The following is a 287,744-nucleotide window of genomic DNA, read 5'->3' as shown; positions in this document are numbered from 1 at the left end:
TATTTATTGATATGGAATATATAATAAAAGGAGAAAGAAAAAAATGTGAAATAATAATTTTCCTTTTTGGATGGGAAAAATATCTACATTTGAACAAAAAAAAGTTTAGAAGGATTTTATGATTCTTTATGTATAATTAAGGTACAGATGATTTTTAATTCCACTGTTCTTTCATTTTCAATTTTGGGGGGTAACTTTTTATAATAAAAAAATCTTTAAAAAGTTTCTTGCACAAATACATTAATAGATATATTTATGACTATATTCTCTGGCTATTAAAAAAGATCTCCTAACTGTAGATCTGAAACATACATTCCATAATGCAGATTCTGAGTGACTCGCCTCCCAGCCCACAGCGAAGGCACGGCTAGTGTGACATGTTTCAAATACCATTCCAAGGAACATGCAGGCTCCCAGCCAATGGCTGCAAGGGGACTGACACTGATCCGGTTGCTCCCAGCTGCAGACCATCACAGATGAGTTTAGATCCACAGGCTCATATTTTCTCTGTCAAAAGAAATCAGAAAATGTTAGGCTTTTACTTTCACCAGGGAAAAGAAGTTTTTTTTTAATGCAAAAAAATAACAACAAACCAATTTGAACCTGATGAAAAGACATTTACTCAAAACAGCACAGTAGCAATGAAGGTGCTCTGGCAGACAGGGACTTGTTGGATTCCTGTGAGTGCTGGACTCCTCACATGGAATTCCCTTGGCACTCCAGAAGGCCTGTGGTTTTCCTCATGGGTTTGTGGCCATAAGTGGCGCACAAAAGTCTCTGGCTTTGCCACAATTTCAAAGCCTTTTTGGCTTATGAAAGGTTTTGTCCTCAAATGGAGTTTTCTTGAGTCCAGTCACTGATGTCATTTACCAGAGTTACAGTCCAGATCTGATATTCTAGACTCTTAAAATCTTGCAGACATTCAAATGGTTCAGGTTTGGATGTGTATTCACCTCTGCAGGCCTGGACCAAGTCTGATAAAGACACCCGGACAAGTTCAGCAAAATAAAAAGAAATTTTCCTCTCTGCAAGACTGAAATGTCTGTGAAGCTATAAAAACATCTGCACCTACAAAAATAGGGAACCAACTCATCAATAACATATCTATCCATAATGCATGGACATTCAAAATAAATACTGTATTTACTCCTATTAAATTCTATCTGGTTTTTGCCAAACTGTGTCCTAAACTGAAAGGAAAGTATGTAAATGTAGAGAATTTTTTACCTTTTAAAAGAAAAAGGAACCCTCCTACTCGGTTGGTGGGAATGTAAATTGGTGCAGCCTCTATGGAGGACAGAAAAGAGGTTCCATAAAAAAATGAAAATAGACTTCCGTGTGATCCAGCAATCCCATTCATGGGTATATGTTTGGAGAAAAATTTAATTCAAAAAGACACATGCACCCCAATGTTCACAGCAGCACTATTTAAAATAGCCAAGACACTGAAACAACCCAAATGTTCACTGACAGATGACTGGATAAAGAAGTTGTGGTATATTATATATATATATATATGTATATATACATGTATACATATATATACACACACATATATACCATGAACACACACACAAATGGAATACTGTTCAGCCATTAAAAAATAAAATAATGCCATATTCAATAACATGGATGGACCTACAGGGTATTATGCTAAGTGAAATAAGTCAGAGAAAGATAAACAAATATTCTATATATTAACTTATATGTATATCTAAAAAATAAAACAAATTAATGACTATAATAAAACAGAAATAGTCTCACAGGTACACAGAACAGACTGGTGGTTACCAATGGGGAGAAGGAGAAGAGGGGAGGCAGGAAGGCGTTAGGGGATTGAGAGGTAAAAAGTACTACATATAAAATGGATAGGTTACAGGGCTGTATCATACAGCACAGGGAAATATAGCCATTATTTTATGGTGACTTTAAATGGAATATAATCTACGAAAATGTTGAGCCTCTATTTTGTACACCTGAAACTAATATGATGTAAATCAACTACTCAATTACAAAATTTTTAATCAAATTTCCTTTTCATATTATTTGCAATAAGTTAGAAACCAGCACTGTCAATAGAAACATAGTGCAAGTCACAATTTTCCAGTAATTCCATTTAGAAAATAAAAAGGAACAAGTGAAATTAATTCCAGTCATAATTACTTTTATCCCAAAATATCCAATACACTATCATTTCAAAAGTGTGATTGACACTTTTAAAACTTATTAAGAATATTTTACATTATTTTTGTTGTACGAAGTCTTGAAAATCTATTATATATTTTCCACTTATAGAACATCTCAATTCACAATAGCCACATGTGGCTCGTGGCTACCATACTAGACAGACCAGATTACACAATTCACACTTCTGATAAATTAACTGCTCTTTCGTATTTAAAAAACTTGCAGAAAAGGGTTTAGATATGCCCTCTATCAAACAAAGCAACCTTGACGGGTGGGTATTATCTTCATTATAAAGTGAAAAATAAAGGTAAGAGAGCCATGCTTACATGTATGTTAATGTAACAATACCTTCTTAATTCATTCAGGACTTTACAATCTTTCTTCATATGCCAAGGATTCACTGTCACTGCGCAATATTTTTCACTATTACCATCTTCGTGATTGAGAGGCGTCTGATGACCCTGCTTTGTGCATCTTTACATAAAGTAACAAAACAGAGAAAAAGACCTTATTTAAGATAATTTAGGGGGGAGGGTATAGCTCAAGTGGATGATCATGTTCTTAGCATGCACAAGGGCCTGGGTTCAATCCCCAGTACTTCTTCTAAAAATAAAATAAATAAATAAAAACCTAATTACCACCCCCCCAGCAAAAAATTAATTTATTACTTTAATTAAAAGTTAAAAAAAGATAATTTAGTGCAGGCTTATCAGGCTACAAGAGCTACAATGAATGCCCCCACCCATTAATTTAGAAGAAGTCTCACAGTATTTCTCAACATAAAGGCTAAAATATAATTGAGAACACTTCCTGATGGTCAGCATCATTTTAAGAAAAATGTAGATAATTACGTCCCTGGTGTCAAATTTCTGTAAGAGTTGGGCATGGAACATTTAGTAAAAGTGATTTTGCAGCTATCTTTGAAAGAAATGCTGAGAAATGATCTTTTCTGTTGGAAATTAGCCTGCTTTTAAATTCTTCAGTAGGCATACGTGTTTACAAACCAGGCAGGAACTGGATTATATTTTACATATACTTTAGAAACTGATTTGAATTTTGCCCTCTACCTGCAAGGCTAGTTCTTAGATAATAACATAAGCAGGCCACTATACTAAATTTTGTTTCCCTGTTTGCTTAATCCTCACAACAACTCTGTAAGCTGCTATTATTACCCCCATATAACAGATAAAGAGCTTGAGGCAGAAAATAATTTGGGTAACTTGGTAAATGGTGGAGCTGAGTAAGACTGCAGCCAGTCTGACACTCAAGTCCATTCTTCTCACCAATGTCGGATACTACTACCTACATTCAGCAATGACAGCTAATTTCATATTTAAGTGTGTCATTTCAAAAAGTGCAAAGCTATATTAGTACTGCTGTGTAAATTATCCGTTTGAGATGTGATTGCCAAAAAAAAAAAAAAAGAAAGAAAATCAGGGTGCCACTGAGGGGAGGGCAAACTGCATATGGACGGACACAAGGGGACTTTATGAGGACAAAGTTGCACAAATCTAGAAATAGATAAAATGGCTGACTTGTACAATTATAATGTGTGAATTTTATGGCCTGTAAATTACACCTTAATACAGCTATTAAATTAAGAAACTGGGATACCAAATTAAGACTAAAACACATATATATATCACACAAAGAACAGCAGGCAAATATCATTATTTACTGCACCATTTTCCTTCATGCAGCTTCCTATCCTCACCCGTTCCTGAAAGGATGATTCATTTTTAAAATAGTCTTTTAATTTATTCAGCAAATAATTTTTGACTGCCTACTATGTACCCAGGACTAGTCTAGGCACTTGGAATAGATCAATAAACAAAACAAAATTCCTGTCCTCACGGAGCTTGGTTGGAGTCTAGCTGGGATGGGGGTGGAGATGACAATTCACACAACAGAGCAGCAGAGAAGGTGGCATGTTAGGAAAGAGGAACCATGGAAAAATCAAAAAAGGGCAAGGTAAAGAGAGTTGAGGGTATGGGATGTGGGTGATGTTGTATTAAATACCAGAGCAGGCCACACTGAGGACTGAGGTTAGAACTAAGACTTGGAGGTGAGAAGTCCCAGGTGGACGGAATAACCATCACCAAGGGCAGCGCGCACCTCGCATGTTCCAGAATGGGGGCACGGCTGGAGCTGTGGTGAAGGGTCAGTGCAGGTCCTGTATGGCCTTGGAGGACATTGTAAGGACTGTGGCTTTTACCCAGAGTGAAATGGGGAGGCACTGCAGAAGGACGACACAATCTCACTTAGGTTTTCGAGGCTCACTTGACTGCCGGGTGAGAATAGTCGAAACGGGTCAGAGATGAAAGGTGGGAAGCCTCTGAAAAGGGCTGTGCAGGAGGAGAGGACAGTGGCTCAGGGCAGGGAAGCAGCAGTGGAGGCAGGAGCCATGGTGAGAAGTGGCTGGGTTCTGGATATGGTTTAAAGGCAGTGTTAAACCAGATCTATTGACAGAATTCATGTGGTATGTCAGTGAAAGTCAGAATAACTCCAAGTTTTTTAACCCAAGCAGCTGGATGGATTAAGTTTCCACTAACTGAATGGGGGAGGTTGCAGGAAGAACCAGTTTGGGGGGGAGGAGAACAAAGAGCTCAGTTTTTACACATGTTGCTTTTAAGATATCAGAGCTTCAATTGAAGATGTCAAATCAGTAGAAGATTGTAAGAGTCCAGAGTTGGAGAGAAAAATTCTAGCAGGAGACAGAAATGTGGGAATCATGGGTCACACAGGTGGCACAGGAAGACATGAAACCGAGGTAGTCAAACATTAAGATAACCTGGCATTAACCATGGAAGTTGTCCTTGAGGGCCTGCCTACTAGGTGTGGATATCAGTCCTATTTCCTGACCACTCGAGTTTTAAAAAGCAACTTACAAATGAATTCGTGCAAGACATTGCCTCCAGTGGGTGGGTCCAGAGCTGGAGTGGGAGAATTAGATGGTGCACGCTACTCCCTACGGAAGAATGTGTGTGTGTGTACACATGTGTGTGTGCGCAGGGGGATGAGATACACCTGGCTTTAAGAAAAAGAGCAAGTAAGTCTAGAAGCTGAAAGATGAAAGAATATCCAGATATGGTAGAGGGAACAGGGGAAACACTGTGTACTGTAAGACATATCCCCATAACGCCATTTCCCACCATCCTTTCATAAGGAACACAGTTGAAAAGGGGGGAATTATGTAGATACGTGTGATGTACACAAACTTTCTGACTATGTAACACTGAATATCTACATATGTAGCAAGTTAATGATATTTATATCTGCTTCAAATTTAAAAACAAGTTCACAACAGAGGGAAAATAAAATACTGAGGACTGGTAGAAGTATCATAGAAGGCCTTTCAATGCTCAGATTGGAAGCAAAAGCAGCTTCACCCCACAAAGAATGTCAATAGGAGTCAAGAATGTTTATATTTGCTTAAGAAATTGAGAGTTACAACTTCCTGCTGTAAAGAATTCACATAAGACAGATACCACACTATAAGCAACGTCTATACTGGAGCTTTCTTAAAGCTATTTTAGTTCCTGCTTGTTCTGATGTACTCCAGACACTCTGCAAAGAAAACCTTCTATTCAAAGGCTTAAAGGAATAAAAAAAGAAATAACACTGCATTCTTTTCAGTGTTCTCTGTACTGAAAGTCAATTGCAAATGCAGCACCCTGCCACAGGTCTACATTTTTAACAATAAAGACCTTTGCGCAATTTTTGAATTGCTATGTGACTTTGGGTCAGTCTCTCACTAAGAAGCAGAATGGAGTACCAGAAAATGACACATCAGGTCTAAAACTACAGATGTGGGAGATGAACCTACACCAGGAAACAGCTAAGTGGGAGGGTAAGGTTTACCTTTTAAGTTACCGTAAGTGCAGTTACACCTGCTCCCTGCTTCCCCTGTGAAGTGAAGAGCTAGTCTTTTCCAGAAAAGCTCTCATTCTGAGAACTGTCTTCTTTAAAATATTCGGAGATTCTCTTTTAAGTTTCTTTCACTTTTAAGCCTTTCCCCAACTCTACATCCTATAACAAGTGTAAAAATTATCCTATAGCCTATTGTTACAGAACATAATCTACAAAAGTTGAGGTTTCCCAGGGTTTGGATCCCAGAACTCTGCTACCAGATAATCCTAAAGCTTTCCTTCCATAACAGACTCTTCCGCCAATTCCCAGCTGCGGGCAAATTCGGCTTCTCAGACCAGGTAACTTTCTAACTCTGCCTACGAACACTCTGCTGCCAGTAAAGGAACTCTCAGACAGAAAGCACACAATGCCTCTAGTGAGGGTTGCCTCCTTCAATCAATCAAGATGCCATCACCAAGCAAATATTTAAACCTACTGCAAAACCTCTGAAGACATCTTACAAACAATATAGTTTGTATAGATGCATACTATTTGCTCTGGAATAGTGATTTCCAATGGAAGGAACAAAGGACCACATGACCCAAGCAATTTTTTAAAACTGCACATAACCATACCTTTTCACGTGAGGATTCAGGCAAACCCGTCTTACAGGCCTAGGTGTAACAGAATGACAGCACCTCTAGGAGTAGGGTGAAAAGCAGCGAGGTAGACTTCTAGTGAAAGGGGGTGATGTAATAGGCCCCATCGCCCACTTACCTACCACCACAGGACAATCATCTCAGATCGAGAACAAACACTTTGGGAAACAGAAGTTGTTTATATTTTTATGGTATTCTGGTGGAAATAATGCCCTGAGACATGTGAAGTTGTGGCTGCAAAATTGAACAGGGGACTGGACATTTTCACATTCAGGACAAAAATAGCCCCTGGATAGCCACCATATCTGCTCTCCCCTTTGCCTGTTCACCCCAAAAGCTGCAGGACTCTCCTGCTTGCAATGACACCCACCACTTCTCACAAATTCTTGCCAAGTTCACATCAGCAGCTGGTGGTGTCAAAGTCACCATTTGTACTGCTATGAAGTCCCTCCATTACTTTATATCCCTTCTATTTTCTCTGTTGTCTTCCTAGCTACACTTGCATTCACAAGATGGTTACTGCACTAACATTGCCTCTGTAATCAGTCCAGGATATAGGAAGTAGAGATTCAACTGTAACCAGTCCCAGAATACTTGTCATGCCACTCTAGTGTCACAAAAAATACTCTGGCATCCCTCATCTCACTTAAAGAACCACTGCATTACTTAGAGGTTGTAAAATTAGGGGGCTTTCTCTACTGGGAAACACTGTGGCTTGTGGTAGAGTTGTGATTTCAGTTTTTGCAACTACTTACAGGCAAAAAGACATGGCCCGCAAATTTTCTTCAAGCGTTTGGTATTTAAACTTTCATTAGATACAGAGCTGGTGGGCTAACCGTAATCGATGAACATATGGTCATATTATCAAATAATGTTCATGTCTACCTTACAGACATGTAAGGACTTGGATTACACCTGCAGCCTCTAGGCCTTTAGAATTGGATGTGAAGCATCCTGTGAGATAAAAAAAACCTCCTATCCAGTCACAGAACACAATTACAGACAACATGACACTAATGTCACTGAATACATTAGTATAGTCCATGTATGGTTAAGTTACATCTCCAATTTCTCAGAGCTGGAAAGGAGATGTCTAGAAAAGCTGGAAAAGCCCAATTACCAAAACAGCTCAAAAGTTAAAGCAGACTCCTGCACCTCCCAGAGCAGAGGGCGGAGGGGGCATTGCCCACCACTCTGTCCTCCCCCAGGACGTGGCATGTGGGGAAGCAGGCAGGAATGGGTGGCTGGGACTCGGAGGTGGAGAGGTGATGAAAGCAAGAGTGGAACTGCTCTGGTCCTAGAACAACAGAGCTGTAAAAAGCTCGGCTTCAGTTCAACCAACTCCCTCTCCCACTTTCCCTCCTACCTACGTGACATACAGAGCACAGCCAGGCACTTTCTGCCCATGACGGTGACTACTAGCAGGAAAGGGACCAGGATAAAAGCATGTCCTATAAAAGATCAGTCTGATTTTAAGGCTATGTTATAAACAATGAACAGCACTGTCAGAGTGGGACACTTGTGAGGCGCTCAAGTAGGGAGGAGGAGGTTGAGGATTCATTTCCAGCACTTCCATGTCTTTTATCACTCCTATTTCTGACCTTCCTTTTGCCACTTTTTGTAGCACTGCCATCACTGGCAGGTAAAGGGGCAGCAATGTGACTTGGCCGTTTGGCTGATGGGGCTACATTTCCCAGCAGTGGAATGAAAAGGCACTGGAAGAGGATCAGCTGGAAGATGTGAACTGCGGTCCTGGCCTGTGCCAAACACTAACCAGGTGACCCTGGGTTAGGCTCTTAGTCTCTCTGGGCTTCCGGCTGTTTACTTATAAAATAAGGTTTTGTCATTGCACAATTATATCCAATATGAAATGTAACGTGAAAGTCAAACATAATGACATCTCACCTGCTTGCCTCAGGGAACTGTACAAGCACTGAACACTATGTGAATGTAAACACAGTCTTAAGAAAACTATTGAGGTAAAGCACTAAACTGAACATGGAGATAAAGTTTTTTGGATTTTCTTGGCTTTCTTTTTTAACTGCAACACTGAATTAATAGTTATTAGCTATAATCCACACCACCACCACTGCGAATAAATAAAGAAGGCAAGCACTGCCTGGATGCCTGTTATTGCCCGATGCTAAGCAGGGTGAGGGTTATAAAGGAGGCTGAACAAGTGAGTCTTCTCCAGTTACCAGCTAAGTGAGGAGACACATTGGAAATCACCCAGGAATGGTACCAAGTCAGTACTCAAATCCAAGATTACAGGCTACTGATCATAAACAGTACAGGAATACAAAGAGGAGCTAGAAGTATTTGGAATAAATAGGGAAGACTCTATGAAGGGGATGGGGCTCCAACTAGTTCTCAGGGCAATTCTAAGCTGTTTTAACTGAGGACTGGATAGGAAAAGGCTGGTGACTCCTGGTTTTTAAGAAGGCACAGGTTACCCTAGGAGGCTAAGTTACATAATGATTGGAACAAATAAGGTAAGTCCAAAATGATGAAGGGTCGAGACTCCCTGGCTGAGATCTGGTTGTGTTAAGTCTTTGACTTGACTGTAGATGTTGGAGCACCAAAACTCTAGGTTGACTGAAAGGGGGGAAGAGAATATCCAAGAATTCAGCAGAAGGAAAAATTCATGTATCAGGGATGAAAGCTCTTCATCAGAGTATCAGCAATCAGAATAGACACTTGAAACCAACAACATACAGTTCAAGAAGCTGACAAAATGTGGAGGGTGGTGAGAGAAAGATAAATCAAAGACCACTCCAAGCCTTTGTGTATTCAAGACCGGAAGAATGATTATCCCACTGAATAAGTGGAGACGCTGCAAGAAAAAAGATTATGAAATCAGCTTTAGACATGTTGAATCTGACGTATGAGCTAAGAGTAGGTTTTCTCTAAGAAGCTCAAAATTCAAAACTGAAGCACAGATGTTGAGTACAGACTTAAGATGCAGATGGACAAGACATGATAAATCTCCTAAAAGAAAACATAGGCAAAACATTATCTGACATAAATCTTAGCAACATTCTCCTAGGGTAATCTACCCAGGCAATGGAAATAAGAGAAAAAAATAAACAAAAGGGACGTAATTAAACTCATAAATTTCTTCACAGCAAAGACAACCATAAGTAAAACAAAAGGAAACAACAACCTATGAATGGGAGAAAATATTTGCAAATGATACGACTAACAGAGGCTTAATTTTCAGAATATATAAACAGCTCATACAACTTAATAACCAAAAAAACAAACAACTCAATCTTAAAATAGGCAGAAGACCTAAAGAAGCATTTCTCCAATGAAGACACAAATGGCCAATAGGCACATGAAAGAATGCTCGATATCACTAATAAACTGAGAAATTCAAATCAAAACTATAATGAAGTATCAGCTCCCATCAGTCAGAATGGCCATCGCTCAGAAGTTCATGAATGATAAATGCTAGAGAGGCTGTAGAGTGAAGGGTACCCTCTTACACTGCTGGTGGGAATCTAGTTTGGTGTAGTCATTATGGAAAGCATGGAAATCCCTGAAAAAACTAAAAGTAGACTTACCCTATGACCCAGCAATCCCACATCTGGGTATATAACTGGAAAGAACTCCAATGTGAAAAGATACCTGCACACCAGTATTCACAGCACCACTGTATACAATAGCCGAGACATGGAGGAAAGCTAAATGTAGCAACAGATGACTGGATAAAGAAGTTGTGGCATATTTATACACTGGAATACTACTCTACCATGAATAGGACAAAATAAAACCATTTGCAGCAACATGGATGGAGCTAGAGATCGTCATTCTAAGTGAAAGCAGACAGAAACAGAAAAATACCAAATGATACCACTCATATGTGCAATGTAAAAAAAGAGAGAAAAAGACACTGTGAACTCATCTACAGAACAGAAACAGACTTGCAGACTTAGTAAACAGTCAAGGTTACCAGGGAAAGGGGATAGGAAGGGATAAATTTGGGAGTTCGAGATTTACAAATGTCAGCCACTATATATAAAAAGAGATTTTAAGTTAAGTTTCTTCTATATAGCACAGAAACCTATGTTCATTATCTAGCAATAACCTGTAATGAAAAAGCCGATACAGCCACCAACTGAGGAAGCAAGAGAAGAAAGGAGAGTTAGTTATGCTGGGCTAGAGCCCACTTCTAAAATCCTTGTCAGCCACTGAGGCTGCCCCGAGTACACTGAGCTTTCCTCCCAGGGACAGGCTGACATGACATGCGTCCTGCAAACCTGGGGCAGCAGAGGCCGTCCCCAGGTCTGGCCCTAGGGGAGATGGGAGCAAGTCCACCTGCTCCCCTTGGGGCAGCACCCCTCCCTGCAGCCCCCGCCACCTGACTGCACCACGCCTGCCTCTCAGGAAACCACTGACTTGAAAACAAGTGGTCCACGAACCTGGGGCAGCGGCAGGGAGATGGGCAGCGACCTGGCAAGCTGGTAGATTTGCCCCCATCTCCCCCACGGCCTGTCAAGGGCTCGGCCTCTGCTGCTCCAGGCACGGTCCGCAGGTCAGCCTGCTCTCGGGAGGAGGGCACGGTGTGGTCAAAGGCAGTGGCGGGTTATGGGGTCTGCCCATGGGAGCCCTTGGATTTACTTCAAACTCCCCAGCGCATGGCCTGAGCTTGGCCTCTTCTGCCTCAGGTTCGTGGAACTCAGGTTACAGGTCAGCCTGCTCCTGGAAGGCGGGTGCTGTGCTGTCAGGGAAAGGCGGCAGATGCGATGGCGGGATTGGGGCTGCCCTGTGAGAGCGCGGGGGTTGCAACAATTTCCCGCTGCTGCTGCAGCCATCCCAGCACACTGATCGCACCGAGCCCATCTCCCAGGAGCAGACTGACCTGTAACCTGAGTCCCACTAACCTGGGTCTTTAGAGGCCGCCCCCAAGGTCAGGCCGCGGGTAAGATGGGAGCAAATCCAGGGGCTCTCATGGGGCAGTCCCCATTCCATCCGAGGCCCCGCGACGGCACCGCACCCACCTGCCAGGAGCAGGCCATCGTCTGAGGGCCAGTCGGAGATGCTCTGGAACCGTCCGGCGCCCTCCCAACTCCCGGGGCTGTACCTGCTCTCCTAAACCCGGGTAGAAGCGGCGGCAAAAACGCGGTGTTCAGGAACTACTAATACCGGGGTTACCACGAACCACAGCGGCGGCTGGGACCCGCCTCAGGGTCCTAACGGGACGCGCGGCCGGGACCTCACCTCCGCACCCCTCCCTGGGCGCATCCTCAGCTGCACAGCCCAGGCGTCACCCGCCGGGTCCCCAAGAAGCGCGCCCCCACCAGCGCCCTCTTAACTTTCCGGCAGCGGCAGCCGAGCCGCGGGCAAGCGGCGGCCCAGGCCCCAGGCCGTGTTCCTCTTCCAGGAGCTGGTCCAGGAGCAACCGGCTGCCGCCAGCTTCCACGCGTTCTGGGTGGGTTCCGGCGTCCGCGCGTCTGTCCGTCTGCGCGTGCGCGCCTCTCCTCCTCCCGCCCGCAGCGCAAACTGCTCGGGTGGGTCTCCTGCTTTACCGGCCCTGGCCGCTGGGGCTGGGAGGAGCCAGGTGGGGCCCCTCCTGCTTGTCCCGCCGGGTCTCCATCCCCAGAGCCTTCACCCAGCCACCGACTGGGTCCTGGCACAGAACTAGAACCACGACTGCCCTAGGCCAGGCCTCACCCACCCAGCCCCACTTCCCCTGATCAACTTCCCCTCCCTGTTACTACCCTCCCACCACTGGCCAGGCCCAGTCTCCCACCAGACCTTGAAGACAGGGCTCCTTCTCCTCACACCATTGTCCCTGCCCTGACACTCCATCCTGCTAGGTCCTAAGCTATGGCCCCTACACCCACAAGCTTACCCCTCATGCCTCAACACAGGACACCCAACAACCTGAAATTATCCCCCTCACCTCTCAGCCAGGTCATTTCCACTCTGATCGGGCCCCACACCTCTCAACCTGTACCCCCACACCATGGGATCCCCTTCAATCTGAGTGCACCCCTACTCTGAGCTCACTCACTCACCCCTCACCCTGTGGTTGGGGTGGGGAAATCCGTGCTCCAGTAATGATGACTACTGCCACCAGTGGGGGATCGAGCCTAGTGTGCACCTTCATAGTTAATGTCTGAGACTACAGGGTGAGGCAGGCTGGGCTGAAGGTGGTTCCAATTCCCGCCTTGGCACCCTGATCCCCGCAGCCTGTGCCTCAACTGACCCGATGGGTCAGGTTGATCCCAGGCTGCCAGCCACTGGCCTTGGGCTTTGGGTGGTTGATGGTACTGATGGTGATCTGGACCCCTAGGGTGGAGGCACTGGGCACGCGGACCTTTGGTGTGGGGGAGTTCAGAGTTTGCACTTGATCCCAGGGTTACACAGCAGATGGTGGGCTGTGTGCATGGGGCTGTGTGCATGGCATGGACTCAGCACAGGTGGGTTCAGGGACCTTGTTCATTCACACCAGGCCAGAGGGAAGAGGAAAGGGAGTTTTTAAAGTGTCAAAGTGAGGAATCCAAAGCTTTAGAGCAAAGTAGGAAGGTGCACTGGCCAGGCCACCATGGATCTCGCCGCGACGCTTGTCTCTTGCATCAGGGGAGACTGGCAGTTGACTGGCCAATGAGACATCCCCTGCTGTGGTATAGTTTACAGGCAATTGAAGGGATTTTGAAAGGTAATTTTAATCCAATAATTGTCAGTTTCTCTGCGGTAGATTAGGTCCAAAATCATGGTGAATCTGGCAGGGATCCTGCCTGAAATCCAGCCTGGGACAGTGGAGGACCCACCCAGGAATCATCCACTTAGCTCTCACCAAAAGTCACTGTAATAGAGAACAACAAATCTGACTCCATATTGGATCTGTTCCTTTTCTTTAACCCTCTGCAGTGTTTTCTAGGCTTAGACTTGCTAGCTCTGCACTTTTTGTAAAACAGTGTTGCCTTTAGCCTGAAATAAACAGGAGAGCCTATTCTCAAAAGTCTGAGCTTTAAGGATATTAAGACTTTGCACTCCTATAAAGATAACAAGTTGCAGAATAGAAAAAGTTAGTTTTGTTGCAGGTTTTGCAGGAACACCATGATCTGACCCACGTGGACAGCTGCAAAGGATTCCAAGAACAAGGAATTTCTACACCAACAAGTTTGCAACAACCAACCACAGCCCCTCCACTTTTTAGCAGAATAGGAGCCTGAAGTTGACATGTGGAAGATGGTTCTCCAAGATATTAGTCCGCCATTATCTTGGTTTACAGCTGTTTACGTAGACCAGGTCATAGTGCCTCTGTAAATCCTCTAACAAAACAAAAGTAGTTTACTATTCTACAACCTGTTGTCTTTATATAAGTGCAAAAGTGTTAATATCCTTAAAAATCAGAGCCTTGAAAGTAGGCTCTCCTGTATATTTAAGGCTAAAGGCAACATTGTTTTACAAAAGGTGCAGAGCTAGTAAAACTAAGCCTAGAAAAGAGGGCAAAGGGTTAAAGCCAAAAGGACAGATCTTCTATGGAGTCAGATTTTTTCTTTTCTATTTTACTATATTCTATTTTTGTTTTAAGTATATAAGAATAAAGTTTAGCCTTTTCCCATTTTAAATTGTGCAATTTTAAGGAGCATTAATTGCATTCACAGTGCTGTGAGACAAGCACCACTTGTTTCAGACTATTTCCTTCCTCAAAGTAAAAGCTTGTATACAAAGAGCACCCCACGTCCTACCTCGCCCAGCCCATGACAAGCCCTAATCCCCTTTCTCTCTCTATGTCTTTACCTATCCTGGAAGTTCCCTATCAATGAAATCATATAAAAGGTGGCTTTTTTTTGGTTTGTCTGCCCACATATCTTAAGTAGGGACGGGTGAATTATTTTTTTTCACGTGAATTAGCATTTTTGTATTTTGAGAGGAAAGTCCAGATGGATTAAAGATGAGACGTACCATATGAAGCCCTTTTAGTAACTCTGTGTATAATCTCGGGGTAGGCACTGCTGTTCTAAGTGTGAAATCAGAGCCAGAAGGGAGATGCTTAGCTCTTCTTGTGGCAAAATAAAACCAAACTAAAGCAGAAAACAAAGGCCAAGAAAGACAGCTGGAAAGGCAAACCACAGCCTGGAAAAACCTTTCCTCATGACCCAAGGTCGGAAAAAAGCTTCACATCCCTGTGGTCCAAAAAGCTCTTGAAGCCCAGTGTTCTGAAAAGAAACAAAACACACAGAGTCAGTTCCAACGAGAGGCAGTGCAGGTGGCAGGTTTGTGCTGGAGATGCTCGACCTCTTAGGTGAGGACACAGGCAGACAGACAGACTGCAGAGACAGCATTGGCCACCATCACCCTGGCAGGTCTTTAGCCCGGTGACAACCAGCCCTGGTGACAACGTGAGCAGGCAGAGGCCCCAGGAGGTACCCTGGAAGGAAGAGCAAATGGACGCTCCTCTCCAGCAGAACAAGGTGTAGGATACATCAAAGTGCCACAGGTGCATCCCTTCCCTAGCAGTGCTGAGCCTTAGAGAAGATCCCACCAAAGTGCTTGCACAATTTTCAAAGATAATGTTTCTTCAGTAACATGAATTCAAAATAATCAATATGTCATCAAGGGATTTTCAGAAGTGACCTGCCCTGGACCTGTACAATACACACACATAAATACACACATATACACATAAATATATACACACATACATACAGGAAAAGAGACAGACAGACTGAAACACAGAGAAGCAGGGGGAGACAGAGAAACAGAGAGAGAGACAACTCAGAGAGGCACTGAGAGACAGAGACTGAGAGAAAGAACACTGGAGCTGGTAATGAGTGGAACTCACATACATTTTCACAAGTCAGTCTATGTGTCAGAACCTGGTCCCAAAGTCGATCCACCCTCCAGGGGAGGGTGTGGGGATTCCACAAGGGTGTGGGAACAGAAGGCAAAAAATAGGAAGCCATTGTGGGGCCGCCCACCACAGAGGCCGAGATGGGACACTGGGCCTGTATGTCAACATGACAGAATGACCTAGGAGGTTGTATGCCAGAGCGGACGATGTCAGAGTTGTATTTAATTTCAGTCTCACGACTGGGAGCGGGGAAGCAAGCAGCAAGGAAAGTGACTTTCTCCAGACCCCAGGGCAGACCCCGGCCTGTGTGGGGTGTGCTTTGCACTCTGCCAGCCCTCTGTGGGGTCCTTCCTTTGCTGAGTCTGTGCACGATCTCCCTGTGATGCCAGCCCGTGGGGGTGACAGATGCAATAGGTGTTTCTAGGTCTAGAGACAGGATGGCTTCTCTAGGAAGCAGGGGACAGAATGATCCCCACTGTGCTGATGGGGGATTGGGGAGACCCTGAGAGGCACATGGCTTGTCCAGGATGATAACACTGCTGAGTAGGGGGAGCCAGGTCTGAACCCAGCTGTGTCTTCAGAGCTGCGGCACTGGTTGCATCCAGGCCTCCCCAGGGCTATGGGGGGGGGGCTGAGTTGGTGTCACTGTGTGTGGACATGGCATGGAGTGAGAAATGAGAGATTGGAAGCCCAGAAAGGCCCTTGAGGAACTTTGTGTCAGGAGGAAGCTTGGAGAAGTGGACCCCAGGAAGTGACCTCACTTCCCTGGCAATAGAGCCCAACAGAACTTAGAACCGAAGTCACCAGGCACCCACTCTGTAGAAAAGTCCCTACTCAGCTCACCTGGTTGGAGACAGAGGCATGTTCTGCTGCATTCCATTATCCTGAGGCCGCAGGCCCCGGAAAGCCCGCAGCGAGGGTCTCTACCAACGCTGCCGGCACTGGGTCAGGTCTCACCCAAGGCACCTCTGGCCTTTTGGCCAGAGAGACCCAAAGGTAACACAGGGAGGCCCAGGGCAGGCCCCTCCAGGCTGGGCCACCACTCAGATCCCATCCAGGTAGCCACACGGCCCCATCCTGCCTGGTGGAGGTGGAGCAGTCATGTTGGGGATGGGTATCTGCCTCAAGAAAGAGCAGGACAGAGGCCTGGGGGGCCCGGTCACATAGACAGCCCAGGACAAAGCTGGCTGGCTGAGATGTGGAGAGCCCGGGAAGGGTCCTGCTGCCCGAGGTGGAGCCCATGCTCTCTGGGTATGTATTTTCCCTCCCGGATGTCTGAGCTGAACAAGGTTCTGGTCTGATCTAGCAGCAGAGGGTAGAGTCTACAGAATCAGGAGTGTTCCTGGCCAGGAAGGACTCTGAGACTTCCATGCTGGGTCAGCTGCTGGTCACTATCATTGCAGAGCCAGATACCACATATTGAAAAGAAGCTGATGAATAAGAACACCAACGCCCCCTCCCCAACTGAAGGGCTGGTGTGTCACTCTTCTGAGGGCCAGCGCAGACTCCTGGTGGGTCTGGATATGGAGGGGTCCCCACCACCATGGCCCACAAATCAGTGGGGCAGGCCTCCGACCCAGACATCACCCAGGGCTCTCCCAGGGACCTACCCGGGGCTGACGGGTAGCTCAGCACACCCTGGTCTGACCTGGAGCACCGTGCCCACCTCGCTGCAAGTCAGGTGGAGGACCAGGAGCCCCCGAAGCAGAGACCAAAGGTCAAAAAGGCAGGGCTGGTGTATGTGTGTAGGTGAGGGTGGGGCGAAGGCTGGGCCACACAGGGAGGTGTCCCTAGAGGCTACTGTTGGGACCAGAAAAAAGAATGGCCTCAGACCACCTGTCTGGAAAAATTCAGTCACAGAACACATCCTGTGGGCACTTTCTGGGTGGGAGCTGTCTGGAAAGCTCTGGGAAGATTTCTGTCCTTGTAGAGGCACATGGAAAGGGAGGCAGGTGCATAAATTTTTCCTCTCTCACAGCATGAGCTCTTCCACAAGACTTAAAACTCTCTCCACTTCCAATAGTTACAGAGGAGGCAGGGGCAGGGGAAGATGTCAGAGACCAAAAATGGGACGAACTGGATCCTGCAGGAGACCTCGAGCTACCTCCTGCCGCTCCTGCAGCTCTTCCTGAACCTGCATCTGCAGCTGGACTGCTGGGCAACGGAGAACCAGTTCAGGCATCACCACCACCTGGGGTAGAGCCCCCTCTGCACCCACCCACACCGTCTTCTCCAAAATGTTTTCCAAAATCCCACCGTCAGTCCCCCCACAAACTTGACGTCCCTTCCGCTGAAGATGTTTTTGTTTCATTTTCTTTAGTTTCCTTTGCTTGTTTCACATCATTTATGACATCCTTTATTTTTCTTTTTAGAGTTTCATGTAATAAAATATAGACTTTTCCCCTTTTAAATTGTGCAATTCAGGAGCATTAGGGGCATTCACAATGTTGTGCGTCCATCACTACCATCTAGTTTCACACTATTTCTTTCCTCAAAGTGAAACCTTGGATCCAGAGCATGCACTCCCCTCCCTCCTCACCCAGCCCCTGACAACCCCAAGTCCTCTTTCTCTTTGCGTGTCTTTACCTCTACTGGTTGTTCCCTGCCAATGAAATTTTAAAAAAGAATTTTTTCCTTCCTGCCCACATGTTTTCACCTGGGGCTGAGGATTTTTGTTTGTTTTCACTTGAAACAGCATTTTTATTATTTTCAGGGGATATCCAGGGGGATTAAAGATGTGATGCACAAAATGAAGCCCTTTTGGTAACTCTGTGCATAATCTCAGGGTAGACACTGCTGTTCCCCCTGTGACACCACAGCCAGAAGACACAAGGGAGATGCTTAGCTCTTCCTGTGGCAAAAACAAAACCAAACAAATCAAAAAAATTAGTAAAAGCCCAGAAAAATTGCTTGAAAGGCAAACCACAACCTGGAAAATTCATTCCTCATAACCCAAGGTTGGAGAAATTTTTCCCATCCCTGTAGTCCAAAATCCTTTTGAAACTCAGTGTTCTAAACAGAAACAGAACAGGCATGGGCAGTTCCAATGAGAGGCAATGCAGGTGGCCAGTGTGTGTTAGAGATGCTTGACCTCTCAGGTGAGAACAGAGGCAGAGAGAAACACTGCAGAGACAGCATCGGTCACCATCACACTGGCAGTTCTTTAGTCAGGTGACAACCAGCCCTGGTGACAATGTAAGCAGGCAGAGGCTCCAGCAGATCCCCTGGAGGGAAGAGTGAAGGGACGCTCCTCTTCAGGAGAACAGGGTGCAGGACGCATCAAAGGGCCACAGATACATCTCTTCCTCAGAAGATCTGATACTTACAGTTCATCCCATTAGAATCCTTACACACCTATTCAAAGATGCCTTTTCAAGGGTGTCCATCACAGCACTGGTTGAAACAGTCGGAATTAAGGCAACACTAATATTGATGGAGAGGGGATGGGGTCCATTCGTTCTGGTTCATGTGGATGAATGAATGCTGTTCAGTTGGAAAAGTGGGTGCCTGGTCTCAACCCAATGTCAAGGGAGGCCTCAGGGTGGAAGAATGCAGACCCACTCTCTGCATCCAGGGTCCCATCTGCACGACCACATGTGTGTGAAATCAATATAGATGGAAATTGATCTGATTGTGAGTGTGTGAGAGACAGAGATGGAGAGAGACATACTGAGAGACACAGAGACTGAGACATAAGCACCAAATCATTCGTGACAGACACCGCTGTGGGTGGGAATTACAAATCACTTCTTTTTTAGGCAATATTTCAATTTTTGTACTGTGTCTGTATTACTCTACTAATTCTAAAAGGATTAAAATCCTATGCTAATGTGACCCATTCATTACTCATCTATGGAGTAATTAAAGTACATTAATCCTATTTTTAAAAGAATTTAAAGCCTTCTCAGGACTCAGTTCCATGTCAGCTCAGTGGAAGAAGAGGTTCTCCAGGAGGTCGTGTCTCTTCTGAATCAGCATCCAATACAGGTGAGCAAGAAGTACCCGACTTGGACACTGAAGACTACAATAGATGAGAGAGTGTGTTGAGAGAAATTAAGACCTATATTCAAAGAGAATAATCCCATATTCATGGAGCAGAAGGCTTCATTCTACTAAGATGACAAAGGTCCACGAATAGATCTAAGGATTCAAAGAATGCTTACCCAAATCCCAGGTGGTATTTTGCAGGAATTGACAATCAATCTAAAATTCACGTGGAAAATCCAGGAGGTCAGAATACATGAGTGAATCTTGAAAAAGAAGAACAAAGTTCGAGGAATGGAAAGTCAGATGGAACCCACGGTTAATACAAAACCTCTTTAAGCTGAAGATAACTGAGATTCAAAAGATGCAGAAGAAAACCTGTCATGGAAGCCAATTCTCTCCTTTCCCTTTTCCCTATTAAGTTAGGTTGATAAAAAAAGCCTTTAACTTTCACCATTTAACATGGTAGTTACTTTTCTGGTTGGCTCCTGCGTGTGCATAAATAAAAAGTTTCTCTCGTTCATCTCCTCTTTACTTCTGTGGGCTCTTTGGGAGGGACTCTGGATTATGGGGACCTGCTCTTTTCTCACCTTCTTTAGTGACATCTTTTGTCCATGGTGAAGTTCTTAAAAAAAAGAAAAGTCTCATTGGTTTTGGGTCAGATTTGGAACATGTATACCTTTGGAGACCCCCTGGAGGAACAAGGGGGTTCAATACTGCCTGGAGAATTCACTTGTCAAAATGCCTAACAAGACGCTATTTGCAAGGGTTTTTTTTTTAAAGATTCTTACCCTAAAACAAATCCCCTATCTAAACCTCTTGGATGATCAAATATAAAGAAAAAAGGAGAATCATGTCTGGCCTAAGAACACTTGCTTAACAAAACGGAAGGACAGAATCAGTTTCAGAGCAAAAATTAAAATGCACTTATACCATCAACCCTCCCACCCTTTTGTACACTGTCCTCATGTAATCTGCCAGATGGCCCCCTGGAGAAGGCCCTTTGCCCGGAACTCGTTCTCATTTTCAGAGCTCGGCCAAGCGGGAGGTTGGTCCCCAGGGCCTGAGAGGGGCTATGTGTGAAATCTTCTCTACTGAGACCCAGCGGACTGAAGGTAACTGTGTTCTCTGAGGGAGAGAGAGCACACCGAGCCTCTGTGGAGGCATCTCTGAGACCCTCCCAAAGGCACAAATCTCTAACTCTGGACACGGGAATTTTTGATTGGCATCTTAGCTGGAAATCTCCTCCTGGATAGAAAGAAGCAGATTCAAGATGTTGCAATTGGATGGGCAGGTCGGCCTCTCGAATTAGTCGATGAGGAGGACATGCAATTCTCTGCAGAAGTAGGAACACCCATCCCTGCTCTGCTGACGTCATGTACAGAGAAACAGACGCGACTCTAGGGGGAATTCAAAACCCACCAACCTTTCTTACCGATGTCAACGTCCCCACTTTATTCTCCTGTCAGGTCTCTGCACAAAAACTGTGGCTCATCCCCAAATATCACATACCCATCACCCTGTACCACTCTGTGTCTGTGTCCAACTCGAGCATTAAGGCCTGTGACCGTTACTGTTAAATCGTGTCCCCCTTTCTGCCCGTCTCCCGCCATCATCCCAGTCCAACCTCGGTGTCTCTCTCCAGGTCAGCAGCACTCTTCCCACTGGCTTCCCATCAGCTTACCTTGCCCTGTTTCCATTGCTTATTCCCCATACGTTACCCACAACGGTCTTATTAAAGTATGAATCAGATCAAGTTGTTCCGCATTGCAAAATACTTTCGTGATTTTCCATTGTATTCAGAAGGATATCCAGAGTCCCTACCAAGGCCCTATGTGATCCGGGCCCTCACCGATCTCTGCAGCCTCAGCTCTCACCGTTCTGCTCCAGCCCCTCTTCACTGCCCCGATGGTCCCCACCAGGACAGCTGCGTTTCTAACTCCAAGTCTAGTACTTACACTTCTTCCGGCCTGGGAGGCTTTTCTTGTCTGTTACCTACGTGGCTTATTCTTTTGCTTTATTCAGGACTTTGTTCAAATTATTTACCCTCAGAGAGGACTTATCTGACCAGATTATTTAAAATAGCACACACATATTTCCTATTCAAACATTTTCTCTCCTAATATGCTTTATGTTTCTTTGTGGCAATTATTAGTACCTGGCAGTACATCATATATTTATTTGCTTACTGGTTTACTGTCTGTCTTTCTTACTAGACCTATATTCATGGAACCACAAATAACTGTTTTAATCAGTAACTTTCAAACCACCTTTAAATGAATTCTTTTATAAGATGAGAATTTCAGAGGCTTCCACGGGTTGCTTAGGGGAAAAAAGAAAAAGGATTCAGGTTGAAATAATTTATTAAGGACCTGAGAGTTGGTTATTTATTTTATACATAGTAGTGTGTACCTGTTAATCCCAAACTCCTAGTCTAGCAAAAGACCTAGCTGACTACTATTTTTAAAGGAATTTTTTCTTTTTAGACTGGGGTTGCTTGAGATCTCTTTTCTTCTTCATTATTTTTCTTTTTTTAAAGATTTTTTTTATTATTTTTTTACATTGAGGTACCACAAATTGAATCCAGCATGTACTCTACCCCTTGAACTATACCATCCCCTCCAAAGACAATTATTTTTATACTTTGACAATACCATATTGAATTAAGATTTTTGTTCCATTTTCCCTTCATAGAGTTTATAACTGAGGGAGAGAGTCAGAGGAAGCCCTGGGCCAACCCTTCCTTCTCAGCGGGTCACTACACAGCAGAGGAGCTTGGCTGTCTCCAGGCCCAGCTCACCTTTCTGCTCTGAGGGCCGACTCAGGCCACTTCTCTTACAAGCGGCGTGTTAGAAGCAGCAGAAAGCCAACTAGCGAGCAACAATGACAAAACTGACCCACCTGCAGTTGGACATCATCTGGTCTGAAACGTACCTCTTAAATCTCTTCTTCTTATTAGTGGATGGTTTTCAAAAATATTCCCAAGGAGATGAATCTCACTCCATTTTTTCTGGATTTCTTGGGCCTTCTATGACTTTAACTGCAGGCTTCATTTTCTGCACAACATCTGCAGGGAAACCAGGCAGAAAACGTGAACAGACCCTGCAGGCCGCGGCTGAGGCCTCCCGTCAAACATCCTTGTTGTGCAGAGCCTACGTTCATGGGACCAGTTTCATTACTGCTGTAATTAGTTCTTGTCCAAGTGTCCCACCGGAAATGTTTCTAGATAGAACGTGGCCTGACGCAGATGAGCAGTGGGGATGTGGGGTGCAAATGACACACAGACTGGAAGGAGAAAAGGGAAATGTTACTTCAGGCTTCAGTTTGGAAGATTACTGATTTTTATATGGACATTAAACTTGGTCAGGCTGAAGCACCATTTGCTCTAAGACGGGGTGATGTACACGTATCCCTACAACTTCAAAAAATATGTTGAAGCTGGGCGTAACAGCCTAGGGGACAGACAACTTTGAGTGACACCTCCGTTCCAGGATGCCTATGATCTCGGGCTCACAAAGAGGAAAAGAATACACATATTTTGCCTCTGTAGTTCTATGTGAAATTATTTTGACCCTTGCCGGATGGTGTAAGATCAGAGAGCATGTAGTCTTTCGTACATCGCAAAGACGACAAGTCTTCTTGATGAGTCAGCACACTGTTTCTGATGGCCCGGGGTCTATGCCAGACATTAGCTGTCTAGACAAATACCACACAGCCCCCCATCCCTCAAGGAGATCACAGTGTGTCGTGGAAGATACAAATTTAAATAGATTTTCAATACAATGTGGTAAGAGTCACTTTGCATCATATATACTATATGTTCAGAGGGGCTCTTGCACTGCCTGGGGCTGTGTTCTAGAAGATAGGGAAGGTGTCAGAGAGGAAATGCTTTCTGCACTGACATCTGGCGGATTCCAGCAAATCTCTAGACCAGGAGAGTGCATGGTGGGGACGGGATTCTCAGCAGCTTGCGTGTCTCGTGCAGACCCCTGGTCATGTCTAAGAGCACTTTGCACTTAGGGAAGGAACGTCAGTGAGGCTAGAGGCTGTGAGGAACTAACGGAAGCTGAGGCTGAAAAAAAGCAGCAACTAGGTGATGAGAAGGTGTGACGTTAAATCAGGGAGCGTGGACTTCCTCACACACGCAGCGTGGAATTCTTTGGGGTTATAAGAGGAGAGTGACACAGATTAGTCATTAAAAGTGAGCAAAGTGGATTGTTCACTCTAAAGTACAGCACTGGGGAGACTAGCAAGGGGGGGAATTAATGCAGTGGGGAGCGAGGAGCAGGGACTTAGTTGGGGGACATTAAGGAATAGAATTATAGTACTGACAGGGGTGAGGGAGTGGAAAAGTAAAGGAAAACTCCCAGATGTTTGGCACAGAAAAGAGATGGGATAGTGATGCCATTGTTTGAAAAAGTAAAACTAGTTCTGAGCGAGTGTAAATCCAGACAAACAGAGCTTGAGATTTTTATGGGCTAATCAAATGTGAATGTCTACTTGTCAATTAGAAGTATATTTCTGGGACTGAACTGAGATGTCCATGCTGGAAAAGATTTGACAGTTAATCATTGGACAGAGAGCAGTTGAAGCCACGGGAATAAATGCCACCCACTGACAGTTTACCAAAGAAAAGGGAAGGAGGGCACTTCTGGTTCAGAAAATATGGCAGACCAGAATCTTGAAGACCCACTCACTTAAGACACATAAAAACGTAGGACAAAATGCTGCCAGTGTTTTCCTGGTTTTTTTAAGGGCACCTTTATTGTGGTATGATACCTGTACAATAAAATACACATATTTCACATGTACTACTTGGTGAATTTGATAAATGTCTACACCCAGAAAACCATAACCACGATCAAGATAGCTAACATTTCCATCACTCCCCAAGAGGGGCACTTTTCGAATCCCCATATTTATCCCTTCCCATCCCCTTCTCTCCCTGTGAACCGTAAGTTTGTTTCTCTATGTCTCTGGGTCTGTTTCTCTTCTGTATTTAAGTTCATTTGTGTCTTTTTTTGATTCCACATATAAGTGATATCATATGGCATTTTTCTCTTTTTCTGGTTTACTTCACTTAGAATGACTATCTCTACGTCCATCCATGTTGCTGCAAATGACATTATTTGTTTTTTCATGGCTCAGTAGTATTCCATTGTATAAATATACTACTACTTCTTTATCCAGTCACCTGTCAATGGACATTTGGGTTGTTGCATGTCCTGGCTATTATAAATACTGCTTCTGTGAGCATTGAGGTGCATGTGACTTTTTGAATTAGAGTTTTCTTCTGACATATGCCCGGGAGTGGGAAGGCTGGATCATGAGTTAAGTCCATTTTCAGTTTTTAAAGGAACCTCCACACTGACTTCTCTAGTGACAATGCAGCCCATCTTGTGAAAGCAGAGCCATGCTCAGAAAGTAACGGGTATTTCTAAAGGCCAGACATGATACGCAGTGAGTGTGGCCTGTTCAAGAATCAGAGGGCAGTCTGCCAGGGCTGGAGGAGAGTGACAAGGGAAGTGTGGTACAGGTAGGAGTCAGACCATGTGGGGACATGGCAGGCTGGGATAAGGAGCCTGGACTTCCAGTAATCCCTTGGTAACCATGGGGCACTGGTTCCAGGACTCACCCTGAAGTCAACATCCATGGATGCTGACGCCTCTTGTATAAAATGACATAGGACTTGCATGGGACTCATGTACATCCTCCCATCTACTTTTATATATATATACAAGCTTTTTTTATTGAGTTATAGTCATTTTGCAAAGTTGTATCAAATTCCAGCATACAGCACAAGTTTTCAGTTATACATGAATATACACATATATTTGTTGTCACTTTCTCTTTCACTGTGTCCTCCTGTGTACTTTAAATTATCTCTAGATTACTCATGGTATCTAATACAACATGAATGCTATGTAAGTAGTTGCCAGTGTATGGCAAATTCAAGTGTTGCTTTTTGAAACTTTCTGTTTTTTCAACAATATTTTCAATCCACCGTTAGTTGAATCTGCTGGATAGGGAGCCCCTAGATACGGAGAAGCCCCAAGCTCCTCCTTCCCACATCCTATATTTTCACTGCAAGCACTGAAGGGGTCCAAACATAGAAGAGACCCATCTACCTGCTGGAAACCCTGAGGAATTCCGTCAGCGTATGTAGCGCAGGAGAGAAGGCTTAGGGCCAACTAGTGGGAAAGGAGGGCCTGCCTGGAGAGGATGGAGGAAGGACAGTAGTGGAAGCCATCACGTACACTTACTGGAACTAGCTGATAGCAGTGAGGAACGCCAAGGAACTGGGTACACGTCACGTGTGGGGCGATCCTGGCCACCAGGTGCAGGGATCACATAGCTGGGACCCAGTTTGCAAGATCAAAATAACAAGGAGGGAAAGGGGCTGCCTCAGTCCCAGGATCCTGACAACGGCCACAGCGACGTGACCCCAGCTAATGCGGTTCCCCTAGTAAGCCAGAAAAAGGAAACTCTGAGCCAAGATATTGCAGATTCCACCGCAGCCACACGGATAACTAGATCTCTAACCTGACAAAATGTAAACACCAGAAACAGGAATCTTTCCTTTTCTCTTCCTTTGGAACTTTGGACAGGGAGTCACACATCTTTGACGGGAACCACCTATAAACCAATAGAGAGCTCACTTTTTCAGGAATAAGCATGGAGAAAAAGAGTGGGGTGATGGTTTAAAGCAGAAGTCAAAGTTGAAGCCCATCTGAGAAATGGTAAAAACATGCTTCTCAATGAATTCGAGTTATGGCAAAAAGAAGGAGGAAGGTTAAGGAAATCTCTATTAATATCCATTCACCATAAAAGACTAGCCAGCCATAAAAAGACAGCACCTTAAATTAATAATTTTTTTTTTTGGTGATGAAAAACAATGCCTTAATTTAAAACAAGGCTTGGGCCATCAACAACACTCTGAGAGTTGTTGATGAGGAGAACATAAATCTGCATATATAGATATGTAAGTGTTCCAAGTCCACCACTCAAAAACAATTAGTCAATCATGTGTCCAGTTGATTGGGAAATCCCAATAAGTAAATAACTCAAAAGTGGGAAAGACATGGGATTAAATAGTGGTAGTAAGCAATGAAATCCATGATGTATATACCTATATTTTCTTTGTTAATGTAACAAACTTAAAACAACTGCCTAAAAAGTAGTAACTGGAGCACACAAACACACACACACACAATTTAGAAAAACAGAGAGGTAAAATATGCTAAGTTTATCGTTATTGAGGGAACAGGATCTAATAGATTATTTCATTTTTGAGACACTTAAAGGAATACTGGTCCAATTGCATATAAATATATGAACTTAGAGATGATTTATAAAGATTTAGAGAGAATTTTCTTTAAGAGGCAATATAGCTTCCAAATCACTGAAGAGAAAATTGACAATAAAAAAATTAATTAATCTAGGTAATATGGAGTAACACTGACCATATTTACCACCCTAAAATAAACCACAAAATGGATAAAATATATGAAGCAATGATTTTTAAGACACGTGGAAACGATCATCCACTAGGACCTTGCCTTGCCACCTCGATACCAAGGCTCCTAGGCCTCCTACTGCCATCACAAAGGATGTCCACCAGGAGGCAACATTTCCTTCCTCTGCTCCTACTGCAGAGCCAGTCCTGAGCAGTCATTTTCCAGGTGTTGACAGGCAGCTCCCAGAAGTGCTCTCGTGGGCCTTGGTCCCTTTTGGCCACCAGCAAAGGGATCAAGGATGAGCAGTGAGCCTCCTTCCTCATCCAAGACCTAGGAAACTATCTGACTTCTGAGCAGCCCTTCACTCTTGTCTGCTGTCTGGTACTCTCCACTCGGCTTCCCGAGTCCCCGGCACGGGCAGCCTGCACGCTGGCCACAGCCCATCAGAATCTGTTCCCCCGCCAAGAGGCCACGCATGATCGTGAGCAGGGCTCCAGGCCTCTGGAGCAGTGCGGCTTGGACTGGGTCCTGGCCCTGGGCGTGCGAGCTCCATGCCCTTGGTTGAGTCAGTTAACATCTCTAAGCTACAGTTTCCTCATCAGTAAAATGAGGACATAATCAATATGGAAAAAAAACAGAATCTGAGGGGGACTAAATTTCTGGTGATTGAAGATAATTTTAATTTTGATTTATACAGCAAAGGACATCATACAATTTTTACTACATCGTATTTCTAAAGGACAGCTTCTACTATTAAAAGTAATGCATGCACATACACACAAACACACGTGCAGACACACTTGCTCTGGTCCACATACATCCCCACGGGCACACACACATGGAGTCATGTACCACCCACACACCCATAACATACACACAACCACACACGTCCTCAGGCGCACACACACACATAACATACAGAACCACATACATCCCCAGGTGCACGTGAGAACACACAAACACACAGTCATGTACAACACACGTCCCCAGGTGCGCGTGTGCACACACACACGTCTTACACACTTTGGCGTTATTCTAAATCAATTTACAATTGAGGGTCCAGTGTCCATTGTTTTATCCACTCAGAAGATCCTGACTTTGGAGCGTGAAGCAGGAGCCCTCCTCTCTGGAGATGGTCTTTACCAATTACAGTCTCAGTAGAGCCAACATAACTGCTCTGGACCTTTGGAAGTGCAGGGCCAGAGCATACCTGGGAACTCACATCCTATACATGTAAACATGTTAAGTGCAGTAGGTTCTAAAGTCCTGCCTTTACAAATATACATTCATTATAAGGGGGAAGGCAAGGTTCAAATTTAGAATTCCAAGACAAAGGGAGTCCGGCAAAGAAAGTGAGCGTGTGGGGAGAGCTGATTCCCAGTCTCTGACCACTAGCCTGATCCTTTTCTTCCCAATGCTGGGTCCATCCCTTGCCACAAGGGGCCTTGGATGTGCACAGGGGAACACTCAAAACTCACATCCGGGATCTGCTCATACCCTCCATACATACAGCTGCCCTTTGGCCTCTCTGTGAGTCCTGGGAATCTGAGCTTCCGGGAGAGCCAGTGCAGGCACTAGGAATGGGTCAGGGGCTGCTGAGACAGCGCATCTGGGGTCCTGGGTTTCTAGAGCACGGGATGAAGCCAATGACCCTGTCCCCTTGGCCCTGCTGACTCCACCCCATGGAGGGCGTGGCCAGAGGAAGTGTCAGGGCCAGAGGGACCCTCTGCAGTGCAGGACCCAGGGCAGCGGGCCCTCTTGCTGGGGTCTAAGAGCAGAAGGCCTAAGGAAAGGTCTGAAGAGGCTGTAAGGTATCTTCATTCCCATTAATTAAACAAAAATAAAAGCATACCACAGGCGTGAGTGGAAAGGGATTTGTTAGAACAAGGGAAGGCACTTGCCAAGGTCTGGCCATAGAGGGCTGGTGGGTTTGTCAGGTTGATGAGGAACCAAGAGGCCGTTAGTCCCCTCTGGGTCTAAACACCTCCTGAATTCCTCCGGGTGACACTGAAATGCAGTGAGACACGGAACTCTCTTAAGTTGTTAAAATCTTCATGGTGAGCCACTCAACTCTCTCCTCATTCTTGGCTGCGAAACCACGGTAAACACAGGCCAGAAACTCATCAGCCTGTTGGTTGGTTCACTATCCGTCTGGCGCCTCCTCTTGTAGGAGCCTTTATCACATCACCCAGGGCTGACCCGGCTCAGGATTATAGCTGAATTTCCGCAGGTGGCATCACTTGCTAGTGACATGAAGCAGGCACGTTAGCCACCTCCCAAACACTGAGGCTCCTCCTGGGAGGAGCCTGCAGACCCCCAGTCCAGCCTCTGCACCACGATGTTCCTTAGTGTCACTACCGGTTTGCTGCCTTGGCCTCTAGCTTTGACCAGATCCTCGCCAGATTGTCGATAAATATCACCCATATACCACATCTAAGCTTGCGGTCCAGATGTGACCATGGTTCTTATTTTCTTCCCATCGATGGATTGTTTGATCTTTGTGTAATTGTGTCGGCAGCAAGGCCAGTACAGCCCTCTTGAGGCCTCCCCGAGCCGCCTCTGTGTATAACTGTCCTAGCGCCTCAGGGGATCGGGTCTGAAACCTGGCACTCAGACACGAGGATGTCAGCTGGAGAGACAGGAATCCACTCCTGCTGTGGCTCAATGTGGCCATAAAAATGGATCCCACAGGCCCTGACGTCACTTGACTCACTGCAGGGATGCTCCCACACTGCCGCTTTCCCCCAGAGACTGAGGGCTTTCTGCTTGTTCCGGAAGGTCCCACCCCCGAGGGGACACTGGGTCCATTGGAGCATCCAGCCTGCTTCCCCGCCAGCCCTTAGGGCCTTGGTGGGGCCTGGAACATCAACTAACCTCCCCTTAGAGAACCCTTTGTCCTTTGCAACCAACAGACCTAGGTCATAAGCACTTTAACTCACCTGAGGGTGTTTTCCTCACTTCAGGGGCAGTGAGGACTGGGCTTCTTCACACTCCAAGTGCCCCCGGTCTGGATGCAGACAGTCTGGCTCTCCCCCAGTCCTGCAGGTCCCGGCCACACCTCCTGCTGGTCACGGAGTCTGTGCTGCATTCTCTTCCAGGACAACAGGTGCACTCTGCCCCCCGACCCATCCCCACCAGCGGTGGCAGAGGCGGAGGACAGGCTGGTGAGATTGGGCCTGAGACACTGCCTGGAAATCAGTGCCCCAGAGGCCGCTGGTGACTAGAGGGACCACGGGGAAGAAGGCAGCATGGGATGGGAGGGGGAGGAAGGTTCAGGATAACGAGATGAAAAGGGGAACAGATAGCACCGTGAGGACCTCGACCATGAAAGGGAAGAAGATAGACTGTGACAGCTGGAGTGATGTTGGCGTTAAAAGCTGAGGGCATTTTCATTTAATTTTATTAATTACCATTACATATAGTGACATTTTTATTCGATTAAAGATTAGGTGCCATGTCATATAACAGGATATAGTATATTATTTATTAAATAATACATAATAGCAGATATACTAGCATGTTATGTTCTGTTTATTATCAGATAGTATATAATACATATGTAGTTATTTATATACATAATATATAATTCATGCATCTATATAATATATAACACATAACAATGTAGGATTATGATTAATATATTTTATAACAAGATTACGTAACAATAATGATGTAATATTATCCATTGTATATCTTGGCTCATGTCACATTCTCACCTTAGGTGCCTGTCAGAAGTATTTATGTATTAAAATTAATATTATAAGAAACAGTTGTGAACCTATCACCCAGCACCAGAACAGGACTATTGACAGTGACATCCTGTGTCCTATCCTGCCCTAGGCCTCTTCTCACAGGAAGTAACCAGCATCCTGAATCCTGGCTTACACTTGCCTTGTGTTACTTTCACACACACAACATTTAAGATCAGTTAAAACAAATGAACTGCAGGTACATGCAACGAAGTGGATGCATCATACACTCTATGTTAAATTGAAAAAGTAAGCCCAAGAAGGTAGCCTATAGTGTGCTAAGCTTTTAACTGTGTATATATATGTCAAGTAAACTCACTAAATTAAGAACAACTACAGCTAGAGTCCAGGTGGGAGAGGGACAGATAAAAGGTGAGGTGAGCAGATTTGCTGCAGGTGAGCGAGTTCCTTTCCAGTAACATGTCATTCTCTCTGAAGCAGGAGGCAAGGCCATCTGCTGGGAGTCAGGGAAGAGACAGAGGGAAGCTTAGAGGTGTGCAGAGAGCATAGAATGTTGACACCACTGTGTGGCAAGTGGGGAAATGTGCTCACTAGAGAAATCCTGGAGGATTGCCTGGCAGTGGCAACATGCTGGGCATTGATTTGTAGTCTTAGAAATCTGTGCTGGGAGAGCCTGCTGCCGTCAGGCTCAGAACAATTAGAGCTGGGTGAACCGAGATGGAAGTCGTCCTGGTGAGGAAATGAAAAGATCAAGGGTCAAGGGAGTTTTGTTTGTCATAAAGAGAGTGCTGACTGTGGATGCAGAGCTGGAAGGTGGGGAAGTGGAAGTAAGAGGAACATGGACAGGTAGGAAAGCAGAGGAGTCAGTGCATGATGCCCCAGTGAGGGTGAAGGAGGGCCAAGGAGGCTGGTGGAGAAGCAGCTGGATGGCTATAGTTGGGCACATAAAGGAGAGAGGCTGGACCTGGGGTGGAGACACGCCCGGGTATGAGCCCGGGGGTAGGGTGAATGGGAAGTGTCTGGCTCAGTCTGACGGAGAAGAAGACCCTACAATGACCATACTGGGTGGTGGAGGGAGAATCAACATTGAGGTCTTGATGGTAGGTGGTGAGGCAATACAGAGTTGGTGGTCCAGCTGCTCCTGACTGAGGCAGATGAGCAGGGAGGCCAGGGTGGCAGGCACAGATAGGAATGGACTGGGTTTTCCAGGTGTTTCCAAGAGAGGAGGAGAAATCACCTCATGGGGGAAAGTGAGCATAAGAAGGTCAACCCAGGCTCCTGATCAAACGGAGGGTGTGAGGGGGCAAATCGTCAACTCCAGAGATGGTGGCCCAGGAAGCAGGGACCATGGGTGAAGTGAGGGGACACTCAGAGAAGAGAGGGAGAAGAGTCTTCTGGGTGTAGGGGGAAGAGAGGCCCCAGGACAAAGGAGCACAGGGGCACAGTGATGAGGATGGACTGGCTCTGTTGTGACACTGCAGGAATGGCTGGATCTTTGTCCTGAGGGCTTAGTTTGGGGGGGCTACTGGCCTCATGAGGGCCCCCCTCTCAGCAGCCTGGGCAGATGCTCCCGCTCCTGATAGCTCTGTGGCCACCACTGTTCCCGGAGGGGCTCTGCCTCCATCTTCTATCAGACATTCCTGCCCAGTCCCCGACTGCCAGCGAGGGAGCCTGGGCCTCACAGCCGTTTGCCGTGGAGGGACACAGGCTCCTCGGAGAAGCAGGCTGATCTTATTTTTCTCCGTAACCCACGGCCTAGCAAAGCGCCAGCCTATGGGTGGGCCATTCAGGGGCTCGGATACTTCTTAAATTAACTCAAAGCAGTAGAATAGCCGAGCTGGAGGAAGTGACCACTGAGCTCACAGAGTTCACTGCCCACACCCCCATTCTACAGATGAAGAAACAGAGGCCAAGCAGTGAAGCAGCCTTGGCCAAGGTCACGCTGCTCTTTAATGCTGGCCTCTGTTGGGCATACCAAGTGATGAGCTGCACTGAAGGGCCTGAGAGGGGGCTCTGGGGCCAGACAGCTTGGGTTCAAGTCCCACCCCTGCCATTTACTAGCTGTGTGATTAATGACTGTCCTTCCTGTAAAGTGCCACCTCATTGGTTTGCCATGAACACAGAGTTCCTGGAACAGCAGGACAGAATTCTTTAAAGGTTTGCTGTTGCTTTTGTTACTATTATCACCAAGTGAACCCTGAAATGAAGAACAAAGACAGCAAGATTTTTTATTTTAAAAGATTTTAAAATATGATGATGACTGTTTGATTTAATCTATTCAAGTTTGCATTTGACCCTTATTAACAACTACACAATGGATGACTTTTGAGGAAATGTTACTTCATGTCTTTAATTCTCACTAACTACACAGGCTATTCAACAGGAAGCAATTTTTTTCCAGGAAGAGGGACAAAAAGTTAACAATATCTCTGTACCTCTCGGTTCCCAGTGAGTTGGTTGTGATCTGTCAACCCAACTTTGGGGAAATGCCCGCTCCTCCTGGGCTCGCTGCACTGCCACGTAGCCTCCAGGGGGAGATTTACCCCCACACGAATCCAGTATCTTGGTTCATATCTTTGCTTCAGATCCCTCAAGGACAGCCCATGCACCAGGGCCCCATCTGCCCCACCAGTCTCACCTGCTGGCCTCCAGGAAACTATCCTGGGTCTCAACCATCCTCTGTTCCTATGCCCGCCCCACTACTCTTCACTTTGTCCTTCAAGTGTGGGCTCCTGTGGCTCGCCACCAAGCAGGGGTCTCCCAGTCCTCCACCTTGGGGAACTGCATCGTCCTGCACAGTGCCTAGCGAACCTGTGTGGAGGCAGGAAGAATAAAGAACAACAGGTGCTCAGAGGGGCTGCCTTTCCCACTGCAGGGGCCCTGGAGAGCTTTCTCCCAGCTGGTTATTCACAGGCGTTGAAGCTGTGGAATCTCGATCTTACCAATTTAAAGGGCATCATCACTAATTACGAAAGAAATCATTTTTTCAGTAGCAAAAGGAGAAAAGACTTTGTGCCCCGTGCCCCCATCTTTCTTCCTCTGCCTTCAGAGGTGATTCTCACTCTCTGGGCAAGGGTAGAAAGCAACAAACAGAATATTATTTTTCAATGATTCTTCTTTCCCACTCTGAAGATTGCATCCCAAGACCGATGAAGGCTAGGATGGTTTGGCTTCCCTGTACTGAGTATTCAGAGGCTCAGGAGGGAGGGGGTTAGGGAGATAATTCAGCATTATGGAACCAAACAGAGACATTAAAAGGTTCTACTCTAAACAGAAAGGAAGCAGGATGCTATAGAAATGGGAAAACCATCATTGGAAATGAAATAACGAGTTACAAGACAATAAACATGAAGATGTAAAAAAGAAAAAGTACATCAAAATACAAAAAGGTGGGAAAGGGAGACGGTAGCAAGAAAAGATAGATTTTTTTCTCTTTCTTTTTCCTTTTTCTCATTATTCTTAGGATGTGTTGGAGCCTACGTGATTATCAGTCTAAAGGAAATAGATATGATAATGGGTTGATATACTTGAAAAATAGGGTAACCACAAATCGAAAGAATATAATAGAGTTGAAAAAAAAAAACCCAAAAAAGAAACAAACTCTAAATGGCTTAAAGAGTTAAACATTAGACAAGATACTAAAAAACTCTCAGAAGAAAACATAGGCAAAACATTATTTGACATATATATCAGCAGTGTTTTCCTAGGGCAATCCACCCAAGCAACAGAAAATAAAAGCCAAAATAAACAAATGGGACCTAGTTACACCTATCAGCTATTTCAAAGCAATAGAAACCATAAGCAAAACAAAAAGACAACCTATGGAATGTGAGAAAATATTTGCAAAAGATGAGACTGAACATGGCTTAACTTGTAGACTATAAAAATAGTTCATACAACTTTATAAGAAAAAAAAATAAAGAACCCAATCCAAAAATGGGCAGAACAACTAAACAAGCAATTCTCCAATGAAGATATACAAATGGCCAATAGGCATATGAAAAAAAGGCACAATATCGTTAATTATCTGAGAAATGCAAATCAAAACTACAATAAGCTATCATCTCACACTACTCAGAATGGCCACCATTCAAACATCCACTCACCATAAATGCTGGAGAGGCTTGGAGAAAAGGGAACCCTCCTACATTATTGCTGGGAATGTAGTTTGGTGAAGCCAATGTGGAAAACAGTATGGAGATTCCTCAAAAGACTAAAAAAAGACATCATTTGATCCAGCAATCCCACTCCTGGGCATATATCCAGAGGGAACCTTAATTTCAAAATATACCTGCACCCCAATGTTCACAGCAGCATTGTTTTCAATGACCAAGACATAGAAGCAACCTAAACGCCCACTGACAAATGACTGGATAAAGATGTAGTATTTAGATATAAAAGAATATTACTCAGTTGTAACAAAGAAGGAAATAATGCCATTTACAGCAACATGGATGGACTTGGAGATTATCACACTAAAGTGAAATAACTCAGACAGAGAAAGACAAGTAACATAATGATATCACTTATATGTGGAATTTTTAAAAAAGATACAAATAAACTTATTTACAAAACAAAAACAGGCTCACAGACTTAGAAAACAAACTTAGGAGTTTGGGATTAACAATTACAAACTACTACATGTAAAACAGACAAACAGCAAGGATTCACTGTAGAACACAGGGGAAAATGTTCAGTATCTTGCAACCTATAATGGAAAAGAACCTGAAAAAGAATAGACTATGTATATGTACAACTGAATCACTATGCTGTATACCTGAAACTAACAAAACAGCTGTATATCTGAAACTAACTAAACATTGTAAATCAACCACATTTCAATTTAAAAAAAAAAAAAGATAAGCTCTAAATAGCTGTATTCAAAGAAAATCTTCAACTCTTACCTCCTACAAAAAGTAAAATGGGAATCTTGAGCAGGACCAAATTATACTGAATGAGAGGTTACATACCTTCTCCAGCACGTGGCCCATGGTACACATACATCGTGTTTTCCTTCAGGTAAGAATGGCCCTTACTGCCCAGGGAGCGAGTCCTGCTGGGACAAGGCCTCTGTGGCAGTGGCCTCCTTGTCACCGCTCCATCTCACCAGAAGGCCAGGGTTTTCAGAGGGGAGGGAACACAGAGCTCATACACTTCAGATATATTTCCTGAGATAAACTGTGGAAAGACCAAATTCACCTGCAGTGCAGGAAACATGAGCACGGCCCCTAAGCAGACTGACAAGCCCGAAGCAAGACGGCCCGATGTTCACATCGGAACCAGAACAAAAACCGTCTGGCCCCAGTTAAACGATCACCATCTCACCTGCAATGAACTGTTCGTACTCAGTGTCAGGGATGTTTCTGTTGAGACTTGAGAGATCAAAAAAGTCAGACCAGGGAATCCGGACCTGGTGGATGTCCAGGCTCTGCCAATGGTAGAGGCGGCCCCAAGAGGGTATCACCAGCACCGACTCCTCCATTTTCAGCAGGGTCTTCAGGAGGAAGGCGATGTGGATACAGACGCCCCTACGGAGGCTGAAGCCCTCCGGAGGGTTGACATAACACAGAAGGTACCTTGCAGGGAGCAAAGGAGAGCGGGTCTTCAGGGCCAGGTCTCTGCACAGGAATCCCGGCTTAGATAGAACAGATACAATGGGAATCTCTGCACAGCACATGGCCTAGACTCAAGACACGTTCAGCAGCTTCTGGTTTGTATAGTGGAGGCACTGCCCACCGATCTCTGTGTGGCCAATTATTTCGAGTCCGGGAGCACATGCAGAAGACATCTTGGCATCTGTCTATCAACGCTAAGCACCTGACTAGTACCTGAGCACCCGTTCTCCAGGAGCTCTCAAACTTCTTGGCCTAAAGACCCCTGTACACTCTTAATTACTGAGGACTTCAAAAGGCTGCTGTTTATGTAGGTTAAATCTATCAATAGTTCCTGTGTTAGAAGTTAAATAAGAACTTTAAAAAATGCTTATGAGTTCACTTAAAAATAATAACAACCTACTACATGATACCATTAATACTCTTAAGCAAAAAATAAGTATATTTTTCTAAACAAAAATCATTAATGAGAGGAATAGCAGTGATTTTAATTTCTGAAAATCTCTTTTGGACTGGTGAGAGCTTAATTCTATCTGCCTCTACATTACCTGTTTTGTGATATCACAGACCAGGTTTTCCCTGGAAAACCCCACAGGAAACTCGGGAGTGCAAGAGTGTGCAAAAGGCAGGTGACTTCCCGGCATTTCTACGAAAATAGTCTTGCATCTCAGGGGCCTCGGACTCACTTTGATAACTGCTGCCCTACCCTAGGCGAGACTCTCCTACACAAGAGCCAGGCAAGTGTCCTGGCTTCTTTAATGAGTTACCGCAGCAACACCCCTCCCTTCTCTGTGTTAATGTTTCCCACAACCTCCATTACTGCAGATGAGGATGTAATCCTCAACTGAGGCCTCTAATCCCAGAAGACTACCAACCTTGAAAGGGAGGGCCCGTCTACCATCTCTACACCCCACACAGTCTATTTTGAGTCAAGCCCTAGATAACTGCTAATTGACACTGACCCTTGTCTTACTCCTGAGTTTTATCGAAGGAGCCAACATCTGGATGGAACTGAAATTTCCCTGCTGATATACAAGGCTGATAAACCACCCTATTCCAACATCTGATTTTGGGGCTCTTCAAAACCCGGGTAAGGCCCCGCTTCATAAATGACGGGTCCTCCACCTGCCCTTCCCAGGGGTTCTGGGAGGCCGCGGCCACGCAGGGCTACCCGGACTCGCGGTCCAAGCCCCAGAGCCCGAGGGGGAGGAAAGCCGGAGGCTGTGCCCCAGCCCTGTCCCCCCCGCCCCAACCCGCTCCCCGGCACCAAAGCCCTCCCCGGCCGCCACACCAACCCGGATCCCACCCCGGTCCATGTCCACTGGCCCCGCCAACGGCGCGGCCGTACGTTTACCGTCTGTGAGACGCCGCCCCAGAAAGGATGTCGGCCGCCGACTGACGCGGCCAGAACTAGTGGCCCGGCCAAGCAAGCCGCCATCCCCAGCAGCAAACACCGCCATGGTCCCGGGCAGCTGCACACTTCCGGAGCCCGCTGCCTGCCCCAGAAGCGCACGCCGGCCCGCGAGGAGCGCGGCGTCTGTATCCATGGCAACGCCGCGGGGCCCTCCCCTAGCGCTTGCGTCTGCGTCCTCCCGAGGCTAGACGTGCGAGGGCAGAACTTTCGGAGCCAATGGGAGCCAGGGCGCGGCCAGGACGGGGGTGGGGGGAGGCTTATGGGGCAGCTGGGTGGGGCCGGGGCGGGCGGGGCCGCGCGGACGTCCTCACCTGCAGGTGGCACCGGCCGGAGGCTGGGGCAGTGCTGCCACCAGTGGGCGGGGCGGCGGGGCAGCGGGGCGGGGGCACCCTCACCTGTCTGTGTGCGGGGCTCAGCCTGGGCTCCGGGGCCTCCGCTTGCACCGGAAGTGGACCCAGGCTACCGGTGGGCAAGATAGAGGACTGAGCCCAGGCAGGCACGGCTGGCCAGGTAGGGCACCTGAAGTGCAGATCCGCCAGGCCGGCTGCCGGCCTTGAATACGCGCTGCAAGGCAGTTTCCAAGAAGACGGGATCTGTCCCAAGAAGGGAGGTAGGGCAGGGTGCCAGATGCCTGGTTGGGTGCGGTCTTACAGGAGAGCCACGTTGAGAGGGTGCAGAGCAGCCCCTGTGTTGGCGGGGCTAGGAATTTGGGGTATAGGGTGGGGATGATGTGTGCCATGCCCTGTGGTCTCCCAAAGAACTCGCACCCCCAAGCAAAGGACCCTGCTCCCTCCACCCTTCACTGCATCCCCTGCCTTCCCCAGCACCACCGCCCCTGCCCCCGGAGTGTCCCATGACCTCTCCCCACACCAGGCACTGTCCCTGTTACAGGTACTTATCTCCTGGTGGTTCCAGCCCAAGGGTGGGGGCTGTATCTGATCAGTTAGGATGCCTGGAGCCTTTGTATGAAACCTCAGACTATAATGCAGGCGTGCACAGAGGCCCCTCAAACAGGATTCCCTGCATTCCCTCCCCACCACGCACCCACAGCGCAGCTGCCACACCAGGCCAAGCCTACCGGAGGACCGCTGTTCCCTCTCCTCCTGTCCCTGATCAAGAGTGCACCGCCCACACTGCTGGGTATTTAGTGGGCCTTAGAAGAGCAGCTGGTATTTTCATGGACAAATATTTGCTCTTTTGGGAAGAGTTGAGTGCAAAGGGATGTAGGGTATGCCTTTTCTGTTGTCCTGGAACTGGTGACTAGGATGCAAACTTAAGTCAAAGCAGTTTTTAGAGAGAGCTGCAAAATATCTTACCCAAAGATCACTGTTCCCCAACAAAGGCAACACCACCTGGAGGCTGGAGTCCTGGTCCCTCTTTCTGGAGGTTGGGCTTTGCACCCTCCAGCTGGGACAGAGCCCGAAACAGCTCTGAACACGCTCCAACAGGCTTTCCCAGCACAAACTGCCTTTATTTTGAATCTGGCTGAAGGAAGCAGCTGAGAAATCTGGGTAAATCTTCCTGGGTGTAACCATGCCTTTTGTGCTGAATGAAAGAGCGGCACTCCACATGCTTACATCTTAGAACTGAATGTGTGTCGAAGCCTTCATGCATGTAGCATGTTGGGAACAGCGTTTCATGGTGAGGGGAACTATATATCTTACATGTGTATGGGGACGCCCTCACTCCAACAGGCTTTTCCTGCACAAACTGCCTTTATTTCGAAATTGGCTCTTGCTGAGAAATCTTGGTAAGTGTTCTTAGGTGTAGCCATGCCCATTATGCTGGATGAAAGAGCGGCTCTACACTTGTTCACATCTCAGAAATGAATGTGTGTTGAAGCCGTCATTCATGTAGCATGTTGGGAACACAGAATTTCGTGGTGAGAACTATGTAAATTACATGTCTATGATGAAGAACTCGCTAGAACCGGGTATTCCAGTGCATACTGCCTTTATTTCGAAACTGGCTTCTCAGAAGCCTGTGGTCTCCACTGCAGGTCTGTCTCCAAACCCAGGGCCAGCATGGTGACTCTGCTCCCCCTGTCTATTCTGGAAGGTCTAGGTGTCCTCCATGGCCCTTCCACCATTTTTTTTTTGGAAAACTCCGCAGATGGAATGGGCCTGAGAACAGGAGAGCTGGATGCCAGAAGCCACAGCCCAGTGTGTGGCTCCTGGGAGGGGCATCTCCTCTCCGTGGGCTCTGATCTAACCTCCCCTCTCCCCCACCCCCACCCCTCTCCTCCTGCATTTCCTGATTGATCCCTGGATAATGGTCCATACCAAGAATGACCTGGGAGAGATTTTATGAGTCTTTAAGTGGAAAAAAAAGAAAGAAATCTTTAGACAAGTTACTGAAAGTAACTTCCAGCTTTACCGGGAAAGTCCTCATTCCAATGTTTAAGGCTAGTTGACAGGGTGTCAAATTGCTTAACCACTCACATCTGAGCAAGTGCTACCTCTCTCTCCAGCTCCCCGCAGCATCCACCTGTGGCAACTTGGCCAAAAGAAGGCAAGAAAGCTCTTTCCCCTCGCCAGCACCAGCGTGGCTTTGGAGTCAGTGGAGGCTGAGAGAAAGGGCCCCGCCCTGAGGTTTGGGGGGACTCCAGCCACAGCCAGAGGAGCGGGGGTTTTCAGAGTGGCCCAGCAGGGAAACCAGGCAAGGCCACCTGGCCCAAGTCTTCCCTTCCCAGAGAGCCCCATGAACTGCTTTGGGCCACACTCCCCGTTTGGACCCCCTGCAAAAAGGTACCACGGGAGCCACACCTGAGAAGGCAGAAGGACAGCCCTTTAGCCTGGGGTCCCTGCAGGTGTGTCCTGTGAGACCTGTGGCCACATAAGTTCCTTGTCTCTCCAGGTCACTGAAGGGACTGTGCTGGGCATCTTGGTGGTCAGGGACATGGGAACACCTCTAAACTCTGAAGAAGGACAGAGAGACTCTTCCTGGAAGCAAGGATTCCAGGGAGACACCTTGCCCAGAACTGGAGGACTGTGTCCTGAGTAGACCCCTGGGAGGCAATGTGGGGCTGTGGGGTCCTCTTCTGAGAAGGGAGCAGGTGAGTTTTCCGGGGGTGGGGTCCTGCTTTGTCCAGACATGTCCTTGTGTAAGACTCATTTACAAACACCTCCAAGTCCACCTAGGGGTGGCCCCAGAGGTGGGGGTAGAGGAGGAGAGTGAAGGGTGCAGACTTAGGGCCCCCCGAGCCACCCAGGGAGCCAAGGGTCAGTGGGAACATCTTGGGAGTCTAGTGCAGGGGTGGAGGACGAGCACTAAGAACATGCCAAGTCATGCAATAAAGTGACCTGTGACCACGAGACACAGGTGGCCGTACACCAAAAGAGGCAGATAGAAATTTAGACCCAGGATCTGAGAACCTTGAGAGGGGCTGGAGGGTCCCAGGAACCCTCAGGAACAGCTCTTCTAGGGGCACAGACATCCCAATACACACATTTCTCATGGAAGCTTTTTGGGGTGCAGAGTGAGTTACCAGGATCCTGAACTTAGTATGGAATCCCACCCCCTTGTTCATCACGGTTCCTGGCAATAAATTGCTGTCACTTGTCCCTGGACATGCACAGGGGAGCTGACTGCTGTGGGGGTCACTGCAGGACTAGAATCTTCTGGTGTGTGCTCTGTGACCACAGAAACCCAGGGGGATTTCTCAACGGGAGAACCTGGAGACCATGCCTGCAAGGACCACCCTCATGGGATGGCCAAGGAGCTCGTGGTACCCAGGTCACCAAGTGACGAAGTTGTGAGGTTGCCTGGGGTATCCTGGGGGCATGTAGATTTCTGAGGTCAGCACGTGGGCCCAGCACTGCTGGATGGTCTGCACAAAGAGGGGCCTGCCCTCCTGATGATGGCTCTTAACACCTGCAGGGAAACTGCTCTCAGGGCTCCTGGAGGTCCATATTGAGAGTGTCCTGCCAGCCTTGTGGGGTCACCTTCCCCTGATGCAGAAGTAGACCTCTCTCCCTTGAGGCCCAGGGGACACCTGGCTCAGGTCCCACCTGTGTGCCCTGGACACGCAGAACCCCAGAGCTCTGGCACAGCCTGGGGTGTGGTCGTGTCCGGGCAAGGAAGGCCCTGGGAAGGGGCTCATTCAAGGGCAGAGGCCACTCTGCAGAGATGCTGGACCTGGCAGCAATGCACTGCTTCAGTACTCCCTTGGGTTGGGTTTCCAAGCTGTGGGATGGAAGGGCCTCTCCTTCCTGCGGTGCAGTCGGGGGAACTAGATCCATCGTCAAGGTCAGCCCTGAAAATGGAGGCTACGCTACCTCCATTCCTGGAAAGAAAATCAGTCCCCTCCAGTCCAGGTGATTCAGAAAGTCATTCAGCAATGTTCGGGGCCCCCACTTTAGGCTTTGAATTAGAGCTGAGCGGCTTAGGAGGCCAGATCCCTGTCCGTGGCTCCAGGAGCAGGCTTTCTGCTGGGGGACAGGATCCTCACAAACACCTGTGTCTTTGTGGGACACTCCCCTCTGACAAGCTGGGAGGCAGGGTGTGGTTGTGGGAAATCGTGTTTACATGAGCAGAGGGCCACCATGTGGTGGCGGCACAGGAGACTGTGAGAATGAGTCCCACAGCCTTTCTGGAATCAAAAAACTGGCAAATGTGAAAAAGTGCATAATTTGTTTTATTGAACAGGCTGCTTATGTACGTTTGGAGGACCAGGTTCAAGGACTCAGCATCCCTCCAGGACAATAGCCTCAAGAGAAGAACAGACAGAGCAGGAGGAGATCTGGGGTTTCTCCCAGGAATGAGGTGGAACAGGGATTTATGCAGATTTGCAAGGAGTCCCCGACCACTGAGCATGGGGTTACAGCCCCACGAGACCCCTGTCATGTTTGGCTTGGGCTCTGGCTCTGGCCTGCTCATGTATTCTTCCAGCAGAGTTCCAGAAACTCAGAGGGTGGACTTAGAGGGGCTGCGTTTGGAACCTAGTGAGGAGGTGGAGGGTCCTGTATATTGAGTCCCTTCATCCTAATCACCGTAGCTGAAGCCCAACACCCCCCAGGCCCCCATGGTTGCCGTGGAGGGAGAACAAGCCTGGCAGGCGACCTAGGGATCCCACTACTGTGTCCTTCCCTTGTCTTCGTTCCCTTTCACCGCGGAAGGTGTGATTGTCTCGTGTCATGGTGGCCTCCACAATGTCCCTCCCAGTAATCTCTCTTCTCCATCAGGTGGGGTTCCCAACCCCGCTCAGCCTTCTCTGCATGGATGCTGAAGGACCAGGCCCACCTGAAGTTCTGAGCTTGAGCAGTAAGGTGGAAACAAAGAAACCAATGGAAACAAAGAAGCAAGTGTTTGTGGCAAAGCTCCCCACCACAGAGAAGCTGCCCTGAGTGGAAGGGAGAGTGTGGGCATGCCCGTTTGTTTCCTGTCTCCCAGTGCTCTTAGCTTTCTTATTGCCTACCTGCATGGTTACAACAAAATGATCTGCAAAACTGAAAATATTTACTCTCTCACTTTTACAGAAAAGGCTGGCCAGCCTCTGGTCCGGTACCAGGCAAGAGATTGGAGTTCCTTTCCAGTTTGGAAACATCTTGGTAGGCCCAGGTTTGCAAAGGTCTTTAAGAGTAGTTACGGAGTTTTGCTTTTAAACTTTTTTACGGCTGTATATACTTGTGAGATGTGGTTGTGATGTATAATTCTGAGCCGGGATTTTCTCAAACTGTTTCTCACTTCTTATACCAGACATTCCTAAATTCCAAGTGGAACTGCATATTAAGGAAGCCATGGAATTTAGCTAAAGGATACAGATTTCATTTCCTTTTAAGCATCGATGTACCTCCATCATGGCAGTATTTGTTATGTGTTATTGATAGGGGAACTAAGTAGTAAACAGATTAATAGAAAATAGGGGATTTTAGGTACACAGGTTCATCTTTTCAACGTTGTTTGTAATATTTGCAGTTTAAGATGACCATTCCTGAGAAACAGGCAGCCTCTTAGAATGAAATAGCATTTCCTCTGAAATATAATTAATTTTTATTTTGTAGACAGCAGGAAGGGTAATAACACATCACACATTTGGGGACGTCAAAGAGAAAATGTAACTTTCTGGGAGCTCACTCCCCCGCCTCCCCCTGCCCTTTTTACTGTCCCATTCTCCCTGGAAGGCTCTTTCTTATCTTCTGCTCATGGCTCCAGTAACTCTTTCTTCCTCCTTGTTCCTCAGCTGGTAACGTTAGTTTTATACTTTGAACAAGCAAACAAGCCAACAGAAGAGAAATTTCACAAGCAACTCCCAGCACATCCGCTCGCCTTCTGATGTCTGTGACCTCACTCTCGGTGCCCCACTGCTTATTAAAATTGGCATCGAAAGCCAGTTCCTCCAAAAGTCCCCGAGGCCCCATCCCTCCCATCTTCTCTGGGTTGTCACTCCCAAAACCATCCTCTCTTTCACTGCCTCATCTATTTTGTTCTCCTGCTAGTTGGCACCATCAGTATATAAATGTCCATCCTCTTAAACAAACAGCACTCCTTGACCCTAATTCACCCCCACCAATTGCCACCCTGTGTCTTTGCAGCAAATCTTTAAGGAGTTGTTTAAACTCACTGTCTGCATCTTCTCTTGAGCCATCCCCTTTTACACCCACTCTGGCTTTTCGCCTGATCCCTCGCTCTATGGAAACTGCCCTGTCAAGGCCATCAGTGACCCCATGTTGCTAAATATAGTGGTCAATTTTGACTCCTCATCATGCTTGGCCCCTCGGCAGCATTTGACCCAGCTCTTCCATCCCTCCTACCCCGTGTTCCTGCTTCATTCAACCTCCAGCCCATCGCTCTGTCTGTTTCTGCTTTTGGCCTGCTGGCTGGTCCTTTGCCAATGTCTCCTGTTTTTTCCAAACATATACTGTGGGTGTTCCCCAGGGTGCGTTCCTGGGCCTCTCCTCTCTCTCTCTGCTATTCCTTTGGTGGAAGCAACCCAGCCTTGGAAATTGGCATGCCATCAATTTCTCGATTTCTCCAAAATTCCCTGATTTCCCCTTTCCATCTGAGCCTTTATCCCTGAGACTCACATCACATTCTTTTCCTTTCATTCATCTTGCTTTCTCATTCATACATATGTTCTACTATGTAATTACTTTTCCAAATTTTGAATCAGTACATATATATCATGTAAAATGCTCAAATATGTATTATTTCCACTAAGATGCTAATTCTACCTTAGAACATTTCTGCACTTCTGTATTTATGTGAATAAAGCGAATAGTATTTCTACAAGCCTCATAGTTAAACACTGTGTTAGTTTGGGGCTATTATGTAACATGAAATAATGGTACATCAACATAGTCGTTTTTCATTTATTTTTATGTAACACCGCGATGAGGTTTTTGCCCTGAAGACTGGTTTTATTGAAATTTTACCTACATTACGGACAGTCAGTTTATGTGAAAGCCCTCATTTCTCCCCTTTTTTGATATATGTTCCATTTGGCTATATATAACATATACCTTGGCATGAAACAAAATTCCCAAATCATTCACATAATACAATTAATATGTTTAAATTATATTTTTTAAATGTTAAAAAGAAAAAGAAAACAGATTCCTCTACCTATTAGGCACTTCTGTGGCAATATGTAATACACCCCTTAACCATGACATTGAAGAACTGAGCTGATACCAGCCCCTTTCCACCTGCTCAGCCCCACCTTTTCCCATTCCCTTTCCCATCCGGAGAGGACATCCCTCCCATTGTCCAGGCCCAGATGTTGGAACCATGTCCTTTCTCTCTCTTTCTTTTACACTCACAGACAGCAAATCCAGCTTGTTAGAAAATTCTGGATATTCTGTCTTAATTAAATACCTGCTCTCTGCTCCCCGCCCTCCTAAGAGCCACCTTCAGCCCTTCCTGGATACCAATAGCCTCCTGTTTCCATCTTTGCTTTCCTACAATCTCTCATCCACACAGAGTCAGAGGGAGCCTGTTAAAACATACATTGGGGGTGGTGGGTGTAGCTCAGTGGTAGGCCGCATGCTTAGCATGCTTGAGATCCTGGGTTCAATCACCAGCACATTCATTAAAATAAATAAATTACCTCCCCCCAAAAAACACAAACACAAAAGCATAAGTTGGACTACATCATCCCTCCCCTCAAAACTCATTAAACGGGTCACCATGTCATTAGGAGCCAAAGTCGTCACAAAGGCCTCAGGACCCGGCGTGTTCTGCCTCTCTGCCCACACTATCCCCCTCACTCTGGGGGCCTCTGGCTCCGGCTCTTCCTTCTTCCTCCGGATCTATTCTGCTTCAAGTTCATTACTCCGTGAGATCTGCCAGGATTGCCTTATTCCCTCCTGCCTGCCTCCCACCCCACCGCCATCACCCGAGTTTGCTCATATCACTCTTTTTTAAAAATTTTTCCAAACTCTTGCTACCCCAACATGCTGCCTGTTTCCTCTGCTAAAATTGTGAGCCCCCAGTGATGGGGAGTGATGTCTATTTTGTTGACTGATAAAGCCCGAGAGCCTTGGGAACGGTCTAGTTAGGAGATTCCCGTACGTAGTAGGAGCTTATACACATTTGCTGAATGAATGTAGGTGCCCTGGTCCAATCCGATGGAGCACTTCTGTGACGTGCTCAAAGAATAACTCTCCTTTCCACCTGAGAGGGGGTGACAACTTCCTTGGTGATTAAAGGCAAGAATTTTTTGCTTTATGCTGTTAACCATAGGCGGGGAGACTGGGGGATCTTCATATATATTTTTAAATTTGGTTCACTCTGCAGTTGGTCTTTGGTCTCTGTATAATTTTGAGAAACTCTTTATGAGTGATCATTCTTTGATCAGATTGAACAGGTTCCAGGGGGAAGGACCAAGCCTGTCCCATCAGCCATCCTATGTGTCATGTCCTGGGACCCAGTGGATGCTCAGCATGTAAGTGAACCGACAGGAGTGAGTGAAGTGATGGGAGCATCTCATTATTGTGGCGGCTCTCTGTCCAATGCCTTGAGATTTGGGGAAGGGTTTACGAGTGCAGAAGGGAGAGGTCAGGTCCTCTGTGCTTTTCCTGAGTGCCCTGGTCTTACCCATTCCCCCAGCCCCCTCTGGGCAGCCAAGCCAAGGAGCTGGGCCACCAGGGGTTGTGCTGATCAATAATCCACCTTCACCCCAAGTCCGGGGGTAGGTACACATGGTTGTAGACACTGGAGTCAGGTCCTTGGAGGAATTCCTCACTGAACTATGTTTTGGACCTTTTATTTTTCTCTAGAACCTCCAGCTGAAGAAGATTGTCTTAGACACATGAAAGTTGAGGACACCTTCTGTCCCCTCGCAACCCAGGGGGGGCTGGGAGTCTGCTGTTTCTATAGCCGGTGGGCTCGTGTTGATTTGGGCATCCCTGTGCCTGAATTCCTGCAGTACACTCGGTGGTAAGGATGGGGGTGCCTGGCAGGGAGGGAAGCGGGTCGGGAGACTGTACAGCTGGGCTGATGTTAACCTGGGGTGAGCGGGAGCCTGCTGATGCATGGCATCTCGGGGCAGGGAACTCTCCACACTCAAGAGGGGTTCCCACTCCCGCAGGGGCCCTTTGATCAGGGTGCTGGGCTGTCAGGGGACCACAGGGGTCCCAGTGAGGATTAGGGTGCCTTCAGGCAATGGGAAGTGTGGGGTCCAGCGGCAATTGAATTAACTGTGCACCCAAACCCAGCCCCCACCTCTTTCAGCCTGTTTCCTAATCTGCAAAACTGGAATGTTTTTAAACATCTCACGGGGTCGTTGATGGGCTGGGACAGACTAGACAGTCAGGAGCTGGAATTCCTCTGTCCCCTGATTGTTTGCCTTCTTTCGGACTCTTTGCTCTCACAAGCTCAGTCTCTCTGTCTCTCGCTCTTTCACTTCTAACTTTCTCTCATGCTCTGGTTTCATTTGATTTCCAACCACCGCCCCTCCCCTCCGCCAATCCCCAGATGAGTGAACTTGATTTCTATGTGTCAGTTCCAAATTCCCAGGAAAGATGCTCTGTCACTCTCTGGATCTGTTGTCCAACCCATGAGTTGTGGCCAGAGGAGCGAGTCCCTCTGGGACCAGCAGATAGTCTCTGCCCAGCCCCCAGCCACCACTGTGGGAGCACATAGCTCTCCGTGGAGGAAGTACTGGCTGTGACCTTGTGTCACTAAGTGTGAATTTATGTCTTCTCTTGAACCACCTTCATCCTCCTAAACAAAGATGAAAATTAAACACTCCCGGGATTTGTGTCATGGAACACTCAGGGTGGGGGCTAATGGGGCTGGAATTTCTGCTGTATTTAAGGGGCTACAGTGAATCCCCAACGAGAGCCTGCAAAGGGAACAGCACCGGCCCCACCCGGCACTTAGGACGCTGAGTCTGCGTGACGTTGAGCCAGGCTTCTGACCACAGCTCAGGGGTCTGGTCTGACCAGTTAGCCTTTGAAACCAACCAGCTTTGGATTCCTCAATCCCACCCTAAGGTTTTACCTGAACCATCAGCTTCTGTATCTCTGAAGACAGATGATGAGGGCCCTTCACGTAAGCCGTTCGCACAGCCCTGTTCAGGCCTTTGTGCTGCACGGTCTGCCCGGCGAGCTGACCGAGGTTGGTATTTTACTGATATTAGAAGTAGTCTGGTTTACCGATGTACTGTTTCACTGAACAAGCAACAGAAGCCACTTCTCGCTGATAAAAGCAGAAAAGGGACATAATGAAAAGATACTGGGAGGGTGTGTGGAGTGGCCAGGACCGGAGCCAACCCAGGAGTTGTAGGAGGTGTTAGGGAGCCCCAGGCACCAGGCTGGGAGGGGTGCTACCGGGCCCCCTGCCACCCCAGAAGGGACCCCCCTCCACCCGACCCTCCACCTCACTCACTGCAGGTTCATGTCCCGGCAGGGCCAGGTCACACTGAAGCCACCAGCACACACCTCAGTGGGGCAGCTGGCCCCGTCTGAGCTGCGGGCGTGCCTGGTGTGGGGAGAGGCCCAGTTAGAGGAAGACGGTTCCTCTACTGTTCCGAGTTAAGGTGCAAGTCAGTGCCCATCACTCAGGAGAGCCAGGCTGGACGGACCTCATTGTGGTGACTAGGCTGTCTGAGTTCACTTATTACTTTCTATGTTTGAAGGCCCTGGAGGGAGAAAAAGTGAAGGTTCTAGTACTTATTTTGTGTTTCCCACGTACCAGGTGTGGTAAGCAAGCCACTTCAGACAAGGCCCAGAGCAACCACATAAATAGGCCACGGAGCAAGTCGTGCAGTCAGGCCTCTGTGGTCCCGAAACCCGTTTCCCCATCGGCTCCATAGTTACCAGTGGAAACTAGGTGGATTTATGGGACTGTGTGCTCCTGTGGGGGCTGGGATATGTGTGTTTAAGTCCACATCTTCAGAAACTCGGCTAGAACCATAGCCACTGATTGCACAGTGGCAGAGGAAGGGAGGATTCCAGCCTCTGGTCCAGCTCGTGTGCAGCTCAGAAGTTCTTCCTCCTGTCCTGAAAATAACACCAGATCTGAGGGAGCTGCAAACCCACTGCTCTTCTTAGATCCCAGAAAACTGAGGGGGAAAGCTGCTCCCAACCCAGAGAGGTTGCAAAGGGAACAGCGGGCAGGCTTGGAGAGTCACAGCTCCCAAGGCAGAACCTGCTTTTGTAAGAATCCCGGGGGCAGGTAGATTTAACAGGTCCCTGAGGCCAGCAGGAGGCTCAGTGTGGGGAAATCAGAGTGTGACAACTCCAGGGGGCCAGTCAGAGGGGCCCCATGCTCTTTTTCATGTATTTTACATCCAGGACCGTGTCCTGTTCTCAGAATGAAGGTCAGAGGATAACTCCTCATGCTTCCTGCCTGGAAAGGAGAAAATAACTGTATTGAAATACACCCAGAACATTCCGTTTCATTGGGGGAAGTTGTTTATGGTTTGTTTGTTTTTTTAATGAGAAATAATTTTACCAGAGCCTAACCAACCTGGGAGAAGGGAAATCCCTTCTGTGTCACCCAAATTGGGGTGGGGGGAAAGAGACACACTTGTGGAGGTCACAGCTCAGGGCACAGGCTCAATGAGAACTAATCACAGGACTGCAGATGCCCTGCTCTGTCCCGCTCCCCCAACACCTTACCTCCATGTCAGTAGGGCCCGTGTGTAATAACAGGAGTAAAACTAAAAGAAGTAAATGTCTCAGGAGTGTCTAGGGAAAACCCAAAGACAGCGGGGAGATCAAAACAAGGACACACAGGCTGTTTTAGCCTCTCACACCAATAGCTGTAGCAAACTACACACAGCCCAGCCCCAGTAGATAAATAGACAACCTCACAGAAGAAATTATTTATTTTGGTTCTCTTACCCAGTGCATTCCATGGTGCATCCTCGCCTAGAATTGAGTGGAAGCAAGTCCATCTCAGAAGGGACATAACTGAAGAGGGATGGCTTCCCAGACTCTGAGGGGCAGAGAGAGCACCAGCCTGGGTTAGAGAAACGTGAGGGGTGGGGTAGGGTGTGGGCTGCCTTCTTCCCCAAATAAGGAACCTTCCTGAGGCCAGCACAGTAGGAGGGAGGGCCATGGGGTGGAAGCAGCCAGACTTCATCCTGAGAACTGATGGGATGCCTCAAAGGGACAATTCAGGTGCCCAAACTGGGCCCTGAGTGTGGGAGCCTGTCGGTCTGACTCAGAGCCCAGGACTGAGGTGGGCGCACAGCAGGCCGGTCTTACTTGGCCGGATCCATTTCACTTCTCCGAAGCCCTGTGTAAAACATGAAGCGTGGACGGCCTGGTGAGCACAGCTCTGCCCTCAAGACCGGTTTCAACTCCTCTCTTCCCAGAGAACAGCATCTCTGAACCCATCCTTGGTGACCTCACAGAGATCACCCTAGTGGCCCAGGCTAGTGACCGGGAACATGTACCTTCCTGCAGGCAACCCCTGACGTCCACTGATGCATCATGTACTGGCAAAGAGTGAGTCCCTGTGCATTGGTCTAACAGCAGAGACTCTGCCAAAGGCCCAAGAGGTGGTGTGTGGGACATGCAGGGGTGCAGGAGTGTAAGCAGTGCAAAAGTGTAACTGGTGACAGGGGTGCAGGGGCTGTGGAGGGCGCAGGCATTTCAGGGGATGTGGGGGTGGAGGGATGCAGAATTGCAGAGTGTAGCAGGGGTTCGGAGGTGCAGGGAGTGTAGGGATGCAGGGAGGTGCTCAGGGACGTGGCCAGGATTAGAAGGCAAGTGCACATCCTTGCTGTCAGCCTGACCCCGGGAGGCTATTGCAATGCTTTGGGGCGGCGGCGGCGGCGGCGGCGGCGGCGGTGGCGGTTGGGAGGCTGCCCGGGCAAGCCGGTCGATTTCTTCTCTTCCCTGCAGCCTGGCCTGGGGTGGGGCTTGGCCGGCGGAGATTCGCCAGATGTTGGACTCCAGGTAAGCTTGCTCCTGGGAGGTGGGGCGGTTAGGTCAGCGGGCGGCGGCAGCGGTAGAGGGGCGGAGCGGGGCTACCCCTGGCGAACGGGTGGAATAGCTGCCATTTCCCGGCTGCTGGGCCTGGGAGCGGCCTCTGCTTCCCCAGGTCGCCGGACACTCCTGTCCCACTCAGCTTGCTGAGTGCGGAGTGGGGGCGGGGCCGTTAAGGTGCGGGGCCCACGGGGGGAGGGGGGCTGCCGCGGGGGAGCCGGTCAATTCGCTCCGCTCTCCCCAGCGGCGGAGCGAGGGGCGGCTTCTGCTGCCCTAGAGGCGGGACGCGGTTCTCCAGAAGAGCTTGCTCCTGGGAGGCGGCGGCGGAGGCGGCAGGGGCAGGGGATGTGTTCCAGGGAGCTGCTCCATTTCTTCTCTCCCCCGCGGCCTGGCTTGGGGGCGACCTCTGCCGCCGGAGATTTGCCTGAGGTCCGACTCCACGTGAGCTTGCTCCTGGGAGATGGGTGCGGTGCGGTCAGGGGGCTGGTAAGGTGGTGGCTGCGGGCATAGGGAGGCTGCCCCGGAGGAGCTTGTGGATTAGCTCCATGTCTGCACCGCGTGGCCTGAAGGCGGCCTCTGCTGCTCCAGGTCCCGGGACACCCCTGTCCCACTTTGCCTGCTGGGGGCGGGAGGCAGGGTAGTCAGGGTGCAGGGGTGGCGGTGGTCGGCGGCCTGCAGCGGGGGAGCGGCCCATTTTCTCCCATCTTCCCCGCGTCTTGTCCTGGGGGCGGTCGCTGTTGCCCTGTGTTACGAGACGCGTGTATCCTAGTCGGCCTGACCCCGGGAGTTGGACTTGGTACTTTGGGGGTGGTGGCAGCAGCGGCAGGTTTTCCCATGGAGCTTGTCCATTTGCTCCCACTTCCCCCCGTGGTTTGCCCTGGGGGTGGTCTCTGTTGTCCCAAGTTCGCCGGACGTCCATCTCCAGGTCAGCCTGCTCCCTAGAGGAGGCCACTGTGAGGTCATGGGCAAGAGTGGTGGCTGCTGCGGGGGTAGGGGCTGCCTTGGGGAGCTGGTGGATTGGCTCCTGTCTCCCCGATGGCCTGGTGTGGGATTGGCCTCTCCTGCCCCAGATCACCAGACGCACCTGTCCCACTCAGCCTGCTGGGGGAGGGGCGCCCTGGGCGGTGACTTTAAGGTGCGGGGGTGGCGATGGCGGAAGTAGAAGACCTGCAGCGCGGAGCCTGACAATTTGCTCTCCTCTTCCCGACGACCAATCCTGGGGGCGTCCTCTGCTGCCCAAGAAGCCGGATGCCCGTCTCCAGGTCAGCTTGCTCCTGGGAGACGGGCCCGATGCGGTCGAGGGGCAGAAGCAGTTGCGAAGGCCGGCTGCCCCGCCTAATGGGGCCACTTCTTCTCCTCTCCCCTGACCTGGCCTGGGGACGTCCTCTCCGGCGCAAGATTCGCCTGACACCCCACACCCGGTCTGATTGCTCCTGGGAGGTGGGCGCAGTGAGATCAGGAGGTGGAGAGGACAGGGGGCTGCCACTGGAGAGCTGGAGGATAAGCACCAATCTCTCTGGAGGCCTGACGTGGGGGCGGCCTCTGCTGCCCCTCGTTCCCAGGTCACACTTCTTCGGGTCATATTTCCCCGGGGTTGCAGTAGGGTGCGGGGGCCGCGGGGTGTTGGCGGGGGTATGAAGCCTGCCGCTTGGGAGCAGGGGGTTTAGCTCCCATCTTTTCCGCAGCTTGGCCTGAGGGCAGCCTCTCTTGCTCCAGGTCGCAAAGCAGTTTCCCTGACAGCTTAGCCACCAGAGGTGGGCAGGATGGGCTGAGAGCGCTGAGGCAGCCGCCAAGGCAGCGACGGAGGGGGCTGTCCCTGGCCAGCTGATCAATTTGTTCCCATCTCAACATTTGCTGCCCCAGTTTCGCAGAACGCCCTTGTCCAGTTTATTCTTCTCCAGGGAGGTGGGCGCAGTGCATGCAGCCCGAGGTCTGGGCTCTCCCTTGGGAGGGGCAGAAATCTCTTGTTCTCCTTTGTCTTTATTCTTCAGCGAAGTGGTTACTGGACGCAATTCTTAATTCTGAGAAAGTGTATCCTGTGTTACGGAAGAGCTGCTGGACAGTGAGTTTTCTGGGTGGATTTTCATATCAGCTGATGTCCCAGGCAGGCAGGAAAGCTATTACTCAGAGCTTCTTAGTCTGGGGTTGGTGATGGCCCCGCCATCCTCACCATGCTTTTTAAAAATATGTTACTCCCCTCTTTTTCCTAGGTGACATTTTAGGTTATTGGGTCTCAGATTGCTGGCACACTCATCCCTGTTCTCAAACATTTTTAAACTTGGGTGAAGTGATAAGTAGGGGAAGATGATTTACTGAAAGGTAAGACTACTTAAATTCGCATTAAAGCTACATTCTGTCAATCTTTCTCAAATGATTTTTCTCTGATTCTAAGTCCACGACCTAGTGAATGTTGTACTCCTGTGTAAATCATTGATCTTCACATCACATTTCTTGAGTGGTCAACGAGATTTGTTAATTAGATTATTCCTGAAAGGAAAAGTTCAGGCTTTTCAGAATTCCTTGTCTGATGTCACCCAGGCAGTCACAGTAGAAGACAGAGCTGATATAAAAATCCCTCAGCTGCCTGAACTGCAAAGCTTCTGGGATTACTGATCCCTGAAATGCAGGTGACTCTTGATGATAATCTGGGGGATGGTTTATATGATCAGATTCTTCCAGTCCTATAAATGGGTTCCGTGGCCCCAGCCCTGGGAGAACTGGTCATAGGGGCCATATCGTGAGGGGTGGGATGGGAAGACAATGTGTAAGAGCTGGAATCACTGAGATTCCACACTCGCTAAACACAGACTCCAGAGCCTAATTGTTGTCAGGTTCTGTTCTGGATTTGAGAGTGTGTTCATACATGATTCTTGCCCTTCTGGAGTCACTGCCTGGATGGAAGTAACCTTTACATAGATCTGTGGAGGATGACATTTAAGTAGATAGGCTGTTATGGTTCTCAGTGTGCCCAGGCTTGCTCTTCCAGGCACTCGTGGGACTAACGAGAGTCATGTTATTCACTCATTCACTGATTTATTACCCTTGAATTGATCACTCGTCCCACAGTAAGTGAAAGTAGGTATCAGGAAGCTGAGTTTTGTCCCCTGTCCTATCACTGATTGTATCTGTCAGTCGGGCGCCCTGCGTATGCATTGTGAAATGGTGGTATTTCGTGCCCAATGGGGCAGCACTGTCAGTTCTGAGAATCAGGGGAGACACGTGGGTAGGACAGCACCCTGACACACATGGCACCCCCCACCCCTTGAGACAGAATTGTCGATGCTCAGGTGACCCGATGTAGACCGCGGTGCTAAACCTGAGCATGTTTAGTGATCCTGGTGGCTATGAAAATACAGACTACCAGTCGCTACCTCTGGAGACTCTGAGGGTGTGCACCCCAGAATTCTGCATTTTAAGAAGCACTTTAACGAATCCTGATGAAGAGATCTGAGTGTCCCACGGAGAAACACTGGTGTGCGAGACACCAATATTGAGAATTCTCAGGGAACGATGTCTTTTCAGGTTGGTCCAAGGGCCCTCACTTTAGACTTTTGCCTTGGGTTTAATTGTATGTGTTCAGAAGTGATGTCTTTCACTTCCAGTGCATGTCAGTATGCTCTGTGCAGGGATTTGCTCTCAGTAGATGGCAAAAACTGATTCTTCAGGTCACCGAGCTAAAGTGTGAACGATATTTTATTTTGGTTTTCTTTATAGCAATGCAGAGTCTCCCGAGAAGAGATTCAGACTGAACAGCTTTGTGTCAGACTTTGGAAGATGGCTGCTGCCCAAGGTGTTCTCTGGCAGTGCAATCACGAATCTAGGTCCCTCTTTCACTGCTACATCAATGGAGTGGACCACTTGGACAAGGCCAAAGCTGGTATCCCTACCATAGCCCTTTACAGTGATATTCCGCTCCAGGAAGCCATCAGAAGCAGCAGGTGGCCAGAGGAGGAGCCGAACAGACTCATGAAATGTGACATCCCCAACTTTATCAACACGGACCAGAACTCTTCCTTTGTGGAAAATGATTTCCTGATTTTGTAACTACCGATTGTTCTAGAAAATAAGCCAGTTGCCCAGAACTCACACAAAGACTTGAATTGAGAAACGTGCTTTGTCAGGTATCTTTCTGAAGATGCGAAGTCTGTCTTTGTATGGCAGGAAGCCCCCTTTCACAAAACTGAATGTGTTTGTGTCTGAGAGAGGGAAATGGAGACAGAAAGACGAAGAAGCAGAAGAGAGCCCCCTCAGAAGAGAGCTAGTTAAGGTGAGTTTTTGTGCCTTTAAAAAACATTTGGGGTTTTAGGGGGAACAAAGTATTTACACTGTCTTATTCTCCTCGTTGGAAACCTTGGCCCCGTCGTCAGAGTCAGCGGCCTTGAACGGGGGTTTCACGCTGCGTTTCATCTGGCGCTGCCACTTCCACGCTCTGCCTTTAGCACGTTGCTTTGCCTGTCAGGGTTGCCACCCTTTTAACTGTAAGGTGAGGAGTCTGGAGTGGATGATCCACCCCAACTCTGCTGTTTTGCAAATTTCTGATTTCGTATTCAGATGAGGCTGGGATACACCTAGAGCAGTATAAACCAGGCCCTACCTCCTGCCTATTGCTGGGGCATCCCTCAGGCCTGTGCCTTCTACTCAACCCTTTACTGATCCCAGCTTTTGTCAGGAGCCCAAGTGCCTACTGGGATGGCAGGGGACTTGTCTTTCGTGGTCACGGTGGCCAAGGATTCTATTGGTTGTTCTGAAACAACTCTTCCGAGATCCTCCACCCACCCCTGCTCAAACCTAATGACAGCCCTACGGTTCCTTTCCTAGGAGGAGGATCAATCCATGGTGCATTTTATGACAATCCTGTCCCCAGGAATGCACGGAAGTTTATCAGCTGAGTGAGGGGAGGTGCCTCTGTGTCCCTGTATCTCTGTCTGCTCACAGTTCGCGGCCACTGGCTACTGAACAAGAAAAGTGCTATTCACCATGTTGTGTGTTTTCCAAATGTGTAGGTGATGGTCTTGTGGCTCGTGCGTGGGCTTTGATTTGGGATGGTGAAGGGCTTATAAATACCTCATCAACATGTATTCGAGATGGCCTGTTGCCACACAGATTTGATTCATGAAGGCGTCAAGCCTGCACACTGGTTTGGAAACAACTTGGTTTTGATCATTCACACTGCATGCATGACTCGCTGCTAATCTCTGGGTGTTTTTTTCATTTCAGATTTATTCACTCCGTGTCTTGCTTAAGCTGAAAAATACATTTGTTTCACCAGAATATCCTCTGATTCTTTGTTTACACACATCCAGTTTTTTTAATTCCTTTAAAAATGATTCTGTGTTTATAATGCCTCCTAATTTCTATCATCTCTGTGTTGCCAGTGGCCTGAGACATGCACCAGATTTGATGCCGGAACTGTTCCACCAAAATAAATCCCTTTGTCGTAATATCTTTTGAGGAAAATATTATTCTTTAAGGCTCTAACAGTAAATCGTAGAACAAAGCATGGAACATTTCTTGTAGTTAATACATGTTCATGCAAAAAGAAATGATATTTTCATTAAACAATGTTGATTTTAATAACTTTTACAAATGTGAACATTATTATTCATAATTTAAGTAACCAGATAAAACCAGTTATTTATTATGAAGATTGAAAACTATTTACACAGTCTCTTAATTAGAAGTAGCTTTATTAGAAGACTGAAGGGTATTTAAAAGATGGAAAAATACCCATGATGACACCATCATTTTTATTAACTAAATATCAAGAACTGTGCAGGGTTAAGATTTAACCCTCTGCAAACTGCCAAGTTAGCATGAGGTAGTTTGTGGATGCTGCCAGAGGACAGGACACTCCCCCAGGATCAGAGACAAAGGACTTCCAGCCAGCACAGCAGGCAGCCTGTGGTTCAAGTTCATATTGGTTCCTGAGTTCCTTTCCTATTGCTGTTGTAACAAAGGACCACAGACTCAGTGGCTTAAAGCAATACACATTCATCTTCCCACTGTTCTAGGGTGCAGAAGTGCAAGGTCAATGTCAGTTGCTTAAACCAACGAGTGGCCAAGGCTAAGTTCCACACCGAGGCTCTTGGGAGGGATTCGTCTTCCTACCTTTCCCAGCTTGCAGAGGTGCTCACACTCCTTGGCCCAGGGCCCTGTGTCACTGTGACCTCTGCTGCCACTTTACATCCCTGTCTCTGACTATATAGATATAGAGGAAGAGTCTTCTACATCTGGTATGGACCCTTTTTCCTAAATGGACATTGTATCCCTATTTATGTGCAGATGAAAACCCCTTCCCTCCAGGGTGCGGTGGCATCAGCTCACAAGATGACCACTCTGGGCTTTAAGTGTCCTCTTTGTTTTGTCATCAGGGAACTTCTCTCTCCATAGTTAGCTCTGTATTACATTGTTGTTATATTTTACCCGGAATTACTGAAAGTTTTACTTAAAAGAGATCCTGATTAGCTCTGTTTACCTGTTTCCAGAGCTGAAAGCTTCAGTTCTAGAGTATCTGTTTGATTTTTCTTAAAAATACATTCCAGTATATTTCTCTGGTGAAAGTCTCTACCCTGTTATCTATTCTCCCATCATTTCCTTATTTTCTTGAATATATTAAAAGTATTTTATAGCCTTTATTGGTAGCTCTGATGCCTACATCACCTGGGGGTTTGCATCCTTTGTCTAATGCTCCTTATTCTCATGTTATCTGTCATATAGTCTGGACATGTTGCATGTCTAGAAATTCTTTATTACATGGCAGACATTGCAAATGAAAAATCCATGTTATCTTCCGTGAGAGCTTTTCTACCTTCCCGTTAGGCAGACAGTGTGAGGGACTGATCATGTCACTCCAATCAGGCGCTGAGGTGGATCAGGACTAAAGTGCCTTTTTTCTTAAAACAGCTTTGAGGTATACTTGGCAAAATAATTTTCACACGTTTAAAGTGTACAGCTTAATATGTTTTGACATAAGAATATCCCCAAGAAACCGTGACCACACTCAAGACAGTGAACATACCCATCACCGACAAAGCTTCTCTCCTGCTTTTTGTTGTCCCTCCCTCCCTCCCCGTCTCTTCCCCTGGGAACCATTGATCTGTTTTCTATCACAACATATTGGTTTGCATTTTCAAGATCCTTATATGAATGGATTCATGCATTATCTACTCTATGTTGTCTGACTTCTTTCATTCAGTGTAATTATTTTGAGAATCATCTGTGTTGCTGTATTAATAGCTTATTTGTCTTATAGTAGAGTATTGTTTAGTGCTGAGTTATTACTGAAGTGTTTAATGTGAGCAGTGTTTGTATAGACCATCATTTCTTTCTGCATTTACTTCTTGATGGATGCATGGGTTATTTACAACTTGAGCTGTTATAAATAAAATAGCAGTGAATATTTGGTTACAAGTCTTTGTATGGACATATGAGTTTCCTTTCAAAGCACCAGATGAGGAATGTCTGGGTTATATGATACATAGGTGTTTACCTTTTTAAAAGAATCTGTTAAAGACTTTTCTAAAATGGTTGTACTATTGTAAATTCCTCGTGGTGTGTATCAGTTCTGGTTGCTCTACTTCCTTGCCAGCACCTTGTAAGGTCAGTCTTTCTAATCGTATTCTTTCTAGTATATATGTGAACTAGTATCTTACTGTGGCTTTTAAAAGTATTTCTCTAATGACTAATGACATCTTTAATCAGCATCTTTTCATATGCTTATTATCCATCTGGATATCTTTACTGAAGTGTGTTTTCTGGCCTCATTCATTCATTCAGGTGTTTGAATTATTATTGAATTTTGAGACCTCTTTATTCTGGATCAGATACAAAGAGAGACCTTTATCAGATTTATGATCTGCAAATAGCTTCTGTCTATGGCTTGTCTTTTCATTTGCTTAGCAGTGTTTAGAAGAGCTTTGAAGAGTCTTCATGTTGACAAAGTTCACTCTATCAGTTTCTTTTTAAAATAGATGATACTTTTGGTGTCATAGCAAAGAAATATTTGCCAAACCCAAGGCCGTAAAGCTTAAGCCTATGCTTGTTCTCCTAGCTGTTTTATAGTTTTAGATTTCCTATTAAGATCTATGATCCATTTTGAGGTAAATTTTGTATATTTTGTGAGGTGTGGATCAAAGTTCATTTTTTTTGTGTGTATCACTATCTAATTGTTCCAGCACTACATGTTGAAAAGACCCTTTCTCCACAGCATCCTTTTTGAGAATCAATTGTCTGTATAAGTGTTGGTTTAGTTCTGAACATTCTATTGTGTTCCATTATTCTATTTTCCTGTTTTACACCAACACCATAATTTCTGATTACTGTAGCTTTATAAAATAAAGTCTGAAAATCAGATAGTGCAAGTCTTCCAACTTTGTTTTTCTTGTTCAAAGTTGTTTTGGATATTTGGATCCTTTGAATTTTTATATGAATTTTAGAATAAGTTTTTAAATTCCTTACATCCTGTTCTGCCAAAATTCCACCCATGTCTTTGGCCGTCTCCAAAGCCACATTTTCTGAAGAAGTCTCTCTACATCCCAGGTGAAAGGAATTTCACTTTTGTCTGTGCTCAAATCACATTTGATAATATTTGATTACATTTAATCATATTTGGCTATATGTACTTGTCTGATCTTTCCAGCCATATAGTAAATCTCAAAAGATTAGGAATCTTGACTTGGTTCCCTCTGTGTGCTGAGAAACTAGTTCTATGCTTTGCAGGAGTGAGCCCTGCAGTAAGAGGTATCTGCAGCACACATCTAGCTCATTGCTTGAATATTGTCAAGGAATTCTGCAGATTTAGAATTGTTTATTGATTGTTGTCTCCAAGACGGCTCAGTCTTTTTTATTTCTATTGCTACTGCTGCAGTGTCAAAGAACAATGGGCTAATTATTTTCCAAATATCAAATCATACTCTAATTGTGTTGTCACGCAAGTTATGTGCTGCTGTGTCTTAACAACCTGCTTAGTGTTCACAGGCTCCTTCACTCATGGAACATTTGTGAGAATGTCATATCCTTAGAGATAGCAATGCTGACTTTGGCGACCTGAGCAGCAGTATCTGAACTCACTCCTGCTGTTTTTCCAGTGTCCCCTCTAGCCCTCCTCCAGCCCTCCATGGGGGGCCCTGCAGTTCTGCCCTAGGAAAGCCTGTTGCTTCTCAGGAAGACTTCCCTACGAAACATAATCATGTCCTTCTTGTGGGGACATTCAGTCCAGAGACCTGAAAGCAGGGGAAAATGTTTAGCCTGCTTTTGGTAGAACCTAAATTCTTCCATATTTGTTAGAAGCAATTTCAATGAGGAAACTGTTTTGGCATCTAACAAATCAGCATAAATGACTGATGAGGAAGATCAGCTTCCCCATCCCACTCAGTCATCATGTTGATGTGACACTCACATTGGCAAACATTTTCTCCTATGAGCAACGTAAAGTTCAAGACGTTATGAATGGCTTTTTGTTTTTATTTCTTAGACTTTCCACATTCATTGTGTCTCGTGAGATTATATGAATCCTGCTTATTGTCAGCCCAGCACTAAACTTTTTAAAAGGATCACGTGTTTAAAAGGCTAGTGGGCAATTTTTTAGAAGACAGAAATCCTTAGATTTTGGTCCTAGAGTTGAATCTTGGTTAGTGGTGAATGAAAATTCCCGTTAAAATTTTAAATTCAGTGATATAAAGTCTTAAAAGTAGTTAAATATTAGTCAATTTCATTAAACACTATAAGAGTTATTTACCTTTAAGCCTGTTTCTGGGGCAATTTTGCAATGATTCCCTCCCTTTATCGATTCCCTCTTTATCAGAATCCTTGAGAGGCCCCTGTCATCATTGTCACTATCGTCATCATCATCATGGAACTGATTCTTCTGGATGATTCTAGGAAAATAAAGAGATGGACGGGATTATGAGTAGGACAGTGTGTGCATATAGAATAAGAACAGCTGTCAGACATTAGATGCAAGATACCCATTTCATTTAGAGAAGAATGTGGTCATGAAATCCTGATGTGGTGAATGAAGGAAGCGGTGGGAACAGGATAGTCAATGGAAAGGAGGAGGAAGTGAGTGAAGTTGAGAGCATAGGTCCTTGGTTAGTTGATCAGCACATTGGTGAGAATGAGAGGAGTGTGATGGCAGAATCATGTCCCTCCCCGGCCACAGGGTAGCCACCTGTGACATGTTACTGTACATGGCAAAAGGGTTGACAGATATTTTAGGATAAAAATCTTAGAGGATTTCTGTCTCCTAAATTGTCTATTAGTTAGCCTTTTAAACCCATGATACATTATTAAAGATTAGTGCAGGGGCACAAATAAAAAGGATTCATATAATCTCACCAGACATACTGAATGTAGAAAGGATAAGGAAGAAAAACAAAAAGGCACTTATAAGTGCCTTGAACCATAAATTGCTCATGAGAGAAAATGTTACACAAGGTGAATGTCACAGCCACATACATACTGACTGAGTGGGATGGGACAAGGGGATCCTGAGATGAGACAATAGGGTGAGTAGCCCGGATTGTCCAGGTGGGCCCAATGTAATCACAGGTGTCCTTAAAATGGAGGATATTTCCCAGCTGAGTTTAAAATCAGAGGGAGGTGTAGCGATGGAGCAATGTTCAGAAAGGCTGCTGACCATGAAAATGGAGGAAGTTGAGGGGCACAAGCTATGGAAGGTGGGTGACCTCTGTAAACTGGGGGGAAAAAAAAGGAAACATTCTCTTCTAGACCCTCTAGAAGGAAGGAACCCTGCTGGTACCTTGAATTTAGCCCAATGAGAACTGTGTTGGATCTCTGACCTACACAGCCATAAGCTGAAAATTCTGTGCTAGTTTAAGCTATTAAGCTTATGGGAATTTGTTACAGTGGTAATAGGAAAATAACATAGTGAGCGGTAGTGTAAGGGATTAAAGGTGTAGGATCGGGTGTGGAGAGAATTCTGACATTTACACCTAAAAAACAACCAGGTGAAGTGGGAAGGTGATTTAAGGAAGACCTACCTGGCAGGGCTGTCAAGCAGACTGGAGCGAGCGAAGCCTTGGAGTTAGAGGAATCAATTAAACCTCTACAAGGAAAATAAGAAATAAAATGTAACAGGGCTTCAGTGTTAGTAGATGTAGGAATGGAAATGGGTAGAGAGATATAAACATTATTTTGAAATTAGCTACAGGTTTGATGACTGCATGTTTGGGAGAGTTAGCCGATGTGTGGATTGAATGCATCCCCTCAAAATCCATCTGTCGATACCTCATCTCCCAGGGTGATGGTACAGGGAGGCGGGGCCTTTGCGAGGTGATTAGTAGGATAAAATGAGGTCATGAGAGTAGAGCCCTCATGAATGGTATTAGTGTTCTTATACAGGGCCCCAAAGTGCTTGCTTCTCTCTCCTCTCTGGGCCATGAAGATAGTGGGAAGACAGCCATCTTCGAGCTGGCAATCCTCTCCCAGATACATTGACCTTGAAAGCCTCAGCCTCCAAACCGTAAGGAATATGCTGGTTGTTTAAGCCACCCGACCCACGGTAATTTGTTACAGAATCCCAGACTGACGAAGACAGTGGAGAATGCCACTGCGTTTGGCACTGATTGCCTGGAGAATGCTGAAACCCAGGGAAGTGGGCAGCACAGACGTTTACTCATTTAATCCTGCCAACACTGTAGGGGATAGAGTCAACATATTCCTCGCTATTTAAAAGGTAAGGAAAAAGAGGCACAAATAATAACAACGACAACGACAACAACAACAACAATAACAATAATTTGTCCAAGATTCACACAGAACTCCCTGGAGGGAGAGTGAGAATTAATACTTATGCAGGCTGGCCCCAGAGCCCCTGCTCATAACTAATAAGTCAGATCACCTTGCTTATTGGGATCAGTTTTTTCAACTGTGATATGAGTGTACTGTGTCCAGTAACTTATAATTTCAAAATACCTCACTGTAAGGGAATCATTAGTTGCAGGCATTACAAACCACAGAAAGCTAGACATACAAAAATAACTTGTTAGGGCAAGATAACCAATAATGTTTTTAAATATTATACCTGCTGACCCTTTGCAATAAAGTGTTTATTTATAATTCTGTCTGGCTACAGAATAACATCATAATCCTGCATGTGGCTGGTGGCTCCCGTGTTGGACAGCACGGGTCTAGAGAATTTAAATAACTTGCCCAGCCTTGCCCAGGAAGCTCGTGGTGGGATCAGAACTATAGTCTGGGACTGTTCCTTCCTATCCAACAAGTCCCTCATGGAAGTTTAGAAGCTTCTCCTTTGGTGCCCAGATGTCTATCCGTACTTATGACATCTTGTCAGGTGCCCCGGCCTGCTCCTGAACATCAGCCAGAACCCACTTCTGCTCTTTTTTGGCGAGGTAATACCTTCTAGCAACTTTCATTACCTTCTTGGCATCAGTTCTTACCTGGAAGGGTAGTGGCTAGAGATGGAAATGTGTCCACATGACAGGTTTTTCAAAAATATAGTAGGAGTGGTCAAGAGAAGAAAACCTCAGGAATACGAGTGGAAGCATGTCATTTAATATACCAAATGCGTACTTTCAATGTATGTTTGTGTTTCCGAGTCCAGGCTTGTTCTACTCGTGTATTACAGGCCAACACATCAGGAGACAAGGATTTGGGGCAAGAAAGAGCGGCTTAAATTTGTAAAGCCAGCGGAGAAGATGGTAGACCAATGTCCTGGAGAACCATCATCCCAAATCTGAATTCAGGCTCTTATATTAAAAAGGGGAAGCGGGAATGCTTGGTTGTTGCAAACTTGGTGTATGAATTCTTTGTTGTTAGAATCCTTTGTTCTTGCAGCTCTTCACCTGGGTCAGATCCATGTAAACCTCCAACAAGCAAATGTTATTTTCTATTCTGTATCTTGTTATCTTTATACGAATGGAAAAGTGTTAATATCCTTCAAAGTCAGAGCCTTGAGAATAGGGTCTCCTGTATATTTCAGGATCTAGGCTACATTGTTTCACAAAAGGTGCAGAAACAACAAGACTAAGCCTAGGACACAGGGCACAGGGTTAAAGTCAAAGGAACAGATCTAATATGGAGTCAGATTTCTTCTTTCCTATTTCAGTAGTGCCATGGGGAAGGCACTTTGGGCAGCTTTCTGTAGGGTCCTGGAGGCTTTCTCTCTCAGCCTCTGTGCACCTCTATTGAAAACCGGTCATCGCTATTGGCCTGCTGGAAAACCACTCCGCCTGTTTTGCCCTGAAGTTGTGTTCTGTTTATAACTCATCTCTACTCCTTGGAAAACAACTCAATAAAGACTCAGTTGGTTTTCCACCAGCCCTGGGCAGGGGTGAGGGATAGCATGTTATTATTTTATAAAAAAATATATAAAAGAAGTTTTAAGACAACACTGGACACATAGGAGAGAGACAAATAATGCTTCCTGGCTTAAATCAAAAGTGATGACTCAGTGAGTCTATGGCTGCTGTATTTGCTGAGCTAGTTACTCCTTTGCTCCATTACACATTTATTTTAACTGAAAAAGAAATATATGCATATGGATAAAAAAATTCAAACAGAGCAAAGAATACTCAAGTGAAAGAACTTTTCCCTCATCCTCTGTTCCTACACGCCTCCCTGGAGATGCCAATGTTTACAATCCTTTGTGTGCTTTTCCAGATATGCTATGCACGTTCCCACCAATGTATGTAAATTCCTTTAAAGTTTTACTTATTTTTAACTTAAAGGGACTTAAATCCTCAAGTGGCTTCTGCCACAGTAATAGAAAAGAAGAAATCTGACTCCATATTAGATCTGTTCCTTTGACTTTAACCCTGTGCTCTGTCTCCTAGGCTTCATCTTGCTTGTAAAACAATGTTGCCTAGAGCCTAAAATATACAGGAGAGCCTATTCGGAAGGCTCTGACCTTTAAGGGTATTTAACACTTTTCCAATCATATAAAGATAACAAGTTGCAGAATAGAAAATAACGTTTGTTTTGTTGGAGGTTTACAGGGATCTGACCCAGGGAGATAGCTGCAAGAACAAAGGATTCTAACCAGAAGGAATTCCTACACCAAGAAGTTTGCAAAAACCAAGCACATAGGAAAGCAGCCTGAATTCTGACTTGGGGAGATGGTTTTCTAGGACATTAGTTTGCCATCTAGGTCTACAGAAACTTGCTATTCCATGCCCCAACACTTGGTCTCCCAACTTACTGGCCTGTCCTGCACTGAGGAGAATGAATTTGGACTCAATAACACTTCTACCTACCTAGCAAGCTGGGTACTGGGACTGAGGGCAGCTCTCCCACACACAGGGGCCTAAGGTGAGCCCTTGATTATTCCCAGAGGTTGGGGTGTGGTTTACCCAGGAGGGATGGGGACTATACACCAACACTCAGGCAGTCTGCTCCTTCTGGGGCTCTGACATTTTACCTCCCGCTCCCTGCCAGCCCAACACTTGGGACAGTGGAGCTAAGGCAGAGATCGTGCCTGCCTGTTTCCCAGCGTGTAAAAGGGGAACATGTACTCTTCCCAAGGTAGTTCTGAGAAACAACACCTGCGGGTGCTTGGTTCCCGGAGCAACAGTAAACCTAGCTCCTTGTGGGGGCAACGGGTGTGATACCCGTAGGGTTTCTGCAGAGACCTTAGCTGGAGGGCTGGGCCAGGGACGTAAAATATGAGCTGTGGGCAATGACGGGTTAGAGAAGGGTGTATAGGCAGGACTGCTGCCTCCTTCGGGATGCCCCAAGAGGTAAAACGCTTTCTCCCCATCTCTGCTACTCCCCTCCCAATTCCAGATAACTGCCTTCTCTCTGCTCCTCCTGTCCATGTGTCTCCCTCCACTTTTCCCCTCCTCCCCTCCTCCTCCCCTCTTCTCCCTCCCTCGGTTCCCCTTCTCTCTCAGGACCCAGAGCAGATCGATGGCCCTCCTGCGCATGCGCAGTCGCTGCCAGCTGGACCGCGGTTTGGAAGCTCCAGCTCCGAGCCGGGGATCGGCCCCAATGGCTTCTCAGCTCTGTCGCCCTGTAGGCCTTTGGCTCCTGCCTGGGGCCGGGGCCTCTGGCTGTGGAAGTGCAAGGTGAGGGGATATCGGGAAAGGGGTGAGGCGGCTGCGGGAGGGCGGTCGGCGTGTCACAGCCCCCCAGGGCGCCAGTCAGCGTGTGTTCAGCTGGATTGCTCGGGCCAGGCCCCTCTGCCCGCGCCACCTGCCCTGGCGCACCGGCCACAGCTGCCCAGGGCCAGGTGTGCCCCTGCCGCCTCTTGACCCAGCCGGGCTCCCCTCAGTCCGCGGCTGGCGTCCCCTTCCCCTCTCCCTCCCTCGAGTCCTCTCCTCCCGGGCTTCCTCTCCTTGGCCGCCGACCCGTCCCCACCACTGGGCGGGCTGTGTCCCGGGCGGGCGGGGTCTGCACACCCGGACGGGGCGGGCGGCTTGGGCTGGGGCTGGGGCTGGCCTCCGAGCGGGGCTGCAGCCCGCGTCCCCCACCCCGCTCTCCCTGCCCCGCGACCCCGGGGCTGCCTTCCTCTCCCTTTCCCGATCCCTGAGGTCAAGATTAGCGGCGTGGGCGCTGCTCCCTGGGCTGAGAGCCCGCGGCGGTAATGCCCAGCTTCTCCTGGTGGAGTCGGGAAAATGGAGCAGCAGTGCTGAGGGAGCTTCTGTCTCCTTGATCAGTATTTCTGCCCCAGGTAAGTACCTTGAACTCTTTCAGGTGTTATGATGGCGGTGCTTGTTGATGTAACGTGTTTTTATACTGAGAGGAATTACAGTGGTGAAAGCAGGGCTTTGTTCAGTTAAAAATGAGCTGAAGGCATGAGGCTGTCTCATCCTCCATCCTTCACTCTCCCAGGGTGAAACGTGAGACCGTTGATCTTAAAAAGATACTTATAGTCCCTAACTAGTCCAGCCCAGCTATTGTGTGTTAACAGGAACAGCACAACCCGAGGCGTTGGAGACCCAGTGACACTGCACTACTAAAGAGCTCCTGGCAAAATCTGGTTTGTTTTGTTTTGTTTTGTTTTTCTTTGTTTTTCTTAAATTGTGGGACAGACTAGTAGTATAGAGGGAAAAATAATTGGCAAGAAGGATTTTTTCATATAACAGCTTTATTGTGATATTGTTCACACACCATGAAGTCCACCCACTTAAATGTTACAATTCAGCAGCTTTTAGCATATTCACATTTGTGCAACCATTATTATTCCAGAACGTTTTCATCACATCAGAAAGACCAGTTGAAATGCATGACCTATCCACCCCTTCCCAGTGGTGGTTCTAAAGAAGTTTCTTGGCTGTTCCTGACCATAAATTAACTTGTTACATTCCATGAAATATCTAGGAGGAATTCTAATCAGAATTGCAATGAATCTGTCTATCAAAGCAGGAAGAATTAATGTCTTTATGGCATAAACTTCTACACATGAATATATCTGGGACCCTATCTTTTCATCTATCCAGAGCCATGCCTATGGGAAATCCTCATTAATTCTTGGGTTTGTGAATGATGAGGCTCAATACATCATTAGATGCAACTGTAGCCTTTCACTGAAGAGAAAAGTAACCTCGTAGAAGCCAAGTGATTCTCTGATGGTTAGAATGAGTGACCGCCAGTGCTGGAGTGTTCGAGTGGACTTGGTGCTTGCAGAGTTCTCCACCACCTACAGCTAAGGGGATTACCGTGTTCTTTTACTTTTTTTTATGGCGTTGCTTTTATTTTTACTTATTATATAAAATTATTTTTTATTGAAGTGTAGTCAATTTACCATGTTAGCTTCAGATGTACAGCAGAGATTCAGTTATAAGCTTATGCATATGTTTATAAATGTTTTTCAGATTGTTTTTAGTACAACTCATTACAAGTAATTGAAAATAGTACCCTGTGCTATATAGTAGGTCCTTGTCATTTATTTTATATTTATTAATGTGTATCTGTTAATCCTCCCTTTCCTGCCTGCTAACAACAGTTTGCTTTCTATGTCCATGAGTCTATTTCTAGCAGCACCGTTTTTGCTAGCAATATATGCTGGTTGGCTCTTTTCTGTTTCAGTAATTCCATCTTATGTGTGGGCGTTTTTCTTCTGGTGGGCCTGTGTGTGGTGTGCACACGTGATAATAGAGATCTGTATTTGGGAGGACTCCAGGCCTTGTGTAGTCCCTCGTATGGAGCGCCCACTGAACTGATGCTTGAACTTGGAAGAAAACAGTAAAAGTTGGAATTTCCACCATGGTTGAGACTTCCAGGTTTCTATAACCTGTTTAGCCCACCTAAATTTTGGCTGCACCCATACTGGATAATTTGGTGGAACTTCATGGTATGGTGGTATAGAGACAGGGCCTTGTATGCTTCTTCTCTTTCCTTTTTCTAACAGTCATTCTCCTGGGCCTTCCAGGTACTCCCCCAGAAGGGCCCAGGGCTGGCTTGGTGCTGCACTTAGGCAATATTTGTTAATAAGTCCCTTTCCTCATCTCTTCTGAGCCTCCATTTCCTTCTCTGCACAATGAGGGCTTAGACTAGATAAGTGCTTTTCAGTTTCTTTTAAAGCCATGTTTCCTTTGAGAAACAGAAAATGCAAATCTCTCCTCCCATCCCAACCCTTTAGATTTTGACACGTCCTCCAAGGAGTCACATAGCTCTTTGTGGTAAATTGATGTGATTGTGATTCCACGTGGCACAGAAAAGACTCTTCAGAGATTGATTGCAGGGAGAGGGCAGGAAAGGGGCAGTAAGTCACACTTTCTTGTGTGAGCACTGGAGCAAAGGCTTGGGTTTAAATACGGTGTCTGATGTGGCATCTCTCTAATCTTGCACAATGTGATAAACCTCTATCCCTAGTTTCTTAATGTGTCAAGTTGGGGTGGTAATATTTTAAGGCTTTTGTGAAACATTATACACATAAGCCATTTGTGTCTCTGTAGATACAAGACCTGCTAGAGAGTCGGAATTTCTTTAAAAATACATATATATTGTCCACAGCACTCTGTCTGTGTGTATTTTGAAGTTCCTGGAGGGTGAGGGTTGAGTGTAATGTCCATTGTGGGACAGGTGGCCCATGGGTCTGTGTGCCTCAGATTTCCCCCTCCTCCCCAGTCCTCTTCCTCTCAGTCCAGGATGAAGTTCCCTAGTAGATTTACACAGAGGTCTTGTGGAAATGGCTCTTCATTTTATTGTTTCACCAAGAAGGGCTGCCATCATGATCTCTGTGGCCAGGTTTTGGTGACCTGAAGGCTATGCAATTGGGGATTTCTATTTAATAAAAAGAAAAAAAAATTACAAATACAAAATTAGACCTAGGTTGGTGGCAAGGGCTTTTGAAAGTGGGGACCATTAGCTTTGTTAGCTTCAGGTGCAGTGGCCTCTGGCCACAAGGACACATCCTCATGCTCTGAAGTTGGAGGGACCAGTGGGTTCAGTGGGAATATTTACTGAGTGCATCTCATGGGCTGCGCATTGTCTTAATTGTACTGTGTGTTCCTTATTTGAGACAGTGAGCTCATTTAAACACAATAGCCTCTTTAAAATATTAGACTTTTTATTTTTAGATGTAATGTAGATTCCCATGTAGTTGTAAGAGATAATATGGAGAGGGCCTATGGGCTCTTTGCCCAATTTTCTTTAATGGTTCCATCTTGCAAAGTTGGGGTACTATTCATTCGTGACTCACTAATCCTTTTAGGTTTGTGTTATTGCCCTCATTTCTATTTATGAATAAACTGGTGTTTAGAGAAGCACACAGGTCTGCCCAGGTCAACCACGTGGTTAGTGTAGATTTGGGTGGAATGTGGGCTTGGCATTTCCAAGCAATACCATTATGATGGTCTGTGGCAGGGAGCAGCATTCATTTTGCTTGTTTATTCATTCATTCAACAAACATTTATTGAATAAACTCTGTGGTTCAGATGCTTTCATAGGGTTATCTGATTCTTCAGCAGTATGGAGAATCAGGTAATATTTTCTTTTTTTTTTTAATATGAGAAAAATATCTCTGAGAGGTTATAACCTCCCCAAAGGAAAAATAGCTCATAAATGAGGGATAGTACACTTGTACAGTTCCTTCTTCTTATGCAGGTGGTACCCTAGGCATTTTACATCTGCATAATTCCATAATCCAGATATATTCTTGTAAGGCAAGGAGTTTTTTTTTAATTGAATTATAGTCAAGTTTACAATGTTGTGTCAATTGCAAGGTGGGTTTTTTTTTTGAATTTTGAATTGAGAAAATATTTTTTGAGGGGGTTAATTAAGTTTATTTATTTGTTTCATTGTTCTAAAATGAGGTACTGAGGATTGAGCCTAGGTCCTTGAACATGCTAAGCACATGCTCTACCACTGAACTGTACCCTCCTCCCCAAAGCAAGTTTTCTTACCCATTATTCTGCACCTTAGGAGTTCAAATAAATTGGAGTTGAAATCCAGATATTTTGATCCTACTATGGTTCTTTGCATTATATCCTGCTGAGGGGTGGGGAAGCAGTTCCTTTATTCATTCCTTTATTCAGCAGTTTTGAGCACCGACTGCATCAGGGCCTGCCTAGGTGGTTGGAAACAGAAAACAAGAAATGACCCTTTTCTGCAGGGGATGGAAGCCTAGACCAAAAGCTGGGCAATGTGATCTGAGCTTCAGTAGCCATGTGCAGACGCTGAGGACAAACTTATCCACGATTTGCTTGGACTTCCCTTGCCTTCTGGCTGGTGCACACCAGGTCGCTGCAACCCAGTGAGGCCCGCAGCCCACAGCACAGTATGTACATCGATTTACCCTCCCTTCTCGGCAGGGACTGCAACATGAGCGCCCCTGACTACGTGCAGTGTGCTGAGGACCACCAGACTCTCCCCGTTGTCGTCCAACCCGTGGGGATCATCTTAGAGAATTTCTTTTGCATCTATAATGGAATCTCCTTGGTGAGCCAAATCAGCCCGTGCGGCTCCCAGTGGGCACTCTGTATCTACTATAGGTATCACTATGTGCCCGAGAATGGATGGAGTGACTCCCAGACCCACCGCAATGTCGTGGGCCTTGTCACCATTACCAACTGCCTCTTGGCCAAGACCTTCTAGAAGCTCCATGCACAGAGGAGCTGTATGGCACCACGCGCTATGACTCTCAGCTCTTTGTCTTTGTGCTGTATGGGGAGGTGGCCGAGCAGCCGCGCACCGACGTGGCCTTCAATCTACGAGGACTGCAGGCTGGTGGAGAAGAGGATCGACGACTTCACTGAGTCACTCTTCATCTTGCCCAAGTCCAAGTGGCTGGATGGGGCCCCCGAAAATTCTGGGGAGAAGACCCCCCTCCTCTACATCCTATTTGAGTAGGAGGACATCGTGGGACTGGACACAGACAGCAGGCAAGTCAACCTGAAGGCCGGGCCACCCTGGCTGTGTGAAAGATTGCTTCCCTACATCCAGAATGGGATCAGCAAGGAGGAGGGCTGTCTTGTAGCCAAGGCGGGAAGGAGGTGCAGCCCGCCGGTTTTCAGACATTTAAAAGTAAATCTGCTTTTGTTTCAGAGAGATACTTTTAGGGTTAGTGTGGACACTTACTCCCCCTTTTCAGCCAGGAAACTTGGTGGGACCCCTGGAGTTGCTGTCCAATAGAGTAGCCACAGCCACTGATGTTAGGAGTGCTGGGGAGGAGGCTGGTCTGAGCTGAGATGTGCTGTAGGTCAAATGCACATCAGACGCTGAAACTTGTCTAGTAAAAAGAATATAAACTATCTTGTTACTTTCTATATTGATTACATGTCAAAATGATAGTATTTTACATACAGTAGAATAAGTAAGGTCTGTTCTTAAAATCAGTTACTTGTTTTTTTTTTTTTTTACATTTTAAACGTGGCAACTGGGAAACATTATTTACATGACTCTCATTTCATTCCTGTTGGACAGCCTGTCCTGGGACAGTTTCATCCCTTCGCTTATAGATGAGACTCTGATTCCCGAGACGCAGAACGAGGTGCTGGTTGAGCTCGGGGTGGAGCCGGTGTCTCCTGCCTCCCAGGCCCAGCACTAGCACGGCTCAGGCCCTCTCCCCTGCCTGACAGCCACCATGCCAATTTAGGACATCAGAAACACTGCCAGGGGCATCCGAATGAGCTCCTTATGCAGGGAAAGGCGTGTCACGGAGAATGGAACAGAGCAGGGAAAAATTCGTCCTCACTTTGTCCCTGTGATTATGGCAAAGGCCCCACTCTGCCTTGGAAGGGCAGACGAGCTCTTCTGGGCTGCCTACCCCCTCACCCTCTACTATGTTTCCCTGTGTATCTTTCAAGCTGTCCCTCGGGCAGAAGAGGGTGAGATGTCTTTGCCGAGAGGTGGTCCCCCTTTACTGGGGAGATTGAGGGGAGCTGTGTCCCCCCCGGCCTGCGGTCTCGGGCCTTGAGTCTCGAGAGCGTTCATGGCGGTCCCACAGGTGACGGTCGGAGGACATGACACGTGCTGCCGGGCCCGCTGTGCAGGAGGGGCTCTGTGATTGTCTGATTCTAAGGTCAGATTCTCCTTTCTTGTTGTTGGTAAGATGGAGGAGAAGATGCCAGAGAATTGATAAAAAGAAAATCCACACCAGTCCTGTGAATGACAGACAAAGGGGATCCGTGTCCCACCTGCGTATGGTGCCTGGCGGGCTCTGGATTAATTTTCACTTCCTCCCCGGACATTCCTCTATGGCTTAAGGAAGGGGAGAGGCATGTCGTGGCCATGATCTGTACTTGTCCTCACATGGTCCTGTGATCTACATGCCCACACTACCCTTCTGCTCCTTGGAGATGAGGTGTCAGGTTTAGGAAACTGGGCACTGCTGAGGGCATAGCTGCCAGAACCGTGCTACACCAAGGCTGGCTCCGTTCACCTGACCTGTCACCTCCTGTTGAGTCCCAAGGCGTCATTCAAGGTAGGCGCATCGGTGCAATGTAAGCAGGGACCACCTTCTCGCCCTGGACAGACTGGTGGGTGAGCAGTGGAAGCCCGGAGCCCTGCACCAGCCCCCAGGCCAGTGCCTCCTCTTTCGTCAAAGGAGGCACTGGTGACATTTTTGCTCAGCAACTGCTTGGCTTTGAGTCTGCAGACCCACCAGAGAATGCCAGATTGTTTTTGCCTTTTGAAGTCTGCCCTTGGGATTTGGTGGAGTAGCTGGATGTGTGCTTAGCCCATAGTGGTTGACACTGTCACCATTGTTTACCCAGAACCTCGTGTACCAGGCATGGCTCCAGGCATCAAAATACAGCAGCGCATTAAACCTCCCTCCTTGTGGGTCTGTCTGTTTTGGTACCACAAGGGCTCAGCCAGCATCTGAACGTCAGTGAGATAACGCGGCCAGTGAGCTCGGGTCAAGCACGTTCTCCTCCAGTCACTTTTACTCCATAGTTGCTTTTACTATTCCACAGTCATTAATTTTTTAAACAATGCTTTGGTTCAGGAGCAGAACCTAATTCTCCCCTGTTCCTCTTGGTGGGAGTGAGTAACATTGTCCAGCTTGAAGTGTGAACACATTTTGTAGCCCAAAAGCTGTCTACACGCAACTAGGTGAAGTTTTGGTTTGGGGCGCTGACCACGTTGGGGTCCCCCGGCAGCACCGCTCCCCTCAGGCCCCTGCCTTCCCTGGATCAGGAGGTGAGGGTGGGTCTCACCGTCCCCGCGTCCCTGTCCTCATCACACTCACGTAATTTCTTGCAAATGCTGTCAGTTATTTTTGTTCTTGTGTGTTTCTTATTTTCGCTTTTCCTCTTTTCCTTTTTCTATTTTCCTTTTTCTCTTATACCACCCTGTGAGCATGTTGTTGGGTCTGAAAATGTGGGCTGTGCACACCCTGCATTGGAATAGCCAGATCGCCCTCTGTGCTGTCTCCATCGCTTTAAAAAGCAAAAACTTAACAGTTGCCATGATTCATATATTATCCTAGTCATCTTCTTATTTTCTAGTTTTTTGGAATTTTTGCTCTGTTAGCACATCACCCACTGGAGTTTGATACCTGTTAAAGTCCTTGCTTTGAGGAACCTGTTTGTTCCTCCTTATATTTGGTAACAAATGCTCTCTTACTAACTTTGTTTATTTGTTTTGAAGAAGAGAGATGCGAATTGATTTAGGCGGCTGCTGAGGGATTTTTTTCATGGAGTATTTAAACTTGGAAAGTCAAAATCTGCAGCACCTTGCTTGATTCTGGCTTTTACACAAACGTGCTCGGCACACGGTTCCTGGCTGTCGCTGTGTGACGTGCGTGACTGTGCTTCCTGGCCGGCGGTCACTGGTGAGGAAGTGGCCGGCTCGGGGGTGAGCAGCTGCAGTGGACTCTGTTGGAGGAAGCAGTCACCAGTTTTTTGTTTTTCTGGTTTTATTTTTGCATTCACCTTCCCAGAGCCATTTACTTTATTTTGCATTCATAGAGGGGCAGGAGCGGGTCTAAAACCATGCCACTCTTTTGTTCCCTTTATGAGGCTGGTTTTTCTAAGTATCAGGAAAACATTGCCTTGTCCTAAGGAGCTGGTTCACTTGGATCTGGTGGACACAGGGACCGCTAAAGGGGACCGTAGCTTCCTCTCTTCTTCAGCCAGTGGGTATTCAGAGCCGGGTCTGTGGTTTGCCTCAGCAGCCGTGCAGGCCTCCCTGCACCGGCCTTTACTTTTACCCCTTTTTGGCAGTTAATAGCTGACTCTGTGTCTGTTGCAGCTGATGTCCACCACTGACGGCCATGTCGTTATTTTGCGGTAGTGAGTCTCCAACACCCCTGTCAGCCGTGAAGGGACCTTGCATTCTCACCCCGACCCTGTTTCATCTCACCCAGGGGAAGGGTTTGGCCACCACCGTTATGCTGGACATGAGGCCTTGTTTCTCCTTTCATGCTCTGGTCCAAATGTGGACACTTCATCCTTCACTGACTTGGTCTCGCTTGAGACAGTCCAGACTTTCTGAAAGAGTCCATCACATTCTGGGGGGGGAACAGAACAAAAGTAAGAGTCGCAAGTAGGAGTCAAGGCTGTCTGGGTTGGCAAATGCAGGCTGGGATCTGTGATGTCTGGTCTGTGCCCTGGAAACAGGCCTTTCCCGTGGCTCCCGAGAGAAAAGGGGTTGGAGCGAGAACAGACTTGCCTGGGTTCCTACCATCCTCATCTACTCACTGACATGAGTGTCAGCTAACTAGGAGCTCCCCCAAACCTCGGGCCCTTCAAAGCTCAGACCACGGGAGATCCTTGAGTCCCTTCTCCTGGTCCTTCTTTGTGAGAATCCAGTGCCTTCTGAGGTGACCGGCAGCAGGAGATGCCTATCCCTCCAGGGAACTCCCATCGGAGGACTGTGACTCAGTGCACCTTGCTGTGAGCTTAACGGTTTCCATCCGTGCTCCCTGCAGAACCAGACTTGAGACTGGCTTAGCGACAGAAATGACAAGACTGATTCCAGGGCAGGGCCAGGTGGAGGGAACAGTGGAAATTGAATGTGACCTCAAAAACCTAGGTGGGTGATGGGGCTGTTACTAAAATGGGGAGCCTGGGAGGTACCTGCCAGGAATCGAAGTCTAGAGTAAATGGTGGTCATAAGGCTTTTTTTTTTTTTTGACATAAGGCATTTTTAAGATGCCATTTGTCATCCAAGTTAGGACTTCCAAGAGGCACTCGGGTCTATGAGCCTGGGGCTCAGGTGAAGGAGCCGGACTAGAGATACACGTTAGGATTCGTCATTCTTAGCTGGTGTTCACAGCCGTGCAAGTGGATCAGCTCATCTCAAGAGGTGCAGACTTTGGCTGGTGGGGGCAGGGCTGTGCCTGGTTTGGAGGAAAGCCCAGACCATGCAGCTTTGGTGTGTCAGTCAGCGGCGTTTGTGATTTTCAGAGCAATGGCATTTATCCTTAAGGTTCTGGGGGGTGGGCAGGGCCACCCAGGAAGAAATCTGAAGGGAGGGTTTTGGCCACGTGTGCACATCTTGGGACGATCCAGAGGCTGCAGGGTCCACAAGGGGAAACTCCTCAGAAGCTGGAGTCGCAGTGGGGAGTTGGGAGAATGTAGTCACACTCTCCTGTGAGGAAGGGAGGGAGGCCTCGGGAGTCCGCACCCTAGCGGACTCTCTTTCCCACGAACAAAAGGCAATCAGACAGAAGATTTGAAGTGAGAAGGGATGGGCGCTGGGAGAGGAGCCAACCTGGAGAAAGGTGGTTGAACAATTCTGGAATAGTCTCCCTGAAAAATAGAGTTAAAAATACCCAGACTCTTAAGAATATTGATAGTGACTGGGGAGGAGGCAGTTGTTTTTCTGGCCTCCTAAGGGTAAGGTATGTATCCAGGGATACACAGAAGAATCGGGCAGTCTGTTCCGGGGGCTTCACCCGTACCAGGGGGAAAAGTGCAAGTTTAAAGGGGGAGAAGGGCAGCTGAGGGAAACTAGCCAGGCCCCGTGTCACGTACCAGTCGGCCGCCCTACTTGCGTGTTGCATTCACATCCATGCCTCCCAAATGGGCGGTGGCAGCCCTGTTTTGAAGATTGGGAAGCCTTCTCAGAGGGGTTAAGGAATTGGTCCATTTAGCGGCTAGTAAATGCTGTAGCAGGATTCAAGCAGGGCCTTGTCAGACTTCAAGGGCATGTTCTCTCTACTAATTCCGGTACCTCCCCGTTGTACCTGAAATGGTGAAGTGAGTCAGTTTCGGACCCTTTCAGAGAAAGTACGCTTTAAGTGCCTCAGGACTGTTGCACAAAGCTCAGTGTTCTTTGATGGTTCGGAAGCACCGCAGTGCTTTTTGCTCCACAGATGTAGGGTCTTACTCTTTTGACGATGGTGTGGTTGTAAATGATGTACAGGTGCAAAACCACACTTAGCAGCTTCTGAAGGGAAACTCTCCAGTTCTCCCTTGATCCACTTTATTCCACGGGATGTAACTGTGCTGCAGCGTAGGCCTGAGCTTTCCGTATGGAGTGAGGGTTTGATATCCAAATTAAACATAAAACAGTCAGATGGAGAAAATCGAAGATGACAATATATTTTCGGGTTTCATTAGACAAGATATACTATCTGTTAATGGCCCATAAAGCGAATGAAATTGAGTACAGAACATTGCATTTCTTACTTTCTACTGAGAGATGTCTTCCAACATAAGATTCTCTGCTTTGGAACTTCAGCTCTGCCACTAGGGCGCCTGTCATTGTGTTGGTGTGATTGCATTTACACAGTGCATGTAATCTGGGCTTCCTTAGCCCCAAACACTCCAGTGCAGAATCATAGGCTGCAGCCATCACTTAGTTATACAAATACTTCTAAAACTATATGATACCAAAAGAAAATAAATAAAAATAGAGAGAGGGAGATTGCCTTTATCAAAGTTCCTTTGGATTTTAACTGCAAAGTGTTGTTGAGCAGCTCTGGTTTCCTTTGGATATGAATATATACATTTCTTTGCATGTAACTTGGATTTTAGGCTTGAACACCAAGCTCTTGTTTTCCATGAGCCACAAAAATCATAGCCAAATGACACACCTATGAAACATTTTATTCTTTTTATCTGAGACAGAATCCTTGAATTTGGGACTTGAGCTGTGATTTTGCTGTTTGCTCTTCCCACCCCTCTTGTCACCTCACTCCTTTTTCCCACGTGGCCTCCAAGAGTTCATGGTCTCAAAGGAACAGGTGGACAAATACCAGTTGGTCGCCAAGAAGTGCTGCTGTAGACGGAGCCCAGCCAAGAGCTAAAGGACATCATCAGGGAGGACTTCCTGGAAGAAATTGGCTCTACATTCAGTTCTGAGGACAGAGTAAGAGTCAGCCATGAGAAGGAATCAAGAGGGTGACTCAGGAGGCAGGAGCAGCCCGGGTAGAGGCCTGGAGGCTTGTGGGGTGGGGACTCGGGGAGACTGCCCTGTGTGGTCCAGGGTGGTGGGTGACCCTGCTTTGAAGGACACTGGAGAGGGCCTAGGGGTGGAGGGCTTTGGAGGAGCTTGGTTTTTACTAGAACTGACACAGAGGAGGCAGTGAATGGTGTCAGCAGGAAGTGACCCTTAGGAGAGCAGCTCTGCCTGTCCTTTTGAGTCCCACCCCTTCATTCTTTTATTCATAACACACGCAATTCTGAGTGCCTAGGGGAGAGGGGGTGGACCCACAGTAGTAAGCAAAATGTACTTGCTTCTTGAGAGCTTAGCAGTGTCAGAAGTTGACTTAGATTAAAATGTTCTATTAACACAGCAGGGCACCTAATCCAAAGTGCGGAGGTTGGAGGGAAGGAAGGCTTCCTTGACAAACAGTTAAAATGAGCCTGGAGGCTAGTGGGAAGCAGCAGTCACAGGGCCCTTGAGGTCACTGGGGACCTGGTACTGAGGTGAGGATAGGCAAGCAGGGTCGGGGGTGGGGCTAGAACTCTACCAGGGAGCCTCTGAAGGGTTTGAAGTGGGGGAGATGTAATCAAATTTGTGCTTTGGGAAGGCTGCCTTGGCTGTGTGTGTGTGTGTGTAGCAGGGAAGAGGGGGAGGGTGTCACCAACTGGGAGGGTCATTAGAAGACCATTCACAGGCTCGGAGGCCACCAGTGGGAGAGGGGCATCGGGGCTGCTTGGGGACCGCAGGGGCAGTGTGGATGCCGGATTTCCTTATGGGGAGGGCTTGTTAGCGGGGTCGCTCTAGCGACACCTTGTGGCTGGAAGTAAACAGATGGAGGCCGCCAGGTGGACTTACCTCTTCTCTCCTTCCCTGCCTTGTGTGATGATCTTAGCTCTGCCAACATATGGAAAAGAAGAGCTAAGTTCCAGAGTAGCCCAGGACTTTGCTGAGCTCGTTCAAGTGAGATTTGATAGGATTTAGTCTTGTGTTGAGATCTGTAGGTTAACTTAGCTAGAAACGTCCCGTCTTTTGGATTTCCATAGGGGTATTAATTCTTGATAAAGATTGCTTTCTTGGTGAGAGGAAATTTAATACAACTGATGTCTTTCTCAAAAAAAATCTTATCTTTTAAGAAATTTAATATTCAAAATAATAGGAATATTTTAAAATGATAAACTAAGGCTTTCGTGTAGTTTCTTTGGTTTCTGAGTTGATGTGTAGGTAGACCCTTTGCATTACATAATAGCACATCTTTGTCAGTATTTAAAGAGCTGTTAGTGAGCGCCCTAGACCCCACTTTTGAAAGCATCATTAAAGCTTGCTCTGAAATAGTGAAGTCATATAGGTCTTTTTTGCAGAAGCCAGATATTTGGTTTATAATCTGCAGCATAGCTCCCTTTATAAAATAATAATAGGTTCAAAATTAAGAAAGTGGAAAATAATTGATTTTTTTAAAAACTGAAACATAAACTTTCTTGTGCTAATGTTGCAACTGGAAATTTCGAAAAGAAAAATCCCACTGTAATATCATCTACGTGAAATACATATATGTCTGTCACGTTTGAATAGTAACTGCACAGTGGTTTTTGAAGTCAGGATCATTCCAGCTCAGATACTGGCAGTGATGGTTGCTGGTTTTCAATGGAAGAACCTAAATTTGCTTTCTTAGCTTTATTCTTTTCTTTTTCTTTTCTTTTCTTTTCTTTTCTTTTCTTTTCTTTTCTTTTCTTTTCTTTCCTTTTCTCTCTCTCTTTTTTTTTTTTTTTTTTGGGTAGTGCGAGGGTTGAGTAGTGCTGTGCCAGCATGACTTGGGGGCAATTTGGGGGCAGATGTCGTGCAGCAGCAGTGAGATATTTCCATGCCTTTTACTTTCTGGACATCACCAGGGAACATGTGTGGTTTGTGCCTGCAGGATGCGATGCTGCAGGACTCCCTGGTCCATCAATGTTATGTCTTGGAGCTGCTCCGGTCAGTGAATGATTTTCTGTGGCTTGGAGCTAATGTGGTCTGATGCAGATGATCAGATGTGTAACTGAAGTACTTTTACTTGAAATAAGAGAAAAGCTAGCAAAAATGTCTCTAAAATACAGGATGAGGGAGGAGAATTGGCTGAGCTGCTTGCAGTGGGGAATATTCTCAGGTGACTCCCTCACTGTGTCTCCTGTCACTCTCCCCCACAGCCCTGCACGGCAGTCCTACTGAAGCAACCATGCACTTTCTCAGAAATGCGCTGAATTTCCTTGTGCCTCTGATTGTTCGCTTTTTTTTTTTTTTGAAAGCACATCTTGCCCTTTGCTTAAATGCCGGCCTTGCTAGCCACCACTTACACTCATTCTTCTGGACCTCGTCCATATATAGCTGCTGAATGGATGAACAAAATGTAGTATCTCCATTTAGCGGAACATTATTCAGACATAAGAGTGAATAAAAAAGAAAAAATAAATAAAGGGGAATATGAAAAATCCATCTGCTCTGGGAAGTCCACCCTGACTGCTCAACCCGGCCTTTTCCCTTTGAAACCCCATCCCTTATACCCCTCTCTACTATTTTTGATAGTATTTACCACCTTCTAATAAAGTTTAACATTTTCAAAGGAAAGAGACATGCTGATACCACTTCAACATGGGAAAGCCTTGATAACAGCACGTTAATTGAAAGGAACCAGACACAAACGGCCGCATATTGTTGATTTCAGTGATCTGAAATGCCCAGAATAGGCTCATGCAGTGGCAGAGAGCAGATGATGGTTGCAAGGGGCTGGGTGGAGGAGGGTTGTGGAGTGACTGCTAGTGACAGGGGTGTTCTATTGGGGTGATGAAGTGTTCTGGAAATAGATGGTGGTGAGGGCTGCACAACCGTGAGTATGCAGAAGGCTACTGAGCGCTGTCTCTGGGAGTGCCTGTTGTTGGGGCGGCTTTATTTTGTTCTCATCCTGTAATGTGAAGGGTCATCTTGTGCTGAGATCATTCAACTCCTGTGAGTGGTAAGGCTAAGAGACTTTGCAGAGTCATGTTTCTTTTTTCCCCCTTGCTGAGTGTAGGCAAAAATGGTTTAAGCCTGAGAAAGTGCTCCATATGCAGAAATGTCTTTCAGTTTTGCCTGGTGTAAAAATCTTGAGAGCTTTTTAATCGTTTAGGACAGTCTGTAGGGAGAAACAGCCCGTGAAGCCTGGGTGAGACCTGGAAGAGCCGCTCTTCCCTCCCAGACACGGGTGGGGATTTCACCCCAGTTCAGGCAGTGAAGGGCCAAGACCCGTGAGTGAAGTTGACAGTCATGAATATTTATGTGTATCCGCTGCTTCATCTTGGATATTAATTTCTAGCTGAGTCATTTTGTGGCGGCAGACTCTTCCTACATCAGGAATTTATAGTATCTGCTCTTTGAGGTGAAGACCTGACAGACTTGATTATTTAACAGTCTATCTTGTATTGATATCTCAAATTCCTTTGTCAATCGCAAAACAGCAGAAATACAGACGTCCTTTAATGCCGATGCGACCTGGAGCAGGTTTAGTTTCTGTGCCTCAGTGGCCTTATCTGCGGGTGGGGAAGTTTATAACAGTGCTTCCCTCAGAGGAGCTGGTGAGAGGAGACTGAGACGCACAAATGGAAGACTTACACGAGATGCTCATGAATGACAAAATTTAGTGCTGTCAGCCTGGTGAGGCCTCAGGGACAGAGATGTCAGAACAGAGCAGCCCTAGCCGGAGTTCGATCCGCATTGGCAGGTTTTATGATCACTATCACCACTGTGGGTTATCAGGTAGTTTTAAGACTTGGTAATATGAATTCATGAATAATGTTAAAGACTAGACAACTCAGATCCGGTTTACATAGTTCTCAAGATTTCCTGTGATAAATGGATATTTTTTCCCCATCTTAAATCTGAGTGGATTCTCTAAAAAAATTCCGTAGTCCTCCATCTTTTCCCTTTAATTCTCCTTTTTAAAAAAAAAAAAGTTTTTAAATGGAGTTACTGGGGACTGAACTGAGGGCCTCACGCGTGCTGAGCACATACTATCTCAACTGAGGTATACGCTCTCCCATAATTTTTTTAAACTTTACTTTCTTAGTATGCAGAGGTTAGAGGCCTCTAATTCTTTTTTTGGAGACTTGTCTATAAACCTGTAAATCTAAAATTAATGGACAAAATTTGGTTTATTAAAAAAATCATTAGAACTTTCTTCAATCCATTCAAAAGGAAATGCTTATTGAGTTAAAATGTTTCTCCTTTATGGTGATTTCTAATTTTTGGTCTCGCTTAACTTATTAAAAGTAATCCTCATCATCATAATGACCAAGCTTGCTGTGAGTGGACACCTACCAAAGGCTAAACTGTTTTTCTCATGTTTTACTTCAAAGCAGGTATTTGACGATAGGTATAAATGTCGCCTTTTTGTAGCTGAGGGATTGAGAGGTGGGCAGCTTGTCCCAAATCAAACGCAGCTGGCGGTGCCTAGCTCGGTGCTGGAACCCAGGCTGCACAGGATGCATTCTCAATTTCTCCTCTGATCAGCCTCCTGTTGAGTGGTTTCCAGAACACCTGTGAGTCCATAAATGACCGATTTTGGCGATCTCAGCCTGATGAGGCCTTCAGAGGAGAGACACCATTGAGAATGTGAGACAGAGTGGCATAAATTAAAATTGTACATTTTCACAAATGTTGCATTCTCAGGTAATGACTTAAATAGTTTATGTTTTCTTTATTTTAGTGCTATGTAAGCACTAAAAACAAAACATTAAAAATGATTATAGTGCAAAATAGGAGTGGGCTTTGAAAGTCCAATCATTGCTATTGATGTTGCTTGTTTTTCTCTAGTGGTGCTTTTTGACAGAATAATTTACAGTGACTGAATTTATTTTATGTATGTAGTCTTAGTATGGAGGAAAAGTTTGTCAGTGAATATTGAAAGTAAAATCTTTACTCTTTTCTTTACTGATGATAAATATGTACGTTGTTTCCATGGCTTAAGTATATTTCCTCATTTGTGAAATTTGAGTGATGCCGTTTACCGTGTCTGACTGTGAGAGGTAGATGCCTTGTATACAAAGCATCCAAGAGCTGCTTAGTAAAAATGTGCTGTCACAATGACAGATAGTTTAGAAGGATCAACTGTGAATACTAAAGAGGGTGGCTTGTTTCTGATGCATATTCAATATGGATATATATGAATATGGCTTAAAGTAACAAGGATTCAGGGTTTTGTGTGTGTGTGTGCGTGCAGTATGAAGTTTTAATGAAATCTGTATCATTCTATTGAGACAGGGACTAGTTAAATTGACTTAAGCAGACGACCTTGAAGATTATTTACACAGAATGTGTATTGTTACAACTCAGTGTACATGCTGCCGTGTAACTATACACTCAGACATTTAAATTCGTAGGAATCTGACCAGAAGCATTAAGTTTAGAAAAATCCACATTGATCATTTTCAGGGAATAAGCTTCTCTCTTTTGTGATTAAAGAAAATTTTGATTTATTTTTCTGCACTCTTAATAGGTTTTAAAATATCAAAACATTGATTTGACATGTCAGCTTTTTTAATAGAAAAAAGCTCATGCTGTTTTAATATGTAAATAAATGTTTTTGTATTTCAATACACTTCTATGACTTCCTGGCTCTTTGAGAAGTATTTTGCAAGATACTTAGATTACCTACTGTTGGAAAAAATACAGACATGACATTTATGAATATAGGGCTAGTACAGGTCTGTTGGTTTTTGCTACAGTGCAAGACATGAGGACTAGGAGAGCTTTGCTGCTGATGGCCAGGAGGATAGATCCCAGATCTCAGTCTCCCCTCCTGTAAAATGAAGTGGCTGGACTGGATTCTTTCCACTTCAAAGATGAGTTTCCATGAGCCTGTGTCTTTTGTATATATTCAGGAGTATTAGCAATATCTGATTAAGTACTGAATACCCCTCCCTTTCCTGAAGCGAAGTGCAGTATGTGCTACAAAAGCATTTAGTTATCTGATTCTTGTTTCTGATCCACAGACAATTTTTGTGTTGCATCTTTCCAGGCAACCTGGAAGGCCTTTTAAGCCATAGGTGGCGCTGTTGCACTTTCTTACAGTCTTAACTTTCCTGTTTGTAAAGGAAGTCTTAAACAACGTTATTTTTTTTTTATTCCTTTGCTTAGTGCTTCAGGGTAGCAAATTGTCCATTATGTCTGACTACCTGGAAATATTATTCTGCTTATGACTTAGTTTAATTCTGTGATCTCGCTGTGAACATTTCAGACTTCCTGTGCAAACAGTGGCAACATCGGACTTTTCTTTTTCTTTTTTTACATTTTTTATTGATTCATAATCATTTTACAGTGTTGTGTCAAATTCCAGTGTTCAGCACAATTTTTCAGTCATTCATGGACATATACACACTCATTGTCACATTTTTTTCTCTGTGATTTATCATAACATTTTGTGTATATTTCCCTGTGCTATACAGTGTAATCTTGTTTATCTATTCTACAACTTTGAAATACCAGTCTATCCCTTCCCACCCTCTACCCCCTCCCCGGTAACCACAAGTCTGTATTCTCTGTCCATGAGTCTATTTCTGTCCTGTATTTATGCTTTGTTTTTGTTTGTTTGTTTGTTTTGGTTTTTTAGATTCCACACAATAGCGATCTCATATGGTATTTTTCTTTCTCTTTCTGGCTTACTTCACTTAGAATGACATTCTCAAAGAGCATCTATGTTGCTGCAAATGGTGTTATGTTGTCGGTTTTTATGGCTGAGTAGTATTCCATTGTATAAACATACCACATCTTCTTTATCCAGTCACCTGTTGATGGACATTTAGGCTGTTTCCATGTTTTGGCTATTGTAAATAGTGCTGCTATGAGCATTGGAGTGCAGGTGTCATCCTGAAGTAGATTTCCTTCTGGATTCAAGCCCAAGAGTGGGATTCCTGGGCCATATGGTAAGTCTATTCCTAGTCTTTTGAGGAATCTCCACACTGTTTTCCACAGTGGCTGCACCAAACTGCATTCCCACCAGCAGTGCAGGAGGGTTCCCCTTTCTCCACTGCCTCTCCAGCATTTGTCATTTGTGGATTTTTGAATGACGGCCATTCTGCCTGGTGTGAGGTGATACCTCATTGTAGTTTTGATTTGCATTTCTCTGATAATTAGTGATATTGAGCATTTTTTCATGTGCTTTTTGATCATTTGTATGTCTTCCTTGGAGAATTGCTTGTTTAGGTCTTCTGCCCATTTTTGGATTGGGTTGTTTATTTTTTTCTTATTGAGATGTATGAGCTGCTTATATATTCTGGAGATCAAGCCTTTGTCGGTTACATTTGCAAAAATTTTCTCCCATTCCATAGGTTTTCTTCTTCCTTTACTTCTGGTTTCCTTTGCTCTGCAGAAGCTTGTAAGTTTCATTAGGTCCCATTTGTTTATTCTTGCTTTTATTTCTTCTAGGAGAAAATTTTTAAAATGTATGTCAGATAATGTTTTGCCTATGTATTCCTCTAGGAGGTTCATTGTATCTTTTCTTATGTTAAAGTCTTTAATCCATTTTGAGTTGATTTTTGTATATGGTGTAAGGGAGTGTTCTAGCTTCATTGTTTTACATGCTGCTGTCCAGGTTTCCCAACACCATTTGCTGAAGAGACTGTCTTTATTCCATTGTATATTCTTGCCTCCTTTGTGGAGATGTGTTGATCAAAAGTTTGTGGGTTCATTTCTGGGCTCTCTATTCTGTTCCATTGGTCTATATGTCTGTTTTGGTACCAATACCATGCTGTCTTGATGACTGTAGCTCTATAGTATTGTCTGAAGTCTGGGAGAGTTATTCCTTCAGCCTCTTTCTTTCTCTTCAGTAATTCTTTGGCAATTCTAGGTCTTTGATGGTTCCATATAAATTTTATTATGATTTGTTCTAGTTCTGTGAAATATGTCCTGGGTAATTGGATAGGGATTGCATTAAATCTGTAGATTGCCTTGGGCCGTGTGACCATTTTAACAATATTGATTCTTCCAATCCAGGAGCATGGAATATCTTTCCATTTTTTAAATTCTTCTTTAATTTCCTTCATCAGTGGTTTATAGTTTTCTGTGTATAATTCTTTCACCTCCTTGGTTAGATTTATTCCCAGATATTTTATTACTTTGGGTGCTATTTTAAAGGGGAGTGTTTCTTTACTTTCTTTTTCAGTTGATTTATCGTTAGTGTAAAGAAATGCAACTGATTTTTGAACGTTAATTGTGTAACCTGCTACCTTGCTGAATTCTTCAATCAGCTCTAGAAACTTTTGTGTGGACCTTTTAGGGTTTTCTATATATAGTAACATGTCATCAGCATATAGTGACACTTTTAACTCTTCTTTTCCAATTTGGATCCCTTTTATTTCTTTCTCTTGCCTGACTGCTGTGGCTAGGACTTCCAGGACTATTTTGAATAGGAGTGGTGATAGTGGGCATCCTTGTCTTGTCCAGATTTTAGTGGGAAGCTTTTGAGATTTTCACCGTTGAGTACTATGCTGGCTGTAGGTTTGTCATATATAGCTTTTATTATGTTGAGATATGTTCCCTCTATACCCACTTTGGCGAGAGTTTTTATCATAAATGGATGTTGAATTTTATAAAATGCTTTTTCTGCATCGATTGAGATGATCATGTGGTTTTTGTCCTTTCTCTTGTTGATGTGATGTATTACATTGATTGATTTGTGTATGTTGAACCAGCCTTGTGTCCCTGCGATGAACCTCACTTGGTCATGATGTATAATCTTTTTTATGTGTAGTTGAAGTCTATTTGCTAAAATTTTGGTGAGGATTTTGGCGTTTATGTTCGTCAGTGGTATTGGCCTATAATTCTCTTTTTTTTTGTAGTGTCTTTGCCTGGTTTTGGTATCAGGGTGATGGTGGCTTCATAGAATGAGTTTGGGAGAATTCCCTCCTTTTCAATCATCTGGAAGAGTTTGAGAAGGGCTGGTGTGAGTTCTTCTTTTATGTTTGGTAGAATTCCCTGGTGAAGCCATCCGGTCCTGGACTTTTATTTGTAGGGAGGTTTTTAATTGCTATTTCTATTTCCTTTCTAGTGATCAGATTGTTCAAGTGTTCAGTTTCTTCCTGATTCAGTTTTGGTGGACAGTATGTTTCCAGAAATTTGTCCATCTCCTCTAGGTTATCCAGTTTGGTTCCATATACTTTTTCATAATATTTTCATATGATATTCTATATTTCTATTTTGTTTGTTGTAATTTCTCCATTTTCCTTTCTTATTTTGCTAATTTGTGCTCTCTCTTTTTTCTTCTTTGTGAGTTTAGCCAGAGGTTTGTGGACTTTATTTACTTTTCCAAAAAAAACAGCTTTTGATTCTGTTGATTTTTCCTATGGTCTTGTTAATCTCTATTGTATTTAATTCCTCTCTGATCTTTATTATTTCCTTCCTTCTGCTGCTTTTTGGGGCTTTTCGTTCTTTTTCTAATTCATTCAGGTGTTGGGTTAACTTGTTTATTTGAGATTGTTCTTTTTTGAGGAAGGCCTGTATTGCTATAAGCTTCCCTCTTAGCACTGCCTTTGCTGTCCCATAGGTTTTGAGTGGTTGTGCTTTCATTATCATTTTTCTCAAGGTATTTTTTAATTTCAGCTTTGATTTCCTCATTGATCCATTGTTTTTTCAATAACATATTGTTTAATGTCCATGCTATTCTTTTTTTCTCTTTTGTTTCTCTGTTGTTGTTTTCCAGTTTCATGGCATTGTGGTCAGTAAAGATGCTTGAGATAATTTCTAACTTCTTAATATTGTTGAGGTTTCTTTTGTGCCCAAGTACATGATTGATCCTGGAAAATGTTCCATGTGCACTTGAAAAGAATGTATATTCTATTTTTGGGGGGTGTAAAGCTCTGAAAATATCCACCAAATCTAGTTTTTCTATTGTAGTATTTAATTTCTCTGTTGCCTTGTTTATTTTCTGTCTGGAAGATCTGTCTAGTGATGTTAATGCAGTGTTAAAATCTCCAACTATGATTGTATCCCCATCAATATCCCCCTTTATCTCTGTTAGTAATTCTTGTATGTACTTAGGTGCTCCTATATTGGGTGCATATATATTAACGAGTGTAATGTCTTCATCTTGTATCACTCCTTTAATCATTATAAAATGTCCCTCTTTATCTTTCTTTATGGCCTTTGTTTTAAAGTCTATTTTGTCTGAAATCAGTACTGCAACACCTGCTTTTTTGGCTTTTCCATTTGCATGGAATATCCTTTTCCATCCTTTCACTCTCAATCTATATGTGTCCTCCCTAAAGTGGGTCTCTTGTATGCAGCATATTGAAGGTTCTTGCTTTATTATCCACTCTGCCACTCTATGTCTTTTGACTGGAGCATTTAGTCCATTAACATTTACAGTAATTAATGATAGATGTGTGTTTATTGCCATTTTGAACTTATCTTTGCAGTTGAATTGATATATCCTCTTTGTTCCTTTCTTCTTCCTTTTGTGGTTTGGTAATTTTCCTTTCTATTATCATGGATTTTATTTAATTTTTGTGACTCCCTTGTAAATTTTTGACTTGTGATTACCCTTTTTTGTAAATCTATTAACCTATACCCGTTTTTATTAAACTGATAATAACATGATCTCAAACCCATCCTTCTGTTAAAAAAATTTAAAAAAGAAAGAAAAAAAGATTCTATATTTCCCTGCCTCCCTCTCCCACTCTCAGTGATTTGTATGTCTTCTTTTATAATTTCGTGTTTTCTTTATTTGTAATTCATGGGTTATCACCTTTCCAGCTGTACGTTTCTCATTTCTGTAGCATCCTGCTGCTTTTCAATTTAGAATAGCCATTTCAATATTTCTTTTAGCATGGGTTTAGTGTTGCTAAACTCCTGCAGCTTTTTTTTTTTTTGGTCTGTGAAACTCTTTATTTCTCCTTCTATCCTAAAGGGTGGCCTTGCTGGATAAAGTATCATAGGCTGCATCTTTTTTTCATTCAGGGCTTTGAATATATCTTGCCACTCCCTTCTGGCCTGTAGTGTTTGTGTAGAGAAATCAGCTGAGAGCCTTATGGGGGTTCCCTTGTAATTCACTCTTTGCTTTGCTCTTGCTGCCTTTATAATCATTTCTTTATCCTTGACTCTGGCCATCTTGATTATGATATGTCTTGGTGTGGGTCTATTTGGGTTCTTCCTGTTTGGGACCCTCTGAGCTTCCTGTACTTGTATATCTGATTCCTTCTTTAAGTTTGGGAAGTTTTCAGTAATGATTTCTTCAAAAACCTTTTCAATCCCCTTTGATCCTTCTTCCCCTTCTGGGACCCCTATTATGCGAAGATTGGGATGCTTTATATTATCCCATAGGTCCCTTATGCTATTATCATTATTTTTTATTTGCTTATCTTGTAGTTCTTCTGAATGGGTGCTTTCTGTTGCCCTGTCTTCTAGATCACTAATTCGTTCCTCTGCATTAACTAGTCAGCTTTGCACAGCTGTTAGATCATTCCTCATCTCTGTCAATGAGTTTTCCCATTTTGCTTGGCTCTTCTTTATAGCTTCAATTTCATTTTTGACATATTTTATTTCTCTAAGCACTATCTCTTTTAATTCCTTCAGCAATTTGACCACTCCTTTTTTGAAATTTTGATCTAGTTGGCTATTGAAGTCTATTTCATTGAGCTTTCTTTCAGGGGATTCCTCTTGTTCTTTTAATTGGGAAAGTTTTCTCTGCTTCTTCATCTTGCTCATACCTCTCTGGCATTGTGGTTTATGGAGCATCAATTCTCTATTTTGGATCTTAAGAATTTTATCTATCTAATGCCTATTTAGGAATAGAACTTAGAAAAAAAAGAGAAAAAAAGAAAAAAGAAAATAAAGAGAAAAAAGAGAAAAAAATAAGAGAGAGAGAGAAAGATTTTTAAAAGAAGGGAGAAAGAGGGCTTGAAAACATTGTATAATGAATAATAGAAGAGCGGGTTGAAGTAGAGTATTAATCGGGTGGAGACGTCCTTTTAAAACCTTTAAAAAATAAAAAAGGGGGGTGGGGAGATGAATATATGTGTTTGAAGCCTGTGTCTAATCAATAACAGGACATCAAAATCCAAGAGAAATAGAAATGAATTAAGAAGTAAAAATTAAGAGAGTAATTCAAAATAGAACAGGTAAAAACAGATTAAAAACAAAACAAAACAAAAACCAAAACCAAAAACCAAAAAACAAAAAACAAAACAAAACAAACAAACAAAAAGGGTTGTTGTCGTTGTTCTCCTGGAGTCTGTGTGCTTTTAATGTGAAGTCCTTCTGTCTTCGTCCTGTTTTGGAAGCTCAGCTTGTTTTCATATTTCATAGGCCCTCCGTTGGCGCCCTCTTCTGTGCTGCTCCCAGCACTTGTCGGCAAGCAGATCGCGCCTCCTCCTAACACGGGGTCAGATGCAGCTCTCTTTTGCTGCGGGCGGGCGGGTAACTGCCCCTCTGGATGCCGCAGTCAGATGTTGCAGACTGGACAGGCATGATGGCGGGTCGTGCCCCCTCCCAGCACCTCGGTCAGGGGTTGTGTTCCTGCCCGACAGGCGGGGGGCCGCTCTCCCCCTGCCTGCGCCGCCGGTAGCTCCGCTGCTCTGTGCGGCTGCGTGCTCTGCGCCGGCGCTCCGCCCTGGCTGGCGCTCCGAACATCGGACTTCTCTTGCAGTGTTAGAAACCAGTGAGCCGGGATTTTATAAAAGAGCTAGAAGAGGCCTCTGGAGCACCTTAAAGCTGAAAAGTGTACTGAGTTCCCTAAGTATTATCCCCACCGCTGTGTGTCAATGGGTGGTAGGAGATTTGGTACATATACGAAGGGGTGTAGTGTTTTGACTTGGGTTTGCGTGCACGCGCTGCCACTGAGCTAAGTGATCCTGAGTCAGTTCGTTCGGAGTTTTTCCCTCGTCTGTGAGATGGGGACACTCATTTCTGCTTTGTAGAATTGTGAGAATAAGAAATTATGTAAAGTGTTTAGCACAGTGTGTATGTCAAGAGGGCTCATAAACTTAACTGCTGTTTGGTGTGAAGCCATCATTTGAGAGTCTTTGGCAATTACTGAGAAACAGGAAAATAAGGAAAGCTGGTTTTATGATGAAAGATATTTGAGGAAGTTCCATAGTCCCTAAACACATAATTTAGCATCAGCAGAGTCAGGACCGTTACACAGTCGCCCTGAACCAATGTTAAGCCACAGAATTTTTTGTTACTTCATATATGTTGGGGCTTAAGGGGACCCAATACTTATACACATGTTGTGTCCAGCAGCCAACTGAGAGATGACAAAGAAGAACAGGCAGGCGATAAATGTCTCCTTTATTACTGATGAAGCTACGTTCTCCATGAAACTCAGGGCTGTGGGAGAGTGAGTGTCATGACACTATGTCCCAGAATTAGAGACTCACGCAGTCCCAGGTAACTCTGGGCCACAGCGAGCATTCCCTTGAGAGGATCTGGCCCATAATGCACAGGAGTGTCTTGCCATGGAGCTGAGCATCCCAGCTGCTTCCTAATGGTGGCCAACACTGGAGGGAAAGGAAAGGTTTCATATGCCCTGCTTGTCTCCCCGGACTCACACCTCAATCTGTTAGTGTGAGGAGGGATAGCCGTGGGCCAGTGGTCAGGGGTGTGAAGGGAGAAGCAGTCTCCCATGGACCAGAGGAGTGGGGAGGAGGGATCCCCTCCCTCAGTTTAAACAGGTGGTGGCTTGAAAGAGAAGGGTGCTCCTCAAGAGTTTATAAGAGGGGAAATAAGGATTTCCTTTGGGACTCAGACTAGCCATGAAACACAGAAGATGATTAGATGGGAGACTTGTAAATCACTTTCTTATTAAATTGACATTTGTTGGGCACCAAAAATATGCTACATTCTTTTCTGAGAGTTTTACAGAAATGAATCCTTCAATCTTCACAACAAGTGAGTAAGAAAGATTTGATTGTTATCCCAGGTTTAAGTGTGGAAATTGAGGCACACAGAGGGTAAGTAATTTGGCCAAGGTAACAGAGCTAGTAAGTGGCAGAGCTGGGGTTTAAACCCTGGCTATCTGGTTTCCAGGCTCCCAGGGATGAGCTTTGGGAGTTTAGAGGTATCTGCATCCCTGGATCTCTGTACCTCTGCATCAGTTAGACCAGAAAGGACAGGGAAAGGGGAGTTATACAGGGGCTCACAGTCGTGTCTCAGCCACTGCCCATGAACTGTGCCCCGTGATTGGCGTTAATTGTTTTCCAGGCAGTAGATCTGTTCTTATAACAGAAATTTAGTCCATTGAGTTAATCTAGAAACTCTTCCTGCTCTGCTTCTGTCCAAGCTTGCCATGTGACTGCCTGCCCGAGATTGGGCCATGGAGGAGAATCTGTACTCATGGTTGAACTCTGATATTTCAATCTCTTTTGTAGTTTCACATCTCCTGTTACATTAATAAATTGAATTTCTGGTTTTCTTGCATCAGTGTGTCATAAGTTTGGTTAATGTGAAACCAGTCCATGGGAGCCCAGGGGTGCTGACGGTATAATTTCTGAGCATGTGGCATTTCTACCCGTGCAGATATGGCTGGATGATGTCCACCTTCCTCACTGATTTCTCCCAGCAGCAGGGTCCTCTCCCACCCCCGGATGTGAGGATGGGATCTCTCTGAGTAGGTCAGTCAGAGGCCGAGTCCACCAATCAGATGAAGTACCTGGAAGTGGGTTTAATAGAAGAAAAGGGCTTCCAGGTAGTCCGATGGGCTGTTCAAGTCCGTATGGTGAAAAGCTGTCCACTGTCTGTGGTTGAGCTGCTTCTTTGCTGTTTAAAACTCTGTATTACATGAAGGGATTTTAAAATGCAGAAAGGTGTGATTTCAGGTGGTACATCCGCACCGGTGACTAGTGCTGGATGACCGCCTTTGTGAGGAATAGACGGAGTCTTACAAACTTCATAAAACAGCTTTAAAAGCTCTGCATATGGGGTGCACTTCGTATGGGATCCAGTTCATGACTGGTCGCGCTGAGAGGGCACGTAAATGATGATGGCAGAAAGGACACGGAGGCATCAAAAAGGTCTCAGTCATGTTCCGTGTTTAGAGGATGGAGCACAGTGTAATATATTTGAGCTGGTTTTTCACTGAACACTTTAGAGTATTTTCTAGGACTCCCCAATCCCCCAAGGTTCCATGCAGCTGGGTGTCCCCTCAGTGCAGCTCTGTCAGCGCTTTCCCTGGGCTGATGCGGTGTCACGGGGAGCAGGACGGTAAGCGTCCCCGGCTCCTCCGAGCTCCGTCTCCTCATCCGCAGAGCCGGGTTTCTCATGCGTGTCTACTTAGTAGGGTTGCTGAGAATCACACGTGATGGTTGTCAGGTGTGATTTGTGGTTGTCTCTGTGATTGGCGTATAGTCAATATTTGATAGAAACACTTGTTTTTTATTATAATTGTGGCTCCTAGATTGCAGTGGTTTTTAGTCTGCATTTATTTTTTTATATGAATTTATTCTTATTTTTAAATAAACACTTGTATTTATATATTTTCATGAAGGTACTGGGGATTGAAGCCAGGAACATGTGCATGCTCAACAGGTGCTCTACAGCGGAGTAATACCCACCCTCCTTGTCTGCACTTTAAAATAAATATTTCAATACACAAAATATTTCTTAAACACTATCATGGGTCCTATTTTCTGCATAGACAATTGAATACATATGCCATCTCAATACGAATAAATGTCGTAGGGACATACCTTTCTAAATCTTTTAACGTGTTTTAAAACGGTCATAGCTAGTGAAAAACACGAGTCTTGGATCCACTACTTCTTAGGGTCTGCTTTGCCATCATGGGGAATTACATTCTACAGAGAAGGCTAATTGGATCTCATTGATATTTGGATGATTTTGCAATGTTCAAGGCTTTCAAAAGCTGACCGTTTTGTATTTTAAACTAACTACAAAGTTATCTTCTAGAAGTTGTAAGTCCTTAGCTTGTGAAGTGCCCAGTAATTCAGTTTGTATATGTCTGTGTCTCTGTGAACGCGTATGTGTGTGATTTCAGGAATGTAGCAATAAGTTCCATATAGCCTTCTGAAACATTTCTCCTCCAGTTCAAGGTGTAAGTATATATTTACACAAATAAATTTTGTGATTTGGCATATTGGTGGGAATAAGAGGTTCTCATAATTGTTTCAGAAGGGTTGGGGAGCATGAGCTTAGAAAATGAGAGGAGATAGAGGCAGGGAGGTTCTTTAAACTTTGTGCAAGATGAGAAACAGTAGCTTTTCTTTTTTCTTCTAAAGCAAACTGGCACTGAATTGTAAAATACTAATACTCAGAATTGCTTTTCTGATCAGAGACAAGTTCCTCAGATTTTTCAAGGCAACATGAATGATGAAATGTGTTTTAGCAGTTATCTTTAAAAGTAGCTTTATTTTTCAAGTAAAAGGCTATAGCCTGTTCTTTTTTTCCAGCTGTACAAGAATTTCTCATTGATCCAGGTACGTGATCAATGTGTTTAGTTTCTCTGGGTTATTTTTTTTTTAAGTGCTTGATTCATTCTGGTGTGAATGAATGTTTAAAATTTCTGGATTTTGATCTTTAAAACTTGCTGATTTATCAGAACTGCTAAAAACCTGATGTTTGTTCCTTGTTTGGTGGGGCAACCTATTGATTTATGTTGTCTGTTATAGAGGGAAATTCTTCCTCTAGCCTGTAGATAATTAAGTGAATGGTTTGCAGTGTGCCTTAAAAATTATTTGAATGCATTGAGCATGTTTGTCCAGTGAATTTTGGATTGAGTCATAATAATGACTTTGCTTTGATTCTGTGGCTTTTGTCCTCTCCACAAGAATTCGAATTCTCTGTTGAATTTTGTATTCGTGTTCTTAACAGGGGAAGGAATTTTGCATATTTTACAGAGGTGGGTTTTCCTAACCCCTCTGAATTCCTTCTGTAATTGATACAGTGAAAATCTGTTATTGCAGTGCTTAATTATTTCATAAAAAATGTTTTGGCTTAATCAGAAACAATGACAAAGAATGATAAGAAAAAATATGAAAACCTTCCTTCCTTTGAAGAATAGAAATGAGGTGTTCAGACTCACGCGTGCTTTGTACCTGACACACTTACTCTCATGTCATTGTGTATCATGATTCGGAGATGGAGTTGCTTCAGGTTTATAGATTTTTGTTGTAACATTTGTGTTGAATTCATTCTCTAGGCATGATGATTCCTGTTGCCTTTGTGGAAAGTGTAGATGAAGGGAAACAAATGCTTTGTTTTGTTTTCAGGAGGCCTGAGATGTTGATGAGAAAAGAGTAGAGGGTGGGCTGAGGAAAATAGTGACAGACCCTCACCTCCAGGCTGAAATTGATGAGCAAAGAAATCAATTAAGTGTATCGGTATTTGACTAATAGAAGTCAGACAGCCCAGACTGTCTAGTTATGCCCAAAGGAAAGTACTGAATTCACCTGCAGAATTAGGTGCTTTTCCATGTAGAAGCAGCTTAGAGCAATCAGAAAAATCAGTCTTATGATGAGATATAAAAAGAATACAATATCTTTTATTTCTGAAACTTTTCTACGGAAAGTTGTGTAGAGCTAAAATTAATTTTCAAGCACCAGGAGTTAAGAGTTTAGGTGGTTCTGTGGGATCGTTATTCAGGGATGTGTCTAGACCCTGCTGGAGTGGCTGAAGCTGGCAGGAAAAGACCCAGAGCCAGGATTTGTCATCCTAGGATGTCCTCCATAATGGTTCCATGTGGGAGCCCATGATTGGGTTAACAAATTGTAACACATCCCAGCCGACTGTCAACTTTAAGAAGAAAAAATGTGCTTAGTAACTGCTTTAAAGCAAGCACCTGTGCATCCTCACTTCTGTCTCCTTGCCATAAAAAGGAGAGACAATGCCTTGCTTACATATTTGAGGGTATAGATAGCACTCTGCTTATTGCACAGCAATGACCCAGGCCCTCAGCTATAAACGCCGGGCCTGTGTGGTGTTAGATAGTCTATTATCCCCAAAACAGGGACCAGGCTGGTCTGGTGGTCTGCTTTGTAATAAACATGTCTAAAAAATGTATCTTGTTCCCCTCACCCCATGACTTCCCTAAAGGTAAACTAAGCCTTAGTACTCATGGTGGAGTCTACAATCTCTGTCTCATCCCTTCTTTCCCCAAGTTCCTGCCTACTATCTCACAACTGTTAATGACTTTTTCCTTTGATTATACACAATAAATATGGGAGCATTTGAGAGACTCGTGGAGTTGGCTCCCTAATCCCTCTCGCTATCTTTCCTTTTTCCACAGTCTTGAGTAATTCATTCCTTGTCGGTAAGACTTCCGCCAGCCAGAACCCACAGTTCCAGGTGAGAAGGATGCAGGCTTTATCCCTCCTACCCGAGGGAGAGAGAGTAGATAATTGAGATATGCTCCCCTGTGGTCCCTTCCTGCCCCAGGGCCACTCCAGTTCACCTGCAGCCTTTTGGCCTCTGCTCAAAGGGCCTCTGTCCCAGGATTGACTGCAGCCTTTTATTCCCTTGTCAACATTCCCTGTGCCTTTCAGAGGTTGGTCTCTTCTCTGCAATTCAACCCTGGCAGATATGATGGTGGTCAGCATGCTTGTGGGCAGTTACTTGGGGAATCCCAGGAGCCATGCTGATTCTCCTGAGTCATTCGGGGTTACAGAACTGTCAAGCACTGCAGGAAGGCCATTCACGTGAGTTCAACACAGCATTACATCACTTTCATTTTATTTTTGAATTTTCAGTGGAGAAATTATTTGTAGCACACTGTTCCAGATTTTAGGCCGCCTGCTTTCCTCACCACCATTTCCTTGTTGGCTCTGGTGCTTGTTTTAAGAACCAGGTTTCTCCTCTGGTCATTTGTAGCAGCTGGGCTTGCCGAATCCTTGAATTGCATTTGAAGCAGAATGCTTCTTCGTGATGTCAAACTGATTTTCCTTGTCATGACTGAATATTTCGTGTACACTCAGTAACAGTTTCAAGTGAAATGCTCTTGTCCAATTTCGGTTAACTAATATTTGCTGATCTCCTGTTTTCATGCTGAGGGCAGTTTCTTCTTCCTGTAATAAATGTTAACAATTTGCATTTACTATGGAAGGTACTAGCCCAAGGTGCTTTTGTTCTTAATAGTTTTAATACAAATCACCCATTAAAATGTACAGCGGATTTTACTCTATGCCCAGAAATGTGCATCCCAGTCAATCTTAGAACATTTTCATCCCCCCAACAGGAAACCCAGTACGCATAAGCAGACATTATCAACTTCCCCATTCTCCCCAAGCCCCAGGGAGCCACTCTTCTGTCTCTGTGGATTTGCGTGTGCTGAACATTTCATGCAAATCAAGTCACTTCATGTAAGTGGAACCATCTATTTTGACTGACTTCTTTCACACTGAGTAACGTTTTCAATATTTGTCCACGTTGTGGCCCTGGGTCAGTACTCTATGCTTTGCTATTGCTGAATAATATTCCACTGTATGGCTGGGCCCCTCTGTTTACCCATTCATCACGTGATAGACATTTGGGTTGTTTCTGTTTTTTGGCTCTGAAAAGTAATGGAGAAAAGTAATGGTGAAAATTTCTGTAGGAGTTTTTATGTGAACATTTGTTTTCAGTTCTCTTACTTCTGTGCCCAGGAAGCAGAATTGCTGGATCATTCAGAAACCAAATATTCAATTCTCTGAGGACATGCCAGGATGTTTTCCAAAGAGGCCACGCTGTGTTACGTTCTCACGAGCAAGGGCTGCGAGCTCCGCTTCCTCTGTGTCCTCATTAATGCTTGTTAATCTTTTTTTGATTATAATCTATTGTAGTGAGTGTGAAGCGGTTTCTCCTAGTTGTTTTGACTTGATTTCCTTTAGAGCTAATGTTATTCAACATCGTTTCATTGTGCTTATTGGCCATTTGTATATTTTCCTTGAAAATATATTTTCAGATCCTTTATTCATTTTTTAATTGAGTTGTCTTTTTATTGTTGAGCTGTGGAATTTTATTTTTGATACACAAATTCCTTATCAGATAAATGATTTGAAAAAATTTTCTCCTGAGTGTTGTTTTTTCACTTTCTGGATGGTGTCTTTTGAAGCAAAGTTTTAAATTTTAATGAACTCCAATTTATCTCTGTTTTCATTTTTCCTTGTGCTTTTGGGATAATATTAAATATCTGATGTATTTTATTTAAACTTGTATATTTAAAATAACTTAATTCTTAGACCGTTCTAGGAGATGGGTACTGTTGTTGTCCCCAGTCTATGCATCGGAGACTGAGATGCAGAGAATTTCACTGACATATCAGTGTCAAAGCTACCCAGTGCTGTGGGAATTCAGACCCTCATATTTTCCCCTAGCATCTGAGCTCTTCACCACCATGCTCCACTCTTTCCAGGAATCGTTAAAGAAAAAGTCTTTACTTTTTTGATTTCTTGTTAGATTTTTTTCTCATTGGGGACCTCATCTCCTAATTTTACTTTTGGATATCGGTGTAGATTTATTTTAGGTCTCATATATGGAGAAGCATTGCTATCAGTTAACTTCTTTATTACTCACTCTCCAGTGATGATTGTTACTAGTTGACCTAATCAAGTCATGCTTAAGTCTTTCCTGCTCATGACACTAACAGCAGAGTCATGACTTATAGAATGCTCAAAGAAGAAAGTACTTGACTGATTTTATTTTGCTACCCAATCAAATCAATCAAATAAAAACCCCAGTGTTGACACAGACTATAAGCCCTCCAGAATAGGGTCACTGTCTTCCTTGTGTTTCATTTGTTGGGTCACAGTGTCTGGATAGTGCCTTGCTGTCCAGCAGTTTTGTGAGGATACGGTGCTCGTGAATCATTTTAAGGACAGAATTTTGACAATAGACTGCTGTTTATTTCATGAGGGAAAAGGTAGTATAGAATTACTTCTCAGATCTGTTTTAAAATTAAGCTTTGAATTTTGAGAATAGTTCAAGAAACCATAAAAAGATGTTTTTCACTAATTTTAGATCTATCTTAGACACATTATGTTTACATAGCAGAGTAACTTATCAAGTAGATTTGACAAGAGGAGTGTAATATTGATTATTTGTTTTAATTGAAATATTCTACCTGGGATAAAGTAATCAGTGCCTATAAATGAACAAATATGTTTGTATTTCTATGCAACATGGGAGCAGACTTCATATGTTTCTATATAATATATATGACTGTGTGTTTTAATCTTTCTGTCAGTGTTTGAATAGTTTTTCAGCAATTTTGTAACTTTAGAATTCTTCTAAGAAAATCACCCCCGATTCTAGTGCAGTTTGTAATGTGTATCCTGTCTTATGCATGGGATTCCACTGTCCCCTCAGTGAGGAATTTCCTCTCCTATTGTGTTAGTAGCAGGAACTGTGATTTCTAGGCCTTTGCTCTCCATGTGTTTGCAGTTGGCTGTCAGTCACGATTTTCCCTTTCCTGAGTTTTCATTGTTATATTAGGATTTCTGAAAATAACTATTAATATGTTGCATTGGTCTCCCTAGAAACTTGACGTCTTAGTGCTTTTCAGTTTTCAATTTATGAAAAATGCAAATGCACTCTTGTTTTTAAGTTGTCCTTTTTCACTAGATATTTGTTTATCTCTTTATTGATAAAATAATTTTTTCCCAATGAATGAATCGGTGTGCATGTTTTAAAGGATAACTTATTTTTTATTTTTCTTATTGTAACAGTAATATTCATTGTAGAGAATTTAGTAAATAAGGATAAACACAGTAATAACTTCACAATGGCCTCTAATCTCACCGGGAGGTACAGTTGTAAGGTTTGAAATTGAGAATTACAAGTCCTCTCAAATTGTTCTTTTTCAAGTACGTTTTGTTTACTGAGATCCTCGAATTTCCAAATGAATTGTAGCAGCAGATAGTTTCTGCAGAGGAGCCCGCTGGGATTGTGATCGAGACCACGTTGAATATACGAATCGCTCTGGGGAGCACTGCCATTCCAAGAGCACTGTCTTTTGATAGAGGAATGTGTGTGGAGTGTCTGTCCTTGTATTTAGGTCTTCTTAACTTTTTTTTTCAACAATGCTTTGAGTTTACAGAGTACTATTTTACTTTTTTTATCTTTGCCTTTATACTGAGGACAAGTGTGCAAGTTACCGGGATCAGAAATGTATTTGAGCCCCGCAACTTGCTGCCACCATGGATGCTGCGCTCTTGCTTCGCCCGCTGTACAATCTTGCACAGAATACGACCTCAGTAACTCTCTCTTGAATGAATGATTATATGATTGTTGGATGATGCTTGAGAGTCATTGTGATGATTTTTTCCCCCAGCCTTTCCTCAGTTCTTAACTATGCCCTTTCCCTTCCTAAACTCCAGCCTGGGTTTCAGCCTGCCTGTGGCATTGATTTTCCCTGTTTGTGGACTCTTCCTTTCACTAGTTCACGATAAAGTTACATGTGGGCTGTGGAAACTTGCTAGATGTCAAGAAAGAGCAAATCCATTGTATGCTAATATTTTTAGAGTGTGTTATTGTTTTATCGATTGAAATTAAATGAGGCTGCCCCCTGAGCCCTCCCGTGAGCTCTTTTCACCTTCCTACAGCTGATACTGCTCTAATTGCTGCATGTGCCCTTTCCCCAGCTTTGGTTTTGGAATTGAATAAGTCACCATCACTGGAGCCCTCTCTTTAAAAGATAAAGAGAACATTTGCTCCTTCTCCCTGTTTGGGGACTTCGATGAGATGAGATCCCAGATAAAGAATGGAGCCCCACCTCATTCTGACCTCCGCTCTTTCCGTTCATTTCTTCACGGGAAAAGAGTACTATTCAACAGTATAAAGATTAATTGTGAGCTAATGAGATAGACAGGACAACCGATCATTTATTAAATACCCTTTCATGATAGAAACAAATGTATTATACACACAAACAGCACACAAAGCACGGTAGTACCATGGTTACATTCGTGCGACCGAGTTCGATTCCTGCTCTGGAGTGACAAGTCCTGTGTGATGGAGAACTGGTAGGTTGGCTTAGCCTCTCCAGAACTGATTTTCTGTCCTGCAGAGACGGGGCTCGCTAGGCGTCCCGCCCCGTAGAGGTGCTGTGGGGTGTAAATGACGCGCGTGGGCAGCCCGAGCACAGCTGCTCGTTCCTCGTAAGTGCAGGGTAGCATAGCTTTTGCAGTGACGGCTTTATGACCGCCCCATGTAGACTGTCAGTGCTCCGAAGGGATGCCTTGTGGTTTGGAGATGGGATTCTCACTTCTGTAAATACCCAAGTATAGTGTTATTGGGCCTTGCTGATTTGAGTCTATTCTTTAGAAAGTACATATTGTAGATATATTTTTCAAGCATGCGTACTTTTTTTCTTTTACTATTTAAAGTTCTACCCTCTCATCTCTTGGTGTTACTTTTCATGGAATCCAGGAAACAGTCCTAAGCTACCTGCCTCTTCACACTTTTCCGTGGTGGTTTCCTTCCCTGATTAGAAGAGGGTTTTGCATAGGAAATTTTATTTGTTCCCCTTTTCTTGGAGTCTCTCTCTCTGTCTGCCCATCTCTCACCTCTCAATCTGTCCATTTCTCAACCCACTGATTCTTCTGACATGTTCCAAAACGCATTTCAGGCAGCTTACAGAAGAACAGATACTAAATAAACAGGTGAGAAAATGGAGCCAAGTTCAGACAGTGAGGCTAGGAGGCGAGCCTGTGTGAGGGTTGCAGGCGTGAGACACACGCCTCTGCCCTGTGACTTATAAGAACGACAGCAGCAGTGTGCTTCAAGCTCCCAGCAGACACAGGGAAGCAGGGTTTGTGGGAGATGCTTACTGGCTGTGAAATAAATAAGTGGCTTAGGAGAAGCTCAGCCTTTCCAGCTACTAAGGCTCAGGAGAATATTTTGAGTGTCTTCCAAAATCAGAGTATGGCATCTTTTCTTTTTTCAGAGTTCTATGTATAGTTGGTTACATTCTATACCTGGAAATTTCTCCAAAACTCCTTCCCACGTGAGTCCCATGGCTCGGGAATTGGGTGGTTCTGCTCATTGACGGGGGTTGGCCAGAAGCAGAAAATGAGAGCCTCAAAGGAGCCTGGGATTTGTCAGTTATGTTTTGTCAGTGCTGTAGGGTTCAAGAAATGCTTTCACCATTTCTCTCCATCTGAGGCAGCAGCGTGATGTCTTACCAGCATCAGGAGCTCAGGGCCACAAGATGGTGGGGGTTGACTGCACTGCCGTCAAGACAGCTGAGCTAGTCACTGCAGGTGTGGTTCTTTTACATACTGCATTTCATGTTCTTTACTAGAATGTTTCAACAGGGAGTTAATTAACTGAGTTAATTAACATTTAATAAATATGATGCTTTGTTGAAAAGACAGTTATAGGCAGAATATAAGCTGTGAAGTCTTTAAAAACGGTTTCATTACTGAAATTTCATTTGGGTAGATACACAGTTTATCTTATATATGCCTCTCTTTTAAAGTAACAAAGAAGCAAGACAGAAAAGGCAGAGGATGATTTCTGTTCTTCCTCTCGGCTTGCAGGTGCCCTCACCCCTAGTAGCATCAATCCAGACACCAGCACTGACACTGGCCGTGCTCAGAACTGCCTCAGGCCTGAAGACACTGCTGACAAATAGAAGGGGATCACGCCCTGTTACAGCAGGTGCTCTCAATTTGTGGGTCCTTATGTAACTGCATGGTGTTAATCAGGATCGCCCGTCCTACATTGTGTGATGCTGCTGCCTTGTCTCCTAGTTACTTGTTTCTCTAAGTATTCTTGTATTATTCTCCAATGCGTAGTACTACACACCTAAAAATGCTTTTTTTCAGATGAAAAAGAATGTGCATTTAAAATAATAAGTCTGAAAAAGTGGGCAAAAGAGGCTATCCTTGTCCCGCTATTCAAAGATAATAATTAACACGTTAACATATATTTTCGTCAGTGTGTATCACCTCTGTCATAAAAAACCAGAGAGCACTCTGTGACTGTTTGCTGTGTGGACACCTCCAATTTCCATTCGGCTTTTTATATGTTTTTCTACAATATTCTATCTCCTCTGGCATGATTTTTGATGACCAGTATAGTATTCTGTCTTGTGGAGGCATCGTCCATTTTACTTCGGACTTAAATAAACTTTTAAATTCCAAGTATACTTAACTGAAATACTGAAAAGAGAACTGTGGTGGTACAGGAAGACCCTACCTCCCTTCCCCTTATTTCCGAAGATTAAAAGCTGTTGAAAATTTGGTATATATATTTCATGACCTTTATGCCTATGACATACATATATACACACATATGAGAATTCCATGTATACGTGTGTGTATATAAGCTTTATTTAAAAATGAGACCATACTATATGTTTTTCTGCAGCTCGCTTTGATCACTCAGGTGTATATCATAGACGTCCTCCCACTCCAGACTCACCCGGTCCTTTCAGTAGAGTGGAGGGGTCTCCTGATTTGCGGGTGTGGTCTCTTTCCCACGCACACCTTTGGTGAGAGAATGCTGTGGACAAGGCCCTGGACCACGGCGAAACGCCGGCTCCCTCATTGCTCGCAGCTCGTCGTGATTTACCGCATCATTGTCTTGATGGTGGACAGTTAAGTTTTCTCCATTTTCCACTGTCAGAAAGGATATTTGACTGGCATCCTTCTTGTACAGACATTCCTGTGATCTTTTATGAGTATTCCTTTAGTTAAGGCTTCTGGAAATTTAGTCCCTGGATGTGACATTTACATTCATCACAGACTCCTTTCAAGTGACTCTAGAAATTCCTTCCATAGGGGAATGAAAAGATGCACAATTACTTATGTAACGAATTCTCTATTGCTGGATATGATTTCACTTCAGTTTTTCTTCCCACCATTGTAAACAGTGCTGTGTAAATGCCCTGATGGGTACATCTTTTTGGACTAAATTTGTTTTATCCTAAAGGAAACGATTTGTAGAAGTGGTGTTGAGTCAGTGTGTACGTACGTTTTTCAGAGTTTACATATCCATTGACATGTCGTCCTCTGAAAATGTCGCTCATGGTTTCTTCTCCCACAGATGGACACTAGCTAGAATATCTTTTAAAAATATTTGCCAATATGATGAGCAAAAGTGCTTTTTCATTGTTTTAGTTTGCATTTGATGACCAGTGAGGTATTGAGCATTTTTCACTCATTAGCCATTTGACTTTTTTAAAATGAATGATTCCTTTTATCCTTTGCACACATTTAAGTGGGGGAGCTTCTTGTTGCTTTGTGAAGCTCTTTGTATACTTCTTGTCTTCAACAACATGTATCACAGAGCTTTTTCTTGTCATTTCTTGCCTTTCATTTTGTTTAGGAGGATTTTTATTTTGGTAGTGTCTCAAAATATTCTTATGATAATAAATGTATTCCTTATGGGTTTTATCTTTGACATTATTCTTAAAAATAATTTCTTATACGGGAATAAATCTCTGTAGGTTTTTTTTTAATCTCTAAGATGGAGATGATAATAGTGCTTGTTAATGTAAGGGTAAGTTGAGTTAATAAGAGCAAAGTGTTGTATTTGCTGTTATTAGTACTTTTTAATATTTACATCACTGTCTGTAATTTATCTTGTGGTCCTTATGAGAGGAATAGTATTTATTCTTTCCAGGTGATTCTCAGATTGTCTCAGGACAATTATTGAAGTCATACTTTTCTCTTTGATTTGAAATCCCACCTTTACAAATTACTTATGTACACTAGAGTCTCTTTTTGACCTCATGGTTCCCTTCTGTCAATCTGTCTTTCTTACTCCAGCACCATAACTTACATATTGTAAAAATTTATTTAATAATTGGCAGTCTGAATTTTTTTTGATTCTTTTCTTCCATCCCAAATTTTCTTGTCTAGTATTATGATTTTATTATTCCTGAAGAATTCCAAAATATTTTGTTCAAGTTAAAAAAAATCAGATTGGAGTTGTCATGGGATTTTTTAGTAAGTTTTGAATTATTCTGATGAGAACTTACATCTTTACAAAACTGCTTTCCTCCATGCAATTTGTTTATGTTTCTACATTCTCACCTCTTACTTTACCCCTCAGTACAGTCCTGAAGTTTCTCCATTTAGAACATGGGCATTATTTTTTAACTTATTCCAGATTATTGTTTCTGTTTTTGTCAATTTTGTAAGTGAAAATTTTTTGCTATTATATTTTTAAACGCTTAAAACTGAAATTTAGAAAGGAAGATTCGGTTTGTAAATACTCACTTTGTAATTTGTCATTTAAAATTGTAAGTATTAAGTAGTTGTTCCAGAATCCTTTCTTTTTTGTTTTTAAAAATTTGTGTCAAAGATTCTCAAAATGGTCATAGCTAAGTAGTATAGGTGGGGAGACAGATGGAGAGAGGTAGTGTGGCTCATGTACAAACTGTGAGCAGTGTCATGGCTGCCTTTAGGCTGGAGAAACCACAGAAGAGCCCAGGTTAGACAAGGAATGGCTTTTTATGCACTTGAAAGCCAGCTTTCCTGCCTGTATGGTGAAGCCTGGTGGGCGTGGCAGGTAGATGATCAAGGTCTGATCAAGGTCATTTGCTGCACAGAGCGCTGTGTCTGTGAGAAATGGTGACCATTGCCATGGGAAATGCTTGGTGCCAGGAACAATGCAGGGGAGCTGGGGAGCCTGTGTTAAGGATTTTCCAGTCCTGGGAGTGGGAAGATCAGACTCTGCATTCAGATCTGTGTTTGAATTAATCCTCTTTAATTTACTGGACCTCTGACTTTTGTCAAGTTATGCAACCTGTTTGAACTCCTGCTTTGTTGTCTCTCAAAACAGGAGAATTGCAGCCTGCTGCTACAGTGTTTGATCAGGGTAAATGATTTGTGTCTATAAGATGCCACATACAGTCACAAGCTCAGTGAGCAATGAGCTGTCCCCTCTTCTCCTGCAACTCAATGCTCGATAAGTCATCAGCGGAAAGCGAGTCCCTAAATTGTATGTGGTGCAAGGAAGAACAAAACTAACGTCTTGCCTTTCCCTGGCAGTATTCTTACTTCTTTGCTTCATGTACCTCTTTTCTCCTTCACTCTCCCCTTTCACCTCCTCCACCAAGAGCCTGAGACTCTCTCAGAACACTAGATTCAAATTACTTAAATGTTGGCTCATTCCCATGAAATGACAGTGACTTAAAAAAAACTGTACACATCCCAGAATTCATTGTATTTGATTTACACACACACACGTACACACACACACACATCAGGCTACCTCCCATTTGCTGAGGGAGAAGCACCACTTTTACTGAGTTTTCATTTACTGAGCATGAGAGCAGTCTCTTAAGCAGAATTTCACCTGGCTTCGTACATGGTTTTTTAAATTGGATTTCTGCTTTTTGTCCATAAAAATATTCTCCTATTAGAAGACAGGAAGTGGAGACATAGATATTCTGCTGAGATATTGGTGTTATCATATTTGAGTTTTAATGGACATAAGACAGCATAGAGTCATAAATTTTTATGGATGAGAATCCATGATGATGTACCTTGGACAAGAACCTGGGTCTCCTGCCATCGTGTCCACGCGGGTGAAGAGGCAACTGGGTGGGGGATGGCAGGGAACCTTCTTGCTTGAGTTCCAGGTTCTTGTTAGTTTTCATTGCTCAGCTGCCTTTAGTTTATGTCCATGAGGCCTCTCATGGGAAGGTCACTATGTCCTGAGAGACTGAGTTACTAATCAGCAGAAAGCTCTGGACCCACTCATATTTTCCAGAGTTTTTCTGCTGACCTGCTGACACTTTATATAAATGAGATCTAACAAACTACTGGATATAAAATCCTTATTGTTATCATTTGCCCTCAAGTTCAATAGGAATGGGGTGCTGTCTCAGGCTGTCTAAGGCTAGATCTGAACAAAGATAGGGTGATAGGCTGTGCTGCTGGACCCTCCCCAGTCAAATGGGATTTCCACCTTAGTTTTTAGAATCAGGCAGATGAGTTCAAATCTTGTCTTTATCAGTTATTAGATTTGTGACCTTGGGGAAATAACTACTTTTTTGGTTCCAATTTTCTTTATCTGTAAATAAGTTCAGTATTTATTTTAGGGTTTTTGTTTTAGAATTGAATGAGCTAATTCCCTAATTTATTCCTAAAATACTGATCACATGGTTCTATGCTGGTGCCTTAGTAGTTGATTACTAAGGGACACAACAGTGAGAATGGGGGTGGGGCCCCTGGATCATACAGCTTATATTCCAGGATATGCTTGTAAAAGACAGGATTGCAGTGGATTTTTAGTAAATGTCCATTCCTTTCCTAATCCCCATTGATTGTGTATATATCTTTATACTAATATATGAACAAATTTTTTGCAATTTAAATCTCTTTGTAGTATTTAAAGAATGTAGCTATAACAAAAATACGTGAAATAAAATGACATGACTTTTATTTTCCTTTCAATAAGCAAAACAAAATAAAATAGAAAAGAAAAGAAAAAGTATTGAAGGAGTAGAAATAATTTTATTTCCATGGAATCAACTCCCTATGTTAGGTTTTTCCATTGTGTTGTTCAACAGCATATAAAATTGACAGGTTGTGACTTCAGTGTTGATAGCTAGGTGAGTATAGTTTCTTTTTGTGGTTGTCTTTGATGAATTATTTGCACTAGATCATAAATGATGTGCATGTTACATATTGGAAACAAGGAAACATTGGAGACATACTACCTCCAATGCAGTCATTTTGTTACCGAGTCCAAACTCGTTCTGCTAGCCGCATGATAGGCCAATAAACCGGGAGATGAGGTGTTGGAGCAAGGAATAGTGACTTCACTTGCAATGCTGGCAGACCCAGAAGACGGCAGACTGATGTCCTGGAGAACTATCTTCCCCAAGTAAGAATTCAGTCTCCTTTTATACTAAAAAGGGGCGGGGTTGTGGTTGGTTGTTGCATACTTCTTGCTTTATGAATTGTTTGTCCTTTGAATCCGCTGTTCTTGCAGCTGTCCATGTGGATCAAATCATGGTACCCCTGTAAAACCTCTAAAAAAACAAAGGCTATTCTCTAGTATGCAACTTGCCATCTCTACAGAAGTGCAGATGAGCTAACATTTTTAAAGATCAGGGCCAGGAGAATAGGCTTTCCTGTAGATTTCAGGCTAAAGGCAACTTTCTTTTTCAAATGGTGCAGAGCTACCAAGTCTGAGCCTAGGAAACAGGGCACAGGTTTAAACCCAAAGGAACAGATCTAACATAGGGTAAAAACAGTTATATTTTATTACAATTCCCTTTCCAGCTTCATAGATAATTTTAGTAAGAAACATGAGCAATTTTGTATTTTTGCTTCTTAATAACCGATAAGTGGACCAACTATATTTTGTGAGCAGGGATGCTGTGCAGGCATTGGGGTGACAGCAAACTCTTGTTGGGGGTGGCCGACCCTGCAACATCTCTGATGCCCCGTGAGTGTTGGTGAGGGTCCCCGTAGCCAGGGGCTCTCTTCAGGAACCAGCATATGGGCATTGACCTCTGGAGACCTCTTTTTCGGCTGCAGGAATTTTTTTTCAGATATTGAGATTGAAAAATCACTCCAGCTGGGAATAATTAGGGAAAAAAAGAAAAGGAAAAGGGTTTGGAGTAGAGTAGAAGAGTAGGACATAAGATCATGGAGCCTGAGTGCTTGGCAGCGGGGCCTCGGGAGAGAGGGGAGCAGAGGTGGGGAGGGGCCTGGCTCCGGAATCAGCTCCTGTAATTGTCCCCGCGCCCAAGCCACATAGCTTTAAATTGGCCTGGGCCACCTCTCTGGGCTGGATATCACCCTGGGGAGAACCGTGGTATCTGTAAAGTAAAATGACTTCACAACTATTGCACAGAGCTGCAGGTGTAAGAGAGCCTAAGCCTGTCTCAGAGTGCAGTGGACAAGCAGAAAGGAATGGCAAAATTTCCACTGACAGTTGAAATTTTGTTAAATAGCCTGCTACAGTTGTTTGCATCACTTGAATGAATGCAGGCATATTTCTGTGGGCATTTATAGGTTCACTCAACCCCACCAGCCCCTCTTGCCCACATCGGAGAAGGGCTTTCTCAAGCACAGTGCCCCTCCTGCTTGGGTGGAAAACGCTGCTGGTCCTTGCCTGGGGCCGGGCTGCTGCAGGGCACTGAATCCCCGAGGCACGGACTGTGAGACACGACAGGAACATCTCTGCCCTTGCCTGGGTGTCTCCGTTTCCCCTGCAGTGTAAAAATGCCGGTGACTGAGTTAGAAGCATGCTTCCAAGCTGTCCATGTCCTTGGCATCCAGAAGCAGAGCCTGGAAGCTTCAGAATTTATCCAGAATGCGGTCTACATTCACCTTCAGCAGGTGAGTGTATGTCTTTACACAAGTGGAGGAATTATTGCAGTTTTCCTGGAACTTTCTCACTACAAGTCCATTTGATTTTTCTGTGCTAGGATTCAGTATGGTCTGCTAAAAACTCTGGAGTGAGATCTTGAAACCCTGATGAAGAGCATAATTTATTTCATTTCTCTATATGATACTCTTTTACTTTTAAAATTCAGAATTTTTGGTTGTTTCAGGAATATTTTGGGGGGGCTGGAGAATCATCTTTGCGACCTGTTGCTTTGTGACTCTCACCTGTCTTCTGTCACTTGTGAGGCGGTTCCATTTGTGACCCTGTCCGGGTTGTTCATGTTATAAAACATAAAGCCTGTAAAAGTACAGTCCCTTTTCCTCTGAAGACATTCCACAAATACTCCTTTAACCTGGGTGTGGTTTTAAGAAGACAGAATTTTTAGAACATGTCCTTGCAGGTTGCTAGTGCAAAATCCCAAAATCAATAGTCTAGCTCAACACCTAAAATCTTTCTAATTTACCTTGGACTTGTATGGATAAGTGAAGCAGTTTGCTAAGAACTCAGACCAGGTTTAGAATACAGGCTGGTGTAGCTCAGCAGGTCCTCCCAAGCTGATGCTCTGCCAGAGGGCGGGGCCGAGGGGAGAGGGCGGGTCCTGCCCTCCCTGAGGTGACAATTTCATGGCAAAGACTTTCACCTGGTGAAGAACTTGGAGTTTCTTCTAAGAAGAGTGGGTCTGAAAAGAGTCCAAAAAGCGCGGGAGTGGCACAGTCCCATTTGTCTCAAGTAGGGGAGAGCGGCTGTGGGGCCACTTAGGAGACTCGTGAGTCCAGGTGGGCAGTGTTGGTGGCTTCCACTTGAGCGGTGGGACGGTCAGTGTTTAAAAGCGAACATATTGAAGGCATGTTTAGATGGTAAAAAGGAAAGGATGAAGGCTGTCTGTGAATGCAGAATGGAGTAAGGCCCAGGTTTCTGGGTGGATTAATGAGTTAAATGATGGTCCTTCTGTGCTCTGAGGAGGGAAAGCTGCAGAGGGAGTTCTGTGGAAAACTGATGAGTTCAGCTGTGGGTAAAGTGAAAGGTTGTTATATGTGTGGTCTGGGAGCTCAGGTGAGAGCCAGTAGTGAATAGGGGGAGGTGAGAGGGACTTTCAAATAATTCTGTCTTGTGAACATACAAATAAGTATGAGTAATGACACAATTAACACCTCTATATTCTGGATTTAAAGCCCAGTAACATTTTGCTATACTGACTGCAGAGGTTCTTAATATTTTTTAATAGAAATAAGTAGAAACAAAATAGTGGAGTTAGTGAGCATCTTAGAGTAGATATGTGTCCTTGTATGTATTTTTATACCTCATCTGTTTATAACCATAATCTACAAAAAGTTATCTTGCTTAGCATAAGAGTTAAACACAGGGACGTGACACACACTGTTGGGGGTTGAAGCTGATCTTCTCGGGCAAATTATGGACCCTCTCTTTGCCTTAGTTGTATCGTCTGTGACTGCCCCAGGGCCCTTCATCACAGCTGATTTCCTAGAGTAGATGTTGGGAGGGAGGCTGCTGAAGGGATTAAGAGGTGGCAACTGCTATGGATATTGAAGAGAGAGACAAAAACAGATTAAAGCCGATAAACTGAGTACAAATACCATCTAAATAGAAGGAATCCACAGTGTTTTGAGCCGCTTATCATAAGAGAAAGAAAATCACGTGGATCCAAAGCTCTTGAGCATATGAGTATTGTGGGTGGGAGGGTGTCTTTATAAAAGTGTTGAGAAAAGGCCTCTTTGTTTTCCTTGGCATTCCCAGTAAGGATGGGGAGCAGAAGCAAAACCCTCTGCTTCACAGTTGAAGGTGCTGTTTTGTGCGAAACTGACCAAAGTTTGGAAACCAGTCATCAGCGATGCTGGCAAATGAAGAGGCTTCTGGATTGGGTGGGGCACTTGCTGTGACTTCCAGGTGACCTGCTGGCTGGGGGCTGTGAGGCGGGCAGTAGTTTTGCAGGGTGGCCCGGGCATAATCCCTGGCTCTGATGCTGCTGGTCTGATTAACAGATCTGGGCGCACACTGTCCTAATGGGGCAGCTCGGGATGTGGCCTGGGACACCTGCCATGCTGAGAGCGAGAAGAGGGCTCCCCTGAGGGGGTGTCCCTGCGGAGATTGGAAACCTACACCTGCAGGGGAGGAAGAGCCTCTGAGCAGCGGGCCGGATGCACAGGCAAGACCAGCCTGAGCAATGAGGTTTCCGGGAGCCGGAAGTCATACAGTGGCCCAAACGGCCTTGTTCCTGAGAGACTGGAGGGAATAGATGCTGAAAAGGCAGGCTAGGGTCAGACCCTGTGGTGGGTTATGAGTGACAGGAGAGGATTGTTCAGGCAGGCATGAGAGAACCCTGTGGGCGTCCCAGCTGGGGTGTCACGCCGAAGGGAAGAACAGAGATATAGACTTTGCCACTTATTAGCTGTGTGACTTTGAGCAATATCACCCCACATCTCTCTCTATATATATTCATCTGTAAAGTGACACAGCGACAAGGTCGTGTCATCAGAAGTATTAGCTTAGCTCTGATCCTCTTTGTCCAGTCCTGTCAGTGCTTCCCTGCAAGGTACTGCAACGGCTGCCCTTACCCTGAGACGGGAGGGCATAGAGGGACAATGTAATTCCCGAGGGCAGGAAGGGGTTGCCTTAAAAGCAGACATGTAACCGCCTGCAGCTGCAGACCTGCAGGCAGTTTGGTTGACGGTCCTTGAGAGGACTTTGGAGGCCTTAGCGTCGTCTTAAGTCTTGTTTCCCCTTGGGGACCGGATTTGCCTTTGGGGATTGATGTTGAAGATTTGAGCTTCTGCAAAGCTGTTTTCAGAGATGTGTATATACGTAAAATATCATATAAAATAAAATGATTTATTTAACGTGTGCGACTTTGTAGCTGTTAGGAACAGCTCTGTTGGCCTGGTCTCCACGGAGGACACCAAGGGTGAGCAGAGCGTGCAGGAGGGCAGGCAGCCTGCAGTGCTTCTGTGGGGTGTTCTCCCCAGCAGGGCGCTCTGCTGAGTTGAGTCTTCTATGAGTTTGGTTGCCAGAGGAGCAGACAGCAAATTAATGAGTTCTGGAGGGATTGTATAATGACAGGAAGAAATAGGAACCTGGAGATTTTCCAGACTAAAACACGCTTTTGGTTCCTGATTCAGTGTGTTCCATTACAGAACTGATGAGTTGTGTCTATTCTGGAACATCATTGAAATAAACGTTCAGCCTAAATGTTAAGGGCTTTTTTTATTTGGCTGGAGGACTCGAGCCGGGATGACATCCTCTCACATCACTCTGAGGGACTGCTCCCAAGAGGTAGGGGAGGAGCTAGGATATATAGAAGCATACAACAAGGACCAGGTAATTGGAACAATAAAATATTGCTTGTTATCTAAAGAAAACCAGATATCTCAAGTTCAAGTATTTACTGCTTTTCTATGTATGGTGAGAAGCAAACATCTGGGTCTTTGAATTCATTCTTTTGGCAAGCACCTGGCTATCTAGGGCCAGTATCCTGTCCTTTCTTACTCTGAGTCTGCTCAGAAGGCACCACTGTGAGTGGCTGAGAGGCCGGGCTGCAGGCATGTACTCGCTGGGGGTTGGCAGCAGCCGCTGATGACTTGGATTCAGCATTCTTTGTTTACTGTCATGGATGCAGTATTTTCATTCACATTGTAGTATTTTCATTCACAGTGCTCCCGTTTGGTCCTAAATTCGACCAATATTTTGAGAGACATTTCATGACCAGTTTTGTCCCACGGTGCTAGGATGGCTCATTCCTAGTTCAGGTGAAGAATCTTCTGAGTTGCCATTCAAGGTGTAATTTTTTTTATCAGGCCCTGTTGATAACTAAAAGTTATCTGGATCACCTGTCTTACTAGTCTATTATGATCCAGAAAGTGTTAACCCTTCTTTGCTCATTTCCATACCTAGAATCACACTATTATATTTATTTTATTCAGGGTTATAAATTTTATCTGTTTCTTCAAGATGTTTAGCCATCATCAATCTTGTGGGCCTAGTTACACATTGGGAAATGTAACAGACAACAATTTTATAAAATAGACAGGTTATAAATAATACAGCTAGTAATGTTAATAAAGTCACGAGTAAGAATTTAATAGTCGAGAAGTTGTATTTTTGGGTTAAAATTTTGCTTGTGTTTCTGAGTTTGATCCTATGAGAAAGTTCATATTTATGGTCAGGGTCAGAGCAGGTATTAATTGGCCAGGTGAAATCTCCCACCTTGTAAGATCAACGGTGGCCTAAACAGAACTATAATTTCTTTTGAGAATAACATTTCTGAGGGCTATCTAGTTAGAGCCTTGGAGTAGGGAAACCCACCAAGGTAACACAGAAGTACTAGACAGGTAATTTATCATAAACTTAACAAGTGGAGTAGTTCATAATCAAAGGTTGGAGAAATTATCAAAGTAATTGGTATACAGTCCTGGTCCGGTGTCTTGGGTCAGCTGTCTAGCTCAGATGGCGTCTTCTTCTCATCCTGGTCTGGTAGCTTTTTCTCCATTTGGGCATTGTTTTAAGGTGAGCAGCTCTCGACAGGCCAGTGCACTGCAGGGGATGTTTCTGATAGGAAATGAATCCGAGACTCCGTTTCCTTCAGCTTTGGTTTGTATGGTCTAGTTAAGAGTACCTGAAAAAGGGTCCTTCCATTCAGGTTGGAGACAGTTCTTTAAGTCATGCCTGTTGCAGTATGTATAATCCCCTGGCTGCAGGTCATGAGGCATTGGAACTTTACCCAAGGATAGATTACTGAGCTTCAGAACAAACCTAGAGTATCCTTTTCATAATTCAATTAAACTGTACAGTAATGTGACATAACAGCAAGGAATGATCTGGGAAGTGTCTTAGTAAATATGGACCTCAATTAACAAAACTAGAATTTAATATCCACTAAAATATAATTTTTTTCTCTCTTAAGTTACCCTCAGTTTTCTCAAATATAGCCAAATCAAGATTAATTTTTTACAAGTTAAGCTTGATTATTTGATCATATAGCCTTTTTTAAATTGGCTGTGTTGGAAGTTTTAATACGGAGTCTCAGGGTAGAATGCTAAGGTTTTCTAAGGCCAAGAAAGCCACGTCAAGGCTTTTCATGGGTTTCTGCCTTACAGATTTAGGTAAATTCTTTTCTCTTTAAAATCCTTAAAATACCTTTATACTCCTATATCTGTTAGGAGATGATCTCCCTAATTTGTTTGATAAAGCCACTGGGGACCTAAGTGTTTTTAGTCTCTTGAGGGATCAGATAGAGAGAAAAGATAACTGTTCCAAGTGTGATTACATAGGTATAATGTATCAAATTGCTGTGAACCATAACTAGCTTAAGGAGAAGAGATTCTTTATGTCTGGGAAGCAGGTTAAAAGCCACTAGTATTTCAAACAATATCAAAAATTATAACCATATTCAACAGGTTAATCAGTCCCATGTAACTAATTCTTTTAATGAGAGTTTTCATTAGAACTTTAAAATGTCTTACCCAGTTTAGTTCACTGCTATAGTGTGAAATTTATTAGAAATCAGTAAATCTCCTTGAAGAGAAAGCATTTTGCCAAACCATCAGAAGAAAACAATTAACTGTCTATAAATGACAAAAGATTTAAAAGCATGGTTAAACACCATTACACTATAATCAATAAAGAAACATGTTCTCTATACCCATAATTATCACTGGTAACATTTCAGATATACCAGAATTTTAGGGAGTCCATATAATTTCTACAATATCTATATTAATAATATTGGCTCATTCAATATAACCTTAGAAGTTTTATGATTCATTTGACAATTCCATGTTATTTAAAATGCCAAATGAAAATTTATAGTTTAAAGTCTCTCTTTGGGATATTTCAGGGGCCTTCTGTAGCATCCCAAACTTAACTGGAGATTAAAAGAATTTTAATTAATTAAATTAATTTTTATTTAATTAATTAGAATTTTATATTTGGGGAGCTTTTTGAAAGATTTCAGAACACTTGGTCAGATAAACATATAGATCACTGTAAAGTAGTACTAATTCATTAACAAGAAAATACGTCAAATGTAAAGGCAGAACAGATCAGCTAAGTGGTATAAGAAGTTTTACAATCTGTTACTGAAGGTGGATTAACATTTTAAGAAAATTTTTTCCTCTTAACAGAGAGAAAAACAATTCTAATCTTGTACCAGCTTACTTGTAAGATTCATTTACGTTGCCCAATTTGTTTCTAAACTTAGCCAATTCTGACCATGTACAAAACTCTTTCCTCGGGGTTCCTTTTCCACAAGCCTTCCACAGCTTTCTATACTTATATTAGTGTGTCCCTTATTTTTCTTCCATTCAGAAGTAACCAGGTTCAGGAGAAAGTCACTATTTTTCATTAACAAAATATAATTCCATTCTTATATCTTCCTTTACATATTTATATTACTTTCCTAGGATACTGAGATCATTCCCTTACTAATAGAGACTATTTCCGTGTGGCACCAACCATATATTAATATTTCTATACACCTTTAGTTTCACTGTAAGAGGAAGTTAAATGTTAAGTAATTCGTATTTCAATGTTATTTTATCTGAAAATGGCATAGCTATTTAATAAAATCTTGTAATTTAACTTAATTTAGCACAACACTAGAATTTAAAGATACCAAACATTTAGAGATTATCTTAAGCATACATTTTAAAAATATATTTTAAATATTTACCCAAAGCTCTCATCTCATTTGCATTTAATTTACTTAAAATTTTACCACAGCACATTACTTTTATTTCTTTTCTGACAAATCTGCAACAGATATAACAGGATCTTATTTGACTTTCATTAAACCTAGGTACAGTAAAGGTATTATACATAATATTGAAGACTTTAAAGATGTCTATATTAATTAGAACATACTTAAACTAAACAATATCAAATATTATCTTAATATTGAATATTTTCCAATTCACATGACGCTGAAAGTCAATTTGTTCAGTTTTTATTTTAAAAATACTTAATGTTCAAGCTCTTATATTTTTATGTCAATTAAGCAGAGCTCTTTGACTTTGAATTTTTTTTCTTTAGCAGTAGAAATATCTCACTTCTATAATGTGTACACAGGCTTATAATCAGACAAAAGCTAGAGATCTCATAGCTTCACTTTAAAACTTACTTATAAGATAGGTATAATAATAGTTGGAGTAAGCTGAATTTGCTTGCTCAAATCACTAAGGCTTACTATTTATGAAACAGACAGTTAAAATTTCTTCACAAAGTCTGAAGGACCCGTCAGAGTTCTGAGTTCTAATATGCCAAAAATTTCTTGGCCTTAAGTTTTATTTCGTTGAGCTATTTAGGCTCAGTTCTAGGTCACTGTTTGTTGTATTTATATTTCTGATCTGCAAGACAAAGACACTGACTTCCAGGTCCCCAGATAACTGCTCTGTCACCCAGGCCGTATTTTATCTCCTTAATTGGCATTTTTGTATCAGTGAGAAGAGCTGTAAACAAAGAATTCCATGTTTTAAAACTTTAAGGTTTACTTAATTATGTCTTCCAAAACTTGCATAAGGCATTTAGTAAGGTCTCTTTTCCTTGTGTTATAAGTTAAACCCAGGGTAAACCTGTATTTTTTTATTAGCCACTCAAATTAGTTTTTAGTTTTACATTATATTGGAAGGCTTATGTAACTGTATTGGTTTATTTTAATTTGTTCAATTAATATTTTCATAGGGACAGATATGTGCCCAGCCTTATAATACCAAGAAGGGGAAGCGTTTTTCCTCTGAAACATACGTATCCCACAACATAAGCAAAAGTTTTGTATAAAGACCATTTAATTATACCAATTTCACAAACTTTTATCTCAATTTTATTAAATCTTATACCTTTAATTTTTATATTTATTAAGTTTAATCAATAATTCTTATTTCTAGAAGGAGTGCAAGAAACCTTTTTTGTGTGTGTTTGCATTGTATATAATTTTATAGAAGTCTCTAGGATGCCCAAGTTTCAGCCAAAGAGCTTAGGCACTTCTCAGTTTTTAATTTCATTAATTGGTCTGTTATCCCAATTATTGATCAAGTATTTCAGTCTATATATACATATATTTTAAACTGTGGTAAATAAAATGGACTTGTTTGAACTTTAATCTTGGGGGGGAGTAGGCGAACTATTTGGCCCTTTTTTTTTTAACTTTACGTTGTGTAGTATCAAAACCTTGTTTGTAAATCCAAAAATGTCCATTTTATTTATTTGATTCAAAATAACCATATAAAAATATTTATCCTTTTGGGATAAGCCACTTATTATTTTTTTGACATTTTTACAATCATTTTTCCAGTTATTCAACCTAATTAACATTAATTATCCTAAATTTTTATTAGCATATCTAGAAACATTTATCGGGAAGGAAAAACACAAATGTAGCTTTTCAAACCAGTTTTATTTTTTTAACTAAGTTCTTAGGTTAACCATTAGATATATTTTTCTACATTTAAACTTGATTTTAATAGACACCAATAAAACAGCTGTTTATAATGAGATCTCTTTAAACTTTCACCAATTAAAAAGTTTTTCCAAATTAAAAAATCCATCATATGGCCATCAAATTATATACAAATATATATATAGTGATTTTAAACCAATAAGATGAAGAGGCCCTTCCACATGAGAGTCGGGGTGTTGCCTAAATGAAATTCAAAGGTTTACTCTCCAAAAGCTAAAAGCCTTTGTGGTCCAAGCTGATGCAACAAAGTTTAAGATGACAAAATATCTGAAAATTGGTACAATCAAAGAATTGCTTAGAATCCCAATTTATTTGCGTGGCCACCATATGTACACAATACTTGAAACTTTTGTATGGCGGAGTCCAAGGTTTCCTTTAAAAAATAAACTAAACATACATATACATACATACACACACTTAAAACACACAAAGATAAAACATTTAAATTTCAAGGACACAGGAAGAGAAATCCAAGTTCCCCCTAAAGGGGATTTTGTTTTTATAAGTTCAGAATTCCAAAAAATGCTTTTATCAGGCCTGGTTAGTTATTTTCAGAGTAAGTTTTTTTTTTTCCTTATTCCCAATTAATGTTGTAAGTTTTGTATGTACATAAGCCTGGCTGGGGTAATAGTTGGAGACTGGCAATCTGTCATTTATTTTTCTTTTCTTTTCTTTTCTGTTCTTTATTTTTTTTTGAAAGTTCTATTCCCCATTGTAAGGTCGGGTTCTCAAAATAAATTTGTTAGTAAGATTTCCCACAGGGACAACTCTGTGGCATGAAGTCTTTGTCTCTACCACTCCTGGAAGACCCTCTGTCACCCGAGAAAGCTGTCACCAGCCAGGAGGATGTTCCGAATTTTGGAGTTGAAAGTTTCCTCATAAGAGTTTTACTTTTATCCTGAAAAATTCAATGGAGGTAACCAAATTGAGGAAAATATTAGACCAGAATCTTACCTAACCACTCAGTCCTGAACCCAGTGTCTTCCAACTTGGACTCACTCGGGATGTCTCCACTGGGTGAATATTTTCCTCATATGTTTCCACCAGCCCCACTTTGGGCATATCCTTTAGGTGGGTATTTCCTATTTCCTTTCAAACAGGCCCCACACAGTATGTCTCCACTGGGTGGGTAATTCACCTCAGTTTCTTTCAACTGGAGGGCCACGTACCTGGATACACCGCCAGATAAAACTTAGGATCATCAACCAATATGTGAGATCCGAGAACCAGGAGAGACTCACCCAAATTCATCTGGACTCCGCGAGGAGGCAGATGGGCACAAAGGGCCACTGCTGGTACCAAGGCTCCGGTTACTCGGAGAGTTCAGGTGGAGAGAAATCTGCTGTGGTGCTTCATGGTGTCCAAAACTGTTGACTGAAATACATGTGCAGTCTAAAAGTTAAGAGTTATGTTTTATTTGGCGGGAGGACTCGAGCTGAGAGGACAGCCACACAGAACTCTATGAGGGACTGCTCCCAAGAGGTTGAGGAAGAGCTAGGATATATAGGAGCTTTACAACAAAGACCAGGTTGTTGGAACAATAAAAGATTGCTTGTTATCTAAAGAAAGCCAGGTATCTCAAGTTCAAGAATTTAGTACTTTTGTATGTATGAGAGGAAGCAAATATTTGGACTCACTGAATTCATTTTTTAGACAAGCACCTAGCTATCTCGGGCCAGTAGCCTGTCCTTTCTTATTCTGAGTCTGCTCAGACGACACCATTGTGAGTTGCTGTAGCAGCTGGGCTGCAGGCCTGTCCTAGCTGGGGGTGGTGGCAGCCTTTAATGACTTGGTTTCAGTATTCTTTGTTTACTGTCATGGTTGCAGTATTCTCAATCACATTGTAGTATTTTCGTTCACAGACTGATTATGGATAATCTGCAACCTTGGAAAGCAACCGAGATGGAATTACTGCAGGTACCTTCTGCTTTAATAAGCCGTGTGCAAACATAAACATGGAGGAAGCATGCACTTGGATTTGGTGGTGCAGGGAAGGGTTTCTGCACATTACAGGAGAACGCAATGCAGAAATCCTTAAGTCCACCTTTCTTTACTGTAGTGGTTTCTGAGAACATTTTATGGTAATTAACCAACATTGACAAACGGCACAAATTGCATTTAAGGGCTGGCTGGCTGAAACTTGTGTATTGGACAGGTGGAATTCATAGGCAAGTGGTCAGGTGGATTGGAGAGAGATGGAGCCAAGGCCTGGGCCCAGATTCCAGTTTAAATCGCCATTTCTTCAACCTAGGGCCTTGGAATAGAATTCAAATTCTATTAACCTGTTGGTGAATCTGTGAAATTGGCATGATAATATTCGTTTCATTCTGGGATTGTTGTAAGATCTAAAGAGTATTATAGCACACATGAAGCACTTAACGCACTGGCAGTTAGCAGCGTTCACTGTGTGGGGCCGCCCCGCTTAACATGTGTCAGAGCCGTAAAGGCAGCATTTGTCTGTTGAGGATGCACTTGTAGCCCCTTGGCTAGGTTATGAATTTGGTGATTTCCTTTAATCCTTGTAACTCTATGTGCCATGGACAGTTATTTTCATGGACAGATGAGGAATCTCATGGTAAAAAGACTGTATAATTTGCCCAAAATCAGACCATAATTTTGGGTTCAGTGGCCTCGGTTCAGCATGGGCCCCTGGGCCTTCTCCCCTCTCTGTTCAGCACCAGAGCCAGATATGGAGTCGGCTGTTTCCCTGCCCAGGGTATCAGGCAGGCCGCAAGACACATCTGGCCCTGTGCTGCTTGAGCAAAAACTCCGAGGAGAGACAGTTACAAAAGGGATAAACATAAAAACAGACGACAGCAAATTGTGATCAGCTCTGAGAAGGAAAGGAACACGTCTCGCCGTGCAGAGCTGGGAGCTTTCCCGTCGGGGCTGGTCTGGGGGTGTTCATCTCAGCTAAACAAGTTCTGCTGCTGCACCAAGGCAGGAAGGCAGGGCGCGTGTGGCCAGGTAGACAGGGTCTCATTGATCGTACTCATTCCCCATTAAGCGGCAGCTTTCACGGGCACTTACCTAGTAAACAGATGTGGGCCATAATCATCACGCACTTTGCTTGGTAGTTTTATTTGCCCCAGCTTTGAGATGAGGTCATTGAACCCGGGGAGTTTGCTGCATGCCCGTGATTACCTTGCAAATACCCCAACTGTTCTTTCAATCTAGACTGGTGTGGCTGTCATGCCCCAGCCCTGTGAATGGCATCGTGTAGCTTCTCCCAAGTGGCCCAAATGACTGACATTGATATGCTTAATTCGTTGGAAATGGTATGTGGCAATAATAGAAAAAGGTAGTAAGAAATTGTTTGGAAAACTGGAAAAAACCTATTCTTCCCCAGCTGGGGGAGCGTAACCTGTATCATTCACCCTACTCACTGCCTGTCACCTCCTCCCTGCCGACTCCGTGTTCAGAAGCCACTCTGAGCCTTGGGAGAACATTTTTCCTCATGACACTTTTGACTAGGACCCGCGACATCTCTGTCCCTGGTTAACTCTCTCTTCAAAGCCATTTAAATTTTTTGCAGGCTCCTCCACTCAGATGTAAGAATAGCCTCTTTAAACTTCTTGATGCAGCTCCGTAATGAAGATCTTGCGATGGAAACCTAACCAAAACTGGGATGTATGCACAGTGACTGCAACCTCAGCACATTGTGAGTTCATAATCAGAGGGGTGGGTGACTCAGGAAAGGCTTTTTTAAGGTAACAAGGGGAAAGTGAAAGGACGCAGGCTGTTTGAGAAAGAAACATCTCGGTCACAGCCAACAAGACACCTGTGTTCAGGATGGGGTGTGGCGAGTGCAGAGTTCTCACAAATAAAGAAGTGATGTGATGGGAGGGAGGACAGCTGGGTACTTTACTGGGGAGAAAAAAGTGGGCTGAACATTTCCTGGTTGAACAAGAGGATTGTGACATGATGTGCTTGTATTTTGGAGAGAAGGGTTTTGTGGGGACAGGCCTAGGATTACGCTGTCTGGCTGGGGAGTCAGCACAACAGAGAAACACAGAGATCCTGGCAGACCCCAAGGCCCAAGCTGGCGAGAGGCTGCCCGCAAATTGGAGCCCTGGAGGCTGGTTCTGTCCCTTAGCTGGGGACTCAGACCTCGCTTCACAGCCCAGTCCTGTTGATACAAGAATAAAAAGCGTTGGGCATGAGAAGGGCTGTGCCCCACGCTTTCGTTTAGCCCCTGGGATGTGCCCCAACAGATTTTGTTCTTTGACTTCATGCAGTAAAGAATTCAAGAGCAAGCCAGTGTTGAGTAAAGGTATATATATTCAGAGAGATACATTGAAATGCAAGAGAAACGTCACGAGGTGTGGGGGTTTGATGCACAGATTAGAAGTAGGTACACACTCCACAGACAGAGTGTGGGCCTTCACCAAAGAGGGAGAGAGAGTGGTGACCGCGAGGTGGCGCTGTGTTGCTTGTTTTCTTGGGCTTGGTGGTTTCATATGCTAATAAGTAGAAGGACCAGCCCTAGGGCAAGGGGCTGGGATTCCCAGGGAGTTGGCCATTTCCCACCCTTTGACCTTTTGTGGCTATCATTGGGACTGCCATGTGCCTGGGGCATGTTATTCACCACGTTACTATTACAATGGGTGTTTACTGAATCTCAAGATCTGCTAGAAGTTAAATCTCTTCATCCTGAGCCTCAAGGCCTTTTGGGGGTTGAATGCTTCACCATTTTGATGTCAATTGCTGTGGCCTTCCTTGAATGGCTGTGCTCTTCCCCCTTCCATCCTGTATCACTGTGATGACACAAAGACAGTAAAGGCTGGGCCCTAACCGTGCTCCTGCATTTAAGGGCGGGAACTGTGGGGTGGGCTTATGATGACTCTGAGTGGTGAGAAGGATGTTTCAGATTTTCTCACGTGAGACATGGGGATCTGCCAGCAGCCTCCCCAGATTTATCTCACGGGCATTATCCCTTGTGTTGTTATGGAAACAACAGGCCAGCCAAGAAACAAGAATCACACAGAGGGTTGGAGTACTGAGATTTATTACGCTGGCAGGCTCAGAGAGGTTTCTTTTCCAAAGCTCTGAGCACCTCCAAGATGTGCACATGAGGTTTTATAGGATTAATTACAAGTATGGGGCTATTAGCCAATAAGGCTCAAACAACAAAAAGCAAGGAATCAGTACACTGAAGCTTATCAATTTGGAACAGATCCCGTTACTGACAATTGTTGTCCTTGGATTTACGTGTTAGCTTATTAGCCCAGTAAACTGACACTAAACTTCAGGTTTACCAGGTAGCTCAGCAAAACTTAGATCAGTAAACCGACACTTATCACACTTAGATTTGTGACTTAGCTTGTTAGCCCAGCTGGGGTTTTCCTTCACAGTGTCACTTATCTTTTTTATTTTTCTTTTTATCTTTTATTTAAGTATTTAATCCAAATTTAATATCAGAGTTTTTTGGGAAAGATATTTCTCTTTATCTTTTCTTTGGGGCTCTTTTGGGGAGCAGGTAATTAGATGTATTTATCTGTTAGTGGAGGCCCTGGGGCTTGAACCCAGGACCCCGTGCACGCTAAGCACACGCTCTACCACCCGCCCCATCATCTTTTTGCTTTAGCTGCCAAGAATCTTACAGCTGAATTTCTAGTCGGCCTTTAACACTTGCCCTGACTTCATGTAATCCATTTTTATGAGTTTATCTCCCCCTGGTTTCATTTAAGTATTGAATGTCCATTTTCTCTTCACTCTCCGTTTTGCCTTTTTGTTGTTATGGTTGTTAAGCTGTGTTTAAAAAAATGTTTAAATTCTCTTTTAGCAAGAGTCTGATTGTAAATATATATGTAAACAAACAACACAAATAAATGCTTTTATATATTCTAAGCTGTTTAGTAGTTACATAAAAACCGAATTGAATATTAAAGTGATAACATTTTAAAAATATTTTTTAATTTTTTATAGAGATATAGCTGATTTAAAATATGATATTAGTTTCAGGTGTTCAAAAATGCTCCATTTATAGTTACTGTAAAACATTGTCTGTATTCCCTGTGTTGTAAGATACATCCCTCTAGCGTGTTTACATTACATGTTGCAGTTTGTGTAAGAAAGTTGGGTAACGCAGAGTCTGGTACGTGGCTGTGTCTGACGCAGGTTCACGCTCACCCTGCCTGTCAGAGCTCAGGCCTTCACTCCTTTCTGCAGGGGAGCCAGTGGAGGCAGCTCTCATCAGTGCTGGCACCACCCTCTGAGTGGCAGTGACAGCAGTGACTGTGTGTGGACGTGCAAATTGTTGTTCCAAGAGCTTTATATGCGTTTCTGAATTTAATAATTAAAGCCCTCCTGTGAGGAAACGTTTTAAGTTTTTAATGCATAATGCATTTTATTTTGATATTGATAGATTTCAAATCTCCGGAAAATTTACAGGAGTACTACAGTAAACGCTTAGATACAGTTCACCTTAAAGGGCACTATTTGGCTTTTTGTGTCTGGCTTATTTTAACATAAAATTTCAAGGTTCATCCATATTGTAGCCTGCATCAGTACTTTATTCTTTTTGTTTGATAATATCCTTTTCCATTTTTTTTTGGTTTTAGTCTATTTAAAAATATTTTCATTGAAGTCTAGTCAGTTTATAATGTTGTGTCAGTTTCTTGTGTACAGCACAACACTTCAGTTAAATAGGAACATACCTGCATTCATTTTCATACTGTTTATAAACATAAGATACTATAAGTTATTAAATATATTCCCCTGTGCTATACAGTATAAACTTGCTGTTTATTCTTTACATACTCAGTATCTGCAAATCTTGAACTCCCAATTTATTCCTTCCCACACCCTCCCCCCTCTGGTAACCATAGTTTGGTTTCTGTGATTCTGTGTCTGTTTCTGTTCTGTAGATAAATTTATCTTATTGTTTCTTTTTTTTTTTTTTTAGATTCCACATGTGAGCAATCTCATATGGTATTTTCCTTTCTCTTTCTGGCTTACTTCACTTAGAATGACATTCTCCATGTCCATTGATGTTGCTGCAAATGGCATTATTTTATTATTATTTTATGGCTGAATAGTAGTCTATTGGACAAATATGCTACAACCTCTTTATCCAGCCATCTGTCAGTGGACATTTTGGTTTTTTCCATGTCTTGCTATTGTAAATAGTGCTGCTGTGAAGATTGGGGTGTAGGTGTCTTTTTGAATTAGGGTTCCTTCTAGATATATGCCCAGGAGTGGGATTGCTGGGTCACCTGGGAGGTCAAGGTTTTGTCTTTTGATGAACCTCTATACATTTTTCCACAATGGCTCCACCAAACTGCATTCCCACCACAGTGTAGGAGGGTTCCCAATTTTCCGCAGCCTCTCCAGTATTTATTGTCTGTGAACTTCTGAATGATGGCTATTCTGACTAGTGAGAGGTGATACTTGATAGCAGTTTTGATTTGCATTTCTCTGATAAAGATATTGAACATTTTTTCATGTGCCTACTGGCCATTTGTGCGTCTTCATTGGAGAAATGTTTCTTTAGGACTCCTGCTAATTTTTGAATTGAATTGTTTGTTATTCTTTCTTATTAAGTGTAAAAGCTGTTTACATATTCTGGGAATTAAGCCCCTAGCCGTTTCATTTATTGCAAATATTTTCTCCCATTCCATAGGTTGGTTGTCTTTTTGTTTTGCTTACTGCTTTCTTAGCTGTGTAAAAGTTTGTAAGTTTAATTCGATCCCTCTTGTATATTTTTGGTTGTTTTTCTATTGCTTGAGTAGACTGCTCTAGGAAAACATTGCTGAGATGTATGTCAGATGTTTTGCCTATGGTTGTTTCTAAGAGGTTTATAGTGTCTTGTCTACATGTTTAATTCTTTAACACATTTTGAATTCATTTTTGTGTATGCTGTGAGGGAGTAGTCTAACTTCAATGATTTACATGCAGCTGTGCAGTTTTCCCTACACCATTTGCTGAAGAGGCTGTCTTTACTCCATTGTATGTTCTCACCTCCTTTGTCAAAGTTTCAATGACCAAAAGTTTGTGGGCCTATTCTTGGTAAATTTGTTTATCCGTTCATTGATGGATGGATATTGTTAGTAACTTTTGGCTACTCTGAATGATACTGCTATGAATATTGATGTGAAATTTTTTATGAGAATATGTTTTCATTCTTTTGGCTGTACAATTGGCCCTCCATATCTGTAGTTTCCACTACATGGATCCAGATGGCTGATTGTAAAGGGACTCGAACATCCTTGGATTATGGTATCCAGGGTGTGGGGTTCCTGAAACCAACCCCCCAAGGATACTGAAGGATGACTCTTTATGTAGGAGTGGAATTGCTGAGCCATATAACTCTAAGCTTTTGAGGAAATACCAGACTTCTCCAAAGAAGCTGCACCATTGTCCCTTTCCCCTGGCCGCATATGAGGTTTCTCTGCCTCCTGAATTTGTTATTGTCCATGATTTGGTAATAACCATCCTAGTGGGTGTAAAATGAGATCTCATTTGATTTTGATTTGGCTAGTGATGCTGAGCATCTTTTCATATGCTTATTGGCCATTTGTATATGTATCTAAATTCGTGGTAAATTTAAAAATTGGGTCTATTTTATTGTATTGTTCAGTTGTAAGCATTCATTATATATCCTGGATGCTACTCTCTTATTAGATACATGATTTGCAAAATTTTTCTTCCATTCTGCACATTGTCTTTCACTATATTTTTTTAAACATTAAAACAATTTCTTTACAGGGGATGTAGTTAGATGTAATGATTTATTTTATTTTTCTTGCTAAGCACGCACTATCTGACTTGAGACACCCTTTTCCCCCGTCATTTCACTTTCTTGATGATATCCTTTGTAAGAAAAAGGTTTTAATTTTGATGAAGTCCAGTTTATCTGCTTTTTTCTTCCATCAATTGTGCTCTCGGTATTGTATCCAGGAAACCAAAGCCTAACCTACGACCACAAAGATTTATACTGTGTCTTCTTTTAGAAATTTTATAGGTTTAATTTTTACATTTCTGTCTGTGATCTATTTTGTTTTAATTTTTATTTGTTATATAAAATATGGGCGTTCAGATTCCAGATTGATTCTTTTGCCTGCAGATACCCAGCTGTCCCTGCACCATTTATTGAATAGACTATTCTTTCAATGGGGTGTTTTTGGCCCCCTAGTGGAAAACTCTAAGTGTAAGTTTTTCCCCCTGGGTTCTTATTGTGTCTCATAGATTTATTTATCCAAACTTATGCCAGTATCATACTGACATATTACTATAGAATTTTAGTACCCTTCAAAGTGAGTCCCCCAACTTTACTCTTCTTTTGCAAGGTTGTTTTGGCTATCCTGGGCCCCTTGCACGTCCATATGAATTTTGGGATCAGTTTTTCAATTTTTGCAAAGAAGTCAGCTGGAATTTTGCTAGGGATTCCACTGTATATGTAGATCATTTTGAGGAGTCTTAACATTTTTAATAATATTGTCTATCATTCCATGAAAATGGGATGTCTTCCATATATGTAGATCTTTTAAAATTTATTTTGGTGATACTTCAAAAAGTTCAATGTACAAATCTTGTAAATTTTTGTTAAATGTATCTCTCATTTTATTTTTAATGCTGCTGTAATTGGAAATGCTGAGTTTCTTATGGGTGGGACTATATATCAATCTTCTTATTTCTAGAAGTCCTTAACAGCAAATACCCTAGGTATATATTTACTACATAAATCTATCCACAACTATTCCCCGCCCCGTGTTATAAGAAACCAAGACCCAAGTTAAGCTACCTGAACACCTATGTGGAAATGTGAAATGAGACCCTTGGGTGGGGCTTTGTGCAGATGATACTGGAGCTTATTCAGAATGGCTTCATCGTAATTTCTTTTAAACAACCCTTTCGGTGTATTTAGTCAGATATATTAAGAACATGCCCTATTGATGTGCGGAGTAGCTAAGACTATGATTTTCAAATAATTTCTAGTGAGAGTATTGATCTTGAAACCTAATTTGCATCAATCATTGAAGATTTAAGTTTCAGGAGCTTTGACTAAAGAACACCTGTCTTTAATCAATAATGACAACTAAATGCTCAAGCAACATGTAAGAGCTTGAGCAAACTGCCCCCGCCCCGTAGTGCTGGGTGGCTGCAGCTGCAACTGGAGTCAGCGCTTACCTCTCCCAGTACGCTTGTGCTGATCTGTTCAAAGGGGATCGTCCAACAGTTTGTCAGTAGTCTGTTGGACAATGTCATAAAACATTGATTGAAGGTTGCTGGAATGCAATATATTCTTATTAATATTAATTAAGCACATATTGAGTGCTTATTGTATGATGGAATTGTCCCTCAGCCTCACATGAATATTATTTCTCATAAAACCTCACATATTTCCTTGTTATTCTCACTTTACAGATAAGGAGACTGACAATTAGGTCTCTCTTTTGGGGGGAGCTCATTATCACTGATGGGAAGTTATAAGGAAAAAGATATTGATTCATCATGAGAAAACATTTTTCTGAGGGTCAGCAAAGAAGAAGATGAACACTGAAGAAAATGATCATTGTTCTAGTGAGACAAGCCCTGGGTTGTGCGGAGTCAGCATCCCTGTCCTAGACAAGGCACGTGTAGAGCTGCATAGTGGGTGAGGCGGCGCGGCCGCGCAGGGAACGCGGATGCTGGGGCCTTAGGCTGTGCTCAAGCCCGGTGGGGCTTTCTCCTAAAGGCAGTGGACCATCATTGACAGATTTTAAGTAGGAGAGTGGGGTGATCTCGTAGTTCACTTTTGTCTTGTAGAATGCTTAGAAACATTTAGAAGGCTTGGCAGGAGGTGATGTGATGAGTCAGAGTAGGGTGGCTGCGAGGTGTAGCAGTGTTCAAGTTTCAAGTTGTTTTCAGGCCCAGGCTTGTGGCTCAGTAGCCGTGTCAGTTTGAATGACGCACGCAAGGAAGTGAAACAATTTATCTAATCAATTGAAGCAGTGATGTACCCAATTCCCAGGACTGTTGTGGAGATCCAGTGAGATAACGTTTGCAGTGTGCAGCGTGGTCCCCAGCACAGAGTCAGGGCTGAGTGAGTGTCAGTGAGTATCTGGTAGCTCAGGTGTGGGTGGTGGGATTCGGTGACTGAGGATATCTGGGCCCTGAAGGAGGGGTCCATTCACATCTGTGAGTGATGGGCCTGAGTTGGGAGAGGCATGGAGACCTTACCCCCCGACCAGAGGCCCTGGGCAGAACGGCTATGGGAGGAGCACCATGAAGTCAGCTCTTTGCAGGTGGAGTTGGAGGTGTCCTTGTGACATCTACGTGCAGTGTCACGAGCTGAAAGAGGAGGTCTGGGCCCAGGCTGTGCATTTTCCCATAAAGTCAACTCCTGAGGATGCCGAAGTATTGATCACTGAACGGAAGTCATACTTTACAGGACAAATGAATATTAGTATCAGCTCTGTCATCAAAGCTCACGTCTATTTATTCATCACTCAGTTTGCTAATTGGGTACTTACAGAGCTCACTTCACCGTCCTCCCGTGGGCTCAGGCTCCACAGAAAAGAGCTGGTGTGTCTCCCTCTTTTCCATAAGAAGACACATTTAGCTTGTAGCCTTCTGTACTTTGCCAGACTTAGAATATTAGTTTGTTGGTTTAATTGTTTTTTCTGTTGGCCATGTCCTGACAGGAGAGTAATTTTACCTCATGGTCATGTTTCAATTAGCTGTTACTGAGAAGTGCTGATCTGATACATAGTGTATTATTATATTAAATTTGTAGAGTAGTTATCATTTTTCTGTCTTTGCCCTTTAATTTTGTTTGCCCCTTCAGTGTTCTATCCTTTTTGGGGCCTTATATTTTTTTAATTAAAAAATGTCTGTTAACAGTTAAGAAAACAAAAGCAAAGAAAAAATGCACATGAGAGCTAAATTTAGAAAATGTCTAGTGTGTTTTCTATCTCGGCAATGGAGGGTTCTAGAAACTCGTGAAAAGTTTCATTACACAAGTTCCTTAAAATGCTGGTTAAGAAATAAAACCTTCCTTCCTCATCTTTCAAGCTGCACAACTAATTGTCAAGAAAGTGAGGGGAAATTCTCAGAAGCCAAGAAAAACGAGAAAGCAGGGTTTCTGGGAGATATGCGAGCCTTAGAATCCCTCGGGTATTGGTTCGCTCCTGAACTGATTTTCAGTTGCCTTGACAGGAGGGCAGGATGTGAGCCCCAGGCCTCTCACACTAGGAGTTGGATGGGGGTTCATATTATAGGCCAAGCCCATCCTGAGGATCTTGGTTTACTAAAGGGTGAAAGAGGAAAAAAAAAATTCCTCAAGACAAGAAAGTAAGGAAAGTCAATTTTGTTGGAAGAGGGGAAAAATAACAAATCCAAAATAAGGATATAGTTTAAAGCTGTTCTGGCATGAGAGTGACCACAAACTCCTGGCAGAAAAGCACAGCTACTCCTTGATTGATAAGTTGTGTTTTGAATGAATCAGTGAACAGCCATTCCGAAAACGGCCTCCAGAGTCTTGTGGATCAAGATACTGGACAGCAAACACCTCTCTTCCAAGGTCTCATTCAAATAACCTGAAAGGTTTTAAAGGAAAGAAGCCATAATCATAGTTCTATTTATTGACATTTCTATATGCTACGAATTCAGAGGTGACTATGAAGTTGTCTCCTCTTTTATGGACCTCACTTTCTTTTTGGGGAGATAAAATGACATAGTTGGTTATCTTGGTGAGGGAGGAGTTAGTCTGTTGCAATTAGTCAGGAGAGGAGATTAAGAAACAGTGAAGGGTGGGTGAACTTTTTAGCTGAGGACAGTCTTGTTCACTTGGCTTTTAATTGCAGGCTCAATGAGCTGTCCCTGGAGGGAATAGATCTTACGGATGATGAACTTAGCTCAGGCCTCTTTGGAATGGACAAGTGAACCTGGAGTAAGACAGTCAAATCTGTGCAGACATTAAAGTTCACTTGAACGTGCTCCATCCCTGAGCCAAAGATAGGACAAATATGCAGCACTTCTTGAGGACAGAGGAGTGGTTTTTAAGGTTCTTCAAGAATGAATCCCAGGGAACCGAGATGGCCAGTTGTCAAACTGAGACTTTGCTCTTTGGACGGTGTACCCATCAAGGGTATTGGCCTTTTATATGTTTCCATTTGTCTTTAATACATGTCTGTTGATGAGGACGTGGGCACAGGTGTTTGACACCTTGTCGAGGCGATTTTGGATACCTGCCTAGAAGCACGGGCACAGATGCCGCTGCGTCATACATCTTGCAGCCCATCCCTTTCCCCAGCTCCGTAATCACGGCAGAGTGGTTCCTTGTTGACCTGTCCATCTCCTCTGTGACATCATAACCCATGAAAAGACCGGAGCATATTAACTTGGCTTTGTTAAAGTCAAAGGTACAGATCAAATATGGAGTCAGATTTGTTCTTTCCTATTTTAGTAGTGCCATGGAGAAGGCAGTTTGGGCAGCTTTTTGTAGTGTCCTGGAGGCTTTCTCTCTCAGCTTCTGGGCGCCTCTGTTGAAAACCCTTCATAGCTGTCTGGCCTGCTGGAAAAGCACTCTGCCTGTTTTACCCTGAAGATGTGTTCTGTTTATAAACTCATCTCTACTCCTTGGAAAACAACTCAAGAAAAACTCAGTTGGTTTTTCACTAGCCATGGGCAGGGGTGAGATAAACCGTGTTATTATTTCATAAAATAATAGTAATAATAGTAATATTAATAGTAGTATCAGTAGTAGTAGTAATAATAATAATAATAATAATAATATTAAAAGAATTCTTAAAACACGACTGCACATTGGAGAGAGTCAATAAATGCTTTCTGGCTTAAATCAAAAGTGATGACTCAGTGATTCCATGGCTGCTGTATTTGCTATGCTAGTTACTCCTTTGTTCCATTACACATTTTTTTTTAACTGAAAAAGAAATACAAGCAAATGGTTAAAAAAACTCAAACAGAGCACAAAAATACACAAGTGAAAGAAGTTTTCCCTAATCTTCTGTTCTTTCAGCCCTCTCTGGAGATGCCACTGTTTGCTATCCTTTGGGTGCTGTTCCAGATATGCTTTGCACATTCCCACATATGTATGTAAATTCCTTTAAAATTTTAGTTATTTTTAACTTAAAGGGATTTAAATCCTCAAGTGGCTTCTGGCCGGGTAATAGAACAGAACAAGTCTGACTCCATATTAGATCTGTTCCTTTGAATTTAACCCTATGCTCTGTCTCCTAGGCTTCATCTTGCTTGTAATCAATGTTGCCTGGAACCTGAAATATACAAGAGAGCCTATTCTGAAGGCTCTGACCTTTAAGGATATTTAACACTTTTTCATTCATTAAAAGATAGCAAATTGCATAATAGAAAATAACTTTTGTTTTGTTGGAGGATTGCAGGGATCTGACCCACGCAGATAGCTGCAAGAAGAAAGGATTCTAAGAAGAAGGAATTCCTACACTAAGAAGTTTGCAACAACCAAGCACACAGGAAAGGAGCCTGAATTGTGACTTGGGGAGATGGTTTTCCAAGACATTAGTTTGCCATCTAGGTCTACAGAAACTTGCTATTCCGTGCCCCAACATCTGGTCTCCCAACTTATTGTCCTGTCCTGCACTGAGGAGAAAGAATTTCGACTTGGTAACACTCCTATCTACCTAGAAAGCTGGGCACTGGAGCTGAGTGTTATGGAAACAGGCCAGCCAAGAAAAGCACCAATCGGGGTGTTGGGTGTACTCAGAAGTATTATGCCGGTGGGCTCAGAGGGGCTCCTGCTCCGAAGTTCTGAGCACCTCCAAGACGTGCACATGAGGTTTTAAAGGCTTAATTACAAGTAAGGGGGAATTAGCCAATAAGGCTCAAAGAACAAAAAGCAAGGAATCAGTACACTGGAGCTTATCAATTTGTAGTAGATCACATTACTGACACTTGTTGAGCTTGGAATTACGAGTTAGGTTGTTAGCCCAATAAACTGACACTAAACTTCAGATATATGAGATAGCCCAGCAGAATTTAGATCATTAAACCGACACTAATCACACTTAGATTTGTGACTTAGCTTGTTAGCCCAGCTGGACTTTTCCTTCACATGAGGACAGCTCTCCCACACCCAGGGAACTACTGTGAGCCCTTGATGTTTCCACTAGGGTTGGGTATGGTTTACCCAGGAGGGATGGGGACTATGCACCAACACTCAGGCAGTCTGCTCTGTCTGGGGCTCTGATCTTGTACCATCCCGCTCCCCGCCAGCCCAACACCTGGGACAGTGGAGCTAAGGCAGTGATCCTGCCTGCCTGTTTCCCAGCGTGTAAAAGGGGATTATGTACCTTTCCCAAGGTAGTTCTGAGCGACAACACCTGCGGGTGCTTGGTTCTCAGAGCAAGAGAAAACCCAGGTCCGCGTGGGGGCAATGGGTGTGATCCCCATAGGGTTTCTGCAGAAGCATCCGATGGAGGGCTGGATCAGGGAGGTAAAACTTGAGCTGCGGGACTTGAAGGGTTACAGAAGGGTACAGAGGCAGGTCTGCCGCCTAGGGGTGCCCCAGAGGTAAAGCTTTTTCTCTCCAACTCCGCTAAGACCCTCCCCTCTCCAGATCCCTCCCTACTCTCTGCTCATCGTGTCCATCTGTATCTCTCCAATTTTCCCGTCCTCTCCACCCGCTCCCATCTTCTCCCTCCCTCCCTGTCCCACCTTCTCTCACAGAACCCAGAGAGGATCGCTGGCCCTCCTGCGCATGCGCAGTCAGTGCCAAGTGGTCCGCTGGTTGGAAGCTCCATATCCTAGCCGGGGATCGGGCCCAAAGTTTTCTCAACTCTGTCGCCCGGTAGGCCTTTGGTTCCTGTCTGGGGCCGGGGCCTCTGGCTGTGGAAGTGCAAGGTGGGGGGCTCCCGGAAAAGTGCTCAGGCGGTTGCGGGAGGGCGGTCCGCCTGTCACAGTCCCCAAGGGCGCCAGTCAGCCCGTGTTCAGATGAATTGCTCAGGCCAGACCCCTCTACCCGCGCCACCTGCCCCGGCGCCCCGGCCACAGCTGCCAAGGGCCAGGTGTGCACCTGCCACCTCTCACCCAGCCGGGATCCCCTCAGTCCGCGGCTGGCGTCCCCTTCCCCTCTCCCGCCCGCGAGTCCTCTCCTCCCTGGCTTCCTCTCCTTGGCCGCCGGCCCGTTCACGCCCCTGGGAGGGCTGTGTCCGGGCAGGCGGGGACTGCGGACTCTGACGGGGCGGGGGGCTGGGGCTGGGGCTGGGGCTGGCCTCCGAGCAGGGCTGCAGCCCCCGTCCCTCCCCTTTCCCTCCCCCCCGGGGCAGCCCTCCTCTCCCTTTCCGGCTCCCGGAGGACCAGCTCAGTGGCGCGGGCACTGCTCCCTGGGCTGAGAGCCTCAGGCTGTAACGCCCTGCTTCTCCAGTTGGAGTCGGGAAAAGGGAGTCTCAGTGCTGAGCGAGCTTCTGTCTCCTCCCTCAGTTTTTCTGCTGCAGGTAAGTACCTTGAACACTTTCAGGTGTTATCATGGCTGTGCTTGTTGATGTCACGTGTTTTTATAGTGAGAGTGATTACAGTGGTGAAAGCAGGGCTTGGTTCTGTTAAAAATGAGCTGAAGGCATGAGGCTGTGACATCCTCCTTCCTTCCCTCTCCCAGGGTGAAAGGAGTGATCCTCGATTTTAAAAAGATAGTTACAGTCCCTAACTAGCCCAGCCCAGCTAGTGTGTGTTAAGAGGAACAGCACCACCAGAGGCCTTGGAGACCCAGGGATATTGCAGTCCTAAAGAGCTCCTGGCACTGTTTGGTTTGTTTTGGTTTTTTGTTTTTCTTAAATTGTGTGATAGACTAGTGGTATAAACAGAAAAATAATTGTCAAGAAATATTTCTTCATGTAACAGTGTTATTGTGATATAGTTCACACACCATGAATTCCATCCATTTAAATGGTACAATTCAGCAGCTTTTAGCATATTCACAGTGGTGCAACCATTATTATTCCAGAACGTTTTTATCCCTTCAGAAAGAGCAGTGGAAATTAATGACCTATCCACCCCTCCCCAGTGGTGGTTCTAAAGAAATTTCTTGGCTATTCTTGACCATAAATTCACTTGTTACATTCCAAGAAAAATCTGGTAGGAATTCTAATCAGAATTGCAATGAATCTGTCTATCAAAACAGGAAGAATTAATGTCTTTAAGGCATAAACTTCTTCTACCCATGAATATATCTCGGACCCTATCTTTTCCTCTGTCCAGAGCCGGGCCCATGGGAAGTCCTCACTACTTGTTGGGCTTGTGAATGATGAGATTCTATACATCGTTAGTTGCAGCTGTAGCCTTTCACAGAAGAGAAAAGTAACCTCAGTGAAGCAAGTGACTCTCTGATGGTCAGAAAGAGTGACAGCCAGTGCTGGAGTGATCCAGTGGACTTGGTGCTTGCAACCAGAATTCTCCACCACCTACAGCTAAGGGGATTAGAGTATTCTTTTACTTTTTCTTAATGGCGTTGCTTTTATTTTTACTTATTTTTTTAAATTATTTTTTATTTAAGTGTAGTCAATTTACAATGTTAGTTTCAGGTGTACAGCAGAGATTCAGTTATAAACATATGCATATGTATATACATATGTTTTAGATTGTTTTTAGTATAACTCATTACAAGAAATTGAATATATTTCCCTGTGTTATATAGCAGGTCCTTGTCATTTATTTTATATTTACTAATTTGTATCTGTTAATCCCCCCTTTCCTGCCTGCTAAACACAGTTTGCTTTCTATGTCCATGAGTCCATTTCTAGGAGCACCGTTTTTCCTAGTAATATATGTTCTTTGGCTGCTTTCGGTTTCAGTAATTCCATCTTATCGGTGGGCGCTTTTCTTCTGGTAGCCTTTATGTGGTTTGCACACGTGGTAATAGAGATCTGTAATTGGGAGAACTCCAGGCCTCGTGTAGTCCCTGGTACAGAGTGTCCACAGAATTGATGGTTGGACTGGGAAAAAAGCACAGTAAATGCTGGAATTTCCACTATAGTTGAGAATTCCAGGTTTCAATAACCTGTTTAGACAACCTTAATATTGGCTGCACCCATACTGGGTAATTGGTGGAAATTCATGGTATGGTGGTGTAGAGACGGGGCCTTATATGCTTCTTCTCTTTCTATTTTCTAACACTCATTCTCCTGGGCCTTCCAGATCCTCCCCTAGAAGTGCCCAGGGCTGGCTTGGTGCCGCGCTGAGGCAATATTTGTTAATAACGCCCTTTCCTCTTCTCCTCTGAGCCTCCGTTTCTTCCTGTGCACAATGAGGGCTTAGACTAGATAAGTACTTTTCAGTTTCTTTTAAAGCCATGTTTCCTTTGAGAAACAGAAAATGCAAATTTCTCCTATCAACCCAACCCTTTAGATTTTGATAAATCCTCTAAGGAGTTACATAGCTCTTTGTGAAAAATTGATGTGAGTTTGATTCCAGGTGACACAGAAAAGACTCTTCAGGGATTTATTGCAGGGAGAGGGCAGGAAAGGGGCAGTATGTGACACTTTCTAGTGTGAGCACTCGAGCAGGGACTTGGATTTAAATACGGTGTCTGATGTGGCCTCTCTCTAATCTTGTAGAATGTGATAAACTTTTCTACCTCAGTTTCTTGATGGGTCAAGTTGGGGTGATAATATTTTAAGGCTTCTGTGAAACATTATACACATAAGACATTTGTGTCTCGGTAGAAACAAGATCTGCTAGGGATTCAGGGATTTGTTTAAAAAAAACTTCTTGTCCATAGCACTCTGTCTGTGTGTATTTTGAAGTTCCTGGAGGGTGAGGGTGAGTCTAAAGTCCATCGTGGGACAGGTGGCCCCTATTTCTCCATGCCCCAGTTTACCCGCTACTCCCCAGTCCTCTTCCTCAGTCCAGGATGAAGTTCCCTAGTAGATTTACACAGAGGTCTTGTGGAAATGGCTCTTCATTTTATTGTTTCACCAAGAAGGGCTGCCATCATGATCTCTGTGGTCAGGTTTTGAAGGGCTGCCATCATGATATCTGGTAAGAATTCTATGCAATTGGGAGTTTCAATTTAATGAAAAGAAAAAAATTACAAATAGAAAATTAGAACAAGGGTGGTGACAGGGGCTCTTTTAAGTGGACACCATTAGCTTTGTTAGCTTCAGGTGCTGCGGCCTGTTGCCACGAGGACCCATCCTCTTGCTCTGAAGTTGGAGAGACTAGTGGGTTCAGTGGGAATGTTAACTGAGTGTATCTCATGGGCTGGGCATTGTCCTATTTGTACTGTGTGTTCCTTATTTGAGACAGTGAGCTCACCTAACCTCAATGACCTCTTTAAAATATTAGACTTTTTATTTTGAGATGTAATGTAGATTCCCATGTGGTAGTAAGAGATTATATGGAGAGGGCATGTGGACACTTTGCCCAGTTTTCTTAATGGTTCCATCTTGCAGTGTTGGGGTACAATTAATTACTGACTCACTAACAATTTGAGGTTTGTGTTATTGCCGTTATTTCTATTCATGATTAAACTGGGGCTTAGAGAAGCACACAGGCCTGCCCAGGTCACCCACATTGTTAGTGCAGAGTCGGGTGAACATGGGCTTGGGATTTCCAGGCAGTACCATTATGATGGCTTGTGGCAGGGAGCAGCGTTCACTTTGAATGTTTATTCATTCATTCAACAAACATTTATTGAGTAATCTCTGTGGGTCAGATGCTTTCTTAGGGTTATCTGATTCTTCAGCAGTATTGAGAATCAGGTAATATTAATATTTTTAATCTGAGAAAATTAGCTCTGTGAGTTTATAACCCACCCAAAGGAAGTATAGCTCATAAAGGAGGGATAGAACATTTGAACAGTCACCTCCTTTTATGCAGGTGGTACCCTAGGCATTTTACATTTGAACACATCTGTAATCCAGATATATTCTTCTAAGGCAAAGATTTTTTTTTAAATGAAGTATAGTCAAGTTTACAATGTTATGTCAATTGCAAGGTGCTTTTAGACTTTTGAATTAAAAAATACATTTTCAGCTGGGTAATTAGGTGTATTTATTTGTTTCATTTTTAAAATGAGGTACTGGGGTTTGAACCCAGGACGTCATACATGCTAAGCATGTGCTCTACCACTGAACTGTACACTCTTCCCCAAGGCAAGTTTTCTTATCCATTATTATGAAGCTTAAGGGTTCAAATAAATTGGATAGAAATCCAGATCTTTTGATACTACTGTGGTCCTTTTCTTTATATTCTGCTGAAGGGGGTTGGGGAAAGCATTTCCTTTGTTCATTTCTTTATTCAGCATTTTTGAGCAGTGACTTTGCATCAGGGCCTTGCTAGGTGCTTGGAAATATAAAATAAGAACTGACCCTTCTCTGCAGAGGCAGGAAGCCTAGGCCAAAAGCTGGGTAATGTGATCCGAGCTACAGTGGCCATGTGCAGACTCTGAGGACAAACTGTACCGTTGGATTTGCTTTGGCTTCCCTTGCTTTCTGGCTGGTACACACCAGGTCACCGCAACCCAGATGGGCCCGTAGCACACAGCAGATTATGTACCTCGATCTCCTCTCCCCTCTCGGCAGGGCCTGCAACATGAGCATCCCTGACTACGTGCAGTGTGCTGAGGACCACCAGACTCGTCCCGTTGTGGTCCAATCCATAGAGATCATCTCAGAGGAGAATTTCTTTTGCATCTATCAGCTACTCACCTTGGTGAGCCATATCAGCCCATGCGGCTCACAGTGGACACACTGTATGCACTACAGGCACCACTATGTGCCCGACAATGGGTGGAGCATCTTCCAGACCCACCGCAAGGTCGTGGGCCTTGTCACCATTACCGACTGTCTCTCTGCCAAGGCCTTCGAGAAGCTGCACGTGCAGAGGGGCTGTATGGCACCTCGTTCAATGAGTCTTAGCTTTTGTCTTTGTGCAGCATGGGGAGGTAACCGAGCAGCCGCGCACCGAAGTTGCCCTCAAACTAAGAGGACTGCAGGGTGGTGGAGAAGAGGATCGAGGACTTCACTGACTCACTCTTCATCTTGCTCAAGTCCAAGTGGCTGGATGGTGGCCCCAAGATATCTGGGGACAAGATCCCCCTCCTCTGCATCCCGTTTGAGAAGGAGGAATTCATGAGACTGAACACAGAGAGCAGGTAAGTTTACCTGGAGGCCAGCCCACCCTGGCTGTGTGCCGGATTGCTTCCCTACATCCAGAAAGGGATCAGCAAGGAAGAAGTCTGTCTTGTAGCCAAGGGGAGGGGAGGTGCAGCCCGCCGCTTTACAGATATTTCAAAGAGAATCCGCCTTTGTTTCAGAGAGATCCTTTTAGGGTTAGTGTGGACCCTTACTCCCGCTTTACAGCCAGGAACATGGTGGGAACCCTGGAGTTGCTGTCCAAGAAAGTAGCCAAAGCCACGGATGCTAGGAGCACTGGGGAGGAGGCTGGACTGAGCTGAGATGTGCTGTAGGTCAAATGCACATTAGACGCTGAGGCTTGTCTAGTAAAAGTACATAAACTATCCCTTTACTTCCTATATTGATTACATGTCAAAATGATAGTATTTAACATACAGTAGATTAAGTAAGATCTGTTCTTAAAATCACATTCTAGTATTTGTTTTTTGTTTGTTGGTTTGTTTCTTTGTTTAAAATTTTAAACGTGGCAACTGGGAAACTTTCTTTACATGGCTCTCATTTCATTTCTGTTGGGCAGCCTGTCCTGGGACAGTCTCATCCCTTTGCTTATAGATGAGATGCTGAACCCCGAGAGGCAAAACGAGGCGCTGGTTTAGCTGCTGCTGGATCCGCTGTCACCTGCCTCCCAGGCCCAGCACCTTTTCAGCTCAGGCAGTCTCTTCCTGCCCGACAGCCACCATGCCATGTTAGGACATCAGAAACACCGCCAGGGACTTCTGAATGAACTCCTTATGCAGGGAAAGGCGTATCACGGTGTTTGGGACAGAGCAGGGAAATGTTCATTCTCAGTTTGTCCCTGTGATTAAGTCAAAGGCCCCACTTTGCCTCGGAAGTACAGACGAGCTCTTCTGGGCTGCCTTCCCCCCCACCTTCTGCTCTGTTTCCCTGTGTATCTATCGTGCTGTCCCTCGGGCAGAAGAGGGTGAGATGCCTTTGCCGAGACGTGGTCCCCCTTTTCTGGGGTGAGTGAGGGAAGCTGTGTCCCCCTAGCCTACGGCCTCTGTCCTTGAGTCTGGAGAGGGCTCATGGTGGTCCCACAGGTGACGGTCAGAGGACCTGGCATGTGCTACCAGGCCCGCTTTGGAGGAGGTGCTCTGTGATTCTTGAACTTACGTAAGATCAGATCCTACTTTCTGGTTGTTGGTAAGTTGGAGGAGAAGATGCTAGAGAATTGATAAATAGAATGTCTAGACCAGCCCTGTGAGTGAAAAGCACGGGGGACCCGAGTCCCACCTGCGAGAGCCCACCTAGCAAGCTCTGGATGAATATTCTGTTCCTCCCCGGACATACCTCTATGGCTTAAGGAAGAGGAGAGGCATGTCGTGGCCATGATCTGTGCTTGTCCTCACAGGGCCCTGTGATCTACATGCCCGCAATCCCCATCTACTTCTTGGAGATGAGCTGACATGTTTAGGAGCCTGGGCAGTGCTGAGGGCATAGCTGCCAGCACCGTGCTACACAGAGTCTGGCTCCGTTCACCTCATCTGTCAACTCCTGCTGAGGCCCCAGACATTAGTCAAGGTAGGTTCATCAGCGAAACCTAAGCAGGGACCTTCTTCTCCCCCTGGACAGACTGGTGAGTGAGAAGTGGAAGCCTGGAGCCCTGCCCCAGACCCCACGCCAGTGCCACTTCTTTTGTCATAGGAGGCACTGGTGACATTTTTGCTCAACAAATGCTTGTCTCTGAGTCTGCAGACCCACCAGAAAATGCCAGCTTGTTTTTGCCTTTTGAAGTCTGCCCTTGGGACTTAGCGTAGTAGCCGGATGTGTACTTAGCCCACAGTGGTTCAGCGCATTAAACTTCCCTCCTTGTGGGTCTGTCTGTTCTGGTACCATAAGGGCTCAGCCAGCATCTGAACGTCAGTGAGATAACGCGGCCAGTGAGCTAGGGTCAAGCATATTCTCCTCCAGTCACTTCTACTCCATTGTTGCTTTTACTATTCCACAGTCATTAATTTTTTAAACAATGCTTTGGTGCAGGAGCAGAGCCTCATTCTCTCCTGCTACTCTTGGTGGAAGTGAGTAAATCTGTCCAGACTGAAATGCGACCAAAATTTGTAGCTCAAAAGCTGCCTCGACGCTTGTAGGTGGAATTTTGGTTAGGGGCGCTGAACACGTTGTGGTCCCCTGGCAGCGCCGCTCCCCTCAGGCCCCTGCTTTCCCTGGAGCAGGAGGTGAGGGTGGGTCTCACCATCCCCACGTCCCTGACCTCACACACTCACGTAAATTCTTGTACATGCAGTCAAAATCATTTTTGTTCTTGTGTGTTTCTAATTTTCTCTTGTTCCTCTTTTCTTTTTTCTTTATTCCTTTTTCACTTGTACTGCCCAGTGAACATGTTGTTGCTTCTGAAAATGTGGGCTGTGCACACCCTGCATTGGAAATAGCCAGATTGCCCTCCGTGCGTCTCCATCGCTTTAAAAAGCAACAACTTAACAGCTGTTTTGATCCATCTATTATCTTAGTCATTTTTTAATTTTCTAATTTTTTGGAATATTTGCTTTGTTAGCTCATCACCCACTGGTGTTTGATACCTGTTGAAATCCTTGCTTTTGAGGAACATGTTTGGTCGTCCTTTTATTTGGTGACAAATGCGCTCTTATTAAATTTGTTTGATTGTTTTGTAGAAGTAAGATGCGATTTGATTTAGGCGGCTGCTGAGGCATTCTTTTCATGGAGTATTTAAACTTGTAAGGTTTAATTCTGCAGCATTTTGCTCGATTCCTGCTTTTACACAAACGTGCTCGGCACGCGGTTCCTGGCTGTCGCTGTGTGACGTGCGTGACGGCGCTTCCTGGCCGGCGGTCACTGGAGAGGAAGTGGCCGCCACGGAGGTGACAGCTGCAGGGGCCGCTGTTGGAGGAAGTGGTCACCGTTTGGTTCTTTAATTTTTTTTTTTTTTTACATTCAACTTCCCCGTGCCATTTACATTACTTTGCCTTCATAAAGGGGCAGAATTGGGTCTAAAATCCATGCCACTATTTTGTTCCCTTTACGAGGCTGGTTTTTCTGAGTATCAGGACAACATGGCCTTCTCCTAAGTAGCTGGCTCACCTGGATCTGTTGGACACAGGGACTGCTAAAAGGGCCGTAGCTTCCTCTCTGCTCCAGCCAGTGGGCATTCAGAGCTGGGTCTGTGGTTTGCCTCAGCATCCGTGCAGACCTCCCTGCCTCGGCCTTTACTTTTAACCCATGTTGGCAGTAAAGAGCTGAATCCGTTTCTGTTGCAGCTGACGTCCACCACTGACGGCCGTGTCGTTAGTTTGTGTTAGTCAGTCTCCAACACCCCAGACAACCGTGAAAGAAGATGATTTGGCAGACCTAGGACCTTGGATTCTCACCCCTACCCTGGTTCATCTCACCTGGCGGAATTGTTTGGTCACCACCATCATGCTGACCATGAGGCCTTGTTTCTCCTTTCATGCTCTGGTCCAAATGTGGACACTTCATTTTTCACTGAATTTGTCTCGCTTGAGACAGGCCAGAATATCTGAATGAGTCCATCACATTCTGGGTGGGGAACAGAACAGAAGTAAGTGTCACAAGTAGATGGAGTCTAGGCTGTCCGGGTTGGCAAATGCAGGCTGGGATCTGTGATGGCCGGGCTGTACCTTGGACACAGGCCTTTCCCGTGGCCCCTGAGAGCCCATGAGTTGAAGTGATAACAGCCTTGCATGGGTTCCCTCATCCTCATCTGCTCATTGGCAAGTGTGTCTGCTAATTAGGAGCTCCCCCAGACCTTGGGCCCTTCAAAGCTCAGACCACGGGAGAACCTTGAGTCCCTCCTCCTGGGACTCCTGTGTGAGAATCCAGTGCCTTCTGAGGTGAACAGCGGCAGGAGATGCCTCCCCCTCCAGGGAGCACCCTACGGAGGACTGTTAGTGCACCATGCTGTGAGTTTGTGTGTTTCCGGCCATGGTCCCTGCAGAACTACACTTGAGATGGGCTTATTGACGGACTGATTCCAGGGCAGGGCTGGGGGGGACGGAACAGTGGAAATTGAATGTGACCTCAGACACCTCGGTGGGTGCTGGGGCTGTTACTAAAATGGGGAGTCTGGGAGATACCTGCCAGGAATGGAATTCCAGAGTAAATGGTGGACATGAGGCATTTTTAAGATGCCATTTGTCATCCAAGTTAGGACTTCAAAGAGGCACTCGGGTCGATGAGCCTGGGGCTCAGGTGAAGGAGCCGTACTAGAGATACATTCTTAGCTGCTGTTCACAGCCTTGCATGTGAATTAGATCATCTCGAGGGCTGCAGACTGAGGCTGAGGTGGGGTAGGACTGTGTCTGGATTGGAGGAAAGCCCAGACCATGCAGCTTTGGTGTGTCAGTCAGTGGCGTTTGCCATTGTCAAAGCAATGCCAGTTATCCTTAAGGGGCCGGGGGCTGGGCAGGACCAGCCAGGAAGAAATCTGAAGGGAGGGTCATGGCCAAGTGTGCGTCTTGGGAAGGTGCAGAGTCTGCAGGGTCCGGGAGGATAGACTCCTCAGAAGCTAGAGTTGGAGTGAGGAGTGGGGAGAAGTTTGTCACAATCACCTGTGAGGGAGGGAGGGAGGCCTTGGGAGCCCCACCATACCGGACTCGTTTTCCCATGAACAGAAGGCAGTTAGACAGAGGATCTGAGGTGAGAAGGGATGGGCACTGGGAGGGGAGCCAACCTGGAGAATGGTGCTTGGAAAGTTCTGGAATAGTCTCCCTGAAAAATAGAGTTAAAAATACCCAGACTCTTAAGAACATTGTTAGTGACTTGGGAGGAGGCAGTTGTTTTTCTGGCCTCCTAAGGGTAAGGCATGTATCCAGGGATACACAGAAGATACGGGTAGTCTGTTTCAGGGGCTTGATCATTACCGGGGGAACAGTGCAAGTTTAAAGGGGGAGAAGGGCAGCGGAGGGAAACTAGCCAGGCCCCGTGTCACGTACCAGTCGGCCGCCCTACTTGCGTGTTGCATTCACATCCATGCCTCCCAGGTGGGCGGTGGCAGCCCCCTTTTGCGGTTTGGGAAGCCTTCTCAGAGGGGTTAAGGAATTGGTCCATTTAGCGGCTAGTAAATGCTGTAGCAGGATTCAAGCAGGGCCTTGTCAGACTTCAAGGGCATGTTCTCTCTACTGTTTCCAGTACTTCCCTGTTATACTTGGAATGGTGAAGTGGGTCAGTTTTGGAGCCTTTCAGGAAAAGTATGATTTAAGCGCCTCTGGACCGTTTTACAAAGCTCAGCGTTGTTTGATGGTTCTGAAGCACGCAGTGATTTTCGCCCCACAGAGGTAACGTCTAACTCCTTTGTCGATGTCGTGGTTGCAAATGATGTACAGGTTCAAAACCACACTTCGCAGCTTCTGAAGGGAAACTCTCCAATTCTCCCTTGATCCGCTTTCTTCCACGGGATGTAACTGTGCTGCAGCATAGGCCTGAGCTTTCCGTATGGAGTGAGGGTTTAATATCCGATGTTAGCATAAAACGGTCAGATGAAGAAAATCGACGTTGACAATTTATTTTTGGGTTTCATTAGTCAAGATATACTATCAGTTAATGGCCCATATTACAAATGAAATTGAGTACAGGACATTGCATTTCTTCCTTTCTATTTAGAGTTCTCTTACAGAATAATGTTGCCTGCTTTGGAACATCAGCTGCACCACTCACGGCACCTATCAGTGTGTTGGTGTGATTGCACTTACAGAGTGAATGTAATCTGGGCTTCCTCAGCCCCGAACACTTCAGTGCAGAATCACGGGCTGTAGCCATCTGTTAGTCACGCAAATACTTCTAAAATTATATGATGCTAGAAAAGGAAGAAGAGAGAGAGAGAGATTGCCTTTATCAAATTTCCTTTCAGTTCTAACTGCAAACTGTTGTTGAGCAGCTCTGGTTTCCTTTGGATATGAATATATACATTTCTTTGCATGTAACCTGGGTTTTGGACTAGAACACCAAGTTTTTGCTGTCCCCAAGCCACAAAAATAGTAGCCAAATTGGACCCGTGTGAAATAGTTTATAGTTTTTTCTGAGAATGTATCCTTGAATTTGGGACTTGGGCTGTGATTTTTGCTTTTTGCTTCCCCCACCCGTCTTGTAATCTCTCACTCCTTCCCACGTGGCCCCCAAGGGTTCGTGGACTCAAAGGAGCGGGCAAACACCCAGTTGGTCACCATGTACTGCTGCTATAGATAGAGGCCAGACAAGACCTAAAGGACATTATCAGAGAGGACTTCCTGGAAGAAATGGGCTCTACATTCAGTTGTGAGGACAGAGTAAGAGTCAGCCAGGAGAAGGAGTCAAGAATGTGGCTCAGGTCGCAGGTGCAGCCCGGGTAGAGGCCTGGAGGCTTTTGGCGTGGGGACCTGGGGAGAGTGCCCTGTGCGGTCCAGGGTGGAGGGAGCCCCTGCTGGGGAGGACACTGGAGAGAGTCCGTGGTGTAGGGCTTTGGAAGAAGTTGAGTTTTACTAGAACTGACACAGTAGGCAGTGAAGGGTGTCAACAGCAAGTGACCCTAAGGAAAGGTACTTCTGGTTTTGCTTCAGATATACTACAGACAAAAGGGTCGGGATGGGCGAGAGCAGGTATGTCAGTCCCTTTGAGACCCAACCCGTCATTCATTTATTCATAACACGTGCACTTCAGTGAGTCTAGGGGAGACAGAGTGTAGCCACATTAGTAAGCAAAATGTATTTGCTTCTTGAGAACTTAGCATTGTCAGAAGTTGACTTAGCCTAGAATGTTTTAGGAAGAGAGGAACAAATTGTGGAGGTTGGAGGGAGGGAAGGCTTCCTTGGGAAACAGTCAAAATGAGCCTGGAGGCAAGTGGGAAGTAGGAGCAGGTCTGGGGGCTCCTGAGGTCACTGGGGACCTATGTCCTGAGATGAGACTGGGCGAGCAGGGCCTGGGGTGGGGCTAGAACTCTACCAGGGAGCCTCTGAAGTGTTTGAAGTGGGATTGATGTAATCAAATTTGTGCTTTGGGAAGGCTGTCATGGCTCTGTGTATCTGTGTGTAGCGGGGAAGAGGGGGAGGGTGCCACCAACTGGGGGATCATTAGAAGGCCATTCACAGGCTGGGATATGGGCATCGGGGCTACTTCGGGATGGCAGGGGCAGTGTGGATGCCGGCTTTCCTTATGTGGGGCTTGTTACCGGGGCTGCCCTAGAGGCACCTTGTGGCTGGAAGGAAACGGATGGAGGCCGCCAGGTGGACATTCCTCTTCTCTCCTTCCATGCCTAGTGTGATGATCTTAGCTCAGCCAACATTTGGAACAAAAGAGCTAATCTCCCGGGTTGCCCAGGCCTTTGTTGAGCTCCTTCGAGTGAGATCTGGTAGGATTTAGGTTTGTGTTCATATCTGGATGTTCACTTAGCTAGAAACGTCCTGTCATTTTGATTTCCATAGGGGTTTTTATTCCTGATAAAGACTGCTTTCTTGGTGACAGGAAAATTAATACAGCTGTTGTCTTTTTCAAAAAACATCATATATTTTAAGAACTTTAATATTCAAAAGAATAGGAATATAAAAATATTTAAGGAAGACTTTGGTGTGGTTTCTTTGCTTTCTGAGCTAATGTGGAGTTAGAGCCATTGCATTACTTAATAGCACATCCTTGCCAGTATTTAAAGAGCTGTTAGTGAGCGCCCCAGGCCCCACCTCTCAGAATCGTTAAAGTTTGCTCTGAAATAGTGAGGTCATAAAGGTCTTGTTTTCAGAAATCAAAAGGTTTTAAATACGCACCATAGCTCCATTTATAAAATAATAATAAGTTCAAAATTAAGAAAGTGGAGGATAATTGATTTTTTTTAAAGCCTAAACATAAACTTTCTTGTGCTAATGTTGCAACTGGAAATTTTGAAAAGAAAAATCCTACTGCAATATCATCTACGTGGTATATATATATCAGTTTCACGCTTGAAAAGTAACTGCGCAGTGGTTTTCAAAGTCAGGAGCATTCCAGCTGAAATACTGGCAGTGGTGGCTGCTGGTTTTCAATGGAAGAGCCTAAATTTGCCTTCTTAGCTTTTTTTTTTTTTTTTTTGTACTGAGAAGGTTGAGTAGTGCTTTGCCAGCATGATTTTCGGGCAATTTGAGGTCAGATGTCGTGTACCAGCAGTGAGATATTTCCATGCATTTTATTTTCTGGACATCACCAGGGCACATGTGGGGTTTGTGCCTGCAGGCTGGAATGCTGTAGGACTCCCTGATCCATCACCGTTATGTCCTGGTGCTGCTCCAGTCAGTGAATGATTTTCTGTGACTTGGAGGTAATGTGGTCTGATGGAGATGATCAGATGTGCAGTTAAAGTGCTATTAATTGAAATAAGAGTAACCTAGACACATTGCTCTAACAATACAGGATGAGGGAGGAGGATTGGCTGAGCTGCTTGCAGTGGGGTGTCTTCTCAGGTGACTCCCTCACCGTGATTCCTGCCAATATCCGCCCCAGCCCTGCACGGTAGTCCTGCCGAAGCAAGCAAGCACTTTGCTCAGAAACGCACTGAATTTCCTTGTGCCTCTGTTTGTTGGCTTTTTTTTTGAAAGCACATTTTGCCCTTTGCTTAAATGCCATCCATGCTAGTCACCTCTTACACTCATTTTTCTGGACCTCGTCCATAAATAGCTGCTGAATGGATGAACAGAATGTAGTATCTCCATGTAGTGGAACATTATTCACACTTAAGAGTGAGTAAAAAAGAAAAAAAAAGAGGAGAATGAAAAAGCCACCTGTTTTGGGAATTCCACCCTGACTCTTCAACCCACACTTTTCCGTTCGAAACCCAATCACTTATGCTCCACTCTACTCTTTTTGATAGTACTTACCACCTTCTAATAATCTTTAACGTTTCCAAAAAAAAAAAAAGAAAGAGATGCTGATACCACTTCAAAATATACAAGCCTTGATAACAGCTTGTTATTTGAAAGGAAGCAGACACAAACGGTCACAAATTGTTGATTTCAGTGATCTGAAATGCCCAGAATAGGCACATGCAGAGGCAGAGAGCAGGTGATGGTTGGAAGGGGCTGAGTGGAGGGGGATTAGGGAGTGAATGCTAGTGATAGGGGGATTCTTTTGGGCTGATGAAGTGTTCTGGAAATAGAAGTTGATGAGGGCTGCACAACCGTGATTGTGCAGAAGACTGCTGAGCGCTGTGTCTGGGAGTGCCTGTCGTTGGGGCATCTTTATTTTGTTCTCATTCTGCAATGTGAAGTGCCATCTTCTGCTGTGGTCATTCTACTCCTGTGAGTGGTGAGGGTCAGAGACTTTGTAGAGTTCTGTTCCTTTTCTCCCTCTGGCTGAGTGTAGGCAAAAAAATTTAAGCCTGAGAAGTGCTCCATCTGCAGAAATGTCTTTCAGTTTTGCCTGGTGTAAAAATCTTGAGAGCTTTTAACCGTTGAGGCTAGTCTGTGGGGGTAAATAGCCCATGAAGCCTGGGTGAGCCCGGGAAGAGCCGGGCTTCCCTCCCAGACACAGGTGGGGATTTCACCCCCTTTCAGGCAGTGAAGGGCCCAGACCCGTGAGCAGAGTTGACAATCGTGAATATTTACGTGTATCCGCTGCTTCATCTTGGATATTAATTTCAAGCTGAGTCAGTTTGTGGCGGCAGCCTCATCCTACATCAGGAATTTATAGTATCTGCTCTTTGAGGTGAAGACCTGACAGACTTGATTATTTAACAGTCTGCCTTGAATTGATATCTCAGATTCCTTTGTGAAAAGCAAAACAGCAGAAATACAGACGTCCTTTAATGCCAATGTGGCCTGGAACAGGTTTAGTCTCTGTGCCTCAGTGGCCTTATCTGTGGGTGGGGAAGATGATAACAGTGCTTCCCTCAGAGGAGCTGGTGAGGGGAGAGTGAGAAGCACAAATGGAGGACTTACACGAGATGCTCATAAATGACCGAATTTAGTGCTCTCCGCCTGGTGAGGCCTGAGGGGCAGAGATGTCAGAGCAGAGCAGTCCTAGCCGGAGCTCGATACGTGATGGTAGCTGTTATGATCAGTATCACCACTGTGGTTTATCAGGTAGTTTTAAGACTTGGTAATATGATTTCATGAATAATGTTAAAAGACTAGACATCTCAGATCCAGTTTACATAGTCCTCAAGATTTCTTCTGAGAATTGGATGGTTTCTTCCCCATCTTAAATCTGAGATGAGTCTCTAAAAAATTCCCTATTCCTCCATCTTTTTGCTTTAATTCTCTATTTCTTACAAAACAAAGTTTTTAGATGGAGTTACTGGGGACTGAACTGAGGGCCTCATGCATGCTAAGAACATACTCTCCCAAATGAGGTATAATCTCTTCCCTGATTTTTTTTAAAATTTACATCTTAGTTTTCAGAGGTTAGAGGCCTCTAATTCTTTTTCTGGAGACTTGTCCATGAACCTGTAAATCTACAATTAATGGACAAAATTTGGTTTATTAAAAAAAAATCTATAGAATATTCTGCAATCCATCCAAAAGGAAATTCTCATGGACTTAGAATGTTTCTCCTTTAAGGTGATATCTCCTGTTTGGTCGAGCTTAATTTATTAACTGCCATCCTCCTCATCATCATGACCAAACTCGCTGTGAGTGGACGCCTAACTGAGGCTAAAATGCTTTGCTCATATTTTACTTCATAGCAGGTGTTTGATTGTAGGTATCAGTGTCTCCTTTTTTGTAGCTGAGGGATTGAGAGATGGGTCAGCTTGCCCCAAATCACACGCAGCTGGCGGTGGCTAGCTCGATGCTGGAATCCAGGCTGCACAGGATGAATTCTCAATTGCTCCTCTAATCAGCCTCCCGTTGAGTGTTTTCCCGAACTCCTGTGAGTCCATAAATGACCGATTTTAGCTATCTCAGCCTGATGAGGTCTTCAAAGGAGAGACACCAGTGAGAATGTGAGGCAGAGTGACATAAATTAAAATTGTACATTTTCACAAATGTTTTATTCTCAGGTAATGACTTTAAAGGTAATATTTTTTTAATTTAGTGCTTTGTGAGAACTAAAAACAAAACATTTAAAATAACTATTGTGCAAGAGAGAAGTGGTCTTTGAAAGTCCAACTGTTGCTAATGATGTTACTTGTTTTTTCTAGTAGTGTTTATTTACTGAAAAATTTCCAAACACTGAATTTGTTTTATGTAGTCTTAGTATGAAAGAAAACTTTGTCAGTGAGTATTGTAAGTAAAATCCTTACTCTTTTCTTTCCTGATGATGAATATCTTAGTTGTTTACCTGGCTTAAGTATATTTCATCATTTGTGAAATTTGAGTAATATGGTTTACCTTGTCTGACTGTGAGAGCTGGACGCCTTGTATACAAAGCACCGTATAGGTGCTTAATAAAAATGTGCTGTCACAGTGACTGATAGTTTAGAAGTATCAACTCTGAATACTAAAAAGTGTAGCTTATTTCTGATGCATATTCAATATGTATATATATGATATACATTAATATGGCTTAAAGAAACTAGGATTCAGTTTTTTTATAAGTGCAGTATGAAGCTTTATTGAAATCTGTGTCATTCTAGTGAGACAGGGACTACTTAAATTGCCTTAAGCAGACGACCTTGAAGATTATTTACACAGAATGTGTATTGTTACAGCTCAGAATTCATGTTGCCGTGTAACCATCCATCAGACATTTAATTTCTCGGGATTCTGACCAGAACCATTAAGTTTAGAAAAATCCACATTGATTATTTTCAGGGAATAAGCTTCTCTCTTTTGTGATTAAAGAATATTTTGATTTTTTTCTGCACTCTTTTCAGGTTTTAAAATTTCAAAATTTTGATTTGACATGTCACTTTTTTAATAGAGAGAATAAAGCTCATGCTGTTTTAATATGTAAATAAATGTTTTTGTATTTCAACAAACTTGTATCATTTTCTGGCTCTTTGAGAACTATTTTGCAAGATACTTAGATTACCTACTGTTGGAGAAATACAGACGTGACTTCTATGAATATAGGCGTAGTACAGTTCTGTTGGTTTTTACTACAGTGCAAGACATGAGACCTAGGAGAGCTTTGCTGCTGATTGCCAGGAGGACAGATCTCAGGTCTCAGTCTCCCCTCATGTAAAATGAAGTGGCTGGACTGGAATCTTTCCACTTCTAAGATGAATTTCCATGAGCCTATGTATTTTGTTTATATTTAGGAGTATTAGCAATATCAGATTAAATACTGAATACCCGTCCATTCCCCCGAAGCAAAGTGCAGTATATGCTACATAAGCTTCTAGTTACCTGATTCTCGTTTCTCATCCTACAGTCAATTTTTGTGTTGCATGTTTCCCGGCAACCTGGAAGGTCTTTTTAGCCATAGGTGGCGCTGTTGCAACTTTTTACAGTCTTAATTTTTCTGTTTGTAAAATAAGGCTTAAACAATGTGATTTTATTTTGATTTCTTTGCTTAATGCTTCAGAATAGCACAATGTCCATTATGTCTTTCTACCTGGAAAAATTTTTCTGCTTATATCATAGTTTTATTCTGTTATCTCGCTGTGAACATTTCAGACTTGCTGTGCAAACAATGGCAAAATCGGCCTTTTCTTCTAGTGTTAGAAACCAGTGAGCCGGGATTTTATAAAACAGCTAGAAGCTGCCTCTGGAGCACCATAAAGCTGAAAAGTGTGTTGAGTTCCCTGAGTATTGACCCCGCCGCTGTGTGTTAATTGGTGGCAGTTGATTTGGTACATATATGAAGGGGTGTAGTTTCTTGACTTGGGTTTGCCTGCACGTGCTGCCACTGAACCACGTGATCCTGAGTCAGCTCGTTCTGAGTTTTCCCCTTGTCTGTGAGAAGGGGACGCTCATATCTGCTTTGTAGAATTGTGAGAATTAGTAATTATGTAACGTGTTTAACACAGTGGGTACGTCAAGAGAGCTCATAAACTTTAGCTGCTGTTTTGTGTGAAGCCATCATTTTATAGTCTTTGGTAATTACAAAGAAACAAGAAAATAAGAAAAGCTGATTTTATGATGAAAGATATTTGAGGAGGTTCCATAATTCCTACACCCATAATTTAGCATCAGCAGAGTCAGAACTGTTACACAGTCGCCCTGGACCAACGTTAAGCCACAGAAATTTTTGTTACTTCATATATGTTGGGGCCTAAGGGGAACCAATACTTATACACATGTTGTCTCCAGCAGCCAACTGAGAGATGACACAAAAGAGTAGGCAGGCGTTAAATGTCTTCTTTGTTACTGATGAAGCCACGTTCTCCATGAACTTCAGGGCTGTGGGTAAATGAGTGTCATGATACTGTGTCCCAGAAGTAGAGACTCACCCTGTCCCAGGTATCTCTGGGCCACAACAAGCCTTCCCTTGAGAGAATCTGCCCCATCATGCACAGGGCTGTTCTGCCATGGAGCTGAGCATCCAGGGTGCTTCCCTAGGGTGGCCAACACTGGAGGGAAAGGAAGGGTTTCACATGCCCTGCTTGTCTCCCTGGAATCACAACTCAATCTGTTAATGTGAGGAGGGCTAGCTGTGGGCCAGGGGTCAGGGCTGTGAAGGGAGTAGCACTCTGCATGACCCAGAGGAGTGGGGAGGAGGTATCCCTTCCATCAGTTTAAACAGGTGGTGGGATGGAACAGAAGGGTGCACCCCAAGAGTTTATAAAAGGAGAAATAAAAATTTCCTTTGGGTATTAGTCTAGCCAGGAAACACAGAAGATGATTAGGAAGGAGACTTGTAAACCACTGTAATATTAATTTGACATTTGTTGAGCACCAAAAATGTGCTACATTCTTTTCTGAGTGTTTTACAGAAATGAATCCTTCAATCTTGTCAACAAGCGAGTAAGGAAGGTTTGATTGTTATCCCAGTTTTACAGTGTGGAAATTGAGGCACACAGAGGGTAAGTTGGCCAAGGTCACAGAACCAGTAAGTGGCAGAGCAAGTATTTTCACCCTGGCTGTATGGTATTGTGGCTCCCAGAATGGGCTTTGGGTGTTTAGATGTATCTGCATCCCTCGATTTCTGTACGTCTGTGCCTCAATTAGCCCATAAAGGACAGGGAAAGGAGAGTTACACAGGTGCTCACAGTCGTGTCTCGGCAACTGTCCACGAAGAGTGCACCGTGATTAGCATTAATTGTTTTCCAGGCAGCAGATCTGTTGGTATAACAGAAATTTAGTCCATTGAATTAATGTAGAAATCCTTCCTGCTCTGCTTCTGTCCACACTTGCCATGTGACTGCCTGCCCGTGATTGGGCCGTGGAGGAGAACATATACTCATGGTTGAACTCTGATATTGCAGTCTGGTTCATAGTTTCACGTCTTCTGTTACATTAATAAGTTAAATTTCTGGTTTTCTTGTATCAGTGTCTCATGAGTTTGGTTAATGTGAAACCAGTCCATGGGAGCCCAGGGGTTATGACGGTATAAATTTTTAGCACGTTGTGGCACTTCTAGCCGTGCAGACCTGACTAGGGGATGTACGCCTTTCTCACTGATTTCTCCCAACAGCAGGGTCCTCTCACGGATGTGAGGCTGGGAGCTCTCTGAGTAGCTCAGTCAGAGGCCAAGTCCACCAATCAGAAAATGATGAAGTACCTGGAAGTGGGTTTAATAAAAGTAAAGGGCTTCCAGGTAGTCTGATGGGCCGTTCAAGAAATTTGGTGAAAAGCTGTCCACTGTCTGTGGTTTAGCTTCTTCTTTGCTGTTGAAAAGTCTGGAGTAGATGAAGGGATTTTAAAAAGCAGAAAGGAGTGATTTCAGGTGGTACGTCCACACCGGTGAGAAGTGATGGATGACCGCCTGTGTGAGGCACAGAGTCTTACAAACTTCATAAAACAGCTTCAAATGCTCTGCCATCTGAGTGCACTTCATATGGGGTCCAGTTCATCACTGGTCACGCTGTGAGGGCAAGTAACTGACGATGGCAGAAAGGACACGGAGGCATCAAAAAGGTCTCAGTCATGTTCCCTGTTTAAACAATGTGGCACAGTGTATTATATTTGAGCTGGTTTTTCACTGAACAGTTTTTAGTGTTTTCTGGGACTCCCCAGTGCCCCAAGGTTCCATGCAGCTGGGTGTCCCCTCATAGCAGCTCCGTCAGCGCTTGCCCTGGGCTGATGTGGTGTCACGGGAAGCAGGACGGTCAGCGTCCCCGGCTCCTCTGAGCTCCGTCTCCTCATCCGCAGAGCCTGGTTTCTCATCCGTGTCTACTTAGTAGGGTTGCTGAGAATCACACGTGATGGTTATCAGGTGTGAATTCTGGTTGTCTCTGCGATTGGCAAATAGCCAATAATTGATAGAAACTCTTGTTTTTTTATTGTAATTGTGTCTCCTAGATTGCAGTGGTTTTTAGTCTGCATTTTTTTATAACTTTACTCATTTTTAAATATGCCCTTATTTTATTTATATTTTTTGAGGTACGGGGGACTGAAGCCAGGACATTGTGCATGCTATGCAGGTTCTCTACAACTGAGTAATACCCACCCTCCTTGTCTGCACTTAAAAATAAATATTGCAATACACAAAATAGCTCTTAAACTCCATCATGGGACCTGATCTCTGTATAGGCAATTGAACACGTATACTATTTCAATAAGAATAAATGCTGTTGAGACATACGTTTCTGAATCTGTTAATGTGCTTAAAAGCGATCATAGCTAGTGATAAACACGAGACTTGGATCCAGTACTTCTTAGGGTATGTTTTGCCATCATGGGAAATTACATTCTACCGAGAAGGCTAATTGGGTCTCTTTGATATTTGGATGCTTTAGCAGGTGATCAAGGCTTTCCAAAGCTGACAGTTTTGTATTTTAGACTAACTACAAAGTTATCTTCTAGAAGATGGAAATCATAACCTTGTGAATTTCCCAGTAATCCAGGGGGTATGTGTCTGTGTCTGTGTCTGTGTGAACGTTTGTGTGTGTGATTCAGGAATGTAGAAATAAGTTCCATATAGACTTCTGATATCTTTCTCTTCCAGTTCAAGGTATAAGCATATACTTACACAAATAAATTGATTTTCTTTTGTCATTTGGCATATTGGCGGGAATAAGAGGTTCTCATACTTGTTTCAGAAGGGTTGGGAAGCATGAGCTTAGAAAACGGGAGGAGAAAGAGGCAGGGAGACACTTCACACTTTGTGCAGGATATGAGAAACAGTAGCTTTTCTTTTCTCTTTTCTTCTAAAGCAAACTGGCACTGAATTGTAACACACTATTACTCAGAATTGCTTTTCTAATCAGATACAAGTGCCTCAGATTTTTCAAGGCAACATGAATGATGAAATGTGTTTTAGCATTTATCTTTAAAAGTAGTTTTATTTCTCAAGTAAAAGACTATAGCCTGTTTCTTCCAGCGTCACAAGAAATTCTCATTGATCTATGTACATGTTCTATGTGCTTATTTTCTTTGGGTTTTTTTTAAGTGCTTGTTTCATTGTGGTGTGAATGAATGTTTAAAATTTCTGGATTTTGATCTTTAGAAAATGCTGATTTATCAGAACTGTTAAAAACTTGATTGTTCTTTGGTCCTTGTTTGGTGGGGCACCCTGTTGATTAATCTTGTCTGTTAAAGAGAGAAATTCTTCCTCTAGCCTGCAGATCATTAAGTATATGGTTTGCAGTATGCCTTTAAATTTCATTGAATGCATTGAACATGATTGTCCAGTGAATTTTGAGTTGACTCATAGTAATGACTTTGCTTTGTTTCTGTGGCTTTTACTCCCCACAAGAGCTTGAATTCTCTGTTGCATTTTGTATACGTGTTCTTCACAGTGGAAGACATTTTTTACAGAGGTGGTTTTTCCTAACACCTCTGAATGCCTTCTGTAATTGATACAACAATAATCTGTTATTTCAATGCTTAATTATTTCATAAACTAGTTTTTGGCTTAATCAGAAACAATGACAGAGTGATAATAAAAAATAAGAAAACTTTCCTTCCTTTGAAGAATAGAAATCAGGTGGTCAGGCTCACCCATGCTTTGTGCCTGACACACTTAATCTCATGTCATTGTGTATCATGATTCGGAGATGGAGTTGCTTCAGGTTTATTGATTTTTGTTTTAACATTTGTTTTGAATTCTTTCTCCAGGCTTATGTATCCTGTTGGGTTTGTTGAAACTGTAGAAGGGAAACAAAAGCTTTTTTTGGTTTCCGGAGGCCTGAGTTGCTGATGATAAAGAGTTGAGGGTGGGCTGAGGAACAGAGTGACACTCCCTCTGCTCCCAGCTGAAATTGATGAACAATGAAATCAATTAAGTGTATCGGTATTTGACCAATAGAAGTTAGCGAGCCCAAACTGGCTAGTTATGCCCAAAGAAAGTACTGAATTCACCTGCAGAATTAGGTGCTTTACCAAGAAGAAGCAGCTTAGAGCAATCAGAAAAATCAGTCCTATGATGAGATATAAAATAAATATAATATCTTTTATTTCTGAAACTTTTCTACGTTAAGTTGTGTAGAGCTAAAATTAAGTTTCAAGCACCAGTAGTTAACAGTGTGGGTGGTTCTGTATGATCATTATTCAGGAATGTGCCTAGACTCTGCTAGAGTGGCTGAAGCTGGCAGGAAAAGACCCAGAGCCAGGATTTGTCACCCTAGGGTGTCCTTCATAATGGTTCCATGTGGGAGCCCATGATTGGGTTAACAAATTTTAACAGACCCCAGCCGCCTGTCAAATTTAAGAAGAAAACGTATGCTTAGTAACTGCTTTGCAAGCAGGGCCCTGTGCATACTCACTCCTGTCTCCTTGCCTTAAAAAGCAGAGATAATGCTTTGCTTGCGTAGATGAGGTTTTAGATAGCACTCTGCTCATCGCAAAGCAATGACCCAGGCCCTCAGCTATAAAGGCTGGGCTTGTGTGCAGTTAGATACTCTATTATCCCCCAAACAAGGACCTAGCTGGTCTGGTGGTCTGCTTTGTAATTCACATGTCTAAAGAATGTATCTTATTCCTCTCACACCATGACTTCGCTAAAGATACACTAAGCCTTTGTACTCATGGTGGATTCTACAATCTCTGTCTCATCCTTCTTTCCCCAAGTTCCTGCTTACTATCACTCAACTGTTAATGACGTTTTCCTTTGATTATACACAATAAATATGGGAGCATTTGAGAGGCTCGTGGAGTTGGGTCCCTACGCCCTCTCGCTTTCTTGACTTTTTCCACAGAGTCTTGAGTATTCATTCCCTGTACGTAAGACTTCTGCCAGCCAGAACCCACAGTTCCAGGTGAGAAGGATGCAGGCTTTATCTCTCCTACCCGAGGGAGAGAGAGTAGAAAATTGAGATCTGCTCTTCCGTGGTCCCTTCCTGCCCCAGGTCTACTCCAGTTCACCTGCAGCCTTCTGGCCTCTGCTCACAGGGCCTCTGTCCCAGGACTGACAGCAGCCTTTTCTTCCCTGGTAAACATTTCCTGTGCCTTTTAGAAGTTGGTCTCTTCTGTGCAATACAACCCTGGCAGATGTGATGGTGGTAAGCGTGCTGGTGGGCAGTCACTTGGGGACTGCCAGGAGCCATGCTGATTCTCCTGAGTCTCACATTCGGGGTTACAGAACTGTCGAGCAGCAGAGGAAGCCCTTTAACGTGAGGCCAGCTCAGCATTGCATCACTTTCATTTTATTTTTGAATTTTCAGTGGAGAAATTATTTGTAGCAAACTGTTCCAGATTTTTGGCTGCCTGCTTTCCTCACCACCATTTCCTTGTTGGCTCTGGTGCTTGTTTTAAGAACCAGGTTTCTTCTCTGGTTATTTCTAGCAGCTGGGCTTGCCGAATCCTTGATCTGCATTTGAAGCAGAATGCTTCTTCGTGATGTCAAGCTGATTTTCCTATTTCTGAATATTTCGTGTACACTCAGCAACCCTTTCAAGTGAAATGCTCTTGTCCAATTCTGTTAACCCACATTTGCCGATCTCCTGCTTTCATGCTGAGGGCAGTTTCTTCTTCCTGTAATAAAAGTTAGCAATTTGCATTTACTATTTGAAGGTTCTGGCCCTAGGTGCTTTTGTCCTTAACAGTTTTAATACAATTCACCCATTAAAATGTACAGCGGTTTTTACTCAATGCCCAGAATTGTGCATCGCAGTCAATCTTAGAATATTTTCATCCCCCAACAGGAAGCCCTGTATGCACAAGCAGTCATTCCCATCTTCCTCATCCTCCCCCAGCCCCAGGCAGCCACTGTTCTCTCTCTGTGGATTTGCCTGTGCTGGACATTTCATGTAAAACAAGTTATTTCATGTAAATGGAACTGTCTATTGTGACTGACTTCTTTCACACTGAGTAACTTTTTCAATGTTTTTCCAGGTTGTGGCCTGGGTCAGTACTCTATGCTTTGCTATTGCTGAATTATATTCTACTGTATATCCGGGCCCCACTGTTTACCCATTCATCAGGTGATAGTCATTTGTGTTGTTTCTGCTTTTTGGGTGTGAAGAGTAATGGCGCCGTGAATACTCCTGTAGGAGTTTTTATGTGGACATTTGTTTTCAGTTCTCTTACTTGGGTGACCAGAGAGCAGAAATGCTGGGTCATTCATAAACCAAATGTTCAACTCTCTGAGGACCTGCCAGGCTGTTTTCTAAAGTGGCCACGCTGTGTTACATCCTCACCAGTAAGGGCTGTGCACTCCGCTTCCTCTGTGTCTTCATTAGTGCTTGTTACACTTTTTTTTATTATAACCTATTGTAGTGAGTGTGAAGCGGTTTCTCCTAGTGGTTTTGACTTGATTTCTTTTACAGCTAATGATATTGAACATCGTTTGATTGTGCTTATTGGCCATTTGTGTATTTTCTTTGAAAAATACATTTTCAGATACTTTATTCACATTTTAATTGAGTTCTCTTTTTCTTGTTGAGTTGTAGGAGTTTTTTCTTTTATTTTATCTGAATACTTAATCAGTTAAATAATTTGAAAAAATTTTCTCCTCTCTGTTGTTTTTTCACTTTCTGGATGGTGTCCTTTGAAGCAAATTTTTAACATTTGATGAACTCCAATTTATCACTGTTTTCTTTGTTCCTTGAGCTTTTGGGGTAATATTTAAAATCTGAGGTATTTTATTTAAACTTTTATATAAAAAATAACTTAATTCTTAAGACCGTTCTAGGAGATGGGTGCTGTGGTTGTCCACAGTCTATGGATAGGAGACTGAGGTGCAGAAAATTTCACTGAAATATCAGTGTCACAGCTACCCAGTGCTGTGGGATTTCAGACCCTCATGTTTGTCCCCAGCATTTGTGATCTTCACCACCATGCTCCACTACTGCCTGGAATCGTTAATGAAAAAGTTTTCCTTTTTTGATTTCTTGATTGTTTGTTTTCTCATTGGGGAACTCACCTCTTCATTTTCCTTGTAGAGATCTGTGTAGGTTTATTTTAGGTCTCATGTACTTATTTATTACTCAGGCTCCAGTGATGATTGTGCCTAGTTGATCTAATCAATTCATGCTCAAGTCTTTCCTGCTCATGACACTAAAAAGAGTCATGATTTACATAATGCTCAAAGAAGAGTGTACTTGAGTGATTTTATTTTTCTAACCAATCAAACCAATCAAATAAAAACCCAGTGTTGGAACAGATTATTAGCCCTGCAGAATAGGGTCACTGTCTTCCTTGTGTTTCATTTCTTTTGTCACAGTGTCTGGATAGTGCCTTGCTGTCCAGCAGTTTTGTGAGTATACGGTGCTCGTGAATCATTGTAAGGAAAGAATTTTGACAACAGACTGTGTTGTTCATTTCACGAGGGAAAAGATCATATAGAAATACTGCTCAGATTTATTTTAAAATTAAGCTTGGTGTTTTGAGAAGGGTTCAAGAAACCATACAAAAATCTTTTTCACTAATTTAAAATCTATCTTAGACACATTATGCTTACATAGCAGAGTAACTTATCAACTAGCCTTGACAAGAGGAGTGTATTATTGATTATCTATTTTAGTTGAAATATTCTACCTGGGATAAAGTAATCAGTGCCCATAAATGAACAAATATGTTCGTATTTCTATGCAACATGGGAGCAGACTTCATATCTTTCTATATAATATATATGACTGTGTGTTTTAATCTGTCTGTCAGTGTTTTTATAGTTTTTCAGCAATGTTGTAACTTTAGAATTCTTCTAAGGAAACCACCCCCAATTCTAGTGCAGTTTGTACTGTGTATCCTTTCTTATGCATGGGATTCCACTGTCCCCTCTGTGAGGAATTTCCTCTCCTATTGAGTTAGTAGCAGAGTTAAAGGAACTATGATTTCTAGGCCTTTGATCTCCATGTGTTTGCAGTTGGCTGTCAATCAAGATTTTCCCTTTCTTGAGTTTTCATTGTTCAATTAGAATTTTGGAAATAACAATTAATATGTTGCAACACTCTCCCTAGAAACTTGATGTGTCTGTGCTTTTCAGGTTCCAATTTAGGAAAATGTAAATGCACTCTTGTTTTTAAATAGTCCTTTTTCACTAGATATTTGTTTTCTTCTTTATAGTCAAAATATTTTTTTCCCAATGAATGAATCGGTTTGCATGTTTTAAAAAATACCTTACTTTTTATATTTCTTATTCTAACAGGTATATTCATTGTACAGAATTTAGAAAATAAGGATAAACACAATTATAACTTAAAAATGGCCTCTAATCTCACCTGGAGATACAGTTGTAAGGTTTGAAATTGAGAATTACAAGTCCTCTCAAATTGTTCTTCTATTTCAACTACGGTTTGGTTACTGAGATCCTCGAATTCCCATATGAATTGTAGCAGCAGATAGTTTCTGCAGAGCAACCCACTGGGATTGTGATCGAGTCAACGTTGAATATATGGATCGCTCTGGGGAGCACTGCCATCCCAAGAATGCTGTCATTTGATCCAGGAATGTGCGTGGTGTGTCTGTCCAGGTATTTAGGTCTTCTTTAATTTTTTTTCAGCATTGCATAGAGTTTACATTGGATTATTTTACTATATTTTTTGCCTTTATACTGAGGACAAGTGTGCAAGGTACCGGGATCAGAAGTGTATTGGAGCTCTGCAACTTGCTGCCACCGGACGCTGTGCTCTTGCTTCGCCCACTGTACAATGTTGCACAAAATAGGACCTAAGTAACTTTCTCTTGAAAGAATGATTATATGATTGCTGGATGATGCTTGAGAGTCCTTGTGATGATGTCTTTTTCCCAGAATTTCCCCTCTTCTTAACTATGCCCTTTCTCTTCCTTTCCTCCAGCCTGTGTTTCAGCCTGCCTGTGGCATTGATTTTCCTTGTCTGTGGACTCTTCCTTTCACTAGTTCATGATAATGTTACATGTGAGATGTGGAAACTTGCTAGATGTCAAGAAAGAGCAAATCCATTGTATGCTAATATTTTTAGAGTGTGTTATTGTTTTATCGATTGAAATTAAATCAGGCTGACCCATTGAGCCATCCCCTGAGCTCTTTTTGCCTTCCTACAGGTGATACTGTTCTCGTTGCTACATGTGCCCTTCCCCCAGACTTGGTTTTGGAGTTGAGTAAGTCACCATCACTGGAGCCCTCTCTTTAAATGATGAAGAGAACATTTGCTCTTTCTCCCTGTTTGGGGACTTGGATGAGATGAGGTAACAGATAAAGAATGGAGCCCCACCTCATTCTGACCCCCGCTCTTTCCGTTCCTTTCTCCAGGGGAAGAGTACAATACAAAAATATAAAGATTGTGAGCTAATGAGATAGACAAGACAACCGATCATTTATTAAATACCCTTTCATGCCAGAAACAAATGTATTATACACACAAAAAGCACATAAAATACGGTAGTACTTTGGTTACAAACGTGGGTCCGAGTTCAAGTCCGGGTCTGGAGTGACAAGTCCTGTGAGATGGAGAATTGGTGGGTCGGCTTAGCCTCTCCTGGACTTGTTTTCTGTCCTGCAGAGATGGGGCTCGCTAGGCGTCCCTCCCCCGTAGAGGTGCTGAGGGCTGTAAAAGACGCGTGTAGGCAGACCGAGTACAGCTGCTCTTTCCTCGTAAGTGCAGGATAGCATAGCTTTTGCGGTGACGGCTTTATGACCACACCGTGTAGACTCTCAGTGCTCCAAAGGGATGCCTTGCGGATTGGAGATGGGATTCTCACTTCTGTAAATACCCAAGGATTGTGTTATTGGGCCTTGCTGATTTGACTCTATTCTTTAGAAAGTACATAATGTAGATATATTTTTCAAACATGCATGCTTTTTTTCTTTTATTATTTATAGTTCTACCCTCTCATCTCTTGGTGTGACTTTTCATGGAATCCAGGAAACAGTCCTAAGCTACCTGCCTCTTCACACTTCTCCGTGGTGGTTTCCTTCCCTGACTAGAAGAGGGTTTTGCATAGGTAATTTTGATTGCTCCCCTTCTCTTGGAGACTCTCTGTTTGTCTGCCCATCTCTCACCTGTCCTTCTGTCCATTTCTCTACCCACTCATTCTTCTGACTTGTTCCAAGAAGCATTTCAGGCAGCTTACAGAAGAACAGATACCAAATAAACACGTGAGAAAATGGGGCCAAGTTCATACAGTGAGGCTAGGAGTTGAGCCTGTGTGAGATTTGCAGGCGTGAGACACACGCCTCTGCCTTGTGACTTATAAGATAGACAGCATCAATGTGCCTGAAGCTCCCAGCAGACACAGGGAAACAGGGTTTGTGGAAGATGCTCATTGGCTGTGAAATAAATAAGTGGCTTAGTAGAAGCCCAGCTTTTCCAAATACTAAGGATTAGGAGAATATTTTAGTGTCTTCCAAAATCAAAGTATTGCATCTTTTCTTTTTCAGAGTTTTATGTATAGTTGGTTTACATTCTATACCTGGAAATTTCTCCAAAACTTCTGCCCACGTGAGTCCCATGACTCGGGAATGGGGTGGTTCTGCTCATTGACGGGTGTTGGCCAGAAACGGAAAATGGCAGCCTCAAAGGAGCCTGGGATTTATCACTTATGTTTTTTCAGTGCTGTAGATTTCAGAAAATGCTTTCACCGTTTCTCTCCATCTGAGGCAGCAGCGTGCTCTCTTACCAGCATCAGAAGCTCAGGGCTACGGGATGGTGGGGTTTGACTGCACTGACGTGAAGACAGCTGAGCTAGTCACTGCAGGCTTGGTGCTTTCACGTAGTGCATTTCATGTTCTTTAATTGGTTTCAACAAGTAGTTAATTAACTGAGTTAATTAACATTTAATAAATATGATGCTTTGTTGAAAAGACAGTCATAGGCAGAATATAAGTTGTGAACACTTTAAAAACGGTTTCATTACTGAAATTTCAGTAGGGAAGATTCAGTTTATCTTATTTACGCCTCTCTTTAAAAGTAACAAAGAAACAAGACAGAAAAAGCAGAGGATGATTTCTATTCTTCCTCTCGGCTTGCAGGTGCCTTCACCTCCAGTGGCATCCATCCAGACATCAGCACTGACACTGGCCGTGCTCAGAATTGCCTCAGCCCTGAAGACACAACTGACAAATAGAAGGGGGGGCGCCCTGTTACAGGGGGTGCTGTCACTTTGTGGGTCCTTATGTAACTGCGTGGTGTTATTCAGGATTGCCCTTTCTACACTGCGTGACGGTGCTGTGGTGTCTCCTAGTTATTTGTTTCTGTAAGTACTCGTGTGTTTTTTCCAATGTGTGGTACTAGACATCAAAAAATGCTTTTTTCAGGTGAAAAATAGTGTGTATTTAATATAAAAGTCTGAAAAAAGTGTCAAAAGTGTCTATCTTGTTCCCAGTACTCAGAGATAATAATTAACACTTTAAAATCTATTTTCTGTTCTTTTCATCAGTGTGTATTACCTCTGTCATAAAAACCAGCGAGCACTGTGTGCCTGTTTACTGTATGGAGACCTCCATTTTCCATTCGGCTTATTACACATTTTGCTACAATATTCTATCTCCACTGGCATGATTTTTAATGACCAGTATAGCATTCTGTCTTGTGGAGGCATCGTCCATTTTACTTTGGACTTAAATAAACTTTTAAACTCCAAGTATACTTAACTGAAATACTGAAAAGAGAACTGTGGTGGTACCGAAAGTCCCCTAATTCCCTTCCCCTTATTTCCAGAGAGTAAAAACTGCTGACAATGTGGAGTATGTATTTCATGACCTTTATGCCTATGTCATATATATATACACATACATCACGAATATGAGAAATCTATGTATATGTGAGTGTATATATGCTTTATTGAAAAATAAGTCCATACTATATGTTTTCTGCAGCTCGGTTTATTCACTCAGGTATATATCATTGACTTCTTCCCCCTCTAGACTCACCCAGTCCTTTCAGATAGAGTAGAGGGTTTTCCTGATGTGCAGGTTTATTCTCTTGTGTAAGGACACCTTTCGTGGGAGAGTACTGTGGACAAGGCCTTGGACCACGCCGAAACGCCGGAACTTAAGTGCCCACAGCTCGCCGTGATTTACCGCATCATTGTCTTGATGGTAGACACTTAAGTTTTCTCCATCTTCCACTGTCAGAAAGGGTGTTTGACTGGAATCCTTCTTATACAAACATTCCTGTGATCTTGTATGAGTATTTCTTTAGTTAAAGTTTCTGGAAATTTAGTCCTTGGATGTGACAACTTCATAAATCACAGGCTCCTTTCAAGTAAATCTAGAAATTCCTTCTCCTGTGGGGAATGAAAAGATGTAGAATAACTTATGTAACCAATTCTCTATCGCTGGATATGATTTCACTTCAGCTTTTCTTCTCACCATTTTAAACAGTGCTGTGTAAATGCTCTGATGAGTACATCTATTTGAACTGATTTTTTCTAAATGAAACAATTCCTAAAAGTGGAGTTCAGCCTGTGTGTACACACGTTTTTCAGAGTTTACATATCCATTGACATGTCGTCCTCCAAAAGATCGCTCACAGTTTGTTCTCTCAAAGATGGACACTAGCTAGAATATCTTTTAAAAATATGTGCCAATATGATGAGCAAAAGTGCTTTTTCATTGTTTTAATTTACACTTGATGACCAGTGAGGTATTGAGCATTTTTCATTCATTAGCCATCTGACTTTTAAAAAGTGAATGATCTCTTTTGTCCATTGAACACATTTAAGTGAGGGAGCTTCTCGTTGCTTTGTGACAGCTCTATGTATATTATGAACACTAACCCCTTGTCTTCATCAAGATGTATCAGAGAGCTTTTCCTTGTAATTTTTTGCCTTTCATTTTGTTCAGTAGGTTCATTTTTGTTGTGGCCCAAAATAATCTTAAGATAGTAAATGTCTTCTTTTTGGGTTTTATTCTTGATATTATTCTTAGAAATGCTTTCTTATAATGGTATAAATTTCTTCTGTAGGTTTTTTTAATCTCTAAGATGGAGATGATAATGGTACTTGTTATAGTGAGGAGAAGTTGAATTAATATGAGCAAAGAATTATATTCGCTGTTATTAGTACTTTCTAATATTCACATCACTTTCTGTAATTTTTCTTGCGGTCAATATGACTGGAATAGAATTTGTTCTTTCCAGGGGATTCTCTGATTGTCCCAAGACAATTATTGAATTCATACTTTGCTTTTTAACTTGAAATCCCACCTGTAAAAAATACTTATGTACACTAGAGTCTCTTTTTGAGCTCATGGTTTATTTCTGTCAATCTTACTTTCTTACTCTAGCACTATATCTTACATATTGTAAAAATTTATTTAATATCTGACAGTGCGATTTTTTTGATTCTCTTTACCATCCCAAATTTTCTTGGCTAGTATTATGACTTTATTATTCCTGAAGAATTCTAATATAATTTTTCAAGTTAAAAAAAAAAGAAGTGTTGTCATGGGATTTTTTAGTAATTTTGAATTATCTTTAGGAGAACGTACATTTTTTCAAAACTGCTTTCCTCCATACAAAATGTTGTTGTCTCTACTTTCACACCTCTTACTTTACCCCTCAGTACAGTCCTGTACTTTCTCCATGTACAACATGGGCATTGTTTTTGAGTTTATTCCAGATTATTGTTGATGATTTTGTTAATTTTTTACGTGAGAATTTTTTGCTATTATATTTTTTAACTGTTAAAACTGACACCTAGGAAGGAAGATTCGGTTTGTAAATACTCACTTTGTGACTTCTCATTTAAAATTGTAAGTTTTAAGTACTTGTTACAGAATCCTTTCTTTTCTGTTTTTAAAAATTTGTTTCCAAGATTCTCAAAATGGTCATAGCAAAGTAGTATAGGTGAGGAGACAGATGGAGAGAGGTAGTGTGGCTCATTTACAAACTGTGAGCACTTTCATGGTTGCCTTTACGTTGGAAAAGCTGCTGAAGAGTCCAGGATAAACCAGGGGTGGCTTTGTATGCACTTGAAAGCCAGCTTTCCTGCCTGGTGAAGCCTGGTGGGCATGGCAGGTAGATGATCAAGGTCGAATGGAGGTTATTGGCTGCACAGAGTGCTGTGTCTGAGAACTGGAGAATATCACCATGGGAAATGCTTGGTGCCAGGAACAATGCAGAGGAGCTGGGGACCCTGTGTGTTAAGGATTTTCCAGCCCTGGGAGTGGGAAGATCAGACTCTGCATTCAGATCTGAGTTTGAATTCATCCTCTTTAGTTTACTTGTCCTCTGACTTTGGTCAAGCTATATACCCTCTTTCACTTCCTGTTTTCTTATCTCTCAAAATAGGAGAATTACAGCCTGCTGCTAGATTGTTTGGTCAGGTTAAATAATTAGTGTCTATAAGATGCCACGTACAGTCACAAGCTCAGTGAGAAATGGGCTGTCGGCTGTTCTTCTGCAACTCAGTGCTTGACAAGACATGGGGGAAAGCCAGTCCCTAATTTGTGTGTGATGCAAGTAGGAACAGAATTAATGACTTGCCTTTCCCTAGCAGTACTCTTACAGCTTTGCTTCATTTACTTCTTTCCTCCTTTCCTTTCCCCTTTCCCATCCTCCACCAAAAGAGCCTGAGACTCTCTCAGAATACTAGATTCAAATTAATTTAAAGGTTGGCTCATCCTCATGAAATGATAGTAACATAAAGAAAATCTGTGCACATCCCAGAATACATTGTATTTGATTTACACACACACACGTGTGCGCACACACACACACAAAATCAGTCTACCTCCCACTTGCAGAGGGAGAAGGACCACTTTTTCTGAGTTTTCACTCACTGAGCGTGAGAACAGTGTCTCTTACACAGACGTTCACCAGGCTTCGTGCATGGTGTTTTTAATTGAATTTCGGCTTTGTAGCCATAGATATAGTCTCCTAATAGAAGAGAGAAAGTGGAGACATAGACATTCTGCTGAGATATTGGTGTCATCATATTTTAGTTGGAAAGGACTTAAGACAGAATAGAGTCGTAATATTTTATGGGTGAGAATCCATGATGTTGTAACTTGGACAAGAACTTGGACCTTCTGCCATCTTGTCCACAAGGGTGAAGAGGCAACTGGGCAGGGAATGGTAGGGATCCTTCTTGCTTGAGTTCCATGTTCTTGCTAGTTTTCATTGCTCAGCTGCCTTTAGTTTATGTCCATGAGGCCTCTCATGGGAAGGTCACTCTGTCCTGATAGATTGAGTTTCTTATCAGCAAAAAGCTCTGGACCCACTCATATTTCCCAGAGTTTTCTGCTGACCTGCTGACACTTTATATAATTGAGACCTAAGAAACTACTGAATATAAAATACTTATTGTTATTGTTTGCCCTCGAGTTCCATAGGAATGGGGTGCTGTCTCAGGCTGTCTAAAGCCAGATCCGAACAAAGATAGGGTGACAGGTTGTGCTGCTGTTTCTCCACAGTCGAAGGGGATTACCACCTTAGCTTTATATTCAAGGCAGATGAGTTCAAATCTTGCCTTTACCAGTTATTATCTTTGTGAATTTGGGGAGAAACTGTACTTTTTTGTGTCCAAATTTGTTTATCTGTAAATAAGTTCAGTATTTATTTTAAGGTTTCTGTTTTAGAATTGAATGAGCTAATTCCCTCATTTATACCTAAAATAGCGATCGCATGGTTCTATGCTGGTGCCTTGGTAGTTGATTACTAAGGGACACGGCAGTGAGAATGGGGGTGGGGGGCCCCTGGATAATAGAGCTTATATTCCAGGATATGCTTGTAAAAGACTGGATGTGCAGTGGATTTTTAGTAAATATCTACTCCTTTCCTAATCTGCATTGATTGTGTATATATCTTTATACTAATATATGAACAATTTTTATTGCAATTTAAATATCTTTGTAGTATTTACAATATCTAGCTATAAAAATACGTGAAATAAAATGATTTGAATTTATTTTCTTTTCAATAAGCAAAACAAAATAAAATAGAAAAGAAAAAAGTTTTGAAGGAGTAGAAATAATTTTATTTCTGTGGAATCAATTCCTTATAATAGGTTTTTTGTTCGTGTTGTTAAAAAGCATATAAAATTGATAGGTTGTGACATACTGGAAATGAGGAAACAGTGGAGACATACTACCTCTAAGGCAGTCAATTTGTTACCAAGTCCAAACTCATTCTGCTTGCTGCATGACAGGCCAATAAATCGGGAGATGAGATGTTGGAGTAAGGAAAAGAGACTTTATTTGTAAAGCTGGCAGGCCCAGAAAATGGCATATTGTTATTCAGTAGAACTCTCTTCCCCAGGGCAGAATTCAGTCTCCTATTATACCAAAAAGGGGCGGGGATGTGGCTGGTTGTTGAAAACTTCTTGTTGTATGAATTGTTTGTCCTTGAAATCCTTTGTTCCTGCAGCTGTCCATGTGGGTCAAATTATGGTGCCCCCGTATAACCTCCAAAAAAAAGAAAGGTTATTCAGTATTTTACAACTTGCCATCTATACATAAGTGTAGAAGAGCAAATATTCTTAAAGATCAGAGCCCGGAGAATAGGCCCTCCTGGATATTTCAGGCTAAAGGCAACTTTCTTTTACAAAAGGTGCAGAAACATCAAGTCTGAGCCTAGAAAACAAGGTACAGGATTAAAGCCAAACGAACACATCTAACATGGAGTGAAATTTGTTCTTTCTATTACAATTTCTTTTTCTCCCTCATAAATAATTTTACTAAGAAACATGAGTAATTTTTTTATTTTTGCTTCTTAATAAAGGACTACAACTATATTTTAGTGAGCAGGGATGCTGTGCGTGCCTTGGGGTCACAGCAAACTCTTATTGGGGGTGGTCGACCCTGCAACATGCCTGATGCCCCGTGAGTGTTGGTGAGGGCCCCCTAACCAGGGGCTCTCTTCAGGAACCACCATATGGGCGTTGACCTCTGGCACCTCTTTTTCAGCTGCAGGAAATTTTTTCAGATTCTATGATAGAAAAATCACTCCAGCTGGGGATAATCAGGGAATAAAGGAAGAGGAAATGGGCTTGAAGTAGAGTAGAAGAGAAGGACAGAAGCTCAGGGAGCCTGGGGGCTTGGCAGCGGGGCCTCAGGGGAGAGAGGAGCAGAGGTGTGGATGGGACCGGCTACGGAACCAGCTCCTGCTGCTTTCCCTGCACCCAAACCACACAGCTTTTAATAGGGCCCAGGACTCTCTCCTGTCTAGATGTCACTCTGGGCAGAACCTTGAGAATCGAAGGTAAGGGGTGGGCAGCACTCACCTAGGGGGTCACTGAGGAATTTGTTCAAGTCCACATTGACTTTTCCAGTCATGTGCCTTCACCTGTTCTTTATCTCAGGATCTGAGAAGCAGAAGCAAGGAACTCAGGGAGAGATCCAGGAAGATATCTGACTGTGTTAAGAGACGACAGTCACAGTGACACTGGGAGGGAAGACACTTGCAGCAAAGTAAAATAAATTCACAACTATTGCATCAGAGCTGCAGGTGTGAGAGAGCCTAAGCCTGTCTCAGAGTGCAGGGGACAAGCGGAATGGAATGGTAAAATTAACACTGACAATTGAAATTTTGTTAAATAGCCTGCTACTTTTAATTTTATCACTTGAATGTATGCAGGTGTATTTCTATGAGCATTTATAGGTTCACACAACCCCACCAGCCCCTCTTGCCCCCATGGGGGATGGGATTTCTCAAGCACAGTGCCCCTCCTGCTTGCTTGGGCCACGCTGCGGGTCCTCGCCTGGGGACGGACAGCTACAGGACACTGAGTCCCCGAGGCACAGCCTGGGATACATGACAGGAACATCTGTGCTATTGGCTGACGGCCTCCATTTCCCCCTGCAGTGTAAGAATGCCGGTGACTCAGTTAGAAGCATGCATCCAAGCCATCCTTCCGTGTCATCACCATCTAGAAGCGGTGCCTGAATCTTCTGAATTTCTGCAGAATGTGGTTTACAATCACCTTCAACAAGTGAGTGTGTGTCCTCTTTCAAGTGGAGGAATTACTGCCGTTTTCCTGGAACTTACCACTAGTCCATCTGATTTTTCTGTGCTAGGATTCAGTATGGCCTGCTAATAACTCTGCAGTCAGATCTAGAAACCCTGATGAAGAGGATTATTTATTTTCTTTCTTTATATGATAGTATTTTACTTTCAAAATTCTTAGTTTTCAGTTCTTGGAGGAATTTTTTCGGGGGTTGGAGAAACAATTTTGCTCTTACCATCTATGTTACCTTTTGCTATATGCGTCTCACCTGTCTTCTGTCACTTGTGAGGCGGTTCCATTTGTGACCCTGTCCGGGTTGTTCATAGTATAAAACATAAAATCTGTAAAAGTACAGTCCCTTTTACTCCGAAGACATTCCACAAATACTCCTTTAATCTGGGTGTGGTTTTAAGAAGACACAAACATTAGAATATATACTTGCAGGTTGCCAGTGCAAAATCCCCAAATGAATAGTCGAGCTCAACATCTAAAATCTTTCTAATGTACCATGGATTTGTATGGATAAGTGAATTAGTTTGCTAAGAACTCAATCCTCCCAAGCTGATGCTCTGCCAGATGGTGGGGCCGAGGTACGAGGGCGTGTCCTGCCCTTCCTGAGCTGATATTTTCATGGCAAAGACCTTCACCAGGTGAAGAAATTGAAGTTTCTTCTAAGAACAGTGGGTCTGAAAAGAGTCCAAAAAGCGTGGGAGTGACACAATCCCATTTGTCTCAAGTAGGGGAGAGTGGCTGTGGGGCCACTTGGGAGACTCATGAGTCCTGGTGGGCAGTGTTGTTGGCTTCCACTTGAGCGGTGGGACGGTCAGTGGGTAAAAGTGAACATATTGAAGGCATGTTTAGATGGTAAAGAGGAAAGGGTCAATGCTTTCTGTGAAGGTAGGATGGAGTAAGGCCCAGGTTTCTGGGTGGATTAATGAGTTAAATAATGGTCCTGCTGTGTTCTGAGGAGGGAAAGCTGCAGAGGGAGTTCTGGGGGAAAACTGATGAGTTCAGCTGTTGGTAAAGTGAAAGGCTCTTAGATGCGTGGTCTGGGAGCTCTGGTAAGAGCCAATAGTGAGTAGGGGGCGGGGAGAGAGACTTTCAAATCATTTTGTCTTGTGAATATACATATAAGAATGAGTAATGACACAACCCCTCTATATTCTGGATTTAAAAGCCAGTAACATTTTGCTATATTGACTGCAGGGGTTCTTAATTTTTTAATAGAAATAAAATAAATAGAAACAAAATAGTGGAGTTAATGAATATCTTAGAGTTGATGTGTGCCCTTGTATGTATTTTCATACCTCATCTGTTTATAAACATAATCTACAAAAAGTTAACTTGCTTAGCATAAGAGTTAAACAGAGGGACGTGACACACTCTGTTGGTGGTTCAAGGTGATTTCTTAGGCAAATTATGTAGCCTCTCTCTGCCTTAGTTGCATCTTCTGTGACGGCCCCCGGGCCCCTCATCACAGCTTATTTCCTAGACTAGATGTTGGGAGGGAGGCTGCTGAAGGGAGTAAGAGGTGGCAACTGCTAGGGTCACTGAAGAGAGAGACAAAAACAGATTAAAGCCGAGAAACTGAGTGCTAATACCCTCAAAGGAGAAAGAATTCCTCAGTTTTTTGAGCCACTTAGCGTAAGGGAAAGAAAATCATGTGGATCCAAAGCTCTTGAGCATATGAGTATTGTGGGTGGGAGGGTTTCATCAGAAAAGGGTTGAGAAAAGGCCTTTTGGTTTCCCTTTACGTTTCCAGTAAGGATGAGGCGCAGAAGAAAAACCACCCGCTTCACTGTAGAAGGTGCTGTTTTGTGAGAAACTGACCAAAGGTTGGAAACCAGTCATCAGTGGTGCTGGCAAAAGAAGAGACTTCTGGATTGGGTGGGGCACTTGCTGTGACTTCCAGGTGACCTGCTGGCTGGGGGCTGTGAGGCGGGCAGTAGGTTTGCAGTGTGACCTGGGCATAATCTCTGGCATTGAGGCTGCTGTTCTGACTAGCAGAGCTGGGCAGACACCGTCCTAATGGGGCTGCTCGGGATGAGGTCTGGGACAACTGCCGTGCTGAGGGCGAGAGGAGAGCTCTCCTGAGGTTGTGTCCCTGTGAAGATTAGAAACGTCCTCCTGCAGGGGAGGAAGAGCCTCTGAGCAGCATGCCAGATGCACAGGCAAGACCAGCCTGAGCATGGAGATTTCAGGAAGCCGGAATTCATACAGGCCCGAACAGCCTTGTTCCTGAGAAACTGGAGGGAAAAGATGCTGCAAAAGCATGCTAAGTTCAGACACTGTGGTGTGTCATGAGTGATAGGAAAAGACTGTTCAGGCAGCCACGAGAGAACCCTGTGGGTGTCCCAGTTGGGCGTCACACAGGAGGGAGGAGCAGAGTTATATACTGTGTCACTTATTAGCTGTGTGACTTTGAGCAATATCACCCCACCTCTCTGTATATATATCTACATCTGTAAAGTGACACAGTGACAAGCTCGTGTCATCAGAATGCTTAGTTTAGCTCTGATCCCCTTTGTCCAGTCCTGTCAGTGCTGCCCTGCAAGGTTCTGCAGCGGCTGCTCTTGCCCTGCGATGGGAGGGCATAAAAGGGCATTGTAGTACCCGAGGGCAGGAAGGGATTGCTTTAAAAGCAGACATGTAGCCTCCTGCAGCTGCAGACCTGCAGGCAGTTTGGTTTATATTCTTGGAGAGGACTTTGGAGGCCTTTGCATTGACTTAAGACATGTTTTCCCTTGGGGACCTGATTTGCCTTTGCAGATTATTGTTGAAGATTTGGGCTTCTGGCAAAGCTGTTTTCAGAGATGGGTATATACGTAAAATATCATATAAAATAAAATGATTTATTTAACGTGTGCGACTTTGCAGCTGTTGGGAACAGCTCTGTTGGCCTGGTCTCCATGGAGGACACCAAGGATCAGCAGAGCATGCGGGAGGGAAGGCAGACTGCAGTGTTTCTGCGGGGGGTTCTCCCCAGCATGGTGCTCTGCTGAGTTGACTCTTCTCTGAGTTTGGTTGCCAGAGGAGCAGACAGCAAAGTAATGAGTTCTGGAGGGATTGTATAATGACAGGAAGAAATAGGAACCTGGAGATTTTCCGGACTAAAACATGCTTTTGGTTCCTGATTCAGTGTGTTCCATTACAGAATTGATGAGTTGTGTCTACGTCATTGAAATAAACGTTCAGCCTAAATGTTAAGGGCTTTGATTTATTTGGCTGGAGGACTCGAGCCGGGATGACAGCATCTCAGATCACTCTGAGGGACTGCCCCCAGGAGGTAGGGGAGGAGCTAGGATATATAGAATCTTTACAACAAAGACCAGGTAATTGGAACAATAAAATTTTGCTTGTTATCTAAAGAAAACCAGATATCTCAAGTTCAAGTATTTACTGCTTTTCTATGTATGGTGGGAAGCAAACATTTGGGTCATTGAATTCATTCCTTTGGCAAGCACCTGGCTATCTAGGGCCAGTATCCTGTCCTTTCTTGCTCTGAGTCTGCTCGGAGGGCACCACTTTGAGTGGTTGAGAGGCCGGGCTGCAGGCATGTTCGCTGGGGGTTGGCAGCAGCCGCTTTTGACTTGGATTCAGCATTCTTTGTTTACTGACATGGTTGCAGTATTTTCATGCACATTGTAGTATTTTCATTCACAGTGTTCCCCCTTGGTCCTAAATTCGACCAATATTTTGAGAGACATTTCATGACTAATTTTGTCCCACGGTGCTAGGATGGCTCATTCCAAGTTCAGGTGAAAAATCTTCTGAGTTGCCATTCAAGGTGTTAGTTTTTTTATCAGGCCCTGTTGATACTAAAAGTTCTCTGGATCACCTGTCTTACTAGTCTATTATGATCCAGGAAGTGTTTAACCTTCTTTGCTCATTTCCATACCTAGAATCACACTATTATATTTATTTTATTCAGGGTTATAAATTTTATCTGTTTCTTCAAGATGTTTAGCCATCATCAATCTTGTGGGCCTAGTTACACATTGGGAAATGTAACAGACAACAATTTTATAAAATAGACAGGATATAAGTAATAAAGCTAGTAACGTTAATAAAGTCATGAGTAAGAATTTAATAGTCGAGAAGTTGTATTTTTGGGTTAAAATTTTGCTTGTGTTTCTGAGTTTGATCCTATGAGAAAGTTCATATTTATGGTCAGGGTCAGGGCAGGTATTAATTGGCCAGGTGAAATCTCCCACCTTGTAAGATCAACAGTGGCCTAAACAGAACTATAATTTCTTTTTAGAATAACGTTTCTGAGGGCTATCTAGTTAGAGCCTTGGAGTAGGGAAACCCACCAAGGTAACACAGAAGTACTAGACATAGGTAATTTATCATAAACTTAACAAGTGGAGTAGTTCATAATCAAAGGTTGGAGAAATTATCAAAGTAATTTTTATACAGTCCTGGTCCGGTGTCTTGGGTCAGCTGTCTGGCTCAGATGTCGTCTTCTTCTCATCCTGGTCTGGAAGCTATTTCTCCATTTGGGCATTGTTTTAAGGTGAGCAGCGCTCTATAGGCCAGTGCACTGCAGGGGATGTTTCAGATAGGAAATTAATCCGAGACTCCGTTTCCTTCAGCTTTGGTTTGTATGGTCTAGTTAAGAGTACCTGAAAAAGGGTCTTTTCATTCAGGTTGGAGACAGTTCTTTAAGTCATGCCTGTTGCAGTATGTATAATCCCCTGGCTGCAGGTCATGGGGCATTGGAACTTTACCCAAGGATAGATTACTGAGCTTCAGAAACAAACCTAGAGTATTCTTTTCATAATTCAATTAAACTGTACAGTAAAGTGACATAACAGCAAGGAATGATCTGGGAAGTGTCTTAGTAAATATGGACCTCAATTAACAAAACTAGAATTTAATATCCACTAAAATATAATTTTTTTCTCTCTAAAGTTGCCCTCAGTTTTCTCAAATATAGCCAAATCAAGATTAATTTCTTTACAAGTTAAATCTGATTATTTGATCATATAGGCTTTTTAAATTGACTGTGTTGGAAGTTTTAATACGGAGTCTCAGGGTAGAATGTTAATAAGGTTTTCTAAGACCAAGAAAGCCACGTCAAGGCTTTTCATGAATTTTTGCCTTACAGATTTAGGTAAATTCTTTTCTCTTTAAAATCCTTAAAATACCTTTATACTCCTATATCTCTTAGGAGATGATCTCTCTAATTTGTCTGATAGAGCCACTGGGGACCTAAGTATTTTTAGTCTTTTGAGGGATCAGATAGAGAGAAAAGATAACTGTTCCAAGTCTGTATACATAGGTATAATTTATCAAATTGCTGTGAACCATAACTAGCTTAAGGAGAAGAGATTCTTTATGTCTTGGAAACAGGTTAAAAGCCAGTAGTATTTGAAACAAAATCAAAAATTATAACCATATTCACCAGGTTACTCAGTCCCATGTAACTAATTCTTTTAATGAGAGTTTTCATTAGAACTTTAAAATTTCTTACCCAGTTTAGTTCAGTGCTGTAGTTTGAAATTTATTAGAAATCAGTAAATCTCCTTGAAGAGAAAGCATTTTGCAAAACCATCAGAAGAAAACAATTAACTGTCTATAAATGATAAAATATTTAAAAGCATGGTTAAACACCGTTACACTATAATCAATAAAGAAACCTGTTCACTATACCCATAATTATCACTGGTAACATTTCAGATAAACCAGAATTTTAGGGAGTCCATATAATTTCTACAATACCTATATTAATAATATTTCTCATTCAATATAACCTTAGAAGTTTTATGATTCATTTGACAATTCCATGTTATTTAAAATGCCAAATGAAACTTTATAGTTTAAAATCTCTCTTTGGGATGTTTCAGGGGCCTTCTGTAGCATCCCAAACTTAACTAGAGATTAAAAGAATTTTAATTAATTAAATTAATTTTAATGTAATTAATTATAATTTTATATTTGGGGAGCTTTTTGAAAGATTTCAGAACACTTGATCAGATAAACATATAGATCACTGTAAAGTAGTACTAATTCATTAACAAGAAAATATGTCAAAGGTAAAGGCAGAACAGGTCAGCTAAGAGGTATAAGAAGTTTTACAATCTGTTACTGAAGGTGGATTAATATTTTAAGAAAATTTTTTCCTCTTAACAGAGAGAAAACCAAATCTAATCTTGTACCAGCTTACTTCTAAGATTCATTTACGTTGCCCAATTTGATTCTAAACTTAGCCAATTCTGACCTCGTACAAAACTTTCCTCAGGGTTCCTTTTCCACAAGCCTTCCACAGCTTTCTATACTTATATTAGTGTGTCCCTTATTTTGTCTTCCATTCAGAAGTAACCAGCTTCAGGAGAAAGTCACTATTTTTCATTAACAAAGTATAATTCCATTCTTACATCTTCCTTTACACATTTATATTACTTTCCTAGGATACTGAGATCATTCCCTTACTAATAGAGACCATTTCTGTGTGGCACCAACCATTGATTAGTATTTCTAAACACCTTTAGTTTCACTGTAAGAGGAAGTTAAATGTTAAGTAATTCATATTTCAATCTTATTTTATCTGACAATGGCATAGATATTTAATAAAATCTTGTCATTTAACTTAATTTAGCACAACTCTAGAATTTAAAGATATCAAACATTTAGAGATTATTTTAAGCATACATTTTAAAAATATATTTTAAATATTTACCCAAAGCTCTCATCTCATTTGCATTTAATTTACTTAAAATTTTACCACAGCACATTACTGTTATTTTTTTTTGACAAATCTGCAACAGATATAACAGGATCTTATTTGACTTTCATTAAACCTAGGTACAGTAAAGGTATTATACATAATATTGATGACTTTAAAGATGTCTATATTAATTAGAACATACTTAAACTAAACAATAACAAATATTTTCTTAATATTGAATATTTTCCAATTCACATGACGCTGAAAGTCAATTTGTTAAGTTTTTATTATAAAAATACTTAATTTTTAAGCTCGTATATTTTTACATCAATTAAGCAGAGCTCTTTGACTTTGAATTTTTTTTTTTAGCAGTAGAAATATCTCACTTCTATAATCTGTACGCAGGCTTATAAAAAGACAAAAGCTAGAGATCTCATAGATTCACTTAAAAACTTACTTATAAGATATTTATAATAATAGTTGGAGTAAGCTGAATTTGCTTGCTCAAATCACTAAGGCTTACTATTTATGAAACAGATAGTTAAGATTTCTTCACAAAGTCTGAAGGACCCGTCAGAGTTCTGAGTTCTAAAATGCCAAAAATTTCTTGGCCTCAAGTTTTATTTCGTTGAGCTAATTAAGCTCAGTCCTAGGTCACTGTTTGTTGTATTTATATTTCTGATCTTCAAGACAAAGACACTCTCTTCCATGTCCCCAGAGAACTGCTCTGTCACCCAGACCCAATTTTATCTCCTTAATTGGCATTTTTGTATCAGTGAGAAGAGCTGTAAACAAAGAATTCCATGTAATAAAACTTTAAGGTTTTCTTTATTATGTCTTCCAAAGCTTGCATAAGGCATTTATTAAGGTCTCTTTTCCTTGAGTTATAAGTTAAACCCAGGGTAAACCTATATTTTTTTATTAGCCACTCAAATTAGTTTTTAGTTTTACGTTATATTGGATGGCTCATGTAACTATATTGGATTCCTTTAATTTGTTCAATTAATATTTTCAGAGGGACAGATATATGCCCAGCCTTATAATACCAAGAAGGGGAAGCGTTTTTCCACTGAAACATATCTATCCCACAACATAAGCAAAAGGTTTATACAAAGACCATTTAAATATACCAATTTCACAAACTTTTATCTCAATTTTATTAAATCTTATAACTTTAATTTTTATATTTATTAAGTTTAATCAATAATTCTTATTTCTAGAAGGAGTGCCAGAAAACTTTTTTTTGTGTGTTTGCATTATATATAATTTTATAGAAGTCTCTAGGATGCCCAAGTTTCAGCCAAAGAGCTTAGGCCCTTCTCGATTTTTAATTTCATTAATTGGTCTGTTGTCCCAATCATTGATCAAGTATTTCAGTCTACATATAAATATATTTTAAACTGTGGTAAATAAAACGGACTTGTTTAAAGTTTATTGTTGGGGGGGAGTAGGTGATCTCTTTGGCCCTTTTTTTTTTAACTTTACATAGTGTAGTATCAAAACCCTGTATGTAAATCCAAAAATGTCCATTTTATTTATCTCATTCAAAATAACCATATAAAAATATTTATCGTTTTGGGATAAGCTACTTATCTGTTTTTTCGACATTTTTACAATCAATTTTCCAGTTATTCAACCTACATAACATTAATTATTCTAAGTTTTTATTAGCATCCCTAGAAACATTTATCAGAAAGGAAAAACACAAATGTAGCTTTTCAAACCAGTTATATTTTTTTATCTGAGTTCTTAGGTTAACCATTAGATATATTTTTCTGCATTTAAACTTTATTTTAATAGGTACCAATAAAACAGCTGTTTATAATGAGATCTCTTTAAACTTTCACCAATTAAAAAGTTTTTCCAAATTAAAAAATCCATCATATGGCCATCAAATTATATACATATATATATATATATATATATATATATATATATATATATATATATATATATATAGTGATTTTAAACCAATAAGATGAAGAGGCCCTTCCACATGAGAGTCGGGGTTTTGCCTAAATAAAATTCAAAGGTTTACTCTCCAAAAGCTTAAAGCCTTCGTGGTCCAGGCTGATGCAGCAAAGTTTAAGATGGCAAAATATCTGAAAATTGGTACAATCAAAGAATTGCTTAGAATCCCAATTTATTTGTGTGGCCACCATATGTACACAATACTTGAAACTTTTGTACGGCAGAGTCCAAGGTTTCCTTTAAAAACTAAACTAAACATATATATACTTACATACACACACTTAAAACACCCAGAGAAAGATAAAACATTTACATTTCAAGGACACAGGAAGAGAAATCCAAGTTCCCCCTAAAGGGGATTTTGTTTTTATAAGTTCAGAATTCCAAAAAATGTTTTTATCAGGCCTGGTTATTTTCAGAGTGAGTTTTTTTTTTTTCTTATTCCCGATTAATGTTGTAAGTTTTGTATGTACATAAATCTGGCTGGGGTAATAGTTGGAGACTGGCAATCTGTCATTTCTTTTTCTTTTCTTTTTTGTTCTTTATTTTTTTTGAAAGTTCTATTCCCCATTGTAAGGTCGGGTTCTCAGAATAAATTTGCTAGTAAGATTTCCCACAGGGACAACTCTGTGGCATGAAGCCTTTGTCTCTACCACTCCTGGAAGATTCTCTGTCACCCGAGAATGCTGTTACCAGCCAGGAGGATGGTCCGAATTTTGGAGTTGAAAATTTCCTCATAAGAGTTTTACTTTTATCCTGAAAAATTCAATGGAGGTAACCAAATTGAGGAAAATATTAGACCAGCCACTTACCTAACCACTCAGTCCTGAACCCAGTGTCTTTCAACTTGGACCCACTCGGGATGTCTCCACTGGGTGAGTATTTTCCTCATATGTTTCCACCAGCCCCACTTTGGACATATCCTCAAGGTGGGTATTTCCTGTTATCTTTCAAACAGGCCCCACCCAGTATGTCTCCACTGGGTGGGTAATTCACCTCAGTTTCTTTCAACTGGAGGGCCACGCACCTGGATACACCGCCAGATAAAACTTAGGATCATCAACCAATATGTGAGATCTGAGAACCAGGAGAGACTCAGCAAAATTCATCTGGACTCCCCGAGGAGGCGGATGGGCACAAAGGGCCAGTGCTGGTAGCAAGGCTTCGGTTACTCGGAGAGTTCAGGTGGAGAGAAATCTGCTGTGGGTCCCTTCATGGTGTCCAAAACTGTTGACTGAAATACATGTGCAGCTTAAAAGTTAAGAGTTTTGTTTTATTTGGCGGGAGGACTCGAGCCGGGATGACAGCCTTTCAGAACTCTCTGAGGGACTGCTCCCAAGAGGTTGAGGAAGAGCTAGGGTACATAGGAGCTTTACAACAAAGACCAGGTTGTTGGAACAATAAAAGATTACTTGTTATCTAAAGAAAGCCAGGTGTCTCAAGTTCACGAATTTAGTGATTTTGTATGAATGGGAGGAAGCAAATATTAGGACTCACTGAATTCATTTTTTAGACAAGCACCTAGCTATCTCAGGCCAGTAGCCCGTCCTTTCTTATTCTGAGTCTGCTCAGAGGGCACCATTGTGATTTGCTGCTGTGGCTGGGCTCCAGGCCTGTCCTCGCTGGGGGGTGACGGCAGCCTTTAATGACTTGGTATCAGTATTCTTTGTTTACTGACATGGTTGCAGTATTCTCAATCACATTGTAGTATTTTCGTTCACAGACCGATTATGGATAATCTGCAACCTTGGAAAGCAACCGAGATGGAATTACTGCAGATACCTTCTGCTTTAATAAGCCGTGGGCAAACATAAACATAGAGGAAGCATATACTTGGATTTGGAGGTGTAGGGAAGGGATTCTGCACATTACAGGAGAACGCAATGCAGAATTCCTTAAGTCCACCTTTCTTTACTGTAGTGGTTTCTGAGAACATTTTATGGTAATTAAACAACATTGACAAATGGTGGCACACATTGCATTTAAGAGATGGCCGGCTGCAAACTTGTATATTGGACAGGTGGAATTCATAGGCAAGTGGTCAGGTGGATGGGAGAGAGATGGAGCCAAGGCCTGGGCCCAGATTCCGGTTTAAATCGCCATTTCTTCAACATAGGGCCTTGGAACAGAATGCATACTCTCTTAACCTGTTGGTGAATCTGTGAAATTGGCATGATAATATTCGTTTCATCCTGGGATTGTTGTAAGATCTAAAGAGTATTATAGCACACATGAAGCATTTAACACGCTGGCACTTAGCAGTGTTAACTGTGTGGGGCCGCCCCGCTTAGCGTGTGTCAGAGCCGTAAAGGCAGCATTTGTCTGTTGAGGATGCACTTGTAGCCCCTTGGCTAGGTTGTGAATTTGCTGATTTCCTTTAATACTTGTAACTCTGTGTGACATGGGCAGTTATTTTCATGGACAGATGAGGAATCTCAGGGTAAAGAAGACTGTGTAATTTGCCCAAATTCAGACCATAATTTTGGGTTCAGTGGCCTCGGTTCAGCATGGGCCCCTGGGCCTTCTGCTCTCTCCGTTCAGCACCAGAGCCAGAAATGGATTTGGCTGTTTCCCTGCCCAGAATATCCAGCAGGCCGCAAGACACCCCTGGCCCTGTGCTGCTTGAGCAAAAACTCCGGAGGAGAGGCAGTTACAAAAGGGATAAACATAAAAATAGACGACAGCAAACTGTGATCAGCCCTGAGAAGGAAAGGAACACGTCTCGCCGTGCAGAGCTGTGAGCTTTCCCTTCTGGGCTGGTCTGGGTGCGTTCAACTCAGCTAAACAAGCTCTGCTGTTGCAGCAAGGTAGGAAGGCAGGGCGCGTGTGGGTAGGTAGACAGGGCCATATTGATCGTACTCATTCCCCATTAAGTGGCAGCTTTCACGGGCACTTACCTAGTAAACAGATGTGGGCCATAATCATCACGCACATTGCTTGGAAGTTTTATTGACCCCAGCTTTGAGATGAGGTCATTGAACCCGGGGAGTTTGCTGCATGCCCGTGATTACCTTGCAAATACCCCAACTGTTCTTTCAATCTAGACTGGTGTGGCTGTCATGCCCCAGCCCTGTGAATGGCATCGTGTAGCTTCTCCCAAGTGGCCCAAATGACTGACATTGATATGCTTAATTCGTTGGAAATGGTATGTGGCAATAATAGAAAAAGGTAGTAAGAAATTGTTTGGAAAACTGGAAAAAACCTATTCTTCCCCAGCTGGGGGAGCGTAACCTGTATCATTCACCCTACTCACTGCCTGTCACCTCCTCCCTGCCGACTCCGTGTTCAGAAGCCACTCTGAGCCTTGGGAGAACATTTTTCCTCATGACACTTTTGACTAGGACCCGCGACATCTCTGTCCCTGGTTAACTCTCTCTTCAAAGCCATTTAAATTTTTTGCAGGCTCCTCCACTCAGATGTAAGAATAGCCTCTTTAAACTTCTTGATGCAGCTCCGTAATGAAGATCTTGCGATGGAAACCTAACCAAAACTGGGATGTATGCACAGTGACTGCAACCTCAGCACATTGTGAGTTCATAATCAGAGGGGTGGGTGACTCAGGAAAGGCTTTTTTAAGGTAACAAGGGGAAAGTGAAAGGACGCAGGCTGTTTGAGAAAGAAACATCTCGGTCACAGCCAACAAGACACCTGTGTTCAGGATGGGGTGTGGCGAGTGCAGAGTTCTCACAAATAAAGAAGTGATGTGATGGGAGGGAGGACAGCTGGGTACTTTACTGGGGAGAAAAAAGTGGGCTGAACATTTCCTGGTTGAACAAGAGGATTGTGACATGATGTGCTTGTATTTTGGAGAGAAGGGTTTTGTGGGGACAGGCCTAGGATTACGCTGTCTGGCTGGGGAGTCAGCACAACAGAGAAACACAGAGATCCTGGCAGACCCCAAGGCCCAAGCTGGCGAGAGGCTGCCCGCAAATTGGAGCCCTGGAGGCTGGTTCTGTCCCTTAGCTGGGGACTCAGACCTCGCTTCACAGCCCAGTCCTGTTGATACAAGAATAAAAAGCGTTGGGCATGAGAAGGGCTGTGCCCCACGCTTTCGTTTAGCCCCTGGGATGTGCCCCAACAGATTTTGTTCTTTGACTTCATGCAGTAAAGAATTCAAGAGCAAGCCAGTGTTGAGTAAAGGTATATATATTCAGAGAGATACATTGAAATGCAAGAGAAACGTCACGAGGTGTGGGGGTTTGATGCACAGATTAGAAGTAGGTACACACTCCACAGACAGAGTGTGGGCCTTCTCCAAAGAGGGAGAGAGAGTGGTGACCGCGAGGTGGCGCTGTGTTGCTTGTTTTCTTGGGCTTGGTGGTTTCATATGCTAATAAGTAGAAGGACCAGCCCTAGGGCAAGGGGCTGGGATTCCCAGGGAGTTGGCCATTTCCCACCCTTTGACCTTTTGTGGCTATCATTGGGACTGCCATGTGCCTGGGGCATGTTATTCACCACGTTACTATTACAATGGGTGTTTACTGAATCTCAAGATCTGCTAGAAGTTAAATCTCTTCATCCTGAGCCTCAAGGCCTTTTGGGGGTTGAATGCTTCACCATTTTGATGTCAATTGCTGTGGCCTTCCTTGAATGGCTGTGCTCTTCCCCCTTCCATCCTGTATCACTGTGATGACACAAAGACAGTAAAGGCTGGGCCCTAACCGTGCTCCTGCATTTAAGGGCGGGAACTGTGGGGTGGGCTTATGATGACTCTGAGTGGTGAGAAGGATGTTTCAGATTTTCTCACGTGAGACATGGGGATCTGCCAGCAGCCTCCCCAGATTTATCTCACGGGCATTATCCCTTGTGTTGTTATGGAAACAACAGGCCAGCCAAGAAACAAGAATCACACAGAGGGTTGGAGTACTGAGATTTATTACGCTGGCAGGCTCAGAGAGGTTTCTTTTCCAAAGCTCTGAGCACCTCCAAGATGTGCACATGAGGTTTTATAGGATTAATTACAAGTATGGGGCTATTAGCCAATAAGGCTCAAACAACAAAAAGCAAGGAATCAGTACACTGAAGCTTATCAATTTGGAACAGATCCCGTTACTGACAAATGTTGACCTTGGATTTTCGGGTTAGCTTCTTAGCCCAGTAAACTGACACTAAACTTCAGATTTACCAGGTAGCCCAGCAAAACTTACATCACTAAACCGACACTTATCACACTTAGATTTGTGACTTAGCTTGTTAGCCCAGCTGGGGTTTTCCTTCACAGTGTCACTTATCTTTTGTATTTTTCTTTTTATCTTTTTTTAAATATTTAATCCAAATTTAATATCAGGGTTCTTTGGGAAAGATATTTCTCTTTTTCTTTTCTTTGGGGCTCTTTTGGGGGGCAGGTAATTAGATGTATTTATCTGTTAGTGGAAGCCCTGGGGCTTCAACCCAGGACCCCGTGCACGCTAAGCACACGCTCTACCACCCGCCCCATCATCTTTTCTTTTTGGTTTAGCTGCCAAGAATCCTACAGCTGAATTTCTAGTCAGCCTTTAACACTTGCCCTGACTTCATGGAATCCATTTTTATGAGTTTATCTCCCCCTGGCTTCATTTAAGTATTGAATATCCATTTTCTCTTCACTCTCCGTTTTGCCTTTTTGTTGTTATGGTTCTTAAGCTGTTTATAAAAGAATTGTTTAAATTCTCTTTTAGCAAGAGGCTGAATGTGAATAAATATGTAAACAAACAGCACAATTAAATGTTTTATACATTCTGAGCTGTTTAGTAGTTACTTAAAAACTGAATTGAATATTAAAGTAATAGCATTTAAAAAATATTTTTTAATATTTTATAAAAATATAGCTGATTTAAAATATGATATTAGTTTCAGGTTTACAATAGATACTCCATTTATAGTTACTGTAAAACATTGTCTGTATTCCCTGTGTTGTAAGATACATCCATGTAGCGTGTTTACATTACATGTTGCAGTTTGTATAAGAAAGTTGGGTAACGCAGAGCCTGGGATGTGGCTGGGTCTGACCCAGGTTCACGCTCATCCTGCCTGTCAGAGCTCAGGCCTTCACAACTGTCTGCACGGGAGCGAGTGGAGGCAGCTCTCATCAGTGCTGGCACCACCCTCTGAGTGGCAGTGACAGCAGTGATTCTGTGTGGAGGTGCAAAGTGTTTTTCCAAGAGCTTTATATGCGTTTCTGCATTTAATAATAAAAGCCCTCCTGTGAGGAAGCGTTTTAAGTTTTCAATGTATAATACATTTTATTTTGATATTGATAGATTTCAAATCTCTGGAAAATTTACAGGAGTAGTAAAATAAGTGCTTAGATAGAGTTCACTTTAAAGGGCACTATTTGGCTTTCTGTGTCTGGCTTATTTTAGCATTAAGTTTCAAGGTTCATCCATATTGTAGCCTGAATCAGTTCTTTATTCTTTTTGTTTGATAATATCATTTTCAATTTTTTTTCGTTTTTGGTCTATTTAAAAATATTTTCATTGAAGTCTTGTTAGTTTATAATGTTGTGTCAGTTTCTTGTGTACAGCACAACACTTCAGTTAAATAGGAACATACCTGTAGTCATTTTCATACTCTTTTTAAACATAAGTTACTATAAGATATTAAATATATTCTCCTGTGCTATACAGTATAAACTTGCTGTTTATTCTTTACATACTCAGTATCTGCAAATCTTGAACTCCCAATTTATTCCTTCCCACACCCTCTCCCCACTGGTTACCATAGTTTGGTTTCTAAGTCTCTGTGTCTGTTTCTGTTCTGTAGATATTTTTTTTTCTTTCTTTCTTTTTTTTTAGATTCCACATGTGAGCAATCTCATATGGTATTTTCCTTTCTCTTTCTGGCTTACTTCAGTTAGAATGACATTTTCCAGGTCCATTGATGTTGCTACAAATTGCATTATTTTATTATCATTTTATGGCTGAATAGTAGTCTATTGGACAAATATGCTACAACCTCTTTATCCAGCCATCTGTCAGTGGACATTTCGGTTGTTTCCATGTCTTGCTATTGTAAATAGTGCTGCTGTGAAGATTGGGGTGTAGGTGTCTTTTTGAATTAGGGTTCCTTCTGGATATATGCCCAGGAGTGGAATTGCTAGTTCATATGGGAGGTCAATATTTTGTCTTTAGAGGAACATCTATACAGGTTTCCACAATGGCTCCACCAAACTGCATTCCCACCACAGTGTAGGTGTGTTCCCAATTCTCCAGAGACTCTCCTGTATTTATTGTCAGTGAACTTCTGAAAGATGGCTATTCTGACTGGTGAGAGGTGACACTTGATTGCAGTTTTGATTTGCATTTCTCTGATAATGATATTGAACAATTTTTCATGTGCCTACTGGCCACTTGTACGTCTTCATTGGAGAAATGTTGCTTTAGGACTTCCGTAAATTTTTGAATTGAATTGTTTGTTTGTTTTTCTTATGAAGTATAAAAGCTGTTTACATATTCTGGGAATTAAGCCCCTAGCAGTTTCATTTATTGCAAATATTTTCTCCCATTCCATAGGTTGGTTGTCTTTTTGTTTTGCTTACTGTTTTCTTAGCTCTGTAAAAGTTTGTAAGTTTAATTAGATCCCTCTTGTATATTTTTGGTTGTTTTTCTATTGCTTGAGTAGACTGCTCTAGGAAAACATTGCTGAGATGTATGTCAGATGTTTTGCCTATGGTTGTTTCTAAGAGGTTTATACTATCTTGTCTACATGTTTAAGTCTTTAACACATTTTGAATTCATTTTTGTGCATGCTGTGAGGAAGTAGTCTAACTTCAATGATTTACATTCAGCTGTTCAGTTTTCCCTACACCACTTGCTGAAGAGGCTGTCTTTACTCCATTCTATGCTCTGACCTCCTTTGTCAAAGTTTCAATGACCAAAAGCTTGTGGGCCTATTCTTGATAATTTTGTTTATCCGTTCATTGATGGGTGGATATTGTTAGTAACTTTTGGCTACTCTAAATGATACTGCTATGAATATTGATGTGAAATTTTTTATGAGAATATGCTTTCATTCTGTTGGCTGTACATTTGGCCCGCCATATCTGTAGTTTCCACTACATGGATCCAGATGACTGATTGTAAAGGGACTCGAACATCCCTGGATTATGGTATCCAGGGTGTGGGGTTCCTGAAACCAACCACCCAAGGGTATTGAGGGATGACTCTACATATAGGAGTGGAATTGCTGAGCCATATAACTCTAAGCTTTTGAGGAAATACCAGACTTCTCCAAAGAAGCTGCACCATTGCCCCTTTCCTCTGGCCACATAAGAGGTCACTCTGCCTCCTGAATGACATTTGTTATTGTCCATGTTTTGGTTATAACCATCTTAGTGGGTGTAAAATGAGATCTCATTTTGTTTTTGATTTCCCTAGTGATGCTGAGCATCTTTTCATATGCTTATTGGCCATTTGTATATCTATTTAAATTCATGGTAAATTTAAAAATTGGGCTTATTTCCTTGTATTGTTCAGTTGAAAGCATTCGTTATATATCCTGGATACTACTCTCTTATTAGATAAATGCTTTACAAAATTTTTCATCTATTCTGCACATTGTCCTTTCACTATATTTTTTTTAAACATTAAAACAATTTCTTTACAGGGGAGGTAGTTATGTAATGATTTATTTTATTTTTCTTGTTAAGCATGCACTCTCTCACTTGAGATACACATTTTCCCTGTCATTTCACTTTCTTGATGATGTCCTTTGTAAGGAAAAGGTTTTAATTTTGATGAAGTCCAGTTTATCTGCTTTTTTCTTCTATCATTTGTGCTCTTGGTTTTGTATCTATCAACCAAAAGCTTATCCTAGGCCCACAAAAATTTATACTGTGTTTTCTTTTAGAAAGTGTATAGGTTTAATTTTTACATTTCTGTCTGTGATCTATTTTGAATTAATTTTATTTGTTATATAAAATATGTGTGTTCAGATTCCAGATTGATTCTTTTGCCTGCAGACACCCAGCTGTCCCTGAACCATTTGTTGAATAGACTATTCTTTCAATGGAGTGTTTTTGGCCCCCTAGTGGAAAACTGTCTGTAAATGTAAGTTTTCCCCGTGGGTTTTTATTGTGTCTCTTAGATATATTTATCCAAACTTATGCCAGTATCATACTGACTTAGTACTATAGCATTTTAGTACACTTTAAAGTGAGTCCTCCAACTTTATTCTTCTTTTTCAAGGTTGTTTTTGCTGTCCTGGGCCCCTTGCACGTCCATGTGAATTTTGGGATCAGTTTTTCAATTTTTGCAAAGAAGTTAGCTGGAATTTTGATAGGGATTCCACTGAATATATAGATCACTTTGAGGAGTCTTAACATTTATAATAATTTTGTCAATCATTCCAAGAAAATGGAATGTCTTCCATATATGTAGATCTTTTAAAATTTATTTAGGTGATACTTCAAAAAGTTCAATGTAGAAATCTTGTAAATTTTTGTTAAATGTATCTCTCACTTTATTTTTAATGCAAAGGCTGAGTTTCTTATGGGTGGGACTATATATCAATCTTCTTATTTCTAGAAGTCTTTCACAGCAAATACCCTAGGTATATATTTGCTACATAAATCTATCCACAACTATTCCCCGCCCCATGATATAAGAAACCAAGACCCAAGTTAAGCTACCTGAAAACACATATGTGGAAGTGAGAAATGAGACCCTTGGGTGGGGCTTTGTGCAGATGGTACTGAGAGCTTATTCAGAATGGCTTTTTCTTAATTTCTTTTAAACAACCCTTTCAGTGTATTTAGTCAGATACATTAAGAAAATGCCCTTTTGATGTGTGGAGTAGCTAAGACTATAATTTTCAGATAAATTCTAGTGAGAGTGTTGTACTTGAAACCTAATTTGCATCAATTTTTGAAGATTTATGTTTCAGGAGATTTGACTAAAGAACACCTGTCTTTATTCAATAACGAGAACTAAATGCTCAAGCAACATGTAAGAGTTTGAGCAAACTGCCCCCGCCCCGTAGTGCTGGGTGGCTGCAGCTGTAACTGAGTCAGCGCTTACCTCTCCCAGTATGCTTGTGGTGATCTGCTCTAAGGGGCTCGTCCAACAGTTTGTCAGTAGTCTGTTAGACAATGTCATAAAACATTGATTGAAGGTTGCTGGAATGCAATATATTCTTATTAATATTAAGTAAGTACATATTGAGTGCTTACTGTATGATGGAATTGTCCCTCAGCCTCACATGAATATTATTTCTCTTAAAACCTCTCATATTTCCTTGTTATTCTCACTTTACAAATAAGGAGACTGAGAATTATGTCTTCTCTCTTTTGGGGGGAGCTCATTATCAATGATGAGAATTTGTAAGGAAAAAGATATTGATTCATCATGAGAAAACATTTTTGTGAGAGTCAGCAATGAAGAAGATGAACACTGAAGAAAGTGATCATTGTTCGAGTGAGACAAGCCCTGGGTTGTGTGGAGTCAGCATCCCTGTCCTGGACACGGTATGTGTAGGGCTGCGTGGTGGGTGAGGTGGCGCGGCCACGCAGGGAACGCGGATGCTGGGGCCTTAGGCTGTGCTCAAGCCCGGTGGGGCTTTCTCCTAAGGGCAGTGGACCATCATTGACAGATTTTAAGTAGGAGAGTGGGGTGCTCTCGTAGTTCACATTTGTCTTGTAGAATGCTTGGAAACATTTAGAAGGCTTGGCAGGAGGTGATGTGATGAGTCAGTGTAGGGTGGCTGCGAGGTGTAGCAGTGTTCAATTTTCAAGTGGTTTTCAGGCCCATGCTTATGGCTTAGTAGCTGTGTCAGTTTGAATGACACAGGCAAGGAAGTGAAACAATTTATCTAGTCAATTGAAGCAGTGATGTACCCAATTCCCAGGACTGTTGTGGAGATCCAGTGAGATACACTGTGCAGTGTGCAGCATGGTCTCCAGCACAGAGTCAGTGCTGAGTGAGTGCCAGTGAGTATCTGGTAGGTCAGTTTAGGGTGGTGGGACTCGGTGACTGAGGATATCTGGTCCTTGAAGGAGGGGTCCATTCGCATCTGTGAGTGATGGGCCTGAGTTGGTAAACGCAGGGAGACCTTACCCCCCGACCAGAGGCCCTGGGTAGGACGGCTCGGGAGGGGCACCGTGAAGACAGCTCTTTGCAGGTGGAGTTGGAGGGGCCCTTGAAACATCTACGTGCAGTGTCACGAGCTTAAATAGGAGGTCTTGGCCCAGGCTGTGCATTTTCCTAAAATCTCAAGTCCTGAAGACGCCAAAGTATTGATCACTGAAAGTGAAGTCATACTTTAAAGGACAAATGAATAGTAGTATCATCTCTGTCATCAAAGCTCACGTCTATTTATTCATCACTCAGTTTGCTAATTGGGTACTTACAGAGCTCACTTCACCCTCCTCCCGTGGGATCAGGCTCCACAGAGAAGAGCTGGTGAGTCTCCCTCATTTCAAGAAGTAGACACATTTAGATTGTAGCGTTCTGTACCTTGCCAGACTTAGGATATTAGTCTGTTGGTTTAATTGTATTTTCTGTTGGCCATGTCCTGACAGGAGAGTAATTTTACCACATGGTCATGTTTCTATTAGCTGTTACTGAGATTTGCTGATCTGATACATAGTGTATGTATTATATTAACTTTGTAGAGTAGTTACCATTTTTCTGTCTTTGCCCTTTAATTTTGTTTGCCCCTTCAGTGTTATATCCTTTTTGGGGCCTTACTTTTTTTTAATTAAATAATATCTGTTAGCAGTTAAGAAAACAAAAGCAAAGAAAAAATGCACATGAGAGCTAAATTTAGAAAATGTCTAGTGTGGTTTCTGTCTCGGCAATGGAGGGTTCTAGAAACTCTTAGAAACCTTCATTAGACAAGTGTTATAAAATGCTGATTAACAAATAAAACCTTCCTTCCTCATCTTTCAACCTGCACAACTAATTGTCAAGAAAGTGAGGGGAAATTCTCAGAAGCCAAGACAAACGAGAAAGCAGGGATTCTGGGAGATACGTGAGCGTTAGAAGCCGTGGGGTGCTGCTTGGCTTCTGGACTTATTTTCAGTTGCCTTGACAGGAGGGCAGGAGATGAGCCCCAGGCCTCTCAATATAGGAGTTGGATGGGTGATCATATTATGGGCCTAGCCAATCCTGAGTATCTTGGTTTACTAAAGGGTGAAAGAGGAAAAAAAATTCCTCAAGGCAAGAAAGTAAGGAAAGTCAATTTTGTTGGAAGTAGGGAAAAATAACAAATCCAAAGTAATGATATAGTTTAAAGCTGTTCTGACATTAGAGTGACCACAACCTCCTGGCAGAAAACCACAGCTACTCCTTGATTGATAAGTTGTGTTTTGAATGAATCAGTGAACAGCCATTCTGAAAAAGGCCTCCAGAGTCTTGTGGATCAAGATACTGGACAGCAAACACCTCTCTTCCAAGGTCTCATTCAAATAACCAGAATGGTTTTAAAGGAAACTATCAATAATCTGAGTTCTATTTATTGACATTACTATATGCTAGGAATTCAGAGGTGACTATGTAGTTGTCTCCTCTTTTATGGACCTTACTTTCTCTTTGGGGAGACAAAATGACATAGTTGGGTATCTTGGTGGAGGGAGGTGTTAGTCTGTTGCAATTAGCCAGGAGAGGAGATTAAGAAAACAGTGAAGGGTGGGTGAACATTTTAGCTGAGGACAGTCTTGTTCACTTGGCTTTTAATTGCAGGCTCAATGAGCTGTCACTCGAGGGAATAGATCTTACGGAGGATGGACTTAGCTCAGGTCTCTTTGGAATGGACAAGGGAACCTTGAGAAAGACTGTCAAATCTGTGCAGACATTAAAGTTCACTTGAACGTGCTCCATCCCTGAGCCAAAGATAGGACAAATATGCAGCACTTCTTGAGGACAGAGGAGTGGTTTTTAAGGTTCTTCAAGAATGAATCCCAGGGAACCGAGATGGCCAGTTGTCAAACTGAGACTTTGCTCTTTGGACGGTGTACCCATCAAGGGTATTGGCCTTTTATATGTTTCCATTTGTCTTTAATACATGTCTGTTGATGAGGACGTGGGCACAAGTGTTTGACACCTTGTCGAGGTGATTTTGGATACCTGCCTAGAAGCACGGGCACAGTTGCCGCTACATCATACATCTTGCAGCCCGTCCCTTTCCCCAGCTCCGTAATCACGGCAGAGTGGTTCCTTGTTGACCTGTCCATCTCCTAAGTGACATCATAACCCATGAAAAGACCGGAGCATATTAACTTGGCTTTGTTAAAGTCAAAGGTACAGATCAAATATGGAGTCAGATTTGTAATTTCCTATTTCAGTAGTGCCATGGAGAAGACAGTTTGGTCAGCTTTTTGTAGTGCCCTGGAGGCATTCTCTCTCAGCTTCTGGGCGCCTCTGTAGAAAACCCTTCATAGCTGTCTGGCCTGCTGGAAAAGCACTCTGCCTGTTTTACCCTGAAGATGTGTTCTGTTTATAAACTCATCACTACTACTTGGAAAACAACTCAATTAAAACTCAGTTGGTTTTCCACCAGCCATGGGCAGGGGTGAGGTAAACAGTGTTATTATTTCATAAAATAATAGTAATAATAGTAATTGTGATATTAGTAGTAGTAGTAGTAGTAATAATAATAATAATAATATTAAAAGAAGTCTTAAAACAGGACTGAGCACATTGGAGAGAGTCAATAAATGCTTTCTGGCTTAAATCAAAAGTGATGACTCAGTGATTCCATGGCTGGTCTATTTGCTAAGCTAGTTACTCTTTGCTCCATTACACATTTTTTTTAAGTGAAAAAGAAATACAAGCAAATGGTTAAAAAAAAACTCAAACAGAGCACAAAAATACACAAGTGAAAGAAGATTTCCCTCATCCTCTGTTCTTTCAGCCTTCTCTGGAAATGTCACTGTTTACTATCCTTTGGGTGCTTTTCCAGATATGCTTTGCACATTCCCACCTATGTATTTAAATTAGTTTAAAATTTTAGTTATTTTTAACTTAAAGGGATTTAAATCCTCAAGTGGCTTCTGGCCGGGTAATAGAAAAGAACAAATCTGACTCCATATTAGATCTGTTCCTTTGAATTTAACCCTATGCTCTGTCTCCTAGGCTTCATCTTGCTTGTAAAACAATGTTGCCTAGAGCCTGAAATAAACAGGAGATCCTATTCTGAAGGCTCTGACCTTTAAGGATATTTAACACTTTTTCATTCATTAAAAGATAGCAAATTGCATAATAGAAAATAACTTTTGTTTTGTTGGAGGATTGCAGGGATCTGACCCACGCAGATAGCTGCAAGAACAAAGGATTCTAAGAAGAAGGAATCCCTACACTAAGAAGTTTGCAACAACCAAGCACATAGGAAAGGAGCCTGAATTGTGACTTGGGGAGATGGTTTTCCAGGACATTAGTTTGCCATCTAGGTCTACAGAAACTTGCTATTCCGTGCCCCAACATCTGGTCTCCCAACTTATTGTCCTGTCCTGCACTGAGGAGAAAGAATTTCGACTTGGTAACACTCCTATCTACCTAGAAAGCTGGGCACTGGAGCTGAGTGTTATGGAAACAGGCCAGCCAAGAAAAGCACCAATCGGGGTGTTGGGTGTACTCAGAAGTATTATGCCGGTGGGCTCAGAGGGGCTCCTGCTCCGAAGTTCTGAGCACCTCCAAGACGTGCACATGAGGTTTTAAAGGCTTAATTACAAGTAAGGGGGAATTAGCCAATAAGGCTCAAAGAACAAAAAGCAAGGAATCAGTACGCTGGAGCTTATCAATTTGTAATAGATCACATTACTGACACTTGTTGAGCTTGGAATTACGAGTTAGGTTGTTAGCCCAATAAACTGACACTAAACTTCAGATATATGAGATAGCCCAGCAGAATTTAGATCAGTAAACCGACACTTATCACACTTAGATTTGTGACTTAGCTTGTTAGCCCAGCTGGACTTTTCCTTCACATGAGGACAGCTCTCCCACACCCAGGGAACCACTGCGAGCCCTTGATGTTTCCACTAGGGTTGGGTATTGTTTACCCAGGAGGGATGGGGACTATGCACCAACACTCAGGCAGTCTGCTCTGTCTGGGGCTCTGATCTTGTACCATCCCGCTCCCCGCCAGCCCAACACCTGGGATAGTGGAGCTAAGGCAGTGATCCTGCCTGCCTGTTTCCCAGCGTGTAAAAGGGGAATATGTACCTTTCCCAAGGTAGTTCTGAGCGACAACACCTGCAGGTGCTTGGTTCTCAGAGCAAGAGAAAACCCAGGTCCGCGTGGGGGCAATGGGTGTGATCCCCATAGGGCTTCTGCAGAAGCATCGGTTGGAGGGCTGGATCAAGGAGGTAAAACTTGAGCTGCGGGACTTGAAGGGTTACAGAATGGTACAGAGGCTCGTCTGCCACCTCTGGGTGCCCCAGAGGTAAAGCTTTTTCTCTCCAACACCGCTACCACCCTCCCCTCTCCATATCCCTCCCTACTCTCTGCTCATCCTGTCCATCTGTATCCCTCCACTTTTCCCCTCTGCTCCACCCACTCCCATCTTCTCCCTCCCTCGCTGTCCCACCTTCTCTCGCAGAACCCAGAGAGGATCGCTGGCCCTCCTGCGCATGCGCAGTCAGTGCCAAGTGGTCAGTGCCCTGAAGACACAACTGACAAATAGAAGGGGGCCGCACCCTGTTACAGCGGGTGCTTTCACTTTTTGGGTCCTTATGTAACTGCGTGGTGTTATTCAGGATCACCCATTCTGAACTGTGTGATGGTGCTGCGGTGTCTCCTAGTTATTTGTTTCTGTAAGTACTCATGTATTTTTTCCAATGTGTGGCACTAGACATCTAAAAATGCATTTTTCAGATGAAAAATAATGTGTATTAAATATAAAAGTCTGAAAAAAGGGTCAAAAGGGTCTATCCTTTTCCCAGTATTCAGAGATAATAATTAACACTTTAAAATCTATTTTCTGTTATTTTCATCAGTGTGTATTAACTCTGTCATAAAAACCAGCGAGCACTGTGTTCCTGTTTGCTGTATGGAGACCTCCATTTTCCATTCGGCTTATTACAATTTTTTTTACAGTATTCTATCTCTGCTGGCATGATTTTTAATGACCATTATAGCATTCTGTGTTGTGGAATCCCCGTCCATTTTACTTTGGACTTAAGTAAACTTTTAAATTCCAAGTAAACTTAACTGGAATACTGAAAAGAGAACTGTGGTGGTACCGAAAGTCCCCTACTTCCCTTCCCCTTTATTCCTGAGAGTAAAAACTGCTGACAATGTGGAGTATATATTTCATGACCTTTAGGCCTATGTCATATATATATACACATACATAAATGTATATGAGTAATCTATGTATATGTGTGTGTATATAAGCTTTATTGAAAAATAAGGCCATACTATATGTTTTCTGCAGCTCGGTTTATTCACTAAGGTATATATCACAGACGTCCTCTCCCTCCAGACTCACCCGGTCCTTTCAGATAGAGTAAAGGGGTCTCCTGATGTGCAGGTTTGGTCTCTTGTGTAAGGACACCTTTCGTGGGAGAGAACTGTGGACAAGGCCTTGGACCACGCCGAAACACCGGAACTTCAGTGGCCACAGCTCACCGTGATTTACCGCATCATTGTCTTGATGGTGGACACTTAAGTTTTCTCCATTTTCCACTGTCAGAAAGGGTGTCTGACTGGCATCCTTCTTGTACAAACATTCCTGTGATCTTGTATGAGTATTCCTTTAGTTAAGGTTTCTGGAAATTTAGTCCTTTGATGTGACAACTACATAAATCCCAGGCTCCTTTCAAGTGAATCTAGAAATTCCTTCTCCTGTGGGGAATGAAAAGATGTAGAATAAATTTTGTAACCAATTCTCTATCGCTGGGTATGATTCCACTTCAGCTTTTCTTCCCACCAATGTAAACAGTGCTGTGTAAATGCTCTGATGAGTACATCTTTTTGAACTGATTCTTTTTGTAAATGAAACGATTCCTAAAAGTGAAGTTCAGCCTGTGTGTACACACGTTTTCCAGGGTTTATATATCCATTGACATGTCGTCCTCCAAAAGATCACTCCCAGTTTGTTGTCTCAAAAATGGACACTAGCTGGAATATATTTTACAAATATTTGGCAATATGATGAGCAAAATGATTTTCATTGTTTTAGTTTGCACTTTATGACCAGTGTGGTATTGAGCATTTTTCACTCATTAGCCACCTAACTTTTAAAAAGTGAATGATCCCTTTGTCCTTTGCAAATATTTCAGTGAGGGAGCTTCTTGTTGCTTTGTGACAGCTCTATGTATATTATGAACATTAGCCCCTTGTCTTCATCAACATGTATCACAGAGCTTTCCCTTGTCACTTTTTGCCTTTCATTTTGTTCAGTAGGTTCATTTTTGTTGTGGCCCAAAATAACCTATAGATAGTAAATGTTTTCTTTTTGGGTTTTTTTCTTGATATTATTCTTAGAAATGCTTTCTTATAATGGTATAAATTTCTTCTGTAGGTTTTTTTAATCTCTAAGATGGAGATGATAATGGTACTTGTTACAGTGAGGAGAAGCTGAATTGATATGAGCAAAGAGTTGTATTTGCTCTTATTAGTACTTTCTAATATTTACATCACTTTCAGTAACTTTTCTTGTGGTCATTATGACTGGAAAAGAATTTGTTTTTTCCAGGGATTCTCTGATTGTACCAAGACAATTATTGAATTCATACTTTGCTTTTTAATTTGAAATCCCACCTGTAAAAAATACTTATGTACACTAGAGTCTCTTTTTGAGCTCATGATTTATTTCTGTCAATCTTACTTTCTTACTCTAGCACTATATCTTACATATTGTAAAAATTTATTTAATATCTGACAGTGCAATTTTTTGATTTGCTTTTCGATCCCTATTTTTCTTTGCTACTATTATGACTTCATTTTTCCTGAAGAATTCTAATATAATTTTTTCAAGTTAAAAAAAGGATAAGTGTTGTCATGAGATTTTTTAGTAATTTTGAATTATCTTTAGGAGAACGTACATCTTTACAAAACTGCTTTCCTCCATACAAAAGGTTGATGTCTCTACTTTCATACTTCTTACTTTACCCCTCAGTACAGTCCTGTACTTCCTCCATATACAACATGGGCATTGTTTTTGAGTTTATCCCAGATTATTGTTGATGTTTTTGTTAATTTTTTAAGTGAGAAATTTTTGCTATTATATTTTTTAACTGTTAAAATTGACACCTAGGAAGGCAGATTCGGTTTGTAAATACTCACTTTGTAACTTCTCATTTAAAATTGTAAGTATTAAGTACTTGTTACAGAATCCTTTCTTTTCTGTTTTTAAAAATTTGTTTCCAAGATTCTCAAAATGGTCATAGCTAAGTAGTATAGGTGGGGAGACAGATGGAGAGAGGTAGTGTGTCTCATGTACAAACTGTGAGCACTTTCATGGCTGCCTTTACGTTGGAAAAGCTGCTGAAGAGTCCAGGTTAGACCAGGGGTGGCTTTGTATGCACTTGAAAGCCAGCTTTCCTGCCTGTATGGTGAAGCCTGGTGGGCGTGGCAGGTAGATGATCAAGGTCGAATGGAGGTTATTGGCTGCACAGAGCGCTGTTTCTGAGAACTGGAGACCATCGCCATGGGAAATGCTTGGTGCCAGGAACAATGCAGAGGAGCTGGGGACCCTATGTGTTAAGGATTTTCCAGCCCTAGTAGTGGGAAGATCAGACTCTGCGTTCAGATCTGAGTTTGAATTCATCCTCTTTAGTTTACTTGTCCTCTGACTTTGGTCAAGCTATATACCCTCTTTCACTTCCTGTTTCCTTGTCTCTCAAAGTAGGAGAATTACATCCTGCTGCTATAGTGTTTGATCAGGTTAAATAATTTGTGTCTATAAGATGTCACGTACAGTCACAAGCTCAGTGAGAAAAGGGCTGTCGGCTGTTCTTCTGCAACTCAGTGCTTGACAAGACATGGGGGAAAGCCAGTCCCTAATTTGTGTGTGATGCAAGTAGGAACAAAATTAATGTCTTGCCTTTCCCTAGCAGTACTCTTACAGCTTTGCTTCATTTACTTCTTTCCTCCTTTCCTTTCCCCTTTCCCATCCTCCACCAAAAGAGCCTGAGACTCTCTCAGAATAATAGATTCAAATTAATTTAAAGGTAGGCTCATTCTCACGAAATAATAATAACATAAAAAAAACTGTGCATATCCCAGAATACGTTGTATTTGATTTACACACACACACGTGTGCGCGCACACACACACACACACACAATCAGGCTACCTCCCACTTGCAGAGGGAGAAGGACCACTTTTTCTGAGTTTTCACTCACTGAGCGTGAGAACAATGCCTCTTACACAGACTTTCACCAGGCTTCGTGCATGGTGTTTTTAATTGAATTTCGGCTTTGTAGCCATAGATATAGTCTCCTAATAGAAGAGAGAAAGTGGAGACATAGACATTCTGCTGAGATATTGGTGTCATCATATTTTAGTTGTAAAGGACTTAAGACAGCATAGAGTCATAACATTTCATGGGTGAGAATCCATTTTGTTGTCACTTGGACAAGAACCTGGATCTTCTGCCATCTTATCCACGTGGGTGAAGAGGCAACTGGGCAGGGGATGGCAGGCATCCTTCTTGCTTGAGTTCCATGTTCTTGCTAGTTTTCATTGCTCAGCTGCCTTTAGTTTATGTCCATGAGGCCTCTCATGGGAAGGTCACTCTGTCCTGATAGAATGAGTTTCTTATCAGCAAAAAGCTCTGGAGCCACTCATATTTCCCAGAGTTTTCTGCTGATCTGCTGAGACTTTATATAATTGAGACTTAAGAAAATACTGAATATAAAATCCTTATTGTTATTGTTTGCCCTCGAGTTCCATAGGAATGGGGTGCTGTCTCAGGCTGTCTAAAGCTCGATCTGAACAAAGATAGGGTGATAGGTTGTGCTGCTGTACCTCCAAAGTCAAAGGGGATTTCCACCTTAGCTTTTAGAATCAGGCAGATTAGTTCAAATCTTGCCTTTACCAATTATTATCTTTGTGTCTTGGGGGAGAAATTGTACTTTTTTGTGTCCAAATTTGATTATCTGTAAATAAGTTCAGTATTTATTTTAAGGTTTCTGTTTTAGAATTGAATGAGCTAATACTCTCATTTATACCTAAAATAGTGATTGCATGGTTCTATGCTGGTGCCTTGGTAGTTGATTACTAAGGGACTCCGCAGTGAGAATGGGGGTGGGGGACTCCGGGGTAATAGAGTTTATATTCCAGGATATGCTTGTAAAAGACTGGATGTGCAGTGGATTTTTAGTAAATATCTACTCCTTTCCTAATCTGCATTGATTGTGTATATATCTTTCTACTAATATATAAACAATTTTTATTGCAATTTAAATATCTTTGTAGTACTTACAATATGTAGCTTTAAAAAATACGTGAAATAAAATGATTTGACTTTTATTTTCTTTTCAATAAGCATAACAAAACAAAAGAAAAAGAAAAAAATGTTTGAAGGAGTAGAAATAATTTTATTTCTTGGAATCAGTTCCGTATAATAGGTTTTTTGTTCGTGTTGTTAAACAGCATATAAAACTGATAGGTTGTGACATTCTAGAAATGAGGAAACAGTGGAGACATACTACCTCTAATGCAGTCACTTTGTTACCAAGTCCAAACTCGTTCTGCTTGCTGCATGACAGGCCAATAAATCGGGAGATGAGATGTTGGAGTAAGGAATAGTGACTTTATTTGAAAATCTGGCAGACCCAGAAAATGGCATATTGATATCCAGTAGAACTCTCTTCCCCAAAGCAGAATTCAGTCTCCTTTTATACTAAAAAGCGGCGGGGATGTGGCTGGTTGTTGCAAACTTCTTGCTGTACGAATTGTTTCTCCTTGGAATCCTTTGTTCCTGCAGCTGTCCATGTGGGTCAAATTATGGTGCCCCCGTATAACCTCCAAAGAAAAGAAAGGTTATTCTCTATTTTGCAACTTGCCATCTGTACATAAGTGTAGAAGAGCTAATATCCTTAAAGATCAGAGCCCGGAGAATAGGCCCTCCTGGGTATTTCAGGCTAAAGGCAACATTCTTTTACAAAAGGTGCAAAAACATCAAGTCTGAGCCTAGAAAACAAGGTACAGATTTAAAGTCAGACGAACACATCTAACATGGAGTGAAATTTGTTCTTTTCTATTAGAATTAATTTTTCTACCTCATAAATAATTTTAGTAAGAAACATGAGCAATTTTTAAATTTTTGCTTCTTAATAAAGGACTAAAACTACACTTTAGTGAGCAGGGATGCTGTGCGTGCTTTGGGGTCACAGAAAACTCTTGTTGGGGGTGGTCGACCCTGCAACATGTCTGATGCCCCGTGAGTGTTGGTGAGGGTCCCCCTAACCAGGGGCTCTCTTCAGGAACCACCATATGGGCATTGACCTCTGGAGACCTGTTTTTCAGCTGCAGGAAAATTTTTCAGATTTTGTGATGGGAAAATCACTCCAGCTGGGGATAATCAGGGAATAAAGGAAGAGGAAAAGGGCTTGAATTAGAGTAGAAGAGAAGGACAGAAGATCAGGGAGCCTGGGGGCTTGGCAGCGGGGCCTCGGGAGAGAGAGTAGCAGAGATATGGAAGTGACCGGCTACGGAACCAGCTCCTGCACCTTTCCCCGCACCCAAGCCACACAGCTCTTAATTGGGCCCAGGAATCTCTCCTGTCTGGATGTCACTCTGGGCAGAACCTTGAGAATCGAAGGTAAGGGGTGGGCAGCACTCACCTAGGGGGTCACTGAGGACTTTGATCAAGTCCTCATTGACATTCCCAGTCATATGCCTTCACCTGTTCTTTATCTCAGGATCTGAGAAGCAGGAGCAAGGAACACAGGGAGAGATCCAGGAAGATATCTGACTGTGTTAAGAGACGACAATCACAGCGACACTGGGAGCGAAAACACTTGTAGCAAAGTAAAATAAATTCACAACTATTGCATCAGAGCTGCATGTGTGAGAGAGCCTAAGCCTGTCTCAGAGTGCAGGGGACAAGAGGAAAGGAATGGTAAAATTAACACTGATAATTGAAATTTTGTTAAATAGCCTGCTACAGTTAATTCTATCACGTGAATGTATGCAGGTTTATTTCTATGAGCATTTATAGGTTCACACAACCCCACCAGCCCGTCTTGCCCCCATCGGGGATGGGATTTCTCAAGCACAGTGCCCCTCCTGCTTGCGTGGGCCATGCTGCGGGTCCTCGCCTGGGGCCGCACTGCTACAGGACTACTGAGTCCCCGAGGCACGATCTGGGATACATGACAGGAACATCTGTGCTCTTGGCTGAGGGCCTCCGTTTCACCCTGCTGTGTAAGAATGCCGGTGACTCAGTTAGAAGCATGCATCCAAGCCGTCCTTCCGTGTCATCACCATGTAGAAGCGGTGTCTGAATCTTCTGAATTTCTGCAGAATGCGGTTTACAGTCACCTTCAACAAGTGAGTGTGTGTCCTCTTTCAAGTGGAGGAATTACTGCCGTTTTCCTGGAACTTACTCACCACTAGTCCATCTGATTTTTCTGTGCTAGGATTCAGTAAGGCCTGCTAATAACTCTGCAGTCAGATCTAGAAACCCTGATAAAGAGGATTATTTATTTTCTTTCTTTAGATGATAGAACTTTATTTTCAAAATTGTGAGTTTTCTGTTCTTGGAGGAATTTTTTCGGGGGTTGGATAAACAACTTTGCTCTTACCATCTTTGTGACCTGTTGCTATATGCGTCTCACCTGTCTTCTGTCACTTGTGAGGCGTTTCCATTTGTGACCCTGTCCTGGTTGTTCATGTAATAAAACATAAAATCTGTAAAAGTACAGTCCCTTTTACTCCGAAGACATTCCACAAATACTCCTTTAATCTCTGTGTGGTTTTAACAAGACACAATCATCAGAACATATACTTGCAGGTTGCCAGTGCAAAATCCCCAAATCAATTGTCTAGCTCAACATCTAAAATTTTTCTAATCTACGTTGGATTTGTATGGATAAGTGAAGTTGTTTGCTAAGAACTCAAGACCAGGTTTATAATACAGGCTGATTTAGCTCAGCAGGTCCTCCCAAGCTGAAGCTCTGCCAGAGGGCGGGGCCAAGGGGAGAGGGCGGGTCCTGCCCTCCCTGAGCTGACAGTTTCATGGCAAAGACCTTCACCAGGTGAAGGAATTGAAGTTTCTTCTAAGAAAATTGGGTCTGAAGATTCCAAAAAGCGTGGGAGTGACACAATCCCATTTGTCTAATGTAGGGAAGAGTGGCTGTGGGGCCACTTGGGAGACTCGTGAGTCCAGGTGGGCAGTGTTGGTGGCTTCCACTTGAGCGGTAGGACAGTCAGTGGGTAAAAGCCAACAGATTGAAGGCATGTTTTGATGGTTAAAATGAAAGGATCAATGCTGTCTGTGAAGGTAGGATGGAGTAAGGCCCAGGTTTCTGGGTGGATTAATGAGTTAAATAATGGTCCTGCTGTGTTCTGAGGACGGAAAGCTGCAGAGGGAGTTCTGGGGGAAAACTGATGAGTTCAGCTGTGGGTAATGTGAAAAGGTATTAGATGTGTGATCTGGGAGCTCTGGTGAGAGCCAGTAGTGAGTAGGGGGCGGGGAGAGAGACTTTCAAATCATTTTGTCTTCTGAACATACATATAAGATTGAGTAATGACATAACCCCTTTATATTCTGGATTTAAAACCCAGTAACATTTTGCTATATAGGCTGCAGGGGTTCTCAATTTTTTAATAGAAATAAAACAAATTGAAACAAAACAGTGGAGTTAATGAACATCTTAGAGTTCATGTGTGTCCTTGTATGTATTTTGATTTCTCATCTGTTTATAAACATAATCTACAAAAAGTTAACTTGCTTAGCATAACTTTTAAATAGAGGGACGTGACACACTCTGTTGGTGGCTCAAGGTGATTTCTTGGGCAAATTATGTAGCCTCTCTGTGCCTTAGTTGCATCTTCTGTGACTGCCCCCGGGCCCCTCATCACAGCTGATTCCCTAGAATAGATGTTGGGAGGGAGGCTGCTGAAGGGAGTAAGAGGTGGCAACTGCTAGGGACACTGAAGAGAGAGACAAAAACAGATTAAAGCCGAGAAACTGAGTGCTAATACACTCAAAGGAGAAAGAATCCCGCAGTGTTTTGAGCCACTTAGCATAAGGGAAACAAAATCACGTGGATCCAAACTCTTGAGCATATGAGTATTGTGGGTGGGAGGGTGTCATCAGAAAAGGGTTGAGAAGAGGCCTTTTGGTTTCCCTTAACGTTTCCAGTAAGGATGGGGCACAGAAGCGAAAACCACCCGCTTCACAGTAGAAAGTGCTGTTTTGTGCAAAACTGACGAAGGTTGGAGACCAGTGATCAGTTGTGCTGGCAAATGAAGAGACTTCTGGATTGGGGCACTTGCTGTGACTTCCAGGTGACCTGCTGGCTGGGGGCTGTGAGGCGGGCAGTAGGTTTGCAGTGTGACCTGGGCATAATCCCTGGCTCTGAGGCCCCTGCAAGTTTCTGCAGCGGCTGCTCTTGCCCTGCGATGGGAGGGCATAAAAGGGCATTGTAGCACACGAGGGCAGGAAGGGGCTGCTTTAAAAGCAGACATGTAGCCTCCTGCAGCTGCAGACCTGCAGGCAGTTTGGTTCATTGTCGTGGAGAGGACTTTGGAGGCCTTAGCGTCGTCTTAAAACTTGTTTTCCCTTGGGGACCAGGTTTGCCTTTGCATATAAATATTGAAGGTTTGGGCTTCTGGCAAAGCTGTTTTCAGAGATGGGTATATACGTAACATATCGTATAAAATAAAATGTTTTTATTTAATATGTGGGACTTTGCAGTTGTTGGGAACAGCTCTTTTGACCTGGTCTCCACGGAGGACACTAGCGGTCGGCAGAGCGTGCGGGAGGGCAGGCAGCCTGCAGTGCTGCTGCGGGGGGTTCTCCCCAGCATGGTGCTCTGCTGAGTTCACTCTTCTCTGAGTTTGGTTGCCAGAGGAGCAGACAGCATAGTAATGAGTTCTGGTGGGATTGTATAATGACAGGAAGAAAGAGGGAGCCGTAGTTCTTCTGGACTACTACACTCTTTTGGTTCCTGATCCAGTGTGTCCCATTACAGAATTGATGAGTTGTGTCTATTCTGGGACTTGATTGAAATAAACGTGCAGCCTGAATGTTAAGAGTTATGTTTTATTTGTCAGGAGGACTCGAGCCAGGATGACCGCCTCTCGGAACACTCTGAGGGACTGCTCCCAAGAGTAGGGGAGAAGCTAGGATTATATAGGAGCTTTACAACAAAGACCAGGTAGTCAGAACAATAAAACATTGCTTGTTATCTAAAGAAAGCCAGGTATCTCAAGTTCAAGAATTTAGTGCTTTTCAATATATGGGAGGAAGCCAACATTTGGGCTCACTGAATATATTCTTTAGACAAGCACCTAGCTATCTAGGGCCAGTAATCTGTCCTTTCTTATTCTGAGTCTGCTCAGAGGGCACCGTTGTGAGTGGCTGCAGGCCTGTTTTCACTGGGGTGCGGCAGCAGTCGCTGATGACTTGTTTTCAGCATTCTTTGTTTAGTGACATGGTTGCAGTATTTTCATTCACATTGTAGTATTTTCGTTCACAGAAAATTATGATATTACCCTGATTATGGATAATCTGGAACCTTGGAAAGGAACCGAGATGGAATTACTGCAGGTAACTTCTACTTTTATAAGCCGTGTGCAAACATGAACACGGAGGAAGCATACAAAAGGATTCGGTGGTGAATGGGAAGGGTTTCTGCATGTTACAGGAGAAGGCAAGGCAGAATTCCTCTTCTTTGTGGGCAGGGACGTGAGTCCAACTTTCCTTTCTGAAGTGCTTTCTGAGAACTGTTTATGGTAATTAAGGAACATAGACAAACGGTGGCACACATTGCATTTAAGAGCTGGCCGGCTTCAAACTTGGGTATTGGACAGGTGGATTTCATAGGCAAGTGTTCAGGTGGATGGGACAGAGATGGAGCCGAGGCCTGGGGCCATATTCACGTTGAAATCGCCATTACCTCACCATAGCGCCTTGGACTAGAATGTAACCACTCTTAACCTTTTGGTGAATCTGTGAAATGGGCATGATAATATTCGTTACTTCCTGGGATTGTTGTAAGTTCTAAAGGGTATTATAGCACACATGAAACACTTAACACACTGGCACTTAGCAGTTTACACTTTGTGCGGCCACCAAGCTTGGCGTGTGTCAGAGCCGTAAAGGCAGTATTTATCTGTTGAGGATGCACTGGTAGCCCCTTGGCTAGGTTGTGAATTTGGTGATTTCCTTTAATACTTGTAACTCTGTGTTCCATGGGCAGTTATTTTCATAGACAGATGAGGAATCTCAGGGTAAAAAAGACTATGTAATTTGCCCAAAGTCAGACCATAATTTTGGGTGCAGGGGCCTCGGTTCAGCATGGGCCCCTGGGCCTTGTGCCTTCTCCGTTCAGCACCAGAGCCAGATGTGGGCTCGGCTGTTTCCCTGCCCAAAATATCCGGCAGGCCGCAAGACACAACTGGCCCCGTGCTGCTTGAGCAAAATCTCCGGAGGAGAGGCAGTTACAAAAGGGATAAACATAAAAACAGATGACAGCAAACTGTGATCAGCCCTGAGAAGGAAAGGAACACGTCTCGCCCTGCAGAGCTGGGAGCTTTCCCGTCGGGCTGCTCTGGGGGCGTTCATCTCAGCTTAACAAACTCTGCTGCTGCACCAAGGCAGGAAGGCAGGGCGCGTGTGGCCAGATAGACAGGGCCTCGTTGATCTTACTCATTCCCCATTAAGCGACAGCTGTCTCGGGCACTTAACTAATAAACAGATGTTGGCCATAATCATCACGCATTTTGACTGGTAGCTTTATTGGCGCCAACTTTGAGAGGAGGTCATTGAAGCTGGGGAGTTTGCTGCATGCCCGTGATTACCATGGAAATATTCCCACTGGTCTTTCAACCTTGACTGGTGTGGCTGTCATGTCCCGGCCCTGTGAATGGCATCGTGTAGCTTCTCCCAAGTGCCACAAATGACTTACATTGATATGCTTAATTCGTAGGAAATGGTATGCGGTAATAAGGGAAAAAAGGCAGTAAGAAATTGTTTGGAAAACTAGAAAAAAACCTATTCTTTCCCGGCTGGGGGAGCGTACCCTGTATCACCCACCCTAATCACTGCCTGTCACCTCCTTCCGGCCGACTCCATGTTCAGAAGCCACTCTGAGCCTTGGGAGAACATTTTGCCTCATGAAACTTTTGACTAGGTCCCGTGACTTCTCTGTCCCTGGTTAACTCTCTCTAAAGCCATGTAAATTTTTTGCAGGCTCCTCCACTCAGATGTAAGAATAGCCTCTTTAAACTTCTTGATGCAGCTCCGTAATGAAGATCTTGCGAAGGAAACATAGCCAAAACCTGGGAGTTATGCACATAGTGACTGCAACCTCAGCACTTTGTTAGTTCAGAATCAGAGGGGTGAGTGACTCAGGAAAGGCTTTTTTAAGGTAACAAGGGGAAAGTGAAAGGACGCAGGCTGTGTGAGAAAGAAACATCTCGGTCATAGCCAGCAAGGCACCTGTGTTCAGGATGGGGTGTGGCGAGTGCAGAGTTCTCACTAAGAAAAGAGTGGTGTGATGGGAGCGAGGACAGTTGGGTACTTTATTGGGGAGGAAAAAAAGTGGGCTGTACATTTCCTGGTTGAACAAGAGGATTGTGACATGATGTGCTTGTATTTTGGAGAGAAGGGTTTTGTGGGGACAGGCCTAGGAGTACGCTGTATGGCTGGGGAGTCAGCACAACAGAGAAACACAGAGAACCGGGCAGACTCCAAGACCCATGCTGGGGGAGAGGCTGCCTGCAAGCTGGAGTCCTGGAGGCTGCTTCTGTCCCTTAGCTGGGGTCTCAGACCTCACTTCACATCCCAGTCCTGTTGATAGAAGAATAAAAAAACGTTGGGCATGAGAAGGGCTGTGTCCCAGGCTTTTGTTGAGTCCCTGGGATGTGCCCCACCAGATTTTGTTCCTTGACTTCATGCAGTAAAGAATTCAAGAGCAAGCCAGTGTTGAGTAAAGGTATATTTATTCAGAGAGATACATTGACAGGCAAGAGAAACTTCACGAGGTTTGGGGGTTTGATGCTCAGATTAGAAGTAGGTACACACTGCACAGACAGAGTGTGGGCCTTCACCAAAGAGGGAAAGAGAGTGGTGACCGCGAGGTGGCGCTGTGTTGCTTGTTTTCTTGGGCTTGGTGGTTTCATATGCTAATAAGTAGAAGGACCAGCCTTAGGGCAAGGGGCTGGGATTTCCTGGGAGTTAGCCTTTTCCCACCCTTTGACCTTTTGTGGCTATCATTGGGACTGCCATGTTGCCTGTGGCATGTTATTCACCACGTTACTATTACAATGGGTGTTTACTGAATCTCAAGATCTGCTAGAAGTTAAATCTCTTCACCCTGAGCCTCAAGGCCTTTTGGGGGTTGAATGCTTCACCATTTTGATGTCAATTGCTGTGGCCTTCCTTGAATGGCTGTGCTCTTCCCCCTTCCATCCTGTATCACTGTGATGACACAAAGACAGTAAAGGCTGGGCCCTAACCGTGCTCCTGCATTTAAGGGCGGGAACTGTGGGGTGGGCTTATGATGACTCTGAGTGGTGAGAAGGATGTTTCAGATTTTCTCACGTGAGACATGGGGATCTGCCAGCAGCCTCCCCAGATTTATCTCACGGGCATTATCCCTTGTGTTGTTATGGAAACAACAGGCCAGCCAAGAAACAAGAATCACACAGAGGGTTGGAGTACTGAGATTTATTACGCTGGCAGGCTCAGAGAGGTTTCTTTTCCAAAGCTCTGAGCACCTCCAAGATGTGCACATGAGGTTTTATAGGATTAATTACAAGTATGGGGCTATTAGCCAATAAGGCTCAAACAACAAAAAGCAAGGAATCAGTACACTGAAGCTTATCAATTTGGAACAGATCCCGTTACTGACAAATGTTGACCTTGGATTTTCGGGTTAGCTTCTTAGCCCAGTAAACTGACACTAAACTTCAGATTTACCAGGTAGCCCAGCAAAACTTACATCACTAAACCGACACTTATCACACTTAGATTTGTGACTTAACTTGTTAGACCAGCTGTGGTTTTCCTTCACAGTGTCACTTATCTTTTCTATTTTTCTTTTTTGCTTTTTTTAAGTATTTAATCCAAATTTAATATCAGGGTTTTTTGGGAAAGAAATTTCTCTTTTTCTTTTCTTTGGTGATCTTTTATGGGGGCAGGTAATTAGATGTATTTATGTGTTAGTGGAAGCCCTGGGGCTTGAACCCAGGACCCCGTGCACGTTAAGCACACGCTCTACCACCCGCCCCATCATCTTTTCTTTTTGGTTTAGCTGCCAAGAATCCTACAGCTGAATTTCTAGTCAGCCTTTAACACTTGCTCTGACTTCATGGAATCCATTTTTATGAGTTTATCTCCCCCTGGTTTCATTTAAGTATTGAATCTCCATTTTCTCTTCACTCTCAGGTTTGCCTTTTTGTTGTTAAGGTTGTTAAGCTGTTTTTAAAAGAACTGTTTAAATTCTCTTTAGCAAGAGGCTGAATGTGAATAAATATGTAAACAAACAGCACAATTAAATGCTTTTATACATTCTAAGCTATTTAGTAGTTACTTAAAAACCGAATTGAATATTAAAGTGATAACATTTTAGAAATATTTTTTAATTTTTTAGAAAGATATAGCTGATTTAAAATATGATATTAGTTTCAGGTGTACAATAGATGCTCCATTTATAGTTACTGTAAAACATTGTCTGTATTCCCTGTGTTGTAAGATACATCCCTCTAGCATGTTTACATTTCATGTTGCAGATTTTATAAGAAAGTTGGGTAACGCAGAGCCTGGGACATGGCTGTGTCTGACCCAGGTTCACGCTCACCCTGCCTGTCAGAGCTCAGGCCTTCACTCCTTTCTGCAGGGGAGAGAGTGGAGGCAGCTCTCATCAGTGCTGGCACCACCCTCTGAGTGGCAGTGACAGCAGTGATTGTGTGTGGAGGTGCAAAGTGTTTTTCCAAGAGCTTTATATGCGTTTCTGAATTTAATAATAAAAGCCCTCCTGTGAGGAAGCGTTTTAAGCTTTTAATGTATAATACATCTTATTTTGATATTGATAGATTTCAAACCACCGGAAAATTTACAGGAGTAGTAAAATAAAAGCTTAGATACAGTTCACCTTAAAGGGCACTATTTGACTTTTTGTGTCTGGCTTTTTAGCATAAAGTTTCAAGGTTCATCGATATTGTAGCCTGAATTAGTACTTTATTCTTTTTGTTTGATAATATCATTTTCCTTTTTTTCGTTTTTGGTCTATTTAAAAATATTTTCATTGAAGTCTAGTCAGTTTATAATTTTGTGTCAGTTTCTTGTGTGCAGCACAACACTTCAGTTAAATAGGAACATACCTGTATTCATTTTCATACTCTTTTTAAACACAAGATACTATAAGATATTAAATATATTCTCCTGTGCTATACAGTATAAACTTGCTGTTTATTTGTTACATACTCAGTATCTGCAAATCTTGAACTCCCAATTTATTCCTTCCCACACCCTCTCCCCTCTGGTAACCATAGTTTGGTATCTATGACTCTGTGTCTGTTTCTGTTACGTAGATAAGTTTATCTTTTTGTTTCTTTCTTTTTTTTTTAGATTCCACATGTGAGCAATCTCATATGGTATTTTCCTTTCTCTTTATAGCTTACTTCACATAGAATGACATTCTCCAGGTCCATTGATGTTGCTACAAATGGCATTATTTTATTATTATTTTATGGCTGAATAGTATTCTATTGGACAAATATGCTACAACCTTTTTATCCAGTCATCTGTCAGTGGACATTTCGGTTGTTTCCATGTCTTGCTATTGTAAATAGTGCTGCTGTGAACATTGGGGTGTAGGTGTCTTTTTGAATTAGGGTTCCTTCTGGATATATGTCCCAGAGTGGCCTTGCTAGTTCATATGGGAGGTCAATTTTTGTCTTTAGAGGAACATCTATACACTTTTCCACAATGGCTCCACCAAACTGAATTCCCTCCACAGTGTAGGAGTGTTCCCAATTCTCCGCAGCCTCTCCAGTATTTATTGTCAGTGAACTTCTGAATGATGCCTATTCTGACTGGTGAGAGGTGATACTTGATTGCAGTTTTGATTTGCATTTCTCTGATAATGATATTGAACATTTTTTCATGTGACTACTGGCTATTTGTACGTCTTCATTGGAGAAATGTTTCTTTAGGACTTCTGCCAATTTTTGAATTGATTGTTTGTTTTTTTTCATATTAACTGTAAAAGCTGCTTACATATTCTGGGAATTAAGCCCCTAGCAGTTTCATTTATTGCAAATATTTTCTCCCATTCCATAGGTTGGTTGTCTTTTTGTTTTGCTTACTGTTTCCATAGCTGTGCAAAAGCTTGTAAGTTTAATTAGATCCCTCTTGTATATTTTTGGTTGTTTTTCTATTGCTTGAGTAGACTGATCTAGGAAAACATTGCTGAGATGTATGTCAGATGTTTTGCCTATGGTTGCTTCTAAGAGGTTTATAGTGTCTTGTCTACATGTTTAAGTCTTTAACACATTTTTAATTCTTTTTTGTGTATGCTGTGTGGCAGTAGTCTAGCTTCAATGATTTACATGCAGCTGTTCAGTTTTCCCTACACCATTTGCTGAAGAGGCTGTCTTTACTCCATTGTATGTTGTCACCTCCTTTGTCAAAGTTTCAATGACCAAAAATTTGTGGGCCTATTCTTGGTAATTTTGTTTATCCGTTCATTGATGGATGGATATTGTTAGTAATTGTTGGCTACTCTGAATGATACTGCTATGAATATTGATGTGAAATTTTTTATGAGAATATGTTTTCATTCTTTTGGCTGTACATTTGGCCCGCCATATCTGTAGTTTCCACTACATGGATCCAGATGGCTGATTGTAAAGGGACTCGAACATCCTTGGATTATGGTTTCCAGGGTGTGGGGTTCCTAAAACCAACCACCCAAGGGTATTGAGGGATGACTCTACATATAGGAGTGGAATTGCTGAGCCATATAACTCTAAGCTTTTGAGGAAATACCAGACTTCTCCAAAGAAGCTGCACCATTGTCCCTTTCCCCTGGCTGCATATGAGGTTTCTCTGCCTCCTGAATGACATTTGTTATTGTCCATGTTTTGGCTATAACCATCCTAGTGGGTGTAAAATGAGATCTCATTTTGTTCTTGATTTTGCTAGTGATGCTGAGCATCGTTTCATATGCTTATTGGCCGTTTGTATATCTATTTAAATTCATGGTAAATGTAAAAATTGTGTCTATTTCCTTGTATTGTTCAGTTGAAAGCATTCGTTATATATCCTGGATACTACTCTCTTATTAGATACATGCTTTGCAAAATTTTTCTTCTATTCTGCAAACTGTCTTTTCACTATATTTTTTTTAAACATTAAAACAATTTCTTTACAGGGGAGGTAGATAGATGAAATGATTTATTTTATTTTTCTTGCTAAGCACGCCCTCTCTGACTTGAGATAACAATTTCCCCTGTCATTTCACTTTCTTGATGATGTCCTTTGTAATAAAAAGATTTTAATTTTGATGAAGTCCAGTTTATCTGCTTTTTTCTTCTATCACTTGTGCTCTTGGTTTTGTATCTAGGAAACCAAAGCCTATCCTAGGCCCAAAAAGATTTATACTGTGTCTTCTTTTAGAAAGTTTATAAGTTTAATTTTTACATTTCTGTCTGTGATCTGTTTAGAATTAATTTTATTTGTTATATAAAATATGGGTGTTCAGATTCCAGATTGATTCTTTTGCCTGCAGATACCCAGCTGTCCCTGCACCATTTGTTGAATAGACTATTCTTTCAATGGAGTGTTTTTGGCCCCCAGGTGGAAAACTGTTTGTAAATGAAAGTTTTCCCCGTGGGTTTTTGTTGTGTCTCTTAAATTTATTTATCCAAACTTATGCCAGTTTCATACTGACTTAGTGCTATAGAATTTTAGTACACTTTAAAGTGAGTCCTCCAACTTTACTCTTCTTTTTCAAGGTTGTTTTTGCTGTCCTGAGCCCCTTGCACGTCCATATGAATTTTGGGTTCAGTTTTTCAATTTTTGCAATGACGTTAGCTGGAATTTTGATAGGGATTCCACTGAATATATAGATCATTTTGAGGAGTCTTAACATTTTTAATAATATTGTCAATCATTCCATGAAAATGGAATGTCTTCCATATATGTAGATCTTTTAAAATTTATTTTGGTAATACTTCAAAAAGTTCAATGTACAAATCTTGTAAATTTTTGTTAAATGTATCTCTCACTTTATTCTTAATGCTGTTGTAAATGGAAAGGCTGAGTTTCTTATGGGTGGTACTATATATCAATCTTCTTATTTCTAGAATTCCTTCACAGCAAATACCCTAGGTATATATTTGCTACATAAATCTATCCACAACTATTCCACGCCCCGTGTTATAAGAAACCAAGACCCAAGGTAAGCTACTTGAAAACACCTATGTGGAAGTGAGAAATGAGACCCATGGGTGGGGCTTTGTGCAGATGATACAGAGAGCTTATTCAGAATGGCTTCTTCTTAATTCCTTTTAAACAACCCTTTCAGTGTATTTAGTCAGATACATTAAGATTATGCCCTTTTGATGTGTGGAGTAGCTAAGACTATAATTTTCAAATAAATTCTAGTGAGAGTGTTGTACTTGAAACCTAATTTGCATCAATCTTTGAAGATTTATATTTCAGGAGATTTGACTAAAGAACACCTATCTTTATTCTGTAACGAGGACTAAATGCTCAAGCAACATGTAAGAGTTTGAGCAAACTGCCCCCGCCCCGTAGTGCTGGGTAGCTGCAGCTGTAAATGGAGTCAGCGCTTACCTCTCCCAGTACGCTAGTGCTGATCTTCTCAAAGTGGTTCGTCCAACAGTTTGTCAGTAGTCTTTTGGACAAAGTAATAAAACATTGATTGAAGGTTGCTAGAATGCAATATATTCTTACTAATATTAAGTAAGCACACATTGAGTGCTTACTGTATGATGGAATTGTCCCTCAGCCTCACATGAATATTATTTCTCTTAAAACCTCATATATTTCCTTGTTATTCTCACTTTACAGATAAGGAGACTGAGAATTAGGTCTTCTCTCTTTTGGGGGGAGCTCATTATCAATGATGTGAAGTTGTAAGGAAAAAGATATTGATTCATCATGAGAAAACATTTTTGTGAGAGTCAGCAATGAAGAAGATGAACACTGAAGAATGTGATCATTGTTCGAGTGAGACAAGCCCTGGGTTGTGCGGAGTCAGCATCCCTGTCCTGGACACGGCACGTGTAGAGCTGCGTGGTGGGTGAGGCAGCGCGGCCACGCAGGGAACGCGGATGCTGGGGTCTTAGGCTGTGCTCAAGCCCGGTGGGGCTTTCTCCTAAGGGCAGTGCACCATCATTGACAGATTTTAAGTAGGAGAGTGGGGTGCTCTCGTAGTTCACAATTGTCTTGTAGAATGCTTGGAAAAGTTTAGAAGGCTTGGCAGGAGGTGATGTGATGAGTCAGAGTAGGGTGGCTGTGAGGTGTAGCAGTGTTCAATTTTCAAGTGGTTTTCAGGCCCAGGGTTGTGGCTTAGTAGCCGTGTCAGTTTGAATGACACACGCAAGGAATTGAAACAATTTATCTAATCAATTGAAGCAGTGATGTACCCAATTCCCAGGACTGTTGTGGAGATCCAGAGAGATACACTGTGCAGTGTGCAGCGTGGTCTCCAACACAGAGTCAGTGCTGAGTGAGTGCCAGTGAGTATCTGGTAGGTCAGTTTAGGGTGGTGGTACTCTGTGACTGAGGATATCTGGTCCCTGAAGGAGGGGTCCATTCACATCTGTGAGTAATGGGCCTGAGTTGGGAGATGCAGGGAGACCTTACCCCCCGACCAGAGGCCCTGGGCAGGACGGCTATGGGAGGAGCACCGTGAAGTCAGCTCTTTGCAGGTTGAGTTGGGAGTGCCCTTGAGATATCTAGGCAGAGTCACGAGCTTAAATAGGAGGTCTGGGCCCAGGCTGTGCATTTTCCTAAAATCTCAACTCCTGAGGACGCCGAAGTATTGATCACTGAAAGTGAAGTCATACTTTAAAGCACAAATGAATAGTAGTATCATCACTGTCAACAAAGCTCACGTCTATTTATTCATCACTCACTTTGCTAATTGGGTACTTACAGAGCTCACTTCACCCTCCTCCCGTGGGCTCCGGCTCCACAGAGAAGAGCTGGTGTGTCTCCTTCTTTTCCAGAAGAAGACACATTTAGCTTGTAGCCTTCTGTACCTTGCCAGACTTAGGATATTAGTGTGTTGGTTTAATTGTATTTTCTGTTGGCCATGTCCTGACATTAGAGAAATTTTACCTCATGGTCATGTTTCTATTAGCTGTTACTGAGACTTGCTGATCTGATACATAGTGTATGTATTATATTAACTTTGTAGAGTAGTTATCATTTTTCTGCCTTTGCCCTTTAATTTTGTTTGCCCCTTCAGTGTTATATCCTTTTTGGGGCCTTACTTTTTTTTAATTAAATAATGTCTGTTAGCAGTTAAGAAAACAAAAGCAAAGAAAAAATGCACATGAGAGGTAAATTTAGAAAATGTCTAGTGTGTTTTCTGTCTCGGCAATGGAGGGTTGTAGAACCTCTTGGAAACCTTCATTAGACAAGTTTCTTAAAATGCTGATTGAGAAATAAAACCTTCCTTCCTCATCTTTCAAGCTGCACAACTAATTGTCAAGAAAGGGGAAATCCTCAGAAACCAAGACAAACGAGAAAACAGGGATTCTGGGAGATAAGTGAGCGTTAGAATCCGTGGTGTGCTGGTTGGCTCCTGAACTGATTTTCAGTTGCCTTGACAGGAGGGCAGGAGGTAAGCCCCAGGCCTCTCACATTAGGAGCTGGATGGGTGATCATATAATGGGCCTTGCCCATCCTGAGAATCTTGGTTTATTAAAGGGTGAAAGGGGAAAAAAAAAATTCCTCAAGACAAGAAAGTAAGGAAAGTCAATTTTGTTGGAAGAGGGGAAAAATAACAAATCCAAAATAAGGATATAGTTTAAAGCTGTTCTGGCATGAGAGTGACCACAAACTCCTGGCAGAAAACCACAGCTACTCCTTGATTGATAAGTTGTGTTTTGAATGAATCAGTGAACAGCTATTCCGAAAAAGGCCTCCAGAATCTTGTGGATCAAGATACTGGACAGCAAACACCTCTCTTCCAAGGTCTCATTCAAATAACCAGAATGGTTTTAAAGGAAAGTAGCAATAATCTGAGTTCTATTTATTGACATTACTATATGCTAGGAATTCAGAGGTGACTATGTAGTTTTCTCCTCTTTTATGGACCTTACTTTCTCTTTGGGGAGACAAAATGACATAGTTGGGTATCTTGGTGGAGGGAGGTGTTAGTCTGTTGCAATTAGCCAGGAAAGGAGATTAAGAAAACAGTGAAGGGTGGGTGAACTTTTTAGCAGAGGACAGTCTTGTTCACTTGGCTTTTAATTACAGGCTCAATGAGCTGTCCCTGGAGGGAATAGATCTTACGGAGGATGGACTTAGCTCAGGTCTCTTTGGAATGGACAAGGGAACCTGGAGTAAGACAGTCAAATCTGTGCAGACATTAAAGTTCACTTGAACGTGCTCCATCCCTGAGCCAAAGATAGGACAAATATGCAGCACTTCTTGAGGACAGAGGAGTGGTTTTTAAGGTTCTTCAAGAATGAATCCCAGGGAACCGAGATGGCCAGTTGTCAAACTGAGACTTTGCTCTTTGGACGGTGTACCCATCAAGGGTATTGGCCTTTTATATGTTTCCATTTGTCTTTAATACATGTCTGTTGATGAGGACGTGGGCACAGGTGTTTGACACCTTGTCGAGGCGATTTTGGATACCTGCCTAGAAGCACGGGCACAGATGCCGCTGCGTCATACATCTTGCAGCCCATCCCTTTCCCCAGCTCCGTAATCACGGCAGAGTGGTTCCTTGTTGACCTGTCCATCTCCTCTGTGACATCATAACCCATGAAAAGACCGGAGCATATTAACTTGGCTTTGTTAAAGTCAAAGGTACAGATCAAATATGGAGTCAGATTTGTTCTTTCCTATTTTAGTAGTGCCATGGAGAAGGCAGTTTGGGCAGCTTTTTGTAGTGTCCTGGAGGCTTTCTCTCTCAGCTTCTGGGCGCCTCTGTTGAAAACCCTTCATAGCTGTCTGGCCTGCTGGAAAAGCACTCTGCCTGTTTTACCCTGAAGATGTGTTCTGTTTATAAACTCATCTCTACTCCTTGGAAAACAACTCAAGAAAAACTCAGTTGGTTTTTCACTAGCCATGGGCAGGGGTGAGATAAACCGTGTTATTATTTCATAAAATAATAGTAATAATAGTAATATTAATAGTAGTATCAGTAGTAGTAGTAATAATAATAATAATAATAATAATAATATTAAAAGAATTCTTAAAACACGACTGCACATTGGAGAGAGTCAATAAATGCTTTCTGGCTTAAATCAAAAGTGATGACTCAGTGATTCCATGGCTGCTGTATTTGCTATGCTAGTTACTCCTTTGTTCCATTACACATTTTTTTTTAACTGAAAAAGAAATACAAGCAAATGGTTAAAAAAACTCAAACAGAGCACAAAAATACACAAGTGAAAGAAGTTTTCCCTAATCTTCTGTTCTTTCAGCCCTCTCTGGAGATGCCACTGTTTGCTATCCTTTGGGTGCTGTTCCAGATATGCTTTGCACATTCCCACATATGTATGTAAATTCCTTTAAAATTTTAGTTATTTTTAACTTAAAGGGATTTAAATCCTCAAGTGGCTTCTGGCCGGGTAATAGAACAGAACAAGTCTGACTCCATATTAGATCTGTTCCTTTGAATTTAACACTATGCTCTGTCTCCTAGGCTTCATCTTGCTTGTAATCAATGTTGCCTGGAACCTGAAATATACAGGAGAGCCTATTCTGAAGGCTCTGACCTTTAAGGATATTTAACACTTTTTCATTCATTAAAAGATAGCAAATTGCATAATAGAAAATAACTTTTGTTTTGTTGGAGGATTGCAGGGATCTGACCCACGCAGATAGCTGCAAGAAGAAAGGATTCTAAGAAGAAGGAATTCCTACACTAAGAAGTTTGCAACAACCAAGCACACAGGAAAGGAGCCTGAATTGTGACTTGGGGAGATGGTTTTCCAAGACATTAGTTTGCCATCTAGGTCTACAGAAACTTGCTATTCCGTGCCCCAACATCTGGTCTCCCAACTTATTGTCCTGTCCTGCACTGAGGAGAAAGAATTTCGACTTGGTAACACTCCTATCTACCTAGAAAGCTGGGCACTGGAGCTGAGTGTTATGGAAACAGGCCAGCCAAGAAAAGCACCAATCGGGGTGTTGGGTGTACTCAGAAGTATTATGCCGGTGGGCTCAGAGGGGCTCCTGCTCCGAAGTTCTGAGCACCTCCAAGACGTGCACATGAGGTTTTAAAGGCTTAATTACAAGTAAGGGGGAATTAGCCAATAAGGCTCAAAGAACAAAAAGCAAGGAATCAGTACACTGGAGCTTATCAATTTGTAGTAGATCACATTACTGACACTTGTTGAGCTTGGAATTACGAGTTAGGTTGTTAGCCCAATAAACTGACACTAAACTTCAGATATATGAGATAGCCCAGCAGAATTTAGATCATTAAACCGACACTAATCACACTTAGATTTGTGACTTAGCTTGTTAGCCCAGCTGGACTTTTCCTTCACATGAGGACAGCTCTCCCACACCCAGGGAACTACTGTGAGCCCTTGATGTTTCCACTAGGGTTGGGTATGGTTTACCCAGGAGGGATGGGGACTATGCACCAACACTCAGGCAGTCTGCTCTGTCTGGGGCTCTGATCTTGTACCATCCCGCTCCCCGCCAGCCCAACACCTGGGACAGTGGAGCTAAGGCAGTGATCCTGCCTGCCTGTTTCCCAGCGTGTAAAAGGGGATTATGTACCTTTCCCAAGGTAGTTCTGAGCGACAACACCTGCGGGTGCTTGGTTCTCAGAGCAAGAGAAAACCCAGGTCCGCGTGGGGGCAATGGGTGTGATCCCCATAGGGTTTCTGCAGAAGCATCCGATGGAGGGCTGGATCAGGGAGGTAAAACTTGAGCTGCGGGACTTGAAGGGTTACAGAAGGGTACAGAGGCAGGTCTGCCGCCTAGGGGTGCCCCAGAGGTAAAGCTTTTTCTCTCCAACTCCGCTAAGACCCTCCCCTCTCCAGATCCCTCCCTACTCTCTGCTCATCGTGTCCATCTGTATCTCTCCAATTTTCCCGTCCTCTCCACCCGCTCCCATCTTCTCCCTCCCTCCCTGTCCCACCTTCTCTCACAGAACCCAGAGAGGATCGCTGGCCCTCCTGCGCATGCGCAGTCAGTGCCAAGTGGTCCGCTGGTTGGAAGCTCCATATCCTAGCCGGGGATCGGGCCCAAAGTTTTCTCAACTCTGTCGCCCGGTAGGCCTTTGGTTCCTGTCTGGGGCCGGGGCCTCTGGCTGTGGAAGTGCAAGGTGGGGGGCTCCCGGAAAAGTGCTCAGGCGGTTGCGGGAGGGCGGTCCGCCTGTCACAGTCCCCAAGGGCGCCAGTCAGCCCGTGTTCAGATGAATTGCTCAGGCCAGACCCCTCTACCCGCGCCACCTGCCCCGACGCCCCGGCCACAGCTGCCAAGGGCCAGGTGTGCACCTGCCACCTCTCACCCAGCCGGGATCCCCTCAGTCCGCGGCTGGCGTCCCCTTCCCCTCTCCCGCCCGCGAGTCCTCTCCTCCCTGGCTTCCTCTCCTTGGCCGCCGGCCCGTTCACGCCCCTGGGAGGGCTGTGTCCGGGCAGGCGGGGACTGCGGACTCTGACGGGGCGGGGGGCTGGGGCTGGGGCTGGGGCTGGCCTCCGAGCAGGGCTGCAGCCCCCGTCCCTCCCCTTTCCCTCCCCCCCGGGGCAGCCCTCCTCTCCCTTTCCGGCTCCCGGAGGACCAGCTCAGTGGCGCGGGCACTGCTCCCTGGGCTGAGAGCCTCAGGCTGTAACGCCCTGCTTCTCCAGTTGGAGTCGGGAAAAGGGAGCCTCAGTGCTGAGCGAGCTTCTGTCTCCTCCCTCAGTTTTTCTGCTGCAGGTAAGTACCTTGAACACTTTCAGGTGTTATCATGGCTGTGCTTGTTGATGTCACGTGTTTTTATAGTGAGAGTGATTACAGTGGTGAAAGCAGGGCTTGGTTCTGTTAAAAATGAGCTGAAGGCATGAGGCTGTGACATCCTCCTTCCTTCCCTCTCCCAGGGTGAAAGGAGTGATCCTCGATTTTAAAAAGATAGTTACAGTCCCTAACTAGCCCAGCCCAGCTAGTGTGTGTTAAGAGGAACAGCACCACCAGAGGCCTTGGAGACCCAGGGATATTGCAGTCCTAAAGAGCTCCTGGCACTGTTTGGTTTGTTTTGGTTTTTTGTTTTTCTTAAATTGTGTGATAGACTAGTGGTATAAACAGAAAAATAATTGTCAAGAAATATTTCTTCATGTAACAGTGTTATTGTGATATAGTTCACACACCATGAATTCCATCCATTTAAATGGTACAATTCCGCAGCTTTTAGCATATTCACAGTGGTGCAACCATTATTATTCCAGAACGTTTTCATCACTTCATAAAGACCAGTAGAAATGAATGACCTATCCACCCCTCCCCAGTGGTGGTTCTAAAGAAATTTCTTGGCTATTCCTGATCATAAATTAACTTGTTACATTCCAAGAAAAATCTGGTAGGAATTCTAATCAGAATTGCAATGAATCTGTCTATCAAACCTGGAAGAATTAATGTCTTTATGGCATAAACTTCTTCTACCCATGAATATATCTGGGACCCTATCTTTTCATCTGTCCAGTGCCTGGCCCATGGGAAGTCCTCACTACTTGTTGTACTTGTGAATGATGAGATTCTATACATCGTTAGTTGCAACTGTAGCCTTTCACAGAAGAGAAAAGTAACCTCAGGGAAGCAAGTGACTCTCTGATGGTCAGAAAGAGTGACAGCCAGTGCTGAAGTGATCTAGTGGACTTGGTGCTTGCAACCAGAATTCTCCACCACATACAGTTAAGGGGATTAGAGTGTTCTTTTTTTTTTCTTAATGGCGTTGCTTTTATTTTTACTTATTTTTTTAAATTATTTTTTATTTAAGTGTAGTCAATTTACAATGTTAGTTTCAGGTGTACAGCAGAGATTCAGTTATAAACATATGCATATATATATATATATGTTTTAGATTGTTTTTAGTATAACTCATTACAAAGAATTGAATATAGTTCCCTGTGTTATACAGCAGGTCCTTGTCATTTATTTTATATTTACTAATTTGTATCTGTTAATCCCCCCTTTCCTGCCTGCTAAACACAGTTTACTTTCTATGTTCATGAGTCCATTTATAGGAGCACTGTTTTTCCTAGTAATATATGCTCTTTGGCTGCTTTCAGTTTCAGTAATTTCATCTTATCTGTGGGTGCTTTTATTCTGGTGGCCTTTATGTGGTTTGCACATGTGGTAATAGAGATCTGTATTTGGGAGAAATTCAGGCCTCTGTAGTCCCTGGTACAGAGTGCCCACTGAATTGATGCTTGAACTGGGAAAAAGGCACAGTAAATTTTGGAATTTCAACTATGGTTGAGAATTCCAGGGTTCTATAACCTGTTTAGACAACCTTAATATTGGCTGCACCCATACTGGGTAATTTGGTGGAAATTCATGGTATGGTGGTGTAGAGACAGGGCCTTGTATGCTTCTTCTCTTTCTGTTTTATTACACTCATTATCCTGGGCCTCCCAGATCCACCCCCAGAAGTGCCCAGGGCTGGCTTGGTGCTGCGCTGAGGCAATATTTGTTAATAAGGCCCTTTCCTCTTCTCATCTGAGCCTCCGGTTCTTTCTCTGCACAATGAGGGCTAAGACTTGATAAGCAAGACTTTTAAAGCCATGTTTCCTTTGAGAAACAGAAAATGCAAATCTCTCCTCTCAGCCCAACCCTTTAGATTTTGATAAGTCCTCCAAGGAGTGACATAGCTCTTTGTGGAAAATGAATGTGATTGTGATCCCAGGTGAAACAGAAAAGACTCTTCAGAGATTGATTGCAGGGAGAGGGCAGGAAAGCGGCATTATGTCACACTTTCTAGTGTGAGATCTGGAGCAGGGGCTTGGATTTAAATATGGTGACTGACGTGGCCTCTCTCTAATCTTGTAGAATGTGATAAACTTCTCTACCTCAGTTTCTTGATGTGTCAAGTTGGGGTGATAATATTTTAAGGCTTTTGTGAAACATTATACACATAAGCCATTTGTGTCTCGGTAGAAACCAGACCTGCTAGGGATTCAGGGATTGGTTTTAAAAAATCTTGTCCATAGCAGACTGTCTGTGTGTATTTTAAGTTCCTGGAGGGTGAGGGTGGGTCTATAGCCCATCGTGGGACAGGTGGCCCATAGTTCTCTGTGCCCCAGATTACCCCTTCCTCCCCAGTCCTCTTCCTCAGTCCAGGATGAAGTTCCGTTGTAGATTTACTCAGAGGTCTTGTGGAAATAGCTTTTCATTTTATTGTTTCACCAAGAAATTCTGCCATCATGATCTCTTTGGTCAGGCTTTGAAGGGCTGCCATCATGATATCTAGTAAGAATTCTATGGAATTGGGAGTTTCTATTTAATGAAAAGGAAAAAAAAATTACAAATAGAAAATTAGAACAAGGGTGGTTTCAGGGGCTCTTTGAAATGGACACCATTAGCTTTGTTAGCTTCAGGTGCTGTGGCCTGTTGCCACGAGGACCCATTCTCTTGCTCTGAAGTTGGAGGTACCAGTGGGTTCAGTGGGAATGATAACTGAGTGTATCTCATGGGCTGGGCATTGACCTATTTGTACTGTGTGTTCCTAATTTGACACAGTGAGCTTACCTAACCTCAATAACCTCTTTAAAAAATTAGACTTCTTATTTTGAGATGTAATGTAGATTCCCATGTGGTAGTAAGAGATTATATGGAGAGGGCATATGGACCCTTTGCCCAGGTTTCTTAACGGTTCCATCTTGCAGTGTTGGGGTACAATTCATTACTGGCTCACTAACAATTTGAGGTTTGTGTTATTGCCGTTATTTCTATTCATGATTAAACTGGGGCTTAGAGAAGCACACAGGCCTACCCAGGTCACCCATTTTGTTAGTGCAGAGTCGGGTGAACGTGGGCTTGGGATTTCCAGGCAGTACCATTATGATGGTCTGTGGCAGGGAGCAGCATTCACTTGCTTGTTTATTCATTCATTCAACAAACATTTATTGAGTAAACTCTGTGGGTCATACGCTTTCTTTGGCTTATCTGATTATTCATCACTACTGAGAATCAGGCAATGTTTATATTTTTAATCTGAGAAAATTAGCTCTGAGAGGTTATAACCCCCCCAAAGGAAGTATAGCTCATTAAGGAGGGATAGTACATTTGTACAGTCACCTCTTTTTATGCAGGTGGTACCCTAGACATTTTACATTTGCAAACATCCGTAATTCAGATATATTCTTGTAAGGCAAGGATTTTTTTTTTAATTGAAGTATAGTAAAGTTTACAATGTTGTGTCAATTGCAAGGTGTTTTTTGACTTTTGAATTAAAAAATACTTTTTCAGGAGGGTAATTAGGTGTATTTATTTGTTTCATTTTTTAAAATGAGGTACTGGGTTTTGAACCCAGGACCTCGTACATGGTAAACATGTGCTGTACCACTGAACTGTATCCTCTTCCCCTAGGCAAGTTTTCTTATCCATTATTATGAAGCTTAGGGGTTCAAATAATTTGGATAGAAATCCAGATCTTTTAATCCTACTGTGGTCCTTTTCTTTATATTCTGCTGAAGGGGTTTGGGGAAAGCATTTTCTTTGTTCATTTTTTATTCAGCATTTTTGAGCAGTGACTTTGCATCAGGGCCTTGCTAGGTGCTTGGAAATAGAAAATAAGAAATGACCCTTCTCTGCAGAGGCAGGAAGCCTAGACCAAAAGCTGGGTAATATGATCTGAGATACATTAGCCATGTGCAGACTCTGAGGACAAACTGTACCCCCGGATTTGCTTTGGCTTCCCTTGCCTTCTGGCTGGTACACACCAGGTCACAGCAACCCAGATGGGCCCGTAGCACACAGCAGATTATGTACCTCCATCTCCTCACCCCTCTCGGCAGGGCCAGCAACATGAGCATCCCTGACTACATGCAGTGTGCTGAGGACCACCAGACACTTCCCATTGTGTTCCAACCAATGGAGATCATCTCAGAGGAGAATTTCTTTTGCATCTATCAGCTACTCACCTCGGTGAGCCATATCAGCCCATGCGGCTCCCAGTGGACATTCTGTATCCACTACAGGCACCACTATGTGCCTGAGAATGGGTGGAGCGTCTTCCAGACACACCGCAAAGTCGTGGGCCTTGTCACCATTACCAACTGTCTCTCTGCCAAGGCCTTGGAGAAGCTGCACGTGCAGAGGGGCTGTATGGCACCGGGCTTAATGACCCTCAGCTCTTTGTCTTTGTGCTGCATGGGGAGGTAGCCGAGCAGCCGTTCACCGACGTGTCCTTCAATCTACGAGGACTGCAGGGTGGTGGAGAAGAGGATCGAGGACTTCACTGACTCACTCTTCATCTTGCTCAAGTCCAAGTGGCTGGATGGTGGCCACAAGAATTTTGGGGCAAGATTCCCCTCATCTGCATCCCTTTTGAGAAGGAGACACAGACAGCAGGTAAGTTTACCTGGAGGCCAGCCCACCCTGGCTGTGTGCCGGATTTCTTCCCTACATCCAGAAAGGGATCAGCAAGGAAGAAGTCTGTCTTGTAGCCAAGGGGGGAGGGAGGTGCAGCCCGCCGGTTTACAGACATTTCAAAGTGAATCCGCCTTTGTTTCAGAGAGATCCTTTTAGGGTTAGTGTGGACACTTACTCCCGCTTTACAGCCAGGACCATGGTGGGAACCCTGGAGTTGCTGTCCAATAAATTAGCCAAAGCCACTGCTGCTAGGAGCACTGGGGAGGTGGCTGGACTGAGCTGAGATATGCTGTAGGTCAAATGCACATCAGACGCTGAGGCTTGTCTAGCAAAAGTATATAAACTATCTCTTTACTTCCTACATTGATTACATGTCAAAATGATAGTATTTTGCATACAGTTGATTAAGTAAGATCTGTTCTTAAAATCAGTTTCTAGTATTTGTTTTTTGTTTGTTGGTTTGTTTCTTTGTTTACTATTTTAAACGTGGCAACTGGGAAACTTTCTTTACATGGCTCTCATTTCATTTCTGTTGGGCAGCCTGTCCTGGGACAGTCTCATCCCTTTGCTTTTGGATGAGATGCTTAACCCCGAGAGGCGGAACGAGGCGCTGGTTGAGCTGGGGCTGGAGCCGGTGTCTCCTGCCTCCCAGACCCAGCACCTGTTCGGCTCAGGCCCTCTCTTCTTGCCCGACAGCCACCATGCCAAGTTAGGACATCAGAAACACCGCCAGGGACTTCCGAATGAACTCCTTATGCAGGGAAAGGCGTATCACGGTGTATGGGACAGAGCAGGGAAATGTTCATTCTCAGTTTGTCCCTGTGATTAAGTCAAAGGCCCCACTTTGCCTCGGAAGTACAGACGAGCTCTTTTGGGCTGCCTACCCCCCCACCTTCTGCTCTGTTTCCCAGTGTATCTATCGTGCTGTCCCTCGGGCAGAAGAGGGTGAGATGTCTTTGCCGAGAAGTGGTCCCCCTTTGCTGGGGAGAGTTAGGGAGGCTGTGTCCCCCCGTCCTACGGCCTCTGTCCTTGAGTCTGGAGAGGGCTCATGGTGGTCCCACAGGTGACGGTCGGAGAACCTGGCACATGCTGCTGGGCCCGCCGTGAAGGCAGTGCTCTGTGATTCTTGAACTTACCTAAGATCAGATCCTACTTTCTGGTTGTTGGTAAGTTGGAGGAGAAGATGTTAGAGAATTGATAAAAAGAATGTCTAGACCAGCCCTGTGAGTGAGAAGAGAAGTGGACCCGAGTCCCACCTGCGAGAGCCCACCTAGCGGTCTCTGGATGAATTTTCTGTTCCTCCCAGATATACCTGTATGGCTTAAGGAAGGGGAGAGGCTTGTCGTGGCCATGATCTGTGCTTGTCCTCACAGGGTCCTGTGACCTACATGCCCGCACTACCCTTCTGCTTCTTGGGGATGTGCTGGTATGTTTAGGAGCCTGGGCACTGCTGAGGGCATAGCTCCCAGCACCGTGCTACACCGAGTCTGGCTCTGTTCACCTCACCTGTCAACACCTGCTGAGGCCCCAGGCATTAGTCAAGGTAGGTGCATCGGTGCAACGTAAGCAGGGACCACCTTCTCCCCCTGGACAGACTGGTGAGTGAGCATTGGAAGCCTTGAGCCCTGCCCCAGCCCCCACGCCAGTGCCTCCTCTTTTGTCATAGGAGTCACTGGTGACATTTTTACTCAACAAATGCTTGTCTCTGAGTCTGCAGAGCCACCAAAGAATGCCAGCTTGTTTTTGTCTTTTGAAGTCTGCACTTGGGACTTGGCGGAGTAGCCGGATGTGTACTTAGCCCACAGTGTTTGACACTGTCACCATTGATTACCCAGAACCTCATGTACCAGGCATGGCTCCCGGCATCAAAATACAGCCGCGCATTAAATCTCCCTCCTTGTGGGTCTGTCTGTCCTGGTACCATAAGAGCTCAGCCAGTATCTGAACGTCAGTGAGATAACGCGGCCAGTGAGCTCGGGTCAAGCACATTCTCCTCCAGTCACTTTTACCCCATTGTTGCTTTTAGTATTCCACAGTCATTAGTTTTTTAAACAATGATTTGGTGCAGGAGCAGAGCCTAATTCTCTCCTGCTACTCTTGGTGGAAGTGAGTAAAACGGTCCAGACTGAAATGCGACCACAATTTGTAGCTCAAAATCTGCCTAGACGCTTGTAGGTGGAATTTGGGTTAGGGGCGCTGACCACGTTGGGGTCGTCCGGCAGCACCGCTCCCCTCAGGCCCCTGCTTTCCCTGGAGCAAGAGGTGAGGGTGGGTTTCACCATCCCCGCGTTCCTGGCCTCACACACTCACGTAAATTCTTGTACATGCTGTCAAAATCATTTTTGTTCTTGTGTGTTTCTAATTTCTCTTGTTCCTCTTTTCCTTTTTCTTTATTCCTTTTTCACTTGTACTGCCCAGTGAGCATGTTGTTCCATCTGAAAATGTGGGCTGTGCACATCCTGCATTGGAAATAGCCAGATTGCCATCCGTGCTGTCTCAATCGTTTTAAAAAGCAAAAACTTAACAGCTGTGTTGATCCATGTATTATCCTCGTCATTTTGTATTTTCTTAATTTTTGGACTATTTACTTTGTTTGCACATTACCCACTGGTTTTTGATACCTGTTAAAATCCTTGCTTTGAGGAACCTGTTTGGTCCTCCTTTTATTTGGTGACAAATGCGCCCTTATTAAATTTGTTTCATTGTTTTGAAGAAGTGAGATGCGAATTGATTTAGGCGGCTGCTGAGGGATTCTTTTCATGGAGTATTTAAAATTGTAAAGTCAAATTCTGCGGCAACTTGCACGATTCCTGCTTTTATACAAATGTGCTCGGCACGCGGTTCCTGGCTGTCGCTGTGTGACGTGCGTGACGGCGCTTCCTAGCCGGCGGTCACTGGTGAGGAAGTGGCCGGCTCGGGGGTGAGCATCTGCAGGGGACGCTGTTGGAGGAAGCAGTCACCGTTTGGTTCTTTAATTTTCTTTTTTTGCATTCAACTTCCCCGTGCCATTTACTTTACTTTGCCTTCATAAAGGGGCTGAATTGGGTCTAAAATCCATGCCACTCTTTTGTTCCGTTTACGAGGCTGGTTTTTCTGAGTATCAGGAATACATGGCCTTCTCCTAAGTAGCTGGCTCACCTGGATCTGTTGGACACAGGGACAGCTAAAACGGCCATAGCTTCCTCTCTGCTTCAGCCAGTGGGCATTCAGAGCTGGGTCTGTGGTTTGCCTCAGCAGCCGTGCAGACCTCCCTACCCAGGGATTTACTTTTAACCCATGTTGGTAGTAAATAGCTGAATCCGTTTCTGTTGCAGCTGACGTCCACCACTGACGGCCATGTCATTAGTTTGTGGTAGTCAGTCTCCAACACCCCAGACAACCGTGAAGGAAGATGATTTGGCCGACGTAGGACCTTGGATTCTCACCCTCACCATGGTTCATCTCACCCGGTGGAAGGGCGTGGCCACCACCATCATGCTGACCATGAGGCCTTGTTTCTCCTTTCATGCTCTGGTCCAAATGTGGACACTTCATTTTTCACTGAATTTGTCTCACTTGAGACAGGCCAGAATATCTGAATGAGTCCATCACATTCTGGGTGGTGAACAGAACAGAAGTAAGTGTCGCAAGTAGATGGAGTCTAGGCTGTCCGGGTTGGCAATTGCAGGCTGGGATCTGTGATGGCCGGGCTGTACCCTGGACACAGGCCTTTCCCGTGGCTCCCGTGAGCCCAGGAGTTGGAGTGAGAACAGCCTTGCCTGGGTTCCCACATCCTCATCTGCTCACTTTCAAGTGTGTCTGCTAATTAGGAGCTCCCCCAGACCTCGGGCCCTTCAAAGCTCAGACCACGGGAGAACCTTGAGTCCCTTCTCCTGGGCCTCCTGTGTGAGAATCCAGTGCCTTCTGAGGTGGCCAGTGGCAGGAGATGCCTCCCCCGCCGGGGAGCACCCTACGGAGGACTGTTACTCAGTGCACCATGCTGTGAGCTTGTGGGGTTCCGGCCATGGTCCCTGCAGAACCACACTTGAGATGGACTTATTGTCATAAATAACAGGACTGATTGCAGGGCAGGGCCGGGGGGAGGGAAGAGTGGAAATTGAATGTGACCTGAGACAACTAGGTGGGTGCTGGGGCTGTTACTAAAATGGGGAGTCTGGGAGATACCTGCCAGGAATCGAATTCCAGAGTAAATGGTGGACATGAGGCATTTTTAAGATGCCATTTTTCATCCAAGTTAGGACTTCAAAGAGGCACTCGGGTCGATGAGCCTGGGGCTCAAGTGAAGGAGCCGGACTAGAGATACACGTTGGGAGTCGTCATTCTTTGCTGGTGTTCACAGCCTTGCATGTGAATTAGATCTTCTCGAGGGCTGCAGACTGAGGCTGAGGGGGGGCAGGGCTGTGCCTGGGTTGGAGGAAAGCCCAGACCATGCAGCTTTGGTGTGTCAGTTAGCGGCGTTTCCCATTTTCAGAGCAATGCTATTTATCCTTAAGGGGCCGGGGGGTGGGCAGGGCCAGCCAGGAAGAAATCTGCAGGGAGGGTCGTGGCCACATGTGCGTCTTGGGAAGGTGCAGAGGCTGCAGGGTCTGGGAGGGTAGAGCCCTCAGAAGCTGAAGTTGGAGTGGGGAGTGGGGAGAATGTAGTCACAGTCACCTGTGAGGGAGGGAGGGAGGCCTAGGGAGTCCCCACCCTACCGGACTCTCTTTCCCATGAACAGAAGGCAGTCAGACAGAGGATCTGAGGTGAGAAGGGATGGGCAAAGGGAGGGGAGCCAACCTGGAGAATGGTGCTTGGAAAGTTCTGGAGTAGTCTCCCTGAAAAATAGAGTTAAAAATACCCAGACTCTTAAGAACATTGTTAGTGACTTGGGAGGAGGCAGTTGTTTTTCTGGCCTCCTAAGGGTAAGGCATGTATCCAGGGATACACAGAAGATACGGGTAGTCTGTTCTGGGGGCTTGATCATTACCGGGGGAACACTGCAAGTTTAAAGGGGGAGAAGGGCAGCGGAGGGAAACTAGCCAGGCCCCGTGTCAGGTACCAGTCGGCCGCCCTACTTGCGTATTTCATTCACATCCATGCCTCCCAGGTGGGCGGTGGCAGCCCCCTTTTGCAGATTGGGAAGCCTTCTCAGAGGGGTTAAGGAATTGGTCTGTTTAGCGGCTAGTAAATGCTGTAGCAGGATTCCCAGGTGGGCGGTGGCAGCCCCCTTTTGCAGATTGGGAAGCCTTCTCAGAGGGGTTAAGGAATTGGTCTGTTTAGCGGCTAGTAAATGCTGTAGCAGGATTCAAGCAGGGCCTTGTCAGACTTCAAGGTCATGTTCTCTCTACTGTTTCCAGTACTTCCCTGTTATACCTGGAATGGTGAAGTGGGTCAGCTTTGGAGCCTTTCAGAAAAAGTATGATTTAAGTGCCTCAGGACTGTTTCACAAAGCTCAGCATTCTTTGATGATTCTGAAGCACGCAGTGCTTTTCGCCCCACAGAGGTAACGTCTAACTCCTTTGAAGATGACGTGGTTGCAAATGATGTACAGGTGCAAAACCAGACTTTGCAGCTTCTGAACGGAAACTCTCCAGTTCTCCCTTGGTCAGCTTTCTTCCGCGGGATGTACATGTGCTGCAGCGTAAGCCTGAGCTTTCCATATGGAGTGAGTGTTTAATATCCAAAGTTAGCATAAAACGGTCAGATGAAGAAAACCGACGTTGACAATTTATTTTTGGGTTCCGTTAGTCAAGATATACTATCAGTTAATGACCCATATAGCAAATCAAATTCAGTATAGTACATTGCATTTCTTGCTTTCTATTTAGAGTTCTCTTACAGAATAAGGTTGCCTGCTTTGGAACATCAGCTCCACCACCACGGCACCTATCAGTTTGTTGGTGTGATTTCATTTACAGAGTGAATCTAATCTGGGCTTCCTAAGCCCCAAACACTCCTGTGCAAAATCACGGACTGTAGCCATCTGTTAGTCACGCAAATACTTCTAAAATTATATGATTCCAGAAAAGAAAGAAGAGAGAGAGAGAGATTGCCTTTATCAAATTTCCTTTCAGTTCTAACTGCAAACTGTTGTTGAGCAGCTCTTGTTTCCTTTGGATATGAATATATACATTTCTTTGCATGTAACCTAGGTTTTGGACTAGAACACCAAGTTCTTGCTGTCCACAAGCCACAAAAATAGTAGCCAAATTGGACACGTGTGAAATAGTTTATACTTTTTTATGAGAAAGTATCCTTGAATTTGGGACTTGGGCTGTGATTTTTGCATTTTGATTTCCCCATCCTTCTTGTAATCTCTCACTCCTTCCCACGTGGCCCCCAAGGGTTCGTGGTCTTATTAGGAGCAGGCACCCAGTTGGTCTCCATATATTGCTGCTATAGATAGAGCCCAGACAAGACCTAAAGGACATTATCAGAGAGGACTTCCTGGAAGAAATGGGCTCTAAATTCAGTTGTGAGGACAGAGTAAGAGTCAGCCAGGAGGAGTCAAGAATGTGGCTCAGGTCGCAGGTGCAGCCCAGGCAGAGGCCTGGAGGCTTTTGGCGTGGGGACCCGGGGAGAGTGCCCTATGCAGTCCACGGTGGAGGGAGCCCCTGCTTGGGAGGACACTGGAGAGAGTCTGGGGTGTAGGGCTTTGGAATAAGTTGAGTTTTACTAGAACTGACACAGTAGGCAGTGAAGGGTGTCAACAGAAAGTGACCCTCAGGGAAGGTACTTCAGGTTTTGCTTCTGATATTCTACAGACAGAAGGATCGGGATGGGCGAGAGCAGGTATGTCAGTCCCTTTGAGACCCAACCCGTCATTCATTTATTCATAACACGTGCACTTCTGTGAGTATAGGGGAGAGAGGGTATAGCCACGATAATAAGCAAAATGTATTTGCTTCTTGAGAGCTTAGCATTGTCAGAAGTTGACTTAGCCTAGAAAGCTCTAGGAAGAGAGGAACAAATTATGGAGGTTGGAGGGAAGGAAGGCTTCCTTGGGAAACAGTCAAAATGAGCCTGGAGGCAAGTGAGAGGGAGGAGCATGTCAGGGGACCCCTGAGGTCACTGGGAACCTGTGTACTGAGGTGAGGCTGGGCAAGCAGGGTCTGGGGTGGGGCTAGAACTCTAACAGGGAGCCTCTGAAGCATTTGAAGTGGGGTTGATGTAATCAAATTTGTGATTTGGGAAGGCTGCCGTGGCTCTGTGTGTGTAGCGGGGATGAGGGGGTAGGTGCCACCAAATGGGGGATCATTAGAAGACCATTCACAGGCTGGAATATGGGCATCGGGGCTACTTGGGGACGGCAGGGGCAGTGTGGATGCCGGCTTTCTTTATGGGGGGCTTGTTAGCGGGGCCGCCCTAGAGGCACCTTGTGGCTGGAAGAAAACTGATGGAGGCTGCCAGGTGGACTTTCGTCTTCTCTCTTTCCCTTCCTTGTTTGATTATCTTAGCTCAGCCAACATTTGGAACAAAAGAGCTAATTTCCAGGGTTGCCCAGGACTTTGTTGAGCTCGTTCAAGTGAGATCTGATTGGATTTAGGTTTGTGTTCAGATCTGGATGTTCACTTAGCTAGAAACGTCCTGTCATTTCGATTTCCATAGGGGTTTTTATTCTTGACAAAGATTGCTTTCTTGGTGAGAGGAAATTTAAAACAGCTGTTGTCTTTTTCAAAAAAAATCATCTTTTAAGAATTTTAATATTCAAAAGAATACGAATATATAAAATATTTAAGGAAGTCTTTGGTGTAGTTTCTTTGCTTTCTGAGCTAATGTGGAGTTAGAGCCTTTGCATTACTTAATAGCATATCCTTGTCAGTATTTAAAGAGCTGTTAGTGAGCGCCCCAGGTCCCACCTCTCAAAGAATCGTTAAAGTTTGCTCTGAAATAGTGAGGTCATAAAGGTCTTGTTTTCAGAAATCAAACGGTTTATAATACACAGCATAACTCCATTTATAAAATAATAATAAGTTCAAAACTAAGAAAGTGGAGGATAAATGATTTTTTAAAGCCTAAACATAAATTTTCTTGTGCTAATGTTGCAAGTGGAAATTTTGAAAAGAAAAATCCTACTGCAATATCATCTATTTGGAATACATATATGAGTTTCACGCTTGAAAAGTATCTGCGCAGTGGTTTTCGAAGTCAGGAGCATTCCTGCTCAGATACTGGCAGTGATGGTTGCTGGTTTTCAATGCAAGAGCCTAAATTTGCCTTCTTAGCTTTTTGGTTTTTTTATAGTGAGAGGGTTGAGTAGTGCTTTGCCAGCATGATTTTGGGGCAATTTGAGGGCAGATGTCGTGTACCAGCAGTGAGAAATTTCCATGCATTTTATTCTCTGGACATCACCAGGGTACATGTGGGGTTTGTGCCTGCAGGCTGGAATGCTGCAGGACTCCCTGATCATTCACCTTTATGTCCTGGAGCTGCTCCGGTCAGTGAATGATTTTCTGTGGCTTGGAGATAATGTGATCTGATGGAGATGATCAGATGTGCAGTTAAAATGCTATTACTTGAAATAAGAGTAACCTAGAAACATTTCTCTAACAATACAGGATGAGGGAGGAGGATTGGCTGAGCTGCTTGCAGTGGGGAGTCTTAGTTGACTCCCTCACCGTGACTCCTGCCAATATCCACCCCAGCCCTGCACAGTAGTCCTGCCGAAGCAAGCAAGCACTTTGCTCAGAAACACACTGAATTTCCTTGTGCCTCTCTTTGTTGGATTTTTTTGAAAGCACATTTTGCCCTTTGCTTAAATGCCATCCATGCTAGTCACCTCTTACACTCATTTTTCTGGCCTCGTCCTTAAATAGCTGCTGAATGGATGAACAGAATGTAGTATCTCCATGTAGTGGAACATTATTCACACGTAAGAGTGAATAAAAAAGACAAAAAAGAAGAGGAAAATGAAAAATGCCACCTGTTTTGGGAAGTCCACTTTGACTGTTCAACCCACCCTTTTCCCTTTGAAACCCAATCACTTATGCTCCACTCTACTCTTGCTGATAGTACTTACCACCTTCTAATAATCTTTAAAGTTTTCAAAAAAAAAAAAGAAAGAGATGCTGATACCACTTCAAAATGTACAAGCCTTGATAACAGCATGTTAATTGAAAGGAAGCAGACACAAATGGCCACATATTGTTGATTTCAGTGATATGAAAAGCCCAGAATAGGCACATGCAGAGGCAGAGAGCAGGTGATGGTTGGAAGGAGCTGGTTGGAGGGGGATTAGGGAGTGACTGCTAGTGACAGGGGGATTCTTTGGGGGTGATGAAGTGTTCTGGAAATAGAAGGTGATTAGGACTGCACAACCGTGAGTGTGCAGAAGACTGCTGAGCACTGTCTCTGGGAGTGCCTGTTGTCGGGGCATCTTTATTTTTTTCTCATCCTGCAATGTGAAGAACCATCTTCTGCTCTGGCCGTTCTACTCCTGTGAGTGGTGCGGGTCAGAGACTTTGTAGAGTCATGTTTCTTTTTTCCCCCTGGCTGAATGTAGGCAAAAAAGATTTAAGCCTGAGAAAGTGCTCCATCTGCAGAAATGTCTTTTAGATTTGCATGGTGTAAAAATCTTGAGATCTTTTAATCGTTGAGGCCAGTCTGTGGGGGGAAATACCCCGTGAAGACTGGGTGAGCCGGGGAAGAGCCGCGCTTCTCTCCCAGACACGGGTGGGGATTGCACCCCCGTTCAGGCAGTGAAGGGCCCAGACCCGTGAGCAGAGTTGACAATTGTGAATATTTACGTGTATCCGCTGCTTCATCTTGGATATTAATTTCAAGCTGAGTCAGTTTGTGGCGGCAGCCTCATCCTACATCAGGAATTTATAGTATCTGCTCTTTGAGGTGAAGACCTGACAGACTTGATTATTTAACAGTCTGCCTTGAATTGATATCTCAGATTCCTTTGTCAAAAGCAAACAGCAGAAATACAGAAGTCCTTTATTGCCAATGTGACCTGGAACGGGTTTAGTCTCTGCCTCAGTGGCCTTATCTGTGAGTGGGGAAGATGATAACAGTGCTTCCCTCAGAGGAGCTGGTGAGGGGAGAGTCAGAAGCACAAATGGAGGACTTACAAAAGATGCTCTTGAATGACCGAATTTAGTGCTCTCATCCTGGTGAGGCCTGAGGGGCAGAGATGTCAGAACAGAGCAGTCCTAGCCGGAGCTCGATCCGTGATGGCAGCTGTTATGATCAGTATCACCACTGTGCGTTATCAGGTAATTTTAAGACTTGGTAATATGAATTCTTGAATAATGTTAAAGGACTAGACATCTCAGATCCAGTTTACATAGTCCTCAAGATTTCTTCTGAGAAATGGATGGTTTTTTCCCCATCTTAAATCTTAGATGAGTCTCTAAAAAATTCTGTATTCCTCCATCTTTTTGCTTTAATTTTCCATTTCCTAAAAAACAATGTTTTTAAATGGAGTTAATGGGGACTGAACTGAGTGCCTCATGCATGCTAAGCACATACTCTCCCAAATGAGGTATAATCTCCTCCGTGATTTTTTTTAAAATTTACTTTCTTAGTTTACAGAGGTAAGAGGCCTCTAATTCTTTTTCTGGAGACTTGTCCATGAACCTGTAAATCTATAATTAATGGACAAAATTTGGTTTATTAAAAAATCATTAGAATATTCTGCAATTCATCCAAAAGGAAATGCTCATTGACTTAAAATGTTTCTCCTTTAAGGTGATTTCTCCTGTTTGGTCGAGCTTAATTTGTTAACAGCCATCCTCATCATCATAATGACCAAACTCGCTGTGAGTGGACACCTACCTAAGGCTAAAATGCTTTCCTCATGTTTTACTTCATAGCAGGTGTTTGATTGTAGGTATCAGTGTCTCCTTTTTTGCAGCTGAGGGATTGAGAGATGGGGCAGCTTGTCCCAAATTACACACAGCAGGCTGTGGCTAGCTCGGTGCTGGAACCCAGGCTGCACAGAATGCATTCTTAATTGCTCCTCTTATCAGCCTCCCGTTAAGTGGTTACCCGAACACCTGTGACTCCATAAATGGCCGAGTTTAGTGATCTCAGACTGATGAGGCCTTGAAAGGAGAGACACCATTGAGAAGTTGAGACAGAGTGGCAGAAATTAAAATTGTTCATTTTCACAAATTTTTAATTCTCAGGTAATTACATAAAAAGTTATTTTTTTTATTTTAGTGCTCTGTAAGCACTAAAAACAAAACATTAAAAATAATTATAGTGCAAAAGAGAAGTGAGCTCTTAAAGTCCAACCACTGCTAATGATGTTGCTTGTTTTTCTCTTGTGGCCCTTTTTGACAGAAATACTTACAAAGACTGAATTGGTTTTATGTAGTTTTAATATGGAAGAAAAGATTGTCAGTGAATATTGTAAGAAAAGTCTTTACTCTTTTCTTTCCTGTTGATGAATATGTACGTTATTTTCATGGCTTAAGTACATTTCCTCATTTGTGAAATTTGAGTAATATCGTTTAATTTGTCTGACTGTGAGAGGTAGATGCCTTGTATACAAAGAACCCAAGAGGTGCTTAAAAAAAGTGTGCTGTCACAATGACAGATATTTTAGAAGGATCAACTCTGAATACTAAAGAGTGTCGCTTATTTCTGATACATATTCAATATGTATTTGTATGATATATTTGAATATGGTTTAAAGTAACAAGGATTCATTTATTTTTTTTGGTGTAGTATGAAGTTTTAATGAAATCTGTATCATTCTAGTGAGACAGGGACTAGTTAAATTGCCTTAATCAGATGACCTTGAAGATTATTTACACAGAATATGTATTGTTACAAATCAGAATTTATGTTGCCGTGTAACCATCCACTCAGACATTTAAATTCGTGGGATTCTGACCAGATCCGTTAAGTTTAGTAAAATCCATATTGATCATTTTCAGGGAATAAGCTCCTCTATTTTGTGATTAAAGAAAATTTTGATTTTTTTCTACATTCTTAACAGGTTTAAATATCAAAATATTGATTTGACATGTCACTTTTTTAATAGAGAGAATAAAGCTCATGCTGTTTTATTATGTAAATAAATGTTTTTGTATGGCAACAAAATTGTATGATATCCTGGCTCTTTTAGTATTTTGCAAGATACTTAGATAACCTACTGTTGGAAAAATACAAACGTGAATTTTATGAATATAGGCCTAATACAGATCTGTTGGTTTTGGCTACAGTGCAAGACATGAGGCATAGGAGAGCTTTGCTGCTGATTGCCAGGAGGACAGATCCCATGTCTCAGTTTCCCCTCCTGTAAAATGAAGTGGCTGAACTGGATTCTTTCCTCTTCTAAGATGAGTTTCCATGAGCCTATGTCTTCTGTTTATATTCAGGAGTATTAGCAATATCAGATTAAATACTGAATATCCCTCCTTTCCCCCGAATCAAAGTGCAGCATGTGCTGCACTTTTATTTATCTGATTCTCGTTACTGATCCTACAGGCAATTTTTGTGTTGCATCTTTCCCGGTAACCTGGAAGGTCATTTTAGCCATAGGTGGCACTGTTGCACCTTCTTACAGTCTTAACTTTCCTGTTTGTAAAAGAAGGCTTAAACAACGTTATTTTATTTTGATTACTTTACTTAATGCTTCAGAATAGCCCAATGTCCATTATGTCTGTCTAACTGGAAAAGTTATTCTGCTTATATCTTAGATTTATTCTGTCATCTCACTGTGAACATTTCAGACTTGCTGTGCAAACAATAGCAAAATCGGGCTTTTCTTCTAGTATTAGAAACCAGTGAGCCGGGATTTTATAAAACAGCTAGAAGCGGCATCTGGAGGACCTTAAAGGTGAAAAGTGTATTGAGTTCCCTGAGTTTTGACCCCGCCGCTGTGTGTTAATTGGTGGTAGGAGATTTGGTACATATACGAAGGGGTGTAGTTTTTGATATGGTTTGCCTGCACGCGCTGCCACTGAGCCACTTGAGCCTGAGTCAGTTCGTTTTGAGTTTTTCCCTCGTCTGTGAGATAGGGACATTCGTATCTGATTTGTAGAATTGTGAGAATTAGAAATTATGTGCAGTGTTTACCACAGTGTGTATGTCAAGAGGGCTCTTAAACTTTAGCTGCTGTTTTGTGTGAAGCCATCATTTGAGAGTCTTTGGCAATTACTAAGAAACAGGAAAATAAGAAGAGATGGTTTTATGATGAAAGATATTTGAGGAGGTTCCATAGTTCCTATACCCATAATTTAGCATCAGCAGAGTCAGAACTGTTACACAGTCGCCCTAAACCAACGTTAAGCCACAGAATTATTTGTTACTTCATATATTTTGGGGTTTAAGGAGATCCAATACTTATACACATGTTGTCTCCAGCAGCCTACTGAGAGATGACACAAAAGAGTATACAGGCGATAAATGTCTTCTTTGTTACTGATGAAGCCACGTTCTCCATGAACTTCAAGGCTGTGGGAAAATGCGTGTCATGATACTGTGTCCCAGAAATACAGAATCACCCTGTCCCATGTAGCTCTGGGCCACAGCGAGCCTTCCCTTGAGAAGACCTGCCCTTTCATGCACAGGGCTTTCCTGCCATGGAGCTGAGCATCCCGCGTGCTTCCCAATGGTGACCAACACTGGAGTGAAAGGAAGGGTTTCACATGCCCTGCTTGTCTCCCCGGACTCACACCTCACTCTGTTAGTGTAATGAGTGCTAGCTGTGGGCCAGAGGCCAGGGGTGTGAATGGAGAAGCACTCTCCATGGCCCAGAGGAGTGGTTAGGAGACATCTACTCCCTCAGTTTAAACAGGTGGTTGGATGGAACATAAGGGTGCTCCCCAAGAGTGTATAAAAGGAGAAATAAGGATTTTATTTGGGACTTAGGCTAGCCAGGAAACACATAAGATGATTAGAGGGGAGACTTGTAAAACAATTTGATATTAAGTTGACATTTGTTGAACACCCAAAATGTGCTACATTCTTTTCTGAGAGTTTTACAGAAATGAATCCTTCAATCTTCTCAACAAGCGAGTAAGGAAGGTTTGATTGTTATCCCAGTTTTACAGTGTGGAAATTGAGGCACACAGAGGGTAATTAAGTTGGCAAAATCACAGAACTAGTAATTGGCAGAGCTGGTATTTAAACCCTGGCTGTCTTGTTTTGAGGTTCCCAGAGATGGGCTTTGGGTGTTTAGCATTATCGGCATCCCTGAATCTTTGTACCTCTGTGCATCAGTTAGCCTAGAAAGGACTGGGAAAGGAGTGTTACACAGGAGCTCATAGTCATGTCTTGGCCACTGTCCACGGAGAGTGCACCGTGATTGGCGTTAATTGACTTCTGGGCAGTAGATCTGTTCGTATAATAGAAATATACTCCATTGAATTAATCTAGAAACCCTTCCTGCTCCGTTTCTGTCCATGCTTGCCATGTGACTGCCTGCCCGTGATTGGGCCGTGGAGGAGAAAATGTACTCATGGTTGAACTCTGATATTTCAGTCTGGTTCATAGATTCACATCTTCTGTTACATTAAAAAGTTAAGTTTCTGGTTTTCTTGCATCAGTGTCTCATGAGTTTGGTTAATGTGAAACCAGTCCATGGGAGCCCAGGGATGATGACGGTATAATTTCTGAGCACGTTGAGGCACTTCTACCCGTGCAGACGTGGCTGGAGGATGTCCAGCTTCCTCACTGATTTTCCCCAACAGCATGGTCCTCTCCCACCCCTGGATGTGAGGTTGGGAGCTGTCTGAGTAGGCCAGTCAGAGGCCGAGTCCACCAATCAGAAAATGATGAAGTACCTGGAAGTGGGTTTAATAGAAGACAAGGGCTTCCAGGTTGTCAGATGGGCTGTTCGAGTCCATTTGGTGAAAAGCTGTCCACTGTCTGTGGTTGAGCTACTTCTTTGCTGTTGAAAAGTCTGGAGTAGATGAAGGGATTTTAAAAAGCAGAAAGGAGTGCTTTCAGGTGGTACGTCCACACCGGTGAGAAGTGATGGATGACCGCCTTTGTGAGTCATAGACAGTCTTACAAACTTCATAAAACAGCTTTAAAAGCTCTTCCATCTGAGTGCACTTCATATGGGGTCCAGATCATCACTGGTCACACTGTGAGGGCAAGTAACTGATAATGGCAGAAAGGACACGGAGGCATCAAAAAGGTCTCAGTCACTTTCCCTGTTTAAAGGATGCAGCACAGTGTAATATATTTTAGCTGGTTTTTCACTGAAAAGTTTTTAGTGTTTTCTGGGACTCCCCAGTGCCCCAAGGTTCCATGCAGCTGGGTGTCCCCTCAGTGCAGCTCTGTCAGCGCTTGCCCTGGGCTGACACGGTGTCACGGGGAGCAGGACGGTCAGCGTCCCCGGCTCCTCCGAGCTCCGTCTCCTCATCTGCAGAGCCGGGTTTCTCATCCGTGTCTACTTAGTAGGGTTGCTGAGAATCACACGTGATGCTTCATGTGTGACTTGTGGTTGTCTCTGTGATTGGCATATAGTTATTTGATAGAAACACTTGTTTTTTTAGTATAATTGTAGCACCTAGATTGCAGTGGTTTTTAGTCTGCATTTTTTATAACTTTATTCTTATTTTTAAATATGCACTTATTTTTATTTATTTTTTTTGGAGGTACTGGGGACTGAAGCCAGGACATTGTGCATGCTAAGCAGGTGCTCTACAACTGAGTAATACACACCCTCCTTTTCTGCACTTGAAAGTAAATATTGCTATACACAAAATAGCTCTTAAACACCATCATGGGACCTAGTCACTGTATAGACAATTGAACACGTATACTATTTCAATAGGAATAAATGTTTTTGAGACATACATTTCTGAATCTGTTAATGTGCTTAAAAACGATCATAGGTAGTGATAAACACGAATCTTTGATCCAGTACTTCTTAGAGTCTGTTTTGCCATCAAGGGAAATTACATTCTACAGCGAAGGCTAATTGGGTCTCTTTGATATTTGGATGGTTTAGCAGATGATGAAGGCTTTCAAAAGCTGACAGTTTTGTATTTTAAAGTAACTACAAAGTTACCTTCTACAATTTGTAAGTACTAAGCTTGTGAAGTGCCCAGTAATCCAGGGGGTATTTGTCTGTGTCTGTGTCTGTGTCTGTGTCTGTGTCTGTGTGAACGTTGGTGTGTGTGATTTCAGGAAGGTAGAAAGAAATTCCATATAGACTTCTGATACCTTTCTCCTCCATTTCAAGGTGTTGGCATATATTTACACTAATAAATTGATATTCAGTTGTCATTTGGCATATTGGGAATAAGACTTTCTCATACTTGTTTCAGAAGGGTTAGGGAGCATGAGCTTAGGAAATGGGAGGAGATAGAGGCAGGGAGGTTCTTTAAACTTTGTGCAGAATTAGAAACAGTAACTTTTCTCTTTTCTTCTAAAGTAAACTGGCACTGAATTGTAACATACTATTACTCAGAATTGCTTTTCTGATCAGATACAAGTACCTCAGATTTTTAAAGGCAACATGAATGATGAAATGTGTTTTAGCAGTTATTTTTTAAAGTAGTCTCTTTTCAAGTAAAAGGCTATAGCCTGTTCTTTCTTCCAGCGGTACAAGAAATTCTCATTGTTCTGTTGAAATGATCTATGTGCTTACTTTCTTTTCTTTTTTTCTTTAAGTGCTTTTTTCATTGTGGTTTGAATGAATGTTTAAAATTTCTGGTTTTTGATCTTTAGAACATGCTGATTTATCAGAACTGTCAAAAACCTGATTGTTCATTGCTCCTTGTTTGGTGGGGCACCCTATTGATTTCTGTTGTCTGTTAAAGAGTGAAATTCTTCCTCTAGCCTGCAGATCATTAAGTGAATGGTTTGCAGTGTGCCTTTAAAATTATTTGTATGCATTGAGCATGTTTGTCCAGTGAATTTTAAATTGACTCATTGTAATGACTTTGATTTGATTCTGTGGCTTTTGCTCCTCTCCACAAGAATTTGAATTCTCTGTTGCATTTTGTATACGTGTTCTTAACAGGGGAAGAAATTTTGCATATTTTACAGAGGTGGGTTTTCCTATCCCCTCTGAATGCCTTCTAAAATTGATACAATAAAAATCAGTTATTGCAGTGCATAATTATTTCATAAATTATTTTTTGGCATAATCAGAAACAATGACCAAGAATGATAATAAAAAATACGAAAACCTTCCTTCCTTTGAAGAATAGAAATCAGGTAGTCAGGCTCCCGCATGCTTTGTGCCTGACACACTTACTCTCATGTCATTGTGTATCATGATTCGGAGATGGTATTGTTTCAGGTTTATAGATTTTTGTTTTAACATTTGTGTTGAATTCTTTCTCCAGGCTGATGTTTCCTGTTGGGTTTGTGGAAAGAGTAGAAGGGAAACAAATACTTTGTTTTGTTTTCAGGAGGCCTGAGTTGATGGGAAAAGAGTTGAGGGTGGGCTGAGGAAAAGAGTGACACTCCCTCTCCTCCTGGCTGAAATTGATAAACAAAGAAATCAATTAAGTGTATCGATATTTGACCAAAAGAATTTAGCGAGCCCAAACTGGCTAGAAATACACAATGGAAATTACTGAATTCAGCTTCAGAATGAGGTGCTTTACCAAGTAGAAGCAGCTTAGAGCAATCAGAAAATCAGTAATATGATGAGATATAAATGGAATATTATATCTTTTATTGCTGAAACTTTTCTACGTTAAGTTGTGTAGAGCTAAAATTAAGTTTCAATCACCAGGAGTTAAGAGAGTGAGTGGTACTGTAGGATCGTTATTCACGGATGTGCCTAGACCCTGATAGAGTGGCTGAAGATGGCAGGAAAAGACCCACATCCAGGATTTTCATCCTAGGGTGTCCTCCATAATGGTTCCATGTGGAAGCAGATGATTGGGTTAACAAATTGTAACACACCCCAGTCGCCTCTGAATTTTAAGAAGAAAAAATATGCTTTGATACTGCTTTATAAGCAAGTTCCTGTGCATCCTCACTCCAGACTCCTTGCCTTAAAAATCAGAGACAATGCTTTGCTTGTGTAGTTGAGGTTTTAGATAGCACTCTGCTGGTTGTAAAGCAAGGACCGAGACCCTCAGCTATAAACGCTGGGCTTGTGTGTTGTTAGATAGTGTATTATCCCCAAAACAAGGACCTGGCTGGTCTGGTGGTCTGCTTTTTAATGAACATATCTAAAAATGTATCTTGTTCCCCTCACCCCATGACTTCCCTAAAGATACACTAATCCTTTGTACTCATTGTGTATTCTACAATCTCTGCCTCATCCTGTCTTTCCCGAATTTCCTCCTTACTATCTCACAACTGTTAACGAAGTTTTCCTTTGATTATACCCTATAAATATGGGAGCATTTGAGAGGCTCATGGAGATGGCTCCCTACTCCCTCTCGATTTCTTGACTTTTTCCACAGAGTCTTGAATAATCATTCCGTGTCAGTAAGACTTCTGCCAGCCAGAACCCACAGTTCCAGGTGAGAAGGATGCAGGCTTTATCTCTCCTACCGGAGGCAGAGACAGAAGAGAATTGAGATATGCTCCCCCGTGATCCCTTCCTGCCCCAGGTCTACTGCACTTCACTTGCAGCCTTCGGGCCTCTGCTCAGAGGGCCTCTGTCCCAGGACTGACCTCAGCGTTTTCTTCCCTTGTCAATATTTCCTGTGCCTTTCAGAACTTGGTCTCTTCTCTGCAATTCAAACCTGGCAGATGTGATGGTGGTCAGCGTGCTGGTGGGCAGTCCTTTGGGGACCCCCAGGAGCCATGCTGATTCTCCTGAGTCTCTCAATCGGGGTTAAAGAACAGTCCAGCACCGAAGGAAGCCCATTCTCGAGCGGTCAACAGATCATTTCATCACTTTCATTTTATTTTTCAATTTTTGATGGAGAAATTATTTGTAGCGAACTGTTCCAGATATTCGCCGCCTGCTTTCCTCATCACCATTCCTTGTTGTCTCTGGTGCTAGTTTTATAAACCAGGTTTCTTCTCTGGTCATTTCTGGCAGCTGGGCTTGCCGAATCCTTGATCTGTATTTGAAACAGAATGCTTCCTCGTGATGTCAAGGTGATTTTCCTATTTCTGAATATTTCGTGTACACTCAGCAACTGTTTCAAGTGAAATGCTCTTGTCCAATTTCGGTTAACTCACATTTGCTGATCTCCTGCTTTCATGCTGAGAGCAGTTTCTTTTTCCTCTAATAAAAGTTAGCAATTTGCATTTACTATGGAAGATACTGGCCCAAGGTCCTTTTGTTCTTAAGAGTTTTAATAGAATTCACCCATTAAAATGTACAGCGGTTTTTACTCTATGCCCAGAATTGTGCATCCCAGTCAATCTTAGAATATTTTCATCCCCCCAACAGGAAGCCCCGTACGCATAAACAGACATTCTCATCTTCCCCATCCTCCCCCAGCCCCAAGGAGCCAATTTTCTCTCTGTGGATTTGCCTGTGCTGGACATTTCATGTAAATCGAGTCACTTCATATAAGTGGAAACGTCTATTGTGACTGACTTCTTTCACACTGAGTAACGTTTTCAATGTTTGCTCATGTTGTGGCCTTAGTCACTATTCTGTGCTATGCTATTGCTGAATAACATTCCACTCTATGGCTGGGCCCCACTGTTTACCCATTCATCAGCTGATACGCATTTGGGTTGTTTCTGTTTTTGGCTGTGATGAGTAATGTCGCCGTGAACACTCATGTGGTATCATTTACGTGGATATTTGTTTTCCGTCCTCTTACGTGTGTGCCCAGAGAGCAGAATTGCTGGGTAAGTCAGAAACGAAATGTTCAACTCTCTGAGGCCCTGCCAGGCTGTTTTCCAAAGTGGCCACGCTGTGTTACATCCTCACCAGCAAGGGCTGCGTGCTCCGCTTCCTCTCTGTCCTCTTTAGTGCTTGTTACCATTTTTTTTTTATTATACCCTATTGTAGTGAGTGTGAAGCGGTTTCTCCTAGTGGTTTTGACTTGATTTCCCTTACAGCTAATGCTATTGAACATCATTACATTGTGCTTTATGGACATTTGTATATTTTCCTTGAAAAATACCTTTTCAGATACTTTATTAACCTTTTAATTGAGTTGCCTTTTTATTGTTGACTTGTAGGTTATTTTTTTCTTCATTTTGAGATACAAATTCCTTACCAGATAAGTGATTTGAAAAAATTTTCTCCTCTGTGTTGTTGTTTCACTTTCTGGATGGTGCCCTTTGAAGCAAAGTTTTAAATTTTGATGAACTGCAATTTGTCTCTGTTTTCTTTGTTTCTTGTGCTTTTGGGGTATTATTTAAACTCTGAGGTATTTTATTTAAGCTTTTATATATAAAATAACTTAATTCTTAGGACCGTTATAGGAGATGGGTGCAGTTGTTGTCCCCAGTCTATGGATAGGAGACTGAGATGCAGAAAATTTCACTGAAATATCAGTGTCACATCTACCTAGTGCTGTGGGATTTCAGACCCTCATGTTTGTCCCCAGCATTTATGATCTTCACCACCATGCTCCACTACTGCCTGGAATCATTAATGAAAATGACTTTCATTTTTTGATTTCTTGTTAGTTTGTTTTCTCATTGGGGACCTCATCTCCTTATTTTCCTTTCGGATATCAGTGTAGATTTATTTTAGGTCTCATGTAGGCAGAAGCATTGCTATCAGTTAACTTCTTTATTACTCACTCTCCAGTGATGATTGTTGCTAGTTGACCTAACCAAGTCATGCTTAAGTCTTTCCTGCTAATGACACTAAAAACAGTCATGACTTATAGAATGCTCAAAGAAAGTACTTGATTGATTTTATTTTGCTACCCAATCAAACCAATCAAGTAAAAACCCCAGTGTTGACACAGACTATAAGTCCTCCAGTATAGGGTCACTGTCTTCCTTCTGTTTCATTTATTTGGTCACAGTGTCTGGATAGTGACTTGCTGTCCAGCAGTTTTGTGAGGATACTGTGCTCGTGAATCATTGTAAGGACAGAATTTTGAAAAAAGACTGTGTTGTTCATTTCACAAGGGAAAAGATAATATAGAAATACTGCTCAGATCTATTTTAAAATTAAACTTGGAATTTTGAGAAGAATTCAAGAAACCATACAAAGCTCTTTTTCACTAATTTTAGATCTATCTTAGACACATATGTTTACATAGCAGAGTAACTTATCAAGTACATTTGACAATAGGAGTGTAATATTGATTATTTGTTTTAGTTGAAATATTCTACCTGGGATAAAGTAATCAGTGCCCATAAATGAACAAATATGTTTGTATTTCTATGCAACATGGGAGCAGAGTTCATGTTTCTATATAATATGTATGACTGTGTGTTTTAATCTGTCTGTCAGTGTTTTTATAGTTTTTCAGCCATGTTGTAACTTCAGAATTCTTCTAACATATTCACTCCCGATACTACTGCAGTTTGCACTGTGTATCCTATCTTATGCATGGGATTCCACTGTCCCCTCAGTGAGGAATTTCCTCTCCTATTGAGCTAGTAGCAGAGTTAAAGGAACAGTGATTTCAAGGCCTTTGCTCTCCACGTGTTCGCAGTTGCCTGTCAATCACGATTTTCCCTTTCTTGTGTTTTCATTGTGCAATTAGAATTTTTGAAAATAATTATTAATATGTTTCACCAGTCTCCCTAGAAACTTGATGTGTTTGTGCTTTTCAGTTTTCAATTTATGAAAATTGTAAATGCACACTTGTTTTTAAGTAGTCCTTTTTCACTAGATATTTGTTTACCTCTTTATAGTTAAAATAATTTTTCCCAATGAATGAATCGGTGTGCATGTTTTAAAAGAAACCTTACTTTTTATTTTTCTTATTCTAACAGGTATATTCGTTGTACAGAATTTAGAAAATAAGGATAAACACAATAATAACTTAAAAATGGCCTCTAATCTCACTTGTAGATACAGTTGTAATGTTTGAAATTGAGAATTACAAGTCCTCTCACTTTGTTCTACTCTTTCAAGTAAGTTTTGGTTACTGAGACCCTCGAATTCCCATATGAATTGTAGCAGAAGCTAGTCAGTTATTGCAGAGGAGCCCGCTGGGATTGTGATCGAGACCACGTTGTATGTGTGCTTCACTCTGGGGAGCACTGCCATCCCAAGAATATTGTCATCTGATCCAGGAATTTGCGTGGTTTGTCTTTCCAGGTATTTAGGTCTTCTTTAATTTATTTCAGCAATGTGTATGGTTTACATAGTATTATTTTACTTTAATTTTTGCCTTTATACTGAGGACAAGTGTGCAAGGTACCAGGATTAGAATTGTATTATAGCCCCGCAACTTGCTGCCACCATGGACGCTGCGGTCTCTCTTTGCCCTTTGTAAAATCTCGCACAAAATAGGACCTAAGTAACTCTCTCTTGAAAGAATGATTATATGATTGCTGGATGATGCTTGAGAGTCCTTGTGATGATGTCTTTTTCCCAGACTTTCCCCTCTTCTTAAATATGCCCTTTCTCTTCCTTTCCTCCAGCCTGGGTTTCAGCCTGCCTGTGGCATTGATTTTCCTTGTCTATGGACTCTTCCTTTCACTAGTTCCTGATAATGTTACATGTCGGCTGTGGAAACTTGCTAGATGTCAAGAAAGAGCAAATCCATTGCATGCTAGTATTTTTAGAGTGTGTTATTGAATTATCAATTGAAATTAAATCAGGCTGACCCATTGAGCCATCCCCTGAGCTCTTTTCGCCTTCCTACAGGTGATACTGCTCTCGTTGCTGCATGTGCCCTTCCCCCAGACTTAGTTTTGGAGTTGAGTAAGTCACCATCACTGGAGCCCTCTCTTGAAAAGATGAAGAGAGCATTTGCTCCTTCTCCCTGCTTGGGGACTTGGATGAGATGAGGTAACAGATAAAGAATGGAGCCCCACCTCATTCTGACCACTGCTCTTTCCGTTCATTTCTCCAGGGGAAGAGTACAATTCAAAAATATAAAGATTGTGAGCTAATGAAATATACAAGACAACCGATCATTTATTAAATACACTTTCATGCCAGAAACAAATGCATTATACACACAAAAAGCACATAAAGTACGGTAGTACTGTGGTTACAAACGTGGGCCGAGTTCGAGTCCTGCTCTGGAGTGACAAGTTCTGTGAGATGGAGAACTTGTAGGTCGGCTTAGCCTCTCCCGGACTTTTTTTCTGTCCTGCAGAGACAGGGCTCGCTAGTCATCCCTCCCCCGTAGAGGTGCTGTGGGTTGTAAATGATGCGCGTGGGCAGGCCGAGCACAGCTGCTCGTTCCTCGTAAGTGCAGGATAGCACAGCTTTTGCGGTTACGGCTTTATGATCGCACCGTGTAGACTCTCAGTGCTCCGAAGGGATGTCTTGCGGATTGGAGATGGGATTCTCACTTCTGTAAATACCCAAAGATTGTATTATTGAGCCTTGCTGATATAAATCTATTCTTTAGAAAGTACATAATGTAGATATATTTTTCAAACATGCATGCTTTTTGTCTTTTATTATTTATACTTCTACCCTCTCATCACGTGGTGTGACTTTTGATGGAATCCAGGAAACAGTCCTAAGCCACCTGCCTCTTCACACTTCTTCGTGATGGTTTTCTTCCTTGACTAGAAGAGGGTTTTGCATAGGAAATTTTGTTTGCTCCCCTTCTCTTGGAGTCTCCCTGTTTGTCTGCCCATCTCTCACCTGTCCATCTGACCATTTCTCTACCCACTCATTCTTCTAACTTGTTCCAAGAAGCACTTCAGGCAGCTTACAGAAGAACAGATACCAAATAAACAGGTGAGAAAATGGGGCCAAGTTCACAAATTGAGGCTCGGAGTTGAGCCTGTGTGAGAGTTGCAGGCGTGAGACACACGCCTCTGCCTTGTGACTTATAAGATAGACAGCATCAATGTGCCTGAGGCTCCCAGCACACACAGGGAAGCAGGATTTGTGGGAGATGCTCACTGGCTGTGAAATAAATAAGTGGCTTAGGAGAAGCCCAGCCTTTCCAACTACTAAGACTTAGGAGAATATTTTGAGTGTCTTCCAAAATCTGAGTATTGCATCTTTTCTTTTTCAGAGTTTTATGTATAGTTGGTTAACATTCTATAACTGGAAATTTCTCCAAAACTGCTGCCCACGTGAGTCCCATGACTCGGGAATGGGGTGGTTCTGCTCATTGACGGGTGTTGGCCAGAAACGGAAAATGACAGCCTCAAAGGAGCCTGGGATTTGTCAGTTATGTTTTGTCAGTGCTGTAGATTTCAGAAAATGCTTTTACCGTTTCTCTCCATCTGAGGAAGCAGCGTGCTCTCTTCCCAGCATAAGGAGCTCAGGGTCTCGGGATGGTGGGGGCTGACTTCACTGCCGTAAAGACAGCTGAGCTAGTCACTGCATGTGTGGTGCTTTCACGTAGCGCATTTCATGTTTTTTAAAAGGTTTCAACAGGTAGTTAATTAACTGAGTTAATTAACATTTAATAAATATGAGGCTTTTTTGAAAAGACAGTTATAGGGAGAATATAAGTTGTGAACACTTTAAAAATGGCTTCATTACTGAAATTTCAGTAAGGAAGATTCAGTTTATCTTATTTACGCCTCTCTTTAAAAGTAACAAAGAAACAAGACAGAAAAAGCAGAGGATTATTTCTGTTCTTCCTCTCGGTTTGCAGGTGCCCTCACCTCCAGTGGCATCCATCCAGACACCAGCACTGACACTGGCCGTGCTCAGAAATGCCTCAGCCCTGAAGACACAACTGACAAATAGAAGGGAGCCGCGGCCTGTTACAGCGGGTGCTCTCACTTTGTGGGTCCTTATGTAACTGCGTGGTGTTATTCAGGATCGCCCTTTCTACACTGTGTGACGGTGCTGCGGTGTCTCCTAGTTATTTGTTTCTGTAACTACTCATGTATTTTTTTCAATGTGTGGTACTAGACATCTAAAAATGCATTTTTCAGATGAAAAATAATGTGTATTTAATATAAAAGTCTGAAAAAAGAGTCAAAAGGGTCTATCCTGGTCCCAGTACTCAGAGATAATAATTAACACTTTAACATCTATTTTCTGTTCTTTTCATCAATGTGTATCAGCTCTGTCATAAAAACCAGCGAGCACTGTGTGCATGTTTACTGTGTGGAGACCTCCATTTTCCATTCGGCTTATTACACATTTTTCTACAATATTCTATCTCCCCTGACATGATTTTTAATTACCAGTATAGCATTCTGTTTTGTGGAGGCATCGTCCATTTTACTTTGTACTTAAGTAAACTTTTAAATTCCAAGTATACTTACTTGAAATTCTGAAAAGAGAACTGTGGTGGTACCTAAAGTCCCCTACTTCCCTTCCCCTTTTTTCCTGAGAGTAAAAGCTGCTGACAATGTGGAGTATATATTTCATGACCTTTATGCCTTTGTCATATATATATACACACATACATACACGTATATGAGAAATCTATGTATATGTGTGTGTATATATGCTTTATTGAAAAATAAGGCCATACTATATGTTTTCTGCAGCTCGGTTTATTCACTAACATATATATCATAGACGTCCTCCCCCTCCAGACTCACCCGGTCCTTTCAGATAGAGTAAAGGGGTCTCCTGATGTGCAGGTTTGGTCTCTTGTGTAACGACACCTTTCGTGGGAGAGTACTGTGGACAAGGCCTTGGACCACGCCGAAACGCCGCTACTTTAGTGCCCACAGCTCGCCGTGATTTACCGCATCATTGTCTTGATGGTGAACACTTAAGTTTTCTCCATTTTCCACTGTCAGAAAGGGTGTTTGACTGGCATCCTTCTTGTACAAACATTCCTGTGATCTTGTATGAGTATTCCTTTAGCTAAGGTTTCTGGAAATTTAGTCCTTGGATGTGACAACTTCATACATCACAGGATCCTTTCAAGTGAATCTAGAAATTCCTTCTCCTGTGGGGAATGAAAAGATGTAGAATAAATTATGTAACCAATTCTCTATCGCTGGATATGATTTCACTTCAGCTTTTCTTCCCACCATTGTAAACAGTGCTGTGTAAATGTTCTGATGAGTACATCTTTTTGAACTGATTTTTTCTAAGTGTAACGATTCCTAAAAGTGGAGTTCAGCCTGTGTGCACACACGTTTTTCAGAGTTTACATATCCATTGACATGTCATCCTCCAAAAGATCGCTCACAGTTTGTTGTCTCAAAGATGGACACTAGCTATAATATCTTTTAAACATATTTGCCAATATGACGAGCAAAATGATTTTCATTATTTTAGTTTGCACTTGATGACCAGTGAGGTTTTGAGCATTTTTCACTCATTAGCCATATGACTTTTAAAAAGTGAATGATCCCTTTTGTCCTTTGCAAACATTTAAGTGGGGGAGCTTCTTGTTGCTTTGTGACAGCTCAATGTATATTATGAACATTAACCCCTTGTCTTCATCAACATGTATCAGAGAGCTTTTACTTGTCATTTCTTGCCTTTCATTTTGTTCAGTAGGTTCATTATTGTTGTGGCCCAAAATAATCTTAAGATAGTAAATGTCTTCTTTTTGGGTTTTATTCTTAGAAATGCTTTCTTATAATGGTATAAATTTCTTCTGTAGGTTTTTTTAATCTCTAAGATGGAGATGATAATGGTACTTGTTACAGTGAGGAGAAGCTGAATTGATATGAGCAAAGAGTTGTATTTGCTCTTATTAGTACTTTCTAATATTTACATCACTTTCTGTAATTTTTCTTGCGGTCATTTTGACTGGAATAGAATTTGTTTTTTCCAGGTATTCTCTGATTGTAACAAGACAATTATTAAATTCATACTTTGCTTTTTAATTTGAAATCTCACCTGTAAAAAATACTTATGTACACTACAGTCTCTTTTTGAGCTCATGATTTATTTCTGTCAATCTTACTTTCTTACTCTAGCACTATATCTTACATATTGTAAAAATTTATTTAATATATTACAGTGTGAATTTTTTGATTCTTTTTTCGATCCCTAAATTTCTTGGCTTGTATTATGACTTTATTATTCCTGAAGAATTCTAATATAATTTTTTCAAGTTAAAAAAAACAGATAAGTGTTGTCATGGGATTTTTTAGTAATTTTGAATTATCTTTAGGAGAACGTACATCTTAAAACTGCTTTCCTCAATACAATATGTTGATGTCTCTACTTTCACACTTCTTACTTTACCCCTCAGTACAGTCCTGTACTTTCTCCATGTACAACATGGGCATTGTTTTTGAGTTTATTCCAGATTATTGTTGATGTTTTTGTTAATTTTTTAAGTGAGAAATTTTTGCTATTATGTTTTTTAACTGTTAAAACTGACACCTAGGAAGGCAGATTCGGTTTGTAAATACTCACTTTGTAACTTCTCATTTAAAATTGTAAGTATTAAGTACTTGTTACAGAATCCTTTCTTTTCTGTTTTTAAAAATTTGTTTCCAAGATTCTCAAAATGGTCATAGCTAAGTAGTATAGGTGGGGAGACAGATGGAGAGAGGTAGTGTGGCTCATGTACAAACTGTGAGCACTTTCATGGCTGCCTTTATGCTGGAAAAGCTGCTGAAGAGTCCAGGTTAGACCAGGGGTGGCTTTGTATGCACTTGAAAGCCAGCTTTCCTGCCTGTATGGTGAAGCCTGGTAGATGTGGCAGGTAGATGATCAATGTCGAATGGAAGTTATTGGCTGCACAGAGCACTGTGTCTGAGAACTGGAGACCATCGCCATGGGAAATGCTTGGTGCCAGGTACAATGCAGAGGAGCTGGGAAGCCTTGTGTTAAGGATTTTCCAGCCCTGGGAGTGGGAAGATCAGACTCTGCGTTCAGATCTGAGTTTGAATTCATCCTCTTTAGTTTACTTGTCCTCTGACTTTGGTCAAGCTATATACCGTCTTTCACTTCCTGTATTCTTGTCTCTCAAATTAGGAGAATTACAGCCTGCTGCTAGAGTGTTTGATCAGGTTAAATAATTTGTGTCTATAAGATGCCACGTACAGTCACAAGCTCAGTGAGAAATGGGCTGTCGCCTGTACTTCTGCAACTCAGTGCTTGACAAGACATGGGGGAAAGCCAGTCCCTAATTTGTGTGTGATGCAAGTAAGAACAAAATTAATGTCTTGCCTTTCCCTAGCAGTATTCTTACAGCTTTGCTTCATTTACTTCTTTCCTCCTTTCCTTTCCCCTTTCCCATCCTCCACCAAAAGAGCCTCTCAGAAAAGTAGTTTCAAATTACTTTAAAGGTTGGCTCATCCTCATGAAATGATAGTATCATAAAAAAAACTGTGCACATCACAGAATATATTTTATTTGATTTACACACACACATGTGCATGCAAACACACACACACAAAATCAGTCTACCTCCCACTTGCAGAGGGAGAAGGTCCACTTTTTCTGAGTTTTCATTCACAGAGAGTGAGAACAATGTCTCTTACACAGACTTTCACCCGGCTTCGTGCATGGTGTTTTTAATTGAATTTCTGTTTGTGGCCATATATATAGTCTCCTAATAGAAGAGAGAAATTGGAGACATAGACATTCCGCTGAGATATTGGTGTCATCATATTTTAGTTGTAAAGGACTTAAGACAGCATAGAGTCACAACATTTTATGGGTGAGAATCCATGATGTTGTAACTTGGACAAGAACCTGGGTCTTCTGCCATCTTGTCCACGCGGGTGAAGAGGCAACTGGGCAGGGGATAGTAGGGATCCTTCCTGCTTCACTTCCATGTTCTTGCTAGCTTTCATTTCAGCTGCCTTTAGTTTATGTTCATGAGGCCACTCATGGGAAGGTCACTCTGTCCTGATAGATTGAGTTTCTTATCAGCAAAAAGCTCTGGACCCACTCATATTTCCCAGAGTTTTCTGCTGACCTGCTGACACTTTATATAATTGAGACCTAAGAAACTACTGAATATAAAATCCTTATTGTTATCATTTCCCCTCGAGTACCATAGGAATGGGGTGCTGTCTCAGGCTGTCTAAAGCCAGATCTGAACAAAGATAGGGTGATGGGCTGTGCTGCTGGACCTACACAGTCGAAGGGGATTTCCACCTTAGCTTTATAATCAGGCAGATTAGTTCAAATCTTGCCTTTACCAATTATTATCTTTGTGTCTTGGGGGAGAAACTGTACTTTTTGTGTCCAAATTTGTTTATCTGTAAATAAGTTCAGTATTTATTTTAAGGTTTCTGTTTTAGAATTGAATGAGCTAATTCCTTCATTTAACCTAAAATAGTGATCGCATGGTTCTATGCTGGTGCCTTGGTAGTTGATTACTAAGGGAATTGGCAGTGAGAATGGGGGTGGGGGACCCCTGGATAATAGAGCTTATATTCCAGGATATGCTTGTAAAAGACTGGATGTGCAGTGGATTTTTAGTAAATATCTACTCCTTTCCTAATCTGCATTGATGGTTTATATATCTTTATACAAATATATGAACAATTTTTATTGCAATTTAAATATTTTTGTCGTATTTACATTATGTAGCTATAAAAAATACGTGAAATAAAATGATTTGACTTTTATTTTCTTTTGAATAAGCAAAACAAAATAAAATAGAAAAGAAAAAAGTTTTGAAGGAGTAGAAATAATTTTATTTCTTTGGAATCAATTCCGTATAATAGGTTTTTTGTCGTGTTGTTAAACAGCATATAAAATTGATAGGTTGTGACATACTGGAAATGAGGAAACAGTGGAGACATACTACCTCTAATGCAGTCATTTTGTTACCAAGTCCAAACTCGTTCTGCTTGCTGCATGACAGGCCAATAAATGGGGAGATGAAATGTTGGAGTAAGGAATAGTGACTTTATTTGAAAATCTGGCAGACCCAGAAAATGGCATATTGATATCCAGTAGAACTCTCTTCCCCAAAGCAGAATTCTGTCTCCTTTTATACTAAAAAGCGGCGGGGATGTGGTTGGTTGTTGCAAACTTCTCGCTGTACGAATTGTTTCTCCTTGGAATCCTTTGTTCCTGCAGCTGTCCATGTGGGTCAAATTATGGTGCCCCCATAAAACCTCCAAATAAAAGAAAGGTTATCTATTTTACAACTTGCCATCTGTACATAAGTGTAGAAGAGCTAATATCCTTAAAGATCAGAGCCTGGAGAATAGGCTGTCCTGGATATTTCAGGCTAAAGGCAACTTTTTTTCAAAAGGTGCAGATAGCAAGTCGGAGCCTAGAAAACAAGGTACAGTTTTAAAGCCAAACAAACACATCTAACATGGAGTCAAATTTGTTCTTTTCTATTACAATTTCTTTTTCTAACTCATAAATAATTTTAGTAAGAAACATGAGAAATTTTTTTTATTTTTGCTTCTTAATAACGAATTACAACTACACTTTATTGAGCAGGGATGCTGTGCGTGCCTTGGGGTCACAGCAAACTCTTGTTGGGGGTGGTCGACCCTGCAACATGCCTGATGTCCTGTGTGTGTTGGTGAGGGTCCCCCTAACCAGGGGCTCTCTTCAGGAACCACCATATGGGCATTGACCTCTGGAGACCTCTTTTTCAGCTGCAGGAAATTTTTTCAGATTTTGTGATGGAAAAATCACTCCTGCTGCAGATAATCAGGGAATAAAGGAAGAGGAAAAGGGCTTGAAGTAGAGTAGAAGAGAAGGACAGAAGATCAGGGAACCTGGGGGTTGGCAGCGGGGCCCCGGGAGAGAGAGGAGCAGAGGTGTGGTGGGTCCCGGCTACGGAACCAGCTCCTGCACCTTTCCCCGCACCCAAGCCACACAGATTTTAATTGGGCCCAGGACTCCCTCCTGTCTGGATGTCACCCTGGGCAGAACTTTGAGAATCGAAGCTAAGGGGTGGTCAACACTCACCTAGGGGGTCACTGAGGACTTTGCTCAAGTCCACATTGACTTTTCCAGTCATGTGCCTTCACCTGTTCTTTATCTCAGTATCTGAGAAGCAGGAGCAAGGAACTCATGGAGAGATCCAGGAAGATATCTGACTGTGTTAAGAGACGACAGTCACAGCGACACGTGGAGCGAAGACACTTGCAGTAAAGTAAAATAACTTCACAACTATTGCATCAGAGCTGCAAGTGTGAGAGAGCCTAAGCCTGTCTCAGAGTGCAGGGGACAAGAGGAAAGGAATGGTAAAATTAACACTGACATTTGAAATTTTGTTAAAAAGAATGCTACTGTTAATTGTATCACTTGAATGTATGCAGGTGTTTTTCTATGAGCATTCATAGGTTCACAAAACCCCACCAGCCACTCTTGCTCCCATCTGGTGTGGGCTTTCTCAAGCACAGTGCCCTTCCTGCTTGGGTGGGCCACGCTGCTGGTCCTTGCCTGGGGCCGGACTGCTACAGGACACTGAGTCCCCAAGGCACGGCCTGGGATACATGACAGGAACATCTCTGCTCTTGGCTGAGGGCCTCCGTTTCCCCCTGCAGTGTAAGAATGCCGGTGACTCAGTTAGAAGCATGCATCCAAGCCATCCTTCCGTGTCATCACCATCTAGAAGCGGTGCCTGAATCTTCTGAATTTCTGCAGAATGTTGTTTACAATCACCTTGAACAAGTGAGTGTGTGTCCTCTTTCAAGTGGAGGAATTACTGCCGTTTTCCTGGAACTTACTCACCACTAGTCCATCTGATTTTTCTGTGCTAGGATTCAGTATAGCCTGCTAATAACTCTGCAGTCAGATCTTGAAACCCTGATGAAGAGGATTATTTATTTTCTTTCCTTATATGATAGTATTTTACTTTCAAAATTCTGAGTTTTCTGTTCTTGGAGGAATTTTTTGGGTGTTTGGAGAAACAACTTTGCTCTTACCATCTTTGTGACCTGTTGCTATATGCATCTCACCTGTCTTCTGTCACTTGTGAGGCGGTTCCATTTGTGACCCTGTCCGGGTTATTCATGTTATAAAACATAAAATCTGTAAAAGTACAGAACCCTTTTACTCCGAAGACATTCCACAAATACTCCTTTAATCTGGGTGTGGTTTTAACAAGACACAATCATTAGAACATATACTTGCAGGTTGCCAGTGCAAAATCCCCAAATGAATAGTCTAGCTCAACATCTAAAATCTTTCTTATCTACCTTGGATATGTATGGATAAGTGAAGCAGTTTGCTAAGAACTCAAGACCAGGTTTAGGATACAGGCTGATGTAGCTCAGCAGGTCCTCCCAAGCTGATGCTCTGCCAGAGAGTGGGGTTGAGTGGAGAGGGCGTGCCCTGCCCTCCATGAGCTGACAGTTTCATGGCAAACACCTTCACCAGGTGAAGAAATTGGAGTTTCTTCTATGAACAGTGAGTCTGAAAAGAGCCCAAAAAGCGTGGGAGTGACACAATCCCATTTGTCTCAAGTAGGGGAGAGTGGCTGTGGGGCCACCTGGGAGACTCGTGAGTCCAGGTGGGCAGTGTTGGTGGCTTCCACTTGAGCGGTAGGATAGTGGGTAAAAGCGAACAGATTGAAGGCATGTTTAGATGGTAAAAAGAAAGAATTAAAGCTGTCTATGAAGGTAGGATGGAGTAAGGCCCAGGTTTCTGGGTGGATTAATGAGTTAAATGATGGTCCTGCTGTGTTTTGAGGACAGAAAGCTGCAGAGGGATTTCTGGGGGAAAACTGATGTGTTCAGCTGTGGGTAAAGTGAAAGGTTGTTAGATGTGTGGTCTGGGAGCTCAGGTGAGAGCCAGTAGTGAGTAGGGAGAGGGGAGAGAGACTTTCAAATAATTTTATCTTGTGAACATACATATAAGGATGAGTAATGACACACTTAACCCCTCTATATTCTGTATTTAAAACCCAGTAACATTTTGCTATATTGATTGCAGGGGTTCTTAATTTTTTAATACAAATAAAATAAATAGAAACAAAATAGTGGAGTTAATGAATATCTTAGAGTTGATGTGTGTCCTTGTATGTATTTTGATTTCTCATCTGTTTATAAACATAATCTACAAAAAGTTAACTTGCTTAGAATAAGAGTTAAACACAGGGACATGACACACTCTGTTGGGGGTTGAAGGTGATATCTTTGGCAAATTATGTAGCCTCTCTTTGCCTTTGTTGCATCTTCTGTGAATGCCCCCGGGCCCCTCATCACAGCTGATTTCCTAGACTAGAAGTTGGGAGGGAGGCTGCTGAAGGGAGTAAGAGGTGGCAACTGCTAGGAACAAAGAAGACAGAGACAAAAACAGATTAAAGCCTAGAAACTGAGTCCTAATACCCTCAAAGGAGAAATAATCCCACAGTGTTTTGAGCCACTTACCATAAGGGAAACAAAATCACGTGGATCCAAATCTCTTGAGCATATGTATATTGTGGGTGGGAGGGTATCATCAGAAAAGGGTTGAGAAGAGGCTTTTTGGTTTCCCTTAACGTTTTCAGTAAGAATGGGGCGCAGAAGCGAAAACCACCCGCTTCACAGTAGAAGGTGTTGTTTTGTGCGAAACTGACCAAAGTTTGGAAACCAGTCATCAGTGGTGCTGGGAAATGAAGAGGCTTCTGGATTGGGTTGGGCACTTGCTGTGACTTCCAGGTGACCTGCTGGCTGGGGGCTGTGAGGCGGGCAGTAGGTTTGCAGTGTGACCTGGGCATAATCCCTGGCTCTGAGGCTGCTGGTCTGACTAGCAGACCTGGGCAGATGCAGTCCTATTGGGGCATCTCGCGATGTGGCCTGGGACAACTGCCATGCTGAGGGCGAGAGGAGGGATCCCCTAAGGAGGTGTCCCTGTGAAGAGTAGAAACGTCCTCCTGCAGGGGAGGAAGAGCCTCTGAGCAGCGGGCCGGATGCACAGGCAAGAGCAGCCTGAGCACGGAGATTTCGGGGACCTGGAAGTCATAAAGTGGCCCGAACAGCCTTGTTCCTGAGAAACTGGAGGGAAAAGAAGCTGCAAATGCAGGCTAATTTCAGACCCTGTGGTGGGTCATGAGTGATAGGAAAGAAATGGTCAGGGAGGCACGAGAGAACCCTGTGGTTCTCCCAGTTGGGGCGTCACACCAGAGGGAGGTGCAGAGTTATAGACTTTGTCACTTTTTATCTGTGTGACTTTGAACAATATCACCCCACCTCTCTCTATATATATCTTCATCTGTAAAGTGACAGAGTGACAACTCGTGTCATCAGAAGGCTTAGTTTAGCTCTGATCCTCTTTGTGCAGTCCTGTCAGTGCTGCCCTGCAAGGTTCTGCAGTGGCTGCTCTTACCCTGAGATGGGAGGGCGTAGAAGGGCATTGTAGCACCCAAGGGCAGGAAGGGGTTGCTTTAAAAGCAGACATGTAGCCTCCTGCAGCTGCAGACCTACAGGCAGTTTGGTTTATGGTCGTGGAGAGGACTTTGGAGGTCTTAGCATCGCCTTAAGACTTGTTTTCCCTTGGGGACCTGATTTGCCTTTGCAGATTAATGTTGAAGATTTGGGCTTCTGGCAAAGCTGTTTTCAGAGATGGGTATATATGTAACATATAGTATAAAAGGAAAGGTTTTATTTAATATTTGGGACTTTGTAGCTGTAGGGAACAGCTCTGTTGGCCTGGTTTCCACGGAGGACACTAGCGGTCGTCAGAGCGTGCGGGAGGGCAGGCAGCCTGCAGTGCTGCTGCGGGGGTTCTGCCCAGCAGGACGCTCTGCTGAGTTGACTCTTCTCTGAGTTTGGTTGCCAGAGGAGCAGACAGCAAATAATGAGTTCTGGTGGGATTGTATAATGACAGGAAGAAAGAGGGAGCCGTAGTTCTTCGGGACTACTATACTCTTTTGGTTCCTGATCCAGTGTGTCCCATTACAGAATTGATGAGTTGTGTCTATTCTGGGACTTGATTGAAATAAATGTGCAGCCTGAATATAAGAGTTATGTTTTATTTGTCAGGAGGACTCGAGCCAGGATGACCGCCTCTCGGAACACTCTGAGGGACTGCTCCCAAGAGTAGGGGAGAAGCTAGGATTATATAGGAGCTTTACAACAAAGACCAGGTAGTCAGAACAATAAAACATTGCTTGTTATCTAAAGAAAGCCAGGTATCTCAAGTTCATGAATTTAATGCTTTTCAATATATGGGAGGAAGCCAACATTTGGGCTGACTGAATATATACTTTAGACAAGCACCTAGCTATCTAGGGCCAGTAATCTGTCCTTTCTTATTCTGAGTCTGCTCAGAGGGCACCGTTGTGAATGGCTGCAGGCCTGTCTTCACTGGGGGGTGGCGGCAGCCGCTGATGACTTGTTTTCAGCATTCTTTGTTTAGTGACATGGTTGCAATATTTTCATTCAATTTGTAGTATTTTCTTTCACAGAAAATTATGATATTACCCTGATTATGGATAATCTGGAAGCTTGGAATGGAACCGAGATGGAATTACTGCAGGTAACTTCTACTTTAATAAGCCATGTGTAAACATGAACATGGAGGAAGCATACAAAAGAATTCGGTGGTGAATGGGAAGGGTTTCTGCACGTACAGGAGAAGGCAAGGCAGAATTCCTCTTCTTTGTGGGCAGGTATGTGAGTCCAACTTTCCTTTCTGAAGTGCTTTCTGAGAACTGTATATGGTAATGAACCAACATTGACAAACGGTGGCACACATTGCATTTAAGAGCTGGCTGGCTTCAACTTGGGTATTGGACAGGTGGAATTCATAGGCAGTGGTCAGGTGGATGGGACAGAGATGGAGCCCAGGCCTGGGCCCATATTCAGGTTGCAATCGCCATTTACTCACCATAGCGCCTTGGACTTGAATGTAACCTCTCTTAAACTGATGGTGAATATGTGAAATGGGCATGATAATATTCGTTACTTCCTGGGATTGTTGTAAGTTCTGAAGATTATTATAGCACACATGAAGCACTTAACACACTGACACTTAGCAGTGTACACTTTGTTCGACCACCACGCTTGGTGTGTGTCAGAGCCTTAAAGGCAGCATGTGTCTGTTTAGGATGCACTGGTAGCCCCTTGGCTAGTTTGTGAATTTGGTGATTTCCTTTAATACTTGTAACTCTGTGTGCCATGGGCAGTTATTTTTATGGACAGATGAGGAATCTCAGGGTAAAAAAGACTGTGTAATTTGCCCAAAGTCAGACCATAATTTTGGGTGCAAGGGCCTCGGTTCAGCATGGGTTCCTGGGCCTTCTGCTCTCTCCGTTCAGCACCAGAGCCAGATGTGGGCTCGGCTGTTTCCCAGCCCAGAATATCCGGCAGGCCACAAGACACACCTGGTCCTGTGCTGCTTGAGCAAAATCTCCGGAGGAGAGGCAGTTACAAAAGGGATAAACATAAAAACAGATGACAGCAAATTGTGATCAGCTCTGAGAAGGAAAGGAATACGTCTGGCCGTGCAGAGCTGGGAGCTTTCCCATCGGGGCTGCTCTGGGGGCGCTCATCTCAGCTAAACAAGCTCTGCTGCTGCACCAAGGCAGGAAGGCAGGGCGCGTGTGGCCAGGTAGACAGGGCCTCGTTGATTGTACTCATTCCCTATTAAGTGGCAGGTGTCACAGGCACTTAACTAATAAACAGATGTTGGCCATAATCATCACGCATTTTGCTTGGTAGTTTTATTGGCGCCAACTTTGAGAGGAGGTCTTTGAATATGGGGAGTTTGCCGCATGTCCGTGATTACCATGGATATACCCCCACTGGTCTTTCAACCTAGACTGGTGTGGCTGTCATGTCCCAGCCTTGTGAATGGCATCGTGTAGCTTCTCCCAAGTGGCCCAAATGGCTGACATTGATATGCTTAATTCGTAGGAAATGGTATGTGACAATAAGAGAAAAAGTTAGTAAGAAATTGCAAAACTAGAAAATAACCAATTCTTCCCCTGCTGGGGGACCGTACCCTGTGTCACTCACACCACTCACTGCCTGTCACCTCCTCCCTGAGGACTCCGTGTTCAGAAGCCACTCTGAGCCTTTGAAGAACATTTTGCCTCATGACACTGTTGACTAGGACCTGCGACCTCTCTGTCCCTGGTTAACTCTCTCTTCAAAGCCATTTAAATTTCTTGCAGGCTCCTCCACTCAAATGTAAGAATAGCCCCTTTAAACTTCTTGATGCAGCTCCTTAATGAAGATCTTGGGAAGGAAACCTAGCCAAAACCTGGGAGGTATTCACATAGTGAATGTAACCTGAGCATTTATTGACGTTCAGAATCAGAGCGGTGGGAGACACAGGAAGGCCTTTTTAAGTTAGAAAGTGGAAAGAGAAAGGACTCAGGATGTTTGAGACTGAAACATCTCAGTCCCAGCCAGCAAGGCACCGGCGTTCAGGATGGTGTGTGGGGAGTGCAGAGTTCTCAAAAAGAAAGAAGTGGTGGGATGGCAGGGAGGACATTTAGATACTTAACTGGGGAAGGAAAAAGTTGGCTGAACAATTCATGGTTGAACAAGAGGATTGTGACATGATGTGCTTGTATTTTGGAGAGAAGGGTTTTGTGGAGCCAGGCCTAAGGAGAAATCTCTCTGACTGGGGAGTCAGCACAACAAAAAAACACAGAGAACCGGGCAGACCCCATGGCCCCTGATGGGGGAGAGGCTGCCCACCAATTGGAGACCTGGAGGCTGCTTCTGTCCCTTAGCTGGGGCCTCAGACCTCACTTCACATCCCAGTCCTGTTGATACAAGAAAAAATATGTGGGGCATGAGAAGGGCTGTGTCCCAGGCTTCCGTTGAGCCCCTGGGATGTGCCCCACCAGATTTTGTTCCTTGACTTCATGCAGTAAAGAATTCAAGAACAAGCCAGTGTTGAGTAAAGGTAGATTTATTCAGAGAGATACATTGACAGGCATGAGAAACATCACGAAGTATGGGGGTTTGATGCTCAGATTAAAAGTAGGCACATACTCCACAGAAATAGTGTGGGCCTTCTCCGAAGAGGTAGAGAGAGGGGTTCCTGGGAGGTGGCTCTGTGTTGCTCCTTTTCTTGGGCTTGGTGGTTTCATATGCTAATAAGTAGAAGGACCAGCCTTAGGGCAAGGGGCTGGGATTCCAGGGAGTTGGCCATTTCCCACCCTTTGACCTTTTGTGGCTAGCCTTGTGACTGCCATGGTGCCTGGGGCCGTGTTATTCACCATGTTACTATTACAATGGGTGTATAATGAAGCTCAAGATCTGCTAGAAGTTAAATCTCTTCATCCTGAGCCTCAAGACCTATTGGGGGTTGAATTCTTCACCATTTTGATGTTAATTGCTGTGGTCTTTCTTGAATGGCTTGCTCTGCCCCCTTCCATCCTGTCTCACTGTGATGACACAGAGAGAGCAAAGGCCGGGCCCTGCGTGTGCTCCTGCATTTAACAGCGGGAGATGTGGGGTGGGCTGAGGATGACTCTGAGTGGTGAAAAATATGTTTCAGATATTCCCACATGAGACATGGGGACCTGCCAGCAGCCATCGCAGATTTATCTCACGGGCATTATCACTTGTGTTGTTACGGAAACAACAGGCCAGCCAAGAAATAAGCACCACTCAGAGGGTGGGAGTACTGAGATTTATTATGCCAGCGGGCTCAGAGGGGCTTCTGTTCCCAAGCCCTGAGCACCTCCAAGACGTGCACATGAGGTTTTATAGGGTTAATTACAAGTATGGGGCTTTTAGCCAATAAGGCTCAAACAACAAAAAGCAAGGAATCAGTACACTGAAGCTTATCAATTTGGAACAGATCATGTTACTGACAATTGTTGACCTTGGATTTACGAGTTAGCTTGTTAGCCCAGTAAACTGACACTGAACTTCAGATTTACGAGTTAGCCCAGCAAAACTTAGATCAGTAAACCGACACTTATCACACTTAGATTTGTGACTTAGCTTGTTAGCCCAGCTGGGGTTTTTGTTCACAGTGTCACTCATCTTTTCTATTTTTCTTTTTTTTTTAAAGTATTTAATCCAAATTTAATATCAGGATTTTTTTGGAAAGAAATTTCTCTTTTTATTTTCTTTGGGGCTCTTTTGGGGGGTAGGTAATTAGGTATATTTATCTGTTAGTGGAGGCCCTGGGGCTTGAACCCAGGACCCCGTGCACACTAAGCACACGCTCTACCACCTGCCCCATCATCTTTTTCTTTTTGCTTTAGCTGCCAAGAATCTTACAGCTGAATTTCTAGTCGGCCTTTAACACTTGCCCTGACTTCATGGAATCCATTTTTATGAGTTTACCTCCCCCTGGTTTCATTTAAGTATTGAATCTCCATTTTCTCTTCACTCTCAGTTTTGCCTTTTTGTTGTTATGGTTGTTAAGCTGTGTTTAAAAAATTGTTTAATTTCTCTTTTAGCAGGAGGCTGAAGTAAATAAATTTGTAAACAAACATCACACTTAAATGCTTTTATATATTCTAAGCTGTTTAGTAGTTAATTAAAAACCAAATTGAATATTAAAGGGATAACATTTTTAAATTATTTTTTAATTTTTTATAAAGACATAGCTGATTTAAAATATATGTTTCAGGTGTACAATAGATGCTCCATTTATAGTTACTGTAAAACATTGTCTGTATTCCCTGTGTTGTAAGATACATCCCTCTAGAGTGTTTACATTACATGTTGCAGTTTGTATAAGAAATTTGGGTAACGCAGAGTCTGGGACGTGGCTGTGGCTGACCCAGGTTCACGCAAACCCTGCCTGTCAAAGCTCAGGCCTTCACTCCTGTCTGCAGGGGAGCGAGTGGAGGCAGCTCTCATCAGCGCTGGCACCACACTCTGAGTGGCAGTGACAGCAGTGACTGTGTGTGGACGTGAAAATTGTTGTTCCAAGAGTTTTACATGCTTTTCTGCATTTAATAATTAAAGCCCTCCTGTGAGGAAGCGTTTTAAGTTTTTAATGAATAATACATTTTATTTTGATACTGATAGACTTCAAAACTCCGGAAAATTTACAGGAGTAGTACAATAAATGCTTAGATACAGTTCACCTTAAAGGACACTATTTGCCCTTTTGTGACGGGCTTATTTTAGCATAAATTTTCAAAGTTCATTCATATTGTAGCCTGAATCAGTACTTTATTCTTTTTGTTTGATAATATCCTTTTCCTTTTTTTTGTTTTTGGTCTATTTAAAAATATTTTCATTGAAGTCTTGTTAGTTTATAATGTTGTGTCAGTTTCTTGTGTACAGCACAAAACTTCAGTTAAATAGGAACATACCTGTATTCATTTTCATATTCTTTTTAAACATAAGTTACTATAAGTTATTAAATATATTCTCGGGTGCTATACAGTATAAACTTGCTGTTTATTGTATACATACTCAGCATCTGCAAATCTTGAACTCCCAATTTATTCCTTCCACACCCTCTCCCCTCTGGTAACCATAGTTTGGTTTCTATGTCTCTGTGTCTGTTTCTGTTCTGTAGATAAGTTTATCTTTTTGTTTCTTTGTTTTTGTTTTTTCTGTTTGTTTGTTTTAGATTCCACATGTGAGCGATCTCATATGGTATTTTTCTTTCTCTTTCTGGCTTATTTCACTTAGAATGACATTCTCCTGGTCCACTCATATTGCTGCAAGTGGCATTATTTTATTATTATTTTATTGCTGAATAGTAGTCTATTGGACGTATATACTACAACCTCTTTATCCAGTCATCTGTCAGTGGACATTTAGGTTGTTTCCATGTCTTCATATTGTAAATAGTGCTGCTGTGAACATTGGGGTGAAAGTGTCTTTTTGAATTACGGTTCCTTACGGATATATGCCCTGGAGTGGGAATGCTGTGTCATCTGGGCCCCCAAGGTTTTGTCTTTTGAGGAACCTCTATACAGTTTTCCACAATGGCTCCACCAAACTGCATTCCCACCACAGTGTAGGAGTGTTCCCAATTCTCCACAGCCTCTCCAGCATTTAGTGTCTATGAACTTCTGAATGATGGCTATTCTGACTGGTGAAAGGTGATACTTGTTTGCAGTTTTGATTTGCATTTCTCTGATAATGATATTGAGCATTTTTTCATGTGCCTATTGGCCATTTGTATGTCTTCATTGGAGAAATGTTTCTTTAGGTCTTCTGCCCATTTTTGGATTGAATTGTTTGTTTTTCTTTTTTATCAAGTGTAAAAGCTGTTTACATATTCTGGGAATTAAGCCCTTGTCTCTTTCATTGAATGCAACTATTTTCTCCCATTCCATAGGTTGTCTTTTTGCTTTAATTTTTGTTTTCTTTTCTGTGCAAAAGCTTGTAAGTTTGATTAGAACCCACTTGTATATTTTTGCTTGTATTTCTATTGCTTGAGTAGACTGCTCTTGGAAAACATTGTTGAGATATATGTCAGATGTTTTGCCTATGTCTTCTTCTAAGAGGTTTATAGTGTCTTGTCTACAATTTTAAGTCTTTAAGCCATTTTGAATTCATTTTTTTGTATGTTGTGAGGGGGTAGTCTAACTTCATTGATTTACATGCAGCTGTGCAGTTTTCCCTGCACCATTTGCTGAAGAGGCTGTCTTTACTCCATTGTATGTTCTCACCTCCTTTGTCAAAGATTCAATTACCAAAAGTTTGTGGGACTATTCTTGGTAATTTTGTTTATCCATTCATTGATGGATGGATATTTTTAGTGACTTTTAGCTACTCTGAATGATACTGCTATGAATATTGATGTGCAAGTTTTTGTGAGAATACATTTCCATTCTGTTGGCTGTACAGTTGGCCCACCATATCTGTAGTTTCCACTTCATGGATCCAGATGGCTGATTGCAAAAGGACTTGATCATCCTTGGATTATGGTATCCAGGGTGAGGGGTTCCTGAAACCAACCCCCTGAGGACACTGAAGGATGACTCTACATGTAGGAGTGGAATTGCTCAGCCACATAACTCTAACCTTTTGAGGAAACATCGGGCTTTTCCAAAGAAGCTGCCCCATTGCCCCTTTCCAACGGCTGCATATTGAGGGTATCCATTTCTCTGCCTCCTGACTGACACTTGTTATTGTCCATGTTTTGATTATAACCATCCTAGTGAGTTTAAAATGAGATCTCATTTTGATTTTGATTTCGCTAGTGATGCTGAGCATCTTTTCAGATGCTTATTGGCCAATTGTGTATCTATTTAAATCCTTGGCAAATTAAAAAATTGGGTCGATTTTCTTTGTATTGTTCAGTTGTAAGCATTTGTTTTATATCCTGGATACTAGTCTCTTATTAGATATATGCTTTGCAAGATTTTTCTCCTTTTCTGCAGATTGTCATTTCACTTTAATTTTTTTAAACATTAAAACAATTTCTTTATAGGGGAGGTAATTAGATTTATTCATTTTGTTTTTCTTCCTTAGCACGCACTCTATCATTTGAGCTACCCCTTTCCCCTTTCATTTCACACTCTTGATGATGTCCTTTGTAACAAATGATTTTAATTTGATGAAGTCCATTTTATCTATTTTGTTTTATCACTTGTGCTCTTGGTATTGTATCTAGGAAGCCATAGCCTATCCTATGACCACAAAGATTCATACTATGTCTTCTTTTAGAAAGTTCATACATTTAGTTTTTACGTTTCTGTCTGTGATCCATTTTGAATTAATATTTGTTATATAAAATACGGGGTCCAGATTCCAGATACATTCTTTTGCCTTCAGATACCCAGGAGTCTCTGCTCCATTTGTTGAATAGACTATACTTTCAATGGAGTTTTGTTGGCACATTTCTGGAAAACTGACTGTAAATGTATGTTTCCCCCCAGGATTTTTTATTGTGTCTCATAGATTTCTGCATCCAAACTTATGACAGAAGCATAATGACTTGAGTGCTATAGATTTGCTGTAACCTTTGAGTGAGTCCTCCAAATTTGCTCTTCTTTTTCAAGATTGTTTTGGCTGACCTGGGTCCCTTGCTTTCAATATGAATTTTGGGATCAGTTTTTCAATTTTTGCAAAGAAGTCAGCTGGAATTTTGATAGGGATTCCATTAAATATGTAGATTACTTTGGGAAGTCTTAACATTTTTAACAATATTTTCTACCATTGCATGATCATGGGATGCCTTCCATATATGAAGATATTTTAAATTTTTTTTGGTGATACTTCAAAATATTCAATGTACAAATCTTGTAAACTTTTGTTAAATGTATCCCGCATTTTATTTTTTATGCTGTTGTAAATGGAAAGGCTTAGCTTCATAAGGGTGGGACTATATATATCAATTTATTTATTCCTAGGATTCCTACATAGCAAATACACTAGGTTTATATTTGCTACATTGATCTATCCACAATTCTTCCCACCCCCGTGTCATAAGAAACCAAGACCCAGCTTAAGCCATCTGAACACCTATGTGGAAGTGAGAAATGAGACCTTTGGGTGGGGTTTGTGTAGATGATACTGAGATCTTATTCAGGATGGCTTCATCTTAATTTCTTTTAAACAATCCTTTCAGAGTATATAGTCAGATACATTAGGAAAATGCTCTTTTGATGTGCAGAGGAGCTAAGACTATAATTTTCAAGTAATTTCTAGTGAGAGTGTTGTACTTGAAACATAATTTGCATCAATCTTTGAAGATTTATGTTTCAGGAGCTTTGAGTAAATAATACCTGTCTTTATTCAATAACTACAACTAAATGCTCAAGCAACATGTAAGAGTTTGAGCAAACTGCTCCCGCCCCGTAGTGCTGGTTGGTTGCAGCTGTAACTGGAGTCAGCGCTTACCTTGCCCAGTACACTTGTGCTGATCTGCTCAAAACAGTTCGTCCAACAGTTTGTCGGTAGTCTTTTAGACAAAGCCATAAAGCATTGATTTAAGGTTGCTGGAATGTAATCTATTCTTATTAATATTAAGTAAGCACATATTGAGTACTTACTGTATGTTGGGAATTGTCCCTCAGCCTCACATGAATATTACTTCTAATAAAACCTCTCATATTTCCCTGTTATTTGCACTTTACAGATAAGGAGACTGAGGATTAGGTCTTCTCTCTTTTGGGGGGAGCTCATTATCAATGATGGGAAGTTGTAAGGAAAAAGATATTGATTCATCCAGAGAAAATATTTTTCTGAGATTCAGTATTGAAGAAGGTAACCACTGAAGAGGGTGATCATTGTTTGAGTGAGACGAGCCCCGGGTTGTACGGAGTCAGCGTCCCTGTCCTGGACGCTTCACGTGTAGAGCTGCGTGGTGGGTGAGGTGGCACGGCCACGCAGGGAAAGCGGATGCCGGGCCGTTGGGCTGTGCTCAGGCCCGGTGGGGCTTTCTCCTAAGAGCAGTGGACCGTCATTGACAGATTTTAAGTAGGCTAGTGCGGTGCTCTCGTAGATCACTTTTGTCTTGTAGAATGCTTAGAAACATTTAGAAGGCTTGGCAGGAGGTGATGTGATGAGTCAGAGTAGGGTGGCTGCGAGGTGTAGCAGTGTTCAATTTTCAAGTGATTTTCAGTCCCAGGTTTGTGGCTCAGTAGCCGTGTCACTTTGGATGACACACCCAAGGAAGTGAAACAATTTATCTAATCAATAGAAGCAGTGATGTACCGAACTCCCAGGACTGCTGTGTAGATCCAGTGAGATAACGTGTGCACAGTGTGCAGCATGGTCCCCAGCACAGAGTCAGTGCTGAGGGAGTGCCAGTGAGTACCTGGTAGGACAGGTGTGGGTGGTGGATCTCGTTGACTGAGGAAATTTGTCCCTGAAGGAGGGGTCTTGTCACATCTGTGAGTGATTGGCCTGAGCTGGGAGAGGCAGGGAGACCTTGTCCCCGACCATGGGCCCTGGGCAGGATGGCTATGGGAGGAACACCGTGAAGTTAGCTCTTGGCAGGTGGAGTTGGAGGTGCCCTTGAGACATCTAAGTGCAGTGTCACAATCACAGAAGTGGTCTGGCCCCGGGCTGTGCATTTTCCTGCCGAGATATTGATCTCTGAACGTGAAGACATACTTTACAGGACAAGTGAATAGTAGTATCATCTCTCATCAAAGCTCACATCTCTTTATTCATCACTCACTTTGCTAATTGGAACACACTTCACTGTCCTCCCCTGGGCTCAGGCTCCACAGAAAAGAGCTGGTGAGTCTCCCTCTTTTCCAGAAGAAGACGCATTTAGCTGGTAGACTTCTATACCTCGCCAGACTTAGAATTTTAGGTTGTTGATTTAATTCTATTTTCTGTTGGTCATCTCCTGACAGGAGAGACGTTTTACCTCATGGTCAGGTTTCAATTAGCTGTTACTGAGAATTGCTGGTCTGATCCATAGTGTATTTATTCTATTAACTTTGTAGAGTAGTTATCATTTTTCTGTCTTTGCTCTTTAATTTTGTTTGCCCCTTCAATTTTCTATCTTATTTGGGACCTTATTTTATTTTTTAATTAAAAAATGTCTATTAGCAGTTAACAAAACAAAAGCAAAGAAAAAATGCACATGATAGCTAAATTTAGAAAATATCTTGTGTGTTTTCTGTCTCAGCCATGGAGGGTTCTAGAAACTCGTGAAAAGCTTCATTACATAAGTTCCTTTAAATTCTGATTAAGAAATAAAACCTTCCTTCCTCATCTTTCAAGCTGCACAGCTAATTGTCAAGAAAGTGAGGGGAAATTCTCAGAAGCCAAGACAAACCAGAAAGCAGGGATTCTGGGAGATACGTGAGCCTTAGAAGCCCTGAGGTGCTGGTTGGCTCCTGAACTGAGTTTCAGTTGCCCTGGCAGGAGGGCAGGAGGTGAGCCTGTGGCCTCTCACACTGGGAGTTGGATGGCTGTTCTTATGTAAGGCCAAGCACATCCTGAGAATCCTGCTTTATAAAAGGTTGAATTAGAAAGAAAAGAATAAAAGCATTCCTCAAGGCAAGGAAGTAAGGAAAGTAAAATTTTTTGGAAGCGGGAAAAAATAACATATCCAAAGTAAGGATTTAGTTTAAAGCTGTTCTGGCATGAGAGTGACCACAAACCCATGGCAGAAAATCACAGCTCCTCCCGGAAAGAGAAGGTGTGTTTTGAATGAATCAGTGGACAGCCATTCTGAAAAAGGCCTCCAGAGTCTTCTGGATCAAGATACTGGACTCAAACACCTCCCTTCCATGGTCTCATTTAAATAACCAGAAAGGTTTTAAAGGAAAGAAGCCACAATCATATTTCTATTTGTTGACATTACTTTATGCTAGGAATTCAAAGGTGACTATGGAGTTGTCTCCTCTTTATGGACCTTACTTTCTATTTGACATAGTTGGGGAACTTGGTGGAGGGTGGTGTTAGTATGTTGCAATTAACCAGGAGAGGAGTTTAAGAAAGCAGTGAAGGGTTGGTGACATTTTTCGCTGAGGACAGTCCTGTTCAGTTGGCTTGTAATTACAGGCTCGTTGAGTTGTCACTGGAGGGAATTAATCTTAAGGAATTTGGACTTAACTCAGGCCTCTTCAGAATGGACAAGTGAACCTGGAGAAAGACAGTCAAATCTGTGCAGACATTGAAGTTCACTTCAACATGCGGTATCCATGAGCCAAAGATAGGACTAGTAGGCAGCACTTCTTGAGGACAGAGGAGTGGTTTTTAAGGTTCTTCAAGAATGAATCCCAAGGTACCGGGATGGCCAGTTGTCAAACTGTGACTTTGCTCTTTGGACAGTGTATCCACCAAGGGTATTGGCCGTTTACAAGTTTATAAGTTTATAAGTTTCCATTTACATGTCAGGTTATGAGGACGTGGGCATAAACGTTTCACACCTTGTCAAGGTGACTTTGGGTACCTGCCTAGAAGCATGGGCACAGTTGCGGCTGCGTCATACATCTTGCCGCACATCCCGCTCCCCGGCTCCGTGATCACGGCAGAGTGGTTCCTTATTGAGCTGTCCATCTCCTCTGTGACATCGTAACCAAACAAAAGACTGGAGAGTATTAGCTTGGCTTTTTTCTTTTCTAACATTCCCTTCAAATTATGATGACTGATAGTGGACCCAGTTACGTTTGCAGATGATTTACAAGTAGGGCTGTCAGTACAAACCTTGTAATCCCCGCTGTGTGATCTAGAGAAGAAAGTTACACTCTTTCCAAATTGTTTTGATGCACTTATGTGGGAAAATGATGTATGTTTGAATATGTATTTCCTCTCTTAATCATCATGGCTAGAGATGAATATTTGTAGACATGGAATGAGTACTCTGTATTTGAACTGTATGGTCCCCTAAATTCTCCCCAGCTTTTTAAAGTCATCACTGGAGTGCTACCTCCAGAGTGCCGCAAAGCATCCAACACTGCCTGCTCTTCGGACACTGTAAGTTTCCAAGTTGGAGAAGGCTGCTGGCTGGTGAGGCATTCTCTCGCACATCTCTGGTTGGGTGATGTGAGCTGAGAACACAAGAATTGGCAGACAGTAACTAACCACGATCACGTCCATTTCTGGAACACTCATGGAGGATTTTACACCTATGCTAGTGGAATACATTATTTCATTTAGTTTTCCCAACAATCATAATTAGATTTTATCACCTGTATTAAAAAGGAAACTGTCAAAGCGAGTGACGTGCAGACTTTGGACTGGAACATGGGTCTTTCTGATCCCTGTCTCTGTTCCCTCCCCGGCCTATCCTTGCAAGTGACCAGGAGACTCTTCCTCAGTCTTGAGTTTCCCTCTGATGTTACCGCTCTCTTTGTTTCTAAGAGAGGAAAACAAGTCTAAACTTACTTTCCAGTCGGAAATGGAATGGAGAGTTAACGTTGGAAGCCGGGAGAATCTGTCCTGTGATGAAGTGGTCTCCGAGCCACTTCCACTGGGATGTCACATCACTGTCTGGGCCCCTTGCTCAGCCTGTGCACAGGTGACAGCGCAGTTGTGCCGAGCAGTCCTCCCGGACAGGGCAGTGGGTTGGAAATGAGTTTGGGGATTTGGTTTCATTACACAAGTTCCTGAGGGCCTTGACCTGGCACTTCGAGTGGGAGCATTCCCTGTCCCACAGACTGTGCTCTGGGCCCATGCAGACCTGACGTGGCCTCAGCGTGAGTCTCAGGGCCCGTGGTGATGAGGAGCATTTTAGCCCAGGGTCTGCCGGAGGCTCTGAGACTACTGGGCTGTGGGACTTTGTCCAGGATGATAATAATTCCTCCCCGAGTTTCAGATTTCCTTGCCTGTGAGCCGGGGTAGTAGTTGTTTCTGAGATGATTGTAATGATTCAGTAACGGGCGCAGCATATGCTGACAGGTAGCTGGGTGCTTTAGGAGCAGAAGTCGCAATCACTCTGTCAGCCTCTCCCTGTGCGCTCTGTGCTTTGAGAAGTTGTGTGTTTGGTGAAAGTCCCGCCCAGACCCTAGGGTCTAGATGAACTGTTGTTCCTTTACTTTCCCTTCCTTTTCCTCTTTCCCTTCTCTGTGTCCCATGTTTAGGTAGCAGATTCCTCTATTTCAGGGAATACGGGCTTTTCTAGTAAAGGGACAGGTGGAATGCGGAGAGGTGGGGCCCAGAGGGGGTCTGGAGTGTCTGCACAGTGCTGCTTCCCTGCGTTTCTGCATCCGGTCCCATCAGTGCACTAAGTCAGCCTTCCTCTTCCTTCCTGTGTCATCGGGTCTCTGTTTTAAGGGAAAACCATTTTTATGGGTCTTTTTTCACTTACGTGTTTCATTCAGATGCTTGTTGCTTTTCTCCCTGTGCTTCAGCGTTCCGAGGAGAGAATTCAGCCGTGCAGCATCCTCTCCGAGCTCTACGAGTTGATCGGCTTCCACTGCAAGTCCACCTTCTTCAAGCGGGTGGCCCCCGTGCGGCACGCGGCCCCCGGCATCCCAGAGCCTGGCGGGAAGGCCTGCTCCCGACTCCTCCTGCAGACGCTTCCTGGCTACAGTCTGTCGCTGGACCTGCAGGACTTCAGCAAATGTGTTGGAACTAAAACATTGCTTCAGTCCCATTAACCATGCCTGGTTTGGGCCCTGCTGTCCTGCCTCATCAGGGTGAATTTTGATTCATTTAGAACAGGGCTCAGCAGACTTTTCCTTTCAAGGGCTTGGGGGTAAATATTTCAGGGTCTGAAAACCTCCTGATCTCTGGTGCAGCTGCTCAGCTCTGCGGTTTAGATGCCAGAACAGCCAGACAGTCCACACACCCATAGAGCTTTATTAACAGCGGTGGCTGGGGCTGGATTGGGTGTATGAACTGCAGTTTGTCCCCACAGCCTCCTCAATATTGACACCTGCAACAGAGTGTACATTTGTGACAATGGGTGAACCTACACTGACACATCATCATCACCCATAGCCCATACTTGACACTAGGATTTACACATTGTGTTGTGCACTCTGTGGGTTTGGACAGATGTACAATGACATGTATCCACCATCACAGCATCATACAGAGTCGTCTGTCTTAGTGACCTTAAAATGCTCCGTGCTGCACCTCATTCATTGCTCTTTCCCCTCTAGCCTCTGGCAGCCACTGATCTTTCAGTCTCTGTGTTTTTCCCTTTCCCAGAACACCATACAGTTGGAATCTGACAGTTGCTGAAACTTCCCAGATTGGCTTCTTTCACTTGGTAATATGCATTTAAGGTTCCTCTATGTCTTTCCATTCCTTGATAACTCATTTCATTTTAGCACCAAATAATAGTCCATTTTCTGGCGGAACCACAGTTTATTTATCCATTCACTTACTGAAGAAGAGCTTAGTTGCTTCTGAATTCTGTTGAGTATGAATAAAGCTGCTATTAACATCTGTATGCAGATTTGTGTGTGAACATAAGTTTCCATTTCATCGAGTAAACACCAAGGAGCACAGTTGCCAGATCAGATGTTAGAATTACGTCTAGCTCTGTAAAAAATTGCCAGAACATCTTCCAAAGTACCTGGGCCATTTTTCATTCCCACCAACAATGCATTAAAATTTCTGGTGCTCCACATCCTCACCAGCATTCGGTGCTGTCAGTGTTCTGCATTTTGGCAGTTCTGACAGGTGTGCAGTGGTATCTCGCTGTTTCAGTCTGCATCCCCTTGATGACAGGTGCTGTGGAGCATCTTTCCAAAGGCTTCTTTGGCATCTAGATTTCTTCTTTGATGAGGTGTGTTTTCAGGCATTTTGCTCATTTTTTAATCAGGTTATTCATCCTTCTTGTTGAGTGTAAAGAAATTTTGGTATATTCTGGATTTCAGCCCTTTATCAGTGTGTCCCTGCCCTTCACCTGCAGTGTCAGAGTTGTCCTTTGGGTCTCAGTGGAGTGTTAGATCTTCAAAGAGATTCCCTGTCTTCCTTCAGCCTAAATACTGTCCTTGTATTTTTCACTTTCATTGACTCATTTTGTTCTTTTTAAATAGCATTTCCCATAATTTGTAAGTACATAAAAGAGAAAAGGGCAATGATTGAACACCGCCTGACCCACCAGGCTGTGTGCCCTGTGAGAGCAGAGGCCATGTCCCCACTCACCGTTTCCCATGACAGCACATGGCACATGTCCATGTAAAAGTGTGTAACGTGGGGCCAAACCTGATGAGCAGCTATGACGACATGTGTTGTCTAACATTTATTGAGTAGACTTTGTTTCTGATCTTAATTATTAAATCATATGAATGAAACTTGGTTGTTTTGAAAAATAAAACAACAAAGCACACCTCAATGTGATTGGTAATTTCTACTTAGATTTCTGACCCAGGAGGGGATGTTCACCATCATTTTGTGGAGGAGGTTGGGGAGGTAAAGTAAGAGAGTGAGATCAAATAAAGTAAAAATGATAACTGTCAGTTGGCTTTATTTTCACTGACATAAAAGTTACTTTAAACCCAATCTCAGCTGTTGTCCTGTGGTTTTAAATATTTCTCATAGAATTAAATGGAAGCCCACTAAACCCTGAAAGGGAAATTGTGTGCTCAGGTCTGAAAAATGTTTATGTCTACTTCTTGAGATGCACATTTCCCTACTGGTTAAAGAAATTCGAGGCGGGAACACAACAGTGCACGGTGTGTGTCTGCCGGCTTCACAGGCTGCTCAGTGTCATTTTCATTTTCTTGTGTTGCAGTTTATGACGGTTTTCCATGAGATATATTGCTAAGCATTTTCCTGAATGAAGGATTGAATTTTTTACAGGAAACCTAATGGCAGAGAGTGACAAGGCACATGGGTCTCCCATAAAGGAATAGTTGATGTAATAAACTCGCACTATGCTGAACTTTTTTAATAAAAGCCAGTTGGAAATTTTATCACTAGGTCATATGGCACAAAAACGTCTTAAGAAAAAAAGATTCAAATTTCATAGAAGAAGCAGTTTGAATGAAGTAGAAATTATGATTTGTACATTATTTGTTGTTAGAAATTATACTCAGTCTTATCATAATAGACTGTGGTAGGAACAGGATAATTATTTATTTATTTAAATAAAATACACGAGATGCTATTTGCCCCATTCTTGATGAGGCAGTGCTGGGCTTAGTTAAGTTGGGCCATTTAGGAATCTTAGCTAGGGTTTCCGGACATTGCTTTCAGAGTCTTTAACTATTCTACATCTCTTGTTTTGTGTCGGCCTATGGTCCATACATATATATGGGGAGGTAAAAGCTCCAACTCGGTTTTACAGTGAAAACGGCAGGCACTTCAAACCGGCACTAGGGAACAGACTGAGAAACCAGAGTATGTGTTTCTCCTGCAACCCGTTCCCTTTGTGCTGGATGAACGAACGTCTCTCCACATGCTCAGTTCTGAGAGATAAGTGTGTGTGAAAGCCGTCCTGCACCTAGCTTGAAGGGAACACAAAGTTTCTGTTCAGTTGCCAACTCCACTCCATACATATATATGGGGAGGTACAAGCTCCAACTCGGTTTTACAGTGAAAACGGCAAGCACTTCAAACCGGCACTAGGAAACAGACTGAGAAACCAGAGTAAGTGTTTCACCTGCAACCGGTTCCCTTTGTGCTGGATGAACGAACGTCTCTCCACATGCTCAGTTCTGAGAGATAACTTTGTGTGAAAGCCGTCCTGCACCTAGCTTGAAGGGAACACAAAGTTTCTTTTCAGTTGCCAACTCCACTTCATACATATATATGGGGAGGTACAATCTCCAACTCGGTTTTACAGTGAAAACGGCAGGCACTTCAAACCGGCACTAGGAAACAGACTGAGAAACCAGAGTAAGTGTTTCTCCTGCAACCCGTTCCCTTTGTGCTGGATGAACGAACGTCTCTCCACATGCTCAGTTCTGAGAGATAAGTGTGTGTGAAAGCCGTCCTGCACCTAGCTTGAAGGGAACACAAAGTTTCTTTTCAGTTGCCAACTCCACTCCATACATATATATGGGGAGGTACAAGCTCCAACTCGGTTTTACAGTGAAAACGGCAGGCACTTCAAACCGGCACTAGGAAACAGACTGAGAAACCAGAGTAAGTGTTTCTCCTGCAACCCGTTCCCTTTGTGCTGGATGAACGAACGTCTCTCCACATGCTCAGTTCTGAGAGTTAAGTGTGTGTGAAAGCCGTCCTGCACCTAGCTTGAAGGGAACACAAAGTTTCTTTTCAGTTGCCAACTCCACTCCATAAATATATATGGGGAGGTACAAGCTCCAACTCGGTTTTACAGTGAAAACGGCAGGCACTTCAAACCGGCACTAGGAAACATACTGAGAAACCAGAGTAAGTGTTTCTCCTGCAACCCGTTCCCTTTGTGCTGGATGAACGAACGTCTCTCCACATGCTCAGTTCTGAGAGATAAGTGTGTGTGAAAGCCGTCCTGCACCTAGCTTGAAGGGACCACAAAGTTTCTTTTCAGTTGCCAACTCCACTTCATACATATATATGGGGAGGTAAAAGCTCCAACTCCGTTTTACAGTGAAAACGGCAGGCACTTCAAACCGGCACTAGGAAACAGACTGAGAAACCAGAGTAAGTGTTTCTCCTGCAACCCGTTCCCTTTGTGCTGGATGAACGAAGGTCTCTCCACATGCTCAGTTCGGAGAGATAAGTGTGTGTGAAAGCCGTCCTGCACCTAGCTTGAAGGGAACACAAAGTTTCTTTTCAGTTGCCAACTCCACTCCATACATATATATGGGGAGGTACAAGCTCCAACTCGGTTTTACAGTGAAAACGGCAGGCACTTCCAACCGGCAATAGGGAACAGACTGAGAAACCAGAGTAAGTGTTTCTCCTGCAACCCGTTCCCTTTGTGCTGGATGAAAAAACGTCTCTCCACATGCTCAGTTCTGAGAGATAAGTGTGTGTGAAAGCCGTCCTGCACCTAACTTGAAGGGAACACAAAGTTTCTTTTCTGTTGCCAACTCCACTCCATACGTATATATGGGGAGGTACAAGCTCCAACTCGGTGTTACAGTGAAAACGGCAGGCACTTCAAACCGACAATAGGAAACAAACTGAGAAACCAGAGTAAGTGTTTCTCCTGCAACCCGTTCCTTTGTGCTGGATGAACGAACGTCTATCCACATGCTCAGTTCTGAGAGATAAGTGTGTGTGAAAGCCGTCCTGCACCTAGCTTGAAGGGAACACAAAGATTCTTTTCAGTTGAGAACTCCACTCCATACATATATATGGGGAGGTACAAGCTCCAACTCGGTTTTACAGTGAAAACGGCAGGCACTTCAAACCGGCACTAGGAAACAGACTGAGAAACCAGAGTAAGTGTTTCTCCTGCAACCCGTTCCCTTTGTGCTGGATGAACGAACGTCTCTCCACATGCTCAGTTCTGAGAGATAAGTGTGTGTGAAAGCCGTCCTGCACCTAGCTTGAAGGGAACACAAAGTTTCTTTTCAGTTGCCAACTCCACTCCATACATATATATGGGGAGGTAAAAGCTCCAAATCGGTTTTACAGTGAAAACGGCAGGCACTTCAAACCGGCACTAGGGAACAGACTGAGAAACCAGAGTAAGTGTTTCTCCTGCAACCCGTTCCCTTTGTGCTGGATGAACGAACGTCTCTCCACATGCTCAGTTCTGAGAGATAAGTGTGTGTGAAAGCCGTCCTTCACCTAGCTTGAAGGGAACACGAAGTTTCTTTTGAGTTGCCAACTCCCTCCATAAATATATATGGGGAGGTACAAGCTCCAACTCGGTTTTACAGTGAAAACGGCAGGCACTTCAAACCGGCACTAGGAAACAGACTGAGAAACCAGAGTAAGTGTTTCTCCTGCAACCCGTTCCCTTTGTGCTGGATGAACGAACGTCTCTCCACATGCTCAGTTCTGAGAGATAAGTGTGTGTGAAAGCCGTCCTGCACCTAACTTGAAGGGAACACAAAGTTTCTTTTCTGTTGCCAACAACACTCCATAAGTATATATGGGGAGGTACAAGCTCCAACTCGGTTTTACAGTGAAAACGGCAGGCACTTCAAACCGACACTAGGAAACAAACTGAGAAACCAGAGTAAGTGTTTCTCCTGCAACCCGTTCCTTTGTGCTGGATGAACGAACGTCTATCCACATGCTCAGTTCTGAGAGATAAGTGTGTGTGAAAGCCGTCCTGCACCTAGCTTGAAGGGAACACAAAGATTCTTTTCAGTTGCCAACTCCAATCCATACATATATATGGGGAGGTACAAGCTCCAACTCGGTTTTACAGTGAATACTGCAGGCACTTCAAACCGGCACTAGGAAACAGACTGAGAAACCAGAGTAAGTGTTTCCCTGCAAAACGTTCCCTTTGTGCTGGATGAACGAACGTCTCTCCACATGCTCAGTTCTGAGAGATAAGTGTGTGTGAAAGCCGTCCTTCACCTAGCTTGAAAAGAACACGAAGTTTCTTTTGAGTTGCCAAATCCCTCCATACATATATATGGGGAGGTACAAGCTCCAACTCGGTTTTACAGTGAAAACGGCAGGCACTTCAAACCGGCACTAGGAAACAGACTGAGAAACCAGAGTAAGTGTTTCACCTGCAACCCGTTCCCTTTGTGCTGGATGAACGAACATCTCTCCACATGCTCAGTTCTGAGAGATAAATGTGTGTGAAAGCCGTCCTGCACCTAGCTTGAAGAGACCACAAAGTTTCTTTTCAGTTGCCAACTCCACTCCATACATATATATGGGGAGGTACAAGCTCCAACTCGGTTTTTCAGTGAAAACGGCAAGCACTTCAAACCGGCACTAGGGAACAGACTGAGAAACCAGAGTATGTGTTTCTCCTGCAACCCGTTCCCTTTGTGCTGGATGAACGAACGTCTCTCCACATGCTCAGTTCTGAGAGATAAGTGTGTGTGAAAGCCGTCCTTCACCTAGCTTGAAGGGAACACAAAGTTTCTTTTCAGTTGCCAACTCCACTCCATACATATATATGGGGAGGTAAAAGCTCCAACTCCGTTTTACTGTGAAAACGGCAGGCACTTCAAACCAGCACTAGGGAACAGACTGAGAAACCAGAGTATGTGTTTCTCCTGCAACCCGTTCCCTTTGTGCTGGATGAACGAACGTCTCTTCACATGCTCAGTTCTGAGAGATTTCTGTGTGTGAAAGCCGTCCTGCACCTAGCTTGAAGGGAACACAAAGTTTCTTTTCAGTTGCCAACTCCACTCCATAAATATATATGGGGAGGTACAAGCTCCAACTCGGTTTTACAGTGAAAACTGCAGGCACTTCAAACCGGCACTAGGAAACAGACTGAGAAACCAGAGTAAGTGTTTCTCCTGCAACCCGTTCCCTTTGCGCTGGATGAACGAACGTCTCTCCACATGCTCAGTTCTGAGAGATAAGTGTGTGTGAAAGCCGTCCTGCACCTAGCTTGAAGGGAACACAAAGTTTCTTTTCAGTTGCCAAATCCACTCCATACATATATATGGGGAGGTACAAGCTCCAACTCGGTTTTACAGTGAAAACGGCAGGCACTTCAAACCGGCACTAGGGAACAGACTGAGAAACCAGAGTAAGTGTTTCTCCTGCAACCCGTTCCCTTTGTGCTGGATGAAAGAACGTCTCTCCACATGCTCAGTTCTGAGAGATTAGTGTGTGTGAAAGCCGTCCTGCACCTAGCTTGAAGGGACCACAAAGTTTCTTTTCAGTTGCCAACTCCACTCCATACATATATATGGGGAGGTACAAGCTCCAACTCGGTTTTACAGTGAAAACGGCAGGCACTTCAAACCGGCACTAGGAAACAGACTGAGAAACCAGAGTAAGTGTTTCACCTGCAACCCGTTCCCTTTGTGCTGGATGAACGAATGTCTCTCCACATGCTCAGTTCTGAGAGATAAGTGTGTGTAAAAGCCGTCCTGCAACTAGCTTGAAGGGAACACGAAGTTTCTTATCAGTTGCCAACTCCACTCCATACATATATATGGGGAGGTACAAGCTCCAACTCGGTTTTACAGTGAAAACGGCAGGCACTTCAAACCGGCACTAGGAAACAGACTGAGAAACCAGAGTAAGTGTTTCTCCTGCAACCCGTTCCCTTTATGCTGGATGAACGAACGTCTCTGCACATGCTCACTTCTGAGAGATAAGTGTGTGTGAAAGCCGTCCTGCACATAGCTTGAAGGGACCACAAATTTTCTTTTCAGTTACCAACTCCACTCCATACATATATATGGGGAGGTACAAGCTCCAACTCGGTTTTACAGTGAAAACGACAGGCACTTCAAACCGGCACTAGGAAACAGACTGAGAAACCAGAGTAAGTGTTTCTCCTGCAACCCGTTCCCTTTGTGCTGGATGAACGAACGTCTCTCCACATGCTCAGTTCTGAGAGATATGTGTGTGTGAAAGCCGTCCTTCACCTAGCTTGAAGGGAACACGAAGTTTCTTTTGAGTTGCCAACTCCACTCCATACATATATATGGGGAGGTACAAGCTCCAACTCGTTTTACACTGAAAACGGCAGCAACTTCAAACCGGCACTAGGGAACAGACTGAGAAACCAGAGTAAGTGTTTCTCCTGCAACCCGTTCCCTTTGTGCTGGATGAACGAACGTCTCTCCACATGCTCAGTTCTGAGAGATAAGTGTGTGTGAAAGCCGTCCTGCACCTAGCTTGAAGGGACCACAAAGTTTCTTTTCAGTTGCCAACTCCACTCCATACATATATATGGGGAGGTACAAGCTCCAACTCGGTTTTACAGTGAAAACGGCAGGCACTTCAAACCGGCACTAGGGAACAGACTGAGAAACCAGAGTAAGTGTTTCTCCTGCAACCTGTTCCCTTTGTGCTGGATGAACGAACGTCTCTCCACATGCTCAGTTCTGAGAGATAAGTGTGTGTGAAAGCCGTCCTGCACCTACCTTGAAGGGAAAACAAAGTTTCTTTTCAGTTGCCAACTCCACTCCATACATATATATGGGGAGGTACAAGCTCCAACTCGGTTATACAGTGAAAACGACAGGCACTTCAAACCGGCACTAGGGAACAGTCTGAGAAATCAGAGTAATTGTTTCTCCTGCAACCTGTTCCCTTTGTGCTGGATGAACGAACGTCTCTCCACATGCTCAGTTCTGAGAGATAAGTGTGTGTGAAAGCCGTCCTTCACCTAGCTTGAAGGGAACACGAAGTTTCTTTTCAGTTGCCAACTTCACTCCATACATATATATGGGGAGGTACAAGCTCGAACTCGGTTTTACAGTGAAAAAGGCAGGCACTTCAAACCGGCACTAGGAAACAGACTGAGAAACCAGAGTAAGTGTTTCTCCTGCAACCCGTTCCCTTTGTGCTGGATGAACGAACGTCTCTCCACATGCTAACTTCTGAGAGATAAGTGTGTGTGAAAGCCGTTCTTCACCTAGCATGAAGGGAACACAAAGTTTCTTTTCAGTTGCAACTCCAATCCATACATATATATGGGGAGGTACAAGCTCCAACTCGGTTTTACAGTGAAAACGGCAGGCACTTCAAAGCGGCACTAGGAAACAGACTGAGAAACCAGAGTAAGTGTTTCCCCTGCAACCCGTTCCCTTTGTGCTGGATGAACGAACGTCTCTCCACATGCTCAGTTCTGAGAGATAAGTGTGTGTGAAAGCCGTCCTGCACCTAGCTTGAAGGGAACACAAAGTTTCTTTTCAGTTGCCAACTCCACTCCATACATATATATGGGGAGGTACAAGCTCCAACTCGGTTTTACAGTAAAAACGGCAGGCACTTCAAACCGGCACTAGGAAACAGACTGAGAAACCAGAGTAAGTGTTTCTCCTGCGACCCGTTCCCTTTGTGCTGGATGAACGAACGTCTCTCCACATGCTCAGTTCTGAGAGATAAGTGTGTGTGAAAGCCGTCCTGCACCTAGCTTGAAGGGAACACAAAGTTTCTTTTCTGTTGCCAACTCCACGCCATACATATATGTGGGGATGTACAAGCTCCAACTCGGTTTTACAGTGAAAACGGCAGGCACTTCAAACCGGCACTAGGGAACAGACTGAGAAACCAGAGTAAGTGTTTCTCCTTCAACCCGTTCCCTTAGTGCTGGATGAACGAACGTCTCTCCACATGCTCAGTTCTGAGAGATAAGTGTGTGTGAAAGCTGTCCATCACCTAGCTTGAAGGGAACACAAATTTTCTTTTCAGTTGCCAACTCCACTCCATACATATATATGGGGAAGTACAAGCTCCAACTCGGTTTTACAGTGAAAACGGCAGGCACTTCAAACCGGCACTAGGGAACAGACTGAGAAACCAGAGTAAGTGTTTCTCCTGCAACCCGTTCCTTTTGTGCTGGATGAAAGAACGTCTCTCCACATGCTCAGTTCTGAGAGATAAGTGTGTGTGAAAGCCGTCCTGCACCTAGCTTGAAGGGAACACAAAGTTTCTTTTCAGTTGCCAACTCCACTCCATACATATATATGGGGAGGTACAAGCTCCAACTCGTTTTTACAGTGAATACGGCAGGCACTTCAAACCGGCAGTAGGGAACAGACTGAGAAACCAGAGTAAGTGTTTCTCCTGCAACACGTGACCATTGTGCTGGATGAACGAACGTCTCTCCACGTGCTCAGTTCTGAGAGATAAGTGTGTGTGAAAGCCGTCCTGCACCTAGCTTGAATGGAACACGAAGTTTCTTTTCAGTTGCCAACTCCACTCCATACATATATATGGGGAGGTACACGAACCAACTCGATTTTACAGTGAAAAAGGCAGGCACTTCAAACAGGCACTAGGAAACAGAATGAGAAACCAGAGTAAGTGTTTCAACTGCAACCCGTTCCCTTTGTGCTGGATGAACGAACGTCTCTCCACATGCTATGTTCTGAGAGATAACTGTGTGTGAAAGCCGTCCTGCACCTAGCTTGAAGGGAACACAAAGTTTCTTTTCAGTTGCCAACTCCACTGCATACATATATATGGGGAGGTAGAAGCTCCAACTCGGTTTTACAGTGAAAACGGTAGGCACTTCAAACCGGCACTAGGAAACAGACTGAGAAACCAGAGTAAGTGTTTCTCCTGCAACCCGTTCCCTTTGTGCTGGATGAACGAACGTCTCTCCACATGCTCAGTTCTGAGAGTTAAGTGTGTGTGAAATCCGTCCATCACCTTGCTTGAAGGGAACACAAAGTTTCTTTTCAGTTGCCAACTCCAATCCATACATATATATGGGGAGGTACAAGCTCCAACTCGGTTTTACAGTGAAAACGGCAGGCACTTCAAACCGGCACTAGGGAACAGACTGAGAAACCAGAGTAAGTGTTTCTCCTGCAACCCGTACCCTTAGTGCTGGATGAACGAACGTCTCTCCACATGCTCAGTTCTGAGAGATAAGTGTGTGTGAAAGCCGTCCTGCACCTAGCTTGAAGGGAACACAAAGTTTCTTTTCAGTTGCCAACTCCAATCCATACATATATATGGGGAGGTACAAGCTCCAACTCGGTTTTACAGTGAAAACGGCAGGCACTTCAAACCGGCACTAGGAAACAGACTGAAAAACCAGAGTAAGTGTTTCTCCTGCAACACGTGACCTTTGTGCTGGATGAACGAACGTCTCTCCACATGCTCAGTTCTGAGAGATAAGTGTGTGTGAAAGCCTTCCTTCACCTAGTTTGAAAGGAACACGAAGTTTCTTTTCAGTTGCCAACTCCACTCCATACATATATATGGGGAGGTACAAGCTCCAACTCTGTTTTACAGTGAAATCGGCAGGCACTTCAAACCGGCAGTAGGAAACAGACTGAGAAACCAGAGTAAGTGTTTCTCCTGCAACCCGTTCCCTTTGTGCTGGATGAACGAACGTCTCTCCACATGCTCAGTTCTGAGATATAAGTGTTTGTGAAAGCCGTCCTTCACCTAGCTTGAAGGGAACACAAAGTTTCTTTTCAGTTGCCAACTCCACTCCATACATATATATGGGGAGGTACAAGCTCCAAATCGGTTTTACAGTGAAAACGTCAGGCACTTCAAACCGGCACTAGGAAACAGACTGAGAAACCAGAGTAAGTGTTTCTCCTGCAACCCGTTCCCTTTGTGCTGGATGAACGAACGTCTCTCCACATGCTCAGTTCTGAGAGATAAGTGTGTGTGAAAGCCGTCCTTCACCTAGCTTGAAGGGAACACAAAGTTTCTTTTCAGATGCCAACTCCACCCCATACATATATATGGGGAGGTACAAGCTCCAACTCGGTTTTACAGTGAAAACGGCAGGCACTTCAAACCGGCACTAGGGAACAGACTGAGAAACCAGAGTAAGTGTTTCTCCTGCAACCCGTTCCCTTTGTGCAGGATGAACGAACGTCTCTCCACATGCTCAGTTCTGAGAGATAAGTGTGTGTGAAAGCCGTCCTGCACCTAGCTTGAAGGGAACACAAAGTTTCTTTTCAGTTGCCAACTTCACTCCATACATATATATGGGGAGGTACAAGCTCCAACTCGGTTTTACAGTGAAAACGGCAGACACTTCAAACCGGCACTAGGAAACAGACTGAGAAACCAGAGTAAGTGTTTCTCTTGCAACAAGTGACCATTGTGCTGGATGAACGAACGTCTCTCCACGTGCTCAGTTCTGAGAGATAAGTGTGTGTGAAAGCCGTCTTGCACCTAGCTTGAAAGGAACACGAAGTTTCTTTTTAGTTGCCAAATCCACTCCATACATATATATGGGGAGGTACAAGCTCCAACTCGGTTTTACAGTGAAAACGGCAGGCACTTCAAACAGGCACTAGGAAACAGACTGAGAAACCAGAGTAAGTGTTTCTCCTGCAACCCGTTCCCTTTGTGCTGGATGAACGAACGTCTCTGCACATGCTCACTTCTGAGAGATAATTGTGTGTGAAAGCCGTCCATCACCTAGCTTGAAGGGAACACAAAGTTTCTTTTCAGTTGCCAACTCCACTCCATACATATATATGGGGATGTACAAGCTCCAACTCGGTTTTACAGTGAAAACGGCAGGCACTTCAAACCGGCACTAGAAAACAGACTGAGAACCCAGAGTAAGTGTTTCTCCTGCAACCCATTTCCTTTGTGCTGGATGAACGAACGTCTCTCCACATGCTCAGTTCTGAGAGATAAGTGTGTGTGAAATCCGTCCATCACCTAGCTTGAAGGGAACACAAAGTTTCTTTTCAGTTGCCAACTCCACTCCATACTTATATAGGGGGAGGTACAAGCTCCAACTCGGTTTTACACTGAAAACGGCAGGCACTTCAAACCGGCACTAGGAAACAGACTGAGAAACCAGAGTAAATGTTTCTCCTGCAACACGTGACTTTTGTGCTGGATGAACGAACGTCTCTCCACATGCTCAGTTCTGAGAGATAAGTGTGTGTGAAAGCCGTCCTTCACCTAGCTTGAAGGGAAAACGAAGTTTCTATTCAGTTGCCAAATTCACTCCATACATATATATGGGGAGGTACAAGATCCAACTCGGTTTTACAGTGAAAACGGCATGCACTTCAAACCGGCACTAGGGAACAGACTGAGAAACCAGAGAAAGTGTTTCACCTGCAACCCGTTCCCTTTGTGCTGGATGAACGAACGTCTCTCCACATGCTAACTTCTGACAGATAAGTGTGTGTGAAAGCCGTCCTTCACCTAGCTTGAAGGGAACACAAAGTTTCTTTTCAGTTGCCAACTCCACTCCATACATATATATGGGGTGGTACAAGCTCCAACTCGGTTTTACAGTGAAAACGGCAGGCACTTCAAACCGGCACTAGGAAACAGACTGAGAAACCAGAGTAATTGTTTCTCCTGCAACAAGTTCCCTTTGTGCTGGATGATCAAACGACTCTCCACATGCTCAGTTCTGAGAGATAAGTGTGTGTGAAAGCCGTCCTTCACCTAGCTTGAAAGGAACACGAAGTTTCTTTTCAGTTGCCAACTCCCCTCCGTACATATATATGGGGAGGTACAAGCTCCAACTCGGTATTACAGTGAAAACGGCAGGCACTTCAAACCGGCACTAGGGAACAGACTGAGAAACCAGAGTAAGTGTTTCTCCAGCAACCCGTTCCCTTTGTGCTGGATGAACGAACGTCTCTCCACGTGCTCAGTTCTGAGAGATAAGTGTGTGTGAAAGCCGTCCTGCACCTAGCTTGAAAGGAACACGAAGTTTCTTTTCAGTTGCCAACTCCACTCCATACATATATATGGGGAGGTACACGCACCAACTCGGTTTTACAGTGAAAACGGCAGGCACTTCAAACAGGCACTAGGAAACAGACTGAGAAACCAGAGTAAGTGTTTCACCTGCAACCCGTTCCTTTTGTGCTGGATGAACGAACGTCTCTCCACATGCTCACTTCTGAGAGATAACTGTGTGTGAAAGCCGTCCTGCACCTAGCTTGAAGGGAAAACAAAGTTTCTTTTCAGTTGCCAACTCCATTCCATACATATATATGGGGAGGTACAACCTCCAACTCGGTTTTACATGAAAACGGCAGGCACTTCAAACCGGCACTAAGGAACATACTGAGAAACCAGAGTAAGTGTTTCTCCTGCAACCCGTTCCCTTTGTGCTGGATGAACGAACGTCTCTCCACATGCTCAGTTCTGAGAGATAAGTGTGTGTGAAAGCCGTCCTTCACCTAGCTTGAAGGGAACACAAAATTTCTTTTCAGATGCCAACTCCACTCCATACATATATATGGGGAGGTACAAGCTCCAACTCGGTTTTACAGTGAAAACGGCAGGCACTTCAAACCGGCACTAGGGAACAGACTGAGAAACCAGAGTAAGTGTTTCTCCTGCAACCCGTTCCCTTAGTGCTGGATGAACGAACGTCTCTCCACATGCTCAGTTCTGAGAGATAAGTGTGTGTGAAAGCCGTCCTGCACATAGCTTGAAGGGAACACAAATTTTCTTTTCAGTTGCCAACTCCACTCCATACATATATATGGGGAGGTACAAGCTCCAACTCGGTTTTACAGTGAAAACGGCAGGCACTTCAAACCGGCACTAGGAAACAGACTGAGAAACCAGAGTAATTGTTTCTCCTGCAACACGTTCACTTTGTGCTGGATGAACGAACGTCTCTCCACATGCTCAGTTCTGAGAGATAAGTGTGTGTGAAAGCCGTCCTTCACCTAGCTTGAAAGGAACACGAAGTTTCTTTTCAGTTGCCAACTCCACTCCTTACATATATATGGGGAGGTACAAGCTCCAACTCGGTTTTACAGTGAAAACGGCAGGCACTTCAAACAGGCACTAGGAAACAGACTGAGAAACCAGAGTAAGTGTTTCTCCTGCAACCCGTTCCCTTTGTGCTGGATGAACGAACGTCTCTGCACATGCTCACTTCTGAGAGATAATTGTGTGTGAAAGCCGTCCATCACCTAGCTTGAAGGGAACACAAAGTTTCTTTTCAGTTGCCAACTCCACTCCATACATATATATGGGGATGTACAAGCTCCAACTCGGTTTTACAGTGAAAACGGCAGGCACTTCAAACCGGCACTAGAAAACAGACTGAGAACCCAGAGTAAGTGTTTCTCCTGCAACCCATTTCCTTTGTGCTGGATGAACGAACGTCTCTCCACATGCTCAGTTCTGAGAGATAAGTGTGTGTGAAATCCGTCCATCACCTAGCTTGAAGGGAACACAAAGTTTCTTTTCAGTTGCCAACTCCACTCCATACTTATATAGGGGGAGGTACAAGCTCCAACTCGGTTTTACACTGAAAACGGCAGGCACTTCAAACCGGCACTAGGAAACAGACTGAGAAACCAGAGTAAATGTTTCTCCTGCAACACGTGACTTTTGTGCTGGATGAACGAACGTCTCTCCACATGCTCAGTTCTGAGAGATAAGTGTGTGTGAAAGCCGTCCTTCACCTAGCTTGAAGGGAAAACGAAGTTTCTATTCAGTTGCCAAATTCACTCCATACATATATATGGGGAGGTACAAGATCCAACTCGGTTTTACAGTGAAAACGGCATGCACTTCAAACCGGCACTAGGGAACAGACTGAGAAACCAGAGAAAGTGTTTCACCTGCAACCCGTTCCCTTTGTGCTGGATGAACGAACGTCTCTCCACATGCTAACTTCTGACAGATAAGTGTGTGTGAAAGCCGTCCTTCACCTAGCTTGAAGGGAACACAAAGTTTCTTTTCAGTTGCCAACTCCACTCCATACATATATATGGGGTGGTACAAGCTCCAACTCGGTTTTACAGTGAAAACGGCAGGCACTTCAAACCGGCACTAGGAAACAGACTGAGAAACCAGAGTAATTGTTTCTCCTGCAACACGTTCCCTTTGTGCTGGATGATCAAACGACTCTCCACATGCTCAGTTCTGAGAGATAAGTGTGTGTGAAAGCCGTCCTTCACCTAGCTTGAAAGGAA

At 43.3% G+C, this 287,744-nt stretch overlaps 1 protein-coding gene and 1 long non-coding RNA gene across 5 annotated transcripts; both read left to right on the top strand.

The window, feature by feature from the left end:
* Window positions 1–51,359: 51,359 nt before the first annotated feature.
* On the top strand, window positions 51,360–55,052 carry LOC140699639 (uncharacterized). Of its 2 annotated transcripts, none has more exons than XR_012077879.1 (3): window positions 51,360–51,504; window positions 53,274–53,382; window positions 54,778–55,052. It is a non-coding gene; the product is annotated as an uncharacterized lncRNA (long non-coding RNA). The 2 variants fall into 2 exon arrangements; XR_012077880.1 differs by having other exon boundaries at window positions 51,422–51,492.
* A 53-nt stretch (window positions 55,053–55,105) lies between these two features.
* On the top strand, window positions 55,106–272,264 carry LOC140699628 (trafficking protein particle complex subunit 9-like). Of its 3 annotated transcripts, XM_072972260.1 has the most exons (5): window positions 55,106–55,330; window positions 62,599–62,758; window positions 65,934–66,107; window positions 169,739–169,865; window positions 271,740–272,264. In XM_072972260.1, exons 3-5 carry the CDS (start codon window positions 65,950–65,952, stop codon window positions 271,986–271,988), a joined length of 534 nt encoding a protein of 177 aa, XP_072828361.1. In that variant the 5' UTR covers window positions 55,106–55,330; window positions 62,599–62,758; window positions 65,934–65,949; the 3' UTR covers window positions 271,989–272,264. The 3 variants fall into 3 exon arrangements, 1 of the variants encoding a protein (XP_072828361.1); XR_012077864.1 differs by lacking the exons at window positions 55,106–55,330; window positions 62,599–62,758; window positions 65,934–66,107; window positions 271,740–272,264 and adding exons at window positions 138,415–138,620; window positions 171,643–171,916; XR_012077865.1 differs by lacking the exons at window positions 55,106–55,330; window positions 62,599–62,758; window positions 65,934–66,107; window positions 169,739–169,865 and adding exons at window positions 247,255–247,374; window positions 247,905–248,129 and having other exon boundaries at window positions 271,740–271,996.
* The last annotated feature ends 15,480 nt before the right edge of the window (window positions 272,265–287,744 follow it).

Source organism: Vicugna pacos, chromosome 11, assembly GCF_048564905.1.
Source record: "Vicugna pacos chromosome 11, VicPac4, whole genome shotgun sequence".
Classification (NCBI taxonomy): Eukaryota; Metazoa; Chordata; class Mammalia; order Artiodactyla; family Camelidae; genus Vicugna; species Vicugna pacos.
Note: the sequence above shows the minus strand (reverse complement) of the source record. Positions and strands in the feature narration are given on the sequence as shown.

What these genes read in the sequence shown, in the direction of transcription:
- LOC140699628 (XM_072972260.1), top strand. Translation starts at nt 65,950, where the DNA reads ATGGCCCTCCTGCGCATGCGCAGTCGCTGCCAGCTGGACCGCGGTTTG. An exon ending in TCTGGCTGTGGAAGTGCAAG is followed by an intron (nt 66,108 to 169,738) that starts GTGAGGGGATAT and finishes TTCCCCCTGCAG; the next exon opens with TGTAAGAATGCCGGTGACTC. An exon ending in TTTACAATCACCTTCAACAA is followed by an intron (nt 169,866 to 271,739) that starts GTGAGTGTGTGT and finishes CCTGTGCTTCAG; the next exon opens with CGTTCCGAGGAGAGAATTCA.